This window comes from Callionymus lyra, chromosome 18 (genome assembly GCF_982586985.1).
Source record: "Callionymus lyra chromosome 18, fCalLyr1.hap1.1, whole genome shotgun sequence".
Classification (NCBI taxonomy): Eukaryota; Metazoa; Chordata; class Actinopteri; order Syngnathiformes; family Callionymidae; genus Callionymus; species Callionymus lyra.
The window spans coordinates 14,083,443-14,311,030 of NC_141835.1; the positions used below are offsets into that span (position 1 = coordinate 14,083,443).

General features: G+C 40.4%; 6 protein-coding genes across 7 annotated transcripts; 1 reads left to right on the plus strand and 5 right to left on the minus strand.

Annotated features, from left to right (window-relative positions):
* The first annotated feature begins 13,157 nt into the window (after positions 1-13,157).
* LOC148060590 (synapse differentiation-inducing gene protein 1-like) lies at positions 13,158-28,498 on the plus strand. Its single transcript, XM_087780307.1, has 4 exons — positions 13,158-13,453; positions 17,487-17,919; positions 25,668-25,805; positions 28,045-28,498. Exons 2-4 carry the CDS (start codon positions 17,524-17,526, stop codon positions 28,201-28,203), a joined length of 693 nt encoding a protein of 230 aa, XP_087636433.1. The 5' UTR covers positions 13,158-13,453; positions 17,487-17,523; the 3' UTR covers positions 28,204-28,498.
* A 14,351-nt stretch (positions 28,499-42,849) lies between these two features.
* On the minus strand, positions 42,850-46,278 carry LOC148060591 (uncharacterized). The gene has a single exon (XM_087779813.1). It carries the CDS (start codon positions 44,970-44,972, stop codon positions 44,058-44,060), a length of 915 nt encoding a protein of 304 aa, XP_087635939.1. The 5' UTR covers positions 44,973-46,278; the 3' UTR covers positions 42,850-44,057.
* A 7,243-nt stretch (positions 46,279-53,521) lies between these two features.
* Positions 53,522-62,917, minus strand: LOC148060592 (visual system homeobox 2-like). Of its 2 annotated transcripts, none has more exons than XM_087779426.1 (5): positions 62,058-62,917; positions 60,733-60,817; positions 60,384-60,507; positions 54,472-54,652; positions 53,522-54,298 (listed from the first exon to the last, which is right to left on the minus strand). In XM_087779426.1, exons 1-5 carry the CDS (start codon positions 62,590-62,592, stop codon positions 53,991-53,993), a joined length of 1,233 nt encoding a protein of 410 aa, XP_087635552.1. In that variant the 5' UTR covers positions 62,593-62,917; the 3' UTR covers positions 53,522-53,990. The 2 variants fall into 2 exon arrangements, with proteins under 2 accessions (XP_087635552.1, XP_087635551.1); XM_087779425.1 differs by having other exon boundaries at positions 53,522-54,361.
* A 2,861-nt stretch (positions 62,918-65,778) lies between these two features.
* lin52 (lin-52 DREAM MuvB core complex component) lies at positions 65,779-80,251 on the minus strand. The gene is made up of 6 exons (XM_087779427.1): positions 80,223-80,251; positions 79,113-79,187; positions 79,009-79,046; positions 78,872-78,938; positions 78,725-78,808; positions 65,779-66,004 (listed from the first exon to the last, which is right to left on the minus strand). Exons 1-6 carry the CDS (start codon positions 80,239-80,241, stop codon positions 65,949-65,951), a joined length of 339 nt encoding a protein of 112 aa, XP_087635553.1. The 5' UTR covers positions 80,242-80,251; the 3' UTR covers positions 65,779-65,948.
* A 256-nt stretch (positions 80,252-80,507) lies between these two features.
* Positions 80,508-86,886, minus strand: pomt2 (protein-O-mannosyltransferase 2). The gene is made up of 21 exons (XM_087779428.1): positions 86,356-86,886; positions 86,212-86,296; positions 86,034-86,138; positions 85,845-85,953; positions 85,638-85,746; positions 84,815-84,974; positions 84,646-84,752; positions 84,464-84,546; positions 84,288-84,397; positions 84,155-84,221; positions 83,545-83,605; positions 83,386-83,464; positions 82,983-83,134; positions 82,832-82,923; positions 82,697-82,773; positions 82,317-82,388; positions 82,198-82,257; positions 82,033-82,138; positions 81,833-81,973; positions 81,657-81,768; positions 80,508-80,860 (listed from the first exon to the last, which is right to left on the minus strand). Exons 1-21 carry the CDS (start codon positions 86,604-86,606, stop codon positions 80,755-80,757), a joined length of 2,244 nt encoding a protein of 747 aa, XP_087635554.1. The 5' UTR covers positions 86,607-86,886; the 3' UTR covers positions 80,508-80,754.
* A 461-nt stretch (positions 86,887-87,347) lies between these two features.
* Positions 87,348-202,136, minus strand: LOC148060595 (latent-transforming growth factor beta-binding protein 2-like). The gene is made up of 41 exons (XM_087779309.1): positions 201,483-202,136; positions 196,326-196,399; positions 180,606-180,843; positions 153,972-154,219; positions 152,141-152,308; positions 145,330-145,533; positions 144,110-144,384; positions 142,515-142,617; positions 133,368-133,442; positions 128,178-128,300; positions 126,982-127,146; positions 125,112-125,363; positions 123,600-123,619; positions 122,761-122,794; positions 122,275-122,340; positions 119,887-120,012; positions 117,903-118,031; positions 117,677-117,796; positions 117,370-117,489; positions 112,274-112,393; positions 112,039-112,161; positions 111,836-111,961; positions 111,628-111,753; positions 110,740-110,865; positions 110,470-110,595; positions 109,403-109,528; positions 107,726-107,851; positions 106,863-106,982; positions 106,678-106,797; positions 105,125-105,247; positions 103,630-103,749; positions 98,232-98,360; positions 97,932-98,066; positions 95,738-95,944; positions 95,584-95,664; positions 95,099-95,239; positions 93,929-94,069; positions 93,440-93,613; positions 93,085-93,360; positions 92,870-93,019; positions 87,348-90,052 (listed from the first exon to the last, which is right to left on the minus strand). Exons 1-41 carry the CDS (start codon positions 201,782-201,784, stop codon positions 89,883-89,885), a joined length of 5,928 nt encoding a protein of 1,975 aa, XP_087635435.1. The 5' UTR covers positions 201,785-202,136; the 3' UTR covers positions 87,348-89,882.
* Positions 202,137-227,588: the final 25,452 nt, after the last annotated feature.

The window sequence follows — 227,588 nt, forward strand, 5'->3', positions numbered from 1 at the left end:
CCACTTCTCCGCTCCCTCGGAAGAAGCCGATCACTTGAAACATTTGTAGCGCAAGCGCTCGCTGCTCCCCGGAGACGGCAGCTATGCTGTTCTTTTTACTCTCACCAGCACTCCATCACGCCTGCTGCCTCCGGACTACAATGAAGAATTACGCAACAGGGTTTTTGTGCTCTTCTGCTGACCGAACCCCCGGCGGAGAGTCCTGGAGGATTGTGGCGATATGTCTGGCTACAAAAATCACCATTCCGGGCTGCTGATATAACACTGTGACGATAGAATCTTGAAAGGTCGTCGGTATTAATGGTTCCGTCTTCGCCTCCGAGTGAATTCCGTCTAATGTCAGATCCGGGAGGAACCGTGTGATGGAAGATCATAATCAGAGAGTAGAAGTCGATAATAGGCTATTGGATTTCTAAACTTTACTTTCAATCGCCTTGGGTTTGTCGGCCCTTATTAATTGAGTAACACTTTCACCTTCCTATACCTCACATTTCAGAAGACGTGTTGCCCATTTAGCTAAAGTGAAGTGGTTAAAAAGTCTAGTTCTTAGACTAGTTTTGTCTTTGTCAAACTTTGTTTGGTTGTTAAAACACCCATCAGTGACAGTGCTCCGAAACCACTGATCCATCGAATTTATGAAGAGTCCCAGAAATGTGTCCATTCTATTTTTTAAAGCTCGACTTTTCAATGTAGGATGGGACTTTTTTACATCAGAAGTTCGATGGGTAGATAGCTCTGAAGTTAGGCATATCCATGACCCTAAAGTGAGGTATGTACTTTCTGTGGAACCAGGAGATAACCAAGATACCTAGTGCTAAAAGAGTATTGGATTAGAGAAGATGGCCGCCATATGCATATACGACAAGTTCTTTGAAACACAGCATGTGGTTGTCCACCGACACCACCCTTCTGGGACAACTACTGGGCTTGTAACGGATTAGTGCCAGAGAAAACTTCTTGTTGTAATGTTTTTTCCAATGCGCGTCATTCCTCTCTTCTAAACCATAAACAAAACTTCTCGGCAAATTAAAAGACTCAGGTGCGCAAAAGCTAATTTGGGTCATGTAAGGAAACACATTAACCTCCATCGCGCGCACCATCTGTGAGCTTTTGACCAAGACAGATGTGATTGCTCGGTCCGCTCATCCTTGGCGGTTAAACATTAGCGGGGTGAACCTTTACTGGGTCATCGTGAAAGTGACCGAGACAGAAGCGTGTAGGGTAGATATGTTGAGGTAAGTAAAATGGTTTCCTGACCAAACTAGTCAGTCAAAGCATTCATTGGTATTGTGGAAAAGGACTTTTCGGACTTCAAATAGTCAGAAGAGGGATGAAGAAAAGGTTCCCCACTTCTAGTAGCTTGGATAGACTCCGGCCCACCCCTGTAATCCTCTTAACATAATAGGCGGTAGAAAATGGACTAGCGCCATAAGATCCGGTTCTCAGATGTTAGCACTTGATGCATACTTGATACTTTCTCATGAATGTTAAATAAAAGAAAAAGAAAATGTGTAAACAACAGACATAATGAGCAAAAACAAGGTCAGCGACTCCCGCCGAGTTTAAAGTTTTATCTGAATAATGAAATAGTCGTTATCCAAACTCCAACTCTCAATATGGGTCGCCCTTAATCTTTTTTCATTCAAGAAGATTTTTCAAAACTGACAATGAGAACGAGATGTTTTTGGTGTTTGGATGAAAAAATGTCAATTCAGTTATTGCAAGAATTTAACCTTCCGACAGCACAAACTCCACAAGTGACCGTCTTGCCTTTCCTTGACATTAAGAATAAATGTTGTCGAGAGCTAGAAATCCGAACGCACGAGCTGCTTTGAATTAAAATGAAAAGCATTAACCTCAATGTCAGTGAGGAAGAGACATTAGCAAATGAAAGTCCTGATTAAATCTCCATCCCAGCCATCGCTCAACGTAATGAGGGCTTCAATAAAATATGGATACTACGATAAAATATGTATAGACGCTGCCGTCCCCGGAGTTACAGTGGCTTGACTGTGTCGCCTGGTCTTACTGCTTCTTTATAGATAGTACGACACTTAAGTGGGTTCATTAACTAATGTTTCAACATTCAAGTCCGCCCTACTATTTCTCCTTTGATCCGGGGAAAGTGGTTGGGATACAGTGAGAGGGGGGTTGGGGAAAAGTTCAGGACTCTCCAGGAAACCTAGAGCAAAGTAGGACACAATGGAGTATCGATACAACTAGTAATGTACATTGAAAAAAAAGTGCTTAAAGACTTCGGGTCAAGGGTACTCACATTTTTTAGAGCTTCTTGTAAAAGTCCAAACAAATGATCCATCTACTACAAAGTTGGTAAAGTGATCAACTTATTTATTATGTCAAAATGGCTTCAAGACTTTAAACATCCAGAGATTTGATGCCATGGCTAAGAGCTGCAAATGATGTTTCCTTGCAAAACACTATTTCGTTCAATAAAATGAGATTTTCTAGTTGCAGTCAAAGCAGCTGCCTCTGGTCAGTGGCCTGACTCCAAACAACCCAGCAAAAATGTACAAATATTGCATTCCGGATCAATTATGCATCACAGAGGCATCTATTATTCAGTCAACATGGGGAAAGGAAGTCAATTACCCCTCAGACGATCCGTCAAATATCATCTTTCTCTGGCAAATAAACTTACTTTTGACCGATTGGGGGGTTTTCTCTCATCTTTACACGTTTCCTTCAGTCGACTCTGTTTGGGCGACAGCCAGCTGGGCACAGACGACGGGAGCTGATATGTATGTCATCGAAAGAGCTGAAATGGATGAACAGAAATAAGAATCTCTTTTCATGTCGGATGCTGGCGAATGCTCCAGGGGTTACTCTCACGGGAAGGATTCCTGTCGAGCAGCCGGAGTGAAGGATCATAGATCCATGGCCGACAGTAATTACAGCAAGATTGGACCGAAGATGATGTTGGATGAACAGCGTGGCTCCTGACCTGTCGACGCTCGCGGAGGCAGCTGTTGTTTTATTAGTGATTCCCCGTGTCGGCTGGAAATAGCTTTTCAAGATGCGATGCCCCCCTCCCGCCCCCCTTCTGTGAAGAGTGTCATTATAAACTGTCTGGATATCACATCTCAAGGAAAAACAATAAAGAGAACCATTAGGAAACTAGCGACGCTATTGATTTAAGTGAGCCAGCAGGGAAGTGTTTCACTGCCCGTCACGAAACACATTATTAGTCTCTGTTGTTTTCTGTTACTGACCTGTAGACAGTTTGGAAAGCACACAGCAATTATGTGAAACTGTGTGGAACTTCAAATACCATCTTCGAAAAAGCTTTTTTCCTCTCACGAGAAATCATTTCAATTTACTGGAGCTATTTGACAGATTTGAACAGTTTTCTCCAAGAGCATACCTCACTGACATGGATCATATTTACAACAAGCGCGTTGTGTACTTGATGATGCGGCGCGGATGACAACACAATAGAATAAAGGACAAAACATTGTACCAAATTTGATGTCACCACATGGTACAACAACCGCAGCAATCGTTTGCTATTTTGGTTCGTCTACTCCAAACCAGACTTTCATGCCATGTTGAACAACAAAGGTTTTAGTACTTGGGTCATCGACCAAAAAAGCTAATTTTGCTACTGAACAAAGTATACAAGTATCATCTTAACTTAGCATAAGTAAACCTATAAAGCAGTACAAAAGAGGGGACTTTGAAGCAACTTTTGGTTTGTGCAACTTCTACCATTTGAAAACATTTTCTTTCCCTTTTTCCTGGAGATAGCAGAAACGAGTATCTTAGAAACACAGCTAATGGGGAAGAGTCAAGAAGGTCAAGTGGTTTGGACACATGGAGACACAGAATGCCAGAAAAAAAACAAAGACCACCAGTGATAATCGAGGACACAATAGGGACAGGGGTAAGGTTCAAGATACAGTTAGTGAAGTAGATTGTGGGAGAGGGTTTCAAGGGATACGTTTATAAAGTGAGTGGGAGGGAGGGAAGTGAACGAGAAGAAGGAACCATTCTAAAGAGTGCAAAGAAACCTGCAAGATGTGGCCTGATATATTAGGATAGGATAGGGGTAGGATGTTCCTGATATGGGATGGAGACTGTTCTATGTGTTTGTTCTAAAGCTGACTGCCATGTTCATGTCACGTTCATTTAACACATAAATAAACAAGAAAGTGTCCGATTTGGAATTCAGGAAATCATTGAAGTGACTAGACCTTTGCACCAGATGGCGCCCAACTGGAACCTTATTAGGCCAGTTGCAATATTGACGATGAATCCACTGAGGATAACAAGTCCTCTAGATAACGCCCACTACTTTCGTTCTGCCATGCAGACACACTAATTAAAGACAAGAACAAATGTCATATTTGAAGGCACCAGATGTTGAACGTTTATATGTCTTAAGTGCCTCAAGAGTGACCAATTACTTGCCCTATCTGCCGACACCATCCTTGACTTAAACTCATCACCTCTCTGGCTTCTGCAGCTGGCATTGCATTTCAAAAACGTACTTTACAGAAGTGGGGACTCTTGAGATAAGCAGAGGACAGACCAATTAAAACATAAAAATGACACATTTATTCCACTCCTACATGACCAGGGGGAGTCATCACACCCTTGGTTTAGACCTCTGTAGGAAGCTTCTTTAAAGCAACAATACTAGATAAACTGAAAATATCACATCAGTCATGAATAATTTAAACTAATATGAAAACATAATCCAATGACTGTCTTTATTTAAAACAAATTGGGTTTCACATTGATTCAAAGCTTTATTAGCATTGGATTTCAGTCCTCCACAACCCAGAGAATCCATCATATTAAATATCCTGGGGCTACTTGGGGACTCGTGGGGAAGCGGTCCAGCTGTCCAGATAAATTATCACGGACGTTAATGGAAGTTTTCAAATCTTGCCATTCAAGGACCCCATCCATCTCCGCCGGGCGGTCGGCGGCCGTGCCAACGAGCCGTGACAAAGACGAAATCGCAGCTCAGGTCAAGAGCAGCTATGATGGATGTTGAAACATCGTAGTCTGATTCGGGCTAGTCAGTTTTCTGATGGTGTTTGTATGCAGGGTTTCACTGATTCATCTACTCCTTAAGTCAGGTTTCGGTGAAGGAAGAGGTCAGCCAAATGTTAGATTAAAATTGTTATATACATATAAACCATAATTAAGTCAATGCTAAAAGATAACCAAATATAAAGTTAGAAGGTAATAAAATATACTCTGCTTGTTGCTAAAGGCAGGAAATGTTGGACCCCCAACACACACACACGATCAACATACATGCATACTGATTACTGAGTTGAGCTTGTAGAGTCAAGTCACTGGTAGAATAAACATCTCTGTCTTAAACACTCTGTCTACCTGGCAACAACACATGAAGAGGACAAAAGGACAAACGGAGCCGGCGAGACCCCAGGGTGGGAAGCGGAACACAACGAGTGTGAACTCTGCCCAGGAACATTTGAATTATTAGATTACATGAGACAACAGGCAAGCAGAAACATCAAGGGACAATACAGCCGGAAGATCTGACCCCCTGGTCGGGGAGATGGATGTAAATAGCGCAAGCTTTCTTTCACAGCTCGACGCTCTTCTGTTCTGGACAGTCAATTTGTTAAGCCGCAGAAAGAACGAGGGCCGGTCTATCGTGAAGAAGCTTGTATTTCTTTTGCTTGTAAGTGGTAATTACACGACCCGAACATACTCTGGATTGTTCCTTTCCTCCACAAATCGAAGGATAAGACCCGGTATTGGAGTGACCGGTGTCTGTGTGGAGACGCCGTGTTTGACTTTAATACAAAAGACAAACCTACTTCCAACCCTGTTTCAGAGAAGCCTTCTCCCTTGTTCTAGTCCAGTTTAAAACCAATCTAAACATATGTTAAGAACCAAAGTACTAAATCTCCACCTCTACCTCTTCACGACTTCAGAATTTTCATAATTTCCGTAAGCAGAAATTTTGCCACTGGTGACCGACTCCAGCTTATCTCCTGCCAAAATCTCACCATATGTTCCCGCCTCCTGCTTCTGAACCTTCCACCGCAGGGATGACAGTTTTGCCGCTTCCTGCTAACTGACCTTTTTTGGCTGAATGATTGAGATAGTCGAGCTGCACCTGAGCTCTGATATTGAAACAGAAAAAAGAAATAGAGATAGGGCGCATGTAACATCTCAGACATTTAAAGGGCAACTAATGTGTTGATTTAAGTCTTAAATAGACTCCGTCGTAACAGACTTCGCTCCCGTAACCTGAGATATCAGACGGGGGAGAACTTTATAAAGTAATAACTTCAAAACATTCTCATGATAAGAGACATCCTCTCTTGGAGAGGAAGACTTCAACATATGAAACATGGGAGTGAGTCAAGAAAGATTGATTGCATTTAGCAACCTAGGAATGCTAACATAATGCAGCTGATTTTTCTTCACAATCTATAACACACAAAACCATTAACCTAAATAAACTGTAAATACCACCAACATTTACTTACGATTATTTACAAAAATGCACTTTAAAACTTGTGAAATATAATTGTCAAACCCAATTTTTATTATAATTTTTATTATTTAACAAAATACAACTCAATTAAACTAAATATTTGCAGATAAGATTAGTATAAAATAATGATTATATAAGGTTATACATGCATGTTTATTAAATTAAAGTAATGTGGAGAAAAGTGAGAAATTGTGCTAAATAAAATTAACTATAAGTAGAATATTTGTAAAAAAGGAAGGTTGTTTCATTCCATAATAACAATTTAAAAAATCCATTTTTAAATGGAAATTATTACATTTTTAAACCATCATCGAATCACTGTTGTTTTGCCTCTCAGCCTCTGGATGTTTTGGCGTTGAGCTTTTTGCAATCGCGTCGTGCCAAAAAACAAGATAACAAGGTGAAGGGAGCAGCGGATGTGGCGAGAGCTGCTTAAATCCTCTCCTTGCAAATGCTTCTTTGCCGCAGATCAAATTAAGTGGTTTGATACTTTCTTTGCCAATCCGATTAGTCTGATTAATTCCCACGGGTGTTTAAACCATTAGGAGGCGCTTAATGGGCCGCGGTACGGTTCACAATGTCTAACATTTGCAGGAACCGAAATAGCACCTGTGAGTGGAAGCATCCCTCTCCAGTAATGGCTGTTGTGTGGTGACCCCCAGGTTTAAATATAGATCAAAATGTAGAGCAGAAGAAAGGGAGGCACGTGAAGGACCATGAATATTAAAACTGAGAAAATGTTCCCCATGTGGAGCTTTTCTACCTGTCTGGGAATTCTAGATTTGAATGGAGGAGAGCCGATAAGGTCTTTCATCCATCGGCTGTGAAGCAGGCGACCCCTGAGGGAGCGATATCCATCACAGATGTTATGCCACGTCGCCTCCTGCATGTGAACACAAGGTGACTCTTTGGAAAGACGTGTGTGTGTGTGTGTGTGTGTGTGTGTGTCCACTCATATGAATGCAGCGCCATGTTTCCTCCATAAAATGTCCATCAGCACCTTAATGCATCTGCCAGTGAGAAGTGACGATGCCCGTTTATTAACTCCGGACGTTTTTATGAGCCTGTGCGGGCGAGAGCTGCTCCTGAATAAGATATGTGGCTGATGTTTAGCCGCCGTGTAGCACTCCTTTAATTTTGGCAGCCGGTGATGGACAGCTGTTTTTAAAAGAGTGTGTTTTGTTCGAGCGCTTCAGGTGGGTTCTGAACCCGGCGACATCACCGACCCTCTCGCACTGAAAGAGATCGATATTTCATTTTTGCCTTCCGGCTGACGACCAGAGACGCTCTCTTGAGGGGTTAAATGTTGAGCTAGAGGCTGGATTCCTTTGTGGTGTTTCTCTTCTAGTCGCTTGTCTGATCTGCTCCGAGAGTAGTTTGTATTTCTCACGCATCAAACCATCCATTTTATTCCGCTTGGTCGCAGAGGCAGCAGTCGACGTAAAGAATGTCTACAATCCAAAACATCTCCTTCAGTTCTTCTGCGGGAATATCGAGGTGTACTCAGATCAACACCCAGGCCACATCTCGCCATTGTGTCCTTGGTCTGCACTGGGGCCTCCACCGAGTAAGATAGAAAGCAGGAAGCATAAAGTAGCATCTCAAAAAGTTATCACCAGACAGCTGAATGGTTGACTTGCAATTCCGGAAAAAAGGGGATCTTGATTGGGCACACCCTCGAAAAACCTGCTTCAAACTTCACCCGATAATAGTGTCAGAAAATAGGCTCGAGTTTGGACAGCTCGAGCGAAAAAGCCCTTAACCCTGTAACACCCAAATATAGAAAAACCTAAAAAAATAAATAATTGACCTTTCAGATGTTGTTTTAGGAGGCCTTTGATGCAGAAATTAAAGAGTTTTAAAAAAAAAAATGTTTATGTACGTTTTTAGAGAAATGTTGTAATATTGCAACATTGGGCTTAGTTGGGAGCAGAATTTCTGTTGTCTGAACAATTCAGAACAACTAGGCTAAGGGTTCATTTGCAGAGTTGATTGCTTCCTTAGCCCCCTAACAGTATAACATTAATAATAATCACACATTAGTCTTATTTTTATGAAGTCATTTATTAAAAACAATAAAAAATATAACAAAAATATTAAACTAAAAATATTAAAGATAAATCTCTTTAAAAACGTTTCCCCCCCCCCTCTTTTTTTCTTTTTTTGACATTGGTCATGAAGACTTTCATTGGTGGTGAAAGTCCCAAAAACAGTCCCTGTCGTCTGTAAAGCAAAGGCGAACATCACACTTTCTGCATTGTGTGTTGGTGTATCCTTTATTGCAGTGTCTGCAGCGTCCTCTCCCTGTCTTCCTTGGGAAATGGGCAACTAGATCGTTGCGTACATCCAATGGGAGGTGCGCACATCTCTTGGATGGCCTCTTCTGAGCATTCAGAGGGCTTCCTTTGCCTGAAGATGGCCGTCCTCTCTTTGGAGTTTGAAGTGTTGCGTTTACCAGGATGAGAGAGGATGCTAGCTGTGCCTGAAATTGTCTCCTGTTCATTGTCTCTTTGCTAGACATCTTGAGCGCTTTACAGTCCCGCTTGTAGAGCAGCCAGGCATTGACCACAGCGAGGATGATGGTGTGCCAGAAGATGTACATGTACCAGCGTTGGGATTTGATGGGGAACTTATATTTGGCTTTAAATGAGTCCAACAAATCCACACCTCCCATGTACTTGTTGTAGGCACCAACAATGTAAGGCCTCTCAACTTCAACGTAGGTTCTGTTGGCTTTTTCCCAGCGTTGAATCTTCTGCACAGGTTCAGGTCCAGCAAAGGATGACACAAGTGTGACGGCCCTGCTGTCATACCATTTGACAGCACAGATGTTGTGATTCCCCTCCACTCTGACGTCATAGCTTCCTCTCCCCTTTTTCTTCAAGCTTTTCTCGTCTTCAAGGTTACAGTTGGGTAGGCGCACCTGCCTGGCTGTTCCCACATAATGAATTCCCCGATCAAGGAGCTTCACTAATAATGGAACACAGGTGAAGTAGTTGTCTGCATACAGTTTGTAGTTCTGACCTTCTGGAAGTGTGGAAGCAAGTTTCATTACAACCTCGCCTGACAATCCAAGTTCAGATTTGGCTCGTATTCCGTTGACACTGCCTTGGTAGACATCAAAGTCACACATCATGCCAGAGATTCCAGTTCTCACCCACACTTTGAATCCCCATGGGTTTGGCTTGCCTCGCATATATTGCTTGATGCTGCTGAATTTCCCCTTGAAAGGAATCATCATCTCATCCACAGAGTTGTGTTCTTCTGGTACCACCTGTAGGCATTTCTCTCTGAATGAATCAAGCCACAGTCTGAGTTTCCATAGTTTGTCTTTCTTTGCCGGACAAAAGCGTCTGCTAAACGCCTGAATGTGAATGTAAATGGGTTAATGGTTCTAATTATCATACTAAAAGGAAAACATGCATACCCCCACTTACATCCACACCACACATTCAGCAACATTCCTTTCCCCAGAGTTGAATTGACTTCTGATATCCTCTTTGTGGACAAAGTCATGGAATTTTAGGTCAGGCTGATCAAATTAACTACATTTATTAGAAATAAAACTTTTAAATCAGTCAAATTTGACCATAACACAACAGAAGGGTAGAATGTATACTATCCATGTATAAAGAAAATACTCTCTTTCAGGCAGTGGTGTAGTGGAGGCAATACAACCTGTTTGTGCCCACTGCAACAAGCCAGCTATTTTGACTACCACATTCACCCAGTGTTGTATAATTGCAGCAATTATATAACAAGCTCTAAATAAAATTTGATGCATCTATTCCACAATAACTACATATGTACATGCTCTAGACATTGTAATAACAACCAAAAAAAATATAAAAGACATATTACTTACTTGAATCTGATGAATCCAGTCCAATGAAGCAATTGGTTGTTGTTCGAAGGAAACCTTGAGTGGTTGTGTGAGTTCATGGCCAGAAGGCGTGACTTATAAACAAATGTAAGATCCAATAGCATTGTGGGACTGAACAATAGGACCCAATGACTATGTAAATGTGGTAAAAAATCAGATAAAATATAACAGATTGTTTTTTAGGATGGTTAAAGGTAACGTTGTAATTTTACAACAAGGGGTGTTACAGGGTTAACTGGGTGAAATGGAAGGCTTCAGTCAAAGAAGTAAGAAATCTTAGCGAAAGCAACTTAATCACAAAAAATCTTTTAGCAAGCTTGGATTTTACCATTATCGGTAGTCTCGGTATAATTGTTGACATTTGACATCTCTGATCTTAAGATCGGCACAATAACTGACATCTTTACAGGTCACGATATTAGCGTCAATATTTATCTGCTTTGATTCGAGCCAATCCTTTTGGAAGTCACATAAAATTACTTCCTTTGTCCTTGAGTTCGACTCGGTTCCAAACCAAACATTTAGCACTTTTGAGACGTACCTAAGCTTGGTTATTGGTAAATAACTTTTACTTATATAGCACTTTTCTACACTTATTCATCATCCAAAGCGCTTCACACCCAGTTACTCATCTACCTATTCACACACACAATCACACACTGATGGGAGTAGGCTGTTACGCAGCGTGCCATCTCAACCATCAGGAGCAATCGGGGTCTTGCTCAGGAACACAACGCCACAATCTAATCCCGAGCTGGGATTGAACCCGCAACTTCTCAGGCCTCAAGCCATCCACTCTACCGTTGAAGCCCCATAGACTCGAATCGAGATACTTTCAACACTGTTACTGATGAAAAACAATTGATACTTGATACCCTTTTCCATACCGCAAGGATCAAAAAACAAAAGATTCCCAAATGAAGAAAAAAAGATGTTTACTAACAAGGACAATTCAAAAGATAACCTCATTTAAACTTGTCATAAGTAAGAGAACCATTAGGTAAATATTGATAATATAAAACAGTTGTGCAAAAAGAAACTGCATCTATTACATGATCAGGTCTGAAGTATTGCAAATAAGATAAATAACCAGTACTTTTGAAATCATGATGTATCTGAATACATAATTTTAGTGTTGATACTTTGAGTTTGTTAAAAAGCTGAATTTCGTTTAAACAAACAAGGGAACTTCTTACATTGCTTGTTACTTTACCGTCGCTGAAGAGGTGAAGAAAACTAAACACGTTAATGTCACCACCAATATTACATATTCCTCTGTGCTGCGAATACATCCAAGTTAATGTTATGTAAAGTGTATCCCCGCTGACAAATTCTGACAGCGAGTCATAAGCAGCTTAGTCGACCAAATTGGCATGTTCATGACAAATGCATTGGAATATTAATTAAATATAAATGAGCCATGAATTTAACAGCGGCTCGATCCTGAGATGTGTTTTTGGAATGTCACGCCTCGAGAGCAGATCAGCAGGAAGTGTGGGAGGAAGTGACTGAAGGAAGGATGGTTTAAATTGCAAGACGGTTTTTAATTTGTCGGGGTGATGCAACCCACCGCTCTGGAGTGAAGGATGATAGTTTACTGATCGGCTTCAGGGTAAAAATATGTTTAAAAAAACAACCTTTTTCTTACAACAATGTAGTTTCTCTTTGTTATTAAAGGACAACTAACGTGTTGATTTAAGTAGGTCTTAAACCTCTATTGTACTCATCAGTATGTGTCTGTTTGTATAAAACTCTCTTTTCATTTAAATATTTACATTAGAAAATGTGCTTAAGCCCCGCCCACTTAAAATGCTTTGTTTTTCTGGGGAAGAAATCTTGTTCACCATAACCACGCCCACTCTGCTGTGTTTGCCACTGCACCTCATCAGTCCCGGAAGTCTCCACCTCCAATGGACTTGTTGTACAAACAAAGCAGGGCAAGATTACAGCTGGCTGGAGGAAGAGTGAAGCCATTAATGCATCATAATGGCTCTCATAACCTCTTTTTCGCCGAGATTTCAGACTTGAAATGAAGTAATAACTTCAAAACATCATCATTATTTACTGCATCTTTGTGAGGAAGACTTCAACAACCAGACTTTTTAAATTGATCCTGAAAGAAACTGGCAGCGTGTAAAGTGAGTATTAAGGATCGGGGAAATGTGAGTTCTTCTACCAGAGCAGCAATTCAGAGTTTTGTATTAACTGCAGGCGAGAAACAGGGTATCGTCCTTCAACATTCGAAACATGAGTAAGTCAGGAAAGTTGGGTTTTTATTGATTAAGAGTTATATATATATATATATATATATATATATATATATATAAAGGACAACTCAGAACTCAGTTAAGTGATAAAATGTACTACCTAATGCTTACTTAATAACTTTTTTAATTAATACTTAAAAAAATAAATAGCATATCTTACTTTAAAAGGTTATCTAGCAGTAAACGCATGTTTTTAATTTGAAGGCAAAACCCGGGTAACCCGTCTTTTACGTTTTAAAAACAATAATTCATCTGAAAATTATGAACATTATAATGGATCAAACCTAGGACAAGAGATGTTCAGGTGAATTACCTACACGCAAAATGTTGATAAATGCTTGGGTTATTTGCGATAACAGTTCCGCTACTCACTCATATATTTAGATTCAATCGCGTTCAACAGTTTTTTTTTTAATGTACCTTTATTTGTTTAACTGGTGTGTGTTGGGCAGAGGGAGGGGGGGGCGTATATAAAGCCCGACACGCACAGCAGGCGGGACGAGGATGGAAGACGTCGCTCCAGCAGCTGCTGTTTCCAGAACCATCTGACCTGTGATGGTCTTCAAACACAACGATCTGGGTCTCGTAAAAAAAAAAAAAAAAAACATCCACCGCCGCTCGTCTGAGCGATGCTTCCCCGTCGATGTCGTGCGTAAAGACGCACGATCGACTCCTGGAACCGGAGCGATCTCGAACACACTCCGGGAATAACTTCCATCGTAGGATGTGTGTTTGAGAAACAAGGACATGTGTTTCACTGAGGAACGATGCTGAGTCGTGGAGAACATTGGACCTCAGGTAAGATCCGAGCAGAGTCACGAGAAAACGAGTTATGTTGGATTTAATATGGATAATATATACTTATAGAAATACGTTTAAGATAAGCAGCCGACGACCAGGTATTGTTAGCAGTATGTAGTACACCATGAATACATGTATTAATCCGTATTACTTTGTAGTAGAATCCGTTTTTAAATAATTTTAAATAAGGCTGTTTTTCCCCTTAAAATGTTAGTTCGAAATATGTTCTCCAGTCCTTCATTACGCGGTGTGACAGCCCACAGAAACATCTTCAACACCTACTTCTAAGTACTTTTTTGCATTAAGAAAGACACAATTAGACCCACAGAAAGGGCAACACAATTCTGAAAATGCACACAAACTCACAAGTACAGCATGTTATTATATACAGTATCATTATTTATTTATGCTTTTTTCGCTTTTAAATCATAATCTGAAAGTACAACTTTATAATAGCAAGTTGCAAATTGCAAAAAAAAAACTGTAGGAAGAAGAAGAAATAATGCAAAAGATTTAGTAGCGGTGGGATTCGAACCGAGCCATCAAAATGACTGAAGCCTAAATACAGCTCCTATAAATATGTCACCAATACACAAACAAAACATTACATTTGCTCTTATTATAAGACAAATACACAATGATCTATAGATAGATACTCCCAGCTCCAGTATAAACATGCATCCTCACACATCAATGTTTAAATGTGCATCAACCTACACCATTAAGTACGTCTGAGCAATATAGATAAGCGTTACACAGTCACACACACACACACCCTAAGTGCGTCTCCCCTCTGTGTCGGATTAATTATTCGTGCAGGCGAGATGTGGTTTTCAAAGTGTAATGGAATTCCCTGTCATCTGGAGACTTGTTGTGAGCTGCAGGAGCGACTGCAGAAGAACACGGTTGTGTCCGTGCACATCCGGTTGCTGGTTCCACTCCAGCTGACCCACACTGTGCTTTAAATCAACACGTCATCGTTTTAATCTGGGATTTACAGATCAACTCGCCCTTCCAGGATGTTAACTAAATCGAAATGTAACAGTTTCTCAGATGGAAATGGGTGTTATTTTATACAGAAAGCTTAAGTTTAATGACCTATGAGGCTTTACGAGATGTATTTTATGGCTGCAATTAGGCTGCTGTGACGTTTAACAAAATACAGTATAAATCTCATTACATTACAGATCAATAATCACTGCAAAAGCAGTAAGTAAGTAAGTAAGTAATGGTTATTTAAAAATCAATACACGATAAAAAAAGATATACTATAAAAGGCCAAGACACATAAGACATATATAGGCTAAAAGCTTTGGAGCAACAGTCTGGGAGGATTTCTCTCCTCTGGTCCTGAAGCATGTTCAGGAACCATCAGTAGATTCTGATCCACAGACCTCAGAGCCCGAGCTGGGGTGTAAGGCTGGATCAGATCACTAATGTAAGGAGGACTCTGACCATGAATAGATCTGAAAGTAAGAACCAGAATTTTAAAATTGATCCCAAATGAAACTGGCAGCCAGTGAACAGTTTTAAGGATCAGGGAAATGTGAGTTCTTCTACTAGAGTGGCTCAGAATTCTCGCTGAAGAATTTTGTATTAACTGCATGCGAGACAGCTCATTCATAAACAGGGTATGAACTCTAAATTGACATTTAGCAAACTGTGACGATGATTTTAAACTTTTTTCATTTTATTTCTCAGTTTTTCTGCCAATTAACAAGTCACTAAACTAATAATTAAACTGCTTTTTTCATTGTTTTCAGCTTTAATTAAATTACTTTCCTCTTAAAAAACACTTCTTAGCTCACTTGCTTTCTAACAAAGCTCTCTCCCACTCCCTCTCAGTGAACTCATTGCTGCAACTGCCCATGTTACTGCCAATTCTGCTTTCATAAACCGTTAGAGTTTCGGATACTAACATAATGAACATTATAATGTGTAACTAGAAATTGAAAATCGTCAGCAATAATTATTCTCATTTTGTACAATATACAATATTCAAAAGGGTTTTTACACGAAAAGTATTTTGGTGTTGCTAAGAAATAGGTTGTCGACTCATGCTAAATTATTTATTAATCTTAATGTATTTGTTGCGCAAGAGCTAATAGAAAGTGGCTAAATCTTAGCGAGATGGTTACGCTACACCATAAAAATCCTTCTCTGCATCAAAACGGACATGAGTTGCTCACATTTCTGACCAGGTTTAACTCATATAGAAGTAATGTAAGATGGTATCAATGCACTTTTGAGAAAAGGAAGTGATACATGCATTATCGTTTAAGAATGTGGCAAAGTATAACCATGATTAAAAATGAATAAATCCTTTGTTGTATTTTCAGTTATGTTTCGAGCGGAATAGTTTCATTGCTGCGTCCTGTTGGAATTAATCGTGTCTGACAGCAACACAAAATACGACAGCTCTACTGAACAACAATTTTTAAAGTGTATTTTTGTCCCTGCATGTGGGCAGATCACACACAGTTTTATAACACCCGGCTACACTCGACTCTTCCACTCTTCATCGGACACAAAAACACCGACGTGGAAGTAAATAGCTTGACTGTCGCAGCAGAGTTTTCAGGAAAAGTAAGCAGGAATGTTTCCTCCCTGCATGTTGATTTGAGGTCGGGGGCGTACGATTCCACAGTTGAACATACAGCAGACGGGGATGTTTTAATCGCTGCCGGCGGAATACTGATTGACTAACAAAATGCAACATCCTCCCTCATCATCCGCTTTTGAAGAACGCAGGAAGTGTCGCAATTAAATGCTGGTGAAATAATCCAAACGACATCATCAGTGGAAATCTCTGGTCTGGACTGGTTTGCATTTAAAAAGCAATTTAAAAATAAATATTCCGAGCAGCTTAAGGTCAGAGTGTGGGCGTTTATGATATGAGCTTCCACAGAGAATTCATGCTTTATCTTTTATTTTACTTTTTCTTACACATTTATTCGAAAACATTTTTGTAAACAACCAATTGTCTATTTATAAACATTAAGACAGTTTTGTTGGCTGATGTCAGAAGTCAACAAGCCTATCTTGGCTCCACTCTTGGATTGAAGATATTCTTCTTATTTAAGTCCAAAACGGTTCTTAAGGAATGACTAAATGAACGCGAAATATTTCTCCAATTTCAAAAAAAGCATTTTCAACATGTTTTCCATTGCATCAGACTAAGTGTTTTCTCATTTATAAGAATTTACTAAGGGCATATTTGAGTATGTGTGTCTTTGATTATATACATATATATCCAGGGATTTAGATCAGTGCTACTCAATAGGCGGCCCACAGATCACTTATGGTCACCAAAGATTTTTCACTTGGACTGTAGAATGTTTCTCCAACTTTTATAAATTATAAATTATTCAGCCCAACTATTGATGTCCTGTACTTCCTCCTCTACTGCAGGGGCAAGGACAACCTCCCTGACCGGTCTAGTCCCACAAGTAGAAACAGAAAACAGATTTTCGATAGGAAATAAACTACAAAAAAATGATCTAAAAGGTCCAAATGTCTACATCCAGCAGCGGCCCTTTCAAAATAAAACTTAATTGAAGTTTAGCTCTTTGTGTCTGGTTCTTTTGTATGTGATGGACTTGTACATTTACTCTAAAAACAAGTAAAACCTTTTTTTCAAATGCTGTTCTACCCAATTTCTCTCAACCCTTGTTTTATCTCAGGGTCAAGGTGACCCGAAGGCCTGAAAACAAATGTGTTTGTGGTATCCCTCCTCCACTGCATATATATTTTTGGGAGTCAGGGAGGTTGTTCACCTTGACCCAGCGACAACAAAAGGGATACCTAAAACACATTTGTTTCTGGTCCAGTGGGTCACCTTGGCCCAGGGATAAATCAAGGTTTAAAGTTCTGAAATGGCCCAATGAGTTTTAGAAATCTATTTCAATAAATAACAATACAATTCAAATGTGGTTACTTGTGTGTTTTTGTGACGTTAAGTAGCACAGATATGAATCTCTGATCAGGTTCATTTAATTTAGTAACTGGTGGTTTTGTTGTGTTTTTTAAGAATCTTGGAGATCTTCAGACGAGTGAACCCAGCAGAGATGGAGAGCCCCACCGAGCTCCAGAACCCCTTGCTGGATAAAACCAGTCGGCCCATGGACTACCCGAGCCAAAACTACCAGGACGGCCTTATCGGCTACTCTTACAACCGGACTGACACAAGCGAGAAAACCCATCAGTTCCTGGACGCCACGTCCCTTCATCTGGCCGTGGAAGCGTTCTACGGGCAGAGCTTTATCCTATGCAAGGACGACTCCAGCCTTCACAGCAGGGACTCAAAGAGCGAGAGCTTTGAAACCACGTTCACAGAGAATAAAGACTCAGCGCTGGATATCATTTCCACCGAGAATGTGCCAGAAGACGCACCAGCAGAGAAGGATTTGAAAATCCAGACTGTGTCATACGAGGTGGAAGACGAGCAGGTTCCTGTGTATGAGGTAAGAAGTCACCGCTTTTATGTAGACTCAGAATCAAATCAGTCCCAGTCGTACTTCTTTTTTTGACACTGACAACGTCTTCGATTCTGCCTCTCTACTCTGCCATTTTGACTTTTTAAACAAACTCTAGAAGTTTTTTTTAGAACTAGAAACTAAGAACCAGTAAAAATATTGACAACTTTCAACAAAGATACTTTTGCACGGCCTGGTGGACGATGTTGAATGCTACTTCACTGAGCCAACCTGGATACTTAACATTGTACTGCGGTTGTTAAATTGGCCAAAGTAGCTTAAGCAACCGAAGCATATACTAGGCGTGTGTATCGCCATCATTAATGGCAATTAGATGTGCATCTCAATACACTGCCAGCGATACAATGCGATACGCTGAAACCCTCTGACGATACGATGCGATACGCTGAAACCCTCTGACGATACGATACACTGAAACCCTCTGACGATACGATGCGATACACTGAAACCCTCTGATGATACGATGTGATACACCAATACCCTCTGACGATACAATGCGATACACTGAAACCCTCTGACGATACGATGCGATACACCAATACCCTCTGACGTAAGATGCGATACACCAATACCCTCTGACGATACGATGCGATACACCAATACACTCTGACGATACAATGCGATACACTAATACCCTCTGACGATACAATGCGATACACTGAAACCCTCTGACAATACTATGCGATACACCAATACCCTCTGACGATACGATGCAATACACTAATACCCTCTGACGATACAATGCGATACACTGAAACTTGAAGACAACAAATACAAAACAAACAATGAACTACGACAGTAATAGTCCAAGTCTAGTCAGCTTTCATACCTTTGGAGCACAATTCTGTTTTACTCTCTGGAACAATTTGAGGAACGTAAGCAATTTTCCCTTAAAGGTTATTTTTTAATGGAGCAAAACAAATAATAAAAATACATAATTCAGTATGTTCAGGCAGAGAACTCCAATAACAATTGAATTATATTAGATAATAAGAATATTTGTAATTGTACATGTAAATTTTAACTTTTAGAAACCTTTCTTGGTTGAAGATACTGACAATTAAACAACATTCATTTCCTTCCAACAGCTAATTTAATGTATGATCTATATAAGGTGACTTGGTGTTTGGCTTTTCGCCGATCTCTACGTGAATCTCTACATACCTAGCATATACAAATAGATTCTTAGGTTACGAAGAAAATGATCAACCATCATTTTACATGCACTAGCAAGAAAAATATGTGTACCAAGTGCACAATAGGTGAATAGAATTGTGGGAAGGATAACCCTAACACAGCACACACTGAAATAGTTACTTTTCAGACAGAGTGAAGCAAAACACTTCTCTGGAAAGCTACAAGACATGAATAATGCAGTGTCTCAAATAGAAGCTGCAAAAAAAAGAGGAAGTACAACCTGCTCTGTAGCTGGAAAGCACAAGTGTCCAAGAAAGCTTTGAATATAATGTCAATTCTGAGCCCGATACGTTTTGACGAATTGAATGACTTTTCAATTCTAGGGAGCAGTGGCAGGGATTGTGTAGTTAGAAAAGCATCAGTCAACCAAATCTCAGCTCAATCAGCTCAATATTTCCCGGTTCGTGATCTGACTCGCTGCCCAGATCGGATGACTCAGAGCGAACGTAGACGTCGGTAATTGTGACGCGACACCAACAGTTCTTAATTTCCGACTGGCGCTCGGTCGTGACCAGAAGTGGGATCGAGAGACACACAAGGTCGGTTTTGCAGCTTCTACAGATGAATCACAACACTAGAAACAACCTGCAGTTTTTAAAGGATAAGAACACAGGACTATTGTTGGCTGCAGAGGCGAGGAAGCTGTGCCAGGTGGGAAAAAAACAAATTCCAGGATTGGCTGGAGGGTTGTACGTGGGGGGGGGGGGGGGGGGGGGGGGGGGGGCTGCGGAGCCATCACTCGAAGGTTTGGTAAATAGATGCAGACGTGCTGCTTATAAACCCTGCCGATGGTTCCCTGTGTTAATCCCGGGCTGATGCCGGTGAGCCCCCGGTTCCAGGTTATTTCATGTCTGAGAGTATATGCATCAGATAAACACAGCTGCCACCTGGAAGATGAGATTTATTTTGTTTACCGTCTCCTCGTGAACATCTATATCAATTCTCACTCCTCACGGTGGGGAAGACAAGGGTGGGATTAGACCAAAGTAATTAAGAAGGGGATGAGATGGAGTCAGGGATTTGGCAAGAACAGAATAGATGGTGTGAGATTGAAAAATGGAGATTCGAGGTGGACTTTCTATGATGTCAAAATTTACGTCTGTCTGTGCGTCCACCTCATGCTACAGGAGTCCTCTGCTATCCTCGGGTTCTTTTAGCCCTCAACAGCTTTTGCATCAATTTTAGGAAACTCTCAACACTGGCCGAAAAATGACGCCAGCACCATTTTAAAGGGTTAGTTTATAAAGTCTACCGTCTACACTGGAAACGCTCAACGATGTTAACCTGAGTACTTCTGTTTTATATATCGCTTGTTATTCTTTAAACGTCTGCAACAAACAAGCTTAAAATATATTTGACAATTTGACTTAGTATAAAGCAGGGTCTAGTGAAAACATAGATGTAGTGTCTGGGCAACGCCGGGTACTTGACCTGAAAATTAGCATTTGCATTAGCATTAGCATTAGAGGGGGTAGGGTAGCTCGATCAGGTCAAAAGAAAAGAGGGCAAAAGAAGAACCCTTGAAAATTAAATAATGTCCAATTTCTATTAAACTATAGAAGAGAAAATTTAGTGAGAACAAAGTCTTAATCATGAATTTAAAAAAGAAACAAGGTGTTGTTAAAATATTAAGGAGTAAAACTAGAGCAGCACTCAGTTGGAAGCCTCAAACGAAAAGGTGCTTTTGAACTTGGTCATGAAAATATGAAATGTTAGGGGATTATTGCGGCATTTTTTTTGCCTCGTGGTGTGATACCGAGGATCCTGTAAAGCAGTGGTTCCCAATCTTTTTTTGCAATGGTTGAATCTCAGGATTATAGTCACGGACAGACGCTCGGATAGAAAAAAGTCAAAATACAAGCACGGCCTGCAAAAAAAACTACAATTAAGTGCATGAAAAAAAACATCTCACCATAACGCTGAGTCAGCAAGGGCTCTGGACTGGTTACAACAAGATGCTGCATTTATGGATACTTGATTGTATGCCGACGATGGTGTTCTTTACGTGCGTGTCTCATAGCTTTTAGAGGCTTTGTGCCAATGTGTGAGCATGTTTGTGTTCAAGCATTATTTATATGGAATAAGGACTCTCCAACATACGTTTTGTTTCTTTAGTCAGGAGTCACACACTTGTGTTATAGTAGAATTTTTGTCTTTCTTTCGGTGCAGCCTAGTAACCAATGTCCGTAAAGTACCATCACAAAGGTATATGACAATAGTTGGGGAAAATACTCTCATTAGTTAGGAATTTGCTTCTAGGTATGGTGGCTAGTCACGCTAGCCAAGAATGACTGTTCTCATTAAATCACCCCGATCGCGATTCTTGTCATTGCATCGCACATTTTTCTTCTGCAACCTTCCCCCGAGGGTTCTGTCAAAGCAGCTAGTTTTCAACAGAAGACGCAGCTGGACCAACAGGGTTCTCGCGTACAGCCGAGTGCGATGTCACCTGTCCCCCGGAGGATCTGCGTGGACGGGTTGTCCGGGATGCCCGCACACTGACCCTTCCCTAGAACAAGCGAACAGACTCCATCCAGCGTCTGTCAGGCATGCCCTCGCCCGTGTTATCAGGACGGCGATAAGGCGGATCGCAGCTGTTTAGTCGTCGGACGCGAGATAACAGTCGATACGCTGATGAGCAGCTGCTGTTTGAACGGATCACGCCGGGCTGCCCAGGTGGACGACGTTCCTGAAGCTGATAACAGCGAGCGTGTTAATCTTCTCCCCGGGAAAGTTGCAAAGCGTTTTGTCGAGCTGCTCCACTTCCTGCTGACAGCCAAACGCAAGACAGATATTTCCCGAGAGGGGCGAAGATAATTGCTGTCGTCAATTTGCAGATAAGAAGGTGAATAAAATAGTGACACAGTTGTGTTATTCCAGAGGAGATGTTAATAAACCGTGTATAGACTTTAGATTCAAGCTCTCATATCCAGCAAATAATGATTAATAGGAAAATTATCTTTACTTGACAACTTGTTATTATTTTGAAATAAAATTTATTTACTACTTTCTAAGAATATAAAGAAAAAAAAAGAAAATTCTTAATATGATTATTTTTACCTTCTCAAGCTTTTAAAAACATAGTATCTTTAGTGGTTCCACAAATACAATTTAATTTTTGGTTGATTGTATGTGGATTACATCTGTCTGAAATGCGTTTTATTTTGGAAAAAAAAAAGATTTTTTTTCATATAAAGTCATGTATGGCAAGAATTTCTCTCTTGACACAATTTTGGTCAAGTTCTCAAAAATAAGTAGGTAGTTAAAATCAGTGTAACACCAACTCTACATGGGACCGTTTTGGGCCCCCTGCCGATTCAGAGTTATAGTGAAATGTTCTTTTTGATATTTTTATCTGTAGGTCGGTCTGCGAAAATAAAGAATTAAGTTAGCGTTTAGTCATTTAAATGGTTGGTGGTCCAAAAAAGGGACCCCTTGTCTAGACAGCCGACTTTTATTTTGAAATTAGGAGAAAAAAGGAAATTGACCCTTTTCGCCAATCAAACAGAAAAATGGAAAGCTTTTCTTAAATGTTTTATTAGTATAAAACTTTCTCCCCTCACTTAAATTCTTTTACCCAATTTGAAACTTGTGGATTTAATTTATTTTGTTTCAGTATTCAAAAGTAAAAAAAAAATAAAACGACCCAAAATTCAGCATCTTTTTCAGTGGAATTTTTGTAAAGGTAAAATGACTGTTTAAGATGTACTCTTTTTAAAAATTCTGGTTTACACATTGATCATTGTATTCAGATCATATTTTGAAACAAAAATTAAAAGCGGTTGATAGATTTATTTTTTCTTTTCGTTTGGTGTTAATGGAAACAGATGTGTATGCTGTCAAGTTATTTTTATTGTATTACTTTGTGGGTCACCATCAATTTTTTTTCTCCAATACTTTCTTACAAATCTCCCCAAGAGTAGTGTCGATGATCACAGGAACAGAACTAATTAACTAACTATGGACCAGCCATTTTCAACGATTAAAAGGTGTGTTTAATTAGCCGGTCACACTCCACTGATTTTGAATTAGCTTCCCAATGTTTGGAAGTGTTCTCACATTACTTATCGACTTCTCCCCTTCCCTGCTTTTATTTATCCCTGTGGGTGCTGGCGAATGAAACCATGGTTTGCGCCGGGGACACTCTACTTTGTCCTTTCTGTAGTACAGCCACGAGGGTCCGTGGCGTCCGAAAGGTCACTTCGCTGCGAGGTACTAGCTGCGAGCGTGGTGGGGTCAATGCGGAGTCACATGAATCCATCATTAATTAGCGAGCGCTCCCTCGAAGCTGGAGGGCGCCGAGGAGCGAAATGGGGTGAACGGCGCCCGACTCTCTATCTACGCTCGTATTAGCGATGAGATGGGAGACGGTCTCGCAATGCTGGAGAAGCAATTTAGCACATAAATGACACTGTCTTCTCGCCCGTTTCCCCTGTCACCTCGCGATGACGGAGCAATCCTTTAATCCCGTGTTATCTGTCAGGCGACTCATGGGTGTTGACAGAAGCACCGAAATCCTCTCCGGCTGGCTAAGCACATCTTGTCCTGGGTGGTAGTCGAACAAGGACAGAGACGCCAGCCGGGGTTGTCAAGGATGTCCGGAATACACTTGACTAGCTACGGATGTCTTCCTTTATCACTCATGTGTCCGTCTGAAAACCACGGAACAAACTCTGCTGCCGAGCTAAAACTTTGATTGACCTTGGTGGAGTTTAATCTGCTGCGCTTTCCAATGACTCATGTAGAATTCAAGTCTGCTGAACTGGACTGATTATTACATTTTTTGGAGCATTTTCAGATGCGCATGACAACTACTTTCAGGCAAACATAGCAATTACAGTTATGTTTGTATTCATGGGTAAACACCAAGCTAGCATAAATGGTTTGTAGACCGGGGCTGTGTCGCAAATCGCGCACTTCTCCAAGTATCTTAAGACAGTGCACTTACTTGTGCAGTGTGCAAATCTGGACAGGGTACTGTAGTACCGTCTCAAATCAAACACTAACTTTAGCACTTACCAGACACTCTTCTTCTACTTCTTTTTAACGCTGATTGTAACCAGCCGTACGGAACCCTATCGCCGACACTTGACAGCGCTTTTCGCAGATTGAAACAAGTGATTAAGTTGTGTTCATTGTATTGTCATTGTTGTTGTGTTTTTTTGAGGTACAATGAGTGTTATCTTGAGACATTTACGCCGGTATCTGCTCCGAAGACTAGTCGTCAGTGACGTAGCTTCTGTTTAGCGACGTAGCTCTAGAGGTAGCATCATCTACGTCACGGCTGTAGTGGAAAGTGTCCATTGACCAACACTCAATTTTCTGGCCGTTCGAGTGGCCAGTGAACAACGATACGGCAACTTGGGGCCACCTTATGGTCACAAGTTGACCTACTTTAGCTGTAGATCAGGGGTCACCAACAGCGGCAACAACATCAGTGACCACGACAGTTGTCTAAGAGTATGTTCAGAAATGCGTCGTAGAAAATGAACACTCTTATAATGTATGATTTCATCTCTCTCATCTAGAGTATCTATAGTTTTATATTTTGGAAGGCAAACTGTGGATCTTCGGAACTGAGATCCCTTGGGGTAGCAGACCAAATCAAAATGTCTGGAATGTTGTTGTTTTTTGGTGAAAAACAAACTGATTTTCCCATATTTGGCCTTAAAAAGAGGCCTTTAAAATAGTGAAAATGATTAAACAGAAAATCTTTTTTGCTTGTTATTCTATTTTCTTCTTGCTGTTTTTATCTGTTGGTCGGTCATGGATAAATAAGGCCGGCAATAAACTGGTCGATGGAACAATAAAAGTTGAACACACATTTTTTACGAGTCATTAGTACATTAGACAATAAAAACATATACTTTTATGAGGGCTGTAGCATAAATTCAGCGCAGTAAAATAACGATAAACTACTGTGTTCAAGGGGAACCACATCGACCGACACAACAGAGAAACATCTGTTGTACAGCTTTGGAATTTCCACAGGATCAGTTAAGCCACTACCGGGTTTATTAAACAATCAGTTTTGGCCGCGACTTGTACCGCTAGAAGATTTTGTCCTATTATCTGATTGAGTTTCGACACCCACTATGAAAGGGTGTCGAAATCAGATAATAGGACAAAATCTTCAAGTCGCGGCCAAAACTGATTGTTTAATAAACCCGGCAGGAATTTGGACGTTGCCTTCTTATTCTTTAAGGCTCATTTATCTTTAAAAAATTCTCCACAACACCATAAAATTCCTAGTAACATGTAGTCTTGCAGGCCTCTGGTTGATTATTGACATCCATGATTTTGAACCATCGAGCAGGCCCAGTTAAGAAGACTTGGCGGGCCTGATTTGGCTCCTGGACCATGAGTTGGAAGCTTAAACTATGATTGTATTTGGTGTGAGAGTTTTGACCGACTGAAGAAGATATCAGCCTCAGCCGTCAGTAAATCACCGTGACTGTCTGTCCGCCGTCGCCGCCGGGTGATTGATTGACGCCTTCTTAACCTCCGCTGTCTTTCAGAGCGACAGCTCGTCCGACAGCGAGAGCGAGGACAACTTCATCGTGCTGCCCCCCCGGGACCACCTGGGACTCGCCATCTTCTCCATGCTCTGCTGCTTCTGGCCCCTGGGCATCGTTGCCTTTTACTACTCTCACAAGGTAAACGCCCAGAGACCTCACGCCGACCATTAGCTCCGATTACACGGTCAAAGATAGACACATAGATTAGCGACTCTTAACCCCCCACCCCCCTTACACCACCACACCCCTTGTTTTTCATGATTGACTGCGTAAATCCAGAGCTTGTAAGAGCAACGTTCTCTCTTCAGGGAGCCATTAGCATCAGGTTTTTCACTCCATACGCAACACGCTGCAATTACACGCGGCTGCTGATACATGATGACGAATCCATTAGTCGACGGATCAGCAGTGAGGTGTGATGCGTGTTCCGCTGCCCAGGCAAGAATTTTAGCTAAAAAACATCATTTTAAAAAACCCTAATGGCTACAGACACATTTTTTTATGGTGAACGATATGGAAGGTTTACAGTCTGACTCCACCGCGCAGATTTGAACATATAGAATCCTACTCCATGCTAAGACGCCTTTAATCATCAACATAACTAAATGTATAGAAGATCCAATCGGATACTAAAAGACAGACACTAACCATCGTAGCTTAAAAGCTTTGGGTTCAATCAGCGATTTTAATCTCCGGGCGTATATCGGACAAAGACTCAACTGGTTCCAGAATCAAATGTTCAACATCAAGCTAACTTTACCCATTAATCTTGCCTCTGTAGAACCGACAACTAGTGGCATTTCCTATATATTACATGTAGAAATCAAGACTTTAAAAGCTAACGATGGCTAATAAAGTTTATTATGCTCCTTGTTTAGATACAAATGAAAAGATATTTTAATTATACACTAAAATAAACTAAATTCTTTAAAAATGAAAAATGAACTATTAACTTGTTCCCTGCACCAGGACATCAGAGATACTTTCTACCAAATTATCATAAACACACACAAATGCATAAAATTTCCAGAGCAGAAATCTAACAGGCTAACTTCACGTCCTCAGATTTCCCAAAAACTGACCTCATGACTTGCGGCGAACGTTTGATATCATGTGCGACAATCATCATGGTCGCTTCCCGAAATCATATTCAGAAATGACGCTTCTCCGTTGCTTTTTTTTGTTGAAACCTGACGTCACTGACGGGCGATTCAAAAAGTGACCCCTAGATATGACGAAGGATGAGACGAACCAAGATTGAAATCAGAACGTGACTCAATGCAAATGTAGTTCATCAGTGGGACGACTTATACGAAACAAGCAAAATTATCAATGCTGATGATTATTTTAAAGAATAAAATATATATTTATTTTTTAAAACAGCCAAATCTGTGAGAGCGCCCTCTATGAGCCACTGCAGACAAACATGTCACCGACGAAATGCAAATAGTTTGAAACTGAAACACGCAAAAGAAACATCTATAAAATCACCTGCTGACGAAAATGAAATATAATCACTCGAATTACTGAGAAAACCTCCCTGTCAGGGAATAAACCTGACAATTGTACACATATTTTGATATTTTAGCCCATTATTAGCCTATATTCTTATTTTTTAATATAATTTTTTCAAATACACGTTTTTTCTACATGATGAATGTTTATCTATTGATGTGTATCTGATTGAATGATGGACATAATCCGGATTTTAAACCTGATACTTAAACCTCAACTCAATGTATTTTACTATTTATTTTGTCATGTTCCAATAAAGTTTTGCATTGCACATTGTTAGCATAAAGCTAAATATAAATTAAAATGTCCATTTCTAATAGTGACAAACGTTTTTTTAACTTCAATTTGTATGAATTCACTCAGAAGCAGGTGTAGATTTTGTGAGTAGCTAAGAAAAGATCAGAGCTACCAAAAAACTTCTGAATGACAAAATCCGTAACGCTCAAATTTGTTCTTCTCTTCAAGAATGAGACCCGATGATCCCAAGTAAACATAATAATGGCATCTCAACTTAATACACTGGTCCATATTTATCATTTTATTAGTAACTTTTCTTGTCGAGAACAAAGGCTATAACTAGACGTAGAGATAAGATTCCCCCTTATCTCTTCCCCCCCCCACGAGTATATTTTATGATAGCAAACCAAAACCGACAAACAACACATTCGTCACTGTCGGAGTGATAACGACCTAATTGCCATGGTAACTAATGGCTCCCTGAGAGCGTTTCTCTTTCTTATTTCCTCTTGTTTTTGTTTTGTGTTTTTCAACGCGACTCCCTCACACCTACTCACACACTCGAAAAAAAAACGCGATGAGTAACAGCCGATCATTTCACCTCGCCGCTTTGTTTCCCCGTCAGACCGGCAAAGCCATCGCCAAGGGAGACTTCTCCGGCGCCGGAATGAGCTCCAGGAGAGCCCTCTTCCTGGCCGCGCTCTCCGTCACCGTGGGAACGGGGATGTACGTGGGCGTGGTGGTGGCCCTCGTCGGCTACCTGTCCAAGCCCGGACACGTATAGCAGGTAAAGTGTGCGAAGAACATGTGTGGATGGACGCAATCGATCCGATCTCCTCCACACCAGTGACTGAACCTCGGACTATTCAAGTTCCCCCCTCCATCGTTGTCAGTGCTTCGTCGGTCGATACCCGTGTGCCGCCCGCTGTTTTTTTTTTTTTCTTTGTCATGACGAGAACACAGACGTGTTTCTCGCTTATTGATCACCCCTGCAGAAGTGTGTCCCGCTGATGGGGCTCCAGAGGGATGTCGATGGGTCATTGTGCAGCGTATTGATTCAATAAATACTTCTGGCCTGAGCCTCCGTCTCTTCACTTCATTTTCCAGACCAAACATTACAAAAATCCTTCAAGGGATCGGGAACAATGGCTGCTCCGCCGCCACACCACAACTAAATGAGTGCAGCACTTTTTCTGTTTCTCCACCTCTAGGATTTGGAAGCACCTATTTTCTCTCTTCTCTCTCCTCTATGCACCGCCCGTCGTCCAATCAGCAGCGAGAGCATCCCAGACCGCAGGAGCATCCTCCACTGATAATGATCGATCATCGGTTTATTGCGTCTCCGGCGTGTCTCGTTATCCCTTGTATTAATGTGGTTTTCAGGCTGTATTTAAACGAGCCTTTACTCCCTTTATAATCCAAAAAATGCATATTTTAATTAAGTGTAGCCATCATCAAACTGGACTTAATAAAGGGCCCAAAACTAAGGGTCTTAACTTTAACTGGCCGCAGGCAACCAGAGGCAAGAGCTGTTTTTTTCGGTGGATTTTTGATCAAATTTTGATTTATGTTTGTCTAATTTTATACGTTTCATCAGGGCTAAACAAGCACAGCTATATAAAAAGTACAATTTGATGTTATTGTTTAAATATTTTAACCATCTTGCTTTGTAAAAATATGAAGCCCCTTATTTGTATTGCAATATTAATACTTATTCCCCAAATGTAAGGGTGAGTATTGGAAAGAATCTGGCCATACGATAAATATCACGATACATCGGCGTCGATACGATATATTGCGCTTTATTTCGATACTGTAGGAACAAAGATATATTGTTGTGTTGTCCGAGTTGACTCTGGTGTAACTGCTTTCACGTGTTTTAAAACCAAAATGTGTCCAAACATTGAGTTTAAAAGCTGCTGCATTGTGACTGTATCCTCTCGTCCTCAGTCATCTCGCGACATCGGCGACAAAGGTTTTCTGATTCCGATTCCTTTAGCGGCGGAGGACGTAATGACTGTCTGAAGTTGATTTGCAATACAAAAATGAACAACACATCTTGTTAATACTGTATGTGAAAGTTAGTTTAAATCAAAAAATAATTTACACACTCAAACCGTAACAAAATACAATAAGAATGATTGAGTGATGTTTAATATTCTTTTAAGTGTTGTAAAAAAAAAATCAGTGTATGGATTTTTTTTTCTTTACATTCCTAATCAGGACCACAAAATATGATCTAATAGGCCACAGAATGGCCCACCAACTCACGTTTAAAACCCCTGTTCTAATCAGGTGGTGATATGAAGCAATACACATAGAATGGTAAAAAAGTTCCTAATTGTGATTAACCAAACATATAATAAAAAACACAGGAGTCCCAGAAAATTAGGAACCATCAGTAGATTCTGATCCACAGACCTCAGAGCCCGAGCTGTGGTGTAAGTCTGGATCAGATCATTGATGTAAGGAGGAGCCTGACCATGAATAGATCTGAAAGTAAGAACCAGAATTTTGAAAAATTAATCCCGGAAGAAACTAGTTCTTCTACTAGAGCAGGTCAGAATTCTTGCTGCAGAGTTTTGTTTAAACTGCAGGAGAGACAGATCCTTCTTGTTTAGACATGAATATAAACTGTTTCAATAGTATGAACGAGAAGATACAAACACATGGATTACAAGCTCCAGATCATGTTGTGAAAACATTTTCCTAAGTTTAGAGATTTTTCTCAGTTAAAAGAAACAGTTTCTAGTCAGTTTTCTGCAGCGTTGAACTAGAGACATGTCTTTGTCAACAACACCCAGGTTTCTCAGGCTCGGTTTGACAGACTGACCTAAGTCACCCAAAGTACTGACTCAACCCTGGAACCTCATCATCAAGTCAGTCCACCGAGACAATGAGTTTTAGTTTATCTAGAGATTAAAAACTCTCCGAGTCTCAGTCTGAATACAAATGTTTGGAATATAATACCATGTGAGCAAAAGTGCACTCCATGACTCGGGCCATCAAAGTGAGCGAGTACAGTTCTGCATCTACGCTTCTCCCCCTCGATGGATAAAAAACCTCACCCACGCCTCCTCATCGTCTCACCAGCAGCATCCAAGGTTGGAACTAACAAATGCTGCGTTTCACTGCTCGTCCGCCTCCACCAGGAACTCAACTTCGAGCCACTTCTCCGAGTGTTGGAGAAGAAAGGCTGAAAATCTGAGCTTGTCGCAGTTGTGGATGGACTTGAACGACTTCTTAATCACACAAAGTCAACATTATCACTATTCAAAATAATTTATACATATTTAATATATATATATATATATTTGCATTATATAACAAAGTGAAATGCAAAGTCTGTCTTATTATTACCATAAAAACACAGAAGTAACAAGGAAAATATAGGTGGAAAACTGTTGTAAACATCAATAAGTGTAATTATGCAACATAAGTATAAGTCAAATGTTATTTGATTGTATATTGATTCATTCATATTTAAGTATAACTCATAAAGGAAACACTCAGAAAAGGGTCCAAAAAAGCCAGTCTACAGGACTGTCATCTTTAGATGAATCGTCAACAAAGCTAAAACTTCCAGAGCAAATTAATACACGTGAATTCTCCTTCATTTTAATAAATAAATACAAATTATTAATGAATATTAAACACTCACAAGAGATACTGGTCGTGTTGGAAGAGACAAATTACTTTTAAACATCTGTGACAAGTTACCTCACTAGCATGTTAGCTAACTAGCATGTTAGCTCATTCTTAGCTCATTCAGGTACAACATTTAAAAATAGTATCATATTAGTTCATGAATAGTTAATATTTCAATAAAGTTTGTTTAAAATAAAATAATTCGATTTTTATATACAAAATTAAACCCGCAAAAATTCACGCCACTAGATGGCAGCAGTCATTACAACCTCCACAACTAAAGTAACAATAAAAATCCCGCGAGACTGAGGACGAGGGGATACAGTCGACTCCAGCACTTGCTGGAGGTTTCGCTTGAGCGGATCAAGCAACTTCTTTGCTACTTTTAAAATGTATTAAAACCTCAATTAGACTAGATATGTTACGCAAATGTTTAAAAACTTTAAAATGTAATAAATGTCGATCAGTGAAAATGCATTTGTTTTTTAGCACGGCTGTGAATGTTATGACAGATGGTGCGTTCACAGGTACGTAGTTCATATTTTTAGAAAATGTATAACGTTACTTTATGTTCTAGTGTAAACTATATCTCTTGGACAGGATTTTTAAGTATTTAACAATTTAATTTTAAGTGTATGTCTAAACAAGAGGAACCATGAGCTTCTTTCAAATATAAAAAAAAGAGATTTCTAAAATAAATGCACGATCAGTCCTGAGACCATTAACAGCGACAGAAGCGAGTGTTTAAAAAGCCATTCCGAAGAAAAGTGCCGTGATTGACGGTTGAGATATCGACTTAAGAAAAGGTGATGAATCAGCGTAAACCAAACGGAGAAAAGACGACAGAGAGACATTAGTGCTGAGTGCTACATTAATAAGAAACATGATGCTTCTGGACACTCGCAGGCGCTGAGAGCATTTTTTCTTCTTAGATTCATATCGACGTCTTGATGAAATACCTGTCAGCGAGCTGGAGGACAACAAACGCATTCGGAATAAAGCTGAGCTCTGACTGATCGAGAGCAATCCTGGAGCTGAGAAGCAGGTTGACGTTTTGATGGGAAAAACATTTTTTTTAACAAAAGGAAACTAAAACAGGTTTTAAAAAGCAGGTTCAAATCATTTAAAACCTATTTTCAGTTCAATTAGAAAAAGAAACACGAGGAATTATGTCTTATTTTAGAAGAATGTTCATTTTTATTAGCCAATTTTAAATTTTCTACACTCAAGAAAGAGGACTTGATTTATGGATGTAGATCAACAGAATATTGAATGGTTGAATTTGGCATTTCAAATATTGTAACATTTAATTCGTTTTCTGAATTGAATAAAAATGAATATAAATAGGTCGATTTAAAAAATAATAATAATTAAATTAATCGAATTTAAATAGGTATATATTTTCTTAATCAATAATTTAATTCAATAATTTGAATATAAATAGGTAGATTTTTCAATTTAATGATTGAAATAAATTATTCGAATATAAATAGGTCGATTTTTGTTATTGAATAATTGGTTCCAATTATTGAATTTAAATAAGTTCATTTGAATTGAATAATTTAATTCAATTATTGAAATATAAATAGGTCGATTTTTTTATAATTGAATAATTTAATTATATGAATATAAAAAGGTAGTTTTTTTTTTTATTGAATAATTGAATTCAAAAATTCGAAGATTTTATTCAATTATTAATAATTATTCAATATTTGAATAATCGATTAAATTATTCAAAAAACTAATTCAATGTTACAATATTTGAAATGTTAAATTCAACCATTTAATATTCTGATAGCACTGATCTACTTCCGTATTTATTCATTTGTTTCATTAATTGTAGAATAAATGGTGAAATGTACTATATTTATTTGTGATTGTATTCTTTTTGAAAAGAGAATAAAATTAGGATATTTTTAGATTCTATTTCACAATCTCCAGTTGATTGATGTCTTATTATTGATTAATGATGCCTTACAACACAGACACATATTTATGTTAAAATAAAGCAGTTTTCTGATATATTCTATTGTTAATATCTTGTTTTATCACTGTATGGAAATGTGATTATCTCAGAAAAAGTCTATAACAATCTCAGAAATGTCCCTTTTCTGGCGTTTCCTCGCCCGACATCTATATTTGATCACACCAGGGACACTTTCTGGGTCAGAAGCATTTGCTGGAACTGAAGAGAAAAAAAAATACGGTGAGTAAGAGGAAGCGTGAACAGACGACACAAATCCACAGTTGTTCTCGAGCCAAAGTGTGTTTTTAGACAGATTATGTCCCTTTTATTTTCCAGGTTCTTTTTCTGTCTTGTTCCCTCAGAAGATACACAGATGTTTATGAGCTTGGCAGGATCATCCGACATTTCCCGGCAAAAGAAATTATTTAGTGGAAAATCCTAAACAACGTGGAGAGTTCAGCAGACAAAGTGAGGTGTGGAGTGCAAAACACCAACCTCAGGGAATCTATCAGGCAACCCATGAACGTCCAACACAACAAAAAAGGATATTTTATGACTAATGTTTGACTTTATTTTGACTAAAAATGTATCACCCTAGGAGTTTCAAGTCAAACAAAAACTACAATTGACGTCTTTAACATATTTACATTACCAGGTTTAGTTTCATTTTATTTATAATTGTTATAAAAAGCGATACTAGTAAGTCATTTGACTTGAGAAGCACTTTCCTACAAACACTTTCATTTTTGATTAGAGAAAGTATCTGTTCAATTCTTTGCTGTTAAAGCCATAAAAGGCAATATATCGTTGTTACTATAGTATCGCAATATATCGTTGTTACTATAGTATCGCAATATATCGTTGTTACTATAGTATCACAATATATCGTTGTTACTATAGTATCACAATATATCGTTGTTTCTATAGTATCGCAATATATCGTCGTTACTATAGTATCGCAATATATCGTCGTTACTACAGTATCGCAATATATCGTTGTTACTATAGTATCACAATATATCGTCGTTACTATAGTATCGCAATATATCGTCGTTACTACAGTATCGCAATATATCGTTGTTACTATAGTATCACAATATATCGTTGTTTCTATAGTATCGCAATATATCGTTGTTACTATAGTATCGCAATATATCGTTGTTACTACAGTATCGCAATATATCGTCGTTACTACAGTATCGCAATATATCGTTGTTACTATAGTATCACAATATATCGTTTTTACTATAGTATCGCAATATATCGTTGTTACTACAGTATCGCAATATATCATTTTTACTACAGTATTGCAATATATCGTTGTTACTATAGTATCGCAATATATTGTTGTTACTACAGTATCGCAATATATTGTTGTTACTATAGTATCACAATATATCGTTGTTACTATAGTATTGCAATATATCGTTGTTACTACAGTATTGCAATATATATTTGTTACTATAGTATTGCAATATTTCGTTGTTACTACAGTATTGCAATATATATTTGTTACTATAGTATCGCAATACATCGTTGTTACTATAGTTTCGCAATATATCTTTGCTACTATAGTATCGCAATATATAGTTTTTACTACAGTATCGCAATATATTGTCGTTACTATAGTTTTGCAATATATCGTTGTTACTATAGTATCGCAATATATCATTGTTACTATAGTATCGCAATATATCATTGTTACTATAGTATTGCGATATATCGTCATTACTATAGTATCGCAATATATTGTTGTTACTACAGTATCCAATATAGATCGTTGTTACTATAGTATCGCAATATATCGTTTTTTCTACAGTATCGCAACATATCGTTGTTACTATAGTATCGCAATATATCGTTTTTACTACAGTATCGCAATATATTGTTGTTACTATAGTATCGCAATATATCGTTGTTACTATAGTATCGCAATATATCATTGTTACCATAGTATCGCAATATATTGTTTTTACTACAGTATCGTGATATATTGTCATTACTATAGTATCGCAATATCTCGTTGTTACTACAGTATCCGATATAGATCGTTGTTACTATAGTATCGCAATATATCATTTTTTCTACAGTATCGCAACATATCGTTGTTACTATAGTATCGCAATATATCGTTTTTTTCTACAGTATCGCGATATATTGTCATTACTATAGTATCGCAATATATCGTTGTTACTACAGTATCCGATATAGATCGTTGTTACTATAGTATCGCAATATATCGTTTTTTTCTACAGTATCGCGACATATCGTTGTTACTATAGTATCGCAATATATCGTTTTTACTACAGTATCGCAATATATTGTTGTTACTACAGTATCGCAATATATCGTTGTTACTACAGTATCACAATATATCGTTGTTACTACAGTATCGCAATATATCGTATCGTCATCCATGTATTGAGACATGCATCTTATCTCCAGAGTCTTGTCAATACACAGCCCTAGAAGCTTGTGTTACTCGGGTGAATGTTTGGATGTCCTTGTGAATGCAAAACAGCTTTAAAAAATACATGGATCTCTCCAGTTGCCATGGTCGATTCATAGTCCGTCGACCAGCAAACACAGACGTCTCAATACCAGACTCTAATTCTGGCAGCGATGAGGAGGAGGAGGAGAGTTCCTGGCCTCTGGATCCCGGTTTCTTCTCCGGGTGGAAGCTGGAGACATCATTAAAGCCCGAGAAGAACAGCACAGCGGACGTGTCAGCGAAGATCATGTAGCTTCGGCGGGAGGAAGAGGAGGAGGAGGAGGAGGAGGAGGAATACATCAGACTCCACGTCTATTTTCTTCTCTGGAGTGGCGAGCGGAGAAAATGAATCACCGCTGCGTTTACTCCTCGCAAATAAAAAAAGAGCCGCGATTCCTCCCTTTGACACGCCGGCGAGGTTTAGACTCTCGCCGTGGAGCTTTCATGTCACAGTTAAGCCCATCTTTGAAGCGTCTCACAGATACCTGCTTATCTTCGCTCGCACGACGGTCGCGCAGCAACAGCGTTCGCCGGGATGCTCGCCCGCCCGCCGCTGATAAAGGGCCACACAGCCTTCACTTATCGCCGGCGAGCAACGAGGGAACGACTCCTCGCTCGTATTTCCACCTTTCTTGATAAGTGCTGCCGGCTTTTTTATTTTTAGCGCCTTGGTTGTAGTTGCAGCTTTTATTTTTCTTACAGATAAGACTCTGGGGGGCTGCTCAGGTGCTCTCATTATAATTGGTATCTCAGGCGCTTTTAGAGAAAACAAGGAGGCGTCATCCAAAGTTTTCAGGAAGACGCACCTTCTTTTTGGTCTTTGACGGGCGTCTGCTTTTTAACGAGGGTAGCGGTCAGGGTTAGGTAAAGGGGGTCAGTGTAGTGCCAGAGTAGAGGTGCGAGTAGAGACGACAAAAGAACTTCCTTCAAAACTAGCTCAATCTGCTGGGGGGGTCTAAGGTTAGTGGAGAGTTAAATTGGTGGATCAAAAGTATTGTACCGTGATGAAATTCCTACCAAAAGGATCAAACTCACTTCCGTCCCGGGTCTTATACTTCGATTTGTGGAGAAAGATGAACAATCCAGAGTACGTTCGGGTCGCTTCATTCACCGCTTCAAGTCAAGAGAAAATACAAGCTTCTTATAACGATCGGGACCCCTTCTTCCAGTGACTCACAGAATGACAGTCCCGGACAGAACGGTCCCGAGCTGAAGGAACTCGCTGTATTCAAGTCAAATTTCCCGCCCAGGAGGGTTGTCTTTTCCGGCCAAATTGTTCTTTCAAGTTCCTTGTGTCACCGGTCCCCCGCTGAGAGAGATCCTAAATGGTGATCCTACCGTTGTTTTTGACCCTAATTCTGATTCGAGCTGGTCTCAAACCAGTAATCAGTATGCAAGAAATGTTGATTGAATGCGAGTGTGTGTGGACAAAGTTTTCCCGCTCTTAGATCAAACGAGTAAATTGAACTTTACATTTGATAATTTTTTTAGCATTCATTTAAGTATGGCGTATACCTTTATAACAATTTTAATCTAACATTACAAAATACTAAAAGCTAGGCTACGACTGGTTGAATTCAGGGATGCACTGGTCTGATTCTGTTATCCGCACTCTCGAAGTTGGATCAGGTATCGATTAAAACGGTTTGATCCGTGGATCCGACGTAGGGTATGTTGATGTACGTCTGTGCTAACATCACAAGCTAGCCTCTTTCAAGCAGCGACTGCAAACAGCTCTGACTCACAGAAGAGTTTCTTTAGTGAAACAAGGCGGTGTCATCCAAGATTTGAGGTAGACGCGCCTTCTTTTGTTTTGAGTCTTTGACTGGCGTCTGCTTTTCAACAAAGGTAGTGGTCAGGAATAGGAAAGGGGGTCAGTGAAGTGCCAGAGTAGAGGTGCGTTTAAGATGACAAAATAACTTCCTTAAAAGACTAGGTCAAACTACTGGTGGGGTCTAAGGTTAGTGGAGAGTTGAAGTGGTGGATCAAAGAGGCAGAATTGTACCGTTATGCAATTTTTGGTATACTAAAAGCTAGGCTACGACTGGTTAGTCCGATTCTGGTATCGGGTTTCAATCCTGTCAGAAAAACTGTTCACAAAGTTTCACAGACAAAACAGTTCAATAGCAAAAGAGTCAGACTCACACCAGCAAGAGATTGTTCTTCACTCCGGAGGGAACAGCAGAACCAACGCGGAAGTTAGCTCGCACCAACTGTTCAACGAAGGCCTTGCGTCCCTCCCTTTTTATTCAGTTTGTTACAAGTAAAACATATTGTGGAGGTTACATCAAAAGCATTCTCTTCTGCTCATCCCCCCTCCCAACTTAGTTTGTCCTCAGTAAGATTCATTGTGCAGGTTACATCAGAGCATTGGCATCAGCAGTTCACAACAGTCTTACAGATGACACTCAAGGTTAAGGAGTATCCCACCGTTATCTGTTCACCTTCCGTCTCCCAACTCGTTCCCTGCTCTTTCACTTTCACTTGCCCTTGCTGACCCCTGATGGGATATATCTTGTGAGGAGTTTCAAAACACATACACATTGTGCTTAAGGCAATTAGTGATTTCGAACACATATGCATTTGTGGCAAAGAAGCGAACATATTAATATTGTGATAATGTAGTAAGCAGTTTAAAACACATTAATATTGTAATAAAGCAATATTTCTTTCACATTTCCCTCCTGTTTATCAATATTAAACAGTGTTTTAAAAGACTGATTGCTGAAATGGGAAGAAAACTATCCCCAAAAACCCTTCCTGGGGGCAAAAAGAAGATAGAAACCCTTTCCCAGCAAGAAGCCAACATTTCCATTACATATATATACAACATTTCCCGACATTTCCAATTTGTAAAACACTCGGCTCATAACCTCTGCCTTGGTAGACTTTTCAGTTACAGCGTCAAAATAAACTGGAATATCATCGATACATTTTAGATTTCGCATTCTGAGTCGTCTTCAAGTGGCACCAACTCGTATTGTGCCATGGCTACAGTGACATGAGCAGCTACCTTGACGCTAACTGCGTCCATTATCTTAGCCATCATTATACGCAAACAAGGAACACCACATGCTACTAAGAAAATTAAAAATGAGATAATAGACATAACTATACCGGCAACAGTTAGGATTACACTTTTCCAGCTACCGAACGTGTCGTTTAACCATTGTAAGACTGGATTGGGGACCACACCTTCTATGCTTTGAGTTTTCTTACGGTAGGCTCTTAACAGAGTTAGTGTCTGGCTAATTGTTCCATTTTGAAGCGTATGGAGCGGGATATATGTACAGCATTCTCCTGTACTCTCAATGTACTTACAAACACCTCCCTTTTCTGCCAGGATCATATCTAACGCCTGACGATTCTGTACAACCATGAGAGAGGTTGCATGCAGTTGGGAGGCCACATGTGTTTGGAGAACTTCAGTGAAGTTAGTCAGAGTGTTGATTTTGTGATTCAGGTAATTAATGAGTTCTGTGTGTTTATAAGTGGTGACCGGAAACAACCCTTCAAAGATCGGAAGCTGAGACGCAGCCGCGTTTGCTTCGTCTAAGAGTTTGTCTTGGTCGGGAACATTTCGGGGCTGACCAATGGCATCAAAGTAAACAGGTGTATTACGAACCACTGGTGAATCAAGAATGCTTCTTTTTGCTCTCGCGTCAGTTACATTCATGTCTACACTTTGGTCATCATCATCCAACACATAAGTTTTTGTCTCTTGTACTCCTGTTACATAAGCACATTTACCTGTCCATTCTTCTACCAATCTGTTTCTCAAAACCCCACCTCCACACCACCACCATAACTGGGATCGAATGACGTGTTTCAAGACATTCTTTGACAAGTTAACGGTTTGATCACAGAACGATGCATTCAACCTCCCATAGTCCCTGTAAACGTCATTACCACAGGATGTTCGGGAGTAGCAAATAAATTTGCCCTCTGTCGGTGGATGGAACAAGAAGGGTCTGGACGTTGCTCCGATTATGGGGTACCTTTGAGCATATGGCATGCAGAAATTTGTCACTTTGAAACCCTGTGTCATGTTCATCACGCATGACGAGTTTCCAATCGGCTCAACCAGTGTTACTGCTGCCCTCGGTCTCATGCAAACTGCACAATCCTTTCTGATGGATCTGGCAATGTTTACAACACGCTCAAGGTAGAGATTGTTATCAGTAGTGAGTCCTGTGTGAACTGCCAACAATTCTTCGATGGTTTCTCCATAGGTATGAACTACAATACCTTGGGCAGGTGTAACGTCGCCTTTTCGGGATACAGTTACTGTGGCTTTTGGGAGGAGGTGTGTCTTGGTTTCTAAGATTGGTCTGTAGCATACTTTTATTAGGACAAATGGATCTGGACCATTTGCATACCAGGCCCATAGTGTCAAAACGCTACAATCTGTTTTATCTTTGTTTGGGAGTTCTGTCATGGCTTTAAAAGTGAATATCAGATTCATTCTGCTGTGCGTCATGTACACTTTATCTTTCCAATTTTTCGCGCCATTATTTCGTTTGGTTTTTGGCCAATAATCACCTCTTTCTGTCGTTACATAATTATCCCATCCCCACCATGCATCTCTCTTAGCCAAGGTTTCTTGGGACATGAGATAGAACCAATATGTTGACCATTCATTGAACCGTACAGCCTTTCGTTTTTTGTTGGATGTTTCAGTGTGGAAGTTGGCTAACGGAATTGTCAAAACCGTGTCATTAGTTAGTTGTGTAAGATTGATAAAGGTGCCTGTATATTGTTGTAGCCGACTAATATCTCTAATGTCTTTGTGTGTGACATAACCTGGTTGTCCCTTCCCTAAGTAAACACCTTCATTGCATTGGGCTAGACAAAGGCTCGACCCTCCGCAACGACAACTGTCATCAAATTCCTTATCTCGTTTGTTTCTAGTCAGGTTCTTAGTTTGATTGAAGTTTCGTTCTACTACCTTAGAATTAGGTGGACCCCACTCTAAGATGTACAATGCCCACAAAAAGACTAAAACCATTCCCATAATCATAGTACATACAATCATACATCGTCCAAAGTTTCTCACCCATCTGGAACGGAGAAGTCTCTGTGGTTGGTTGATCATTCTTCTCGAGAGTGTGCGTTTCCCGCGGAAGAACTCTCTTTCCATTCGTTGGGGTTTCTTCTGAACCCTCGAGAGCGTGCGTTTACCGCGGATAAACTCTCGTCCGATGCGTTGGAGTGAAGGGCAAGGCTGCCGGGCTCAGCAAAGAACCTTTCCTCACTCGTCCGTCTTTTTGACACGTGCAATTGAGGATGGGGCGCTGTGGTCTTTCGTCGGAGTGACAGGGCTGCCGGGCTCAGCAGAGGACCTTTATCACTCTGTCTTTTTGTCTTGTTGAAACGTGGTTGGGGCTCCAGAACCGTCAGGACCAGGAGGCAGTCGTCGAAGTTTACACTGAGATTGATGAATCCAACCGGTCCGGCCGTCGACCTTTACCGCTGTTGGACTGACAGCCACCACCTCGTGAGGACCGTCCCACCGTTCACTGTCCCACTTGAGTCGTCGCAGCACTTTTAGAAACACCAAGTCTCCAATTTGCACCTGGAAAGTCTGTGGGTCAGAACAAACTGGCAGATCATTGTGCTTACGAACCTCTCTCTGTTCATACAGTCTTCTCATGTGTGCTGGAATTGACCCTCCTGTTATACTCTGACCTTTGGGTGCAAGATCAGGTAAGGTATAAGGTCTACCGTATATGATTTCAAATGGAGACAATGTCTTCCCTTCAGCGGGTACAATTCTCATACCAATTTCAACGAGACCAACACAATCTGGCCATTGTCTTTTTGTTTCTCTCATTGTTTTCACAAGTCTTGATTTCACAGTACCATTGGTTCTTTCAACCAGTCCTGCGGACTGGGGGTGGTATACACAATGTCGTTTCAAATCAATGTTCAGGAGTTCACCAACTTTGGTTACAGCTTTGTTAAGAAAATGTGAACCATTGTCGCTTCGAATGAGCGATGGAATACCAAATGTAGGAATAATTCGACCACACAGTGCTTTAACAACTGTCTTTGCATCAGCATGTGCTGTTGGAAAAATTTCTACCCATCTTGAAAACACATCAATGATTACCAAACAATATTGTTTACCTTGTGCTTTGTTCAGTTCAATGTAATCCATGTGTATGGTGTGAAATGGTTCTGGTGGTTCTGGGAACTTTCCCCGTTTGGGTCTTAAATACCCTTGTGCATTGTTCCTTATGCAAATAAGGCACTTGTGACAAAAAATTTTTGAATATAGAGTGAACCCTTGAACGTGGTAATGCTGCTTCACTTGTGCTACCATCTCTCCTGTTGAGACATGGCTCAAACCATGACTCAATTTTGCTGCCCATTCAAACATAGATTTTGGTAACCACGGTTTCCCATCTGATAGTGTACTCAGACCTTTTGAGTTTGTTTCAGCACCTTGTTTTCCCCAATATGTCTTCTCTGTGTGAGGTGCGTTTTGTTGTCTGCTTATTAACACTTCATTTTCTTTTACAGGTGTTTCTTGTGAGGATGTGGTCTTCTGTGCAAGCATTGTTCCCACTTGTGAGCTTTTATGTGCTGCATCTTTTGCAGCCTGATCAGCCAGTCTATTTCCAATAGTGACTGGATCATTTCCTGTTAAATGTGCTTCACATTTACATATTGCCAACTTCTTTGGTAGTTGGATGACATGCAACAATTTTACGAGTAACTCTTTGTGAGCTACTTCTTTCCCTGTTGTTGTTTTAAACCCTCTTCTCGCCCACTGTTGACAAAACACGTGCACAGAACCGTATCCATATTGACTATCTGTCCAGATAGTTACATCATCACCTTCAAACATTTCACATGCCTTTATAAGGGCTGCTAGCTCAGCTGCCTGAGCTGAACTAGTTGATTTTAATTTCCCTTGATAAAGTACTTTATCTGCGGTCGTCACCGCGTACCCCACTTTGTTTTTTCCTTTTTCATCTTTACTCGCTGAACCGTCAACAAACACTACGGTTCCTGTCGTTAAAGGTGTATCTGTCAAGTCTGGTCGTGGTTTAGTTAGAATTTGGACTTGGCTTCCACAGTCATGTGGAGTGCCATCTAGTGGTGTGGGTACTAATGACGCTGGATTGAGTGCTCCACACCTGACAATGTTAATGTGTCCCTGAGATAACAATACAGCAGTGCAATGTAGATGTCGAGCAGGTGATAAGAAATGCATTTTCGTTTCCAACAACAAGACTGACACTGCGTGTGGTACTTTCAGAGTCAACGCGTGAAACAGGACGACCTCAGCGGACGCTTGCATAGCGAGCGCCGCCGAGAGCACGGCTTGTACACATTCTGGCGTTGCTCGTGCCACTGGATCCAACTGTTGTGAATAATATGCAACTGGTCTCATCTTGCTACCATGTTTCTGCATCAGGACCGATGTCATGAATCCTTCTTTTGCTGTTACTGTTTGCTCAAAGGGCTTCGTGTAATCTGGTAAAGCCAATACACCTGAATTAATCAGCTCCTGCTTTACCTCCATAAAAGCTTTGTCTCCCTCTGGTGTCCATTTTATCTTTTCCATCATAGCCATAGGTGTCGTGTGGATCATGTCAAGAAGAGGTCTAGTGATCCCTGAGTAATTGGGTATCCATGTTCTGCAATAATTACATAAACCCAAAAAGGACATCATTTGTTTCTTTGTCTGCGGTTTCGGTGCTTTAGAAACAGCCTGTTTCTGTTTATCACCCACCACTCGTCCACTTCCTGTGAGAGTGTGACCTAAGTATGTGACTTCTTTTTTCCACAACTGCATTTTAGCTTTTGAAACTTTGTTTCCCGTCTCATACAAATACTGCAACAACGCAAGTGTGTCAGTTTTACATTGTTCCTGAGTTTCTGCCGTTATCAAAATGTCATCAACATAAGTGATTACTTGACTTTGTCGTGGTGGTTCAAAACCAGCTAAACATCTGGCTATAGCCTCTGAAAAAATGGTTGGCGAGTCACAGAATCCCTGTGACAGTCGCGTGAATGTCAATTTCTCCCCTTTGTAAGTAAAACTAAACCATGACTGACTGTTCTCGTCTACAGGAATGCTCCAAAAAGCATTGCTTAGATCGATTACTGAAAACCATTTCGATTTCGGGTTCAAACTATTCAACAGTGTGTGTGGGTTTGGCACATTCGGTGCTCTTGGTTGTACCGCTAGATTTACTGCTCTCAAATCTTGTACCAATCTCCATTTTCCTGTGCATGCCTTTTTTACTGGAAATATAGGAGTATTACAAGGTGAATCAGGGCAAGGTTTAATTATACCTGAGACTCGTAATTCTGCGATAACATGTTCAATTCCTTCTTCTGCATCTGGTTTGAGCGGGTATTGTCTTATCACAGGGCGATGCTCAGTCTTCCCTTTAATAATTACAGATGGAGTATTTTTCATCAGACCCACATCCGTGGGTCCTTGACTCCAGAGCTGCTCTGGCAACTTGCCCACAGCCTCCTCCTCCTCTTGTGAGAGGGAGAGGATCTGCACGTCTCAGCTCAAATGAGTTTGAGGGTTAGTTCTGAGTGTCCAATTTAATCGCACTCGTTGCCACCCCGTATGCGACACCTCCCACAGTGGGTTTTGTGGATTTGGCGTCCAACTCAGGTGTGGCAGTGATCCCGCAAGATCATTCATGTCTTTCCACTCATGCTTGTGGCTCTTTGCCAAGGACACATGTGGATGTTGTCCTGGCGGAAGCAGTTGTTTTACCTGAGCTGACACAACTGCTGTGGCAAAACCACACTTCTTTTTCCAATATAAGTGCTCTAGTTTTATTACCTGTGGTTCTAGTCGCAAGAAAAATTCATCATACTCTAAATCAGGACCTGGATCATTTTTATGTCTTATGGTTACGTGAAGGCCCTGTTTTCCCTGGATCTCTCCTCCAGGTTCAACTTTTTCTGCAATTTCTCTCAAGAGTTGAGCTGCTGCTCCTGTCATTTCTGTCTCTGGGATGTCTAATGACCACCAATAACGGGCGCTGCCTTCAGTCATCGGCGGGATGTCACCTACTGAGGCGACCACCCTCCCCTTGTTGTTTGTTTGTATTCTTATTTCTAGTTGTGTGATAACATCCCGTCCCAACAAGTTATGTGGACAAGATGGATGCAAAACTAGTTCAGCCTGCGCTACTCTCTGTGGTCTTTCTGGTGAAACAATGTTCAAAGTGTGTGTCAGTGGCAAATGTTCAACTGTTCCATGAGCTCCTTTCATTTTGACTATACCTTTTCCTGGCCTAATTTTCTTTGGGTCCCATCGACCTAGTACTGAAACATCAGCACCGGTGTCTACCAAAAAAACTGTTGGATCTCCGTTTACCAGGAGTGTTATTTCAGGCCTTTTACCAGGCTCTGTTAAATGTCTTAACAAAAGGTCTTGAATTTCAGGTATTTCTTCATCAAACATTGTGTGTGAGAGTAAAATTTCTTCTTCCTCGTTATCAGTTACATATGGCGGAGCACTCGGTTGTGACCTTGGTGCTGCCACCTGTTGCAGGCTTAGTCATTCATCATCCTCAGACGAATCATCAGAGCTGTGTTTTCGTCTGGGTTTATCTTTGCGCTTGTTTTTCTCAGTACAATCTCTGGCGAGATGTCCTGTCTTTCCGCAAGTAAAGCATCGACCTTCTTTTAAAAGCTTTCTCTTTTCTGCGGACAGTGTATTAGGATCAAAGGGTTTTCTTATTTCCTTTAGCAGTTTGTTATGGGATTTAACTTTATTCTGCCCTGCGTAATACACGTGTGTTACATTTGTCTGTACGACCGGGTCACTTTTTACTTGCTTTTTCTCTAATGTTTCGTAATTTCGGGCATATGCCCTGTGGTCGTTTGTTCCAGCAGTCTGCCAGATCACATTTTGCTTCCTGACATATCTCGACATTTCTGGTCTCATTTGGTTCAATAAAAGATCTTTGAAATGTGATTCCCACAGAAATGGTTGATCTTCGGGAATCCCACCATGTTTGTTAAAAACATCCATTAATCTGACTTTGAAGTCGTCTATTTTTTCGCCGTCATTCTGTGTACAGGCTCTTATTTTATTAGGATCAGGTCTCTGTGCATAGATCCGTTCACATCTTTCCAAAATGTCATTCAGAGGTAACAAGACTTGTGCATGTGGTATGACGCCACCTTGATCATTCAATCCTGTCCACCCCTCCATTATAGTCCCGTACCTACTTCCTGTAGATAGTGCCATTAATTTAGTTATCTCGTGACCGTTTAACCTGTGACCAGTGACAAGATCTCTAATTTCTCTGACAAACTGTTTTATGTCTGCATCAGGTGTTGCAATAGATTTAACTATGTCTCTGAGTTCTCCGGGTGTCCATGGTCTAAAAACATAGAATGGTACATTTGCATCAATACTCGGCATTTGAATCATAGGAAATGCTCCTGTAGTTTGTTCGTTAATATCATGTAGCTTCAGCTCTGATTTTACTTGTAGTGGATGCTGTGGATTCATTCGTTTTTCCCACTCACCGACACCCCCCATACTTCTTGTCACCCTTTTCTCAAAAGTTCCAGATTCAACTGGGTTGTTTGAGTTAGAATCATAATGACCTGAGCTAAGGTCAGGGCTGGCAGCATTCCAACTTGTAGAGGAGGCTGCTGCTGAGTTATGATCACGTCTCCCTGAGATGGGGTCAGGGCTGGCAAAACTCCAATTTTCAGAGGAGTGTGCCGAGGATGGGTCTGATGTCGTCATCATTGGTGTGTACAACGGAGGTGCTTCGGGCAGGCTCGGATATAACTTAGGTATTTCCCTCACTCCGGCCCCTCCCGTTTGTCGAACCCGTGGTGTTGGAGTTGGAACTGGCCCCCGCCCTTGCAACTCGGGTGAAGGGAACCCCAACTGCTCTGCTCTAGGGGCATTTCTCCTTTGCACATTATCAGCGGTCAGAGCCACAATGAAACTTGCTCCTGCATCGTCATTATCAATTTGTTTTTTCTTATCTCTTTTCTCATTCTTCTTCTTTGCTCTGTCATACAGAGTCTTACATGCGCACCACTGCTTTCCATGTGCTTCGTTCAACTTTCCCTTTTCTGTATCTTTCAAAGACAATTTACTCAACAAGTCACTCAATTCTGTCTCATCATCAACATCTCCTGAAAAATCATATATTTTTCGCCACTTTTCCACAAATCTACAACAACCTTTATTGCCTTTTTCTGCCAACTCAATTTTACGCAATCGTTCTTCTTTTTCTCTCTTTTTATTAATTGCTTCTGCTTCCGCAAAAGTCTTATTTGCCTTCTTCATGTCGTTCTGGTATGTGTCTTATCGAGTTTTTTCGAAAGAAAATGCTAAATGCCTGGGAACGACCGGATACCAAGCTTCTACCTCAAAAGAGGCGGGTACCCCTGGGTGTTTATACTCACAGTCGTTTTACCAGTTTTAGATTCTTTCTTTTACTCAAGACTCCAATTTCTATGATGGTTTTGTAAATTCTTGGTCAGTTTTACGTTTATTACCGTTTAGGTTTCGACTGACAAGAATCCCAACAACCTCTCAGTGAGAAAATGGCCCTGGTGTTACAGTAACACCCCGTACTGCAAGTACGGCCTTTAAACAGAAAAGATTAAACCTCTTTCTATTTTCTTGTACCTTGTGTCACAATGATACTCACAATGATACTCCGTATTACAACAATACGGCCTTAGATCACTCAGTGATCTCGTGGTCCCCTTTAGTCCCACGTTCCGTTCATTTGATACAACGATGCTTTATATCACAATGACACAACTTAGTCAGAAAAACACAACTGACCTCAATCTCTTCGCTGGTGGAGTTGATCTGGTCTTGGATGCCGTCAGCGTTCTCTCCGGTAGATGATGTCCGACTCCTGGCCTCGTGGAAAGGAGGTCTCCCAGGGGTTTGTAAGACCCACTGGCCGGTGCACCGTGTGGTTCAGGCGTCGTCGATCATCCACCGAAGAAAGGGCGTTGGCATCCGGCTCGAAGGACCAAGTTAAATGTCAGAAAAACTGTTCACAAAGTTTCACAGACAAAACAGTTCAATAGCAAAAGAGTCAGACTCACACCAGCAAGAGATTGTTCTTCACTCCGGAGGGAACAGCAGAACCAACGCGGAAGTTAGCTCGCACCAACTGTTCAACGAAGGCCTTGCGTCCCTCCCTTTTTATTCAGTTTGTTACAAGTAAAACATATTGTGGAGGTTACATCAAAAGCATTCTCTTCTGCTCATCCCCCCTCCCAACTTAGTTTGTCCTCAGTAAGATTCATTGTGCAGGTTACATCAGAGCATTGGCATCAGCAGTTCACAACAGTCTTACAGATGACACTCAAGGTTAAGGAGTATCCCACCGTTATCTGTTCACCTTCCGTCTCCCAACTCGTTCCCTGCTCTTTCACTTGCCCTTGCTGACCCCTGATGGGATATATCTTGTGAGGAGTTTCAAAACACATACACATTGTGCTTAAGGCAATTAGTGATTTCGAACACATATGCATTTGTGGCAAAGAAGCGAACATATTAATATTGTGATAATGTAGTAAGCAGTTTAAAACACATTAATATTGTAATAAAGCAATATTTCTTTCACAAATCCTTTCAAAGTTGGATGAAGTATTGGTGAAAAGGTCAAATGCGTAGATCCCATATAGGCAATCTAGATCTATGTTTTGCGCTAATATCACAGGCTAGCTCTGACAAGAAGCACCTGCTAACAGCAGCGACTCACAGAAGAGTCTCTTTAGTGGAGATTGAATTTTTTTTCAGATAAGACTCGGAGGCCTGCTCAGCCGCTCTTGTTATAATTAGTATCTCAGTCGCTTTTAGAAACAAGGAGGCGTCGTCCAAGATTTCCGGCCGACGCTGCTAACTTTTGATCTGTGTCTTCGACGGAAATGTCCTTTTTAACGAGGGTAGGGATAGGTAAGTGGGTCAGTGTAGTGCCAGAGTAGAGGTGCGTTCACAACAAATGCGATTAAGCAACAAACAACCAAATAACTTCCTTAAAAAAATGGGTCAAACTACGGGGGGTCTAAAGTTAGTGAAGAGTTAAAGTGGAGGATCAATGAGGCAGAATTGTACAGTAATCCAATTCTTACAATATACTAAAATCTAGGCTACGCCTGGTTTCATTCAGGGATGGATCGATCAGATCCTGGTATCGAGTATCAATTATTTCAAAGCTGGATCAGGTATCGATGATAAAGGTATGACCCGTGGACCTGATCTGATCTGACCCGACAATGTTGATCTATGTGCGAGCACCTGTCATGAAGCTAACATCAGCGACTCATCGATAGAAGAGTCTCTTTCGTGTAGATATGTTTGGAAGTTTCAAGGGAGGGAAGTCACGCCACAAGAATCAACATCACTCACTTCTTCAAGCATCTAAAGAAGCATCAACGAATACAAGCAGATCAAAGAAACAAGGAAGACGAAGAAGAAAACAAAGCGGTTAACTTTTCCGGCTTATCTGCAGAATGGAGAGAAGCTTCAACTCAAGCGTATTAAAGATAAAAAATGACAGAATAAGTGCCTGGATCCATTAAAATGAACGGTGATTCAAATTAGGGGTTAAGTCGCCTCGTTGAATATTTAGAACCCCGGTACTGTCTGCCCTCCGGTAAATATTTATTTCAATATCATAAACTCTTATTGCCAGTGTTGTAAACACAACATAGGATTTTTTTGTGGTGTCAGAACAGAATGTAATAATGAGATAAGATAACACACAAAACAAAGTATTCAAATAATAATATTAACTGCAAGGTTTTTTGCAGTATGTTCCACACATCGGGTATTATCAAGTATTTTTAAACAGGCCGTCTTTTTTTTTTTTTACAGGTTAAAGAGGAAAAAGTTTACATTTTACATGTATTTTTTTATGTTCTCAAAATGCTGGTAAACGCGCTGTTTAAACAAATAATTAATTTGTAGTTTAATATGTAGTAAGTTTAAATTCTTATTCAAAGACGAAGGAATTGTTGTGGTGTCAGTACAGAATAAAATAATGAAATAAAATGACACACCACACGAAGTAAGTAACTGCGCTTAACTCTGGTATCAGATCAGTATTTGTATCGTCTGACACTCAAAGACCTGGTATTGGGGACATAGAACTCAGATCATTGCATCACTAGTTAAAACACATTGACCCATTTCCAGATTTCTCATCAATTGTAATGATACTATAAATTAGGGGCTCTCAAGGGCTGAAATGGTGCAGGTTTTCGGATCCAACCAGTCGAGCACATATAGTTGAACCCATCAGGAATCATTAGATTGTCAGTCAGGTGCTGCTTGATCATGCAGACGCACCAATAACCTGCACCATCTCGCCACTTTCTGGACAGGTTTAACACATTTATATCAGGGGTCCAGCTATAGACATGTCCTGAAATGTGTCACTTTTAACATCTTAATTCTGTGACCGTTGCCCCCACGTAAACATGTCCCCCACTTCCATATCGTAGTGCAACATGTTAATCCATGCATACATCGTGTTTGTTTTCGTAGCTCAGGGGTTAGGGTTAGGTTTGGAGTCACCTAACAATTGCATTTGATACTGTTATGTTATCATTTCATGAGAATATGTATACATGCACGATCACAAGTCAACAGACTTTTCAATCAAATATGCAAAGATATTCCTGAAGACCTCGTCAACCAGAACACAATGACCAAGGACCACGTCTGATTCTTCAGTACAAAACTTTAATTATCAGCTAAATAAATACAATTTTTAATTTTATTTAATTTAAAACAATGAATTAAGGCATATAACGGTTCATTTAGTGCTAGCTAGAGAGTTACTGGTAGAGATGCGACATTGATGCGCCAGACTGTGTTTATAAGGAAGGGCATCTGTCAACGGGATGCGTTTCAAAATGAAGAACAGTCTCTCACTAAACGTTTTGATCTTGTATCGGAAATTAAAGTATTTGCTGCAACTCCCTTGTTGTTTCATCCGTTACTCTTAAAGTCTTATTTAAATAAATCCACCTCCTCAATGCTTAGGCATCTTTTCCATATAAAGCGTTTGTTTTCCACAGCAAATTATATATATAATATTATATTTGCTATGTGTTGAAACGCTTCATGATGCCTCATCGACCCATCACTTGTTACTGGTAGAGCCAGATGTATTCAGATATAATCTACGTCACAATCATCACTTACCTCACTACATCCAGAATCCAGAGTTCACGTCCAGAAACTTCATTTCCGAGAATCCAAAAGTTTGCTCCAGTCAACCGGTTGTGGCCCTTGAACGCTGACGTAAATGTCTTGATCGATACCAGGCAGGTGTCGTGAAGCTGTGGATGGATTTTCTTTAATAGTCCAGAGAAGACATCAAGCATCAAGCAGACGTGACTCAATAACGTGGATGTTCTCAGGGGACATGACGGACCTGAGGGCCAGACTCGCACGTGTGCGGTGAGAGGAATGAACCTGTGAGATGAAAATCATTTTTGGCCTAAAGGGAATCGATCCTGTCGACATCGCAGGAAGTGACAAATATTGACCCGCAAGTTGATCATTTCTCCTCCGGTTAAATGACGCGAGTTGAACCACAACAAACTTCCTGCTTTGATTTAGGTAAAAGCGTTATACTGCCTCCTGGTGGCCGAACAATGAATGACGCTGTTAAAATGCAGGTATGCTTTCATCCACCAGAGGCCGCCAGATCATGCTCTCCATTTCAGAGTTAGACAAATGCTTTGGTTTGGAGTGAATCTGAAATATATTCCCATAACCCTATTACTAAAACATCAACGAGCAAGGACCAGGTAGTATGTACAAAACTTTCATTATTAGCTTAATAAATACATTTGAAATACAGTAAATTCTATTAACATCTAAATACAGAACATATTTAAAATAATAAGACACCTAAAGGGGAACATTTTAAAAGAAAACTGATTTCTTAAATTCTTGAATATGACAAAATAAATATACTTCTTTATCTGCTATTTACGTTCTGTTTTTTGTAAGCGAAGATCATGTAAAAAAAATAATTATTATTAACTTTAAACGTATTCATTTTAGAGACAAGAGACAGGTCGAATCTTAGGAAATTCATGAGAGAAAATTATGTTTTTTAAATTTATTTAAATTCAATTTTGATTTGAGTTTTCTACTTCACCATTAGTTAAAATATTGTAGTGGAAGAATCGTTAAATAGGTGTTAACATAGCGACAAAAAATTATTTTAAAAATATTTTTTTAGCGAATTAAAACTGTAATTAATAGATTTATTTTCTGTTGCATACTTTGTGTTCAATGAGAAATTTTAAACAAGGATATATGTATTTCTATTTTTAGTGCAGAATGTGATTCACGACCCTTAACTCACCTGCAATGTTGCGTGTGACCAGCAGAGGTCAGCGCAGCCTCACACAGAGAAACATGACAGAAGGCAACAGGACAAAAAAAATCCTCTGGATTAATCTCGTCGCCATCAGAGTAAATTGAATGTTGCATTAGTCGCGAGGATGATGATCTTCTGATGGTCTTCATCTGTCCAGTATCAAGCCTCGATCACCTCCTCATATCTCCACTAACCTCAGAAAGATCAGAGAAATGGAGAAATAATCCCGCGAAGTGAAAGTCTTTAGCCTCGGTATTTGATTTGTGGTGTGTCTAGCGCCCCCTGTGGACATATTCTTTAGTAGATAAGAATTTAATTCTTCATTTAATTTCCTGTAAAAAAGCTTCTTTATCTTTCCTATATTGTGTTTTGTTATCCATTCATTTTTCAAGTTCATTTGTTCATCGTTATTAATCATCCTTCGTGTCTTTATCTTTCTATATTGTGTTTTATTATCCATTCATTTTTCAAAAGTTCCTCGTTATTAATTATCTTTCATGTCTTTATCTTCCTCTTAATAACATGAACTGGATTAACAATCATTTAGTGACGCGAGGACGAGCACAATCCTCATGACGGCCTTAATTGATCTTTGTCTAATTGGAAAATGTGACGTGGATTAGTGGAATTTACGTGAGAATTGCTGCAGTGGTGGAATCTTCCTCTGGTCCTCAAATGAAGATTAATATGGGAATTAAAATCTCTAAAACATGATGGATTTAAAGGGAAAAAAAATATGCACAAAAGTGTTTTGGTGTGCTGAGTCAGCGGAAAGTACTTTGAAGATGGATTAGAAATTTAATTGGATTTATCTTTCAACCATCTTCATAAATGACTGACGGATCACAAGCTAAAATTTAAATTCTTTAACAAAATTCTGAGCTGAAACATGTCTGAAATCATAAGTACGAGAAACAAAGACCCCCAAACTTAATTTTTATAAAAATGAAAATCCATAAATATTTTCTCAATTGATTTCGGATCATTTTCTTAAACCGATTTTTTTTTAAATTTTTTATTTGATTTTCGTTGGTGATTATTTTCTTTTGTTTTATGAATTATCATGTTATTTTCGTTATCTTTATTTATTACATTGTTTTTTTTCCACCCCATGGTTATTTTAATTCGGATTTATTGATTTTTCGTCAATCAAATGATTTTTCATTTTTTCCAAATTTGCGTAATTAATTCTAAAATGTATTTCCTGTTTTTATTTCACAAAATATATATTTTTTAGTTTAATAAGTTAGCTTTCTTTTTATTTTACTTTGCTTGACAAATTCATAATTCATACTTACTTAGTTGTTTTTCATTTGGATCATTTAGTTTAACCTTTCATTTCATATTTTAATTTTGAAAATATATTTATAAATACGTAAATAAAAGAAAATCTAAATGTATACACATGAAACGTATAATATAAATTCGAAATAAAGAGATTTAATAACTAAAATATACTAGGAGTTTAGAATTATTCTGAAATTAACTTTTAGTTTATTCTTTAAAAAAAACCATTATTATTTAATTTTCTTTAAATTGATTTTTGCTTTTAATGTTTGTATTTTTACGTGAAGAATACAGATTATTTCTTCAAGAATCTGAAACGAACAAACGTCAACCACCGAAAAACTTTAATTAAAAGTTATTTCTATTTGCTCTTAAGGTGAAACACACGAGTATATATTAAACTGAAACACAAACATGTTAAAAGACAAACCTTCAGAGCGACACATCATTTTACGGTGCAGCATCGGACGCTTTACAGAACAGTCGGAAACGTCGCTCCATCTATTTACAACTCACCTCCCGACGATTACATCTGATCGGGCGACAGTCGGATTGTTGTCTCCGATCTTTGTACTTAAGAGTCGCTAAAGGTGCTAAAAGCAACAACGGCGACTGCACCTTTACTGTGTCGCCCCCACGTGGCCACATGACCACAGTGTTCAATCTACTCAACGATCACGAGGGGGGTTCAGAAAAAACTCACAAAAGTTCGTAACAAAGTGCATTTTTTTGTCTTCCGTGAGCGAAGTCCAGATCGGCTTGGAGTTCGGGAATTGAAGTCAAGATCGTCCTCACTGAGTGTCCGACTCCTCTGCCGGACTCAAGGGGGCGCTGGTCGTCCCCTCGTGTCTCTCCGGACTCCGGTCCTGGACCGTCCCCAGAACTTTGGCGCTGTGCTCCTGAGCTTTGGCTCGGAGCGCCGCGATGCTGTTCTCCCTCAGCTCCTCTTTCGTAATGGCCGACTTGGGCTCGGGCCGAGTCTCCTCGGACGCCGGCTCGTCGCCGCCGCCCTTCGTGGTCAGCTGCAGGGGCTCGTCGCACTTCGGCGCTTTGGCCGGCGGCGGTGGGACCACGGTCTCCATGGACTTTTTGTGCATCCCTGCAAAGAGTTGCGGGTATTCAGATTTAGAATTGCGTCTGTGGTTGGGTAAGCCATCTTGAACTGAAAACAGCAAACAAAAAAAAAAACACAGTTCGGGTTTAGAGTCAGGCGAGCTTCAGCGCTCGTCCCGCGGGGTTCGGACCGACGAGAACAGAAGAGAGGGGCCTCACCGAGCAACCAGGGGGCGCAGGAGTCCATGACGCCCTCCTTGGCCGACTTGAGGATGGACTCGGGCAGAGGGATGGAGTGCCTCACCATGGCCCCGTAGAGTCCGTACTCGGCCATCACCGTGCTCCGGCCCCAGCACTTCTCGCGCTTCCTCCACTTCGCCCGGCGGTTCTGGAACCAGACCTGTAGGGGGAGCCGGTGGTCAGAAGCTAGTCTTGTGTTGAGTCTGTTCTTAGAGTCCAGTGCTGTGTCTCAAATCGCATACTAATCTTAGTATGCTAGAAGTTAGTATGCATCAGTTTAGTATGCATACTAACTAGTACGCAAATTCTCCGCAGATAGTATGTCTCAAATCAAACCCTGAAGCTACACACTAACCGGAAATCACATGACAGCTTCTTCTTCTACTTCTATTTAACGATGTTTCAAGCAGCTGTTTGAACGCTATCGCCACCTGCTGGCAGCACGTATTGCAACTTTGGAAAAAGAAATAAAGAAAAAATATGAGAATCTAAATAATCGCGAGATATTTAAGCTGGTATCAGCAGCGAAGACGTGTTTATCCTCCTACTGCTGCTGAAAATACACATTTAAGTATATGCATATATATGCATTTATATATGACGTAACTTCCCTTTAAAACGTCACTAAAATGGCAGCTGTTTAGTATGGTTAGTGTCCATTGAACCATACTCAGTTTTGTGGGCGTGTTAGTATGCCAATTTAGTATGCATGGCGCACTAAATTTTGCATACTAAGAATTGAGACACACTAACGTACTAAAAATACTAACTTTTAGTACGCTAGTATGCGATTTGAGACACAGCACAGCACTAAATAACTCAAGAACTAATTACTTTTAAATGAGCAAAAGTGGAAAAACATGTTTTTAATTATTAATAGATATAAACTCCATTAGAAATCCAATAAAAGAAAGAAAAAAAAAAACATAAATAAATAATTATTTGAATAAAACTATAACTCGGGGGTGGGGTGGGGTGAAAATGTATACATAAAAATTATTATTATTATTGCAAATTTAAAGAACAGTTTAAATCAAGAAACAAATGTATGAATGAACAAGGGTTCTACTCCAAATCCCGTCTGGATGACTGAGCTTGAAGCTTTTTAGCCTTTTTTTCTTTAACTCTTATCTAATCAACAGGAAGCAGAAAATATTAATATATTCAATTAAATAATATCATAAAAATCGAAATATATACAGTATAAATATATATAAATTCGTTTTATTGTGAAACTAGAACTAAAAAATATACATTTTTATCTTAGAATACAATGAATACAAGATATGAAAATGTATTAATTAAAAGTTTAAAACAAGTAAAAGTATATGAATATATAGAAGGCAGAAGGTGAATAACCCAATCCTGGAAAAATCCTTAAACATGTGGATTAAGGGACTTTTTACGAAGCCCTGGAAAGGATTTTTTTTTTACAAAGAACTAGCTGAATATATTTAAAAAAAATTTAGAATATATTTAATGATTTCCCTTAATGAAGTAAAATTTCAACTGAACTTTCTTCTGAGCAAAGCTGAACCATCTGATTATATAACTGTTTTGTTTGTATGTGCTTTGTGATGTATTTTTGATGTATTTTTATTTTGTTGTTTTCTTTTTCTTCTATACTTGGAAAAAAATCAATAAAGAAATGTTTAAAAACCTACAGGAATCAACAAATTATAATATATTAAACAAAAATATAAAATATTTACACATGCAAAATAAATTGTAATTGTAATCCAACAACAAAAATGTAATTTATGTATTGATTGATAGATATTGCTTCATTCTTCCCTCAATGGGGCGACATATTGATATTATTGTAAATGTAAATGTGTAAAATTTATGTAAATGTTTTCCAAATATCCAATTGTTACAAATATTCAAATAAAATGTGTCAATAAACGTGAATATATAACTAGTTATTGCAAGAACAACAGCTAAATAACTATGACCACCAGGATTTGTACTTTCTCCAGGTATCTTTGTCTTATGGCTCAGCTCTTTCCTCATTAGTGTCAAGCTCCATCCTTCCCTCACTCGTGAACAAGACCTCAAGCTAACTGATAACCTGGAGAACCATGGTGTCAAACTTGGAGCCTTTCGGCTGCGACCTGTTAACTCCTTGTCAACGTCTTCGTAGTAGTGTAACTTAGTAGCATCCTAGTGCTACACGCAGTAGTACTCGCAGTCGTAGTAGTCCAGGCCTCGGTCAGGGATAACTGTGTAGATAACCGCGTCACTCCGATCGTAGTAGAAGTGACGGATATGAAATTGAAGACGTTCCGGTCCAGTCCTCTGATGATAACCTCGTCTCACTGCCGGATTCTCTTCCGTGACAAATTGCTTCTGTGTCGCCCCTGGAAAGCCGGCGTGCGGCCGCGACCCTGGGGTTCAACCGGCGCTGATTGAAAAATAAGTTAATTTCAGGCCCAATCGATGACGGAGCAGGCGGGCAAATATCACGGGAAATTAAACTAGCGGGACTCTCGGGAGCGCCTCCTATTGACCCGCGCTAATAAATTCAATGTAGTTATTCGGTCGGCGCCGTGGAGGAGATGGCGTCTGATGTAACTAATTACACTCGGATCAGAACATTGGCTGTTAATTTGAGGGGCCGCGCATGCGCCGGCTCTTTTATTTATTTATTTAGGTTATTTATTCGCCGGCGCGCTAATGAGAACGAGATTAAAAGGCGGCGCGGCAGATGGATGGTCGGGGTCACGGCGCAATCTTCCTCCGCCTTGATCGCTTGATTAGGTCGTTAGCGGATCCTCCACAGAACAAATTGTTTCACATCCAGGCGGCGCTGATGAGGGTGTGTGTGTGTGTGTGTGTGTGTGTGTGTCGAGGGGATGGCTTTGTGTATCTCGATTCGGTCCAAACAGAACATCTCGAATAAAACTCACCGCAAAACACGCACATTTTTTAGTCAACTTTTCTTTTTTATACCATAAAACATTACATTCAAGACCAAATGAATCGATAATGACTTGTTTTATTAGCTCAATTTAGCTATGTTAGCATTGTGCTAGCATCGTACAAAAAAAGCTAACAGACGTTAAAATGTTGATATTTGTAAATAAATGATATATATAATGTCATGGTCATGCTAATATAGAGTAGTTGCGCTAGTTTTAAGGGTATTTAAGGGGCAAACGTTGGCGCCATAGCAGCGTTAGCACTGTTAGCCACACAAAATCATACAAAAAAGCTAATAGCAGTTAAAAAGTTGACTCTGATGTATGTTACTTGTTACTTTTAGTGTAATTAATTCATCTTTATCCTAAGGTACCAAACTAAGGTTGTATCTTAGCTATGTTAGCACCGTGCTAGCCACCATGCTGATGATGATGAAATGTTATCTTAACATGTGTTATCTTGACCTTTGAAGTATATACTTTATTGAATAATGTTTTGATTGTTTAGGCGCTTTGTGACCCTGGTCTGGAAAAGTGCTATATAAAAGTATACAAATTACTTACTTACTTAACATTATAGGAATATTTGTTCTACACTATGTAGAACAGTCGTTATTGTGTAGAATTAGTACAAGAGCTAGAAGACCATAAAAGTAAGGGCAGTGAAGGTACTGTCGTAGTCATTCATTCTTTAGGGAACTACCAGTTATTTATAATTGTAGCAATATTTGTTTGAGTTGTATTTGTATTTGTAATGGCTTAATTACCATGAAGAAAATTCTTCGCTACTTAAACTACTTCCTTGATACTACTACCTTTTAAAAGTTATACTCCTATTAATGTCTCTACTTTAAATTCTACTACTACCTCTGAATTTACTACATCTAGTATACTACTGCTCTGATATTACTACTAAATAATAATGAACTGATACTCCAACTATTATTGTCTTCTGCAACTGTCTTTGCTGTTAGTTCCATGTCAGCTGCTACTAACTTTATTGTTAATTCTTTAGCAAGTTCTGTTACCTCCTTACTACTAGGTTTACGGCTAATGCTAATTATTTCCTGAGTATTTTAGTCTCTGCTACTACTTGATTTACTGATAATGCTAATTATTTAGTTAGTACTTCTACCTCTGCTACTCCTTGAATTAATGCGAATGATAATTGTTAATTTAGTACTTCTACCTTTGCTACTATTTGCTTTAATGCTAATGCTAATTATTTAGTTAATACTTCTACCTCTGCTACTACTTGCATTTATGCTAATTATTCAGTTAGTACTTCTGCCTCTACCACTACTAGGTTTAGATTTAATGCTAGATCTTCAGTTAGTATTTATATCTCTGCTACTACTATGTTAACAACTAATGCTAATTCTTCAGTTAAAACTTCGACCTCTGCTACTATTTAATTAACTAATTCTATTTTTTTAGTTTGTTCTTTTACCAGAGCATCTACTATTTTAAATGCCAATGGTTCAGCTAGTACTTCAACCTCTACTACTACTAGTTTTACTGCTAATGCTTTAGCTATTACTTCTACCTCTACCAGAATTACTTTAAATGCTAATGCTCCAGCCAGTACTCAAACCTCTCCCCGTACTTGTTTTATTGCTTATGTCTAATTTAATACTTCTACTTCTGCCGTTATTAATTAAATTGCATATGCTAATGCTTTAGTACTTTTACCTCTACAAGTATTCGTTTAATTGCTAATTCTTCTGCTGTTACTTTAACCTCTGTTACTAATAGTTTTACTTCTTATGCCTCAGCTAGTACAGTATACAGCTAGTAGTATATCTGCTACCACTAGTTTTTACTGCGAATGCTAATGCTTCAGCTAGTACTTTTACCTCTGTTTTACAAGTTTTAACTGCGAATTTTAATATTCCAGCTAGTATCTTTACCTCTGCTTCTACTACTTTTTACAGCTAATGCTTCAGCAAGTACTTTTGCATCTTCTACTACTAGTTTTTACTGTGAATGCTAATGCTTCAGCTACTACTTTTACCTCTGCTACTACAAGTTTTTACTGGGAATGCTAATGCTTCAGCTAGTACCTTTACCTCAGCTTCTACTACTTTTTTACTGCTAATGCTTCAGCAAGTACTTTAACATCTGCTACTACAAGTTTTTACTGTAAATGCTAAGGCTTCAGCTAGTACTTTTACCTCTGCTAATACAGGTTTTTACTGGGAATGCTAATGCTGCAGCTACTACGTTTACCCCTGCTTCTACAAGTTTTTACTGCTAATGCTTCAGCAAGTACTTTACATCTGCTACTACTAGTTTTTACTGCGTATGCTAATGCTTCAGCTAGCACTTTTACCTCTGCCACTACAAGTTTTTACTGCGAATTCTAATGCTCCAGCAAGTACTTTTACCTCTGCCACTACTAGTTTTTACTGCAAATGCTAATGCTTTAGCTAGTACTTTTACCTCTGCCACGACAAGTTTTTACTGGGAATTATAATGCTCCAGCAATTACTTTTACCTCTACCACTACTAGTTTTTACTGCAAATGCTAATGCTTCAGCTAGTACTTTTACCTCTGCCACTAAAAGTTTTTACTGGGAATTCTAATGCTCCAGCAAGTACTTTTACCTCTGCTACTACTAGTTATTACTGTGAATGCTAATGCTTAACCTACTTGTGCATTTGCTAACACTCCCACCTCTGCTACTAAAGTAACAACTAATACTTCTACTGTTACTTCTGATTGTTACTACACTTGACTCAAACTAATATTTATACCATGACTTTGACTAATGTTGCCATGACTACTGTGTTGTCTTGCCCTTTTAAGTATTTATTTAATTGGGTATTTTTTTTATTGTTCAAGCGATCGTTTGAAATGTGTTCATTATTGAGACACTAGGGGCGATGTAGAGTATCAGTAGAATCTATATGACGTATTATAATCAGACGAGAGTCGTCATTTAAAGCAGGTAAACAAAGTGAACTCACCTGTATTCTGTCCTCGGGCAGCTCCGTCTTCATGGCCAGCATCTCTCGCGCGTACACGTCCGGATAGTGAGCCTCGTTGAAGGCCTTCTCCAACTCCTCCAGCTGGTAGGAGGTGAAGATGGTCCTGCAGGTGATGCTCAGTGAATACAGACGTCCACAGCGACACTGATGCATCATGGGATATTCATCTACTGATCGCGGCTAATTTGATCAACTCTGATAATTAATTACGGTTAAAATTGCCTTTTTTTTGCGTAAAATAAATAAATAAATACTAATAATTAATAATATAATAATTAATAAATAAAAAATAGGATAAAAAAACATTTAGAAGTGATGAAGCACCGACCTGTGACGTCGTTTCTTCCGTTTTTTGCTCTGATGGATAGGATTCTTGGAGAGTTTCCGCTCGTTTGACGACAAATCCTCCGAGTCTGCGTCAGAAGAAAAACATTTTTTAATTATTTTACTTTTTGGGGTTGTAGAAAATACATTCAAACTAGTGAGGAGATCGAGATAAATGACGGTAAAATAAGAAGAAACAATAATCATTTCAATTGTTAATATTTTTTAACGAAATAGTTTCAACAAAAATATTGTTATTTTCGATTAAATAACGAGTGATTAACAAATAAATCAGTTAAAAGGTGTTTGGGTGTGAAACGATTAAATTAAATGTTTATTTTGTACTGGATTTTCAAGGAAAAACAATTTCGGAGAAAATAAGCCTAATTCTTGAGGTAAAAATTTAAAATACATTCAATTAAATTAAATCTAAGGTTCGTTTCCAGCAAAATGTTTCGTATTTGAAGGAAAAAAAACAAACATTAATGATGTTTTGGTTAAGTGTTCAATGATTTGATTAAAATACTCAGTTTGCTTTAAAATGTATTTAAATGTATTAAACATGTTTAGTTATTTCGATGAAGGGTTGTGTAATTAGTTATATTGTCGTTAAACTAAAAAAAATGTAACCAAATATTAAGGTCCAGCTCCTTTTAACGAACTCTTAATCTCGTTTAAAATATGAATACATTAAAAATATTATAATTACCAACAAGTCACTTGAAAAAATTACATATTATTTACTTACTAATAAATAAAACACGTGTTAATAATCGGCAACAACGTTTAGTACCAACATTTTCTTTAATGAAAAAGATTAAATCCAGATGTTCACAGTAATTTTTATAATACATTTTCTAAATGAATTAAACAGATTGATGATGATTTTTTTTTAAAGTATTTATTGAAATTACTGCAAAATTTGCTTCAAACAATTAACAAAAAAAAATAATTATTAAATGCCAGACTACAACATGTTAATATATGTATATATTTTAAATTATAATTTTCGAATTTCGGCCTTTATATCGGAATAAAACAAACGAAATAACAGGTAAAAAATACGAATTCGTTAATAAGTAGCAACAGAAACGAGACTTTTCTAAATAGTAATTAGAATCTCGACAGATTTGTCTTCAATTCTTGAAGAGCCTTTTGTTTACAACATTAACATAAAACGATTTTAATGAATTTAAAACGCGCAAATTCATTTAAATGGATTAAAACACGTGTTTCGAAAAATAAACCAACAATAAAATATTAAATCCCTTTTTTTGTAATCGAATTTAACGTTAAAAAATATATAATTTTCGGTTGTATTCGTCGGACCTGAGCTGGCGGACTGCAGGCTTCGCTCCTGCGGCCCAGTCTGAAGAATCCTGCTGCGGTTCTGGACGTCGTGGCTCTCTGACAACATGCTCTCCAGAAACGCGGGTTGACTGTAGAAGGCCGGGATCCCGCCCGGTCCGATCAGACCCATCCCGACACTGACTCCGGCGGGGCCCAGCACGGACCGGGCCGCGATCAGGTGAGCACCGGGCGGGAGGGACCGCAGTGGACTCCGCGGGGCCGCGGGCTCCTTGTTCAGCCCGAGAATCTCCTGGATCCCGAACCCGGTGCTCCGGTGCTGCGTCGGATGGGTGATCCCGCTCTTCGGCTGCTGGTTCTGATGGATGATAATCCCGCCGGATCCAGATGTTCTGTCCAAAGAACCGGGCAGAACCGAGCCCGGTTTCCCCGCCATGATCTGAGCCGTCTGGGTTCTACAGCAGCGACGGTTCCGGATGCATGATCCGGTCTGTGTGACGGGACCGGACTGCTTTTGACAAAACGGTCCTTTTATCCAACAGGTCCGGCCCATCATGAGGCCGTGCGGCAGCCAATCAGCGGCCGGGATTCTGGATTCCTCTGGAGGGTGAAAGTGCTGCTGCGGGAATCGAACCTTCAACGGGCGGATGACGTCTAAAGGGAAGCAAAACGCAACAAGTCATCTTTGCCTATAGTGGCGTCATATTTCCGAAGTTTGCTGTACTGGATTGTCGTTGCGCAATCTCTAATGGGAATATCTATATCATTTGATACCAAAAATACTTGAAAATAAAATAAATACTCACCGTGTCACGATATTAACATGTAATATTTATGTGCATATAAAATGTTGTAGTTTTAGGGCTCTAAAAAAATATTTTTATGCATCGAATATTTTCCTTATACACGACTATACTACTCTTTCATGCCCTACGACAATAAACTTCCTCTTCTGTTATATTTACGTTTCCCTTTCACTTCTACTACAAATATTGCTTCTTTATAGAAATATTTTTTACGAGTTTCTACTACTATTTTTAATATTACAAGTACCACAAAAGATAATATTACTTGACAAATACAATTATATCTTTATCTGCAATCACAAAAAAGTACAAGCAGTATAGTTGTAGTACTTACATTTTTTGGGTATGATAACTGTTGAATAATTATAGTATTAATACACTATTAACTTTGGTACAATTGTACAACCTCTGCTTCTTAAGACACCTACAATTATAGTACCAAAGTCTTTCACGACCAATACTGGTATGGCATTACAACAAGTACTATGAGAACTACTACTTAGACTTCACTACGACCCACAACTTGTACTACAACAGTGCTTGTATCACATCATTACTATACAACTATGATAATGTGTATACTACAGTATCTCTGCTAACTATGAATACTCAAATACATCGTCTAAATACACTAAATACTGCAATATTGTAAAAAAAAAAAGAAAAAAAAATCTATTTTGACTAGTATAAGGACAAATGTGATGCGTCTTTGATGTTTTCCATTATTACTACTATCAACTACTTACTTAACACCTTAAGTACAATATTACTACTAAAGTAAAACAATTACCATTTGTTACAATATCATTTTTGTAGTTTCAGTTTCAGTTTATTTTAAAAAGACAATGTGCATTTACATTAAAAAGATGTCTGCACCAGAGTATGTTATTATAAATAATTTTACTAGTACTTCTTCCGCTGAAAAAAAAGTTCCGTCTCATGTTAATAAGAAAAGTATCCTACTTGATGTACTGGAGTAGAATTCCTGCGTCCGACTTCATCTTCCGAAGGTACCGAATCCGACGGCTCAGAAACTAATTAGAAGCCATTTAGTGGAAATTCTATTAATGAAGAAATCAATGTGATTAGAATATGTTAACGAGACAGCGGCCCTGCTGGGATCCAGTCCTTTATTAACACGAAGGGGTGAGTCGGGTCGACCGGGGGGGGGCCGACCCGACTGGCTCCATCGTCGGCGAGAGAGAGGGAGACTGGGTTTGGAATAACTTGACGTAAATATACAGAGGATGGCGACACATTATGATGTTCAAGATGCTGGCGTTAAATGTGAGCGTGCGTCCATCTTTGTCCACCACAATGAGGAAACATCCAAGCAAGACGACTCTGATTCTGTGACATCTTTGGATCCTTTTTGGGAAGTTCATGAAACTGCAGGTGAAGAGTAAAGCTAGTATTTAACTAGACTACAAAGGGTCACACGGTTTCAGAGCTTAGGAAACATTTGGTCCAGGTTTCTCCGTCTTTTTTCCTCCTAACAAACTTGATGACAGCACACATGTGGAGTCGAGTCAGGAGATAAAACCTGAATCACAGCCAGAACTTGCTGCTTTTCCCCCCAAAGCACTTTGGACTTTGTGACGTGGCACACCCCCCCCCCCCCCCACGCGCCACCTGCAGGGCGGCGAGAGTGAGGTTTCTCATGGCTCCTCGGCGACGGCGTGTTTGCTAGCTGCCCGTCGACATTGCTTAATTGGGCGAGGAGTTGATTAATTTGCACTAATTGACGGCTAATTTAAAAGACTTCGGGGCACATCGGAGTGACATTTCGTCAGGGCAGGGGAGGTGATGCGAGGTCGCGCTGGTGGTGAAAGTAGGACCGTGGACAGCATCAGGGGCTCAAGTTCCCCCCCCCCCCCGCCTCCCTGCTGCCTCTTTCATGGATGAGCAGCTTTGCAGACACTGACCTGGATCCCGGAGGGCAAGGCCAGTAAAAAAGTGGGGGGAAGGAGACGGCAGACACCAGTAGAGCAACATATGCAGGATGTCAACTTGTTGAGCGGTTTAGCCACCGGTCGATGTATTGGGATTCGAAAAAAAATGGTGATGCAGGAAAGTAGCGGGTCCCCCTCGGAACAAGGTGCTCGTTCAAAAACACCCCTGGGATTCTCTTAAACTGCGACTAGTAGACCCCTTAAGGAAAGCAAACTAAATGCATCCAGTGCTTTTGTTAGAAGGTGGGAAGTAAAAAAACATAGAATGGAGTGGTCCAGGTCAACATATTCAATATTCCATACGCCTTTTTTGATATGGACCTGAGCAGATCCCGGGGTTAATATTTCTGGCAATCGACCACGAATTGTCGCAGAATGGACTTGCCATCGTCCAGAATTGCTGCAAGTCCTAAAACCCCTTGTGCCCTCCATCTGTCCCCAGAAAAATAACCAGAATTGGGTCAAAAACAAATTCCCCGAACGCCATCGTAGGGGTTGAACCTCGGGACCGTGTGGACACAGGCAGGGGGCGAAGACACCGAGGCAACAGCAGCCTCTGTCCGTGTGAATCGGGGAAAGCAATTAGGGGCTTATTAGGGGCCCGCGGAGATGTATAACTTGTTGGGAGCTGGAGTCCAGAGATCCAGCGACATCTCCAGCTGAGAACAGTCCGAGGCATTGTCTCACCTTGTTATGCCGGACGGACTTCCCTTTGTTTCCCTTTGGCCATGCCTGTCTGATTCCGTCTCTGCCCGACCACTAGCGGCAACAACGCCAAAGTCTGCTAATTAGAAGAGAAATGGTCCTAGTAATTATGTCAACGTTGGTTAACGGCGACGACAATGAGCAATATTATTTTTTACGCAATGTTTTGTGTACCGGAACTTTGAGAGCTCATTAAATTTGGAACCCTCCCATAATCCCTTGTGGGTCCGACCGGAGGACGCGTGTGAAACAACGGCTTAAAGTTATGAAAAAATAAGCATCGACTCAAAACTTTAATACGACATCACAGTAGACAGAAAAAACATCTTCAAAAGAGAATAAATATTAAAAAGGCATCTTTTTGTTTTTCGGGTACGAACACTATTGAACCACCGATTGGCTGATCGGCCATTATCGGTACTTATTGCTGGTAGAAACGCAGCCGGACGTCACTTCTTCTGTCTCTCCAGAATGTTCAGGAACTTTCCTCGGGTCATCTCTCTGGCTGCAAACACAACAACAAAAAAAGTGATCACATCTTTACTTTGACACCATCGACTGAACAAACTTTCTTCCCGCAGTTGTGTGGACGTCGCTGTTTAGTTATGCGCGGCATGTATTTAATATCTGCGGGTGTGACATTGAGAGGTAATTTACACAAACATCTGTTCGCGGGGAACATGGAAAACTGCTTCCTCGGTCTCTTGATATAGTGAAGTGCTCAGACGTCCTCGTGCGTAAAGGTGAGTGTCTGTGAAGGATGAGCAGATTGCGGCAGTTTAACAAATGGCTGATATGCGGTGAGTGTTTTAATCAGGGAGCGAACAATGCGGAGAGGGAAACGTGCTCCACGAAATAAAGATCTGTGCCAACACTTGACTTACAAATTTAAAAACAACTTAAAAGTTTTTCTTGGCAAAGAAATAATTGACCACCGGATTGGCCGTGAAGTTAATTTAAAGCTGGCTATCAACAAGGAATACAGTCCTGGCCAAAAAAGTTAGAAAGAGAAAGTATATTTTGTTACATACCAGCTAAAGCTAAATTGTTTAATTTACTCTTTCCCAAAATCTTATTTGGATGATGTCAGGGTATGACCAATGCAACTAAAACTTATTTTCCATAACCATGATTCACAAGGAGGTTAAAGTCTGGACTATGTGGTATGAGTTTTGCAGGTGGGAACGTCTATATTTTAATGGGACATCGTCTAATCCTCAAAATTCAATTTGCGACAATTAGCCACTTGTACCTGTTAAAGCCTTAATAAGTAGCATCTCTGACAAATGACACTACAGTAGTTCTGATGCAAGCTTCTACTGAGGACTAGGCTTCCATCTCATAGACAAAGAAAAGGCATCTGACCAGATATGAGTGAGACTTTTTCTGTCAACAACAAGACTGCAAGATAATGTTAATGCCATTTGGGAAAAGGGACTCACTTTCAACCTGAACCGACCATTCCACCCTTTACAATAACCACAAAAGACCTGCAGTCGTTTTTAATCTCCCGCTTGCGCCGAGCGTAACGATCACAGTCTTTACTACGACATAAAAAGCCAAAGAAGCAGCTCAGGACGCAACGTCAGCATTTAACAATTGCTTTTCAATGTAGATTAGGGGACGACGGTGAGCTCGGCTGTCAACGTTTATGAGCTTTTTTCCCTCAGAGGATTGACTGCATCTTCAGGAGGCTTCACAGCCGTAAACAGTTTAACAGGGAAAAAGTCATCAAACTTTGAGCAGCGACGTTTTACGAGTGATCAAACCGGGAGGTGATTGACGTAAAGATTCACGCAACAGCAAGAGCTCTGATTGAGGGGTTTCCATTTTGACCAGGCCCTGACATGAATATCACTTTTACTCAAGTCATCCTTGGTCCTCCTACCTGTCATCCCTTTATCTTGAAGCATTGTTCAGCCAGTCTGATGTCGGCCATCACTTCACCATCACCTCACATCAACGCCACAATGACGTCGGGACCTTGCGAGGTATATATACGGAAAATTAAAGTGTAGACGGAAAGCAATTACAGTTAAGGTCAAATATATGATGATGTCACGAACAGCAGTTATGCTTAAGATTGCGATTCCCTTGATGAGATTGCGATGAACTAGGGGCCTCCAGAGACCCTGCACCCCTTTACCCGACCGCATGTCTTTTCTAATCTCGGTTAATCATTGCGACAGAATGACTAAAAATGGAGTCATCGCATCAATGGATTTCAATGAAAATTTCAGGATAATAACGTATGATAAATGTTTGGGGTTTACCATCTGGGTGCATGAATCTTTTGAAGGGTTAATCACTCTCTGGTAAATTGGCGATACACTCCAGGGGCCCCGATATGTCCAAAGACAATCTAGACGGTGTTAACAGCTGAGAAATACAGTAGCTGACGTTCGATACTGCACACTCACGCTCGGGAGATCAATACTGATTAGACAAACCCGGAGATTTGTTTAGTTGATTAGAAAGGTCAATTAGTAATTTTGCACTAAGTTAATCAGCATCTTGTCCCGGACTGCCATCCATACAAGATGACTCCTTATAGATCGCCTCCGCCTCGCCCCTGTTGATCCGTCGTCCTCTAATGATCATTATTGAGATTCCTTCGCCGCGGTGTAAAACTCCGGACACAAATTAAGACATTGTGCGATTGTCTGACCGCAATTTGTGATTATTTTCAGCCATAAATAGAGGCAAACAAAAGAGAGCTTAGCGGGACCGTGGCGGCGACCCACGGTAATCCCGCAGCTGTGTTGTTTAATATGAAGTCACCATGAAGATTAACCTAAATCTGCAAACTGCTAAATATGTCCAGTGGCTATTAACAACAATGGAGGAGGATGCTTCGTGAAATATGAGGTTAGGCAACGTAGCTTGATGATAGTTATGTGCGACTACACTAAATCCAATTTAAATACATTCAATGTAGATGTTTTTGGTGCCATGATTAAAACCCATGCAGAAATAAGCTTAATCTTTGATACACTAAGGAAAAACATGGATATTCAAACAAAAAACATTCAGTTGTTCTAAAAAGATTCTGCTACAATCTCATCATGACATAGTGGAGAAATTCTGTTTTGGCCTTAATTTGGCTTTTTTCCTGTCATAAAATCAAAAACTATGCAGATATAAATGAATTACAAAAGTAGTAGAAGATGCCGAGCAGAAAGACAACCGCAGAGGAGCCATTCACAGTTTTCGTGGCTTCATAATTAAAACATAAAAATCATATAACACTATTTTGCTTTGCCAATACCATTCCGCTTAGACACATCCAAGCCTTTAGAGAAGCCCTTGAAAAGGTGTTCTGGGCAGCCATCATGAGGCCTTAAAGTGGACTCTTAATGATTGAAAGGGAAAATAAATCCCCAAATGCTATTCAAATCTTAGTAGTAACTAGCATGAAATAAACTCAATTCACTTCTACTTCAAATTTTAGTAGAGTAAAATAGAAGTAGTTGATGACAGCACAAGTGTTGGCTGACCGACACTCTGGCTGCTTGTTGAAGGGGATTTAAGATATTTCCCTCACACCCGGGCTAGATGGGAATATCTGTTTAAGACTTAAGAAGCAGGAATATGTAAGATTGTAAACATGATGTTTGGCTCCCATTGTTTAAAAAAAAATGCAACTGCATTGTCGTGGAACCTCAGCTTTTTTCAATCATTTTTGAGCACTAGAGTACCACGGCACAAAACAAGACAAAGGCTCTTCTGGTTTTATCTTCCTGATAACGTCTAAAAGAATCTCAGTACTTAATATAAAAACACACAGACACTGTGGTAGAGAAGTTTGGTGGTCACATGACATTCCCTCTTTCCGGGAGGGTCTTCTAGCAAAGTTAAGGAAGAGAGAGAAGAGAAGTGTAGAAGCAAGAGTTCTACTGCATCTGATAAGACTGTTCAAAATTAAACCAATCATTAAAGAAGTTGATGAATGAAAACTATATTGTTTAGAGCAATGGGGGAAAAAAAAGTTGATGACAAACGCAATGGCGAGAAAGAATAATTCAACAGGAAATGTGTTGATGGGATAACATTTGATTATCGGCATTCATAAATATAAAATTAATCTTCAAACATTTGTCACGTTCATCTTTGTTTTCCACAGACTGTGACAGAGGTGCAGATTAATTAGTTTCATCGCTTCAGCGAATGCATCACGGCTGCCTGATAGTTTATTAAAAAACAAGAATAAACACCAGTGTTGGTTTTAATCTCTCCTCGGCTTTTGACTGTATGAAATAAAAAGTAGAATGAGGTCTGAATGCAGATGCAGGGCTTTAACGTCTCACTTTGCTCTCATTTATGGCAAGTGATCTGGGTGTCATTGTCACCCCCCCGCACCCCCCCTTCACCGCCTCCTCCTCCTCTACTCCCTTGTGTGTGAAATGATAGTAATCATATCTCGGTCGCCCGCTTCACCTCGCTTGATGGCTCCCTCTCTCTTTTTCTCGGCGAGCCGCGGGACCCCAGTTAGCCGGGAGAGACAGATGACCACCTGGGTTAACTGGAGTCCTGGACCTCGGCCCCGACTGCCCCGATCCACTTTCATTAAGAGCGGCGAGGACTTATCTGACCCTCGCTGCTCATCTCCGAGTGCTGCCCGGCTATTACGGCCTGTAAGCTTTATTTAATGGATTTAACATCCACTTTCGCCGCCCTCCTCCCCCGGGGGTGGGGGGGACGGGAGGACAGGAGGAGATGAAACGCGCAAACACAGCAGCGTCACCCTCTCTTGCCTGCAACACACACCTGACGCTCATGTTTGTGTTCAAAATTCAATTACCCACTTATTGATACTTCACAGGGATATTTAAGATGCAGACACGAGCTGTGATTTCCCAGGGGAGCCACCGGTTCCCTCTTTATGTCCCACTCGAGAGATCCCGTCCCCTCCCACGCTTCCTCCCGACACACACACACACACACACACACACACACACACACACCAAAACAAACATCTGCACCTCGCAGCCGCCGCCCCGGCCTGTTCAAGAGGTGTCCTTATTAATAGGCAATCAGTCAAAAATCATTCATTAAAAAGACTAAAAGGTTTTACACTCCTGCGATGATTAGCTGGGAAAGAAAAATCCAATGAATTCCTAATGCCTTTATGGAAATGAGGTGTCATTTCGGATCTGCTCAGGGTGGCGGCAGGCAAGCAGAATGAAGGTGTGTGTGTGTGTGTGTGGGTGTGGGTGTGTGTGTGAGAGGGAGACGCTCGGCGCTCTAACACAGATCTTGTCAGTGATACACAAGCACACGCACAGACTGACAACCGCTGGGTTTTCCTACACTAAACAACAAGCTGGAGAACAAACATTCTCCGTCAGACTGTAAGAACCTGACACTTTAAATTTATCTTCATTCTTTTCTAATCGGAAATGGCAAAACGATTATTCTGACCTCCGAGCGATAACAAAAGTGTTTTCAAAACATGTTTTAATTGATTGTATTATTCATTCAGGAGTGTATAAATTATTTTCTGACATTGCTTTTGACTAAAAAACAACAACTATGGAGCAAAAATGTAATACAAGAAAAGAACGATGGCACCTGAAGAAGAGCAATTCGCTAGTTTCGCTTTATCAACAACTTCTACTTAAAGGGTTAGTTCTTCTAAAATTACAATTTTACAAATTTCTACTAAGGTTTGGGATTATTCAACAGTAATCTGTTACTTTTTACAGTTATAGAAAAAAATGTATGACCATTTTAATGTAACAGCCATTGCTCACTTGTCTTCATTTTCTCCTACAATGACAAACTTAAAAACATCCAAATACCTCCACGGTGCTCGTCTGAAAAGTCATCTTGTATTGAAGACTTGAAATTGTTCCCCAAAACTTAAATAAGTCTGAATATTTGGCAGCCTAAAATATAGACATGTGCCTAATAATGGATGACAACTGAGCTCCTGTCGTTAAAATGAACATACTTTTTTGCCTATAACACTAAAAGGGAACGTATTACTTGCGTATTAATAATGCAAACCCCTAGTCGGCATGAGGGTGAGTAGAATTTGGGGTAAACTAGCCCTTTAATGAGGGAAATAATGAGGACAAAAGAACAGGTTGCTCTTAATCGTGGTTTTAAACCCTTGAGTTGTTTCCCTGTGATTCAAGGTAACCAATGAAAAACTGCAAGTATTGTGTTTAGCTCGCTTTTCATATTCTTAAAATCACTTTCCTTTTCCAAGTTCATTTGTCCATTGGCTTGACTATTTAAGATAAAGAAAAAATGAGTCAGGTTCTCTGAAGGTTTCCGCCTAGAGAGGCACAAGTTACAGAAAAGATGATTCGAAAATAAAATTTTATATAGGAAAATGTTATTTAAATTCTTTTCATTTGTTGGTTTATTATCTTAAATGATAACTGATCAAATGTAACTTCAGTTGGTTTATTTTGATGATGATCAATTAATCTTGTTTTTCTTAGCCTTTTTTTTTTACATGTTCATGCGGGAGACTTTGTTTTCATCCATCCTCTTTTTTTTATTCAAAGCAGACTATATAAGGAAACATGAAGCATTAATGATCTTGCTCATGCTAGTTAACGGACATATTGGCTAACCAGTGAGTTAAGTATCAGGTTAGTTTAATCCTTAACCAAAGGGTGAAAACTAAAAACTAGATATAATACTTCTGCTACCATCACATGACTGCATAAAACCATATTTAGTTTTTTTAAAACGAGCACAGAGGTGCGTATAAAAGCGACCCAGCTTGATGCCAATTCCAGCAGCCATCACAGTGTCAAATGCGGAAGCGGGGAAAATAATAAGTGACGAGCAGAGCAGCGAAGATGAAGAAGAGCGGCGGCAGCTTCCTCATCCTGCAGTCGACACGGACACTTCATAACCGCCCGCCCCGTGGTCAAACCCGCCCTGATGGATTGATGGAGGCACATTAGCACCAGAGGGTCTCGCTGAATGCAATCATATTCAGCATCGCACACTTGTAATAGGCCTGAGATTGATCCCGAGGAGGAGGAGGAGGAGGAGGAGGAGGAGGAGGAGGAGGAGGAGGAGGAGGAGGAGGAGGAGGAGGAGGAGGAGGCCATGAATACAGAGCCATTAGGAGCTGTCATGGAGAGGCGACCTTCAGTCTCACCTTCACAGTTTGAGACTCGTCCGCGGGTCAGAGTGTGAGGGGAGGGCGGTGGCTACAGGTGGCGCTAGGGTCATGTTTTTAAACAAAATTTCCAATCAACTTTTGACTTATGCGAGCAGAAATTATTGTTGAGAGTATTTTTTCATAAACTAAATAATACTTGATTATAGCAAACTTTATATAAAAGTTGACAATATCACTGGACTTGAATTGTTTGACTTTTATTGACTTCCAATTCCTGTAAAACAAATAGTTTTCCCCTCTGAAATTAGACTCACAAACACAAAATGATTGCAAGAGTCCACACTTTTCGATTTTACTCCGTATGTAAATAGTTAAATTGCATTTTTATTTATGTTGAAGATTTAATTTTTTTTTTGAACAACTGTACCTACGTACATTCCTGCACCAACAATGGCAATAAAACAAATTTTGATCCAATTTAGTGGTATTTTGTATTGGTTTAACCAGGTCAATACTGGGAGGAAATATTGCCCAGATTAATACACATTAATTAATTAATTTTCTTAAACCGTTGACTTCAACAGAAGATGCTTTTACTTTTTGTGAAAGCTGCCTTGTATAACAGGAAGTCAAACCCTGTCAACAGTCTGAGCGACTGCTTTTGCAAGAGCGACCCAGCTTGATGCCAATTCCAGCAGCCATCACATACATTATTATTTCACTCTGTCCTCATTCAAAGATTTTAGATCCACCAAGGTAGTAAATGAATGGCTGTATAGCACAAGTATAGACAAAAAATAAGACAATTTGTAGCCTTCTATTTAATTTCATTTAAACATTATTTGAACTTAAAGTGATTGTTCAGCTAAAATTCAAATTTCACTCATTTTCTACTTAACCTGAGAAATATTCGGGGTAAACCAAGTCTTTTTTGAGTTTCAAATTGAAATATGTTTGTGAACATTGAAGCCCCAACATGAGAAATTAATCAGAAAAATCCCCCTCAAAAAAACTATTTTTAAGCTTTATTATTTATCATTTGAAGTTCCCAGTCTCAGCGATATGTGTCTGTGTAAAGTGGGTGTACGAGCGAGACCAAACTTGAGCATTTAATAAAAAGAATCATGAATGGCCTTTTAAACAAGATATGATAAGTCACAAGGAAACAATGTGGAATTTACGGTTAAATTACTCTTCATGATTTAGACTTAAGCCCTATTCACACGGGATTAGTTTTACCTGTGGACCTTTGATGATCTGTAAATTACCCTCAGTGTTATTTTAAGTACATTCACACATGATACGGACGTTTGTAAAATAGTCTGTTTGATTGACATTATGTCGTCACATCTGCTTCTACTTCAGGAAATTAAATCATGGCCGCGCACATTGTACCTCACGCTCCAAAACGTAAACACTCCAACAGTAGGCACTGGACTCCAGACAAGACACCAAATTTAATATCTGTATGGGAGCCTCCATTATTCTATACCAGAAGCCTAGAGATACACAAAAAGTCGTGCAATTACAATAACAAACACCGGGATGCAGTTTTGCACTGGACTTGTATTATAACCCGACAACTGTGTTTGGCGAAATACAGTAGGTAATTTGCGGCGGAATTATTACATTAATAATGTTTATTTATTCCATCCAGCTTTGGAACGACCTTCCTCTCTCTTTGCGGTTGATGGATCTACTGACTGTTCAAGAAAAATCTTAAGACATTTTTATTCGTGCAGGCTTTTCCTTGATTTTCTGGAACTCCTGTGTTGTTCTCAGTATTATCTTGACCTTTAAAGTATATATTTGATTGACTATTGTTTGGATTGTTTAAGCGCTTTGTGACCCTGGTCTGGAAAAGCGCTATATAAATACAAATTACTTACTTACATTAAAATTCAAAGACATGGCGCACGGGATTAAATCTCAGACATTCTCCGCAATTTCTTACAAATCACCAAAGGTAAGTAAGTAAGTAAGTAATTTTTATTTGTATAGCGCTTTTCCAGACCAGGGTCCACAGGTAATTCTAGTCCCGTGCGAATAGTGCATTTCGCTACATTCCCAACTCCAAAATCCAGTTCTCCTCAAGCCATTTGGGGAGATGGTTCCATTCCAGCATCCGAGTAAACAACCACTATCATCAGAGGAGTAATCATGGGTAAAGTTGCACTAAAGATGGAGCCCCTGCCTCACCAGACCACAAGTGTGCTACAGAGACATCAACAGGGTCGCGGGCTCAGTCGTAGAGACCCTCCACTCGTCCCACGGGAGCACTCGGCTTTCAATTACCTCCAATAACAGCACTTATCACTGAGCTCAGTGGTCCCTCGAGGCCCCTGGGTTTGATGCCCACGCTCAGCCGCCCGCGACAGAGGAAAATTCATCAAGGGGGCGGAGAACCAGCTGTGGCCTGAGGACGAGGCACGCGCCGAGGCCTGGGGGGAATAGACCCCGGCTGGTGTCACACACCAGTGTAGGGCGGCGGGGTGGGATGGAGGGAGGGGGGCTTAACAGGCGTGTCGAAATGTAAGAATAGCGAGAAGCAATCTGGACATATATGTTACGATCGTATCAGCGTCGTGGTGATTTTTTTTCTCCATCCGCCTGATTGTCCGACGCCCATTAACCAGCTTCCGCTTTAATGGTCCACATGTCGCCAACGGGGCGGGGCAGTAAATCCCACCCTGCCCTCGCTCGCCCACGTTTACAGGCGACGGAGGCGCACAAACATGATGAAAAAGTAGCTGAGATTTACAATCCCGCGCCGACAGCCGGGGAAATTAAACCGGAGGACATTAAACAGGCAGCCATTACTGCGGCTGAACTAATAATAACCAGAATCGTGTCCCTGCGATCTTCAGCACATAACCAGCCGAGTGAAAATAATCAGCTCAACGACTTCCTTCTGCTCCGACTCATCATGGCAGAGCTTTTTAGAAATACTATCAAGGCATTTTGTAGGTGCCTACAGTCAGGTTAACTAGTCAGGCCAAAGTAGTCGAGCAGAGAGAAACGTTCTTTATTCGATTTTATCAATCAAAAAGTGAAGTTAATGGAGAAGAGCCTGATATAAAGAATCACCGTTAAATATAATTTCTGCTGATTTATCTTTCCATGTCTCAAATTCACTCCATCCTCAAACATCTTTAAGCGCAAACGACTTCACTTCTCTGCCTAATAATGAATATGAATAACGCAGATATTTCATCATTAACATTTTAAGTATATGTTGAACTTTAAAAATCTTTAAATATATATTCAAAAAGTGAAAGCTACAATTAATTTGTCGACTTTATGTGGAGAAAACTCAATTATTTAATGAATTTTTAGTGTGTTGAACTGGTACAAAATAATAATGATGAATTTTGTAGTTAATCGAAAAAATAAAAATGTGCTTTTTACTGCCTTAAATGATTTAGTTAGCAAACAAACAAAGCAAGCAAACAAAAGAGCAAGAAAGACCATGTTAAAATGTGATATAATCTTGTCCTAAAACTTGCTTGACCGTCTCCAGAAGAATGAATATCATGACACAAGTCAAAAGCAACCCTGATCTCATTCTCAAAATTCAAAGCGAAAATTCTAAGGTCAGGTCGTTAATGTCATGTGTCGAACTCAAGGCCTAGGGGTCAAATTTAGTCCAACAGGTCAGCTCACACGGTCCATAGCAGGTGGCTCAAAGTGTAAAAGGCTAATTTACAATCGACGGAAGCTTTTTTTTGATAACCAGTCCTGGTCAAACCTCAACTTGTCTCCCAACAGGTTGTTCTTAAGCAGATGAAAACACGCTTGTAACAGAGTTTTGTTCGTGTTTAAGTCTTGAACTTGAGGATCCAAAACTACCGTATATTTCGGTCGATATGGTGCCCTAAAAATCCTCAAAAATCGATAGTGTGCCTTTCAATCCGGTGCGCCATATAGTCGGAAAAATACGGTAGTAAATCTGTTAAACACAATTTATAATATTAATGTGGTTTTCTCGTTCTGCTGTTAAAGATATCATTTTTTTTTAATTCTCCTATCCCATCTCAGACAGACTCAAAATTATAAACTTTACCAGCGTCCATCCCTCCCCCCACCTGACCTGGACCGCTCCGACCTCAAAATTGGATGAGCTCTCAGGATAATTAAAAAGTTTCACTGGAGAAATGAGGCGATTTTTACATTTTGAAAATGATGTTGAGCTTAATTCGACTCATCAGGTCATGAAGTGCAACGCCCCATTTGGCTTATTACAACCGGCAGGGCGAGTCGCCGCACGTGACTCACCGGAGGACACGAACTCAAGACCTTCAACATGATGTGGCTGCACAACTTTAATGACTCACATTGTCACGATTTTGTCTATCTTTCCTTTTTCATAATGTTCTATTCTTTCATAAAGGTTGTTGTTTGAAAAGTAATTTATCAAACCATTTCAAACATATGGGACATAACAATATAACTAAATGTTTCTGTTGCAATCCTCAAATGATTAAGCAAAATTTAAAGCAACTATGAATATAAATAATATTATTATTTATAGTGAGAATAACAAATGTATTAATTAATCAACCATTCAAAAAAGTTAGGTCACAGAAGATATATGTAAAAAAGCGATAATATGTAAATGTAATTCAATTTTTTAACAAATAAATGTTAATGAAAAAAAAGGTTAGATTGAAATTCTATATTAGTTTTTTTGTAAAATTACAATTATTTTCTTTTAAAGAAAAGGAGATTTCAATCATTAAGTAACATGTAACTTAATATTTTATTTATGTCTGAGCAGAGAAGTGATAAAATAAATGTCTAATAAAACTACATTAAATAATTGAATCATTTGGGAAATACAATGTAAGAAAGGAACTTAAAAGCAAAAACTAAAGAAAAGAAAAGTTAAAACAGCAGCTAATGAGCCACAATAAACAGTTTGAAAGTCAAATTATATCACAATGAAAATAATTAAACTAAGTATAAAAATAAATGAAGTTAGATTTCAGATTCTTTTGATCTTAAAAATGTTCATTTTACCCTTTTAATATCTCTTGATCTCCTTCACAGTGATGATGAAATGACATTCAGCCGACAACATTAGATCTTTTAAATTATTAGTTTTAGATAAAACTGATGTTTAAAACCATGAAAACATCTTTTTCATAGTTGTTTCCAACTCACACATGAAAGTGTTTTCTGCTACTGATATGTTATCAGCACTTAGTTTCATCTCTCTAATCCACACTCGGATGGGATTATGACAATGGAGGAAGTGAAGAGGGGGAATGGATTAAAAATAGATTTTGCGTCCATCAAAAAGCGTGAAGGATTGCTAGATTGCTTGTTGAGGTCGTGACCCCAGTTTAAAATCAACAACACAATTAGAACAAAATCTGTCCGAAAATGTCGATCTTAAAGCAACTAATGAAGTAATACATTCTCAGCAATTACCATGTATTAATATGAGTACGACGGTTAAAGTGAATATGACAGGAAGAGCGAGTGCGCCATCTTGTGGAGATAAAAGTGAATGGAAAATAAACCCTTTTTTTTGGTCGCTGACCTTATTTTGAATTACGATTAATAGCAGTTTTTAAAGAATGAAAAATGAATTATAAAATACCCCAAACCCACACTAAGGCTTGATGATTTCCCAACATAATAAAATAACGAGAGGCTCACATTTCCCAAACATTTCTGAAAATTTGTCATTGATGTATCAAAACAATTTAAAAGAAAGAACATTAAATAAAATTCTCTTGAGTAAGTAACAGTGTTTTAACCTCCCAGCCAAAAAATAAACCTCTGAAAATGATATATATTTTTTATTATTTAAACTTTAGTTTACACAATACATGATAAATATTATATAGAAAGCTGAAGAATACATTTAGATTTCTATTTATAATTAAAAATACTAATACATTTAAGAAATTAAATAAGAGTATAAGAGTAATGTAATAATGTGGAAAAAACCTCCTAAAATAGAGTAAAAATTATGAAAGAAACGGCAGTATTTTAGGTTAAAATCTATCGTGCAATAAATGGAAAATGTAATATATTATATATAATATAATAGGAATTGAGCATTGTTTGATAAACCACAGTCGTTATAATCCAATATAAAACCTGTTGTTTCCTCTGGTTACTCACATTCTTCCAGGCCCAGCTGGTACGCCAGGTTCTGAAGTCCTTTCACTTTCTCCATCAGGTTTGGTGTCGTGAGACTTCCTAGCTCTGAGGAAAACAACCAAACAAATCAGTTAAAAGGATCATGCGACATGTGTAGATTATTATTACCTTTTAACATTTCGATGTCTTCACTCTCCAACTCAGCCATCCACTTAGGAGGCGAGTCAGTGATGGTCTGTGGGCCAAAGAACAGATTATTTTTAAAGGTTCATACTTGACATAATTTAATAGACTGAGTAACTTACGTTTTTACACGAGGCTGTGAATTCTGCCACTCCAGGCACTGCAAGTCAACAACAGAACAATATTAACCCTCTCAAAGATTTCATCTTGTCAATCAAATACATACGCTGCTCTGGCCACAGGTCCGGTGACGCTCGGTCCAACTTTTCCAAACTCAGCAGAGACGTCTCGAGATCATCACCTGATGAAACATTTGTTTAAATAAATCAGTTTTATTTGCTGCACTGAATTATGAACAAGATATAATTTGATCACAGAAATCACTGATCTTCATTCATCTTTAAATAAGTTCTTCACTTGTATTTATGTGGTGCGGGTCAAATTCTGATGACTTATCAGTTAAAGAAGGGGATTGGTTAGACTAAAGAGTGTTTTAGAAACAGCAAATTAGACTTTATGTAAGTGTTGCCAATAGGTTGTTTAATTGATTCATTAATAATTACAAAAATTAAAATGGAAATTAAATAGAAAAAGACAAAATAACAAGGACATAATTACATAATAAAAACTAATGAAATGCAATTTAAAATATGAGTTTGTTTCAGTTATTTTCAGATTGTGACACTTTCAGATTAACAAAAAAGGGTTATAGATGCAATATTTAAAAATAAATACTGACATGGTTTAAGAGCCGTTTTTATCTTATGCTGTTGCAAAGAACTTCATTTGGTCCAGTTTAAGTTGAATTTAGGCCCCATGACTGCTTTAAAACACTAAATATATTTCTTTATTGATGAAGACTGACCATAATACATGTCAACACACAATATTTGACAGGTTCTGATATCATAAGTGAAGTATTTAGTGTTAAAGTAAAATATACTGATGAAAAGAACAGATTTAGTTTCTAAAAGCGACAGAGAACACGTTATAAACTACATAAACAGAGTAACTACAATACATTCAAAGGGTACAGATACACGAAACGAGTCAGAGTTATAGATAAAAAATACAAAATAAACATATCCAGACAAAATAAACTCGATAGTATCGATGTTTATTTTGGACAAGTCTTCTTGACCAACATTAACACTGAAGCTACTGACCGATGGTTCAACACCGACAACCGTCAACAAAACAAAGTAAACGAGTGTTTCTTTATCACTAAAGCATGTTCGGTCTTAAGAACAAGCAAGTATTTGCCTTGTTAGACGAGTTTACAAAGCGAATTTGTCGCTACAAACACAGAATAGCTCAGTGGAGAATTAAAATTTACCTCCATTCGGAGACGCCATTTTCAGGAGATTCACGTGACACCCCACAGCCAATGGGAGAAGGCGCTCTCGGTGCTGACGCGGTTGACGACGATCAACGAAACGGCCACTAGAGGGCGGCAGACCTTTGCTTACGAGTCATACATATTTATTTTAAATGTATTTATTCATGGTTTCAGAGAGAATATTGGATAATAATCAGGACACAGAGAGGTAGAAGAATATGTTAATTTATTGATGTCAACAGCAGTCAAAAGATGTAAACAATTCTACAGGTAACACTAAAACACTCGTCAGGATGTAGAAAACTGAAGAAAGAAAAACAGATTCCAGAGATACAAGACAAGTGACCATGGACTTTTACAATCTAGTCTATCAGGCACTTTGGTTTTCTGGTGATGCTACGTCTGTTGCTGTAAGGTGGATCGATCAGGACTTTGGTTCTTTCAGTCAGCAGAAATACTTGTTGAGAGTTTGAGAGAAAATGTAAGGAACACTAAAGGTTTTTTTTGTTTCAGTTCAACTTCTGTGCTGCTAGAACTCCCAGGATTCCATCCACTTCAGTCCCGCCATGGCACTGCCTGCCTCGTGAGCCAGAGGTCCGGTCATGCCGTAAGAGAGCGGGTGGAACAGGTAGAAACTGAGGGGTTGAATAAGAAATATTCTTAATGGAATTCAGTTAACTTAAACAACATTTTTTATTTTAAATATTGTTACAGGTTCATGCTTCCCGCCATCCCAAATAAGAATTTAAACTCTATGCTTTATACTTTTCCATTAGTTTTTCTATATTTTATTAAATTGAAATCGTGTTTTAATTTTAATGGGAATAAAGTCTGTGTTTACATTGAAAAAAGGACAAACAAGAAAAAAAATTTAGAGCAGGATTTTGAGAAGTGAAATGTAAACATGTATTTAAATTTTAGTTAATATTAAAAACTTTGCTGAAAAGTTTGACAACTGTTTAAAGACAACTTGATGATAACATTTTTTTACATATTTGTAAATATAAAACTATATTTTCAACAAATACAGTGAAAACAACCGATTACATTTTTTGTGTGAATGCATTTCAATTAAGAAATAAAAAGTACAAAATATAAATTATATTGAAATTATATGCATGTATATTTCTTGTGTTGTGTCCATAGCAAGCTCAGCAAAACCTTTGTTTTATACAATTTTTGTGAAAAAAATTATAATTAAGACAATTTAAATAAAATGAACAACTTTTATGTTGTTTTTTTTAACTACATTTTCCTGAAAGAAAATCTGAGAAACATAATCATTCATTACATTTTTATGTCAATTTTTTTAAAATAAATAAATACAAATTCACATAATCTAATTCATGTTTAGTATTTTTGAAGGTTCCTGTTTTAAGAGACACTAAAATCAGATTACATTTGTGTTTAAGATTGTGCTCAGAGTCTCACCTGTAGAGAATCATAAACAGTAGTGACGTCTGTCCAGCTCGCTGCAGCCAAACACAGTATGGTGGGTTCAGCAGGAGGTCTGTGTTTTTGAGCAGGACGTCCAGAGTTATTCCTGCAGGAACAAAGATGATGATGACTCTCTCGCTCTCTCAGAGTGTATTTCTGTCAGTGTGTACCTGTCAGCATGCTGCTGAAGAGCATGGCAGGGAAGTAGTGGTGGTAGTAAAGGACTCGGCTCATGCTGAAGAACGGAGCGTAGTGTAGAAGCCATCCCAGGAACAGTAACCCTCCACCGCTTTGCAGCACGGAGCACGACTCTGAGAACAAACTGACGAGTTAAGAAACACCAAAACTCTGGTCGTCACAACTCTCTCACCTTCTCGTCTCGGTGCGACTACAATTCCTCTCTGGAGGGTGACGGATCCAACAAAGAGCAGGAGGAGATACAAACCTAAACTTGCCAGATTCAGCCACCAAACCACCTGTGAGGACAGACACAAGTCAAGCAGGGAAGTGATGGATTGGACCTGAAGTCACTCACAGGATTTCCCAGAAGATAGACACGATATTCGGTTTCGTTCACACCGGAGAATCTTAACCCCTGCACGAGAAAGAACAGAAGTTAAAACTGAATATATACATTTTTTTCAGAGTTCTCACCTGGTAGTTGAGCGGCCAGTGCCAAGGTTTGGAGTTCGCCTCGTTGTCTTTGGGCTTCAGCCCGCTGTTGCCCTTTAGACACAAGTTGATGTGTTAAACACTGTGGCAATGTTCACAGGTGTGGGGTCCCTCAGGGCTCTGTTCTTGGCCCAAACTCTTTTGCTCAGATCTTTCAGATTTATAAAACTTTGCACTGATTTACAATAATACTTCAAATATTAATTAATGTCATTCATGAATATTTTCCATTTCCAATTTGTACATTTGTCATTTCCTCAGTCAACTTTTTTTTGGTATTGTTCAACAATGAATCATAAATATTCGGTCACTCAAGACATACATCAAAGGATGAGTGATGATGCTGATTTGCTCAGACTTACTCGGACCATCACCACATGGGACTCCCATAATGACTCCAGAAATCCAGGCTTCAGGAGAGACAGACTGATGTTGGGCACTGTGAATAAAAGAAGAGTTACATTCTAATCACACCGACTCGAGGGCACAAGTCATACATTTGGAGTTGATGTGGTCTTCAATGTTCCACTGGGAACTCGGGGTCTCCTTCAGATACGGACTGCACGTCACCTCCACCTGCTCCCATCCCCTAAACACAAATCAGCTTTAACCAGAAGGTCTGTGAAGAACTTGATTTTTTTTTCTTACCACTTGGGAAGAGTCTTTCCGGAGGAGAACAAAACGCATCCACTTGCTTTGTGAAGGAATCGAACTTTGCTTCGCAGGACTTTCACCAGATCTCCCTTCTGGCCGCCGCACACTTGGATTTGCCACAGATCGTTTTTGTCGCCAGTACCATTCTGAAATACATGACAGACAATCTATATATAATTGAACATTATAAATGGTTCTTTAAATTGTATACACATTTTATTTATTTTGCAAAACCATTTTATTTTTTGTAAAAGCCAATATAAATAAGCATAGTTTTGTGCCGTTTCACTCTTGTGTCTTTCCTCTTATTATTTGTGTAGTTATTAAACTACGAGACAAAAATACATTACAAAAAGTCACCAGAGTGTATCTGATCAATAAAATTAAAATTACTCACAATCCCATATCCTGTGACCTGGAAGTGTTTCTTGGTGAGCGGCGCCTCGTGTAGATGAGTGTGTAGGTTGCGAGTCGTCCTGAAGGATGCAAAAAAAGACCCTTTAAAAAGAAGGTTTTAATGGCAATCTTTCTGAGAATCCTCTGTCGTTGTACATACTCTATGTGCTCTAGTTGGATGATGTCACCATGCCGAACCAGCTCAGGCACTCCCGATGGCTCTTTCAATCGGAAGAATTTGCCAAGACAAAACATAATTAGGGGGGTGCAGGGGCAAGAATCTGGCGATATGATACACATCACGATACAGGGAAAACGATACAATTTATTGCAATACGGTAGGAACAAGGATATATTTGTAGTATTGTCGAGTACTTGACTCTTGTTTTGCATAATGTCAAGACCACATGACTATTGATGAAGTTGCAATTGCTTTCATTTGTTTTAAAACCAAAAAATGTCCAAACATCAGCTTTAAAAGATGCTAGAGCTGACTGTATCCTCTTGTCCTCAGTCATCGCTGGGATCTCCAAGGAATCTATTGTTCCTGTAGCTCTGGACGATGTAATGTGTCACTGCTGCCATCTAGTGGCCGGAAGATTAATTTAAACTCAAAAATTAAGAAAAAAAACCTCTGTGAATATCTGCATGTTAATTGTAAATTAAAAACACACTATTTAAATATATTAACCTAAAAGAACCTTCGGCAATATATCGCTGTAACTATTTTTTCTAACACAAATGACTGAATAAAGAATTAATTTGCTCACTATCTTTTCTGTTGGGTTTGTGGACCAGCCACAGGTTGTTGTAGTCCTTGTGTAGGTAGGAGGTCACCTGCAGATAAATGGACCATTATAGGATCAAATACGATTTAAAAATCCAATTTTGAGTCGGACTAACCTGTTGCTGCTTTGCTCCGACCCCCTCTGGATACAAGTGCCAGTGAGAGTGCAGGTAGCCACCAGCGATCTGAAGGTTTTTCACCGTGATGGTGGATCCGTACGCCAGATCTGCAGCAGGACACAGCATCAGGTTTGACTACCAATCGGTTTTTATGATGACGACACAAGACTCACACTCTGGCATCGACACATTGTGCAGATTGTTGCCGACCAGACGAGACTGGAAGGCGGAACTGAAGAAACCGTCTCCTGGTCCACTGATGACGGAGATAGATTTAATGATGTCATCTTTATATCGTTTTTATTTTTGAGTCTGAATCAGTTGTCATGATGTTTTTAGGTACAGCTCTCCTCACCTTTTATGTAAAACAACAAAGTGAACAGCAAATATCGCGATATAGATGACGAGCGGGAGAAGGATGAGTGCAGTGACCCGAGCCAGGAAGTGCTTGAATATCTGCACCTGGAGATGAAACGTCAGATATCAGACGAACAAAATGTGTTTGGTTTTAACCTGTCATTTACCAGTGACAAGCTCAAGTTCCCGAAAAGCCTCCAGAGGTCTGAGATCGTGTTCAGTCCCACCAGCAGGATGACAAAAAGACCCACAAACTTCACCCCGAGAGCGCCAGAGAGACTGACACCGGTGAGGATCATCCACATCCACCACGAGGAGCTGAAGGGCCTGGAGGTCAAATTGAATCACATGTTGACAAACACTATTATTGATAATTATTAAGTTAGATGATATACTATACGATTATTAAATATACTGAATCCAATGATTTACTACCAAAAACATCCATTCAGTGAAATAATAAACCCATAAAAATGTATATTTGCAAAGCAAAGATATGTTTAGATATGACTTAAAAATCTAGGGCTCATTTTAAAAATCTGTTTTTTATATGATATATATATATGTCAATATATAGAAGAAGAGAACACATAAATACAGGATTTCATGGAAGCGAAAGGTTCATCTTATTTAATTTAAATGCCATTATTAATTGATTAATTTGATTATAATAATATTTTATTATCATTATTCATAATAAAGATTGGATATTAATGTAATTTAGTTAAGAACACTAAATAAAACAGTCAGGTTTTAAGATTCTTTGTTATATATTTAAAGATTCCTCTTTATATTTTTCATGTGTTCCAGTTTTCATGTATTTTTAAGTGTCAGATTTTGGGGAAAAAAGAAGGAGCTTTTTGTTGTGGAACATTTTTTCATTATCGATAAACAACAATAAATTAAGTTTTCCAAATATAACAAGTATTACTAGATCACAAATCTCAGAGAAAAGAAATGATAAAAATAAGTTTGAGACAAGTTTCTCACCTGTGCTGCAGCTGGTTGAACTTGACGGTACAGAGCACAGCAGCTAAGATGAAGAACATGAGTATGGGGTCGAGGAGGATGTACTGGGAGATGGTGAGGCAGCCGGTATCTGCGAAGGATGAAGAAACAAAGCAGTTGAACAATCGCTAGAATTAAACAAGCAGCAGATAAACGGCAACATTAATTCATTAAGAGATTGAAACTTGCCAAAAATGAGCAGAGATGCAGTTATGAGTGCAGCAGTGATGGATCGAGACAGATCGAGCACAATCTGGAAGGCGAAGATCGGAAGAAAGGAACCCAAACCTGCACATAACTAGAACAAATCTATTAAAGGACGCCTGTTTAACCTTAAAAAATTAAAAGTAGAAGTATGATCAGAACACACAAACATACCCCTCTCATTCCCAGGTAGTTATGATGCTCATATTTATCTCCTGGCTTCAAGAAGGGAAACGTTCCGTCATAGCCGGTCAGGTAACCAGAGAGACCGATCAGCATCTGGTGGAGAAATAAAAAGTTGATCAAGAATCAACACATTTTTTAGTAGAACTTTTATAAAGAGACAAAATACTTTTCCGAGAGGGGGATGGACATCGAAGAAGAATGTCCTGTTGATGTAGTAGCTTCCCATCTTGCCAAAATGTGTCTCATCCCAGCTGAAAAAGAAAAGAAACGACTGTAATAAAGAAAGGAATGACACTTGACTTCTACTCACCACACATGAGGCGGTTCAGCGATTCGGTAAAACCGTGTCGAGAAGGACAGACTTGCAACCAACAGCATCAGCAACACTTGGTTCGGAGCTTCAACACCTCTTTCTCTGGTCTTTGTTTTCTTTTGTGTCCCATTGGAGGAGACACTGTCTTCTTCAGACAGCAACCTTTCACTCGCATCATTGCAGAAAGATGCGTCCGAGGAATCTACGTGGGGTTTTCTATGTCGTAAATTTGAAATATCTCTTGCCATGGGGGAACAAAAGCACGTATCTAGACGCTTATATGCATTTTAAAGCAGAAAACCTGCACCTTGGTTCAATAAAAACATAGATAGCAGAGCAAAACAACAGCTAGCCATATTGAATTTCATGTCTAAAACTGTCACTGCAACAGAAAAAACACGACCGACATAACTCATGAGTCTAACACAACCGTAGCAACCAAATATAGCATTAGCGACAAAAAAACCGAACGAAACCCTCTAAAAACAAACAACTTTCAGCAAATAAATCTGCAATTTACAGCTGCAACGTTACATTTGCGACAGGAGTAAAGCAGACGCGTGTCCAAGCGAAAGGAACTCTGGGAAATGTATTTCTTACGCGCCAACGTGGAGAGGCGGACTGCTGTTATGAAAACATCATTTCCCAGGATCCTTCATTTGGAGTGGCGCGTTACTAGGCAACCAACTAGGGAAGGGATGTTTGCTGTGGCCGCTGGAGAGCAGTGTCGTCACGCGACTTTTTAAAATGTAATTTAACTTAAAATATATTTATATTGTGAAAGAGTTGATGCACTTGGTTAACAATATATATATTTATTTTATTGTTTTGAATGATTTTCAAAGCAAAATAAACAATCTTACGCTGGAACTATAAACAAATAGCTGCTTATATTTTTCTAAAATATGTTTTTTGTTTTGTCATGTTTTTATTTTATTGCATTTCATATTCCTCAAATAAAGAAGTAATCACAGAACCGTTTTTTAAAATATTTTTTATTTTTATTGACTGATAAATGTTTACAGTCGACAGGTAAGCAACATTCTCAATGACATCAACTTTAAAACAAGGTTATTGTGGTATGAAAAGACACCCCCCGCAAAAACAAAAGAAAAAGAAGAATCGACTCTTCTGTCCGGTTGAACAACAAAAAGCACAGTAAAGATGCAACATTTATGTTTATGAATGCACGTGAGTTGCATTAGTCGTGAGTAAGAAAAACCTTTTTCCTGTATGAAGCTCGTAAAACCGTTAATGCCATTATTCTTCTTTAAAAACAAAACCAGACGATACTGAGCTGAAAAGACGATGTGATACATTCAGAAGGGTCATCAGACGTTGTGAAGGTTATCTGACCAGTGCTGCCACTTCCAAAAAATATATATATATATAAATTCATATTCTGCTCCACAGGGCAGGGTTATACACAAACACTTCCTCTGGTACAGTGTCAGCCACTCTCCTCATACATACAAACAGAAAGGCATAAAAAATAACATTTGTTTTTACAGAAATGTATAAATCTACAAAAAAAGCTATTACATTTTTTTAAGTATGATTGTGCTATAAGGAAAAATTGTAACAAAATAATACATAGTACTAGAGCTGTACAAAATATACCAAACCTCAAGCTTTTGTCTGTTTGTCGCACACATGGGGAAACAGGCATCGGTGAAAGGCAGCGAAGACATTCTGGTGTCCTTCCTCAGACTCAAATGTTCCTGTTAGCTAAGTTAGTACATCTGTTATTGTTGCGTCGTTTTTTTGTTCGTGAAAAGTGGAGATCTTTACATTCAGTTTCAGCAGGTAAGGGAAGTTACACAGAGGTCGTCTTAATTTGACACAACTGGAATGACGTTGGCGATGCTATTCCAAGCTCCAAGTGCTGAAGTCAGAACCAGGTCTAGACTTTCTCCGGTTCCCACGATACCTAGATATTTGGCAAATGGTAGGAAACAATTTTTTGTAGAGTAGAGACACATAGACAACAATTATTCTATAGAGACAACGGGATGTTTTTCAGGAATCAAATTCTAAAGGCAAATTCTATGTGACCCAAAACATGTTGTGTTAATGCTTTACCTTTTTCGCTTAAATAGATCTATGGTTTTTTTCAAGAAGAACAACTAGAGTGTGTCCTGACAAGACAAGTTCGACTTATGTCTAAATTGGTCTCCAGGAAGATTTGGGTGATACTAGCATCTGCCTATTGTTGGAATAAAACTGTCTTCGACTTGGTGGCGTGTAACGTTGGTTCTGGGGTAGATAAGGAATTAAAGCGTTCAATCTTCTTGACGGGACAAAGAGGACGTGTTACTGGTTTAAGTCCTCTGGGAAAAGTTCCAAGACTGACTGTCAAACTTCCCAACTCAGGACTTGACATGAACCTGGATCACATTTGACACATAATCTTTTCCTTTCGTCAAGAGATCCAATGATCTCTAGAAGAAGAAACAAGTATCGAAAAAGTTTTTTCGGAAATGCCAGGAAGCATTTTTTATGTGGAAACTGATTGGAAAACTAGGATTATTGTGTCTAGGCTTAATGCTGATAAAGTTTACATTGCAGTTTACCATCTGTTGCATGGTCATGGGTTCAAATGAGCACCTACAAACTTTACATTACTGGGACACTTTCATAATCCTACTTCCTGAAGAGGAGTTTTGCTATTCAGGTCAACTATTCCGAACTGTCCAGTACACTTTAAAAATATATATTTTTTATATGAACCGTTTTATTTTGAAAAATAGCTGTTTTTTTCCCAAAGTAACAATAACCTATAACTCCTGATAAATCAAGGTACTAGATTGGGCCAAGTTTAATCAAAAAGTAAACGTGTAAACTGTTGAATTTGAAACTCTATGTGGAGAAGTCAACAGTGACAAAATGATCTCTACAAAAGAACAGTCCTGGGCTTGAAGAATGACAGGAACAAAGACTGAGACCTTTGTCTTCTAGCATCTAGCGTAGCATCTTAGTATTTAAGAACATTTTACACTGGCCTTAAAGGCAATACAAGTTTTTTTTTACTACTCTTGAAGAATGATCTACCAATACTAGAAAAATATTGCCTCTGGTTGCTTAATAAGGATTGTCGCTAATAATCAGTTCCTCAAAATTTGGATAAAACATAAATATTTCTAGAGATCTCATTCAGTTGCTGTTTTCCACCCACGTCATGATCATCCACTTGTAATTTGAAAAACCCTGACTTCCAATGATATAACACATGATATTGATGTGCACGTTTTTTGTGGCCCCAAACCAGGACTTCTGTACGAAAGTCTGTCTCTTGGTAAGCAAAGAAAAGAAGGCAGCTTGCTTGGTTTGTGGAGGCCCGTCAGTTAAAGCAAATAAATAACACAACAATAAAAAGTGACAAAGAGAATAAAGTGGGAAGCAACTCGCAGACGGTAACTCCATCCAAAAGCGATCTCAGTTTGTAACTCTTAATGCGGTGACGTCGTCTCCCAGATGTCGAAGGGGCATTTTAAGATAAGTCCGCAAGGTGTCTTTGAGAGGGCTTAGTTGTCTCTGACTTCAGACACCGGGATGGCTGGGATGCATTTGTGCGGTTGGGCGGACGCCATGAAACCGGGCGAACAAGTGCACTTGTAGGATCCTTCCGTATTGGAACACTGTCCGTTCTCACACAAGGGGACTTTGTCGCTGATGTCCTCGCACTCGTTGATGTCTGAAGAAGAAAATGAAACGGTAAAACCACAAAGCTCTTCTTGAAGACCAGCCAGAAAGCGATCAGTTCTCCTACAAGTCAAATCAAACATCTTGTTTTGTTTTTGTCTGGTAGAAAGAGATAGCCCACCAGAGGGCTCCCATGTGCAAGTTGATGTTTAACTTCTAATTTCTATTGTAAAATCTGCCTGGATAAGAGTCTCTCAGGCTGTTGACCGGGTTTAACTCCATCATCATACCAGACCTTAAGAGGCCTGATGAAGGATGGAAGTTAATGAAGGTGAGAAAACTTTATAATTCCTATCATTGAACTCAATTTTGAAATTGGGTGCTGGTGGTCATGGTCAAGAATTCTATCTTATCCCATCGCCAAACTGAAATTTACTGAAATTCTGCTGGTGTTTAAAGAATGTGCAGAAATTATGTATCACATTCTTGCATAATATTTCATATACATTATGAAAGTACAAAATAAAAATAAATGCCCATTGTCAGAGGTATATTCAGTAACAAATATTTTGTGACTTAGTTTTGTCAGTCGTAATAGACTCACTTAATAGAGTTCCCTTCTCTCAGTAAAATGTAGGAGTTTAATTGTGTGTGTGTCTCCAAATACAGCATCAGTAAGATCAGTAAGAAGTAATGTATTTCCTTAAAGTGAAAAAAACAAGTATTCAATGAGAGGGTTCACAGAAAAAAAAATAATTATGAAATATACACAGTATACTCATGTTGCATAATACGTTTTGATTAATTATAGTTCATTAAATATTCTTGATAATTTTTCAGTTTTTGACTTCTGTTTATCACATATATTTAGTGGCTTATAGAAGGTTCTTATAAAAATACAGTGTATCAGAAATAATTATAAAAATTAAGAGAAATATATTGGGTATAGACGATGGCATGTGAGGCTTTATAAGGTGAGTTTCAGTACAAAGTAAGAGTCCTGTGTGTCACTGATGTGAAAATATTTTTAAAAATATGCCGTAATGGTACTGATATTACAGAGTATTGATTTCCGTCCGTAGTCATGATCATCTCCCTTGTCATCGTCTTCTCCTTCTACTCTATATATACATATTATTCTTCTGTATTTTGACATGTCAGAGCTCTTAATGAAGGCGCCGCCTCGTTGAGAAGCTCTCTACAGATAAAGACTTCGACGAAACATGAGGTCATGTTGGCTGGACTGAAGCTGAACTTCGTCCTCCAGCCACCTCAGAACACTTAAACGGCTCCAAATGGCGCTTTAATTTAAACAATACATGGTATTATGTTTCCTGTTTGGCCTTCTTGTGATTTCACTTCAACACAGGAGGTCAGATTCTCTCACGTCAACGGTTTATGTCATCCTCTGATGGAGGAACCCGAGCGGTGATATTTATAAGAGGAGGCAGAAGTTGCACGGCTCCCACATGTTTCAGAGGAGTCAGAACTCAATCTGGGATGAAAAAAAAAAATGGTCGGCCTTGGAGCTGATAAGCTCGAAGACAGACAGAATATTGTAGTCTGAAGACTATATTACAACAAGACGAGTCTCACTTTCTCATAAAACAAACCGTTAAAGACGTGATGTAACGCCACAAGCAGCCGGGATCCAAGGCCTCGCTCTTGGCAGTGTCAAACCCGAGATAGTCGGAGCAAAAGGGTAATACACAATAGTCTTGGGGAGTGCACCGCTTTCTCATAAAACATAAGTGAATGCAAGGTTGTAAAAAATCAAAGGCAAATGATAAACTGCACGCAGCGTTAGCTCACTGTTATCAAGTCTCCAGAGGTTTTGAGGACGAGTTCATGGCGGTTTAATTTCCTGATTCCATGTTACAGAGAAAGAAAGCCCATTTGATTGATGACAGTACGCTGGCAAAACCCTGGTGGTGACAGTTAACTGGGTTTTGTTTTGAAGCTTTATCAGTACGTTTGGAAAACAATGGTCAATCTACAAGGTTTTTCTCAACCATTTCTGTCAAACTCTTTTCTCTTAGTAGCATCATTGTGTGGCTAAAGGGGAAGACGGTGCCAGAACCTATTGGCAGGGTAATAAAAGCCCCTCTCAGGGATTGCATAAAAAACTCAAGTTCATAAGTTCAAAGGCATCTTAAGTGAGGAATATAAAGGTGATAGGCTTTTTTTTCTTCCCCCATCCAAGTACAAAATGGTCATAATGTTATCACTTATGTATGTATTATATATTTACAGTCTGTTTTCATGTCTAAACAAGAAGGTGTCTTGCCTGCAGTTAATACAAAACTCGCGAGAATTCTGACCGGCTCAAGTAGAAGAACTTACATTTCTCCGATCCTTAAAACTCTTCACTGGCTGCGAGTTTCAGATCTATTCATGGTCAGGCTCCTCCTTACATTACTGATCTGATTCAGCCTTACACCCCAACTCGGGCTCTGAGGTCTGTGGATCAGAATCTACTAATGGTTCCTCGCACACGGTTCAGGACCAGAGGAGAGAAATCCTTCCAGACTGTTGCTCCTAAGCTTTGGAACGATCTTCCTCTCTCTTTGTGCTTGATGGAGTCTACTGACTCCTTCAAGAAACATCTTAAGACTTTCTTATTTGTACAAGTTTTTCCCTTATTTTCTGGGGCACCTGTGTTTTTCTCAGTGTTATCTTTATATTTTTAATATATATTTTCTAAGTATTTTTCTTTGATTGTTTAGGCGCTTTGTGACCCTGGTCTAAAAAAGCACTCTACAAATATAAATTACTTACTAACTTACTAACTTGCACATTATGAGAGGTGTCCTAATTTTACCACACACTAGGATGTCAATTTGTTGAGCATAACAGAGAAAAAACTCACCTATACACGCCATCTTGTTCAGATCAAGTTCGTAGCCATCAAAGCAGTCACAGGTGTATCCTTCCCGAACGCGAACACAGCGGCCATTTTCACATCCATTCAGGATTCCGCATTCCTCAGCTCGCAGGCCTTCAAAACTATCGAAACGATCTGCCCACAGAGATTTTTGTTACCAACACCGTTTCTTCAGTAAAGTTGCCACAAGGGTAACCCACCACTGTAGGGGTCCAGTGGACGAGGTTGAGGTTCTCGTGGCCGGTGGACTGGAACACGCGCTGGTGGCTGCCTGACACTGTAGTCGTTGTCATTGAACAGAGGAATGGTCTCAGGGATGTCAAATGGTCCGGCAGGGTTGCCATAATTTTCCCAATATGGCGTCATGAACGGCCCAGCGGGGTCATCGTGGCCCTCCAGGCCGTACTCGTATCCAGGCCGCTCTCGCAAACTGTCCGTTTCCTTCCGAGGAAGGTTGCACATTATTGCGTAGTCCTCTGGAGGTTGAAAATAGAGTAGCCCTGTTAGCAATTTGTTTGTTGTTTTCGAATACATTACTTGAAAAAATGATCCCACCAGAGTCTCTTCTAGGACAGAAGGCACACTGTCCACTCCAGGCGACACCAAACAGGCAGCAGCACTCGGTGTAAGTAGTTCTGCGACCGGGGTGTGGTTCGACGCACATGTTGTCGCCCTCTAGACGCTGCCAGCAGATGTCCACGTGAACATCGAGACTAGATTCCATCGTTTCTGGGAGAAACGGAATCAGTGAAAAACAAGTATAAGGTAATAACAAAGCTGCATTGGCAATGATAAGCTCAAGTTGAAAGGTATAACAATAGCAATGCTAAGTTCTAAGATACGGTTGCAGCAAAAATGTAGCTAAAATCGTAAGCTAGTTAATTAGCTAAAGTGGCTAAAAACAACTCTTAATTAGCATAATTAGTTGCTAATGCTATATATTTCTATTAATACTTGCAGTTTTTAGTCTTTAAGTTAGACCAAATAAGGTGTTAAATTGGACAAAACCCAGATGTGCGCTAGATCCCGTTTGAATTTTGGTACCTTCTGTTGTGTTACTGGTCACACAGCGGCGCCGCGTCCCGTCCAGGACCAGTGGGGGGCTGCAGAAGCAGTTGAAGGACCCGGCGGTGTTCATGCACGTTCCGTCCACGCAGGCGTTTCGAAACTCGCACTCGTCGTAGTCTAGGCAACACACAGATGTAGCAACGTCTCAATACAAGAGATTACGACCGCTTCACCAAACACGCCGCAGTTTAATTTCATTTTTTATTGCGAGTCAATAAAAGCGTTGAGCGAACGGATTTACTAGGACACAAGAATGACGACTTTAGTGGATCATAAAAAGGCTGCGATCGAAATGTTCTCCGTTTATTTCAGTCGCGGTTGTGTCAGCTGTAATGTCTCGGCTGTCTTGTTTATTAAAACACACGTTCAGTTAAAAGAAGTTTTCGGAACTGAAACCACATCAGGCTGGTTTAAATGAGGCGCATCATTTTGAAGACTTTATTAAGGGACGCTAATGTTTCCTCATTTTAACTGAATTAAATCGTACTTGAAACCAAACTAATTCAAAAAAGAATAATAACCTGGGGCCTGATGTACTAATGGGTTTTACGGACAAAAAAAGTGCTTAGCAACCTTTCCACGTCAAAGCCCATATGTATATCTGATCGTATGTAAATAAAGTACTCGTGTTAATAACTGTGTATATAAAATATAAACATTTACACCTGCGCTCGTCTGCACTATTTAAATGTAAGTATTTGGTCCATGTCAGAAATGTTTAAATGAATATACACAGTTAAACCAATTTAAATGCATGTTTTTATTTGTTTGTTCTGATCGTGGGGAGAAAAATCACAGACTCTGCTTAATTTAAATATTATTTAAATATGTAAATGAGGGTGTGGAAAGTGACGAACAAGTCTGCGATTAATTCGAGGTTTATTGGGATGTACGAAGAAAAAGTAAGTACTAAATTCTTGTCGCGCACAGATTCATAAATCTGATTTTTTTTGCGCTGCGTCAACTTCTGGATTTCATCTTACGGACATATTTAGTAGAAGAGCTACGAACGTCTTAGTACACGAGGCCCCTGGTTTATAGTTCATATTTTCCCATCAGAGCATCAAAACATCTAAGTTTTTTCCCATTTTAATAGTTAAAATTATCTTGCCAAAAACGACACCAGCTTAAGAAAGCATCTCTTACCCACACACTCGAGCCGGATGTTGTCGTAATAGAAGCCAGAGCGACAGTAGCAAGTGTAGGTGCTGAAGAGATTGGAGCACTGTCCGTTTTTGCAAATCTCCGAACCGAACATCTCACACTCGTCCGCGTCTACAGAGTGGCCTGGTGAGAAAAGAATTCGATGTTTACCTCCGGGAGTGACATAAGTGAGCTGGAGCTAACGAACATCAACACCCAGTGAAATTATTGGCACCTCCCTAGAAAAGCAATTAAATAAGAGGCTGTCAGGACAATTACGGTAATTAGTTAGGTATTCAGGATGGTGGCACATTAACCAGGTCTTGGCCGTCTTGCCAGTATAAAGCTGCTGAGGGATTAGGTCTGTTTATTTAGCCTTTAAAGGTGCTGCAAGTGAAAATAAAAGCGAGGCTGACACCGGAGCTTGCTGAGCCAAAGTAAAGTTGCTGAGGAAGCAGGAGAGCTTTGGAGTTTGTGTTTCTGAGTACCTTTGTAAATCTGCTGATCCCCCAGTCTTTTTGCAACGGACAGTAATCCACTTCCATCAGGGCAAAGCTGGTTGTATTCCTCTGTGAAATAAAAACAATTAGAGACGTGAGAGGAAGGTGCAAAACAACATGGGGAGACCTGAAAGAGCGGTACCTCTTCCTGGAACTGGGCAGGCATGAATCTCACAGTTGTCCCCCCAGCCGGCCCCCACCGTGCAACAACACTCCTGCTTGGTGGTGTTCCGGGACAGCACGTTGTCGCAAAAGTTGGCGTCGTTCAAGTTGTAGTAGCACTCCTTCTTCTCATCATTCGACGTGGTGGCAGTAAAGGATGGAGAAGTATGTTTTGAACCGACGTCACCTGCACAGAAGAGACTGATTGATCAGTGATTGTCACGCTTTTTGTCCACTTCACCACGAAAAATTGTTTTTATGTAACACAATAAATCTGATTCTGATGTGTGGTTTTTGACGGGTCCACATCATACATCTCAGTGGTGTTTACGGCAATCAAAACTGATGTTGACTTAAGTTAAGACTCTGATTATCATGGTTTATGGGTCGAAACTCCAGAAGATTATGGATAATACCATTGTGTTTATGTTTGTGGTTTCTAACCTTGGTGGGGTCGAAGAGGTTCAAACCTAGATTAGGACATTGACGTGATATATACATCTTAATTTTGACTGTAAGACGAGATGTAGAGTAGGTGTAAAAACCCTTTGAAGGCTTAACACCAGGAAACACCTAATATATCAAAGGGCTAAGTGTTTAGCAAAAGATTCTTGGGGGTCATAGTCAAGAATGGACGAGGTTTAGGGGGAAGTGTTTAAGGGTTAGACCTTACTTAGGACAAGGATAAAGACATTTCTAGGGGTTGAAACTTACCGTAGTAATGACCAGAGTAAAAATGGGAAACTTCTTAACACTTGTGTTGGCTCTGGGTCAAGTTGACCCAGGGGCCAATGGAAAACAACTGTGTTTGAGGTACCCTAGGTTAAGGCAAACCACCTCCCAGGCTGCCAGAAATACATATCTAGTTACAGGGTGCTCCTGTACCCTTTTTGGTCCGTTTGACCCGATGCAAAGAATCTGCGGTGTAAATGGAAGATGAAGGACGACAGGAGCATTAAGGTCAAGACCAAGTATTTGAAGGGGTTGGACTGATACATAATACAGATGACTATTTGTGGGAGTCCTTACAAAGAAAGTTGCCACCAAGATAAGAAAGAAACAGATAAGAAGTTGGGGTAAGGACCAGGAATAAATGACCAAGAAACATCCTTAATAGCTCAAGACCGAGTATCTTAGAGGTCAGGGTTGTGAAAAGTACTTTGAAGACACATTAAGAGAGACTATGGTTTTGGTATAGAAGTTGTGACTTGGGAGTATGCATAAGGTAGGATAAGGTCATCAAGCCCTGGACCCAAAACTCCGAGATGAAATCAAAATAAGAAAAAGAGCCAAGGAAAAATCTTTACATAATGGAAAGTTACGTCAATATATTTATACATTTAAGTGTGTTCTGGTGACTTAATCCTCTGCTGGACCGATAGAGACAAGCAGAAGCTGGACGCGAATGCTGACCCGGGCAAAATCAAACAAAGCTTTTACTTTAATATTTGTGGCTGGCTTCACTCTTGATAGAGAGTTTATCACACAGGTACTCGCTCGTCCTGGCTGCCACTGCTGATCCTGCTCATTTGTTCAGACTCATGCTCACCCTTAAGCTGTTGGCTTAGCCAAATGGAAACACTGGCAAGAGAGTCAACGCAACCTTTACTTTCACATGATTGATTAACGCACGTCGAAAACAAACAGTGGAATGTGGCAAAAAGGTACACACGGGCATATTTTGGGTTTATTGCCCAGGCACAAGCAGCAGCATCTCTTTGCAGAGGGTGTGCCGCTCAATAATATAAATACGCCCTATTCCTGTTCAGCGCGTCCGATCAGGCCGTATGACTCCCTTTCCATGACTCAAAGGGTTCTCTCGGCCGTCCCGACACACATCGCATATCTGTTACTGTGACGATGATGTCTGACGGCCGACTGCCAGCAGCTACACCTTGTTTATCTTGGTGAGGAAGCAGGTCTGCAGAAAAAACCTGGCCCACAGGGAGTCTGCTTGGCTCTAGTGCAGGAGTCACAACATCATTTGTGCAAGAGATTAGTCTCATTTTGTGAGCAACCCACCCAACCGTCACCCAGCCAGGTCTCCACATACGTGGAGTAAGTCGTGTCCACCTCGTCACCCTTGCTGTTTGGATAACGGGAGACGGCTCATTAAATCAGGGAAAACTCCGTCTCCCAGCGGTGGGACGGAACGGTGAGTCTAGTGCTATTACCGGGGGAGCGGCACTGGCTGGTGATGGGATCAAATTCCTGATCGTCGTTGGGGCAGATGCACAGGAAGCTGCCGTCGAAGTTCTCACACAGGGCCTCACCGCACAGCGCCAGACTCATCTCGCACTCGTTCACGTCTGAGAAAGACAGGAGAGGAAGGTTAGAAGGAACACTGCACAAAACGGCAGTCCAGGATGAGTACATTGTTGACCATAACCTAAAATATAAAGGGAAAAAAAATGCTACTTCTTGCTAACAAATAGCCGTTTTCTGTATGACGTTGCTGTAATTTCATTACCTACCAACACATTTGGTGTTGTCAAGGGGCGGGTTAGTGTAGCCTTGATCGCACTGGCAGCGGTACGAGCCGTCGATGTTCTCACAGAAGCCGTAACTACCGCAGATGGTTTCGTTGAGACACTCGTCTACATCTGGAGGGTGAGAACATAACAAAAGATTACAATTTTATACAATACTTAATAGTTCAAAGATCTCAACACCTCATTGTCACCCTTTTCCTTAATCAAAAACACAACTTCAACCTGAGGTTTGTTTATTGTTTCACAGTAAAGTATTTATTATTCTACTCCAAGATCAAGTTTTAAACTTTTTACATTTTTGTCACTTTTTTATCTTTCTTTGCAACGATTCAAATCTTTCTTGATTAAAGTCCACTTTTAGGCTAGGCCAAAATCTGTATACAGGTTTTTGTTCTTTTTTTCTCAGCCATTAATCCGTGAGCCTTCCCTTCCTTGATCAAATAAATAAGTCACCTTTCAACATTTTGGAACCATTTTTATTCAAAAGATTGTTATTTTAAACACTGTTTTATGAAAATAGAGACCACATCAAATGTTTGACAGTCGTCGTCTTCAGATATTTGGGACTGAAGGTGTCGAAAATATATAATATATAGATATCATTTACTAAAAAATACACAATTCTAGTCCCTTTTCCAACCTCTCAACACCTGTAGAAAACAAGTTGATCACTTGTTCATCACCTGCTCAAACAACAGTTACGATGTAGTCAACCTTCAAAGACCCTCCTTCAACATGAGACCCTTCATCATCTGGAAATTCATCCGATAGTGAAGAAATCAAATGTAGTGGAATGCGTCCAGAAACAAGGGGACCGTGTAAGAGCAGGCAGCGCTGCTGATTCTCTATCACACTCTGTATAAGAAAATATCTCTTGGCCGAATCCAACGTCCATGATTTAGTGTTTCTTGGCGAGTGCCGCGCAGCAAGGAGGCCAAATTCTGATTATAACCCTTTAGAAAAAATAAAGAGTTTAATGATCAGGCTTTAGAAACATTAAGATACTGTGTTAAAATGCCTGAGATGTTGCTCCGCTAAGGCTGACACGCAACACTTATCAAATTATCGGTTCCGCATTAAAGTCAACACAAAAACACGCGCATATAAATCTTGTTTACGAGGAAATTTCAAAATCCGCTTTGAAAACTCTTTTATTAATGCTTATGTATCCAGAGCTGTGACCGACAGGTCTACCATTTTCGAAATGACAGGGCATCTGCTTTTGCATCAGCATGCTGTTGTTGTTTCATAAGAGGGCATTCCACTCAGAGTTTCCATGACTAATTTGAACTTGTGTTTTGAAAAACAGGAAAGCCTTTTTCAAACAAGAAATCGTTGACAATTAAATTACAGCAACCTCCCTGTTTACATTCTTCGATCACAATAAAAACCCTTCTAATTGTGTGCTTGTAAATCTCACTTCAGGTGATCTGGTTCTGCTGGGACGAGACCTAAATAAACTGATACGAATCTGAGCAAGAACTTTCCGTCTGTGGGGAACGCCGGCCAGACCCATCCTGAGATCAAGATACACATAAGTTCCCCCTGTTCGCTGCCAAAACGCTCGCATTGGTTTTCTTAATCGGCGCCGGTCATTTATAGTCTAAGACCGTAGACCTTCACGGCTCTCCTTGGAAGCAATATTGGCATAAACACAGTTCATATCGTAGCTATTGTAGTGATGTTACCAAGACGTGATAATTACTTTTGAATGATCTACTTTTGTCACTGGAGTCGCTTGACTAAAGTTTGTTTCCAATCTCACTGTAGCATCAACTCCCCCTATCACTGTCCGGTACTTTGCTGCATCATTGAAGAAAGTAGCTGTGACTCTTCCTGTTTGACCCAATCTTTCCTCCTGTGTACTAGTATGCTGTTGCTAAAGACAACTGACGTGAGGCCACATCGTCCCCCCCAAATAAACGAAAGACATTGGAGCCTTCATACAATAGTATCAGATCTAGACCAGCAGAAGCCGAACGTCGCAGTCTTCATCCAGACCAAGTGATTTATTCGGTTACAATCACTGTCATTTTCAACTCGATGAAAGCTGCTTTATTATGCCTCCGAGGACTCATAAGACTTGTTTCCATTAAGTACGGGGCACAGCGGGCCAGTAAAACCACAATCCCAGGATTCTAGCCAGAGCCCTGTCTTCCCTTTCAGCACAGACAACCGGTCCTGCTGGGGGACTCGTCTTCCGTCACGTCCCGACTACTTCTCTAGCATCTGGGGTCAGAGACGGGGACTCCCACAAGCTAATAAACCATCCAGACAAAACCATCTTTGTCGTCAAATCAGATGTCTAGAATGCACTCGTGGGCTTAAACGACTGCGACGCGACGGCATTCTGGAAACACCAACGTGGGTTTCTGGCCCCGCGGATCTCAGCTGTAAGACATTCTAATTGCGTCCTGGAGCCGAATATTTGAGCAGGTCAATCAGAATAAATCCTCGGCTCTGGGATAGTTTGTTTTCTCAAAGTGTGAAGTGCTTCAGTGGAGTTTGGAAGGAAAGACTGATGGCAGCCGGGAGGTCTGAGAGAGGGTGATGAAAGCTGAGATATGGAACACTTATTGTCTCTATTTTAACTCATTTTAGGGATGAAAAGACTCAAAAGCTGACGGTAATTTAGGATTAATACACTGTCCAAGTGAACCTGGGTGATGGGTTTATTAAGGAATCTTTAGCAGAAATAGTTAGCTATCGAGAGGACCTTCAGAGAAACAGGAAGTAGGTCTAGTTTGTTGTGTAGAAGTAGTACTACCTTACTACTAAGGCTTTTTAGTAAACTTTACTGATGCTTGCTGGCAGGTCTCAGGTTAAATTAAGTTGGTGAACATACTTTTTTCCCAAGGGGGATTGGGGATTGTTGCCTTAGATTGTTAATGTCAAGGGTGTTAAACTCCTTCGACCTATGGGCGAAAATTTCAAACTCAAAAGAAGTCAGGAGCCAAGGAGTTCAGACAGAATGGCCTTTAGTATCTATTTTAACTATTAATTGCTAACTTTAGTTTTTGTTCAAACATCAAAATCTTACAACCTCAGTCTAAAAAAGTGAACAAGGATAATACATGAATCTTTCACAGCAGACTCAAGACAGGCTTTTGTCAAACGGTGTTGTATCACGTCCCAGAAATTAACATACATTGAAGTCATTTTCATTTTTTCATTTTACTCAAGCAAAGATGTTGACTGTTCTATAGAAACTGCCCACACATGCTAAAGTCTTTACATCCAGGAACCTTTGCTGGGGCGGAGGGTTGGCCGCAGGCAATTTCCGCCTTCTGGGAAAAGGCTTATTAAAGACAAGAAATAGCTGCAGGACATTTATAAGCGCGATGTAGAAATCACAGCTTCAAAATCGATGACGGGTTTTCCCATGCCGTGCCCCGAAAAACAATTGTACAGAAACATGACTAAATGAAATCCCCTTATAGCTCGCTGACACGCTACTGAGAAAATTCCTTTTGTGTTCTCAAGTGAGCCAAACACAACCGCTGCGCCTTTTAAAGGTCGTGAAGTAAAAATAAAAAACGCCCCTTCTCCTAAATTACACGTCACCACGTCTGGCCTTTACTTAAATATCTGACGATTTTTACAAGGCGAGGAAAATGCTTCTGTGATTCGGCTCCCTCATGGGTATTTACGATTCCCGTCTTCTGAGGGGTTGCAGGTTTGATTCTCTAGCTGTGAGATACACGTGTGTTTACAGTTGAAGCGATGACGTGAGAGCAGAATCAGAAACTAAAAATAAATAAATAAAAGGGGCAATGATTCTTTGGAGAGAAACACATCCGGAGTTCATCATTTGTGTTTTGAAGTTTCAACACTGGCATATCAGCAGTCAGGAATGAGAAAATCAAAGTTGATAGAAGTTCCATCTTCATACAAAAAACGTTGAAACAAAAGTTGATTAAAAAATCATGTTTCCCTCAAGTTTTTGAGTTTTCGCAGAGTCCGTCTTGCAAGGCTTAACTGATAGTGCCAAGGAGACAACAACTTAACTGCTTTCAGGAGGAAGCGGCGGCGTGGAACGGGGTGATCGGGCGGGCGGCGCTCCGAGCTGTCACCAATCAGCGCCACAGGAGTGCGCTCTCCCCTGAATTTTTCCAACTGCTGACAGCCCAATAAAAACTTTCATGGTCCTGAGAATACGCGAGGCCACATCTCTACATCTCTAAAACAAACACGAAACCTCAAACACAAAGAGTCGCAGCTTTCCAACACAACATTCCATCCGCGTGTTCTCAGACTGCTGTAACCTTTCGGCTGACCGTTAAGTTCTCAACTTAATGCGAAGAGAAGGTTGAGGCCTTTTTTTGATTCGGACTTGCTTAGACTTGTGTTAGAGTCAAGTTGCACCTGTTGCAACAGCTGATACAAAAATGACCTTCTTTAAACTGGAAATACACAATTTGGACAACCACCCATCCCAATAGCTTTTTGTTCATTTATGGTAGCAATTTGCCTCTGGAGGTTTCTACAAGCTTAAGATGAGGCAACAATTTATAGTTTTGATCCTACAATTCCAGGTTTCAGTTCAAACACCTCCAAAGTGAAGTGTTCTCAGGTCATGTCTCTCAGTTGACATGGTTATCTACCTGGTAAGTTTTGAAGCTATAACTGTCTAGAGATAGGCATGAAGCTGGACTTACTGGTGACAGAGGAGATCTCTGGACTAACTACTGTTCACCATGAATGATGACAGTCATCCTCTGAACACTGTCACCAGTGAACAGAGAAGCAGATGGAGTGCACCAATGCTTCTTCCCATGATGCAACACTAATAGACTCAGGGACTCATTCATTCCTCGTGCTATTAGACTTTACAACTCTGAGTTTGGGGGCAGGAGCAGAGTAAAGGGATGATGTTATTCTATTTTAATCCTTTTCCTTGCGTTTTTTACCTTGATATATGTTCTTTATATTTGCACTTTGTCATTCCTTGCACTTTGTTCTTTTCATTTGCACTTTGCACCAGGGTTTTCGCCACGGCAGACCCCAAAAAGACCCTTACCAAACCTACTCCTGAGGTGTTTTTTGCTCAACCGGTTAAACCCCCCCCCAAAAAACGGTTGATTTGCGGTCATACTAGGCTTGTTTCAACCGGTTAAGCACCTCTAGTCCATTCAACCGGTTACGATAGGCTTAGTATAAACGGGGTCTTAACCTTCCATTCAATTGAACATTTAAACTAAGCCACCATTGTTCATCTCCGGCTGGCCTGGAGTTGCACACATGTACTTTAAATCATCGCCATAATATTTCAAACCTCTCCACTAAATCTCCATATCGTGACATAAGACTGCTGGAATCTTCAAGCAGCTCAAACAGAACAGCCAGATTTACATCAACCGTGCATGTCGTGAGCACTCACCGCAGTCCACTCCCTCAAGGCCCGGCTGGCAGCCCATGAAGCAGCGGTACGAGCCGACGGTGTTCTCACAGCGCCAGGTACCGCACAGCGAGCTCCCGTACTCCTTGCATTCGTTGTGGTCTGTGCAATGAGAGAGAAAGGCAGATGTTTGTCGGTAACTGACAAACAAGAGGTACGAAAACAACCACATGTGCAATCAACGGTGATGCACATCCTCCCCTTTCCGAGTTCTCCCCGCCTGAACGGGAGTCGTCCAGGAGCTCTGAGGTGTCCTCAGTAAACGCGGCAGGCGAGAGGAATGGCCAAGAACAATATTTTCTCAGCAACTGAAGAACTTGTGAAGGAGCTGAAGGGAGAAGTTCCAGAGGGAGAAACACCTTCAGCTCACAAAGGGGTCATTCAGACTCCCTTTGGGAGAGAGTGACTGCAGGCTCCCTTCAGTCCTGAGAGGCTTTGGCGAACCCATATTTTCTAAATACACTCCGAGGTAGAGCGAGGATCACTTGTACAGTAGTCAAGACCACCTATCTGCAGGTAGGATGTTTTGGCAGTACAGAATTCTATCTGAGACTTGGCCGTAGGTAACAATTTTGAGGGAGAGAGGAAAGGGATAGTTAACCAAATTTCACTTATTTTCTACTACTTCTACCCTCATGTTGACTAAGGGATTACTTAGGAAAGCGCTATATAAATAAATATTACTTACTTACTTACTTTCAGAGCAATCGGTTCTTTAAAGGCAAATAGTTAAAGGCAAAAATGTATGTTTATTTCAAATGACACACTTAAAAACATCCAAATAAAAAAAAAAAACATCCAAATACCTCCTTGGTGCTCGACTGTATCATCCCTCTCGTATTGAAGTCTTGACATTGTTTCGAAAAAAATTAAATAAAGATATATTTTAAGCTTTTTTTAGTGAAATACGCTAGGCTATCATTGTTCATTTTGCACTTGCAATGTGTTTCAATGAAGTGGAGCTGGAGCCGAGATACCTGAAGCTTCCACTACAAACAAACCTAAAATAAAGAGTTAATTCAGTTTTTTCAGAACAAGAAGAGAAGATTCAATCCAAGATAGACGTTACAGACAAGCAGTATGGAGGTATTTGGATGTTTCTAAGCGTGTCCTTTGACAAGACCAAGACAACAACAACTTAGCTCCAGTCACTACATTAAAATGAACAAACATTTTTATCTACAACTCTAAAAAGGAACGGAAATAATCCCAACCCTTAGTTGACATGAGGGTGATCACTTATATAGATATAACAGATGTTTCATTAGCATACGTTTAACATTCATTTACTGGTTAACTACTATTGTTATAGTTTAATTTCAGGGTTTTGTGGTAAACTTTTGGAGAGTTCTCTGTTTCTTCTGATGGCCACGATAGGAACTTAAGCTTTCAACCCGGCTCAGAATGAATGTTGGCCTGGTATGCTAAAGCGCCAGAGCCCCCCCCCCCAAAAAAGAGCAGTTGATAAATCCCTTACCCTCGCAGTCGGCCGTTTCCGGGCTGAACTTGAACCCGGCTTCACACAAGCATAGATACGATCCTTCAGCGTTGACACACTGACCCCGGATACAAACGTTGTCGTCACCGCACTCGTCCACGTCTGTGATGCGGGGGATAAGAAACGCAGACTAATTAAACAAAAAAAAAAATCATCAAGAAATAGCAATTATCGCTCCTCGGGGAACTTCTGATCAGCCAAACGTCTGGATGAAAGAATGAACGGCTGTTGGAGCTCGCCGCGGAACACTGGCGAACAGGAAACACGTTTCGGAAAAACAATCGGAACCGAGTCTGTGGACGCTTGATTAGCAGCAGATCGGTGGATAATTACAGCATTACAACATGAACTCGACGGTTCAGCGACGAACATGTAAGTGGAAAGTCTCACAAGTGAGACGTCAGTTTCTAGCTTCGACCGAAAAAAGTGTTTTAACAGACACTGTTTTTTCAGTCACACTTCAAAAACCGCTGGGAGCGGGTCTTAAGTTTGTGGAAAGTCAAAATTGTATTATTGTCTACTGGGAAATACATGTTTGTTTCTACTGTCTGCTTGTTGAATTTCCTTTTTTTCCTTATGAATTTTACCAATGCATATTTTACTTTAAACTCTTGGCTTCGAAGTTCATATTCCTCATTTTAAGCTTTTTGTTAGGTCAGATATCGCGTTAAATGTTTTGCTAGAAATACATTAGAGCTGAATCTACTGTGTAAATTTCCTGACTCACTCACATGTTTCAAATGTTGAAGTTTTCCTCTCCAAAATGCAGTAAGTCCCTCATCATGACCATGTTTTGAAGTGATTACTTTATAAAGTTAACCCCCCGTCAGAAATCTTGGCGAACAAAAGGTTATGAGAGGGGAGTCCATTATGACGTAATAACGGTCTTACTCCTCCTCCAGCCAGCTGTAATCACGTCCCGCTTTGTTTATACAACAAGTCCCATGGAGGGGGAGACTTCTGGGATTGATGACGCGAGGTGATGAACCTCAATGAGCATTTCAATCACAACAGAGTGCGTGTGGTTATGTAAACGAGATGTAATCTTCGGAAAAATTAGGTATTTTTCAGTGGGATTCAGGGGCTTAAGATAATTTTCTAAAGTAAATATCTCAATTAAAAGAGAGTTTTGGACCTAAGAAGCCTCTATTTCCCAGCACACATCTGTGTTCGCCTGACTCAAGTTTTGAGGGTGATTAGAAGCTTAATGCGAACTCCAACGTACCGCACTATAGCGCCATCTTGCACTCCAAAGTCCTTGTGGAAGTAACCTTTGATACTCGCTCGCAAATCATTATTTCCATGCTGTTCGTCACACAGATTCACAGCCTCCCAGACATGAAAATAATCATGTTAAGTCAACTGTTGAGTCTATTTTGACAGCTCTGGATGATTTTATTTCTCCACTGATGAACCAAAGAGATTAGAGGGTGTTTTCCATGTCTAATACCGGTGAAATCCGTGGAAAAACAGAGTTGAGGTCATGAGAAGTGACAAGAGATTTTTTGGCCTAACAACTCAATAAAAAGTACCTTCACAGCGAGTCCCGTAGTTGATGTACCCGGACGGGCAGATACAAGAGTAGGAGCCCTCGCTGTTGACGCAGTCGCCCTCTCCGCAGATCCTCGCCTCCGTCAAACACTCGTCGATGTCTGTGGACAGTTTTTAGCGGATGTTAAAGAGGATTTTTCTCCAGGCGGGAGGAGCATCTACAGACCTCTGCAGGTGACGCCGTCCACCAGCTCCAGGCCGGGAGGACAAGTGCAGCTGAAGGAGCCCACGGTGTTGGTGCACTGACCTCCCTGACACACACTGACATCCTCACACTCGTTCATATCTGGAGGTACACACAATGGTATGGAACTTATTGAGGTAGGTAAAGGATAATATTGCTAGCGTTTATTTTTAACACAATTATTTGTAAAATACCTTTTTTTTCTTTTTTAATTTATTCTTTTTGTTTGGTTTCGGTATGAATAGAATTTAAATGGTATTTATTAAAATTATACAGTTAACAAATATGTATAACAAGAAAACATTGCATTGAAAACTATAAAGATTATTATTTATCAAACATTGCTTTTTAGAATTTTGGATATAAAAACATACTGATAAAGCAGTTTAAATGAAATAAACTAAACACATTTTATATTTATATTAAGATTATTTAAATATATTATCATTGCCATAATATTTTTTAATATTATTATGTTATGAATCTTTTTATATACGTATATGTTGCCTAATTCCATTTTGTTTTTTAAGAGGTAACAAATGTATTTGAAATATTTTATAATTATTATAAATAATACATTTATAAAACTGTAATTTTATTTGAATTTCCTTTGCTTTTCCTTAAAAAACGATATTAAAACAAAGTAGACAAAATTAATACACTGTTTTTCGATTGCTTAATTTGTGTGTTATCTTATTTCTTACAAAATAATCCTTTTATTGTGTTCACAACACTGTCAGTAAAAGTTTCTGATTCTGATAATAACTGGTACAGTTAACTGGTCGTTCTAAGAGAGAACTTCACGTCCATGTCTCTGTAAAACAACTCCTTTTATCCTACTGTACCTTCACACGTGTGACCGTGGGGTGACACCGTGAACCCGGGGTCACAGGACATGCAGGAGAACGACCCATGCGTGTTGGTGCAGACCCCTGTGGAACACACACCCGCCATCGCACACTCGTCCACGTCTGAGGGAGAGAAAAAAGGGGGGAAGAAGGTTAGAGAGCCTGGACTGGTGTTTGTGGAGCTGACCAACAATACAGTAAAAGGAGCTGCTGTTATTAGATCTCACTGACAGTGGTTTATTAAAAAGGGTGGAAAGACAAGTATGCTGGACTCCGATCCCAAAACAGCCTCCATTACAGGTGGTGTGTAATTACTGAATCTACAAGCTGTTATCCCATCGCTGGAAATTCCTTCGCATGGATTGTGTTTCCAAAAAAAGGGGGGGGGGGAATAGTGCGGGTCAGTGTCGAGTGATCGGGGTGACCAGCACTTTACACATCCATTTCAATTAGGAAGTGAACATTTGTCGTTAGATATGATCAGCGGGGGGGAAGCTTCCTCCCAGCATCTCCCCTTCATCCGACTTACTAACCAAGACCCGCTTTTTAAATACTCATCTCCTTCCACATGAAGTCATGACAGATACAACCTCCTCGGATTCATCAAAGGAGCCGTCTCGCCGCATTGATCTCATAAATCCTGTCAAGAGAAATTAAGGAGTTCTCTGAAGAGGCTGCGTAATCACACTCCAGGCGGAAAAACATTCCGTCCTCCTGTCGTGACACCTCACGCTGCTCCGGAGCCTCGGATGGATATTAGTTATCTGGTTAACAACTCTCTTGGCTCTTCAGAGTCGGCATAATGATTTATTCTGACTGATTGATTTGAACGGCGCCAGCAACACAATAAAAGAACACATCTGGATAAAACTGGATGCGAAACGTGTTCGATTGATGATGACTTTTATGGAGAATTTTTTTAGCCTCGGGCTGCATAAAAGTTTTGGTTTCTGCGCCAGATATTTCAGTTCCCATTATCTACGAAATACTTCTTCATGATTTGTTTTTATTAGCTTTTGGAAAGGTACAAGTTTCCGGGGGGGCCTCAACGTGTTCCAGATCCATGTGTCCTCGAAGGTTCTCATTCGTCCAGGTCATGGTGGTCCAAGGGGTTCAAAGGGCGAGTCAACTGGACTGCGTAGAGTTCTAGGAAGATTCCCGAAAATTTCGATCACCCTGATGGGTTTCAGCCCATACATTGATTCCAAGCCTTCCCTATTGTTCTCTGTTAAGGATATATACCGGCTCCTAACCCTGGCTCATTTGGAATTGAAGAAACTTCTGCCTGGAACTCTACATAGTCCAGTAAACTCACCTTTGAACCACTTGGATCTCAGATCTATGGATTTTTAGATCTATTTTTATGTTTTTCCCTTAAAAAGGGCATTTGAAAAGAAGGATACACTATCACTTGTGCACCTGAAGAAAAGCTCTTTACTTCTTATTGTAACCCAATGCATTTACACTATCATGATCTTTGCAACAGGCAGGGTCAACCAGGTCTGCTCCTGTTCCCAGAAACATAGTCCGGGACAATCTACCATGTCCAGCATCGGAGCTCTGCTCAAGTATTAACTTTCACTTTGGCTTTTTGTCCCCTGAAGTAACCACCGATGCCACTACAGAACATCATATCCCCCCGCCCCCGGTCTGATACCAGTTCACCAATATCACCTTCGCAGTTGAGTCCGTTCTCAGAGATCTGCAGGCCGGGGGCGCAACTCCTGCAGCTGTAAGACCCCGGCGTGTTCAGGCACAGCTGACCCGGGCACAGGTTAGGCACCAAGCACTCGTCCACATCTGGACACAAGCACAAACAAAAAAAAAATCTGCTGGATTTGCCTCCACTTCGTCATGTTCTTTTCAAGGGCAAGAGTCGAGCCAGCGCTGCCAGAGGGGTCCGGAGCTATGATGATGTGATGTCTGGACGGTGAGTTCTGGGATTTTTATTTTGGATAATGAGATTTCTGTTCCATGCTGTCACACCTGATGTTATTTACATAAAATCTGAAGCATTTGAGCAACATGCTGGCGAACACCCCCCCCCAGCACCCCCCCAAACTTGTAATAGATATGTTGGGACTTTTAAAAAGCTCCTTCCAGGCCTGCCTACATGTTCCAGGTCTGGACAAATATACAGCAGGAAATTTATTAAGGTCATGTTGGGTGGACTTTAACCTACATTTACCGGAAAAATAATCAGACTAATGAGGCTTTTTTTGTCGGTTCAGTGATTGGGAACAGTAACGAAGGGAAGGGAAAAAATGACTAAAAAGACCCACTGCATCCTTCTCTAGCTTTTTTTTTTTTTGAATGTAGCCATTAGTAGAGACAGGTGAAAACACTCTGTACCAAAATGCCACCGGTTCAAATATACATGTAGCTCAACTCATTTTGGTTTTAAGGACACAGGTCTTTCTATTTTGGGGACTGGTATCGGAAAACAAACCCCTCTATCCGTTAGCAATGCTAATCAGTTCTTATTTACATAGAAATGCTAATATAGTATTGCAAATATCTCAATATAAATATAGAATATTAACATTGTGATTTATGATTTATACAGGCGGTTCTGGGGTTCCTATACATCTTGCCTGAATGCCTTCTGTAGTAAAAAGAAAAACAAGAATTCCGTGACAGCATAAATCCCTCATGCTAACATTAGTCCAGTCTAATTTAAACATAAATAAACGGCCCGGTGGGTTCGGGGTCAAACGGACCCAAAAAAAAAAACACCTTACCATCACAGTGTTGTGTGTCCAGTGAGGCCCTGAAACCGGGTTGACAGACGACACACGTAAAGGAGCCTGGTGTGTTTGTGCAAGTTCCACGGGGGCATGTAGCGGGCAGCGCACACTCATCAATATCTGGCATGAAACAACATACACTATTAGAAGGGAGCACCGTCCAACGAAAACACCTAAATTCACCATGACAGGCCGGAGCCAGTCTTCCTGCCAGTGTGGGCTCTATGAACTACATTGTATGATGTAACCGCTGAGTAAACCAACCTTCGCAGAGCTCGCCGTCATCCGATACGTGGTAGCCGGTTGGGCAGTTCTCGCATTCGTAGGATCCCTCAGAGTTCAGACAGATGCCGTTGGCACATGTGGACAGTGACTGGCACTCGTCAATATCTGGGGTGGACGACATAATTAGAATAGATGGTGGTTGTGTTGTAAGGATTAACGTATAAATCGTCCTTGACATAAAACTTCCTTTTTGCTTCTACCATTAGAATGTCCAAAGGCTAGGGTTTGCGGTCCATATGTGGCCCTTGATCCTGCACCATTGCCCACTAAATACACACAATTCCTGAAACTACTTTACTTTTTAATGAAGTGGACATTATACATATTTATAAAGAGCTTGTGAATCCAATAAAAGTTATGCTACTTATTGTGATGCTAATGATAAATTTAAACCCTTTTTTCAACTTTAAAGGGCAATTTATGTGAAAACCCAACGCTTGTTTCAAATGTTGACCTCTCCAAGATGCAGTAAGTCCCTCATCATGACCATGTTTTGAACTTATTACTCCATAAAGTTATTCACTGTCTGAAATTTTGGGGAACAAGAGGTAATGAGAGTCCATTATGACATAATTATGGCCTCCTCCTCCAGCCAGCTGCAATCATGCCCTGCTTTGTTTATACAATGAGTCCCTTGGAGGTGAAGACTTCCTGTATTGATGACTCTGGGTGACAAACCTTGATTGTTTTGCTATTCACAGCAGAGTGGCCGTGGTTATGGTAAATGAGATTTAACCTCCAGAAAAGCGTAGTGTTTTCAGTGGGCGGGGCTTAAGCACATTTTGTAATGGGAATATTTAAATGAAAAGACACAAATCAACACAATAATTCCCTTTAAAATCTCGTGGTCAAGCCGAAGGAATTTACCTTCACACCGTCTCTTGTCCTGCGACACCTTATAACCAGCCTTGCACCTGGTGCAGGTGAAGGACCCGTCGGTGTTGCTACAGACGCCACCCAGGCACAAGTCTCCCTCGGCGCACTCGTCCACATCTGCAGAGAAAACCAGAAATTTAAATCGAGCAAAACGGGGTCGTTTTTTCACGACCACGGACCGGTCCTGTTGGCGTCATACCTTCACACCTCAGTCCATCAACAGAGGGTCTGAAACCAGGCGGGCACTGCTGACAGGTGAAGGAACCTGCCGTGTTGATGCAAATCCCCACCGAACACACGTTCCCGGTGACACACTCGTCGACATCTGAGAATAAGAAAAGACATTATGAGGCGATTCCAGGGAGAGAGAGAGTGACGAGTGCTCGGTAATCCTTCACAGACCTTCACAAACTTTCCTGTCTGGGGTCGCTTCGTAACCGGGGTTACAATTGCATTCGTGGGTGCCGTCCAGATTGACACACTGGCCGTTGAGACAGACTCCTGGGAGCGCACACTCGTCCACATCTGGAAAGAACATGTACAAGGGAGAAGTGGGGGTGAGAGGAATAATAAAAAAGCCCTTTAAAAAGTTGTACCACAAAGCTTCTGCAGTAGCGCAGAGGGGAAAAAAACCAACCTCGACACACGTTGTCCAGGGAAGGCTTGTAACCCTCGAAGCAGTTGCACCTATAGGATCCTTCGGTGTTGACACACCTTCCGCTCCCGCACATGGTTTGGTTAAGGCACTCGTTTAAGTCTACAGGAGAGGGCAGAAGTCAGATTCTTGAGCTCCATGTGGTGGGTGCATGTCAGCCCGTTGGTTTTATACTTGCGATCCAGATTGAAGTAGCATTTTCTCCTCTTTTCTAAAAATGCGCAAGACTTTTAGCTCATTGGACTTATTAGATCGGCCAATTTAATTAATTAAAGGATAGTTTAATAGACAAAAGGTGATCAGGAGTAAACATGATAAGCAAGAGATTAGGACCGATTTAGGACCGTATTTTCCTAACCTATTTTAAGGTCCAACGCAATAACTGTACAGTGGTCCCTCGCTATAATGCAGTTCACCTATCGCAGTCTTACAGTTTCGCAGATTTTTTGGCGTGTAATTTTGCATGTTTTTTTACAGTGTACAGTATGTGTACAGTGCGCATTGTGTTGGGCGTCCTGATTGGCTAAAGGAGTACAGAATGCGTTCAGCTAGCCACATTTACATAAACAACTACCCATAACTATGTTCTGCACTCGGAAAAAAACACCTGCACCAAGGAGTTACTGGTAATTATTTCTTATATGTCAAACCTCTTATATGTCAAAATTTGTTAAAAATGTTTGGGCTTGAAAACAAGTTTTGTTCTTTGGTTTCATTTACTAATATGGTATTTGGTATATTGGATTTTTTTAAATCTGCGAAAGTATGAACTTTGAGTGAAATATGAGGGAACTGTGAGAAAATGTTAATGCCTGTCTGAGAAAAGTGTATGAAAGAGTGCGGTTAGAGGTTTAACGGCCTTGAAACATGTATAATGAGGATAGACGAGGGACCACCGTAAGTCTCCCGATCTTGTGACGGTTATAAACGATGGAGAATACATCTAGAAGCTTGTAGAGATAGAAGATAAGCCACATGGGAGAGACTCAAAGTAGAACATGTTCGTATCCAAAAGAAGGCGGTCGGCCCAAGCATCCAGTCAGGATGTCTCCCTGACACCTAACTGGTGAGGTATTTAACTGGGAGAAGGACCAGGGACGCTGTTTTTAACTGGGAGTGTATTCAAGAAGAGTTGAAGGAGGTTCTGAGGACCGTTATACCTTAGCTGCGACCCTGACTATAATGGATGAATGGATGGTTTGGGCATCACGTTGGTGGAAACTTTAATAAACTTCTACTGATGCTGTCAACGAACTTCTCACCTTGGAGTGACGGACAATATTGGAATCGAAGTAATTGAAACAGAAGCCTAAGCATCCATGCCAGAAAACACGAGCCAAGGCAATAAAAAAACCCCAAGAATAGAAAGCGAAATGGAAACAATTACGAGGGTAATTAGTGAGCAACATAACAGCAGCCATTAAATTGCATCAGCGCGAAGGCATAAACTTCGTTTACGATTTGGGGCCAGTAGTCGACTTTTCCACTTTATGAGTCAGAAAAGTTGACCTGCGAATTAACCACCGTGGAAAACCTGACGCCCTGCTTTTGTTTTACAAGTCGGTTTTATCAAGTGTTAACGAACTAATAAAGGTGTGAAGGGAGACAGTAGTCTTATTAGAAAGAGGAATCCGCCTCGGAAGTGTGGAAAAGTTATCAGCTGATGGACACAGTCGATCCACTCCTGGGTCGTGCCAAACCGCTGTCAGCGTGGTGACGTTCTCCCTCTGTGATAAGCCCCGAACGAGGAACAGCAGCTCTATCGCACCAGCAATTACGCTTATCCCTTGATTTGGGCAATTGAGCCCAAAATACTGTGCAACTGTCAATTGACTGGAGCAAAAGGCAGGAACACAGCAGCCTTGTTGCCAGCTCATGTGACTCCCACCGAGCAGGTTTGGGTAACTCTGGAAAAATACCAGAATGGCACCGTTGGTTGATTTACAGTGAGGCGAGGAAACAACGGAAACTTTAAGAAGGTCGCTGAAGAACTGGTGACTATTAATAAACTTAAATCTACTTTAGTTTATAAACGATAACGCCTCAGAAGGTCAAAAGCTGGAACCTCTGGGTGTGGACTGTGGGGTAGAACCGATGACTGACATACTAAAGACCTGTCCAGGGTGTTCCCAGGCCATATAGCTAGCTCAGACAGTTGTGGTCTGGGATAGTGCATACAATTTGATTCAATATTATCAGCTCACGATGTGATTCCATACGATATACTCAGCTCCTGATACAATATATTTGGCTCACGATATGATACGTTTTGCTCACAATACAATATATTTCTATATACTTTTTTTATGATTTTACGGGACATAAACATTTATCTTGTGATTGTTTCATTTTCTCTCTTTTACAACTGAAAGCCAAAATATTTCCAAGTATCATCTTTAAAATCCGAAGGAGGTGGAAGTATACCATCTTCTCATCCTCGGTCATCGCTAGGATCTCGCAATGTTCCTCTAACCGAGGGGTGTGTAATGTTTTAAGGAAGTTAAATAAACAACACCAAAATGAACAAACGCTGTGAATATTTGCATGTTGATTTTAAATATAAATAGGATTATATATACTGTAAAATATAATTTCAAACCCCCTCCAAAAAAGTCCAAACCAACAAACTTTAAATAAAAAACAATATAGCCTTGTTGAATATAAATACATTAACGTGAAAAAAATATTGATGTTTATCGGTTTATTGATATTTTCTCACACCCCTATTCTGGATTATCATTAAATGGGCGGAAGAGGTTCCTGCTCCTGCAAGCCAACAAGTAGACGTACAAGAAATAAAGTGGACACTTGTCCAGGGTGTTAATCTATATATTCCATAAACAAAGAAATGTTGATAATCAGAAATAGATGATAACCATCTGGGTCCATTTATCCTTTGAAGTATTTGTCACCCTTGTTCCAGAATGAGCTCGCCACCAGGTCTCTCATTGACCTCATTACCATTTAACATTTTAAGTGCTATATGCAGATAAATTGGTTGTAGGACAATCATTTTCGGAATTAAAAAAATCCAAATATGGGTGTAAAAGAGCTGCTTGGCAAGGGTCTGCGAACTCTGATTGAAGACAACAGTCATCTCCAATTCTTTTCTACCCCTACTTCCACATATCTGGAATATTGATGCAAGGAGATCGTTTTTCTAAACAGAGGAAGAGGGTCCAAGGTCAGAGAGAGGGGATGTGGTAAGTAACACCAGCCAGGTTGTTACGTAACAGAGCCACACTCTGGTTAGTTCAAACACATTTTGGTGTAATTTTTGCGTTATCAAAATTACAGTAATGGCCTCTTGACTGCTGGGATTTGACCCTGTAACCCCTCACCTTGCACAAGGTTGTCTTGCCTGGTTGGCGACCTCGGCCCTTCAAAAAAAAAGAGTGGTTGTTTTTTCAAGGCTGTGGCCGAGGGAAAATATTTACACTCTTCTAAATTGAAGTATTACAAACAATCCTGAGCCGCTGGTATCCAGAGGTCCGACATAACACGACGGATGTGTTTCAGCGAAATTGGGAATCTACCAAAATCTGCTGGGTGAGCTGTTTTTTCTTTTGACAGGAAGGGGCGAAACCTTCACACACGATGTGTGGAAAGTTAGTCTTTTTGGTTCTCAGAGGAACCTCATCCCCCAAACCTGGTATTTAACGCCAACCTGAGACAAAAAAAAGTTTCCCTCTTGTGTCGGCCAGCTCTCTCCGAACTATCTGTGGCAATATAAAAGGCACCTGGATATAATTCTGTGAGTTTGGGCTTTAAAAATGTACTCGTAGATGGATGTTGTTGATAAATAAAAGATAAACTTTATGTTGGGTGGAATCAAAACAAATCAAATGAAATCTCAGAGCATTACATTTATTCTCTTCTAACCCTTAGTGACTCTTTCTACTTCAAATAGTTTCTAAAAATAAATGTGAAAATCTTCTTTAATATTCTGAACAAGATTAAAACAAAGAAAAGTCAAAGTTTTAAAATTCAGAAAAGTTCTGTTAAAAGGGGCAAAAATAAAAACATATCAACTATAATACAATAAAATATTTAATAATTAAGATAAATCTGAGAAAAGATCAAAATTAATCTGCAATTCCAGATTATGGGAACAAAGAACAAAAGAATCCAAAACTTCAACAAGAAGTTTGAAATAAAGTGTAAAATTAATTTCACAAAATAATAAAAATGTGACACTATGGCTCAGACACTTACTTAGAAAGTAATAACGATAAAAATATTAAAAGTAGTAAATAATATAACCAAATTAAAAAGAAGATGACATATTATCAGATAATAAATAATAAATGTGTGTGTGTTTTTGTGAATGTGTACATTACATACATATAAATGGGGTAAACATGTTCAAATGTTTCTACATTTATATTGTGTAGTAAGAGACAATACTAGTCACATTCTGTAATTTATTAACCTTTTTTTAAATCCAATAAAAACTGTTTGGCAGAAATCGAGGATATTGTGATACGGTTCAGTTGAAACTAACAAAGTCAAGAGTCTCTAGACCTTTAGTGAGGTTAGAAACAAACTCCTGGCAGTCTGTTATCAGCTCTGAGAATGACTCTGCTCTTCACCCGATACTTCTCACGCAATCGTGTTTTCTAACCTGAAGGCAGAACCTGATACACATGAACTTCCATCCTAGGGCCATTATACCATCCCATCTTGAGTGTGGTCAATCCACAACCCTAAACTATACACCCAAATTTGGGGAAAACGGAGGGAAAAATTTACATTTTCTGCTCATCAGCACTTTGAACGCGCTTTCATGCGTGAAAGCCACAATTCATGGGAGCTAATGCGTTTGAAAGTATTTGGTGAGCTGCTCTACATCACTGGTTGTCAGCAGGTCATTAATGGCTCTGTCTGTTGCTATGTCACATTATGTTTTGTGATGCCAACTGGCAACGGCGGATTCGCAAATGTAACCTCATCCCGAGTGAGTGCGCGCGGAGAGAGGGAAGCCCGGCGACTTTCCAAAGCAGCAGTTGGAAACAACCATGGGAGCGTTGGGTAGGAACGGTTGTCGGTTGTGCTGCCGTGATGAAGTGTTGCCTTACCCACACATCTCTCATTGACGGCCCTGAATCCCGGACGGCAGGCCTGGCACTCGAAAGAGCCAGGAGTGTTGACGCAGACGCTGTCTGGACAGTAACTGGGCTCCCTGCACTCGTCTATGTCTGTCCAGGAGAAGACATGGAAAGAATCAATTCAATTGTCTTCTATCAAAGTTCTTTGTCAGAGAACAGTGTTTGGCTTGGACCAGAGAAAAAAAAGGTTCTGTGAGCTACATTTGCAAACGCTTTCTCTGTTGTAAAAAACATGATTTCATCATGTTTGAAATTGAAAATTCTACGTTTTCCTCACCTTCACACTGGCCTCTCCATGACCGGGTGTAGCCATCATTACAGTCACAGGTGTAAGATCCTTCAGTGTTGACGCAATTGCCGTTCGGACACTTGTTAGGCAGGCTGCACTCGTTGACGTCTACCGAGAAGAAGAAATGCTCCTTAAATGAACAGCAGTGACAGACAGGAGGTATGGTGCGAAAAAAAAGAAGCATTGGGTTCAGAACAGATGATGGGTTTATTACCTTGACAGAACTTCCTGTTCTGGGTGATCACCTGGCTGTAGCCGCTGTAGCACTGACAGGTATAGGAGCCGTATGTGTTTGTACAGCTGCCCTTCCCTTCACACGGGTCGTCATCGCATTCGTTAACATCTGTGAGGAAGAGAAAGTCAACGAAACGCTCAACCTGGAAATTCTTACCATATTCAAATGTATCTATTTTATGAGATAAATATTTTATTTTACAAATTCGACCTCCTTGTTACACCCAGGTTGTATTGTACTCATTTTGTGATCTGGATTTTTCTTCAGGATTCTTGATGAATGAACTATTTCCCTACAACAGGGATCTACCCAGAGGTCATGCGATACACTGGCATTCCTTTGGACACAATGGGGTACCCAATGCTCAAAATGGTAACTCATGGGTCTGCAACCAAAGGCAAAATGACCCATAGTTCACTGAAGATGATTTCAATTGAATGAAGATGATAATTTTTGTAGAAAATAATGAAAACATTTTTTTGGAATGAAATGGTCTTAATTGTCTCTTTATATGACAAAGGGTGCTGACTTATGATCTATTAAGACTATTGCCATCAAGTGATATGTCCGATTCGCACGGAATAAGTATTACCTGGGGACCTCTGGTAATTTGTAATAATTGGGGAGAATGTCTGAGTGAAATTTTTTTTTTCCCTAAAATCCAGTGCGAATGCGCCATGTCTGTGATTTGTAATGTAATAATTCCGCCGCAAATTACGTACTGTAATTCAACAAACGCAGACGTCGGGTGATAATACTAATCCTGTGTGAATCCGAATGTCTGTGTTTGTAACTCTGAATGCAGCATATACACCACTGTAACAGACTTCTAGGCACTCGCCATTGTGTTAATATTTACTTCCGCTGTTTTATTTTGAAGGGGTTGAAAAGGAAGTAGATAGAGTTCGTTGTTGTTGGGGGTGTGTTTCACATGACAAAAGTAAAGAAGACGTGCGCGCTGCACAGCTACAAACTAAGTTACAGCCTCGTTGTTTCCCAAATGAATACACTCGGTTACAGTACTGTAACAGACTGTGTCTCTTCTGTAAGAATAATGATGCAATTTTATTTGGAGGAGCAGCGCTCTCGCTGTTGAGCGTCTGCACAAGTTGAGAAACGAAAGAAAATAAACGGTTGTCCACAAGATCTTTTCTAAACGAAGAACGCTTGGTTACACTAACTTTATATTTCAGTAATTGCAGATCTGTATCTATAGGCACTGTCAGTAAAAATTAGTATTTTCACTTATCACTTATCGCGTGTGAATGCACTCAAATTAACGCAGAGGAGGGGGGGTCATTTATAAAACACTGAGGTCCCCAGGTAATACTTATCCCGTGCGAATAAGACTAGAGCTGAATACCGGTTCTATCCTGCTTTCTGATGTATCAGTGAGGTAAGCTATGAATTTTAAACAAATAAGATTGACACTCTCAAAATGTCCTTCCATGACAACGTCTACCTTTCATCCATAACAAATTCCATTTTAAAAAAGTGTTCTTTGCCCAAAAATCCCAGCACCTTGAGAGGTTATTTTAAATTGTCCTACAACTGACGCGTGACCGTGACTCTGTAGAGTGTGAGGTCAAGAAATATGCCAGAAGCGGTTGGAGCTCGACTTTTGAGCGCCTCGGCTGAACAAGAATTTCCTCCGCGATGGGCCTGAACCCAGCCAAGTGCAATGGCCGGGCCCGAGCCAAAGACTTCATCATGAGGTAAGGGCTCACAGGAGAGTGACAGTTCCTTGGAGGGTCTGCGTAATGTTGTCAGGCTTCACAGAGCAGGTCAACGTAAATAAACGGATCCCTTTCATTCTGGCTGGCTTCGTTTCTCAACACTTGGGCGCTGTGTAATGCTTGGTGGACAAGATTTGCTTGTGTTGAGACTATGATAGACAGAGGAGCACGCATGTTTCTTCACTTCCTTCTGTTTGATTGCTCCAAACCTCCCAGATGAAGCTTACCAATGCAGTTGGTCTGCAGCGCACTGAGCTTGAACCCCGGCTCACATTGGCAGGTGTAGCCGGTCTGAACTGGAATGCATCTCCCGTGGCCACATATGGTCGGGGTGGTTGCACACTTGTCAATACCTTAAAATAAGCAAATACAGGTGAAACACTCGCGACCTGGTTATGCAACGTCCCTGTAAAAATGTACATTCCATCAACACATGCTGTGCTCCTTGGGAACCTTTCTCCTGTTTTATTAGCGGGGTCTTGGATGAGAGAACAGCTTTTACAGCGCTGTAGCGGTCCAACAGGTGGCTAGGACTGCTGAGAAAAAGGGGTCATGGAGAAACAGGTCATGCACGATGGAGCCTGACATTACTGTTGCTCTTGACTTGGTTCCATGTGGCCCTCAGCAAAACAGACTGGGCATCTGACGTCTTTCTCTATCAGATTACTGTTATTCTGCACTCTTCGACAGTTGGTCAACCGAATTTTCCGCTCATTCTGAGTCCCTTCCAAATAAGGCTGTCGACATCTACGTCTCGGAGAATCGCCTACGTTTCCAAAAAAGCTAAATTCTCCCGCCCTTTCACCTTGTCTGCAGAAAGGTATCTTCAGGCCAACTTGGCTTTGGTTTAAGGGGTCTAATAAAAGCACGAAACATGCTCTCCCCAGTGAAACTCTAAGTAAGCAGACAAAAATGTCTTGTAAGATGTGGCTATGTCTCAAGTGCCAGCAGTTGACTAAGTCAAGAAAAAAAAAAACAAGATGATGTTGCTGGTGGCGAACCAACACTCAATCTCATTTACAAGTGCGTGTACGAGTTTACATGGCCTTGTTCAGCACTTAAGCAATGACATTCTCGGTTTCGAGGTCCAAATAAAAAGATGGATTTGTAACCCCCCCAAGCTTTTTTACAAGTTATTTGAATAAAGTCTGGTGCAGGAATTTAACAGTCTGTCTGGACTCTTGGATTACATTTTTTCGTAATGTCCAAGCGCTGAGAGCTGTGGAGATGGGTTTACCTAACCTGCCATGAGCCTTGATCATGGATCTGTAGCACAGCATGTTAGCAGTTTTTAAAAAGTTTTCCTTCTGTAAATTCCAAGTCCCCCATGGTAGACTCTTTCCTTCTACAAATTCCCACTGATGCGCCGACAGAAACACAGGAAGGGGGTTCTTGGCATGGGGTTTGGGCATTGTTGGACCTAAACAAGTTCATGGGACGATAGTGAAATATTTTATTCATTTCATTTATTTGTTGTTTTTACAATTTTGGCATCCATGTTTTTTGATTCCGATATGATGATGAAATGAAAGGGGTTTTTTTTATGTTTAAACAGATACATTGTTTTCCATCTGTTGTTATTTATGGGCCGTGGCAATACTTGCTTGCTTGTAGCAACATGTAGAAAAGAACTATGAACTAGTTCATTCTTACGGTGGTGAACTTTTGAATTTTTTTTAATTATGAACTATAAACTAAACTAGTTCTTTTTAAAGGGGGTAAACTGAACTTTGAACTCGTTCACAGAGAAAGTGAACTTTCCAAACACTGGGTTTAGGCTGTTGCAAATTGCAATATAGAAAAAAAAAAGGAAAATATATTGAATATTGTATACTGGTATCCCTAAAAGACATGCTGGAACACACATCAGTAGCACTATTTCTTAATAAATGTGTGTTTTTATGTGTATTTATTAAAGTGATGGTTCACCCAAAATTCAAACTTTACTAATTCTCTACCCTTATGTTGACTAAGGGGTTGGGATTATTTTCATATTGACATACATTTTTGTTTATAAATCTAAAGAGTAACAGATTGCTCTGCAAATAATCCCAACCCTTAGTTGACATGAGGGTAGAAAGTTAGTGAAATTTGAATTTTGGGTGAACTATCACTTTAAATTTGAAGAGGTACAAATGGCAGTTAACTACCGGTAGTTACATTTTTTGTAGTCTGTGAAAGAACTTTCTACCCTAGCAAAGGGGGTCTTTCACCTTGATCAGACACAACACAAGGGATACCACAAACACATTTAGTTGTTGGGCAACCAGAGGCAACACAAGGGTTAAAGGGTCTCCGGGTGTCTTGGATTCTTTCTCCCCTTCACAGAAGAAATGGATTCCAAACAACCAACAACCCCAGGATAAGTACTAAGTGCCTCTGACGTTCCTATGTAACACCATAAGACTTGAGAACATGCATATCAGCGTAATAGATCTGGTGTGTCAGTTGAATCCCTTTAATGTATCATTAGGAGACATTTGATTCCCACCAGGAATTGCATGGCTGCTCTTAGCAGTCAGGGAGAACTTTCTGAGTCTGTCTTCTAAATCTGCCGAATGTTTCATATACATGTGCGGTTTTCATCTCAAGGGCGCCTTTTAAGTCAATCTCACCAGCGTCGGTGTAGAATGTTTCCTTTGAATCTGGCAGGTTGATGCTGGGAGAGTCTGGCGAGCTTTCTGTCGAGACAAAAAAAACAGCAGCCATAAATGTTTTGATGGGACCCCCAATTGTCGTGTCACACATGTTCCCCATAACTAAAATGGCCGGCTGCTTTACTTGCCACCCCAGAATGCTTTGGCTGTCAGTCAACAGCAATTCATAAAAACGCTCCGTGTCCTCCACATGGCTAAAAATGGGACAATAGCGGGAATAAATCGAGGCAGTAAAGAGTCTGTCTTTAGACATAATTGTCAATGTTTTCGCTGGCGTTGGGAGGCCGACCACTGTGCAGGGGCGAACCGCTTTTAACACATCACGCCGTCCCCGCCTGACTGAGAGTCGAGTCAATCACAGCCCGACTCTTTGACCTTCAAGCATTAAAATCAAACCGCAGGAACGTTGTGGTTGTAATTTGTGAGGGTGGTCGGTACAGTTACCTGGATTCAGTGGTGTTGGTGTCACCGTCTCTGGCTGGAAAACAAAAATCAGACAAAATGAGATTAAAAGAAATATTAAAAAAAAAAAAAAGCTTAATAAGGTATTTCACTAAACTAAAAATAACAACTGTCTGTGCATTGTGTTTATTTTATTGCCAATTTTAAGACGTAAAGTGATGCAAACTAAGACATTTATTGGCATTTTCTCTTTACTTTTATGACACACTTTTAAATTTTAGTATTAATATTCTGAAAGCTAGTGGTGACACCTAATAAAAAAAAATCTTAAACCAGAGGTGGGCAATAACATTTCGTGGGGCCTAGTGTTGTGGTTTTCTATTCAAATATATTAGAAACTAACAAGTTTCATATAAAAAAAGAAGAAAATTCTCATTTTATTGCATAATTTTAACTCTTTAGAGAACATTATTGCAATGTCTATGCATTTTATTGACATTAAAAATAATATAACAATGGAGAAGAAATGTGAAGATGATATAAATGTTTTTTTTCACTTTAAGTTGCAAAAAACAAGGAAGAAAACAAATAAGAACTGGTGATCAGAGCTTCAGTTTTACTAGAAGATCATGAGGGCCACATAAACAAAGCGAAAGGACTGCATTTGGGCACACCTTGTCGAGGCCTGAATGACATACAAACAAGTTATTGTTTCATATTTAAAAAAAAGTCCCTGGGTGATTTTAAGGCGTTTTCATCTTCATTTTTTAAATTAGACCGTATCAAAAAAAGCTTAACTTTTGTTCATAATGAAATTCTAAAAAATGATTGAGTTAAGTTGAAGAACAAAGAGTATGAGGACTACAACAATTTAAACTTACCAGGCTCAGATCGTCCACATCTGCATGAGACAGAGAGAGAAGAAAGTTGTTAAATACCATAAAACAAAACATCCATTTCGTGAAGGGGGAAGACTGTCTTTTAATTAAATGACAAAGCCACAACATGTGTGTGTTTTAATAATAATAATACTTCATCACAAAAAGCAGAGGAACACTCGGAAGAATTGATGTTTTGGAACAAGTATTGATTTATCTTCAACCAGATCAATTAATCTTCTAATTTGACTCAGATGTTCAAAGTGTTCAAAGTAAATTCTTCGGTTTGTTACCTAAAAACTTTCAAGAAATCTGTGTTTTCTTCAGAGAGACTTCCCAATGGACGCGCTGACAACTATACTAGCATTCCTTTAACCCTCTTAGGGGAGACATGAATCAACACCAGAACCATGTGACCTGCTAGGGTTCTGGACTGTAGCTCTGGTGGTCCAAGAATCCTGACTTATTGACAAGAGAAGGACTGATCTTTGTGGAGCTAAATTAGGGTCAAGCATTTTTAATGAGGGATACGAAACCTAGATTAGAAATCTTAAAAAAAAATAAAATAATCAAAACAGATGTTAAGAATACAAATAAATCTTCGATTAAAAACACAAAAGTCCGAGTCTGAGCAAAGCTATAGTTAGAAACATATAGTTTAAAAATCAAAACAGATTTTTTAAATATCTGCAAAAGTTATAGTATTAGTTATAGTTAGAATAAAAAAAATGAATTCTGAATATAAAAAAGGTTAAAAAAAAATACCCAATAGACTTTGATGATGAATGATGAATCCCCAAAATAAAATCTATAATCGTGAATTTTCTATTCAACTTCGTTTTCAAATTTAAAAAAAAACAACTTTTTTATGCTGATTTAGGACCATTTTCCACTGGTGGACAAAAACATTTTAAAGGGTCATTAACACTCTCAGAAGGAGACAGAGTCAACATCAACCCGGGTCCAGGAGGAGGCGAGTGAGTATAGAGCCATGTGTTCATTTTACGATGCTACATAAACACACAACTGCCAGCTTGTTCTAAAAGATAAAAGCTTTGACTTATGCAGGACTGAATGATGCATAGAGGCTGAAGTTTTTCTACAGGTTGTCATATTTTTGCTTTTTAAAAGGGTTTTTCCTCATAAAGAAAGGGATTTCCAGCTGAACCTTCTTGCTGCTTTAAATAACAATTATTCACTTTTTTTTTCTTTGGCTTCAAACCAGTAAACCTCTAGGTGGCGCTACTGCAAGGCAGTTTCTCAAAGAGAGAACCCAAAGACTCTTTTCTGTTTTCAGTCGCTTCTGCCGATGTCATAATAAGGGGCAACGATTGATGACGTAACGGCGGAACCAATTCTAAAACTTTATTTGAGGGAAAGACGAAGGGGGAGGTGAAGGGCCAATGGGTAGGGCTAAGGGGGAGGGCTAATGCAGAATATCGGAACTGGGGCTAATACTGCGGTACTAATAGTCATTGTTAACGTTTTAATTCTCTCTCATTACTGAATTCTCACCTTCTGATCTGGTGGTTTCTCTGGCGGGCAGCTGGGGGGTAAAGTGAGGTACCCCCGGCGTTTCTGGGTAAACAGGAAGCTCGTGCGACTGCACGACTGAATGTGTATCTGGATACGCTGGACTCGGCTCCTCCCGTAGCACGCTCGTGCTCTGCAGCTCGTCGTCGTCCTCCAGTCGCATCAGAGAGAACTGCACGTCGGAGCGTACGTAGGTGAATCCGTGACCCACCGGGCAGATCTCCTTGAAATGGTCTGCAGGGAAGGAAAACCAGCCAATAGATAACTTGGTAGTATATCATAGATGCTTCCAGATGTGGTTTGGACTTGTGGTCTTACCTGTGTGCATCAATAAAATACTTAAAAGTGGGGGCAATTTTGGGGCCAAGTATCGAGTTGAAGACATTAAAGGAGGACAGTTTCTGTCTATAAAACCACATCTCAAAACCGTCAGACCGAACATGTGCGCACAGGTAAGACAACAAGTTGACCAAGAGTCCAAACCACATCTGGAAGCTCTTGTAGTTCCTCAGGTTGAGGAAAGGGATGCTTCAAAGGTTTGTGGTCAATGTTTTAGCGAGAGCATGCTGAAGTTCAACAATGTTGAGCCGAGAATTCCTAAAGTTCATTATAGCAGCGGTTTCAAACTCAATCACACCACGAGGGGCACAAAATGTGAAACAGTGCCGAAAGTTGTGGGTCAAACAAAATGCAGATTTTACAGGTTAGTACGAAGAAACAAAGGTCTGTTTCAAATCTAAGGGGCTAAATTTAGCTCTGTAAAACACCAGTGCACTTAAAAGTTCAAGTTTGGCATTTCTAGCTCTGGGGGACCACATAAAATGTCTTGATTTAGCCACATTTATTTAAATAATTCTATGACTATTTAGGTTATCAATGCCCTCTGCATTGACTAACTAAGCTAACAAGTATGCTTGTTTACCTTGTAAGTATCACATTAAAATAGTGAAAGAAAAAAACAAACATTACAAGGTGGTACATAAAACTGCTGGTATTCTGCACCTGTTTTTACTTCAAATCAATTACAAAATTTGGAGTATTGCCCGCCTTTTCATCCAACGCTTATTCGCTAGCATGGTTTAAGTTGCATCTGAAGATAGGAAAAAAAATTGTTTCCACTAATGCTCAACAGGGTTCCTGAACAGGTCGAGCTCACGTGTCCCATTTCAGAGAGTTTTATCCTGATCCGGACAATCATGGGCTTCTGTTGCACCCCACACCTGAACTCGTGCGACCGGAGTGTGTAAGTGAGAGGCGAATGGAGGATTGCCTTGCGAGATAGAAACAGCTAGACTTCACCTTTTTTTTTGTCCGAGACCAGCAAACCTCATCGATGGTGAATCCATTACAAGCGAGAAGCGTGGTGTCCTCTAGCTGACCTGAAACCAGCAACCCTGGTGCCAAAAGAGTCTGGAACTAAGATACGTGCACTGACAGATGTGTGGTAGCTGCGAGCACTCGCGTCAGGCCAGGAAACGTGAATATGAGCGGCTACTGACTGATGAATTCAGAGAGCGAGGGGAGTTTGGGCCACGTTTGGAGGAACTGATGGGGTCTAGGGGTGTTCTCTCAGAGTCAAGAGTCATAAGGTAGTGGGGGGGTTTGTTCAGGTCATTGAGAAATCAGAGTGTTGTTCTTCGGTGTCAGTCCTGGATGTCTGTGATATCTGATCTGTGACCCCCCTCACGATTGAACACACAGTACCGAGTGTCCAAAAGCTTGGACAAGATTCCAGCTGCGTAGGGTAATTCATGACTTGCAAGAATAGCAGCTGCTGAATATTCATCACACAAACACAAAACCCATAGGACAGAACCAATTTTATATTTTATATAAACGACGACGGTCTTACCTGACTCCGGGAGTGGGCAGCGGTCACAGCCGGCCCCCCACGCTTTGCCCACTCGGCTGCAGCAGCAGATCTGCTTGGTGATGTGCCGGGGCAGCGGCAGAGAGCAGGAACCTGACGACACCGATCTGTAGCACAGCGCCCGCTGGTCCGACATGGCCTTCTCAGCTAGCGAGGAGAGACGTTTTCAATCATTTGGTGGTCTTCATTTTGGATTCCGAAAAAATAAGATCTTTAAAATAGACCTTTTATGATAGGGTTGTTACAAATAAAGGTTTGAACTGTGCTTTGCATATTTAAGCTTTTTTTAAACCATTGTGATAGAGGGATGGTTCACCAATTTCACTTTCTACTCACTCTCATGTAGTCTAAGGTGGTACCGGTCTGTGGGTCATTAGGTACCGGGCCGCAGAGAAAGGATAAAACATTTGCATAATCTCTGATTTTATTTAATTATCCGAGTCACAATGTTTTATTTTGAAAAGTTACCGGATTCTGTTCTCGCATCTGGGTCACGTGACATGTTAGCAGTGTTATGGTGAGTAAAACATGTTAGCACTTTATACTCGTTTCATGTTGCATCGGTATTTTACCTGTATCATTTTATTTTGAAGGTATGTTTACACTGTTACCATAGCGACCAAAGAGCATGATAAATACAACAGGGGGAGAGTGAACGTTAAATGTAAGACCGCATGACGGTCGTGACCATTTACTTCATCCTCCTTGTCCAAAAATACACTTAAAAACATCCAAATACCTCCATACTGCTCGTCTGTAATGTCCATCTTGTATTGAGGTCCCAGTGTAGACAGTAGAGACTTTCAATTCCTCTCGACAAGTGTCGCAACAATACGCAAATAGCGAGCAGTATGGACGTATTCGAAGGTCTTTTAAGTTTGTCTTTTTGGACGAGGAAAATTAGCTTCGTTCACAACCGTCATATGGACATAACTCCAAAAAGAGATGGATTACTCTGAAAATAACTCCAACCCTTAGTCGACATGAGGGTGAGTAAGAAATGAGTGAGTTGAATTCTGGGTGAACTACTGCTTTTATAGACACTTTGGTCAGCCTGAGTAAGCTTCGAGGAAAGGGCGTAAGGAGATCTGGGTGGTACCGTCAGTCAACCGATGTGGCTAGAAATATGTCATTGAGAAGTTAAGGGAGGCGGTAACGCAACATTATTTGCTACTTACAGACGCAGTGTCCCCGGGCAGGATCCAACATGTACCCCGGTTTGCAGGTGCACCTGTAGCTCCCTTTGGTGTTGAGACACTCGGCGTTCCGGCAGATTCCCTGCAAGAGGCACTCGTTGATGTCTGTGAACACAGGAAAAAAAACAGTTTAGTCATGTTTGACCCTTAGTTTTCTTGAACTGTACACCCAGCATGAGGCAGTGAATGAATCATAACCGCCGGGCGATGAAACACGACAACTTCTCAGGCGTATTTATGAGTGAGCGACGATGTGAGGAAAACATCCTTGATGCCTTAAGCAGGACACTCAGTCAGAGGAAACAGGGGAATGTTTGTGTGTCACCACTTTTCTTCAATCGGGACTTGCTTTTCCAAGATCTGGTTTTCCCCTCTGCAGGAGCCCAATCACGCACTGGAGCGTTACCGAGCGCAATTTACCTTCAGTTGAGACAGCTCCGGAGCCACTGAGCCAATTCAAAGCAAGTTGGCCAGATAATGTCCCCGGCCTGGAGCGTAGGGTGACATTTTCGTCCCGCTGAGTCATGCAAGTTTTGTTGTTCCAGCGTGTTAAACAAAGGGAAGACCACTGGGTCGCTGCCATTGCTTTGACAACTGGAACCTGACAAGCTGCCACCACTGATTTTTTCCAATTTCGATGAATCTCCTCTTGTTTTGTTGGAAATATTGAGAGGATTCAGGCTTAAAAATATATCGGATTGAGGTAGATAAAGATCTATTTTATGAATGAAATCGGGGGAAAATTTGAGAAAAATTAGGTCACCTACTTGGAGGCTTGAGGTGTATTATCTTCCCGAACTGATTAAAAAAATTACCCTAATAAAAAAAACTTGATAGTTCACCAGACAAAAGACAGTTGGAGAAAAATAATCTGTTAAAAGCAGGATAAGAGAAGATACCTGAGCAAATCTTGATCATCCTCTAGTCTCTCGTCGCCACGTTAGCTTAGTTTTGCTGAACCAAAAGTCACCCTGAGTGTAGCTGGTGTTTACACAGACGATGTTCCGTCTTTTCAATCCCACCATCTCTCAGTTCTTCCATCACCTTCGTTTGATTCAAACAAAAGTGAACGAGCAACTATTCTTACGTCGGTCAGCTCTCTGCTTTACTGCCACTGAAACCCAAACATGCTCGCAAAAGTGACTTTTGTTTGGACGAGCCACGTAGCAGTGACTTATCTCAGAAGAGTCATGGACAGAAACATCGCTGCAGGGACGAAGAAACCTATTAATAGTATCACACCAAGTTAACTTTGAGTTTTTATGGTTATTTCACCTCAATTTCTATCACTTCATCCAGCAAACAAATCCTTAATTGCTTCAACTACATGAAATTAAATGACCAAAAATGTGTTTTCTTTGCCAGAAGAAAGCTTAAAAAAGCAGCAACAAATATTTAATGATGGAATAAAAAGGTAGTGAATTTGGTTCCTCCACTGACATTAAAATGAAACATGATTTTTATCGTTTATAGTTTGTGGTCGATCCATTATATATTTTCAGAACCAGCATTTTTGGAAGATAGAAACCTACCTATACTATACTTTAGCTTATTGATAAAAAATAGTTTTTCCGTTCATTGTTGTGTTTTGATTTCTTCAAATGTTTTTGTATAATCGATTTTAACTTTAATTTTAACTTAATTTAACTACAAAACTAATAGAAAACCTCAAATGTGTTAAATAGACAAAAAAGGTATTAAGAAAAAAGTAAATTAAGATAATACATTAAATGAATTAATTGAAAACAATATTTTAAGGAGGCAGGTGAAAAAACCCTCAAAATAAAAAAAATAAAAAAATAAAAAAACAAGCCAAAATAAAAACAGAAGTATAGAAAGTGTCAAAACAGAGCATTTAAAAAAAAAAAAAAGGTAATAGAATTGTTGATGATAAGTTAACTAGGTTTACAAAAACAAAAAAAAAAGTAAAAATGAATTAAATGTATTTATACTATTGTAGAGAAAAAAAGCATCAACCCATTTACCAAGTATATGCTGGCAGACCAATATCGCAATGTACATAAAAAAAGAGATAATAATAATGGAAAAAAACGACTTTCAAAGAAAAGGAGGAAAGTAAAAAAAAAAAAGTAATTAAGTTTAAATATATCAATTTCTTCATACGAGTCATAAAAAGATTTCAGTTATTTGAGCAGGCGAGTTCCACAAAAGTTGTCAAAATCAATTGACTATGAAATGTTTAAATAGGAATCAGCACAAATGATTGTTAATTCAAGTGGTGTAACTGCTTATGTCTAACAGCAAGGTTATGTGTTGAGTCTGCGGTTAGTTGGACTCTTAAGATCAAACTTCCACGAGCTACGCAGACCTCAGAAGCATCGACTACTTTCTTCGTCTCTTAAGGATCTGTCGCCACTTTCAACTCCGGCTCTTTCCTTTGTGCTCTGCTTTTCCACAACCTTGCTTGACCCCCCGAGATTTATAGCCGTTGTAAAGTAAATTTGGCGGACTCATCCTCCGTATTATGCTCTGGCCGTCATCGCCTGGAGCGCAGGTCGCCTCACACCAGACGCAGCTCCTGTGGCCAAAAATGCTTTTAATTAGAGCGAATGTGTTTTCTCAAAACTGACAAGGCTGCACTTTACTGTACAACAGATGCTCAGATTCAGAATTTCGACGGCTCGGGATGAAGTGTAAGAAGGCCAGACATGATTAGAGCCATCACCTCTGGAAGTGTGGGAGGAAACGGGAGAAAGACTAATAACTTTCTTCCAGTAAGGCTTCACTAACTCCTACCCTGACCTTACCTCACCTTAAGTATTACACTTACTTTTTAATTTAAAAGTAAATCAGGAAGTTAGCATTACCAATTCATGGTAATTATAGAACATTTTCATGTATGATTTTACCAAGAAACACGAGGATAAAAACATCGATATAGTTTCCTTGTTATGAAAAGGAAAAAAAGGGTGTGCCACAGGGGTCAAGTTCAGTGCCATTGCGTTTTTGTTGTTGCCATCGATGTCAGTGGTTCTAAATGATGGTATAACAAACACTGAGGAATTTAATTTCAGTTCCAACTGTCATCGAAACTGGCTCTGTATGTAAAAAAAAATGCAAATCAGTTTTCCCCATAAATAATAGTCCCAAAACAAAAACAGAAATGACGTCTGTTTTTGATTTAAGTGTTATTCTTGGTCGTCACGCCTCAAAACCAATTAGGCTCATTTAGATGCAGAAAAACGGCGCCCTCCATTGTCAGTGTTTCGTCCGTAACTCACGTTAGTCGTACGAATGCTTTAGCTTTGGTCTGATAGCAATGCTAAGCTAAATCAATGGTTCCTAAAAAAAAATACGGAACAGCAGGGCAAGAATTGCAACAGACAATTCATCCCTGTGTTAAGTGATCTTTAAATTGCCTGTGTAAAAATATGACAATTATTTCTCGTTGGAAATTCTTCCTTCTGGGACAAATCTCCAAATTTAAAGGCCTGACCTTGAAATCAATATTTCAAAAACAGTTTAAACAAAATGACTCACAGATGAAGCACAGATATCAAACAAGGTTTTTCAACATAAGCACACCGAATCTATTTTAGAAGAATATCGGTTTGATTTGGCTCGTCTAGCTACATCGTAGACTCCTGGACAAAAGCAGAACAGGATATTAAGCCTCATACCGAAAATTGGCTCTTTGACTAAAACACCAGCGACTTTGGCAAGCCGGGCATTGAAAGACTATAATAACGACAGTCTGGCGACAGTTGTGAAAACCGGATCATTTTAAGGGATTGACACGGCGGCCCGAGCGGGTGAGCGGCATTAAGGCGCTCGAGTAAATATTGTGGCGAACTGTCAGCAACTGTCTTAGGAGCTACGAAAAGGAAGCGGGACCGACATCTTGAATGAATAATATACAAGAAAAGCATGAATGATGAAGAGATGCTATTTCACTTCTGCTGGCGCTGGAGAACATTTTTTTGTTGTTGTATTAAGATACAGGTTCGCCGACCTGTCCAGGAGAGGCGGTAGATTGAATGAATAAATACATGTTTTGAGGGAGAGATTGAGGTCTGACGTCTTTTTGGATCTGAACAACTAGATCAAGCCATCGTCGTTCACTCATCGTGAAGTCAGAATTCCGTTCGCACCTCTTCAATCTTCGGATTGCTCAACCGCTGTTCTGCGGATGACGTCGAGTCTTTGAATTGCAGAGACAATACCGGCAAAGTTTTCGGTCTCATTTCGACAGAATGAAATTTCCGGAATAGGTGTTAATCAGTTGCTGCCAATCGATAAATCAAATAATTCAGTTAATCATCAGTCACAGCTGTGATTAAGCATGAAAAATCACAAACTAAAAATGTTTGTTGTGCTTTACAAACATAACTAAGCTGTTTTTTAACTAAATAATTTAAATGGCTAATGATTTGCCTCTTAAATATATGTTGGACTCTATTGTACTCATCAGTATGTGTCTGTTTGTACAAAACTCTCTTTTAATTGAAATATTTACATTAGAAAATGTGCTTAAGCCCCGCCCACTGAAAACACTTTTTTTATAATAACCATAACCACACCCACTCTGATGTGATTAGTCAATCCCGGAAGTCTCCACCTCCAAGGGACATGTTGTATAAAACAAAGCGGGCCCGTGATTACAGTTGGCTGGAGGAGGAGTGAAGCCATTATTGTGTCAATGGGCACCACTCTCGTAACCTCTTGTTCGCTGGGATTTCTGACAGGGGAGAACTTTATAAAGTATTAAGTTTAAAACATGGTCTTGATGAGAGACTTACTGCATCTTGGAGAGGAATACTTGGAAACATATGAAACATGCGAGTGAGTCAGGAGAGTTGGGTTTCCCTTTAAGGTTTACGCAAGCTTCGTTAAAACACCTTGTGCCGTCAATTCAATTCACTTTTATTTAAATTGTCTTATCATAACAAAGTTATCTCAAGACACTTTACAGTTGAAGTAAGACTATAGTGGAGAAAGGAAAAACAGATCCCAGCAGTTCAACAATGAGTAAATCCCATCGTGGCATTGGCGAGGAAAAACTTGGGCAGAAACCTCGAGCAGAACCAGACTCCTGCTGTGACCGGCTGGGAGGAAGGATGGGGGGTGGTATGTGATGATGCTATTCAATGGTCAACATTTTTAAACAAATAGTCGTCACCGAAGTCTTATGTAATGACGGGGACACCATACCTTGGCAGTGTGTGAGGTTGACCCGCTTGTATCCCAGCATACATTCCACTTGTCCGTTGGCGATGACGGTGAACGCTGAGGAGAGAGAGCAGAGTTTCAGGGATCCTACAGAGTCTCTCTGTCACACGGCATTACTCTCTTCACGCGGGACAGAACGAAGCTCCACATTACCAGCCACCATATAACTTACAGATGTCAGCGTCTTGGCAGAAGGAATAAGGGGACCCACAGTCGAGGGGGGCCCCCTGGGATTCTACAGTGAGTGTAAGGAAATGGATCCCTGTTCGTTTACACAACAGCGGAGGACTTCGGGATTCCACTGGTATATAATCATATTACATGGAAATCCCTGTGGGATATTTGAAGAGGCGGTTATGTCATGAATGTTTTAGGAAATCTTCGTGAGAGGCCTGACCTTTTTGTCATCAGCCGCAGAGCACTTCGACCTAAACACGAGAGCAGTGTTTTGATTGTCCTTTCTCCGAGAGCGATGATTTGGTGATGGACCCAAATGGAGACTCGTAATTGTGTTAGAGAGATATACAAATCAGATGTTGCTCAGGTGACTGTTTTTTAAAGGACGGCTGCAGATGTGGAAGTGATAACATAAGGCTATTGCTATTTTTGGGAAAGCAGGAGGTCAAACTCAATGTCAAGTGTTTAACCATAATTCTATTCATTTAGATATATCAGGAAATCTTTAAAAATAAACATACTTTAGTCCATCAACCGTCACCGTTTTAGCATGAAAGATATGACGAGGGCTGACACCTGTAACATCCAGAAAACTTGACTTTCTAGCATAACTTTGAAGCTCAGAAAAAACGTATCGTAGACGTTTTAAGAAACAGCTTTTGTCATTTCAACCTATAACATTCTGTCATACCATGTCAGTCCCATATTAAAGCTATTCTTTGTTGAATATCAGATTTTATATTCCGTGTTGTTTTTAGGGTTTCTGTTCGGATCACAATCCCAGAAAGCAGATGTAAAAGGGAGTGAAGAAAATTTGGTGGACGGCACCACACTGATTAAGGAAATGTCCGGTGGATAAAAATCCCTAAAACGGACTTGAATCTGTGTCACTTTCCCAGGATCGACTGGAATGTGTGCCACATGGAACATTTCTGGTAATCAACTCCGGGAAACTGAGTAATGTTTTGGTCCTGCTGCGACCCGGTGGACCAGGCGGGGTCGATGTACCTGAGAGTCGACAGAGCAGAAGTGGGTCAAAACCAAGAGGGCGACGGTGGGAGGGAGTGTAAAAGGGGGGGAACTGTGTCAAAGTGACGCCCTGTTCCTGTCTACCCACCTAAGCATCTTCCACGGTTCCTAATCCCTCCGTTCAAGTTTGTGAGTAATGAGTTGTTGTGGTCGGGTGGTGGGCACAACCTCCCGCCGTGATGGGATCAGGGAAAGTCCGGTCTGAGTGACAGCGGGGTGCACATGCCAAGAGAAGGCCGGTGGGGAGGGTGGGGGTCCGTCTCAATGAAGCTTATTATGAGGGAGGAGAGGACATCTGCAGTCGGCGGCGATTTCAAAACGAAACGTCTCGCGGGAGTGCAAATCAGTTTGGGTCAGGGAACTTGTTTTTGCCCCATTCAGCCATTTGAACTTGACATTTTGTCTCCCTGGAAGCAAAAATGCTTGTAATCAGAGTTCATCTGACGTGCCCTTTATTGTTCCCAGGCAGCGGTCGGTTGTGAAAAACAACAACAGCGTCTGGGATCCATCGTGACATTTTCATGTTCGCCTTTATGTGGCTTCTCTAAAGCTACTCCGGCTCTCTCTCCCTCCGTCCAAAAAGATGCAAATTTCTTTAATTGGACACTTTAAATCGACCATGAATCTCTTGTAAAGGCTCGTCTCTCTCAATGTCTCCAAGTAATGAGAACAAACTGGCAACAAGGTTCGAGGTAGACTCTGCCAGCAAAGGCTTGGATTTGGGTTTTGTAAGACTTCCTCTACACTTTATTTCCACTTTGTAAGATACAAGTATGATTTCAGACTCTTACACGGTAATAAAGTATGCAAGCTATTGTATGGAATTGTCTGTGAATTTAACCGACTTCAATTTAACGCTTCATTTATGTACGGTTATACATTCAGTCTTGGAAGATTTGAGTAATTCAAGCACATTTTGACTTTTAATATTAAACTAAGAACAAGAGGAACAAACATTTTAGACGGTTCTGGGAGTTACCACAAGGTATTTATTATTTATCTGTGTTTAATCCTCAAAGTTGAGCATACATTCCTGGTAGCTTAGTGAACTTTTAACATTTTTTATAGTGTTTAAAAAGAGAGAGCTCAAGTCGCAGATTATTAGTCACCCACAGTTACGATATGCCCCTAATGTGGTAACAGGTCTGTTTACCCAGACTGCTCATCCCTCGATAATCTCGTATTGTCAACGTCCAGTCACTTGTGTCTAACATTCTTCTGCCAACATTGACTTCTGAACCTCGGAAGGAAACGTTGGCCCGATTGCTAATGCTTGAGGGTATTTTTGTATCGAGGGAGGCCATTGCGGAGGGAACCAGTGTAAGAACGCGGCTTATGCAAAACAACTCTAAAGAGAGTGAGAAAAGGATGTTTTTCATTCTGAGTTTCTGTGGTGGAATTGTGGCTTTAAATCCAAAGACCACCAAAGTTTTTTAAGAAGATTAGAGGTTAGCATTCCAGACAGTCCCTGGGAACTACCTACACTGGGTAAAAGGATAGTCTCTGGGATCTTTTGGACATTCTATTGTACCTTTTTGAACTCTGGCTTTTCAAGGAGATTATGTGACAGTCTGTTAGCAAGATATACAAAAAATGGGTGTTGATGGGATTGACTATGGGACAAGGTTTTGTCTGATTTGAAACTGTTCCGAAATATGTGTGAAAATGGGTGGTTTGGTATAGTTCTTGGCGGAAGTATCAGAGTGTAACTGGGTCTTTTGACTTCTCTCTCTGACTTTCAAAGTCTGAGTTGCTTCCGTCCATCTCACCTACACAAACCACTTCCTGTCCTGTTAGTTAACGGACTATGATTAAGTGATTGTGCAAGTCTAAATCTATCAATATATATCTCACAGTTCTTTACCACAAACAACACACCATGAGTCATGCAGTGGTACAACACTGAGAAGATCTCCGTCTAGCAGGTTGATTCCTGCAGTTATCCTGGAAACTCCGTCTTGACTCAAGGCAGGTAATCATCAAGACTACCAAGTTTGGCTCCGTTCCTGCACACCCTGAGACAAGATGGAAGATGGGTCGATGCCATCTAAGAAAGCTGGAAAGAGAAGCTCTGATGCTAACCGGGGACGCCTCGAAGGAAAATTACTGACACGGTTGCCAGTTTCCAGCAATCGGCTTCCCGGACTTGTAGCCACGAACCAACTGGTGCTACACTTCAAAAACACTAAACTTTTAATAGCGACTTCGGGTCTTTGGAGATCGCAAAGCTTTCTTGATTGGCGCTACAGCCTGAAGGGAAAGTTTAGAATAAATATCTCTTTGGCACTCTGCAAATGAATAACTATGAAGTAGGCCAATCAGCGCAGACAAATGATAAATATCAACATCTTATATCACTCTTGCGTAAGTATAAGCTTGTGATTAGCCATGCCAGCGGTCAACACGCAAGAGAAATAAACAACGTTTTTCATTTGGGTAGAAAAAATGTTTTAATTTACATTCATTTGAGGTCCTCTGCATTTGCATGGCACCGAAACCATCCCATCACGCAACAATCTAAAGCAGACCTTCAGTTCTGTGCAATCACTACTGAACAGTAGAATGGTAAATCCCAATCTGAAACATGCCAGCATTACATTCCCAATAAGAAGGCTTTATTTATCTTGTGTCTAATTAAGATACGCTGAATGCATTTAATCCACATCAGCCTTCCAGCTGGCATTTATTTTCCGCGCGTCGACGATGATTAGCCACGCTGCTGCCCGTCCATAGATTCCATCGTTCAGAGTGTGACGGGGAAGCAACAGCGTCACCACCAATGAACGAACCGGATGAAATGATCAGAGGTCTCTCTATTAGAAGCTGCCGTGGACGCGTTCCAGCGCATCTGTTCCCGTCCCGCTCGATTCCAAAGTAATTGCGTCTCTGGTTTTCGTTGTAATTAACAAGTTTTCATGTTTGATCAATGCTAATAAAAAGCAATAAGCAGAGGAATTAGGCTTCTCCGCGAAAGGCGACCTCTGGGGAATATATATGTAATTTTTTTTCTGGAAAGGATGAGAAACTGAAGAAAAGGCCGTGCCCTCGTCCAAATTAATTGCGGTGATTCTTAATGAAGAACACTTTTCCAAACACACGGTGGCCAAAAGAGATGCTGGTGATGCTCTAATTTAAACAAAAATGTAATAAAAAGGAATCAGTGAGATGTTTTCTCCTCCACCCATCATTTAAAAGAACTTTGACTTCTGAAATCCGTGTCCAGAGACCAATTTTTGGACTGTTTTTTCACCCGTTTCACGGTTTCACTAGAGATTCATTTATTTTAAATGGCAGTTGTAGGGTTGAAGGGGTTACCCCCGTCATCTGGACGTCATCTATTTCTCCAGGAACCTTTGCCAGATCTGATATTTCCCAGTGATAGGTGTGCCCCGTCTCCAGCCACCTCCAATGCTCTATAGCTCTACTCCAAATCTCTGATGGACCCCCCTTCTCCAATAGGAACATTTATATTGCTCTAAAAAGATAAGTCAAGAATACACATTACTAACGTCTTAGATAAGCTACAGTACTTGCACATTTCAAATAACCAAACCTTCTCCAAACTTGATCCTTTCAAACACATGGACGAGACTCCCCAACATACGTACAAGATTCAGACCAAAACCTTAACAATTCTGTCTGAACTCTTGTTGAAATACGGGTCTGAGTGACTCTGGCGGGCACGTGTACCAACAGTTTTATGGGAGTTTACCAGAAACTCTAGTGATATCAAAGGAAAAGATATGAGCATTACACTCGGATTGCAAAAACATTTTGGGCTGTCTATACTTAGTGGTAACAGGTGTCGTTTTTCATTCCAGCTCTGCACAACTGTAGCTCCGTCTCCCTGTTTCAACCTGAAGCGGGTCCTCTGATGACTGACCCTGTCCCCCCCCCCCGGTTCGCCGCCTGGCTCGCAACCCTGCGTCTCCAGCAATTGTCTCATCAGCTCCCACTCAGCTCAGACTTTTTTTTCGTCTTAATTCCGATGTCAAGCATACTCTTCTCTTTGCAATAAATCCAACTCTTGGCATCGGCCGATCGCCCTTGGCTCGGTGTAACGTGCTCGGTCTCACTAACTCTTCCCCACCTAAAGCCTGGGATAGACCACGCGATTTGAGGAAACTTAAGCATTGATTGACAAGAACACTCTGCAACGTGGATTTAATAAAAATGTTGGTGCGACATCAAGATCCTGAAACATTTTTTTATCAGACAACAGTTTAGGTCAATAACGGGTACAAAAACGTCTTTTTTAGCATGAACAGTAGCTAACCCTGAAGCTAGCGCTAGTAAGTCTACCTTTAAAGGGTGTATGTCAAACGCTAGGTCTTGGCGCCAAACGTGGGAGAAAAAAACAACCTTTTAAGGGAGGGAAATAGTCTTTACCCCTGTCCATTTAAAACCTACTCATAAGACCTGCAAGTGTTGAGAGAGGAGGTAAGGTTTGCCTGGTGATGTTGGAAAAGTCAGATCAATGGGAATTACAATAAAGAAAGTTGTGCAAAGGTGGTGGATGGTGGAGAAAACGGTTCTGGTACAATGGTCTGTTATTGTAAGTGTCTGCTGCTTGCGTCAAGTAATGGGCCTAATTATTGTCACTTGCATGGTCAAGAAAAAAACAAACCGTTTCAAAGTGTGGACATTAACACGCTGCTAACTGCCCAAGTAGGATTTTTACAGTCATCTTGACCTGGTTAAGTGTCCAGTGCTCAGATCGTTGCCATTGTTCCCCCTGCAAATCCCCCGAAATCCACTTCCCGGACCTTCCCTGTCCGGTCCAATAACAGTCCTTCCCTCCAGTGGGTCTATCTTTGAACTTGTACCTTCACTTTCATCCTGATTGGCAAAAGGCATGTGGCAACTCCAGGTTGTCGAACACATGACAGAGCAGAGGCCTCCGAGGGAGGAATTTCGGCTTAAAAAACCTGCCAAGTGTCTAAACTAAGAACAATAACACTCTGGAGGAATGTCAAGTATTTCTCTTATTAAAGCTCCAGCTAGGACCTGTGGGACTTAGTATATGATTTCATTTTGACTTTCCCCCCCTTCTCTTTGGTTCTCCCTCTTCTTTAAGTCTGCTGCCTGCGTGTGACCCGGGCTCCGGGCCGACAACAGGATCCCGCCCCTGCTCGACAGAAATGAGCGAACAGAGATTTCACTTAGTTTCTCCCTCAAACTTCAAAGAGCTGAGCAAAGGGGAACATCTGGGAGCTGAAGGAGATCGTGCCAAGGGAAGAGCAGGATTCTCTCATTCCGCGGCGGACAGGGGGGGCGAAGAGGATCGTTAGGTTGGGGTGATAAATGGAGGAGACAGAGAAGGATGGGGGTCTGCTTTGGATTAAGTCCCGGTAAGAGGAGCAAGACAGCTAATTGTCAGTGATTCCGAGTGTTAAGCCGAGAGCCAGGAACAGTTAAAGAAATAAACCTCTGTCTTTTGAAGACTTTCTCCAGAATTTGCACGGGGGGTCAGCGGGCGGGATGGCGGAGAAGTCACGAACCGACAGGCGCCACCCACCGCCGTTGTTGAGCGATGCCACCATAAACTCCTACCTACCGCAGCTCTGGTTTTTGCGGGAAGCCGTTTTACTGACGATCATTTTCTCAGCGTTGTTTGGCCCGCCGCCCTGCAGGGTAGGTGGTTCGACTACCAGGCTGGTATTGACGCTAATTGCGGTTTTTATCTGCCATCCAAGTCTTTACGGATGCTTAAATCACACAGCTTGATGAAACAGTTGCGGGGTAATGTCGGAGACGTTGACTCAGGTGTGAACAGAGGGGCTGTTGGACTGATGCCCCTTGGACGAACCTTGTCATGTTACAAAGGAGGTAAACTGTTCAAGAGACACTGCAAGACTACTAATCTAAAGCTACAAATGAAGGACAATTGTGTAGAAAGAAGTGTATGAAAGAATGGAGCTAACACTAGCTAGGCCTATCTTAGTCTCCTGATCACAGAGAAATGAGTATAATGAACCAAGGGGAGACGTTTTTTGACAATGATTCGATGAAATGAGATGCCTTCTGGACAGGTTTCTACCAGGGTTGGACTTCTTCTCCTTCATTACCCTGTGAGTCATCCGCCACTTAATCCTCACAACTTTGAATCCACACTGACACAATCATCAGTCGTTACACTGTCATGAATGATCATTACACTTGTGAAACGTTTCGTACTTACAGTCCGTGGCACCAGCAACGGACAGCGATTCACATCGACCCTTTAACAACTTAATCCAGGTGGTCTGGATTATTTGGATTTAATGGATGTAGAGCAGTGATCCCAAAACTATGGCCTGCGGGCCGAATACCAGAAATAGTTTTTTTTTTATATATATATATATACAGTGTGTGACAAAAAAAAAGGACCACGCATTTTCAGAGTGTACATTTTAAGAGTAGTTAAATAAACATTAAGACTATGTTTTTAATCTCTATGTTATAATCTACACCTACCTACTATTTCGCTTCCTAAGAAGGTTTGCAAGATATACATATTTTAGGGCCTAAAATTATATTCCCTAACTTCTTTTTGGTTATTGTGTGGTGTTTTGGCCCCCCCAGTTAGCAACACACATTTTCTCTTACAAACTGACCATGCCCCACTCATTAGAGAAGGGGAAAGTTATGTGGCCCTTAAAGGAAAAAGTTTGGGGACTAAACAATTTGATAAAAGGGAGTTTTTTCCTTTTCCTTTTACATTTTTTAAATAATTGATTTAGTTGTTTTTTTATTCTTAGAGTTTAAATTAGCATATTCCAATTATAACATGGTAATAAATCTAAACAGACTATTTAATATATTTGCATTAAAAAACTTCCACCTCTGGACTTTCATTGTTGAATTTTTCTGACAGTTGGCATCTCAGTATCCAGGGTTTATTTCAAGCTGGTATAGTGGTAAAGCAACTGCTTGAAAGTGCTTATTTCCTTATCAGGGACACAAGGGGCCGAAGCCTATCCCAGCTACTTAGGCCAAGAAACGGGGTGGCACCAGTTGGAGAAAACTTAAGGGCCTATAGTTAACCCACGCACAAACATTCAAATTCATGGGAGAAATGACATGCGCTGCTTGAAGAAGGAACCAAACCATCAACCCTGTTGCAACGTTTTTCCTTTTTATATTTCATAAGGATGGTTTTAAAATATATAAACCAACACTTCTTAGCTATACTTTAACTTAAAAAAAAAAGCTTTCCAACACACTCTCTTACTTCACACTTTATCTTTGTATCTTTTATCTTTTTCTTTAAGATTTTCTGCTTTTATAAACCATTTACATAATTCTTATTGACTGTTTAGGAGTTGTTGTCCAGAGAAGCCTGTCCCTTAAGTAGGCGGTCTTACCCGGATGTTCTGAAGGCCGACATATTTTGACCATAATACGAGCCGAAATATTGATTGTCTGCCTTCAAACAGTGCCTTAGTTTACTAAAGTGGATACACCTTTGACCAGTTACAGTCACTTGAAATGAATCTTGCTGGCGGCTACATTACGGCAACTCCTGAGCCGAACAAACATGTTCATAATGAATAAAAATTGTTTCCAAATAGTTTACATTAAAGTCCAAATTAATCAACGAACGTTGTTTATTATATAACGTCATTTTCAAGTTCTTACCATTAATATGTTATTACATTCAAAAACAACTTCCAGATATTGTCAATTTGTCTAGAGAAAAGGCACAATAATAACTCACTCATGGCCCTTTTTTCTAAACAATTCTACAGCTTATAAAATCAAAATTAAAGCCAGGCCACATGTATGTAATTGTAGAGTGAAATGATGATGGATTGTTTCCTTATGTTACAGTGTACAGGTCAGTTATTAGTGCCGTTCCAACATGTTATTCCATGTCACGATATGAAAATAGATTTTTTTGTTGATGTGAATGGAAGATTGTTGCGTGGAGTTACGGCTCACCTGGCTTGCCCGGGCACTTCTGGCACTTGTTCAGACCCCAGGAGGCGCCCACGCTCCCGCAGCAGTCTTCTTGTTTGGTTAATCCTGGCAGAGGTTTGCCACACTGCAACACACACACACACACGATTCAAATCCAAACTCTGATTAGTGCAGTTTTTAGCATCCAGCTGTGCGAGATTTGTGCTGCATCATTTGCGAATGTGCATTCTTGCCGGTTCACATCTGAGAATCGTTACTGGGCCGCATGACACGAGTCGGGTCCACCGACCGTCCCGAGAACCTTCAGCGCTAGGCCTCATTAAAGCATTGGCTAAATTATGCCAGATTGATATCACGCCGGACTTATCGGCTTTTCTGTCAAGTAGAGATTTCGTGAAGCAACAGATAAGAGATCGCGCTTGCAGATACCGGCAATGGACAGACTTGACAGGAGAGTAAATAAAAGACCAGATTTGCTCTGGAACGTTTGCACCTTAATCAGTCTGGAATGTCTTGTTTTTGTGCGTTTTTGAGACCAGACAGATAACAGCAGGACACAGGCTTGTTCAGGTCGACAAAGTCAGGTTATACTCTGGGTCACTGTATCAATGAGAGATACATTTGCCAAGGAGGATGCAAACAGTATACACTGAGATCAATAGAAGTCATAAAAAAAGTGTATGTAATCTAATAAAACATCGTATTTATTAGGGAACTTTTTAGTGTTAGGATTAGGATGCTTTGCCAACAAAGGACAAGACTAAAGTACAAAAAAGATAATTAATATTAAGTAAGTAAGAAAGTAAGTAATATTTAAAGAGGGCTTTGCTAGACCAGGGTCAGAAAGCGCTTAAACAATCAAAACAAAACTCAATAAAATATATAATTAAAAGGTCTAGATAAGTCTCAGAAAATCAGGGAAAATCCTGCACAAATTAAATTAAGTATTTTTGAAAGGCGAGTTTTGAGGAGTGATTTGAACGTCCGAAGACATGGGAGTGAGTTCCAGAGTGGAATCGGCAGCAGAGAATGCTTGGTCCCTCAGGGTTTCGGTGCTTTGTCCTAAGGGGCGTGAGGAGGTTTAAATCTGAGGAGGCATGTGGGACAGGGTAGGTGGAGGAGGTCGGTAAGGTATGAGTTGCCTCTGGTTCACAGTTTTTACCAATAACAGTATTAGCATCCATTTATTATCATTGCTAGCAACCCATAATCTATTTCAAAATGAGCAGTAAAAACTCATTTTGTGACATAGGTCGTGTTAAAGTTTCACCCGTGATAAAATACCTAAGGTCGCCCCCTAGAAAATGTGAATTCCCCCTGCAAGCTGTCCTTGACTGACTGGAGGTTACCAGGTTGGTGTCGAGGGTCTTTTGTCAGCTGCAAGTCAAATACCCTTAATTTTGTAGTGGAATTTAAAACCAAGTCCCATCAGGTTTGCTTTGGCAGCACGTGCTTCTTTCGAAGTTCAACGAATGACTACCACATTTAAGCACATGGTCCGGACCGTGGCCAGAAGTCGTAATCAAATAAATATTGGACGCGACAAAGCCCCTGAATATGTATTACATCAGCAGCTGGACTGGATCAAGATATTAAACACTCTCCCGATCTGATACCTTTCCATCCACCGTCTCCTGGAAGCATCTTCCCACGTGGCCGTTCTGCCAGTGGTTGGTTCTGTCGTGAGCGTTCTCGCTGTTGTGTCGTGTTGTGCTGTGCTCGGTGTTGGGTTCAAGTCCGTTCCCAGGTTGCGAGCGCTGCTGGACCGAGTGAGCGCCTTCCGTCGTCTGCGTCCTCTGGCCTCCCTGCACCCGAGCAACTTGATGGATCTGGACCCCATTCTCCGGAGGGTGCTGGATGTGGACATTAACCAACGACGGATGGAGAGAAGCTGGAATGAAAGTATTGATGATGAATGTACACACCACCTTGTATAAATAAACATGAATTTTTTGGACTAAAGTCTTAGGAAATCAGCGGGGCGACTGCAGCGAACAATACAAAGCAAATACTCCAAAACAATACCCATTAAAGCGTGAATCATGTTTTCTGGTTTGAATCAAATCATTTTGAAGACTGAAAACAGATTTGTCGGGGAGTCAGGACATGCCGAGATCTATTGTCCTTCTGACTTAGGGGAAGCATCAATCTTCAAAGATGTTTTGTCGAACCATCTATCACGAGTCTGGAGGATAGTTCAGAACAAAACCAGATCAGAAAATACAACCTGACAGGAACATAAAATAATGATTTAAATGTTTTTCATTTCTACTCATTCCCTGTTTAAATTCAAGGCAGGGGGACAAAAAAACGGCCCCTTTAGTCATTTTAAGTGGCCCACAGGAGCTTGGAAATCGAATTGAATGTGCAGGAAAAAAAAAGTTGACCCTAATGCATGTTGATATCGTGATTTTTGACTCACCACACTTTTGCAATCAAGCCAAGATTTGACATAGAATTGAATATTTTAAGGAATAAGGGGCAAGAAAGTGTCATTATGACTTACCACGAAGAGAAAAATAGCCTTCCACTGAAATCTGCCCTCATTTTATACTATCTTTAGTTTGGCCTTAGTAGAGGGTCACACAGCGGCTTCATTCTGTCCCAGTTACTCGGGGCAAGAGACCCACTCACTCATACCTATGGTCAATTTAAAGTCATCAATTAACCTCTGCATGCTTGTGGGCTGTGGGAGGAAAAATGAGTGTCTGGAGGAAAATCCAACAGGCACAATAATAACCTCTAAATCTAACCTAAAGAAACAGACTCTTTAGCCATTTATGGCACTTAGGCCTAAATGTTCTGAGGTATTTAAGCCCAGAAGTTGGACGCTCACCTTGTTGGTTCGACAGTGGCAGTGTGTACATGGAGTGTGATACGGTCTTTGGGGCGTGGCCAACATCCTTCTTCACTTGTGTGTTTGGTCTCGCGGACGAGGTAATTGGCAGGTGACAGAACTTCCCGGTCGAGTTCGAAGGACACCAACACAAATCCCTGCCAATGCACCGGCCACCATTGAGACACGGGATTTGGCAGAAGACTGCAGGGAGAAAAAAAACAACAAGTTTATAAACACAAAGTTACGCAATGAACCGAAGAGAGATTCACACGGAGATTCCTGGTAAATCTCGAAGGAACATTTAATCTGATTTGCAAACACAATTTTGTAAACACGTCTCTTTCAATGGATTAGATGTAGTAAAAAAATCTAATAGAACACCTTTTATTTTTTTTTAGTTTAACGAATGAACGTCGATGTTTTCAAATTATTACTTTTGGCTCCTTCTTTGTCCAGAATTAGCCAGTGAAGTTTATGTATGTCCTAAATCGGAGCGCAACAGCTCCAGCGTCTTTGGCAAGATGTCCAAAAGTTTCAGTGATGAAATTATTCACATTAGCGTTGAGCTACAGTACAGCGCTAAAGTTTTAGGAAAAGACGCTAATGATAACCAGAAACTGCTTACAAAACTGGGCGAAACGCTTTTATTTGATTTTAACCAATCACATCAATATTTGGTGAAACGAGCCAGCTTTCAAAACACACATCAATATTTCTTGGTACAGTTCAAGACATCTTGGACAAGAAACTCTGCAGGTATGTTGTTGCAAACATCTTGGAGAGCTTGTGTTTGACTTGTTTATGTATATTTTCTGGAAAACTGGGGTCAAATTTTGGGGTTCAAAGGGACTTTGAAGCTTGAATGCTTTACAGAGTGGTATGGTTTAACGTAACTGACCCAATCAATCAAATATAAATTCTTAGACGAGGAACTCTTCATCTATGAAGGACATTTGCTCAAAAAACAACCTCATGCTTTGTTGTTCTCAGTCTCGCTGTGGCTGCTCCTCATTTGAATTCAACGACCGCCAACCGTTGGCATCGCTTTGCAAACCTCCAAACAACACCGTAAATTTGAATGTCTTTCACATCAAGAACCCCGAAGTGGCACCCTCATTTTCTTCTTGACCCCTGTGACGACGAGCCAACTTTCGGGCGGTTGATGTGGGAACAATGGCGGGTGTGGAATTGCAAATCTCGAGGCCCTGCGGTGAGCTGGATTCAAACGATGACACAAACATACCAGCTCCAAAATACAAAACAGAGATTGTTTTTGAATGAATAAACAATATTTTCGCGGCAATAAATTTCTAAACCAACCCAGTGGTCTCCCTTTGCTTGTCATCTACCCAACCTTGACAAGGCTAAGAGCGAGGCTATCTGTGAGACAGCAGAGGAGCTTCGATACAGTTCCGACCTTTTATGTAAACATAAAGAGTGTGTAGAGAACATGCTTAAAAATATATCCATTTCCGAGATCATCATAAAGAGATCTGGTATAAGTTTTCCCAAAAATGTATTTTCGCAATGTTTGACTGCGCTCACCTAATTGGGGTGAGTACGAACCTACTGATCCCTGTGGTTGTTTTGAGGTTCTTTACCACCAGTGACATAAACCCACAAAAGCCTGATCAGCTTAGCATTGGACGGACAAAAGAAGTGGTTGAAAGCCAACCATATAGACTTCGCTCCACAACAACTAGACAACAAACAGACGGACTGGTTGGGGGGTAGCAAAACCGCAGACCATTTCTGTCTTGGTCATCATCTTCCTTAGACTCACTACTAAAATGCAACAACTCCATTGTAATAGTTTAGGTTAGACACACCCCTTTTTTATCCAGTGAATTCTGCAGCAGGTATAAAACATTGTTACTACCCCCCTGATCGATTCAGCTCTATTGAATTTCGACCTCCCAGGTTTCTCCAACTTCTAGGATTCAAGGGTTTTTATTGTTATTCCATAGAGTTTAAACAGATAAAAATTAGTTTCTAAGGCCTGGTGATGACAGAAATACTAAATAATGGAGTAGGGTGGTATGAAAGTAGGCTTCAATCTGCGTGAACTAGCCACAGGTCATAAGGCTGTTTCTGGCATGTTGTTGTTGAACCAAGTTTCTTGTTGTTGAGCAAGTCTGTTTGCAAGGAAGGGTTTTTGAATTGGTGGTCTGCCAGCATTTAAAGTGATACTTCTAACCTCACTCATTTTCTACTCACCCTAATGTCGACAAATTATTGGGATTATTTTCAGAGTGATCTGTTCCTTTTTAAAGTTATAGGCAAGTCAATTTTAATAAAAAAGGACACACTTAAAAACATCCAAGTAAGCTTGTTTGTAGCAAAAACTTAAAGGCTAACATGCTACAACAACAGGAAGTACTCCGTGTTAATGTCGCGATACAGTAGTGTAGACAGTAGACTGTAAGCACTCACGATGTTTACCAAAAGTGTGTATTTTTGGACTGCGATTTTTCAGCTCCAGTTACTGAATTGAAATAGATTCACGTTTTTGCTTATAACTCCAAAAAGGAAAGGATTCCTCTGAAACATAATCCCAAACTTTATTCAACATGGTAAGTAGAAAATGTGTGAAGTTTGATTTATGGGTGAACTTTCACTTTAAAAATCTCCAGCCGCCCTTTATTTTCCACGTCACACCCCAGTTTCTTTGCATCGGCTCAAAACCGACGGAGTACAGGAGCGCACTGCATATGTATTTGGGAAAGCCAGGGAGATCATTCGCCCTGACCCAGAGGCAACACAAAGGATACCCTCAAACACATTCAGGCCACCAGGTCACCTTGCCCCTAAGATAACACAATGGTTAACTTCCCCAGCCACAGTGGCATCTTGTATTCTTGCTGTTAGGCTAGTTTGAACCATTTAAACCGACAACTTTTCCACAGCCAATCATGTTAGAGTTCTGCTTTCTCGAGAAATTACAGTTTGTGCATTAAGATACAGTGACCTCACCAAGATATGCGAGTTGGTCTCCCCGTGCAAGCTGTTATGCCGCGTTCACTGACTTATACAGAAAACCATTTTTTTGCTGGCCAGGTCCAGCAACAAATGAACAAACTGTTTGTATTTAAGTGTGTCATGCTCTGAGCTTTCGAATAAAAATGCTCAGTGGTTTGGGACGAGACGTGAGAAGCGCCTCCACTCCTTGCTGGTGGTAAATCTGGATTTTGTTTGTTATTCTAACACTTGTCTCTGTTCTCATTCCATTTGTCCGGGAGAAAATCCCTGACGAATCAACCTTCAGTTGAGGTTACTTTGGTTCTCGATGTACAAATATAAATTACTATCAGGAAATATACTTTTTTTTAAATTCATGGTATAAAATCTTTGCTGCTGGAAGCAAAGATGAGGCATTCCGTGAGCCAGTTGAGCAACTTGTGTTTACTACTTTTGCACTTTATCTCACGTTGACAAGATCCAAATATTGTCCTGAGGGCAGAGGAACAGCACTTTCCCTCCACCTCACCGCAGCAATAACACTGTCAAACAACGACGAGTGATAAATGAGCAGTGACTCATCCTGCAGACATTTAGTACGTGATATCTTCATGATAACTCCAGCATGCTGGAAACATTCAGAACCTACAACATTAGTGTCTTTTTTATTTTTTATTTAAAGCAACTGTCAAAACGCGATTCCTGCTCATTATTTGAGTGGCGAGAGGAGACGGTCAGCTGATGTTTGGAAGTGAATCTTATCTCTTGGCGTATAAACCTTCACATACCGGCTCCTGAACAGTTTCCCTGACCTGACCCTTCTAAACGAAATCCACCCAGCTGCCACAAATCAGGAAAAACCAAGAGAAACTGTGAGAAATACGAGATCATTCTCCACTGCCAGTTGGAAGCTTGTGAATCAAAGAGGACTTAGCGAAGCATCTGTGGCGTGTGATGCTAACAATGGTTGGAATGAGGCAAAGAGATGTTGGAGAGAGTTTCAGAGAAATAAAGGCGTTAAGAAATCATTAAAAAAGTTGCAAATGTAAAGAGTGTTAAGTTCACATTGATTGCCTTTCAAGTCGGAATCTGAGGAATAAGTTGCAAAATGGTTATGCTCAATATATGAAATACCTTTAAGAAAAATAGTCAACTGCAATTATTTTGGAGTTTTAATCAATCTTTGTGTGTAATTTTCCAGAATACTGAACTTCAAGTCCTGGAAGTCCAGCATAATTATTCTCAATTGAAAAATGAACGATGAGATCCTTCCCAAGATGGAGTAGTTGAGGTTTGGTTAGGTAGGTTACAAGTCAGGGAAGAATGAACACTCCAACCTCTGGTGAATCTTTCCTCTGTCTGGACCCTATTTTTGAGAAAGAACATGGACATGGACATGGGACAGACCTAGCCAACATTGCTGTGATGAAAATTTAAGTTAAGTGTGATCTGTTCAAGTTCTACTGATGGTCCAGAAAACAAAACTAATGAGACAAGATCATAGACTGCCTTTCAGGTATAATAAAATAAAGTAAAATATAAAAATGTTCTTGAGTAAATTTACTTTACATTTAATATTTTATCCGTCATGAAATTGTCTAAACATTCCTGGGATGACTTAAAATTAACTTTAAATGTATCCGACCATGTAAGGGTTTTAACTTGCTGCAGAAGACTTCCATGCACTTTTTCTTTTATTGTTTCTTTGCCCTACTTAGACACTTGAAAGTGTTCTCCTGCTTTTCCGCCGGCATGCGTTTGTTGGGGAATGTCAAGTGGACAGAAAACAGTTATCTCATGCTTTTGTTATGCTCCCAACACGGCACAGTAAAACTTGTGCGATAATGATAACGGTTGATAGTCACCCTCGCATGTGCTCGCTTAGGGACACTCGCTCTCTGTTCTAAATGTCGATGAGTCCAATGACTAAAATGGTCTATAAATAGTCCCGTCCTGGGGGAGTGATAGCGAGCAGCACGGAGCTGATTATACTAGAGAGTTAAGTCAGAGGACCCCATCACGGAATCCTTTTCATTATCTACAAACACTGAAGTTTGTATGGCCGTCGCTAAGATAGAAGTTTACACTAATGATAACACTACTTTCCAGGGCGTTAGTCAGCTTCACTGTCTCGCTTGGTAGTCGTGTAATCTTTGGCGTTTCCTGCTTTCAGAACCAGCTTCAACTCTTTCATCTATTTTGTAATGCTACTAAAGAAGTTGAACCTGGTCAACTTTAAGACAGACTCCTTTTTTCACAGGAGAATGTTTGGTCACAGTTCACTTTCTGTTATAATGATTTTTTTTTTACATCCATATACAGTTTTTTTTTGTTTGTTTTGACACAGGCTGCTAGCGCCAATGTTATTAACCCTTATGTTATTTCAGGGTCAAGGTGACCCAAAGGAACAAAAACAAATGTGTTTGAGGTATCCCTTGTGTTGTCTCTGGGTGAAGGTAGATGACAATCTTCCAGATATACATATGCAATGGAGGAGGTCGCTCACCTTGACCCATTGGTCAATTTGTTTGTCCATCCATTCCGTTTGTTGGCTTATGAATTAACATTTTCGATGTTGGCTTTTTCTTTTCCATTTACTAGTTTTAATGACTTTTCTTCAATTATTTTACCCTGACTATATGTGATACTACAAAAAAAAGTGCAAAAGTAAGTAAATTATATTTGTAGAACGCTTTTCCAGACCAGGGTCACAAAGCGCTTAAACAATCAAAACAATACTCAATAAAATATATGGTTAAAACAAGATAACACCGAAACAACGCAGGGGTGCTAAAAAATCAAGGAAAAGCCTGCACGAATAAAAATGTCTTAAGATGTTTCTGCGTAGGGGGAGAGGAAGATCGTGGCAGCCAGTGAAGAAATTTAAGGATCGGAGAAATGTGAGTTCTTCTACTAGAGCGTGTCAGAATTCTCGCTGCAGAGTTCTGGCAGGAAGTCTGGCCCAGCCAAAAAAACATTATCAACTGGTTCAAAAAAGGGCACACATTGAACAGGGGGTGAATTTAATTTCTGGTCGACACCCAGAAATTGTTGGTTCTTCATTGATTAGAGACCATTATACTGTTAATTTAATTACAAGATGGTCTTAAGAAATGTCAAAAAGACATTGCTTTCTGTTTAGCCTGGGAACCAACGAATGGGTACTAGGATGTCTTAACAAACACAAGCTTATTTTTAAATACAAAAGTAGTTTATTGACATTACTGATTAGTTAAAAGAGTAAGTTATATGTTATTATTATAAGTTCCACTTCATGTGACCATGTGGGTGACTCCTGACTACCGAGGTCCTGAATGTGTGTGGTGCAAGCGCTAATCCACTAGTTGGAATTAGTCTTTTCCAAAGGCTAAGAAAAGTAGCAACACCCTCAGTGCGGTGACCTTGGTAATGACCGGCCCCTCTCTTCCCATCGACGGTCTCTGGTAAAGCCGAAGCCCCGCAGCCCTCTCGGCCCCGGGATGAATGGCAGGTTTAATGTAATCCCTATAAAATCCTGTTCATGCTGCTCCTTCTCCCTTTGTGGTTCTCTTTTTCCTCCCAGAGAGCACATTAACAGCACGACCAATCGCAAAGTGTAAACCACATGGAGATGGGGTGAAGTGTAAGGGAGTGTGGGGACCACCAGAGTTTTCTAACTTCTTTTACTAGGCCTGTTTTTAATCCGCGTCTCCCTGGTTCCTCTCAGATTTGAGCTCTTTATCTGCAACACTCTGAGCTTGGCATCCAGACCAGACTGCATGCCACCCGAGGACGCGTTTTGTCAGGCGCACTCCGTTAAAAACGAAACACCCGGAATAAAAGATAAAAGAGAAAAAGGGGAAACACTCACAAAGTCTGAAGCCGGTGTTTTTTGGCTGGTGCTGCTGGTCGCTGTAGACGGTGGTGACGTCTCCCTTCTCGCAGCTGTTGTAGCAGCGGCCGCCGCTGCACACCCGGCGACAAAAAGTAGGTGTGAAGACGATCTTGATGCGGTCTAGGTTGGAGGTGAGGTTCGCTCCTGGGAAACACAGACATCTCTGGATGAGCAGGAGCAGAGTTACGCCGGAGAGGAGCTGCATCCTACCTCCTTCAGCTACAAAGTGACACTCACCCCATCTGGACAAAAGGGAGGTTTATAAGTGTTCGCAGGGTGTGTGCTGACATCTAGCCAGTGGCACGCTGCAGCTGAACGGTGCCACAGTCCAGCAAATGTGCAAGAGAATAATATTAGTTATTGGGCTTGATTCCCAAGCTCTTTATCTCTGGGAGCGGGTGTTTTTGGAAGTTTGTGAAATAGACAAAAGCGTGAGTGTGAGAGGATGTTGTGTAATGGTGGGAAGGTGTTCAACAGCCGTTGCCCTAGAACACGGCTGAAAACAACAGCGGACAGCTGTGCAGCTTGATCAGAGGAAGCTGGAGAAGTGAGAGCACGATTGGAAAGTCCTCGATCTTCGCTTCTGCGGGACCTGAGTGTTCGTTGACATACCGATTCTCAAGAAAGTGTGTCACTGTCCAGAAACACAAATAAACACCAGATGCTAGTGAAAACTGAGTTTATCATTAGAGTAAACCCTGACGCGTGTATGCTTCTAAGACTGAAAATGAACAGAAGCGAAAAAGCCTGAAACATCTCTGTTGCTCACACAGGTGAAGTTGTAACTCTGTGCCTGGACATGAAGGAACAAACAGTTCCGATGACTCATAACTTTATTAGCTGCAATCACTTTTGAAGTTTTCATTGCAGCCCGACCAAAATAAAGTTTGAGTCGGAAAGAGGTGAAAAACTAGGACATCCAACACAAATCCAAGCTTACATTGGCAACTTCTCAGTTATATAATCCATATATGTTCAGCCTACAAACCTACAGATCTTTTGGGGCAAGACAAGTGTCAAACTCAATCACTAAAATACTTAATGTAAGTTGTGGTACAAAACTAAATATCATATTTATCAATCTTATATTGGCAAGTAAAATAAAGGCATATCTGAGGGCAGAGGGCAACATCTGGTTTACAAAAGTGAACCAGATGCTGACAAATCTGCAGAAGTAACATACATACTAACAAAAACAATTGAATTTCCAAAATAGCCAGGACTGCATATTGGCTACGAAAACCTAGTTCCGTAATAGAGGGTTGACGTAAAAATGATACTTCATATTTAATAATGACGGACATTAATGGGTCCTCTGGATAGACACTACACCAACAAGGAATTGCAAATGGATTTCCCCTATTAACCCTGAAGAAACCTCTCAATGGGACCCTTTTTTGGTACTTGACCCACAAAATCTTCCATAATAACACTTAAAGTAATTGTCATAGTTGAGTAGTGGCGTTCCAACCTAACAAGTCCATTACTTGGACGCTGGACCTGCATCTTATCATAACATGTCTCTTTTAGATGGAACCCCTTACAGATTTCTCAACTGGACGCAGTGATGTTTTCAAGTGCTAACAGGAGACTAAACTGACCTCATTATTTGGTTATCACTTGCTAGCGACTATTGTTTTTGTGAAAACTGTGGCGGGTTTTAAGTCAAACAAGGGATTCGGGCAGTTTTCTCCGCTTTAGTCGTCCATTTAGAGGCTAATAATAATTGATAACAGAGTAAAATAACGATGGTAGTTTAGAAAGGATTGGCTTGGCTTGCATATGCAAACTTGAATTGCTTTCGTACCTGCTGGCAACACCGCGTTGTTGAACGTAGCGTGTGGTTGGCTGTGGCCGGCCGGCCTCCGACTCTGGTGGCCGTTGCTTTGCCCGTTTCGTTGTCCGTTCCAGTTCCTGGGATCGTTCTCGTAGCCATTAACGCTGGGCAGAGCGTTGGAGGTGATCGGTCCGGAGGACGACGGGTATCGCTTCACTGTGCGGGAGGTCCCCGTCTGCTGTGGGGAGGAGTCGGGGGGTCCCCGTCTCACTTGGGTCCTGTCAATCACAACATGGCAATGGTAAACACATGACCTCAAAGCCAAACCACCGGTGAGGATTTGTTGATACACCATGTGCAACAGATATACCTGGGAGACGGACAGGTTCTTAGCTCATGGCTCTTATGGAGGATTCTTTGGTTGTAATGTGATTAACAGTGGAATATTGTTTTAAGAGCATTAGGCTGTTGTTTCAATGCCGACATCTGCTTTAAGTCAGAGCACTTTGTGTAGTCGAGGTAAGACATGAGCTAAGAGCATTGTTACGCAACAGCTTATGATCAACACATCTAACCAAAAAGAACTCCAAGCGTATGGTTCCATATCATAAGGAGCAGTTTCTCCTTTTTTCTTACCTTTACTTAACTATTTATTATTCAAACCTCAGTCAAGATGTAGTTTTTAACCTTCATTTGTATCACCCTTATATTAAGTCTAACCTAAAATAGCGTTAATGGAATTGAACGTGACTAGGAGCAACATCCTGTGTGTGAGCCGGAGGAAGTATTAGAACAAAAGGTGGCGGAACAAAGCTGTGAGGAGCATGTTTGTTACCGGTTATAGCATTTGATTCGGGTCAATTACTTGAACCCTTGTTACACGACCTGGAAGCTGAGCTCATGTGAGCGACCTGCGAGAAGGCGCGTGCCTCAGACAGGCAAGACGGGCCCACCTGAGATCACGGTGGGGTAGGGGGGGGAGCTCAGGGAGTTCTGGGATTAAAAGCAAAAACACATCTGGATCCCACCGGTGCGACCTGACGGACAGCCAGCACGCCCGAGATGAACGATGATCATAGAAAGCACACCTGTGGCCCCCGTGATGTAATCGGGGCTTTAATCAAAGCTCCGATGACGACATGAATCGTCCATTGCATGCGGCTTAAAGCCACACACACCGTATTTACGCAGTGAATCAGCTCTACCGGCTGACACATACACAGTACTCCGACCATAAACAGACACGCAATAGAGACAAACACACAAACATCCCGGCGTGCTCGACAAGTCGCGGCCCGTTCTTTTATCCACGCGATGACAAAGAGAACATTCCTGCCGCGGAAGGGAACACAACAATTAATGAGGAGCCAGACAAACATTTGAACGAGAGGCGGAGAAAAACATGAGTCGATCAACTTCAACCACTAATCCGTTCCCAACGAGGTCAGCGGTAAACAACCTGCCACATATGGTGCTCAACAATTAGATTAGAACAAATAATTACAAAGATTAAAGGCTACCAGACCCTTTCTTGTCATTCCTTCTTCCTTCTTGAGCTGATCTCTTAGTTGCTTCGGTTCATCTTCATACTAAACCTAGACTCTGGACAAGAATGGTCACACCAAAAATGTACACCTATCAAATTTAAATTGCTTGTTTCAGGAAGTTATATTATTTCCAAACAAGGGTTTTTTAATAAACAAGTGTCAGAAGAAAAGTATTTCTCGAAAGTAAAAGTAAAGATCCAGAAGGAGTGATCAGGTTTTTGTTGGCTTTATATATAGAGTCTGATATAACTTGGCTAGTGACAGTGTTGTGCCTGATTGTGTTCATTGAACGTACATGAACTAGTTATTTTGGACAAACGTGAACTGTATGTAGCGTAGTTTCGTTTAGTCTCCCTAAGTTCATCTTTGTCCAGTAAGTCGCCAGATTTCTATGGAGCCTTACCAGCAAAATCCCAGATAAATAACACTGTAAACAGGTCTTAATATATGGTGGAAAAACGCCCAATATGGCAACGCCAGTTAGCAGTTAAGCACAACAGTTGACGTCATCAAAACGCTGAAAAAGAGCTGAAACAGGGACACCTAAGGACACCACAGGCTTGACAAAAAAACAAGGATTTGTTTGTAATAGTTCAATCTAGATGTTCTTAAGGGTTAACTATTTGTATGTCTTTCATAAAAAAGTAAATTTCAAAAATTGTCTTGCCATAAAACAATAAAAATGTCAATTATTTTATTGTGTTAGTGTTCCAGTGTTGTTTTTACATTACTGACAATATAGATTTTCAGATTCTGATACGACAATGAAATCTGACGCATACATTTTATGTAAAACCGATAAAATAACTGCCGTCCGTGCTCATATGGTCTGTGGCTATAATTAGGAAAAATAACACCTTGTGTCAATATATAGCGAAACTATGATCTCGTTCATTTTTGCAGCTGTAAAATTTTTGAACTGAACTAGTTCATTTTTTAATTTGTGAACTGAACTTTAAACTAGTTCACATAGAAATAGGACTTTCCCTGCACTTGCTTTTGACACCATCTTGAAGAAACAATTTACTAAGACCTATATTTTCTAAGAAAGAAAAAAATTAAAAGACCGAAAAACAAACAAAACTGTAGCAGAAAGGTCTTTTTATTAAGTACGTCAGTGCAATGGTGGGGCTGTTTATCCAGGGTGTTGCGTCATCTATCCAACGATACTTTGTCATCTATTGAGTTATTTACGGTTTCAGCAATGAGATCTGACAGCTGCTGACTTCCATCCTGAACACCAGGGTGGACACCGGGGAGAGGATGTGACGCAGGATAAATGTCATGGGTGGTTAAGAGGAAGAGAATATGGCAAGCCCTGTAAAACCATCTAAAGACTTTCTTTACTTCACTGCCAGACCAAAACTGTGATCATACATCGATCCAAAAGAACAAGAACACCCATGGAGATGGTCAAATAAAACTGTTGATCCTGTATCTAGTCACCCCTAAAAATACAAGTAAAGATTAGTGCTGTACTTTGAAGATCATTTAGGAATCGTAAATTGTTTTAACTCCCATATCCTTTGATGGCCACCAGTGTGAATTCACAGTTGCCCTCTCACGTCTAAAAGGCTTCGAAAGAAAGTCACCCACTTTGCTCTGGGTGGCGAGAAAGGTCTTGATCGTAAGGCAGAACCAATCCAGTGCAAATATGCTGAAGATTCTTGCACCTATTCAAGCAACGACTTGATGAAATGTTCTTTTCTTATGAGAGGATACTGACAGTTTTGCCAGAGTGACTTTTTTTTTTTAAAGCAAAGGGGTATCAAACTTCATTTTTGCAGAGCCAGACATTTCCAAACAGACACTCTGACCCTGGACTCACACCAAATCCGGATGGGGTTTTGTGGCAGTGCTGGACAGCTTTGCAGATTTCTACAACTCAGTCCATAAAAAGAGTTTTCTGCACAGACAATTTAATATAAGAACAACTTTATGGTCACTACACGGTCCCGATAGTGATATCCGTAAAGTCCAAGCTTTGATTGGACCAAATCGGTTCTAGTTACAAGTTGAACCAATGGGTCACTTTCTGTGTCACAAGGTAGCAGACGTCATTGAGTCACAGTGCTAATAAATTTGGATCAGCCAGTTTTCAGTTAATGATTTGGTGTTTCATTTCTGAAGTGAATTAAGTCCTGACAAATTTGATTGGGCCAACGTGCATTGCCTCAGACTCCTAATTACCATTTTTTTATTTTTCCACATTAAAAAAATACCGCAGACATAGTCACCAACTACAAAACCTGCTTATTTTACACAGAGAAAAAGTCTGTTAAAAGCTGCTGGAGTTTATTTTGGAAAACAATAAGCTTGTGTTATGGTTTTCTTTAAAAACATAAGCAATCTCCGTCTCTACTGATAATGAGTTTTTGATCCACTGAACCTTCTTTGTGTCCTACAATGGCCACTAAACAAGTTAACAATAGTTCAAATGAACTTGTTTCCTAGAATGAACCTGCAATGTCCATAATAAATGTGTAGCTGATGTTGAATGAATCTTGTTTAATCCCGATGGAAATTTGTTTCCATGAAGGGAAAACGTGGGTTATGTCATGTTTGTTTGTTTGGACTGTAGGTTTATTTTCAAAAAAGGAAAAATATTTCTCTTCTGTTAAATCACATTCCAATATTTCTTCTGGACGCAGAGTTGAAACTTCATCTGTCAAGTCGATGTCCACTTTTGTGGTTCTATATTAACTACACATGGATGGAAAGCAATTAGACCTAAAGATCCAATTTTTGGGAAATTACAAAATCACAGGGAGAGCCAGGAACGCTGGATCGAAAGGTCTTGGTTATCATTATCTCATTGAAGTCAGCGTTACAGTATGTCAATATTAGATCTCCTGAGAAAACATGCAGTCAGTGTAAACGACAGGTCCAGCAGTTCGTCTTGGCCCAGTTGAACCGGAGATGAGTCAGTTTTCAGGGCTCAGAAACAGACGAGTACTGTAAGGAAAAGAGAAAGAAAAGTTCCAAGAGCTGGAGTCAGACCGAAGACAAACCCTCTGATCTTAACTTTTGTCGTTGCTGCGCATAAACCGTGATGTTTGTTGACTTACGTTGCCGAGCGTGATTCCTTACAGTTCTGATCCGAGTATACAAGAGAAGCAGAACACAGGAACATATCTGGAAAATCCTAATTCAACTTGCGAGACGGGATTTTGGGATGCTCTAGATTCAGTTGGTGACCCAGATTCTAAACAGATTGTTTAGATCTCGACCCATCCGAGGGTGTTTATGTGAAGCCGTCCCGGGTAACGTATGGCCCACAGCTGATTCATTCAATAACAGCTCAGTTTGGGCGCCTATAAATTCCCCTTTGGGGGAATGTTTTGTCAGATACAAGTGATGCGACCAACCCCGCACAGTGCGAGCCGACCTGGAACTGTAATTGGGGCAGCTAATGCAGCCGGTATTTAGTTTATACGTCAGCCTCTTCAAAAAAACTGTAAATATCAGCCCAATGAAAAGCAGCTCAAGTGGACGTCTGTGGGTGTCATTTATTTATTTTCTTCTGCTGATATGAGGTCACACCGCCAGAGAAAAAAAGCCCAGACATCTCTTTCCTTGCCTGGTAACTTGTATTGAAGCTGCTGCTGCGGGTATTTGACCTAGGATGGTATTTAACCACAATAGATTTTTAGTCCAAGACAACCAGATCATTGGTCCAATAGGATCCCTTTAAGGGCTTGACCCAGACTTCACTTCTCACGTCCAGCAGTGATCTTTATCACAGCTTTTCCCTTCGTGTCAGAACACCTTAATGTAGCTGCAAAGTTGGCTGCAAAGAAAGGACCTACAGCAAGGTGTCAAACATGGAACGTATCCCTAGAAATACTTAAACTTACTGCTATTCATCCATTAAACATAATAACAAAGGACAGGCCCTGAGGTAAGACCTCGCTCCGACACAGCATCTCACGCATCTACCATTGCTTTTCTGCCAAAACCTAAGCCAAAGGATACGCAAAAGTCAGCATCCGCTCATCAATCACACACAGGCAAACACACGTTAAGCGAAAAGCGTGCAACTAAGACAAGGTCCGGTGGATGTTACCTTTAAAATGACAAGGAAGATAAAGTGATTAATCAGGACTGACTCCTTCCCCCCGGTGGCTCATGAAATCTTCTTGGAGCAAGAGATGGTCTACACAATGTCTCTGAAAGACATTCTGGAATACAATTACTGGACTGATTAGAAACAGAAACAAAGTCAAGCAGTCATTTCTGTAATTCACAACAGCCCATCAATGCTCACAGATACTCACAATGTGACCAAGAAGGTCAGGGAACAAATGACCAAGACAGCTAGAAAAAACTTAAACTCCTCAGGAAGGTTCTCGATGTTTTTCTTTCCCCACTTGGTGGTCGGGAGTCTTTTTTATTAAAGATTTTTTTCAGCAGGCTTGGAAGAGATGACTGACATTCTTGTGTGCCGTAGAAGCAGTTGGATCAGAAGTGAAGGATGTTCCCAATCATCACCCCTGAAAAAGGGTCCCTCGTCCACTAGAAGCCATTAAAAGGGAGTCCAAAATAAATCCATAAAAGCAAACCAGACCCTGCGGTCAAGCACTTTCTCACTTGAACAAATGTGAAGCTGGCAAACGCGGCGGACCAACGTGAAACGACCCACGACATCCCTTGAAATGGTTTTCCACATGAACGTTGCCTTGTTCTCTTCTCTAACATCATCTCAGGGTTGAGTAATATTGAGCATTAAATAAACCCAGAGTTACAGTCCTTTACATTCAGGAAGAGGGAACCTGATAGGACAACTGGTTCTTCGTCCGGCTCTTAACAAGCTTCAGAAGAACATACCCTTTGAGGTGAACTATTTTCCAGATGGGGTAAGGGGTTAAAGATCCATTTTTTATTTTAAGGACTTCATAAATAGTCTCACAAATGGTTCAATGGGGTGCAGTTCTAAATACTATTTATTACATGTTTAATTGACTAGTATATTTTGACAGACTTAATGGGAGCCAGTCAAGGAGGGCATTTTGGTCTTGTGCCGTCAGGGAGCAGACTTGAAAGGTCCTAAAATAGCTAGATATGAAAACCCTAGCGCAAATCTTTCCCTTCCATATTCTGTACAAAGACATCACTTGTTTACTTTTTTTGCAGTGCACAGTCATGTGACTTAGCTAAGGAAAAAGTCACCGAACTTCAAATATCGGTTTGTTTAAATTGTGACGTTCTAAAGGTACTAATATTAGGAACTGATACGCTGAGCATACGTATCGAAGAACTATCGATAGAATCTATGGAATTAGTGAGTCGTGCTAACTAGTTTAGCCTCCACTCATGCATGTAATGCTGACTTAAATAGTGCCTTTAATGCTAAACCTCACCATTTATGAACATTTGAGTGGTCCGTGAGTAATTATTGTTCACACCTGTTGTAACTTGTTAATGTGGTTGTCGTCCCTTGCACTTTGTTCTTTTATTTTAACTTTGTTCTTGTTTTAATGAAACTCTCGTATGTTGTGAAGTGGGAACCCAATTTCCCAAAGGAGATCTCGATAGGGTTTAATAAAGTATATTATCTAATATAATGTTAATAATGGAACTTGTGTTGTTGACTGAGGTTAACTTTAGGTACATGTGTACACTAAAGAAATTAACTGCACTCTTTTCTTTATACAGGCCAGGTGATGGCGAGCTATATATATCATATAAAAACACTTTTTTACAGGTTAATTCTTGGAGTTCTTTTGACTGAAACACGCGTCAAGAGTCACACTTTAGAGAAAATTCCATTCTTTTTTTCTAAACAAAACCTTTTTAAGAAAGTAATAATCAATCAGAAATTAAATACTTTATTTTTTCCACGGACCAGGGGGTCGAGGACCACCAGCGTAAAGTAAATGCTACAGTGTTAAAAAAGGAGAAGACTCTAGACACTACCAAGGGTCTCGACGCTTCACAAAAGAATCATCTTTGACTCTCATATTGAGAACTTTGTTCAGTTGCATGATGGACTTGTAAGCCTTTCAAGAGACCTCTGGAGGAAGTGCCTGACACGAACATCACAGCCTGCATTGTATCACGGCACGAACACCCGGCCTTCTTTACACTCGAACCGTTAATTACGCCGAGAACCAAGCCTGTAGCCATCATCGGAATCAAGACCAGAATACCAAGGAATTGCCTCGTACTGCTTTGGGAAATCAAAATCACGTCGCTTTATTTGAACATTAAGTTTAATGACTCCATTTACCCCCTCGCCCCGCCGGGTTAGCCAAAAGCCCTCATTAGCCTGGAGCTGTGCATAATCACAGCAATCTGAAGGCTACTTGATAAACGAATGTAAATCACGGTCATCAAACACCCGAGTGTGAATCAAAGTTTACACATGTTGATCTGATTTCCAGGAGGACTGTTGTTCACTGGAGAGCCTGTGGTCCAATATGCAAATTGCCAAACCATAGAGAGGAAAATAAATGTACAAATTGTGTAAACAGCGGCAGAAACAATGACAAGCCTGTACGGCTAGAAACACTGCCGGCAACAAACCGACGGAGGATTTATGAGCTACTTCTGGCTAAGCATTGTGGGAGAGGAGCGATCGGTGAAATTATGAAACTCAAAATAGTTCTTCTGTTTGAACCTCCTGTTTTTCATAAAGATACCAAAAGCAGATGTTGATGTCAAACCTGTACAGATAGTTCCTGAAGATGCCATTCCATGAGCTCAGAAACAAGTAACATTTTGGGATCTTTTTGGGGTAAAAAAATATGTTTTTGAAGTATGGTAAATCATATAACACATGTGTCCATCATAAACTCTCATGGCTTTGAAGCTAATTGGAGACCATGAAAAGAGAAATGTTACAAAAAAATCTACATCCTGTGGCTTCAGGTCTTACTGTACAGCCTCAAGTGGACACTCTATGAACTGCAGCTTTTGCACTTTTTTGGCAATACTTTTTAAAACCAGATTTTGCAGCTTCAGTTTCAGTGTCAGAATGAATATTAATTACACTATTTAATTGTTATTTTATTAAGACCATAAAAAAAATCCATTAAAGAATCAGCATCTAAAATATTCATTCAAATTGCTAAATTTCGAACAGATTTTCCTCCATTTCATCATAAAAATATTTCCTTAGAAATCAACTGATTGGATGTTTATTTTCTTTAAAAAAAAACATTTTCAAGATAAAATGAAGGAAAATCTGGTTTGAATTTTTTGAATTGTAATGACTATACGTTGAAACCAAGCGGCAACATCTGTTTTTTAAAAAGTGTTTCCAATGTTAATGTCTAAAAAGCTTCAGTTCAAACAAGTTATTATTAAGATTCACAGTTTTAAATACACCCATTAACATCCAAATGATGCTATTACACAGATGCTGTTGACATCACTGAAGGGAGATGGTATGATTTATGTGCTATTTTAGTTTGATTACCCACCTTGTATAAGAAGAAATAGAAAATGTCTAGATTACAATTTTTTCAACAGAGGTTGACATTCATTGGTATTTTAAGACTGTTTGCAGTGCTATCTGGCTTTACATATCTTTATAAGGATAGAAGGTTAATTCCGCAAATGCCCAATAAAACAACAAAGCTATAATTTCCAGGTGATGAATAGGGATTTATGTCTGAGGTGGGGTTGTTTTTCCACGTAATACTAGTATTATTTTTTGAGTGACCCTTGTACAGTGCAAGGAGAACACTGCACAAGATTCCAGATTAGATTCGAGATCAGTGCCAAGTATGACGGGCTCAGTTAGACATTAGTAAAGTTCTACTTTTACATATGCTTCTCTAAATTAAACTGATAATTGGACAGGGATTTTTTTTTTTTCACTTGAGAAGAACCGGTTAGCTTTCCCACGCACGTAATCATCGTTGAGTGTAGCGACGGAGCTGTCTGGATGTATTTTTAAAAAAGCCACCGTGGGCCACAGAAGAATTAATGCTTCTGATACGCTGCCATCTGTACCACCACTGACCCAACCCCAATGTGGTCACACGAGTAGTTCCTCTGGCTTGACGTGGAACGTGCAATCCTCACTCACCACCAAGGTTTCGAGTGTTTCTACCAATAAAAGTCTTAATGTTTGTAGCACGCCTCGATAGATGTAGCATCCATGCTAGGCTCTCTGTGGCTTTTTGTGTGAAGCTTTTTTCTTTTGGGTGGATATAGAAACTACTGAAATTGGCTGTAAAAATGGCAATGAATTGAATTACTGGGGCGACGAAATCAAATCAATTTGTGCCTCTGGATAAATATATATTCTAGTTTTTCAGTAACATTTAAGACCTTAAATAAAGAAATGAGTCCAAACCGTACTTCCTGAATGCTAACAAAGAATTATTCTTTAATTCTTTTACTTTCCTCTTGTCAGGACAAATTCTGTCCAATAAACTTACAATTAAAGCAAATATCTTATTTCAAGTAAAAATGTATTTGATTTAATATGATCTCATCATCAGTATGTGGGGGGGGGACTTTATATAGTAATAACCTCAAAACATGGTCATGATAAGGGACTTACTGCATCTTGAGGAGGTAGACTTCAACATTTGAAACATGTGAGTTAGTCAGGAAAGTTTGGTTTTCACATTAGTTGTCCTTAAAGATTTTTAGGGTGTAAAAGACATCGATGACACCAGAATTGTTCATAAAGATTTAAAAGATATCTGGGTCAGAAAACATACGTTGTTTCTTGTACTATGACATTCTTATTTTGAAAAACAAAAGTTTTCTTGTCCAAATTTTTTTCAGGCATCAGTTTTTTGTTAAAATAGAAAATGACCCCCTGCTTACATTTCAGTTTTTGCAGTTTTTTGGGGGACTCCAACCACGCCACGTAAAAATATCTGTCCAAATCAGGCAAACAACAACAACAAGTATGTTGAGGATTTTTTTTCTTGACATGGGTATTCATAAACTTGATGACCCAGAACATTTACCTCGAAAAAAAATGAAATATTGCAGTCAGGAATGTCAACCCTGATTGGATCAAGAACAAATGCAGGAAAAATACTAAATAAATAACAGATAAATGTGTTCAAATTGGTCAATATGTGTTTATATTTTTGCGTCAACAACCCATTATAAGACCAAAATTAGATCATGATGGATGGCTAGGATAGGAAATTGCCCCAAAAACAAGGGGAAAGAAAAATCTAATTGGGAGGTTCGTGGATGAAGTAAAGCAGGACATGTCACTTGAAAGACGAAGTAGGTTCATTTTGGTATGGTAAAGGGCCAACCGAAGTTACGCAACCAAAGCTTCTTGAAAAGAAAAGGAAACTCGTCCCCAAACCATCGTCCATGGTTTGGCTGCGATTTGCTCTACAGCAGTGCGTCAATCGTGTTATCTCACGAAACAATAACGGTATTTAGCCAAATAACTTCTGATAAATATGCCCGCACAATGACACATTCATTCGCCTGCCGCTAACCAGCGGTTCTGGATCAAATCAAACAGCAGAAAGCAATTAAAGTGTGGTCTTTTCTTGATAACATCTCTCGTCATTAGAACTTGGATAGTTCTTCGGGTCCTGGCGGCGTGCTTCCCCTCGTAAAAATCTGGGCGTGTCAGCCCGGGCTTATCGCACAAGCCACCGAGGCTGTGTTAAATCAGCTTTACGCCGTCTCGACAGCCTTGCAAAAGAATCCCATAGTAGCAGCCAGAACCAGGGTGCAACGAAAATCCTCCCGAGGATGGATTGATTGACAAAGTCCTTTTATTCCTCCTCATGGGTTGCGGCTTACTTTGGATCGCAGAAGAGGAGAGGATCACGAGGAGTTTACTTATGAAAACTCTGTTATTTGAATCATCCAAAAGTCCACTCAGACAAATGAAGAGGATGGATTTCAATTTCATTTCCATGTATAACCCCCCGTTCACCTATCTGCTCGCACGAAAAATAGATTCCTGCAAATTGACCCCGGGACGGTTTTCTGACAGCGAATGATCAACATCTCTCCTTCCACCTTTTTGCAACTATGAAGAGTATTATTTCCTTAAAAAAAGGAAACCGGATTATGCAGCAAGGCTATTGTGGTCGCTGCGGTTCAGGGACCAGAATCAAATACCTACGGACATGGTGAGCCGAGAGGTCATTCAATACGGCATGGTTTATTGTAGTTTGTCTGATCATTCACTTAGCAATATGCCACAAGACAAGTCAGCAGGAAGAACCATTAAAAAGTGCTGACTAAGACTGGATCTGTCATGGTAACTGCCATGCATGGGTTTTCAATATGAAGGTGAATAAGTGGAAATCATTGAGCATATGACAGCAACATTGTTTGGAGAAGTCATCACAAGTTTGGTCACATTTGCCAGAGAAAATAAAGCAATATTTGCGAAGATATTTTTAAACTTTCACCAGATAAGATCACAGATGTGATCTCCCTTTTTTTCCGAGCCCTACCAAGCCCAGAAGATGTCGTCCAAGTAGCACAACGTCAAGTCTCCAATTTCACCCCTGGTTCCTTCTCTTTACGATCACAGCCACCAGCTTTTGAGTGACGGGACACCATTAACTAAAGATGCTTTAACTTGTGACCGTTATTCACTTCATGGTTCTTTTCCGCTTCTACATGAACCACCATTTTGAAGGTTTTTAATTCAACATGTCCCTAACCCTAGTCTGAATGGGTTCATTACTGCAGGGGTCCTCTGACCTGCAGTGTGAACCAGTTTGAGGTTAATTCAGTTTTTTTTTTAAAAGCCCAAAAGACTGCTGAATGCAATATAACTTTGAGCAATGCACTATTTAAAACATTATTTATTTGTTATATTTATATATATAGCTTCTTTTTTTTTTAAACTTATTTATATTTACATTTATACTTTTATATACATTAATTATATGCAATATTTTTTAAACATTAATTTATTCTGTTTATATTATATAGCACTATTTATAACTTCTTTATATTTATTAAATCTCACTATGCTATGTTTTTTTTTAAACAGTTAGTTTTTCACTGCTGTGTTCTTCTGTGCAATGACAACAAAGAAAGTCTAAAGTCTAAAGTCTGAAAAACTAGTTTTAAATGAATACAAAATACTGAATCAGCATGAGAACTGGGCGGGTTTCCCTATAGCAACATGGTCCCATAAAGAGTTTTAGCTTTACTTTTTCAATTATTTTTTTAACAAGCTTGGCCAAAACAAGCTTTCTCGATGAGACCATCATCTTGAAGCTAATGGTCATTTTGAAAAGGCTCAGTAACATATGCCACGCAAACCAGGATTATGCAACTGGACTAAATACTGCGACTCAAAGAAGACTGGACTGAGTTTGACCTCCTTTAAAAAAAATTCAATGACGCACAGGGAAACGACAGAAAGAAGCAACGAACTTAGTGACAATGATAACATTCACTGTGTAGGCAAACACACAATCATAACAAAGCCTTGTTATGCTCTTTTTGTATAATATCTGGGCCAGATACATCCTGACTGAGGCTCTTATCCCCACATTAAGATAAGATAAATTGAGGCGAAAAACGTCAATAATGATCTGCAGATCCTTTTGAAACGGCGAACATCTGAATGGCTTTAGCAGGCCGACGCACGGCTACACTTCTAATTCATGCTTTCGTCAGCACGCCTCATATTTGGAAGACGAGTCTGATTGATGTCGTATCCATCTGCTGGACGCAGAAGCCGGGCCAGCTGAGAGCACGCTGCGATTGGCGCTCCTTGTTTCGTACAGTGTTCGCTCCACCGACAGCTGCAGCTACACAGCCCCTGCTTGATGAGAAGGATTTTGGCTAATGAAACTGGGACTTCTGGCACCGCGGCTCAGGCGGCGTTTTTCGGGGTAGCGATGGGAGAAAGAGATATCTGTCCCACGCAGAGTGCTGACTTCTCTATGGTCCTTTGTTTCCTTCTTTTGCCTCGCAGGAAGCCAAATACTCATGGGACACTTTTGGCTTGTAAGGAGACACAGAAAGTTTCCTGGACTGTCTAAGTCAATACTTCTCTCGCTAAGTTCTTCTTAAATCAAAAAGTGCATGTGCTCCGTTTTAACCCCTTTACGAACGACCTGTAGCCGCCGAGTTTGACATGACTACTGGAACATTCATCATATCTACACGATTCAAAAATCATCTGAAAGGAGACAACTGAGCTGTAGTTTGCTTGACTTTACCCCGTACCTAGACCCGATTCACCCGCACATGCGTCAAGAGTTACACATGGTAGAATAACTCCTTATCAAACCGTGTGATTGCTGAATTGCTCCAATAGTTATGTTGAATAAATAAAACGAAAAAATGCAGAGATGAGTTCTCTGTGAGGGGGTGAGACGAAGAGAGGAACATTGCAGCTGCACAGCTTAGCGCAATCGCCTCAAAGTAAGGCGGTTTGCAGGATCGCTTCCAGGTCTAGAGGTAGGCAACTTGAGACGCTTCTGTCTGTTGTATGTTCTCCCCGTGTTGCGTGGGTTTACTCCAGGAACTCCGGTTTCCTCCCACAATCCAAAAACATACAGAGGTCGATTGGTAACTTGGGGAAATTGTCAGTAGACACAAGTGTTTGCGTGAATGGTTGTACGTCTTTGTGTGTCCTTTGACAGACTGGGGTCCTGTCCAGGGTGTCCTCCGCTTCTCGCCCCAAAAAACAGGGAACCGCGACAGGGAATAAGCAGTAGAAAATGGATGGACGGATGAATGGCTAGTTGTTGGTTGGTTTTACGGCTGATTTTTTTGGGTAAAATAGGCAAACCGGGTTCTTTAGACTTAGATTGTGTCATCTTGTTCTTCCTATTTATGTTCTTCTTCTTATTTTATTTTTTATTTATTATTTTTTATTGTTTATGAAAAATTGCTGGCTATTGGTAAAAAACAATTTCCCGAAGGAGACCTCCTGAGGGATCAATAAAGTTTTACCTTACCTTACCTTACCTTATAATCAACTGCATTATTTATGTTACACAGCAGTAATTCATTGCATAGTATGACCAACACAATATTCGGTACTTGTGGCTGTGCCACAGCATCAATACTACAATGTCACGGAATGTCGTCTTGCTTTATGACATACTGATGTAAGTATGTGAATACAAATACAGCTATTTAAAAAATACCTAACAAAACTACAGTTCTGATTCAGTCCCTACTTTAAGCCTCCACATGATGGCACCAACCATAAAAATTGTGTTCCTTTACATCGCAATGTTATTTGGAATCGTAAACTTCCAAGACTCATTCACATTATGTTTAGGTTGAAGGGGGAAATAAAAGTACCACATTCATACCACATTGATGTATCTGGCAGAGTTATGTTGTTATTATTATTATAACTATTAAAAAAACAGTCAAATACACGCAGTAATGATGAATAACTAAAGGTACTGAACAAACTTCATGGAAAAAATGTCAAGGACACTCATTAATAGCATTTTTTTCACACAGTCCTGAATATAGTTATTTTCCATCTTCAGCCGTCAAGGTTCACCTGAGGACAGGCTTACTTCCACAAGTGAGTTTGCACAGCCATCTTGAGTGTATAATATAATGAAGAGGATATCCAGCCGTCCTTTCGGAAGCCCAGTCCCATTCACAGCACGAGTGAAAATGCATGGGAGGAGAGGGGGGGGGGGTCAGGTCAAAGGTCAAGTCAGTAGCACCAGCTTGCAAGACAAACAAGCTTATCCACGAGTAGAGGGGCCGTGAACATGACCCCGCTCAAGTTCATTCCCACCCAGATCAGTGGAGTCATACGACCGAGTCAAAATAGAGCCAATTTAGAATAGAGCGAACACGCAAGGCTCCTGGAAACAAATGTGACTTTTTAACACTCGATGCTGGACTGTTTTGGCAGCGGAGAGTTTCCAAGCACCTGAGCCTGTACGGAAACTCACTCAATACTTCTTGTTAAATAATAAATCAGAACAGTAGTCCAAATCCCAGTGTAGCATTCGCTTAGATTAAAAGTCATGAGCTGAAATGTGCTGTCAGACCGAATAAATTATTGGCCATCTTGCTAGTTAGCTAGCTTAGATGTTGCCATAGACCTCTGAAATAGCATGAGATTCGAATCATAAGACAACAACAAAGACCACAAATACATCCACAGATTCCAGGATCTAGGTCACCACCAAATATCTACACCAGTTCCAGATAACAGAATTCGTTTGAAAACTGCTGCATTTAAGAGGTAGCAAATACAATAGGCTTCTTCAAAAATCTTTTGGCAAAGATGAGATTTTTGGTAACCAGAACACAAGCAAAAATCTCATCAGTGGTGCCTCCTTTTACCAACTATTCTCAAAAATGTAATTGAAATAGATTCAATTTTGAGTCATTTTGCCAAACAAATACATTTTAACCTTCTCTTCAGAGGTAATACTTACTAAGCTTTCCTTTTTTAAACAAGAAGGAGCTGTCTGGCCTGCAGTTAATACAAAACTATATAGAATTCTGAGCCGCTCTAGTAGAAGAACACACATTTCCCCGATTGTTAACACTCTGCATTGGTCGCCAGTTTCTTTGAGGATCAAATTTAAAATTATTGTTCTTACTTTCAGAGCTATTCATGTTTTGTGTTTAATTTGTAGGTAATTTTAAATGTGTATTTCTTTTGATTATTCAAGAACTTTGTGACCCTGGTCTATTACTTATTAAGCCACTGTATAGCATTTTGAAAATGTACAAAAATAAAAATAAACTCCTGAATTCAGACTGATTTGAGGAAAGTTCCCTGAGTTTTAAAAACCTCAGTTCTGAATGTATATTCACTCAACACTGTTCGTTTAAGTGGATAATAAATCGGAACAGTAGTCCAAATCCCACTGTAGCTCTCCTTCATGCAATACTCGTGATGCATTTACTGAGCAGCGCTGTGAGCCCAAAGAAAATAAAACATCTGCTAAAACACATAAAGAGAAGGAACACTGGTAAAAAGATTGCTCACCACAGAGGTATTGGTTGAAATCCATCTTCTTTGAGCAATACTGTCAATAGAGACTTGTGTAAGTGCTGGAAATAGATTTTTATGTCGAGTCTTGTTGAACTCAAAGCGATCACTACTATCCTTTATATCCAATAGGAAATAAAAATCTATTTAATATTGCCCTATATGGGACATTAAGACGAAACATTTTAGCCATCAACACTTTTCGTTTTAGGTGATAATCCATCACATTAGTTCAACTCCCACTAGAGTCTTCCGTCACATACCGCTGCAAAGTGCTTTGAGGAAACGCACTCCAAAAATGGAACACACCTGCGAAAACACATAAATAACTCACAGAAGAGGAATTGCTTATCTTTTTGATTACAAATCATGGCTAACATTTAGCAGACTACTGCTGATGCTAGCACGTAGCTAGCAATAAAAGAGAGCCTAGCCTTTCTACTTAGCAAAAGATTTACTGACACATGCATCAGTGTGTACCAGTGGGCTGACATCCAGGCTAAATAAAACCGACCAGAGCTTCAGATTCTGTCATCGTTTGGAAGTGCACGCCTCAAATTTTTCATGGTTTTACATCATGAAAAGAATAATAAAAGACCTCTCGTGTTCAATTATTCGTCCACTTTGGCCCATTGAAATACAGTCTTGATTTTTTGGACGATATACTGTAATTGCATGGGATTATCAGGATTTGATTGTGAGAAAAGTAAAATTGTAGTATCAAGTTTACCACTGGCTGGTTATAACTCTTTGGTTATTTCCTGTTTCTGTTGTACATCTCACTATCCAGCTTGAGCTGATCTTCTGATTGTTCTGGGAAGCCATGAAACTGGATTACAGCCGATTCCTTCATAGGGGTCGCTGGGGCTAGTCTGAATAGGTCTATAGAAGTACACATCTGGAGAACCATTAATGCACAAGCTGAAACCCACCTACAAAAAGTCACCATATGTATGTTTTTTGACTATGGGAGGAAACTGGAGTACCTGGAGTTTCGGTATTTTTATTATCCCATAGGCTGATATGGACTTGATACTTCTTGATAAAACACAAGACATAGGTTCAATAGAATAGCAGGAAGAATCAGTATAAAAGTAAAACATCGTAAAATATGTTACGATTTATTCTCACGTATTAACAGATGTATAATCTGCAGTATATATATTTGATTGCCTAATATTAACCCAAAAAACAAAACATAGTTTTTTTTTCACGTTCTTTTTTTAATCTAAAAGTTGCACCTTCTTACGTAATCATGACAAAACTGTTTAGAAATATATCATACACCAAAAAATTGTTGAAGGCCAAAGTAAAGGTTGAAACAAAACACCAGGCCCGGGTGCCAAATCCGACACGCCAAGTCATGTTTTGTTGGCCCCCTTGTGTGTGAAGTAAAGTTTTTATTAAAAGAAGAAATAAAAACGCTACTCATATTTATTTGAATGGCCAAACATTTACTCTGTCCCTAGACTAGTTTGTAAACCAAGGTTTGTTCACGGGAACATCTCAGATTCATTTGTAGCTCTCAGTCAAACGTATTGTACCACAGATGTACATTCTAGTACCTATCGAGAATATCTGGAAACCCTCCGGGAGTTAATTTCCTCCGAGCCGTCTTCTCCACTTTACATCTTGTTTCTTGGCAACGCGGAACGACTTGAAGAGCTCTGCGCTTCTGTTAGCGAAGCCAATAGTGTAGCAGTTTCTCAGGCTCAGTGTTAAGACGAATGTACAAGAAAAGTCGTGGCTAAAGCGCATTCCTTTTCGAGGCCAAATGCATCTTTAGTATTGTATGATCGAAGGCTGCTGAGGGATCTGGACTACTGTTCCGATTTATTATCCCCTCAAAGTATGAACACGATGTTGAGTGAGTTTCCACTCCGGCTTTTCAAACTTAATGACCATATTTTATTCCACTCAGCCTCCCCGGTTTTCCAGTGCTGCGAGTGCTCGTCCTCAGGTGTTGAGGTTACCTTACCGGGCTCTGGCGGAAGCCTCGGTCGGTGTCGGTAGTGTGGTCCGTCTGGAATGGCAGTGAAAGTAACCAATGATCCATGATTAACGGGGAGAACTCCCACTGCGACCGCAGTTTCCTCTGAGAAACGTCCATGTGGTTACGTGTAAAGCCTTGAGTCAACAACTCTCACAACCGCCGGCCCGATTAGTCACCGAGCAAACAGTCGCACTGAGAGGACTTTTTGTGAATCACCCTAACAGGAATTCAACAATACTAACGGTAACGTGGAACGATTCTCTGATGAGTTTGGCATGAGTTGGTTATATCTTTTACTATAAAATGGTGCAACAGCTAGATTGACAACGCACTCACAGCTAAGCAGCCAATTGCACTTAAAATCTGACAAGCGCTTTAACACCAACTCCATTTAACTGTTCCAAACCATGAAATGGCTATGTTAGCAGTAAATCAAACTCTCAATTGGCTTGGTTGGAAACTTAATGTTGTGGCTCCATTTCTGGGTCACTACTGAGAAAATTTGGAACCGACTACGCCCTCGATCTGGGAATTTCCAGCTTGCCAGCGGTCTCTTTTCTACTTACATCTCCGTACCTCACGGCCCAAGTATTTTCGAAGATCGGGTGGTGAGAGAGAGCGATGAGGAAACTGTGACACTGAAAATTGGTGCAGAAAATTGTAAAATGATAAAATGACGACACAAATGGAAGCTCGCCATCTTAGACGGACACGCTAAAAACCATATCCACAAACAAATCAAGATCAAGGCGGCCATGTTTGAGAGTGGTAGGCGTTTGTTACGGGGCCACACAGAAACTAAAAATAGTTATATCATTTATGTGAAGATGTTTTTACTTTGAAAAATGATTGGATTTTCTCTGAAGGATCATTAGCATGTGGATAATTTGTTTTAATCAAAAATAACCGAAACGAAGACAAGTATAACACAAACGCTACCCTGTGTAAGAACCAGTATTTTTTGCCAGTAAATAATGACATTTAATGGAGTATGTGAAGCCAAACATTTTGGGGACCATTGTAGTAAAAGTTCGATATCATTCTCTAGAGCCCGTTATACTAATCCTCGGCAATACCACGCTTTTTTTTGCTACTGTATTTAAAAATATATCGTAACACTTTATCACATTGTCGAAAGGCCAGAAACAAGCCGGAAATCCAAAAGGGAAGTCCAAATAAGGTAGTTCCTCAATTAAACGTGTAATTTTCCATCAATCCCATAAGGTCCAAACACTAACAGGAAACTAAAAGACTCGGGTACGTTACTCGACTATCACTAGCTGAAACAATAAGACAAAAATAATCCCAGTGAGGAAGTCCAGAATATTACAGAAGCAAAGCCACCTGGGAAAACAGACTAAATTAAAATCTGCAAAGTACCAAAGCAAAGATGAAATTGACAAAACGATATATCTATAAAGCCAAATGACCAAATACCTCTATGGGTTCTCACATAACCATTTGGCTTTCCCATTCTTAATCCTTCTTAACAGAGAGTTAGATAAGAATTGCGTTCAATTTTCCAGCTCCCCAACAAAAAATAAAAGCAGGAATCAATCAAGACTGTTAAGGCAGCATCAATAACCCTAGTTCAGCATCAAGTATGAGACCGCAACATGGATAAATGTAAGAAATAAATAGAAATCTAAATTGACTTTCCCACTTCTGTCAACATTTCTAGTGGCAAGAGAACTTTTCTATGTGAAACAGAAACAGAATCACAAAGACTCGCTCCCAAGTCAGCTGAGATTAACCGTAGATATCATCGTTTTCCACAAGAGCAGAATTATTAATATTGTTTCAAGTGATCGGTCACAGAATGTGGTTCGCGGCACCTGGTCTGAGGTTTTCCAGCTGGGAGGAGACCACATCGATAACATCTCTGGGAGCATGAAAAACCTCTTAAACACTCGGACGGAGCTGGCAGAAGTCACTTGGACGGAAGCTTCAATATTTCCAAAATGTTTTAGGTTCACATAGTGAAATACACAAATGTACAATGTATACATATACATATACATTGGATTTTGGGGGTGAAAAACGCATTTTCTTGCACGCAAGTTTTCTATAATGTATCAATGTAGTCCTCAATTTCAGCACCTTTGATTTGTGTAATAAAGGTCACAGAGAGTTGACCTACCGACTACAAGCGCATCCTGTTCTGCCCGCTGTGTTTCCTGCTGTGTCCTGATGTCACAGGACCTCAGGGGTGTGGACTCGACAGAGAGGTCTGTTCCGGAACACATCCTCCATGTTACATCAACTGCTCGGACAGGAGTGTCCATGAGGGGCCCCGACTTTCCTACTTCTATGTGACAAGGACAAACCTTTTTAGCAGCCCTGAGCAGCTGGTCAAGCTTGTGTTGTACCACACCCGTTAAAATGGAGATTTTCTTTTTTTTTTTGTATTTCCTGAGAACTGTTCAGAGGAGCCCTCTAGAGCCCAAAAGGGATTCACACCCTCAGCTTCAAAGTTGCAGGTATTACCATTACCTTGCCAGCCAACAAAACCATTATCGGTGAAACAAACAGAATACTTTCCTCTACGGATGAGGCGTCAAGATAATCATATTTTCTGTCCTTGAACTAGAGGTTGTGAATTCGCAGCTCTGCGCCACTTAATGCGATTTGGTCCCTGTGATAAACCCCCTGCATATTTCTTTCAACGGTCTAGCGCAATAATCCGCAGGGCCGACTTGGCTAGGGTGCTGGGTTGCGTCAAAAATCTGTCAGTTCAATAAAAGCCTGCCTGGTATTCGGGTTTGGAAATTTTAAAAGAGCCAATGTTTGAATAATCCTACACTTCGGGTGCCTGCTGACATTCGCACCCGCTGTCGTCTCAGAAGACCAAACTAGAGTTGACAGGACAATGAGAAGTGTGGCTAAGTGGCATGGCTGACCAGGGCCGAGGGAAAACAACGGATTTGGAGCTGCACTCACCTTACTGTGCTCTGTATTGTTGAATTCGCCCATGTCTGTCGGTGCTTCTTGCTCTTGGCGCCGCTTGACAGGGTGCCGCTGACACAGCCACCCAAATACTATCCAAGACGGACATATATCGTACCTCACACCTTCTCTAATAGAGAGATATGAACTAGGTGTTAAGCCTTGGCTTTACTCCCTAATTGATCCCTTGCACTGCGGTCGCTCTTGACCTTCCATCTTGGCTTCAGGAATCTGATACGTGAAACCAAGCTTTGCATCCGGCACAGTTCCACCCCTAAAGTCGTTTATGGGCCGAGAAAGAACACAGAATATTTACTGCAGCTCACGTAAGGCCCGACTTTTAATGTGCCTTACGCAACCGTTTCTGGAAGCCTCGATGAAAGAGAGCGTTCAAATCATTTGCTGGCTAATTTCAAAATAAAGACATTTTCATCCTGTTGTGTGAAGACGTTTAAATCATTAATGGTTTGGGGCCACATGTTTGGAAATGTTTAATTTCGACCATAATTTCAAACCCACGCTTTCCAACAGTTGTAAGTTCAGCTATCATAATAAAAGAGGCATGTGTGACTCTAGATTGCTCTCTGGGCCTCGTGCAGCCGCGTTGTCTATTTCCCCAAAATCTGTGACTCAGGACGCAAAAATGCCATGCGAGTTACAACCAAAGGAAACATATGCATAGCAAGTGTGTAGTCTGTAGCCGAGAGGCTTGTATTCATTAGAGCTAGTCCAAGAAAATCGTTTGGGGAATGAGGATGTGTGAAAAAAAAAAAAGAATGCTCTTTTGATCCGGATGCCAAAACATTTCGCAAACTTGGGCTACCAAAAACATGTGGATAAGCAGGGCGGGAAAGTTGGAAGGACAACAACGAGAGGATTTATGTGTGATAAGGCGGCAATGGCTGAGAAGGTTGCCATTGGGAGCACCTGGAAAGCATAGATTTATATGGGTATAACAAGAAAATGGACCAGCCAAAGGGTTCATCTTAAGGAAAGGTGGATGGTCGAATCAGGTAAAAGGTGTAAGACAGTTCTATTGGCATTTTAAAAAAAAGAAAAACGTGACACCCACCAAACCTCTAATAGCCATCAAGAGCACATCCGTGTGGCGACCATCAGCCATGCATATTGAACACATTCCTTCACACTTCCTTCGGAAGTGAGACAGATTCCAGGATTCTTGGCGCTGACGACAAAGAAATCGCGAGGCCACATTGTCGAGATGAGGATTTGAAAATAGTTGGCGATGACATCCAGTTTGACATGATTAGGCCAGACAGTTATGACAAGAACTGATTTATGGGGTCTGATCCAAGTCAGCCCAGAGGACCAAAACATCAGCCATGGTGAGGCTATATTGTAGCTACAGGTTTTATCCTTCAGACAGTCATCATATATTTAAGCGTTGAATTATTTAGATGTTAAGATGGCTGAAAGTCAGAGGCTGGGTAATGGGGAGCTCTGAAGGTTCAGGGTGTAGAGGACTATTTAAAATGGCCCTGAGATGACTTAGAAATGGTTGGTTTAGCACTTGCTAACGTACTAGACAGTAACTTGGTTCATAGTCTATCCATCCATCCATCCATCCACGTATCCATGTTGCTCCCCTCAAATATAAATAATACCTCAACTCCTTAACCTGAGGAAGGTTTTCCATCTTAAAGTCTTTCAACTTTAAGTAAAACCGACCAGATTGAAGAGACTAAACCTCAAATGACTCAAAAAGATGATAATCCCATTCCACATAAAACAAACACTGACAGAATTCCTTCACACCTCTTCTTTTCGGAAGTGAGATAATTCCAGGAATCTTGGCTTGAACTACAATAAACTAACAGCCACGCTTTTCTATCACGGGGCTGAAAAACTTTGGCTGACAGCATCGATTTTGACATTATTGAGCTGGACATTTATGACAAGAGTTGATTTTTTTTCAGAACCAGATCCAAGTCGATTCCTCGGGATCAAACATCACGTGTGCTCTGTAAAGAAGAGGAACCTTTGATTCTTGGCTTTAATCTAAACCTAGGTTTTCCGATTACAATGGTATATCGCAGGAAAGTTATCCATTTTAAAAATTTGCGATAGAGTTAACTGGACACCTGGTTGGTCATTTTTCATCATTGACATCCTAAACTTGGGTGTTTGGAAGACACCAAATCTTGATATCAAACTTTTAAAATGTATAATGGTTTGATTAAAGTTTCAAAATGTTTCATTACATTTTTTAAATTAAATTATAACATTTTATTACAATTGAAAATTGAAATATTTAAATTGAAAATGGTTTTATAAATGTTGTAAGTTGTTTGATTATAGTTTACATTTTGTTTACTACATTTAAAAATTGTTTGATTATGGTTTAAAAATGGTTGATTGTTGTTTTATTACAGTTGACACTTTTTTGATTACAGTTGAACATTTTCTGATTACAGATGAAAATTGTTTGATTAAAATGTCAAATTGTTTATTTATGGTTTAAAAATGTTTGATCACAGTTGACGTTTTTTTTTACGGTTAAAAATTGTTTGATTAAAATTGATTACAATTGAAAATTGTTTCATCAAAATTGGAAAGTGTTTGATTATAGTTAACAATTTTCTCACTACATTTAAAATTGTTATGATTTAAAAATGTTTGATTATAGTTGAAACTAATGTAAAGGAAAAGATACAATTTGAAAAACAATAATAATTTAAACTAGTGGCTCAATAAACGGCGAATATTGAGGCCCATTTTTGAAATTTCAACATTATTTATTTTAAATTCTTGTCGGTTCCAGTTTTCCTCGCAGGTCCAGATGGGCTATTACACAATCAGGTCTTGGAATTCATCGTTTCTGTTCTTGTCTCTGTAGTTATCCATCGTTAGTCGTTGCTACACAACTTTTTCTTTGGTCGAATGACAATATTTTTCTTTTGTCTGTTTCACTGTTTGTTTTAAATCACACACTGGCCTGGTGTTGATCATTCCTCGTTCGTTGGCCCACAGCCATATCAGGAATTGATTATCCTGCAACATTTAAGGCAAACCAGAGCGAGGACACATGTTGCGATATTTCAAGTCAATTTAAGTTAATAAAGTGATAGAACAAAAGAGAAAAAGCTGTTTCAAGTTTGGGGCCACAGGGAGAGACCACCACGGCGCTCATCAGTGTAGTTCAAGCCTTTTAGCGGTCTACGACTTACAAAACATCGCTGTGCGAACCAATCGGCTGACGTTACCAGCAAATGTCATTTAATACTGGACGTGCATCTGAAATATTTGACTCGCAACTACAAATATTTTGAAAGAGAACAAAAACAGAAGTTTGTTTTTCTTGTATTTATTTTGACGGAAGGTTCAAACAGAATTCTGTTTCTGTTTTAGTCTTTTGTTGAGTTCTTTCAAAGTATGCAGTTTTGGATTCCGGTACTGGAGGGAATTCTGTCTTGGAAAGAGTTCACAGATCGTCCTTTAGACTGCTTACTGTACGATGTCACAATTTAAAAAAATCATACCTTATTGCCAGGTCTCGCATCATTGCAACATATTGTTAGGATGTATCTCCTTATACTGTGGCTCCACCAACTGTCGACATCGAAACCAAGGGAATTGTCCGTTGGCACTAAAGCTGGTCCTTTCGGCCAAAATCAGGAGATCCTTGGAATGACTATAACGATGAAAATTGGTCTACGATTTCGAGGAACAGGAGGCTATTTTGTCCCGTGAGCTGGAAGTGAAACAACTTCTCTACTAAGTTTTTTTTTCCATATACTTTTTAAGAAGCAAATTCCTTCTCTGTTCAGGAATTCGTTCATTTTGGAGTTATGGACAAAAATGTATATTCATTTTGGGTAAATGCATCATACCACTTCGTTCCAAGTGTGCCTTCACTTGTTTTTGAGCATTAGCTGGCCCTTTGTCTTACCCCTCCCCCTTCATCCAATGGAGAATTGGGAAACCCCTGTGTCTCACAGGCACGCCAACAACAGAGGTGTAGGGCTGCGATCGAGGGCTAAGAATTGATTTAGCGGTATTAGACAGTTATTTTTTACGTTTTGAAACTGAAGGAGGTTGAAAGTTATTATGAACGCGTTTAAAAGAGTTTGATTGACCGACTTATCTGCCCTTTTTGTTTAGCTTAATGTAGCTTATATGTGAAAAAGTTAAAAACTAGATCATTTATCTATAAGCCAATGCAGTATAGAGTATAGTGTCCCCAGGCTGCAACCCTAAGAAGCTAGGATTAACTTTAGGCCCCTAGAAAGGGAAGTCAGCGGGGGAAAATTATTGAATCAATGGTTAATAGTGCTCTTAAATCAATTAAAGACAATTTAAGAACTGGGCTGGCTAGGTCACTAAACTATCACGCGGGTCGTTTGACCAGACAGACAAGAAACATAATCAAAGGCCTCTGTTGGGAAAGAATCGACATCGCTTTGACGTCAACGTGTCCTGGCACTTCAATCGCCATCACTGCAGAGCAAAGTCAGTCCGAAATGGATAACATATTGACAAGATAAGGCTAAATCTGTGAGCAATAAGAATCAATCAAAACCGTTTCCAGAAAACAATTACTTCCTCTCAACATCCCCAATGGAGAAATATGATTCTGGCTGTGGCAATCAGACCAGAAAGTAATTTCCAACAAGATTGGATCCGAAAAGAAGAAAAAAAAAGAATTAAAGCCAAATAACGATTAGACTGTCTGATTAGCAGACTGGAGAATTTGTTGAATGTTCTCGAAGAAACGATTGGTACGACGCAATTATGAGCTGGAACCACTTGACGTCGACGTTATTCCGATAAATCAAAAACTATTGGAGCGGGACCAGAGTGGAGAGGAAATATAATCATCTCCATTTATTTTCATTGAAAACAATGTATGTTAATACATCTGTCGAGTATATTGTGATTTATTTTCCAGATCTACCTTAATACTTTTCAAGCATGGCAGCGGCGTTGGACTCCATTTATTTATTTTTGCCGAGCTCTTAAAGAAGATCAAACCGATGAGTCATCTGGTCTGATTTATCGTAACAACAAACAGGAGCAGCGTTGTACATAAGTGTGATGAACTGTCGTGACTGAATGAACTTAAAAAACGTTTAAATAGGTTTGTTTTTATATGTTGACTGTGAGCAAAACAGATACTGACCAGCAGGTAGGGAAGGTACTAGTAGGTACTGTTGCAATATAATCTGTGCTTTCTTAAGACTAACACCGGTTCTATCTTCCATGAACTCTATCTGACCCCCTTCTGTCTATATTAAGAAACCAGGGACACTTACACAGGCGATCTGGTAGTCGCAGGTCTAGGGTTCTGGACCCTGGTGGTGTTGTGTCGTCGCCGCTCCTTCACGAAGGGGTTGCTGCCGGGTTGAACTCGCCTCAGGGCGCCGCCGTCGCGTATGTACACCTGCTCCGGGGTCTGCTCCTCGCAGCGGGGCCCCTGGAAACCCGAGCGACACACGCATGTATGTGGCCGACTGCAGGAGCCACGGTTCTGGCAGGGGGGCTGGCAGTCCGCTGAAGAGAAAGCACAGATGGATTCTTAGCAGGTCTGTAACATGTGTACCCCCCACATGTAGTGCTTAAGAACGTGTGATCTCAACCCCAAAGCTTGCTTTACACGTTGATTAAATCAAGAAGCTATTAGTCTCATTCCCTTAATCTCATCTTGGAGTACCTTCTAAAGTTTCTTTTCCTCTTGAGAGCCATCTAGTCTAAATGCACTTTCCCCGCTCTGCCCTATAACCCATCAGTGGCATGGGCCAAAAACTTCATCACAGAAAAACAAACACCATCGCTGAGATAAACGTGTGCATAATATTTTTCATGAAGTGGCCGAGGTCATCTCTGGGCCATGGAAAAACAATCTGTGTCATTCACCCCTCCCCGCCAACGCTCCGATACCTCAAGTACCGACAGACCAATATAGAGTAAACAAGCCTTCGATCTTGTGACAGAATCGCGCCTCGCACTTGACAATTTATGACATTGTCCTTTAAACAGTAAATCAGACCACTGGTCTGCGGTGGCTAAAGCAAACAACGGCGCTCTGTCAACAGGGCTGTGGAATGCTATTGACACAGATGCTGTGGACAGTGACAGATCGCAGGCGGGAATGCTGCCATGGCTCTTGGCACCACCAAGTGCTGGCAGTTGAGCAGGGCCCCACTGAGTGCGAAACGGCGCTCTACCTGCTGCACACTTCCTGTTATTGCGACACCACTCGGACTCCGCTTCACGATTCCTCTTCTCACACTGCGTAGGAACGGAATAACAACCAGAAGCACATACTCCCACTAAGTACTTTTCCCTCACAAGGCCACTCTTTTAGGACTTAATTAGGGGGGATAATGCCTCCTACTGGTGAAGTATTTGATGGATGTGGCCTTAGTTTGGGGATGATGAGGCCGGAATCCAAATATTTTGGTGACAAATAGATGGATCCTGATGTTAGCTTTTAGATTGCAACGGGAAACGTTTTGATCGGTGGGAGGGCAGGGTAAGACCGACAGATTGACCCTTTATCGTTGGAGGTCCTTTAACCCTTGTGTTGCCTCAGGGTCAAGGTGACCCATGGCAGGACAACAAATGTGTTTTTAGTATCCCTTGTGTCAAGGTGTACGACCTCCCTGGCTTCCAGAGATACATAAGCAGTGTCGGAGGTCGTTCACCTTGACCCAGGAGTGAACACAAGGGATACTACATAACACATTTCTTTTCGGCCACTCGTCACCTTGACCCTGAGATAACACAAGGGTGTGAGAAGCTCTCAGTCTGGAAAAGGGCAGACAGACCCATCCAAGTTGGACCCTAAGGACGATATTTCTTTTTTGTCGGGAACACCTGGTCAGGAGACACAAGTCCCCCACAAACAAAAGAATTATCATTAACTTGAAATATCGTATAAGACAAGTGACCCTGGAGATGGTGGAACCTTTGTCCAGTTCTAATGCGTCACTACATGTATTAAGACATCACGTTCCGTTTCGGAAAAGGGAACCTTCCATCTGACCCCTGCGAGGTCACCCTGTGCTAACTTTTGTCCGAGCAGACTGCATGCCGGTGGGGCTCCCTCGGGACGATCCGATCTCAGTAGAGACAGACGTGACGGCACACAAACAAGAGCAGACAATAGTCGGCGCAGTCGGTGACGCCGGGCGCTGACATGTGCCCCGCATGAAGCCGCGTCATGAAAACCGTGGCGACGGTCATCGTCGCGGACCGTCTGTGTTGTCTCTGGTCTCTGCCTCTGGCCTGTTGAGCACATTGTCGCGGTAATTGCTGTCGTGCAGATTTGTCTTGGACATCATTAAAACTAATTGCTTCACATTCCATCCATTTTGCAAATATGTCGAGCAATTTGCGATTCACAATAAAACCCAGAATCCGTCTGAAATAAAAGAGGAGAAATAGGAAACATTCCTGGCATTGCCACTTCAGCATTAATTATGAGTGAGCGGCACCGGCCAGGATCTGACCGTGTGTCTCTGTCCAGTCATCCAAGAACAAACCGTCTAGATTGTTGTTGCCAGAACTTGCAACAAACATGCTTATTCAGCAGAATGATACTACAATCCTCAGGTACCAGTTACTGCAGGTACTAACCTGTTTTATTAAGAACCTTGAATCAAAGCTGCCGTGTGTATCGTTGCTCAAGGATTTTGACACTTCTATAGAAAAGGTTTTAAGATATTTAACTCCTCAAGACATCCTTTCTAAAATGTTTCCTGGGTCTTTGTCCTGTCTATCATTCTTCTCTGGAGGCATTCCAGAGAGATGCCTGAGCAGAAAGGTATTTTATTTGAATAATTGGCTCTTAAAAGGTTCACTACAGATTTGATCTAAATAAAAAGATAATTAAAAGGATAATTCAACATTTATATGCAACCAGGGAAAGGCATTTTAACAAAAAACAACAATAATAAATGCTTTTTAAATGTATTTTTAATCATGTTTCAGATTGTAAAATAAAGATTTTAAATATAATTAGATTGAACAGTTTTATTTTTTTCACTTTTAAACAAATAAAAAGTACCCAAAGGGTTCAGCCGTATAGCTGCGTTGCAGCCTACTGCACCCAGTGTGACTGGGTGACGAAGTGTTAAGCTTTATAATTCAGAGCACATTTATTTTCTATTGAAAGCAAATCTTTTTTTATTCATACTGAACTTAATACTTTTCTTGACGGAGCCTGTGTTTGTGAGTCAAAGTTGAAGTTAAGCCTCTTAATAGCACCCAGAACAACAGTTTAAGAAGCACTTTAACTGCCGGAGAAACGTCCCTGAAGGCAAGTCTGACAAGCGGCCGGCTGAGATGAACGTTCAACGGAGGGGGGGGGGTCACATAAACCATTTTTGGAAACTTAACCCTGATTTAGATTGTTTTAAAGTGACCAAAGCACTTGTGAAATGTATGAAGAAAACCCATTCGGAGATCCTCAGAGAAGCTCAAAACGAACAATGTGTGCGCTCTCTGACTGACCTTCTAATTTACAACACCCCCTCGCGGCGTCCATCTTTCCCAAGCTTGTCTGTAACTGTCCTCTGGAGATCTCCTCTGTCTGACGGAGAAGTTTTTACAGAACATCACGACTTAAGGCTCCCATTATTTGGCGGGCTGCAATCCGAAACCCATATCTGCCAGAACCGGAGCCCGTCCTTGCTCTGTATGGGGCGGTGGTGAAAGCAATATTGATATTGAAAGCATAATTGAGGTAATCTCGGCTGAATGGGGTCATTAGGAGATTGAGAGGCTGGGAACTGCTCTGGAGATTAGAAATGTGTAGAACTGATAAAAAAAAAGAAAAGCTGATCCCTCTTAAACCTTGTAACAGGGAGAGGAATCCAGGGAATACTGATAAAAGATAAAACGTTTTTATGGTTGGAGCCACAACCTCTAAATAGCCGTCTAAAAGTGACTGTTGGATTTACAGCCATCGTGGAGTCGAAGTGATTTTCTACTTTGATTGTCTTTTGGCAAAGTAAGACGAGAAACGGCAGCTTAGAAGAATGACAATGTTGGTGAGATTTCTGTAGTTTTGGGTCACTTTAGAAACTATTTGGACCCAGAGTTTGGAAGAAGTGTTCGTTGTTTGAAAAGAAAAGGGGAAATAAATACAAGCTGTTGTTTTCCAAAGCATTGACAAACAAAAGAGATGCTTGTTTTTTGTCTGGGGATTTTTTTTTCCGACTGTGTTCTTGGAGACCAGAGCATTTACCATGACACCAGAGTAAACTAACAACGGTTTTATTTTGGATGTCAGTCTACATATTTCTACAGTCTACATATGTAGACGGTCAGTTAGACCTGTAGGTCCAACCCAGGGTCTCCTCATGCTCACTTACGACCATCTTGAGACCATCTGATATCTGAAGCCAAGTTTTCAGCTGCTACTGCCTCACTTCAAAGATTCCTTAAGACTTTAATTTGACACTAGATGAATCTGCCCTTTGGGATGAAAGACCATTGACATCAGACGAATCCAATGCACCAGGGGAAAGAACCAACCAGCTGCGTCCCTTACCACAACTGTGCAGCCAATTACGGCAGTCCTTTCTGTACCAAGCCATTTAAATTGGCTTGAAAAGTATTTAGTACACTAGTCACAGTTGCTATGCTTATTCTCAATCTAGGTTTGTCAGGTTAACTAGTAAGGTATGTTTAGTAGAGGATAATACTGTATATAGAGGGCTCCAGGAGCATTGACAGGACGCCTTTAACGCCGTCACTCATCTGTCTTGGAGAGATACAGGGCCTGTTTAACCTCTGGTGGGGAAGGTTGAGTCTCTCTTCAGATTCCTGACAGATCTCATAAACCAGGTCAAGTGTTAGCAGTCGTCAAAGCGCAGACAACCGCCTCCGTCGCTGCAAGTGGTAAGAACTGGTCTATTGAGCATTTAACACAATTGCCTCTGTGAGTGATAATCTCTGCGCAACATGTGATATCCACATGGTTGCCAGCCCAATCAACACGGCCCGCCAAACTCCAGCGCCCCTGCGACCGCTGCTTCTGCTTCTGTAGCTCAGCTGCTTTCATTAAAAGCGTGGATTAATTGTCGTAATCAGAAGCAGGAGGAACGTCTGGCGTGGTTTTGAGTGATGCTTTATTTTTTCTGTGGGGTCGATCACGCAAAATCAAGACGCTTGCGCTACCGATACGCTCCATCCATCTCTGTTTGTTTTCAGTCTAATACAGTAGTTTGAGTTTTGATTTCTCATTCCCGAAAATGGGGGATTTTGCTAACCTACATCTGACCCATGACACTGCCTATGTTACATTTAGCGTCTCTGTTGCCGCACCCCCTTCAGACTTCCACGTTTAGCCTCTAATGAGCCACATGCCGGGCCCACACAGCGGAGGATCCGTGGGAGTGTGGCCGCCACTTGTAAAACTGACTCGGTGAGACGCACCAAAACCCCACAAACCCCATCCTCTTGAGGGATCACATCCCAACAACTTCCATATGGTCTTTAAGCAGGAGGCCACAATGATATATGGTTGGCCCTGGGCGCCCTTGCTGTACTGACAGCGTGTGCGAGACCGTGGAAGAAGGAAGGATGTCGTTAATGTTCCTCCGTAAGTGTCACTGCTATGTTTTAGAGACTCCCCACGTCCACCGATTCTTTATATGGATGCTTTAAATGTAAATCAACATACTTTCCAGTGATGTCAAAGGCTCTTCATCTGAAGCCAAATCTTTTAAAGGTTCTGAATTATACTAAATTCAATTTTATGTTGCCCTAAAGCTCCAAAAATACTAAAGTTATGTCATTATATTTGGCTTCTTTTCTCCCAAAAAAAAGAAACAGTTTATGGGCTGATAAAGGAAGCAGCGGGTGAGGGTTTTTGGCGTTGTGCTAAAGAGCTAAAAACTAAAAACATACAAGTACAATATCCTGGGGTTCCATTTCCAAATAATGAAAATCACTCTTCGCTTTGACCTAGATTTTTTTTTTTGGACATTGGGAGAAACTTAAAAAGCAACAAGCGAGTCAAACATAACTAAGGGTCCTATACTTTTGGTAAGACGTTAGTGATTCAGTTGCTTTTTGTGCCATCATTGTTTAAGGGTAAATTAAGTCAGTTTATTTAAGGTGATGTTTTTGTCTCATTGGACTTGTCGTAGCACTTGTGTAACTTTGCAAAAAGTCAAACATAATAGGGAGCCACCTCTACACAGACTACTTTTTTCATTTTATTCACATTATATAAATCAAAACATAAGCAATTATTACAGAAGGTTTTCTTCCCCCCCCCCTCCCCCCATAAGACCATCACTGGCATCCTTTGAGGTTTATACTAAAAAAATAGTTTCATTCACATCAATAAATCAGAGAGTTGGTTTTATTGCCAATAGCATCAGTCTCTGTCTTCTCTTTCATATCTGAACTTGTCTGTTTCAAATGGATCCAAAGGAATCTTGATGTCTTAAATCTGGGTCAGCAGGGAACCCAACAAGGGAAAAAAAACGCAGCCATCGACAAGACATCCCGGTCCAGACGCCAACTGGTGCGGCATTTTCACTGCACTTTCAACTGTGGTAGCAATTAGAGAAAAATGTGGCGCAGGAGGCCAAAGTGGGACTCAATTGTAACCTACAAACAGACGCTCCAGCTGGAGCGGGGAAAACTAAACCCCTGGTCCAGGAAGACAAAGTGAGCGCGAGCTGTCCACCCCTCTATGTTAATGACGGGTTCGGTGACGACGGGGTGTGTATTGATTACAGGATCTGTCTAATGGGCCATAACTCTTGACGGGGAGCGTTACGCAGTTGAACTATGCACTCCTCAACCTCCACACATCCACACATAAAGCCGAGGAGGTTTTTTTTTTTGTGGCTGTCTGCGCAGCAGTAATTCCAACCCCTCGCTCTGTGACATCGGCGGTGTTTTTAAAAAAAACCTCCTCCTGTTCTTGTAAAGCAGGAGTTCTCGTCTCTAGTGAGGCTTTAGGGAGAGAAAAGTGTATGTTTCACCTCAACGGTGTGGTTGAGCTTAGTCGCCCCTTCGCTAGTCTGCACCGTCGCTAAAGAAACCTGGTGCAGAGTTTTTATTAGGGGCAATGAAACCAGACAAGCTGAAAAAGTAGTCATGATGGCAGTGACCACCAGTGTGGGGAGGTTTCCCCTTCCAATCTTTCTGCTACTCGGGCATCTCAGTGGAATCTATTCCACCCTCCCTGCACTCCCTTCTTCGACCTACCTTTATCTCTGCATCTACTCTCTTCATACACTTTTGACCGGGCATCGTTTCCCATCCATGATTCCTGAATTCGTTTGTTAGTTCCTGTTTAGACCCTCTTCCTCTACCTGTCTTTACCCAGACAGGGGAAAACACAACTGGCAGTGATCTGGATAATCCCTGGTGGGCTTCGTCGGCTTCAGGTGTTCCTGAACACATCGCCAGAATGTCACGTCTCCAGAATGTAGCCACAAAATCCTGCCCTGTTTAATCATCAAGGTTGTCCTTGTTCATTTCCAAAAAAATCTCTTTAGATTGGGTTAAAATGGCTCTTGCATCTATTAGACAAAACAGCTTTTGGGTGCAATTAATGGGGGTGTTTGAAAACACTCCCACATGTACTGTACGTCGTCTATACAGCTGCTTCACACGTGTGGTGGGGAAAAAATAAGGGTTGTTTCATTTTGGTCTTTGAGATCAACCTTTTAAACATTTCTGTAATAACGGTGGGTTTTATACGAGGCGATTAATATTGTTTAATTACTTAATCAACAGCCATAAAAATTCTATCCCTACTTTAAATGCCTTTAATTAAAACCAAGTAGCACAATGTGGTCGTTTAATTGGCCAAAAAAGGCTTTCACGGAGCTATAATCCCACAAATTGTTCCCTGGCACAAAACAATGTGATGGCTGATCAAATTTAGAATTATTAATTGACATATATTTGGGAAAAAATTGTATTTAGAAAAAAAGATAGAAAGTAACCCATTTGATAATAACTAAAATACAACCATATCTTAAGAGCTTATCTTCAAGATGGCTGGTCTCCCCCTTAACAATAATGTGAGAAGCTAAGCTATCCAGGAGACAAAGAATGTAAGACCACTGTGGCGCTTTTATTATAAAGCTTAAAGTTGAAGTCTAAAAAAGTTCTGGTAGATCTGCCAATGGAACTCTAGGGCTAAAGAGTTAGAGGGTTGAAGGTGACTCAAGAAAATAGATTATTTTGTGGAAGTTTTTACTCACAATGCTAGTGCTAATTTGAGCTTAAACTGGTGAAAAGCCTTCACAAACTGGGACTTTATATATCTGTTAAGGAAAAAAAGAGCTACCTTGTTCAAAAGGGAGGTGAGCGAAGAGACTGAAGGGGAGGGAGGCTTTCTGCATGAGGAGTTATTTTAGGGTTGGGATGGGGCCCTGAGCGGCACAGCAGGCCAAAGAAAGCTGGAAGGCAATCAAAAAGAAACTCCTTTTCCACCGCGTCTCACTCCGTCCATCGCCGACTGCTTCAGAGGCTGAAAACAACTTTATCCCGCCACGTGAATGACGCACCTTTCATCTGAGGCCGTCAGGTCGGGGGAACAAATCAGAGCCCATCTGTATCTTTTTTAACTTGTTTTTAAAGAGAAGGGTTCACTCGCGCACTCTCTCATGTGGTGAGACCCGCAGCATGTTGCCATATGCACCACTAACTACTGCCAAGATATCATGATGTACAGTGTGGATAGATGAATTCCTCTGCAGAAGCTAAAAATGGGAGCAACCAAGTTCCAGTCTGGTCAGGCTCTTCGATATGTCAAGCATAAATCAGGTCCTTTAAGTAAAACCACTTTTTGATCCCAGTCGTAAAGTTGGTATGAAATAATGACAACAATGGCCGATCCCTTTTGTTTTCCCTCTAGCGCCTCCGCTGGTCCGTTTGGACCGAGACCAAATGTTGCACCGCCGGTCTTAATGACCAGAGAATGAATCCTAATGACTCTGTAATGCCGTCTCTCTGGCACCACCATTGTCTGAAGCATAATGACATGCGCCAATCAGTCTGTGTCGCACATTGTGCTGAGTGCCAGCATGATATTATGGGATAGATAGTGTATTAATAGACAAGCGATTTTGCAGAAGAGCTGTGAGGACGAATTTGAACCTGTGAAATCCTACAACAGCGAGACCAAGGGCCATATTTGGACATCATCACCAGCCCTCGTTTAAAATAAGTTTCAGCCCCAAGTGATGGACCTTGAGTGTCTCTCAAGTGGTCTTAACTAAAGTACGAATCATTTCAACGCTCATCATCTTTGGTACTTACCCAGAAGCTACCTAAAACAGCTTCTGTTTTATGTACACCCTACACTTTATCAGACTGACAGGCCATGATAAGATACCTTAAACTTCAATGAAAGTGTCCAAGTATAAGGAGTATCCAAGCAGTGGTTTCAAGAATGCTATAAAAACAGACAAGAGTCCAACAATGTCAAACCATAATAGTTACCAAGTGCTAAAACTGGAACACAACTCAGCAAAACCACAGTTGTTGTGCTCTTAAGGTCAGTCCTGTTTCAGATTTTCAGCTGTTCAATGGTCCAGTTAAAACCACGAGTAGAGTCTGAAAATCCTCTCAACCTTATTGGAGGAACTGAGACAAATCACAGTTTTGGGTTCACTGACTGGTAAGAGACATTTATCCAGGCTATTTTGGGCAGTGACGCAGGGGACACCCTCAACAAGTCGCCAGTAAATACACATTTTAGAAGTGTATATGTCTCTGAACAACCATTCAGATGTATGCTTAAACCTACAATCAATTTGTATTGTATTCAACTAACTGAAATATGAGTGTAAACCAGAGTGCCCAGAGGAAACCTAGACAAAAATAGAGGTTTGGATGACCCAACAGTACGTCCTTCTATCCATGAGTGGCAATAAAGGATAGCGGTTACAAAACACTCATTATTGAGAAGTGTATTTATAATTATGAGGCAAATTGATCATAATACCTCATTTGTTTCTATAATTAGTGACGTTATATAAGAGCCAAGGCTTTGCGAAAGCTAAACAAACTTGCGTATGATTCAAGAGGGAAGCATGAATTTGATTTATGTGTCGGGACTACTGCTAGAACTCTTGTAAGGCTCAACCATGAAAACAGTAATTCTACACAGATCTAATTGTGGGTTATTGTATTTACCCTTAAACATGTCAACAACTCAACTTTCATCTTAATTCCACAGCTAAGTAGCTTACGGTTTTGTAAACAGATTTATTCTGTGGTCATTTCCAATTCGGACCACTCGTCGAGATTTTCGCTGAACTGAATTTGGCAGTAATTATTATTAAGGCGCGTATGCAACATTCCGGCAGATTACCGGTGTTACGAGTCTTGAGGATAATGTTGTTGATCTGTTGAGAGGCTGATTAGAATAAAACCCGAGTCGACTGTGGAAATTTGGAGCGCGAGAGGGAGTAAATCAACAGTTTATGGTTCACTATTCCAGTGAAACGTCCAAGCATCATTAAGCAAGACTGTCAACATATTACTCAAAGCGTCGGTAGGATTCCTGCCATGTAAAACTTTTCCTGAGTGGGACTGAAAATTCAACATCAAGTCATGTCAGAAGTCTCTGCCTCGACCACCCTCAGATGCATTTCTTGGCTATGAAAAGACTTGTTCCGGGTCTAGCCTTTCCAATGTGTCATTCAACTTTTTTAGCTGATGTCCTCTCTCTGCCTCTTACTACCTCTCAATGAACTCGTACAAGCAGCTGCATGCGTTTACCAGGTTACCTCAGGGTGTCAAACTTAATCGCAGGAGGGGCCCAAATGATAACTTGTTCAACAAAAGGTACAGTATGTTTGTTGCCTGGACCTCCTCTGGAAAAAAGTAAAGGCCATTTAAAATATACTGAAATTTTCATAACTTTAACCTCTATGCAGATGACAAATGTCTCTTTTATTAACTCTCTCATATTGTGTGAAAGTGTCAAGATTAATTGTTGACCTTTTCTTTTTTAAGCAGGTCAAATTTCTTTGCTTTGACCTGAAAAGCCTTCTGCATTCAGAAAGCATTGAATGTTTTGGTTTGTATAAGCCTGCATGACTCTTGCCATGAATGTGCATGTGAACCTGGAAGGTCTACGGGTTTTCGTGCCGGGGGCTACCATAGGAAAGAGCCCCGACGGTGTTTTTTAGACAGAATTAGGAGTTATCGCTTTATGAAATGGGAACATGCAGGACCGTCAATAAAGGGTTAACACTTGTTGCTTCCTTGTTTGCTTCGTGTTAAGGTTGAAACGCGAAGCCCGCCAGTGACCCAAAACATGTCATATATGAACTTCAAATCTCAATTTATGGCAGAGTGAGAGGGTGTGTTTAAGCCGAGAAATGGTTGTTTTCCCTGAGCTATCAGAACTTAAAGACTACCTTAAGCCAAAAAATACGTTCTAAATGGTGCTACTTCAGCTGTTCCTCAGGCATTCCAGGCATTGCTGGAACTAGCTTGATGCTGGCTAGCTCCTTTTTAAAAGATTTAGTGGTTCTTCTCCAAGCGCCATCAACCAACCTTCTTTATCGATGTGAGAGGAGGACATTTGTTTCATCTTATCCACACACAGACCAGTCCTTCATGTTGCTTTCTATCCTTACAAGATACTTCTACGCCACTTGATTGGTGTGTTTCACATTTTTTGGACCTACCGACTCTTATCCCAGCTGCTTTACACTTGGCTGCAAACTGTTCCAGTCACAGTTAGAGGTCGCAACTTGACTGAGTAAACGGGACACGTCATTTAAAAAAGTACACCAGGCAACCAGAACCCACTGAACTTTGGTTGTACCCTAGAATCCAGCTCCTACTTATAAAGAGTTTGTCTAATGCCGACTACAACAGTGGTCAAATCAGTACCGTGATCCTACAGCTGCCCTCAATACCAGCCTACTTCTCCCTTTTTAAGATTGGAGTAAATTCATAAATTAGACAGGGAAGCCCTGTTTTATGTAGCACAGATTTTTAAAGGTCGACAAAAAGCAGCTGATTTCCAGGCCAACTCAATCAGGACTTCAGATCAAGAACAAACGTTTCTTTTTCCACGGCCAAGTATAAATGGAACTAAAAAAAGACCCAAATACAAAATGTGTTATTCAACTTGACTTTTTTTTTACTTCATAGTGGTAGATGGAAATACGCGACCGCAGCCAAAGACAAACAACTCAAAGATTCTTGGCCAACGTTTAAACATCCACGTTAGCTTTACCTAAGAAATCCTTCTCACTTTAATCTCTAATTACAGTCATCACAGAGTATAGGAAACAAACATGATGCAGCCAGCGGGAACACAAGTCCGGATCAAAGTTTTCTATCGTTACACTGGCAATTTCCAGCACATGGATGTTGGCTTGAGCGCAAGTCTGGGTCTGCTTACCATCTATTTCTGATGTAACAGCAAGACCAAAAATCATCCAGTGCCAACCCAGCCAGGACAGGTTTGAGAGATCCAGACAAAAATATGCAAGAAGACCAACGGAGACCGAGACAGTTGTATAAACACAAATTCTGAAGACACGTTTCTTTGGATGATTTGTGCTCCAGCTCTCACAGATTTGATCTGAGGCAAATGTGAATAAGGAGGCATTGTTCGGCAACCATAACCCATGACACCCAATCTTGAATCTGACACTTGCAATGTTAGACAGTCCTCTTGAATCTGAGACTAAAAATGTCTACCAACAACTCCACCCCCTCTCCCCCCCACTCTTTGACCATATGGTCTGGGACATGACCAACAATCACGGAGTCAAAGTTCCATTACTAGACAGAGAGAGGAGCTTAGTAATCAGTCAGTAGTTGGAGAAGAGCCTATAGTGTACACTGACGAAAAAAGATGGATTACGTCAGAGACGTCAAGGAATTGTTACTTCCGGTCAGTTTCTAGATAGTTCAGGGAGCAAAGCATGGAAGCCGAGGAAGAAGATAATCGACTTCTTAACCCAATTCCTCACCTGGTTTGGTGTAGACATGGAAATTAAATCCTTTCTCTGAATGCCTCATATAAAAGATACTGCAACTCTATGAAGAGTGTCAAGGCAAGAAAGCGTCTTATGAACAAAGGTGGTGATCCATAGGGGTGACTATGCTCAAAATACCAAACTCAATCCTGGTCAACAAGTCAGCTGCTCTGCTATGTCCACCCAAAAAACACATCCAATGCATCTTTCTTATAATAACACTTGTCTCAGTTTCTTTTGAGAAAAAAAAATACTGGATTGGCTCCCGACCTGAGTAATATCAGAGCCAGGTCGCTGATGTAATCTTCACTTACAGACTTGTGTATCGCTTGTAAGCGCTTTCAATTTATTCTCTGGCCTCACCCATGGCCACATAGCTTGATTCGTGATGGATCGACCAGAATTATGAAAATGGGTTTTCTCTGGTTCGTTTCAAAAGTAGAGTAGAAAAAAAAAACGTTGGAAAGATAGAGCCCCTACTTTGAAGACATCATGTCAGGTGGTCAGCTGGGCTTCAGGAACTCTTTAGGAGGTGAATACTAAACAAGCACATGATAGATTGACAAATGGCTCAATAAATCAGGAAACCTTTTTTTCTACCTACATGCATTTTTAGGTCCCGTGTGGGGCCTTTTGAGTTGGCACTTTGCCCACCAGGGGGGGGTTTCACACAGCTGATGATAGCATAGCCTCCAGTCAAAGCTGGGCCGGGGCCAAAATGTAAGCTAGTCCAGATGCGTACAGAGACCCCCGGTTCGCTCATATGTGCTGCCTTATTTAACATGGGAGCATTAACGGCGGCTAGTTTCTCTCTGGCAGATTAGAAGTATTTACTCTTCCAATTACAGTAACTACAGCTCAACGCTGAAATGTAAATTCAACCCTCCGTGATTGGCCCTTCGCTAGGAGCTGGGGAAAAAAAAGGCAAAAAAAAATAAAAATGGCAGGAGACTTTTCACCGTGCAGGAGGGAAGGAGATCTAATTAGGAGGTTGCTGGGGCCAATCACTGTGTTGTGTAATCAACTGGCTGAGTTGTGCGTGTGTTGTGTAGCGAGTGTGTGCGACGGAGATAATTAGCAGGAGAGCAGCAAAAGTAAACAGTAAACAAGTAGCCCCACATAGAAGGAACGATATGTAAACACAGCGTTGGTCCCAAACAGTGTGGCTTTCACCTCACTTGTAAAATGTAAAGATAATTCTGGCTCGGACTGACTCAACTGGACCTGTTATTTTAACGAAATAAGCCTAAAAATCTTAATCTGGTGGAACTGGCTGCTCCTATAACCACTTTCAATCAAGGACAGGCCCGTTTTTTTATTACCTAAAACTTTTCCTACATGACTTTAAGTGCCATCTTTTTATTGAGAGGCCAGGCGACATTTACTACCACAGCATAACGCAGTGGTCACCAACCACTGGACTGGGGCCCAGAACCTTTCGTAAGGCTTTTTGTGTTCTACACAAAAAGAAAAAAAATGTTGTATTGATTAATACGGTCTAAAGGGGCTTTATTCTGAAAAAATAACACTAATCTGTGACTCTTAAGTTTTATGTAAACTCAGGGTCAAGACCTTTGTTTTATCCCTTGTGTTGTCTCTGAGTCAGGGAGAACGACATCCACCACTTCATATGTATTTCTGGATGCCAGGGAGGTGGGTCACCTTGACCCAGAGGCAAAACAGGGGCTGGCAAGTTAAAACAATTTTTTAAATTAAACACTAAGTCTTTACGAGACAATTGTTTGGCCGATCATGCGCGTTTATTTTCGCTGTTTTAATCTAAAGGTTTGTCTGTGAAAATAAATTATTAAACCTCGACCCTGATGCAAAAAAAAAGTCTGGGGACCCCCTGCCATAAAATACAAGCTACATTGCATTTGAGACATTATGCATAAAATTCTATCCATCTTCTACTGTTTCTTTCAATGTCCGGTTACGGGGCCAGAGCAAATGGGCCCCAGACTTGCCTTCTTTTGTTATGTAAAACTGCAGGACAGCCAAGAATTGTTATCGTATCATGATTTCTGGTATAATATTCACTTTACTAATGATTAATAACTTTCTATTCACCCTAATGTAGAGTAAGGGTTTGGATTAATTTCAAAGTTATTCCATTTTAAAGTTATAGGCAAAAACGTACATGAGAATTTAGTTAATTTTTAATGAATAATTAGGGACTATTTATATGGGGGGCCTTCCAGACATTGAGAAATTCTCCATGTTTATTGAATTAACTTAAAAGAGTAGATTTATATTTACAATGATTTGCGTTGCAATCGGAAATTCCCCGATTTCCATGAAGTACTTTAAATACCAAAGGAAATTTCATAATATGACCCGAGCATAAATCAAAGGATAAATAAACTTCTCACGATTCATCGATACAACACGACAAAACATCCCCAGCCTCGGCACGCCATCCATCTGATATAAACAAAGAAGCCATTGATCGCTCTCCGGAGCCTCGCCTGCCAAAGCATGTCAAGAATATTTGTTGTCTGCCTGCCCTGGCGTTTCCTTGCTTTTGGGTTTTTCATCAAAAAAGATTGACTGTCAATCACACCGATGGGGAATCCGCCGCTCTTGGCCAATGCAAAATAGCCACGACCACAAAATCGCTGGCTCTCACGAAAGTCAATATGTGGCAATAAAACATCATCAGCGCACGCCGCTTCGAGATGTAAACAATGATGCAGCGCAATCGATGCTTTGCATTAGCGTCTGCCGCGAAGATATGACCTAATTTCTTCTGTTGTGGGAGTTGGGGGAAAATTGAATTTGGGAGCTATTTAAACCATGTGATTGTGCGAGGAATCTTATAAGATCCTCACTGTGCATTGGGAAACCACGAAACACAGCTTGTATTACAATGAAGCGTTCTACCAGTGAAGCCAGGGAACCATCTGCGCAGAATTTTTTGGGTGCTCCCAAGAGGGATTTGATCTTTGACACCAAAAGTGACTTTAAAATGAATTAAAAGCTTGGCTACGTTATTGTCAACACTATTGTAATCTGAAAGATTTCGATGAAAAGACTCACGTTTGATGCAGCGGTTGGTTCCCGGAGCCAAGGCCCAGCCCGAGCAGCACTGCTGACCTCCGCACACGTTCGGTCTGAAAGAAGACAAAACATTCATAAGCTGTCGTCCTTTATGTCACTGCTGATAAGTGACCCCGGTGAGAGTATTCTTGCACCGAGCTTGGATCGATCAACATGAAACTCCAGACCGGAGTGAAAACAAAAGCCTCGGATGGATTAGGAGACAGACAGCCTGGGGGGGGGGGGATGAACTCGCCTTTCGTCTGAATCACTGACCAGATGAGAGACGACAAGTCTTGGACAGTTACAACTGGATTTTTAATCTTCTTCTGCCAGATCGGGGGAAGGTTTCGTCAGGCTGGCGCAAGGTCCGTGCCCAGTCATCCTTTCACGAGGGATTTCAGGAAGTCTGACTCGGCGATGGATGCGGTTTGACTCGTCGACCTCGCGAGGGAATCGTACTCACTAGATACCGTAATTAGGGTGTCGCTGGGATGAGTCGTTCCGTGCCTTCTAGTGTTGACATATGAGACTTTTTTCCAATAACATCATTACTTTTTCAAACTGATATCCCGCCTCGGGCCTGGAAACACCACCACAAACATGATTAAATTTCAATTAGCGTCTGAAGGTGAGGTCATGCTGTATCGATGCGTGCGATAAGTGAATCACAAAACATGTCAGGACGAATTTATAATGTCTTTCCAGGCCTGGTGTTTGGTATCTGGTGTGCTTTTAATATCTGTATTATTGATATGATTTCAGCTTCAGGCGACCCCTGGAGTCGGGGCTTTCTGTGTGGAGACTTTTAATGTTCTTCCCCTAAATTATCCTCCGGGAACTCTGGTTTCCTCCCACACTTGAAAAACACGCAGAGGTTAATTGAATTGTTTCTGAGAACTTGGCCTAAGAAAGCTACATTTTTAGGAAAGGGGGGCAAATGTCAACCATGCCAAGAGTTATCTCATTCAGAACTTCAAAATAAAAGCTTGTTCATCCTGCATTGATTAAATATCATTTCACATATATTTAAATATTCTTGAGTTAAATAAATAGATATGAGTAAATAAAATGTGTGTAGTGAGTAGAGAACTACGGTCAAGATGTTCAATTGCTTTTCTTAAAATCACCGTATATGGAAAAAGAAACACTCAAAAAGGCATAACTTATCTGAAGAATATCATTTATTAAAGACCTTAACAGAAAAAAAAGGAAAAAACTTGAATGACCTTTTCTAAAAAGTACAATTTAAATTGGGAAATAGGATTTTTACAAGTTACGTAAAAAGTGTAGATTGTTTTTTGATTATTTATCTTACATTTAAGTAAATATTTTGTGATTCATTACTCGATTGTTTTTCTAAAGAAACAAAGGTCTTTTGCAGTTTTGTTTAGAGCTCCATCTGAATCCCATTAAAACACTAATTTCATTGAAATGCTTCTTGGAGGAGAAAGAAAAAAAAGAAGAGAATCCTGGTCACGACTTAAGACACAACCTGCCCTGGATTATGAATTTTGCAGGTTTTCGCTGAAGAGTCGTCGACGCCAGCTGCAACGGCGTACACTCATAATGAGTACGCTAAGCGGGAATTCCAGAAGGAAATGTGTCACGAAATCACTTTCTTTTAAGCGGATGATTCATCTGCTTAAAAATAAAGAGTAAAAAAAGTGTTAAGAATGAATGTGAGTCATGTGTCTCGCAGATTTATGGAACACTGCTGTTGTGTTTCTTTGAAAGCTCAAAGGGGTTTTACATTTAGCACGGGGATATATGTTTTTTGGCAAGGAGTAGCTAGATATTTACCCTGCGAGGTAATAAAACCTGCTGGCTTGAATATCCTGCCTTACAATTTCCTTCGTGAGCGTCTTTAAATAGACGTCCTCGCCGTATGTTCACGCATCATTGCTACTGTTTTTGATGACACATGTGTTCAGAAACTTTGCTAACAAGTGTTGGCTGTTATTAAATTCTTGTTATTAGTTTGTCTGCCGGTTTAACCCTGAAACTCCAGGTTCAAGTATGTCCAGATCTCTTCCACGTCTGAGAGAAGGATCTGGAACTTTTCGAGGAAAGAGCTGAGCCAAAAGACAAACGTTGGATTTCTACTTTTTATGAATCGAAAGATCAGCTGATAATGGTGAGTTTTCTCCAAGATAAGAGCCAAGTCATAGAGAAGAGACTCATACAAGGAGATAGTTGAGGTTGCTCAAGCATTTGAGTCAGGGGTCAAACCTAGAAAAATTTCCTCAAAATAAAAAACACTAATTTGTATGAGTGGGAAATAACATAGTACTGATCTGGGACAATATATGAAAATATTCAGAGAGCGCAGACCTCTGGCCAAGCTTTGAACACACACTTACAAAAAATACCCAACATTTTAACCCGAAGTTTGTTTCATCCACAATATATATATATATATATATATATAGTAAATATTTGGTTCATGGACAAAAGATCCACTTTTTATCCTTTTTTTTTGCAGTTTTTGTCTCTCAAAATGAAGGGAATTAATGGTTAAAAAAAACAACGTATTATGAAGTCCTTTTCAACATTGTGTAATCTCAGGGTCAAGGTGACCTGGAGGCCCAAAAACAAATGTGTTTGTGTTATTCCTTGTCTTGTCTCTGGGTCAATTGGCTTGACCCAGAGATAAAAAGTGCTGTATAACATTAACATGACAGTCCATTGTTATTTATTGATTTACACTTAAGTAAAATGTATGTCAAAGCAAATAACACAACACTATGAGATAATGTATTACACCAACATATTTACTCGTAAAAGATTATTAAATTATTAAAAATGTGGGTTGTGTTTTCATGTAGCAATTATTAGATCTTTTTCCTGTGTTTTTTCGTCAATAAGATCTTTTTCTTTTAGCTCGACACCGCCTCAAAAAACTGATAACGTATCCAATGTGGCTCTTGATGAAATTCAATCGTCCAACGCTCGTCCCATTATGAAACATGTTCTGAAAATTATATTAGAATCAATTTTTTGTGCTGCTTTTGCCAACAGACAGACACAGAAATCGACAGAGATATTCGGGACATTTTAGGTAAGTGTGATTTTGGCCGAGATGCTTGGAAGGGTGTGGCCGTCTCTGAAGAGTCTGAGCAGATGTGGACGATGACACATGGAAGTGTGGCAGTGGAAGGAACCACCGGGAGACGGGACGTCGACAGAAGTTTTTGGGAGAGGTGAAAACTTGGGTCCCTTTCAAAAGGCGATGATGTTGTGATAAGAAGACACAACACTGCTGTCGCGAAGCACTAACAACCCTTCATATCCGACACCACAACACTTGAGAAGGTTTCGCAAGGCTCTGGAGGAAAAACACTTCTCGCCTCCTACATCTTGTCCCTCTCTGGAAAGATTGACCTTATAAAAACAAGCAAAACAAGTCCAGACTTGGACGGCGGCTCCCGTTCTTTATGCTTTCGGTGTACGTCTACAGATGGACGAACAATTGCTGGAATCCTCCGGCTGCTTGTAAAGCGTCCTTTTGTAAGTTGACAGCATAAATAATGCACTTCCTACATGCTGCAGCCTCTGGCTCGCGGCACCGAATGCATATTTCTTTCGGCGAGGTGAGCGACACAATGATGTAAACATGCCTCTTTCCTTAAGCTGGGAACAAACACCACAAGGGTTAACAACACAAGGAGATGTCCATGTTTGGACTCGGAAGGCATCTGAGAAACAGGTGTTTCTGATCAGCGAGCCAATTTTGAAAATGTTTGCCAGTGCAACACATGGCCACGGGCGACCCACAAGTGGAGCACAGAGGCAGCGAGAGCAGCCGTTCCACTCAGGAAACGGTGATAATAGTTTCTTCGCGTGAGGTATCGTCCGCTTGATCACTTTCTCTGGTAATCACCTATTAGATGCTTGACCTCGTTCGACTCTTGAGCGCGACAGCCGCCCGAAGAATTCATAAGCAAGTCCTTGAAATCCGTAGAAGAGTCCAATAGCAGCTGGTCTACACCCAAAGCTGACCCCATAATGTCCTGGGTGACCCACAAACACTGCCTTACTTCTCAAGTGCCTCTCATTTCAGTTTTCTTACACAGCAGATTTGGGTTCTTGGTCTAGTCTTAAGGTTTGTTTTATTTCCTTCTGTTTTTAATAACCACTACAAGTAAAACTAGAAAAGCACTGACACATGGAACACCTCTGCCAAGGTGCTTATTTCACGAGGTTTAATGCAGACGCAGTGTCCAATGAAATCATTACAATAACTATTACAACTTGGTGTTAAGCCATGTTCCCTGAATGGCAATCAAAGTCATTGATTGACAGCGTGTCGGACAAACTAATCCCTACAAAATCAATAGTGCTGTTGCTTCCAGCCATTAAGGGAAGAGAGGGTCTGGAATTCATCTTTTTTTTAAACACATGTAAACCTGAAATTAAAATTGAAAATTCCTGAAGTCTGTTCCATTGTGAACTAAAGTGAATGATATGTTATGAGTGTTGGGGAAGTATTTTACAAATAAATGGGTTGTTGGAGAAAACCTTTGCCAAATTTCCAAAAAATCATTTGATTTTGAGTTTGCTCACAATGTCCAGTGAACTATTGCAAAGGTGAAACCTGACTTGTTTACTAATCTTTTTGTGAAGTGTATTTTATAAAGTCAAGTATTTTGCGGTTTTATTTATGTGGGTTGATTGGAGAGGTGACAAGCCAAACATATGATGGAGGAAACCTCCCCAAAACAAAATGAAATACATTAAAAAAAAACTAAAATCAAATCACGTCTTGTTCTAACCGATTCCAAAAATGTCATTAAAATTCATTTCAATTACATCTTAACTGCGTTTTTGAAGTTAACTCAACACTTGTGTTGACTTGATCTGGCTCTACACTTCAAACTCATGCTCCAAGTCTCCACCTCAACTGGACTTTCTCAGTTGGTCTTAGTTGGGAATAAAAAACACTCTAAATAAATCATCATTTTTAATTCCTTGTTTGAATGTGTATTCGTCACGGTTGTGAGTTTGGCGGACTCGTGGACTTACATCATAAGATTCTGGGCCACAAAAAGCGTGGGCTGACAAAAATAGGTCACGGCACTTAATCCCCTGTTATAAGTGCTTGAACAGGCGTTTTGGGGGTTTTTTTTTGTTGCTTGTGCTAAACAAACGTCTTACCCGACCAGTCTCCTCGAGCCGGACCTGCTGCTCTGCCTGCGGTCCACCCTGGTCCTGGAGCCGGGCGTCTGCCGGGCGGTGCGCGGGGCTCCATCCCTGGACGCGGAGGAGGCGAGGTCCGCCTCTGGCGCGCCTCCAGCTGGAGTCGCGCGTCCTTGGGTTGTTGCCGTACTCCGCGGGTCGCGGACGACTGACGCGTCCGGGTCCCCGATGGACCCCTCTGTCCGTCCACCTGCCGGGTCCATGTGACCCTCGGCGAGCAGCAGAAGAACCGCCACAAGTCCGAAAACTCCTCGGTCCATTTTTTTTAAAAATAAAAAATATAACTGCTTCTCAAAAAAAAAAGAAAAAAAAGTATAATAAAAAACAAAAGTCCTTGAGTCTATTTTTTAACAAGCGCGCATCCTCGTCCACGAGTGCAAATAATCGGTCCGCATAATGTCCAGGTGAGCTCGGTTTGAGAAAGTTCACAAACGCATCATCCCCATGTGTTCAGGAGGAGAAGAGCTGCGAGGTGCGTTCAGGTCTGCGGAGGCTCCAGAGTGAGAGAAGTCCAGCTGCAGTCCCGGGAATATCACCTCCTCCTGGATCTGAAGTCACCGGGATTTTTTTTTTTTTGTGTGTGTTGAGGATTGCATGCGCTCTGCAAGAAGGAACTCCCCCCATGCATTGTTGCTCCAGCCACTGCACCGCTCTCCCCATGTGCTCACACACAAACACACACACACTTACACACGCTTCTCTGTGAGTCTACAGGAATGTAACAACAAGGCTTGACTTCCAGATGAATTCGAAACGTATCCGTGCAATGTTAAATTAAAAAAGTTTAATTATTAAAGTACAAAGTCTTGTGATTTAAAAAAAATTGTCATTATTTAAGACAGAATGCCTTTTTTATTGTAATGAGTTTGGTTCAATAAGTAAGTTTATTTATATTTTAGCGCTTTTCTAGACCAGGGTCACAAAGCGCTTAAACAATATATAATAAAAAGATCAAGATAACACCAATAACAACACGGGAGTCACAGAAACCAGGGAAAAGCCTGCACGAATAAGAAAGTCCTAAGATAATAAAGATAATATTATAAGAAAACATAATAGAAAAACTTAAAGTGATAGTTCAACCAAAATTTGTTTAAATTAAATCGTCAAAAATGTATTTTCTACTCGCCCTCATTTCCATTATTTTCAGAGTAATCTTACTTTTTAGAGTTATAGACAAAAATGTTAATTTGTAGATGGTGATGCTCAGTTGTCATAGTCTTCATCTTCATCCAATAAAAACCACTTGAAAACATCCAAATGTAACGTACAACTTGTATTGAAGCCTCGACATGAGGAATTGTTACGAAAAAATGTAAAAAAGTCAAAGTTTTAAGGTTGCTTTTAGCTATGCTGCTATGCTAGCTGTTAAGCAAACATCCGAAAAAGACAGGAAGTACTCTGGGTAAATATCGTGAACACAGTGTAGACTGGAAGTTTGAATTTTGGGTGAACTAACTCTTTAAAACTGAAAAAAATTGAAAATTGAAATTGAAATTTCCTGGAATCCCATCCCAGACAGTCATATGACCATTTCACTCTGAAATAACGTGTTGCAATACAAGGAAGGAGAGATCAAGACTTTTCTCCACATCATAGTTGAAAAAAAAAACTCCTTGCGAATGCAATTTCACAAGTGTTTTGAGAATATTTTTATTGTATTCATTTCAGGGGAAAATTGTAATGGAAACCACTGGCAGAGTGATTGGTTCAGAGGGATGAGAGCTTGTGCCAAGATCCTTAAGTCGTCCACCACTGGTGTTTGTTAGCAAAATAACTGAGAAAACTTCAGAACAGATATATTTTGCACGTATTTCGAATTCCATCTGGATTCAGGAATATTTTGAAGGATAAGTCACACACTAATAGGGCTGAGGATCAAAGTTTTCGATACAGGTACAGATACTGATATAATTCAATACCAAAACAATACTTTTCCCGATACCACTCAGATGTGAACTCCCCCCACACCAGACATTTGTAACATTATACACTGGGTGTTGTATTTGACAAAGACATGTCTTTAGTGCAACAGAAAACCGACCAGAAACTTTTTCCTTCAACTGAGAAAAATCTCTAATTTTAGGAAAATTATGTCACAACACAATCTGGAGCTTATAATTCATGTGTTTGGGTCTTCTGGTTTCGACTATTGTAATCATTTTTGTGTCTAAACAAGAATGAGCTGTCTCGACTGCAGTTGATACAAAACTCTGCCGCAATTCTGACCTGCTCTAGTAGGAGGACTCACATTTTATTTGTGAAAGCTTTTCCCTAATTTACTGGAACACTGTTCAGCTTCAAATACCTGGGTGTTCACCTCAACAATAAACTGAACTGGTTCACACACATCAACGCCGTGTACAAGAAGGGCCGAAGTCGCCTCCACCTCCTGGGGAGACTGAGGTCCTTCGGAGTGTGCAGACCACTTTTAAGGACCTTTTATGACTCTGTGGTAGCCTCTGCTATCCACTACGCTGTGGTCTGCTGGGGAGCAGGCAGCACGGACCGGGACAGGAAGAGACTGAACAGGCTGGTCACGAGGGCCGGCTCTGTCCTGGGCCGCTCGCTGGACTCGGTGGAGGAGGTGGGAGAGAGGAGGACACTCTCCAGACTCTCCTCCATCAGGGACAACGCTCTCCACCCACTGCACCTGACCGTGGAGGAGCTGGCCAGCTCCTTCAGTGGCAGGCTCAGGCACCCCCAGTGTAGGACGGAGCGTTATAGAAGGTCCTTCATCCCAACTGGTGTCAGGATATTTAACTCTCTACTTTAAATATCCTGGTGCTAATCCGTAGCGTGGTTTTCTTCTTGTGTGCTTTTTATTTTATTTTTTTTCCCGTTTTTATTTCTATTTTATTTTATTTTTTATTCTATTTTATTTTGTTAATAGTGTCAATTTCTAATTTTGTAAATAATTTGTATATTTTTAAGATCTTTTTTTATTTTATTTTGTATTATCTCTTGTACTATTTCTTTCTCCTTGCACTTTATTTTCTTCCAACTGCGCTGTTGTGAAAGTGTGTTTCCCCTCTGGGGATGAATAAAGCCTTTCTATTCTATTCTATTCTATTGTCTTGGCTTCTAAGAGTTTTTAACTCTGTATTGTTTTTGTTCTGGTCTACAAAGGCGCTTTACAAATAACCATTACTTACTGTTTTTAATACACAGCTAAAAATACAGCTTTATAACTGGCATATTCATTGTAACTCTTAGTATAGTATCCATGTGTTGTAGTTCCCTTTAACTTGGTACTTTAATTCAAAACTCTTTCACCGTTGTTTTAAAGTGTCCTTCTTTCTTCTGATCGGTACCCTTTTAAAATAAATGAATTATGATTCTTATTAATTTCAGTTTTATTTATTACATTAGTTAATTTCCACTCAAACACATTATTATTAAGCTTGTATACAGATCTATAGATCACAATATGGATGTTAATGAACCACTTGGTGGAGGATTGCGCTCTTCAAATGTTATTTTCTTGGGTTGAAACTGAACCGATTCCGAAATGTAAAAGAAAACAAGTTGATCAAAATTTTGTTCATAACCCAACAGTAAATAGTAAAAAGGTGCATAAGGCTTCTCTTTGGTTGTCTTTCTTGCATAAACGTTTAGGTTTTTGGAAGTTTTCCAGATTAAAAACGGTCTCTGGAAGAGTTCCAACAGTTTTAATGCCCTTGATTAAAATGTTGAGACCAAAAATAATAACTAGGAGGGTCTTTTTTTTCCCCTTTAGGCCTTCACAAGTTGAAGTATTTTATCCTAACTGGAGCGTAAAGGCCTTTTGTCATGTGCTGCAATTAAACTTCAATAGAGTCCCAGATCCAGGACGTATATCCTGGCAGCTGCAGCCGTACAGATGTGCAGCTATAATCAAACAGCAGGAAAAGATACGGGAAGCTCCCAGTTGAAAACTTGGATACGTTGTCAGGTTATGTAAGAGATCCCATTCATCTGCCCCCTCCTCGCCCCCTTGCTGCATTATCACCCCCCTCACCACCCCCCACTCGCTGGAAACAACACTTCTCTGCTGTTAGATCTTAAACGACCGGAGAGGACATTGGCTCCCGACGATCCCGCATTCCGCAAGGATGCCCGGCGGTTCTTTCTCTTGAGTGGTCTCCCGAGCACCGTGACCACTCCGGCGACCAGGCCTTCCAAAACACACAGCGGTGCAAGAACACGCTCCTCTCGTTCGGTGTCGAGCCAGGTTGGAAAACACTCGTCAGGTCAGGGTTTTGTGAAGGGATGTGGGACCAAATCCGTCCTAAATCTTTGTTTGTCGGATCTCCAAGAAAACAAGTCTGTTCCGAGACTGATTGCTGCTCATCTCGCGGCCCAGGAGAAATCTAATTACACAGGGAGGCCCCTGCTTTGTCTTTGGACTGTCCGGGAGTATCATCCCACCCCCAGGCGTATGGCGGCCCCTTTGACACCAGTCGTAGCCGGGATGACCCCCGGTATTTGGGTCAGCTCGGCGCTCACAGACAAAACTCTGGACGTGTCTCAATCAATATCTGCAGTTACATCAACAACTTTTCATTCTGATGGAGATTACGGAGATGCTGTCATTCAGTCTGGTTCTTACGGTCCTAGACCCGGGTGTCCTCTCAAAAGTTCAACACGTTCAGGGAAGTTATCGAGTGCTTTTGAGTCACATACCTTAAAAACACAAAAGCTTAAAATCTAAATGTGTAAAAACAGTTCAACCTAATCCATGTTGATACTAAAATTAAAGTGATAGTTCATTCAAAGCGTCACTCTTTTTCTAGATGGATACTTTATTGATCCCCGGAGTTGAAATTATTCTGTTCAGTAGTGATAACATATCCATCCAAACAAACATCCATAAATACATGTAAAGACAATCGAATAAATACAGTACAAAAAATACAATAAATACATATTAAAAAAAAAAATCCATACTCAAGGGTCGGGATTATTTTCACAGTAATCTGTTCCTTTTTAGAGTTAAAAGCAAAAATGTTTGTTCATTTTATTGAAGCGACTGGAGCTCAGTTGTCTTTGTCTTTATCTTCGTCCGAAAAGAAACTTAAAATTATCCTGACACATGTGGTGCTCGTCTGTAACGTCCCTCTTGCATTGAAGCCTCCACAATGGGAATGTATAAAAAAAATCTTAAATAACTCAATTTTGTAAAGCTTGTTTGTAGCTGAAGTTATCAGTCTCCATTAAAGCTACCACTAAAAACAAGCTTAAAATACTTAAATTTTTACGTTTTATCTGAGCAATTCCTAATGTCGAGGTGGACATTACAGGCGAGCAGTATGGAGGCATTTGGATGTTTGTAAGTTTGTCTTTTTGGACGAAGATGAAGACGCAACAACTGAGCTAAAGTCTAGAATCCATGCGTTTGTGTCTTCTCGTTTGGACTATTGTAACAGTTTATTTTGGTGTCCAAACAAGAATGAGCTGTCTAGCTAATACAAAACTCTGCAGCTATTCTGACCCGCTCTAGTAGAAGAACTTGCATTTTATTTGGGAAAGCTTTTCCCTAATTTTCCGGGACTCCTGTGTTTGTCTCCATGTTGTCTTCTGAAAAATCTCAAGTAAGTCTATTTTTTAAGCTTGTTTGTAGGTGAAGTTATCAGTCTCCACGCTAATGGCCTAGCAGCTTCCACTGAAAAACAAGCTTAAAATACATACTTGTTTACGTTTTATCTGAGCAATTCCTCATCTTGAGGCTTAAATACAAGATGGACGTTACAGACGAGCAATATAGAGGTATTTGGATGTTTTTAAGTTTGTCTTTTTGGACGAAGATGAAGACGCAACAACTGAGCCAAAGTCGCTAGGTTAAAATAAACATACATTTTGGCCTTTAACTCTAAAAAGGAATGGATTAGTCTGAAAATAATCCCAACCCTTAGTGGTTAAATTTTAAGGGAACTAATAAAGAATATGTTATTTTATCACGTGAAAATAAAAGCATCGTCAACTATGCGATTTCTCTCCAGATACTTTTCATTAACAACATCATACATCGTCGCACTATCGAGTTTTCCATTTTCCCGCCAGCGTTCGCTCCATGTGGCATGTATGCGGACCATGTTTGTTTACATATATGAACACAATCCTTTTAATCAGGCAACATGGAGCTCTATGTATCTGTGTGGTTTGGAGCTTGTGGTTATCCGGCCCCTCAAGGGCAATCGTTCAGGACGACCCAATCTAAACTGTTAATAGATCTATGAGCTATTGATTGTTCGGATACTTCTTCGGTCAAATGCTCCAGGCAGGAAGTCTATATGTTACGATGTTTTTCAAACAACCAGGCAGCGACAGTGAATCCAACTGAGTTGATTCAAAGTTCAGAGCAGGGGATTAACATGTTCAGAAGAAGCCCCATTATAGTGGCATATACAAAGGAGCTAAGACCTCCACCTATCAGCTCATTTTCCCCCCTAATAGATTTTTTTTCAATACCATTTTCTTGCTCTACATCTTTATGATTGTGGAACTGTTGGTAGCTTTTGAAACAAAAAAAAAGAATGGTAATGAACGCAACAGCAGGCAGCTTAGTGCAACAGAACCGACAACACAGTAGGCGATGAAGAATTGTTTGAACGTTAACACTTTTCTTAATCTACACAGAACAACTTTAAGTTGTAATGATCTATTCCTTGTTCTTTTATCAACATTTCCTGAGAAGTCTGTTCGCCTGCTTTTGTGTTATATTCTTTACACACAGAACAGACACCAACTTGTAACCAGACACCAACTTGTAACCTCCTTGGCAGCTGTATGAAGCGAAAAAGATCAGGTGCATAAAGTAACTATTCTTAAAAACTCAAAAAATGAGGACAAATGTTTAGAAAAATATACATTGTTCTTACAAAAAAAACAAAGAGCACCAAATTCTACATTTTCTCATTTATGAATGAATAAATACTACTAAATATATATATACAGTATGTGTATATATTTAGTAGTATTTACAAGTTAATAAAGGAGATCTATACATATATATATACAGTATATGGAACACATTTCTCCCAATAAGGTCACTGTTGATTTAAAAAATAATAAAATGTAAAAATAGTGACTACTATTAAATGTGAGATAATAAAAATATAATTAAATACAAAAAACGTAATAATAATAAAGAATTAATTATATATATATATATATTTTTTAAACAGCAGGTCTGTTGTATGTCACAACTGAAACTACTACAACACAGTTCACACCGACTTTATATACTTGTGTACAAGGGGCCACATAGTTGGAAGAAGGGATGCATGTGCGTATGAATGACGATAAATTAAATAATCTTGAATAAACAAATAAATAATCGTCTAAATATACAAGTAAATGTATGAATGGATACAAATTTAAATATCAAAATAAATGGCCTCAGACAGTTGCCATTTCTGTGAATGTATATTTATTTATACATTTTGATATTTAAGTGAGTTGAAATAACCAAATAGATAAATTATTCGATGTAAAAATAACTAAATCTATAAATAATATGTTTATATAAACAGAGACAACACTGTTTTTTTGACGAAAAAGTCATTTATTAATTTAGACATTTTGATATTAATCCATTAAGTTACGTATTTAAACATTTATAATCATGTCATTTATCGTCCAAGTTGAGAAGAGTTAAAAGAGAGGGTTTAAATGGGAGCGACTAGGAAGGACAAGATTAGAAAACATGTGGAGATGTTTGGAGAAAGTACGGGAGGGCAGATGTTTGTATACAGGGAAGGAAAGGGTGACGAAACAGGAAGAAGAACTAATGTGGTGAATGAAGAGGACAGGTGGATCATTAGAAAACGGCTAAACCTTATTTTTGTCTGCCAAAATAGTTTGAGCTCAAGTGAAGAATTCATTCATCAGCCAGGTTTTGTTATCCAACAACTGGAAAACATCCACATCCTGCACATTTCAGTCATTTCTGAATCAAAGCCAAAACCTCCTGTCTTTGGGTTAAAGCTTTTCCCGAGGTCGTTTGTAAAGTCGAAGCCTTTAATCTGATCTTTCCAACAGTCTCCACGTGGATCTCTCCTCGCACTGACATGAGCCGGGAGCTTAAAGCCTTTGTTAAATTAACAAATCACACCCATAAATGAATGAAGCGCCTGCTGGAGCGTGAAGTCGGGTGTTCCTACTGCGATGACATGCCGGAGAAATATTGCCAGTGGTGCTTAAGTCGTTCCGCTAACATGTTCCTGGATTCTCCGATCTGTAACAGGCTTTTGCGTGTCAAACACACGCTGTTGTGGTTCAAGCCGGCACTTGTTGAATCAAAAGTATGAATTTCATGAAAGGGAAAGTCTTGAAAAGCACCATGTGACCTACTTCCATCACTGACTGACAGCTCTTCATTCACTAAAGCTGGGAAAGACCCAGAAGTCCCTGTGGCCCGCCATCCAGCCTTGGCTTGACTGTTTTATACACACCGTTTATTCCCTTAAGTGATGGGGTCCGGTCAAGGATTCGCCCAAATTTCACTTAAAGGAAACTGGGTCATTCTACAAAACAGGTCCCTTTTCAATCCGGTCTAATTTAAGAGTTTAGGAAGATCAAAAATGCATTTTTAAAATGAATGCTTTATCTGACATTCAGATCAGAAGGTAAGGGGGGCGCAAGAGGGGCAGACAACCCCCATGAAAATTCAAACATGTTTAATAAATCCAAACATTGTTATCTCAGGGTCAAAGTGACCCAAAGGCCGTGAATAAAAGTTTTTGTGGTATCCCTTGTGTTGTCTCTGGGTCAAGGTGAACAACATCCACCACTGCTTATGTAGTCATGAAAGTTAGGGAGGTCGTTCATCTTGACCCGGATGCAACACAAGGTATAACACACCCACATTTGTTTTCGGTCCTTCAGGTCACCTTGACCTTGAGATCACGCATGTTTTCAGGATGTCCTAAAACTCAAAACTGGGCCATTTGAGGTCAGTGACATGTAGGCAGAGCGAGAACTTGTTCAGCGTCAGATGGTTGAGGAATGAGTTCATAATATCAGATTTTATGGTTTAGATGGTTTTGATTATATGGTTAACGGATAGTTTGAATGACCAAAATAATAGACCAATAGACCAAAAGGGCTCAAATTCACAGTGAAACCACACAAAAGTCAATGAAACATTAAACAACAAAATATAAATTCAGATTTCTAAAAGACATTTAAGGTTCGAGACCCCTGTTTCAAAGGAAGACAACTGGACTGTGTAGAGTTTTGGGGAGTAACAAGTGAGCTGTCGATAATTTCAGCTCTTTTCTCCAAATGTAAGGGGGCGTACGGCCCCCCTGAAAATAGAAATATGACTATTTAAATTATATTAAATATGTATGCGTTTCCATCATTTCAGCTCCTGAATGTGTCAAACTGCATAAGCCATAACCTCCCTGAATTCACTTTATGCACATTTTATGTCATTTATTTTTAATTAATTGAATTGTTTTTCCCTAAGTAACCTTAGTACCTGACACACATGCAACACTTGTATATCGAGAACCGGCTAGGATTACATGTCCAACTTAGTATTAGTCACAGTATGGGAAAATGTATAGAAATAAATATAGATCTTTAAAAATGGCTTGTCCAGCATAATTATAAATTCCTACTCGGAAATGCCGCCATTGTTGTAAACTAGCCCAACTGCACTAATAAGGCAAATCATTTGAGGTGTTTTTTTCAGTGGTTTCCTGCCAACAAACTCCCATGTTTTCTTCCCTCCGGGCCCACTCCTAACAAAGTCGGTATTATGTTGGCCTCCGGGGAAGAAGAAGGAGACCCCGGGATCTTTGAAGGTAGCTAACCCGCGGGATTGACGTTTCTTGTTGGTTTCTCTCCATTCAAAGTCATCACAGAGACCGATTCAGAGCGATTGCTTAAAATTCAGCAGATGCTCGAAACACATTCAGTGTTAAAACGATACTGTTAGGCTTTCTAATGGGGGGGCACTTGAACTCTGACACTGCGCCCACTCGGCGCTGACAAAGTGTTAGCTCCCCCAGATAGAGCGGCATCACGTGTGTCCTGTAGCTATTAAACAGCCAACACACTGTGAAACCACACTAAAAGTGGACCAATTAGAACCAGTAAGTAGTCCGGAGGCACAGAACACAAATCCCTCTTGAACTTCCTTCGGCGTGCACGCACACACGAAGCTTGTTTGTGTCACTGCGACGTCAAGACCTGAATATTGTTATTGTTAGTGCGATTCCTGCGTTATGTAAGACGGGGAGCAGCGCAAATCTGCTATATTTCTGAAGGATGAGAGGAGTGGCCACGGCTGTCAAAAGACTCTTTGTGCGGAAGAGTTGGTCAACACCAAAGACATCCTCCTTGCTGCAGACTCCCCACAGCCATAGATAAGACCATGTGGGGTCGGGAACAGTCGAGCGGTTCACACCATTGATCTAATCACCATTTTGGGATTCAAACAAACGATATCTGTTGAACTCTTACGTCGTCATCTGATTATAGAATTCAAGGTCAAAAAGATTTTTAGGGATATATATTTTTTGAAGTCCTAGTAGTAGAAGAAGAATGGGGTCATTGTTTAAAATGTTTAAATCTTTTTATTGGTATTATCGACTTAGATCACAGTGTACAATACACAACATTCTTTGATTTTCTTTCATTTTTTTACACATTAAGAAGAAATCAAATAAAAATACAAATGACAAAATATTAGATCAAATACAAATGAAGACAAAGGGAATACAACAGTAAAAAACTATATAAAAATATCTACCGTATTTTCAGCACCATTAGGCGCACCGGATTACAAGGCGCACTTTCAATGAATGGCCTATTTTAGAACCGTTTTCATAAATAGGGCCCACCAGGTTATAAGGCGCGTAGAATAAAAGATACAGTCAAATGTTTGACTGGGGTGGTGTTATGCATCCACTAGAAAAAGCTGTGCTAAAGGGAATGCAACAAAACAGTCAGATAAAGTCAGACTTTATTAAGCATTCTGACAACTCCGTTCACTCCCATGGTAACGATGTTCAAATTATGTTTAAAAGGCTTCAAGCAGCAGCGTGTGAGACTGGTGTTGTGAGCAGACAAATGTTGCGTGAGAAGCAGTGAAGTTGAGCACGTGTATGACAGCTAGAGTGCGTGTATGACTGTTTGAGCGTGCAGCAGAGTGATTTTGCGCAAAACAAAAATGTTTTGAGTGTACGACAACCAAGACACACTCGCGTAAAACGGTGGCAGTAATCTTACTCCATAGACGTCCGCCATGATGTGACGTGCGTCTTAAATCCCACCATGCGATGACGTAATGACGTAATTCCGCACAAGCCGGGTCTGCTCAGAGTCATGAAAGGGTTTGTAAACAAGTCACCCACCAGGTAATATTCATATATAAGGCGTGACGGATTATAAGGCAAACTGTCGTTTGTCGAGAAATTTAAAGCCTTTTTAGTGCGCCTTATAGTGCGAAAAATACAGTATATATATTGTAAAAAACATCTAAACTTTGGGTGGCGTAAATCAGTTAGTAATACCACTAAACTAATCACTCAGATTGGAAAATCTTGCAAGGCTTTAAAATGCAATATGAAGAGTTCCCAAATTTCTTTAAATTGTTGTGTTGAGTCTCTACTTTTTTTTCGAAGTTTTAGGAAAAATAAAGTCTTTCAGCCACATTAAAGTTGTTGGTGGCTTTGGAGATTTCCAGAGCAGAAGCAGGCATCAATTAAAGAAGTAAATGTAATGACCGTTTTCTGGGCAGAAGTTAGATTCTTGTTCTCAGAAGAGGGTTCCAACAACAGCTGTAAGTGGGCACGGATTAAATCCTAATTCCTAAAACGGTGGATATAGTTTCAAAGTAATTGAACCAGAATGTGTGTGAATTTCTGACAGAAAAAAAACATAGAATTTGAACCTCTATCACATTTATCAGAGTTTTGATTAAGAGAAATAATAATAATAATAATAATAATAATAATAATCTCTATAGACCAGTAGTTCCAACCCCCGGTCTGCACAGGAAGGAAAAATGTTCTTTTCACTATTACTGTCTAAAATGTGTTTCATTCACAAAAAGAAAACAGATTTTTTTTTCCTGAAATAACATTAGCGTGTGACTCTTGACTAGTGAAAATTAGTAAAACACAAACTCTAGAAAAAAAAACTGTTGTTTGACAGTCCTCATATAAATAATGCTTGAACACATACACATTTCCTTCAAGAAACATCTGAAATATCTGAAGACATTTTTATTCGTGAAGGCTTTTCCCTGATTCTCTGAGACTCGTGCGTTTGTCTCGGTGTTGTCTTGACCTTTTAAGTATATATTTTATTGTGTATTGTTTTGATTTTTTAAGAGCTTTGTGACCCTGGTCTACAATTATTGCTTACCTAAACTCACACATCGGCACAAAGTCTCTTAAAGAGATACACACATACAGAACACCATCATCGGCATACAATCAAATATCCATAGATGCAGATACACAAACATCTTGTTGTGACTTGTCCAGAGCTCTATCTGATTGAGCACTGTTTTTTTCATGCAGGTCATGCTTTTATATATTTTTTTCTTTTTTTTCTATATGAACGTTGGTCCATAATAATAATCCAAACAATTAATTTAAAAAAGGTTACTTTCAATTGGATGAGGGCGAGTTGAGCACAAGACGATTCCACAAACCACTTCTTCCTACCAAGTCAAAAATATGGCTTAAAATGTGGACAAGGTCTTGCTTCTGGCTTAGCTCTTTCCTCAACACAACTGATTGAAGACTCCAAAGACCATCCAACCTGGACTATTTTGTACCACCAAGTGGTCTTCAACGCAATACGATTCCAAGCAAGTTATTTTAATGCACTTCGGGGGAATAGAATTAGTGTCAGGGACACAAGCTAGAATTCCAACTGCATCTGTTGGGATCTATCATTTTCACACTGACTTGCTTCTGGAAAACAATGGCCATTTTTAATAAGATGAAGCCGTCTTTCACAGAACTATAAAAACACAAATCACATCCGTCAATATCCCTCCGAATGAGATGATTTGATGACTTTTCTACAAATTGAAAACAGCAAGAAGGAAGATTCCTGCGGCTCAAAGACTTTTGATTTCAAAACATTATGGCTGTTTTATCGCCGTCAACCTTTACGATCTCGCCGCTAATGACTTCATCCTGCACCACATGCTCCTCCTATAATCTTCTGGGTTTCCCTCTCGTGATTTAAAGGACGAACAATGCACAAGGATGATGTCACGCCAGAGCACAATAAACGTCACTGGACTTGAGTCAAAGGGTGGATCACGAAAATAAGAAATTGCCATGAATTACAGGACAAACTTACATTTTCCGAAGATGCCTTCAGATGGAGATTTAGCACCACATGAAATCAATCACAGCCTGCATAAATACTGGCACTTATTTCCGAATGATGTTGGATATAAACCTTGTGACACCGGCTCTTGGTGTCATGTTTTCCTTGGATTTCCGAAACGATTCACAAAATAGAGGGTGGAGGGAGAGGTTAATAATCGTGATAGATCATTCTGGCCTCCATTCAAATCCGTCGCCCTACTTCTCTTCTCCCTCCTCTGTGCTTCACTTAGCTCCTCTTTAACCCTGCCGGAGACACGACCACAGTCATCTTGATTGCTATTTATAGTGATGAATGGACGTTTGCGCATCCCGTTTTCAAAAACCTCCTCCAAGATCCGTGCCTCGCGGAAAATCAAGCATTTTCCACATTAGCTGCAGAAATCGATATCTGGTGCAATTACCCCACATCCTCCTACACCACCGCAGGAAAGAAATAATCATGCATTAGCTAACGTATTACTTTATAACACACTCTTTCATTACATGAATGATGCGCAAAAGCCACTAGGCCACCGCTGGGTCCGTTCTGTCTGGCACCACCGCTTCCCAGATTCTGACACAATTTTAAAAAACGATAAAAAGTCATTTTCTCTCGCTGAAAAAGAAGACGGTAATCCCTTAACCGCCAAACAAGAAGCTTTGAGAGACACCACGAGAGAGTACGTCACGTCATGCCAATGGGGTTCTGCTCTGAATTAACATCCACAACCAAGAATGTTTCAAGACTATCAGAAGCCATGGGCAGAAACCCACATAAGGACCTACTCAATGTTTTCCTAAAGACACAGTCGGTATAAACCAACATTCCTAATACAGATGAGTCGAAGGGGAAACAAGGATGAATTGGTGTCTCCTGGTTTGTTGAGGATGAATGTACCAAGATAAGTTTATAGATGGACATTTACCTTAAGACTTGATTTATCAGTGATCTATCATTCTAAATGGTTTTGTTGATGGTTGTGAATTATTCTTCTTTTGTTTTGCTTTGTTGCTAAGAGTTTTCAGAATCAGAAACTTTTATTGCCAGTATCTGTTGCTTTTACAAATTATATTGATAACATGCATAAAATTCAAGGAAGTACTTTCCCTGTCCGAGGAAATAAAGCAGCTCTTCATTGTGCTGCTGTTCCTCGCTAAAAGTCGAGTAAAAGAGCCTCTTAGTTGACGTTTTGTGTAAATTAAAGGTTGTGAAAAAACTGCAGTTCATTCAGTGTCCACTAGAGGCTGGCTTTGGAAAAACTGGAAGTCCCTGACATCCAGCAAAACAACCCAGGCATTATGGCAAGATATTTACAGCCCGGTTAAGAAAGCCACTTTGGTCTTGTAAATAATTTCACTATCTTCACAAACTGTATAGAGTTTTATTGGTTTTCATAACATTTTCCGTTTTAATTGTGTATTAGCTTTCCTGCACATACAGGACCATGGTTGACTTGACTGACAAATTAGTGTATTAGCCACCATAGCCTCAACTCAACAGCTTAGAGGTTTTATTTCCCAATCATAATTCTGACCATCCAAACGCTGCCTCTTGACTGGCCAAACCGTAACACTACATTTCCAAGATGGCCATGATTGGCTTCAGTAACAGGTGACAGGTGACGTCACAGAAATTACTTCAGTCCATGCTTTCAACTTTTCACCTGTGGGTTACTACTTTCAAAGTCAAATTTAACATATATGAAAATCCATGAAGGCTGCATGAAGTGAAGATAAACATCCCAAAGTGTGTATATAGTCTGGGATGCGACAACATCCTTAAGTTTGGCCCCTAGGAAAGGTTAGTGTTGTGAGTGTAGCAACTTAAATTTACAATAATTTTGGTTTTTCATCAAACCCACAGAACAACTATGAGCAATAGAAACTTGGAAAGGGATGTTTCATGACAAGAACACATCTGCATTGACTTTTCTTAATAAGGTATTAAATTTAAGGTTAAACCTCCTTTACAGGTCATTCGAGTAAACCGTTCTTGGAACGAAGAGTAATGTCATGCGTTTGTAATTGGTCCACACCCTTTAAATGGACTTCAGAGGATCAGTTTTTATTCTAAACAATATAAAGACGCCGTTGTTGAAAGCGGTCGTTTGAACATCCTCGAGCCTTCTGCTAATCCTACGTTGGAGCTTGTTAAAGGTCACCCGACACTCGCCCAGTCTGACGGCACGAAAAAGATTCATGGTCTTGTTTGCATGAATAGACTGCCGCCTGTTGAGTAACGGAGGATAAGGTCTGTTTACATTCACTGCTGGGAATGGATGATGCATAAACACTTACGCGGCTGACTCACTGATGACACGTGCCTTCCTGCCTCCAACAGCACACCACTCTGGCATCCCAGCCCGACGACGAGCCAAACTAATTGCTTGGCTGTGTTTTCAAGCAGCGCTCTCCGCATATGTAGCGTTCAGATTCATGCATTGCTCATGTTTGATGGCCTCATGCTTGGTTAGCTCTGGAATCATGTGCTCTCTTCAGCAACCGAAAGGGAAATCTTCTTCGCCGGCCCCAATTAACGGCGGAGGTCGAGTGCCAGAAAGTTATGATGCGATTTAACCCCCCGCATGAGGTCAATTTGACCTGAATAGCTTCCCATTAAGCATGATAAATTTGTTATTTTTCAATCCATTAAACATTTTTTCCATAGTTCATTTGGCCCGGGACGAACCAGTGGGCTGCCACAGCAGACATTCTCGGAGAAAACTTGGGAGGAAAAGAGGGTGACAGAACAATTAGCAAAGATAACTTCAAAGCGTTTTCGGCCACAGGCGTTCTCTAATTACCAGCTGTGTTGGGTGGGGATCCCTCCAGCACCGGGGTCAAGAGGGCGACACCAACATCAGCCTATGACAAAGACCGATGTTGGCGGGCGAGAGGGCCATCAATGAAACCTTGTTGAAACCATCCAAGAGAAGGGGATGGAGGGATGAGAGCGAGAAGTCTGACCTGGAAATCCCCCCCGAGGCTTCAGACAGATGTTTTCGAAGACCATTCATCACTGCAAGAATCTCTTTCAACTGCAATTTCACTTTCTTATTTGACAAATCCAAGTGACCACATCAGAGGTTTGTCCGTCTGATCTTTAGCCCGGCTTATTAAGCATTAAATCTCAAGTTGTCGTCATGTAAACTCTGGAAGGAAGCTTCACACTGTGGTGCATAATCTTGGGTAAAATCCGATCAGGTTTCAGTTTTAGGGTTCCAGGCCAGTTCCAGCTTCCCTCTCTCCAGAGATGACTTCTAGATCAAGGTCAACAGCAACTCAAACCAAAAATTTGCAGTCTTCACATTTGCAGATGATGTCATGTACCCAAATGTGTGACGGACCATTACTAGTCTAGCCTCGATGTCAAACAAACTGGGGACTCTGGACTCCCCAAAATAAGGCTTTCTTCATTTATGGTGTCAAGCAAATGAAGCGAGACTCTATTTATGGAGGTTTGGTGTTGGTGCACGCTCAGCCAATGAAGTCATGTTTATGTTTCAGAGTCAAAAGCGATTTATAGTGTATTTCATAATGTTTTATTTTGTTAATTGACCGTACGCGCCACACATTTATCACTGGTTTCATGCCGAAAACGACCCTATCCAAATTGGCGCCGAGACCTGACGCAGGAAAAAACAGAACCCAAACCAAATAGTGAGTGTCAGTCCTCTGATGGATTTGATTAATATTCCATGTGACAAAAATAACACTTTGCTTCTACTGCTTAAGGTAAGAGTCTTGGGTGAGGGGGACCTATTTCTTTTAAGGAGGCACAAAATGGGGTTGCATTTGGGCAAGATGCAAACCCACCAGAGGACCATACCAAAAATGGGGAACAAGAAGGATTGGCTTCTATTATATCAGTGTTTCTAACTAGTGGAGGACTTTTCTAATCAGCTTCAGAAACATTGCTTCCTAGACAGTGTATTGTCAATGGAGTAGTAAATGTATTTACATTAAAGGCTTATTTAGGTTATAAATGTTGTCTTCCCCTTTCATTTATCAAGACGTTGCTCCGTTAGTAAGTAAGTTATTACTTAATAAAGTTCTCCCCCGTCTGAAATCTCGCCAAACGAGATTAAGGTTTAAATTAAACATTCTGGCGTCATTCTGGCGGAGGTGTCCTCCCCTAGAAGCCCTAAATCATATACTTGATACATAAAGTACCTTAATCGTTATTCGTGAAACAAAATAAATATTAATGTAAACATGGTGAGAGTTGCTTCTGCCTTTAGGTTTTTTTGTAATGTGTACATTAAGCAGCAAACCTTATTTTTATTATTCGTTTTTAATGTACAAAATGGGAGTATTAGGGGTGAGTTTGAAATTTACGTGAGTCCTTGAATGCCTTGTTCTCAGACAAAACAGCGCATTTAAGTGGGCGGGGCTTAAGCGTATTTTCTAATGTAAATATCTTTATTAAATGACAGTTTTGTGCAAAAAAAACATACTGATGAGTATAATAAAAGCTCCTAGAACAATTTAAGAGACACTTAAATCAGCACATGAGTGCGCATTAACAAAATAAAATACAAAAGTCCAAGATTAACAGACACAAATGCCAGGTTTTACAAGAATAAAGTAAACGGATGATTGATAAACCTTTAATGGATTTATTGTGATTAAAAAAGCCAAATGTCGACTATGACTTTATGACATCAATCATATGGGATTAACCTTTTTATATAGGTAGACAAAGGATAATTCATAGACAGTAGACCGGAAGCACATGAACAAGAAAAGGGCTACAAAGAACTTAAAAGTTTACAGCGACTGCATCACCTGAAAACAGATGGGAAAAGGATTCCTCCAAGTTTCCTTTTCCCCTCCTGACACCTCCAATGATATAATTACATGGTTGCACTTAAAGTAGCGAAGGCATGGCCACTTGAGAATTGAGACATGAGGTCGTGTGGTGTCTCCCGTCACTGCCCAGCTCATAAATCATCATCCTGAGGGAGACGCACTGTTGTGCAACCCCGTCTGCTCGCCCACACCAGCGTTGTCCACTTTCTCAAACTGTCTGTGTGTGAAGTCACGGCCTGGTTACAGACCCGGGTCTGTTTGTAATTGAATTCCACTCCTTTACGTCCGATGACTAAAAACGACGAGCGGCAGCCGAGAAACAGTTGCTGAGAAAGCGCTCGCACCGGTGGAATGTATTTTTGTTCCAGCTAATTGTAACGAACAAGTGTTCTTATGACTCTACCCCCGGCTCGCCGACGCAGCTGAGTTTTATATCCCGGCGCTCTGTAGGGAGCAGGAAGAGGCCCCGTGTCTCCAGAGCTCCGTCTCCTGAGCAGCACTAAGCACTCAGCAGGCTTCAAGGACGAGCGTTCATTAGGAAGCCAAGTTTTAATAAGCCTGCAGACAGACGTGCTGCTAAACAGCCTCGAGTGCCAGGAAAGCCGAGTTTACTGATCTCAGTGATCCTCACGTCACTAGGTGGGCACCTGGGTTACAACTAAAGTATGGAATTGTGGCCTTTTTGTAGAATTCAGATGTGATCTTAGAATGACAGTTCTACTGTTTTTTTTCCCCTGCAACTCTTTTTGCCATAGTTTGAATATCATCTTCATTTACATGCTTTTACACAAAAATAAAACAAAGACAAGTTCAAGACGACGTTTGCCTTGTTATTCATTGATTCCTTTATAATTCATTCTTTTTTTACATTTGTGTTGTGAACTTAAACTATTTGCCAGTTGGCCATTTATTAAGTAGTGATTAATTTCATATTTACTTTTTTGGCATTTTTAACTATATAAAATATTTGCTGATTGATTACCTGAAAACGATAAAATATTTAGTAAAATACTACATTTGTATAATATTACATCGCTGTAGCCCTAGACAATATTAAACCCAAGAGTAAAATAGAAATACAATTTAAAAATCAAAGTCTCAGATGTCATATCTATGCGTAATGTAAGTAAGTAAGTAACTAGTATTTATAGAGCGCTTTTCTAGACCAGGGTCACAAAGCGGTTAAACAATCAATAAATACCCAATAAAATAAATACTTAAAAGGTCAAGACAACACCGAGACAAACACAAGAGTCTCAGAAAATCAAGGAAAAGCCTGCGTGAATCAAAATTTCTTGAGATGTTTCTTGAAGGAGTCAGTAGATCATTCAAACACAGAGAGAGAGAAAGATTGTTCCAAAGCTTAGGAGCAACAGCCTGAAGGATTTCTCTACTCTGGTCGGGTAGCGTGTTCAGGAACCATCAGCAGATTCTGATCCACAGACCTCAGAGCCCGAGCTGGGGTGTAAGGCTGGATCAGATCACTGATGTAAGGAGGAGTCTGACCATGAATAGTTCTGAAAGTAAGAACCAATTTTAAAGTTGATGCTGAAAGAAACTTGCAGCCAGTGAAGATTTTTAAGGATCGGAGAAATGTGATTTCTTCTACTAAAGTGGGTCAGAATTCTCGCTGCAGAGTTTTGTATTGACTGCAGTCGAGACAGCTCCTTCTTGTTTGGACAAGAAAATAAACTGCAATAGTCGAGACGAGAAGATACAAACACATGGATTATAAGCTCCAGATCACGTGGTGACAACTTTTACCTAAGTTGAGAGTTTTTTCTATTCGGATTGATTAAGCTGTTCACCTGGAGTAAACTCAAGACCGCCTTGTCCGAGACCGGAGAGACCAAGATAAAGACATACCAAATCAAGACTTTTCCAGTTTGAGACCAAGGCCAAGACCAAAAATAACAATAATGGATTCAATTTAATAAATATCCTGGTCCCTTATCCTTCAAGACCACTATCAAGACCTGAGCTGTTGAGTCCAAGACAAGACAAATTATGAAAAGCTGGAAAACATTTGGAGCAAATAAATGTATTAGATGTAAGTAATGTAAAAAAAATAATTATACATTTACAAAAGTAAATGAGAAATTTAAATCTGATTTAACTATTTAATATTTAAGAAGGAATACACATTTTTCTTTTTATTATATAAGAAAACGATTTCTCCTTAAGAATATATCTTGAGGAATATTATCCGAGTTAAAGTGTTTAAGGCCTGAAGGTCATTTTTGGTGTTGAAATGGCGACTCAACATCAAATGAGACACTCGCTTCTGTGCTCGACAGCTTAATAACAAACGTATGTGCCACAGGCCAGAACAAAACATGCCAGAGAAGAAGTCTGTAATCATCGCTTGTCTTCACCATGAAGAACTATCGCGAGTCATTTAGAAGAATCCTTCAAGCATTGCCAGTTGTTCTGTTGACTTCTTCAGAACCAAAGAGCATCAACGTCTAAGAATTTACGCCTTCATTATTCACCAACACTAATGATTTAATCTAATACAGAGAGGCCGGTCCATTACTCAAATATTCCTTCGCGACGGTCTGGAAAGTGGGACTAAATGTTCCGGAACTAAGAGTATATTTAGTTATTATCCAATATCCTTGCCCCTCATCAATCACAATGAAGAATAAAGTTGCTAAAATGTGCTTTTAATGTTTTGCTAATTAAAACGTCCTCCCCTGTTCTCTGCGGACAGCGACTGGGTCATAGTTTTCATCAGGCTCCTGGCTCCACTCGCGTTTTATTAAACAAATTATGGGCCGACTTGACAACTGTAAAGATAAGAACATGCTTTCCAAGAGGGAGCTCGTCTCAGTTCAATGACAAATGGCGAAAGCCACGACACCCGTAACGCAATGAAAACACAAGAGCGTATCGAGGTTGTGCTAAATCATGGTGCGACGATGGTGAAGGTTAATTGAATTATTAAGAAAAAACATGTTGATGGCAGAGCAGGAAACACTCTTTTGACAGTTACCATTTTTTTTTTTTTTTTTTTTAGAATCCCTTATTAGTCCCGCGAGGGGAAATTCAACCATTCACACATACTGATGGGAGTAGGCTGCACACTTGCGCCAAGTTCACCATCAGGAGCAATCAGGGTGAAGTGTCTTGCTCAGGGACACAACGACACAAGCTTGTCTGGAGCTGGGATTGAACCTGCAACCTTTTGGACTGCAGGCAACCACTCTACCATCTGAGCTATGTCGCCCCATTACCATTAAGAGTTAACCAAGAAAAAAAACAATCATAGCATCATCCGTCAACTGCTTCTACTTAAAGGTGTCGGCCTTGAGATAAGATAAGCCGGTGGAATCAATCAAGTTTCGCTAAAAGTCTGGCTTTTTAGTTTCGCACATTTTGTTCTGTGCCAGGCTTTGTGTTTGGAAGGCGTCCACGGGGATTTCATAAGAAACGAATGGGAGGAAATATTCAAAAACAAGCAAATCTGTTTGCCGTTAAGGAATATTTTAAGCCTCCTTATTACAAACAAAAGCGTTGTTTCATTGTGCTCTGGCTAATATTAGAGGTTACTCAGTGTTCCAGTGTCTTTTTCTTTCCCCTCCTAGCATTTGATCGAAGGAGAAATTTGGTAATCATTGGCTGTGATTGCTAGCAGAGGGCCCGAACCATCTGTCGACTGTTTAGCGTAAAAAATGACCCTGTGTTTGATTAGATCACCAAGCCGTCTCTTATGATGACTGATAGTCACTCTTTATAGTCCGGTTAAAAAAAGAGAGTCCGAATCACATCTGGATGGAGCCTTATCATTGAACGCAAACACTGACAAAGTCCTTCCGTTGCATAACAACCTTTATTATGTCACTTTTATCTTCCAAGACATGGAAATTAGATTATTTTTTTCGACCCAGTCTAGGTGGTGACACAGCACCGAGTGTCTGTGACTGAGAAGTAACATGTGTATTTACGTTCGCCGGACAGAATCTGTCGCTGATGTAATGTTTATTTTGCCACACAAAATGATGGAGTCGTTTCCCGCTGTAGTGACTGTAACAAGATTTATTCAGCCTGTAGTCTGCATAAATGTGTCCTTAAGTCGCCTCGGGAGGAATTTACTGAACATTGTATACATTCGATTGTGTTGATTTTGAAGTCAATCACTTTTAGTGCGGGTGGATTCCAAGTGTAAGTTTCTTGAAGGAGTCAGTAGATCCATCAAACATAGAGGGAGAGGAAGATCGTTCCAAAACTTAGGAGCAACAGCCTGGAAGGATTTCTCTTCTCTGGTCCGGAAGTGTGTTCAGGAACCATCAGTAGATTCTGATCCACAGACCTCAGAGCCCGAGCTGGGGTGTAAGGCTGGATCAGATCAGTGATGTAAGGAGGAGCCTGACCATGAATAGATCTGAAAGTAAGAACCAGGATTTTAAAATTGATCCTGAAAGAAACTGGCAGCCAATGCAGAGTTTTAAGGATTGGGTTAATGTGAGTTCTCCTATTAGAGAAGATCAGAATTCTCGCTGCAGAGTTTTGTATAAACTGCAGGCAAGACAGCTTTCATTACAATAGTCCAAATGAAAAGACAAACGCATGGATTACAAGCTCCAGATGATGTTGTGACATTTTCCTAAATTTATTTTTTAATTGAGTTTTTTCTCAGTTGTAGGAAACATTTTTTTGCAGTGTTGTACTAGAGACATGTCTTTGTTACATACAACACCCAGGTTCCTCAGGCTCTGTTTTGTGGCAGAGTCTGGGCCACATCCCTTGTGATAAATAAGAGTTTCTCTGCAAGGACAGAGTGGAGTCTTGGTGGTTCTGTCAGTCCAGCCTTCAACTTCCATTGGGATGGTCGGTAGAGTTAGGGATTAGGTGCACACAGTGGACGGTGGACCAGGTAAATCCTTTCCCAGGAGAAGAGGTTCAAGCATTTTTGGGACTTGGTCACGATTTGGGAGAGGATGGACTGTTATAATTACACTGAAACCATCTACTGGGAGCAGAGCATGGGGCAGACCTGGGACAAAAAAAGAGGTCGAGCAAGAATATGAACGAGGAGAATAATAATCCCAGATTCGTCTCCTTCGTTTAAAGTAAGCACTTACAACTGTGGAATTTCTTAAACCACATCTTGAGGTCAAAAAAGTGAACATGTCACGGAACACTCGGTTTGTATAATTTTGTACTTCATCATCCAGTTCATTCTTCGCTTTCGTAAGCTTACCCCTGACCCTCGTTGGCCGGGCTGCCCGCGGGAAAAGTGGCAGAAGATCTAATAAAACGTGAACATTACGTGTCCGCGGACGTGCTTTTCACTGACGGAGAGACACTTCTTCAGTCTGGCTTGTGTCTTCAGCGGGCAGAGCGCCCTTGAACTTTCACGGTGTCCAACTAAAGCAAACAGAGGATCAAAGCACTCCAAATAGAGCAGGCCACCAGTATCTATTTTCTAATTGACCTCATTTGGACATTTCAAAGAAGCAAGTCTTTAATTCTGAGTCATAAATACGTCCCTTATTTTGTCTGGGCCACATGACTCTCATCTATAGTGTAATTACTCTGAAAGACCACAAAGTCAATTAGTCTGTTGATAGAATCGGGTCCTCTTTGAAATATCCTGAAGAGAATGAGTCATATTCTTCTGTCATCTAAACAAACCTTCAGTCAGGGAAATTGGAAGAAGCGAAAGGTCCCAAGTAGTTCATAATATTCTCGGTGAAGCCCGTGTGAAGGTGTTTTTCCTCCTCCAGGCCTTATGTTAAGCGAAAGAAAAATACACAGACGGCTCCGTGCGTGGCTCACTACCTTAGAAAAGCAAACCATCCAGCGCTATGTTCGTAACCTCTCATATGTCCGGCACTTGTTTCTGCCCTTTAATGTCTTCTCCTGGATCATCCTAGATGGTATTCTCATCATCCCGCTGGGTGGCTGACACCTGAAACAGGATGGGACTCCTGCCGCGATGCTAACACGGAAAGCAGAGCGTGGATGAGTTACATCATATCCACTGCGAGCTTCCTCGCACCCGGGCGATAACTTTATGAGCAGTGGGCCCCGTGGTGAAGGAGATTTGGGGGGAAATATGTTATATAGCTTATTCCCCACTAATCACACACGCTGAATCAAACTTTACATGCGGTGGCGGCTGTCAGAAGGAGTCATGTGAATCTGCTATTCATGAGAACATAGCTGGAATGAATTCAAGCTGAAAACATGCGGTCTCCCTTTCAAAAGCGCTCCGCATGCCATTATCCAAACTGAACTCCGGGAAGGTTTAGAAGCAGGTGATAGGAAGGCGGTCTACCTCGACAGACAGTGGCTGTAGCGGTCAAGCTCATTGGTCCACCCAGTATTTCTTGATATATTCAGGACAAAAAAACAGAATCATTTAATACAGTATTTAAAGGGAGAATGGTGATCTGAACTACGTGCACTATCCTCCATTATTTGTGGAAATAAAATAAGACGCATCTCCTCTCACAATGGTTTTCTACCAAGGCGACCGGTTGCGCAGCTTAATCATGTCTGGAATATTTCTTTTTGCATTTGTTGTTTGAAAAAGACAAAAAGATGAAATCATGGAAAACCTTCTCATTTTTTTTTGGCCCATTTTCTTTGTACTTTGCTGAAAAGATTGAATTGGACAGCCACTGCTAGTTAGCTAACCACACAGCTCGTAACAATGGTCCTGTGAGACCATTGACGTATCTTTTGTAGTATTATTACATTTTTTGATAAATAGATCCCTTCCACGTCATTCTAGAAAACATTTGCCATTTCCAATGTGCATATTCTTTATATATGGCATGAACCCCTAATAATATTTATCTTTACCATTACTATTATAATTATATTTTATTATTTTTTGAGAATCTTCACAACATATGCATTTCTTTTCAAGAAACATTCTATATTTTCATTTTAAATAAAGGTTTGGAATTTATATAAATCATTGAGTATTTGTAAATGATTCTGAGATCTACAGAATTTCGATTTTAATAATATAATCATATATAATTTAGAATGTCAATGTTTCTATATAGCACACCTACTAAATATATCTACGATTTAGTTTAAAGCTTAGCTTTACAATACAGTACAGTAATGATAAATACAATTAGTTTAAAAGTATTTTTATCTATCATGCGTAACAGGGGGGTAAGGTTAAGCTTAACAGACTTTCTGACTAATAAAAAGAGCAAATACATCTGTGGAAACTTGGCTCCTAAAATTGCTTAAGTGATAAAAATTAAGTCGTTTTTTAAGTGAAATAATTTATAATAGCCATAACATATTGTCTATCATTTGTAAAATGAACTAAAATAGAAAAATAAATACATTTTGAATGAATATGAATATGATATGATGATCTTTTTTTCTATGAGGGAATTTCAGTTTAAGATTTTCTGTGGTGTTACGTAAATGTAGTCGGTGTACTTGTGGTCGTCTCCATTTCACAGGAGAGGACGCACTTCCTCTCAATCAGCAGTCCATAGCAGGTGTGTTCCACAACTCTTGTCTGTCGTCCACGTTTCTGTCTAACTAGCTCCAGTACGCTCCTCCAGGCAGGTCGCACTAAATATAAATTAACTGCAAGGAATGTGTCGGGATACGTATTCCATATTTTGGCATCCCCGACCGCACATCCCGTCTCTCGTGCCTTCGTCTCTTTCAACTCAACTCCCTGCAGAAAGGAAAGGTGAAGGCGATGTGTCGCTCTGAGCTGTAAACACACAACAACAGACTCATATGTCGAGCAGATGTGGCTCGGATTGTTGCGGTCCCCGCTGCCAACAGAACCCTCAACCTTTAACTGGATAACAGGGGTTTATTTTGACCAAAAATATGACCAGAGATTAACAAGAAGGCTATTGTTGTGGTCACGCCCCAACCACAGACTGCAGTGATTCATTTGCGACTCCTGGCTGGTGTGTTAGGGCAGCAC

Excerpts from the sequence above, each read along its gene's own strand:
- LOC148060592 (XM_087779425.1), bottom strand. The coding sequence starts at position 62,592 with ATGATGGGCCGGACCTGTTGGATAAAAGGACCGTTTTGTCAAAAGCAG. Across the intron at positions 60,508-60,732 it reads CGGAAGAAACGACGTCACAG|GACCATCTTCACCTCCTACC; the intron begins GTCGGTGCTTCA and ends CATCACCTGCAG. Across the intron at positions 54,653-60,383 it reads TGCCCGAGGACAGAATACAG|GTCTGGTTCCAGAACCGCCG; the intron begins GTGAGTTCACTT and ends CTCCCCCTACAG.
- LOC148060595 (XM_087779309.1), bottom strand. The coding sequence starts at position 201,784 with ATGGACCGAGGAGTTTTCGGACTTGTGGCGGTTCTTCTGCTGCTCGCC. Across the intron at positions 196,400-201,482 it reads GGCTCGAGGAGACTGGTCGG|ACCGAACGTGTGCGGAGGTC; the intron begins GTAAGACGTTTG and ends GTCTTCTTTCAG. Across the intron at positions 109,529-110,469 it reads GGACACACAACACTGTGATG|ATGTGGACGAGTGCTTGGTG; the intron begins GTAAGGTGTTTT and ends GCTTGTGTCCAG.
- LOC148060590 (XM_087780307.1), top strand. The coding sequence starts at position 17,524 with ATGGAGAGCCCCACCGAGCTCCAGAACCCCTTGCTGGATAAAACCAGT. Across the intron at positions 17,920-25,667 it reads AGCAGGTTCCTGTGTATGAG|AGCGACAGCTCGTCCGACAG; the intron begins GTAAGAAGTCAC and ends GCTGTCTTTCAG. Across the intron at positions 25,806-28,044 it reads CCTTTTACTACTCTCACAAG|ACCGGCAAAGCCATCGCCAA; the intron begins GTAAACGCCCAG and ends TTTCCCCGTCAG.
- pomt2 (XM_087779428.1), bottom strand. The coding sequence starts at position 86,606 with ATGGCAAGAGATATTTCAAATTTACGACATAGAAAACCCCACGTAGAT. Across the intron at positions 85,954-86,033 it reads ACTACCTGGGAATGAGAGGG|TTATGTGCAGGTTTGGGTTC; the intron begins GTATGTTTGTGT and ends GATTTGTTCTAG. Across the intron at positions 82,139-82,197 it reads TCTATCTTCTGGGAAATCCT|GTGGTTTGGTGGCTGAATCT; the intron begins GTGAGTGACTTC and ends CTGTCCTCACAG.
- lin52 (XM_087779427.1), bottom strand. Across the intron at positions 78,939-79,008 it reads TCACAGCCTCGTGTAAAAAC|ACCATCACTGACTCGCCTCC; the intron begins GTAAGTTACTCA and ends TTTGGCCCACAG. Across the intron at positions 66,005-78,724 it reads CCAGCTGGGCCTGGAAGAAT|CCAGAGAGATGACCCGAGGA; the intron begins GTGAGTAACCAG and ends TTGTGTTTGCAG.
- LOC148060591 (XM_087779813.1), bottom strand. The coding sequence starts at position 44,972 with ATGTTTGATGAAGAAATACCTGAAATTCAAGACCTTTTGTTAAGACAT.